The sequence below is a fragment of the Nyctereutes procyonoides genome, unplaced genomic scaffold, assembly GCF_905146905.1.
Source record: "Nyctereutes procyonoides isolate TBG_1078 unplaced genomic scaffold, NYPRO_anot_genome, whole genome shotgun sequence".
Classification (NCBI taxonomy): Eukaryota; Metazoa; Chordata; class Mammalia; order Carnivora; family Canidae; genus Nyctereutes; species Nyctereutes procyonoides.
Genome location: NW_026575120.1, coordinates 42,050,508 through 42,338,865, shown reverse-complemented (window position 1 = coordinate 42,338,865; position 288,358 = coordinate 42,050,508). Strand labels below are relative to the sequence as shown.

The following is a 288,358-nucleotide window of genomic DNA, read 5'->3' as shown; positions in this document are numbered from 1 at the left end:
TGGTGTCTAACACTCTTCTCTAGAGAGAGGGACCAAGGATTTCTGGAGAAAAGGTCGATTCTAGGAGAGTGGCAGAAAATATGCAAGAAGAGCCCAGGGTTTCTTACTGTGCTGCAATGTAAGCAAGTGGCAAACATACAAACAAAACCCACGCACAGAGAGTGATGTTGGCATCACCGAGAGATACAGAAGTCCCGGCTAAGGTTCTCGCCCTAAAGGAACCCGGTGCCTCTTTGTGATTTTCTGTGACTACCCGCTAGCAGGGGGACTTGCAGAGTATGACTGTTAGCTTACTCTGGGTGCTTTCCCAGAGTAAGAACTCAGAGAAAGTAGTTGGTGCTGAAAGTAATCTGGTCCTGCCATCACTATGCTGTGGAAGTGTCTTCATATTTTTGACAAAGGAGACACATTCTCTTTGTTTCAGCCCCAAAGCTGATGGTCCTCCATCTATATCAATGGTTTTGATGCCCAGTCTATCCTCACGTTTACCCTCCCTATACGAGGGAAAGACATAGACCTTTACTGTCTTCCGGCTTGGCCTACTGTGACTATATTTCATAGGCATCTTAAAGTTAGTTGAGATTTGCACATGAGGAAAGTAAACTATGGATTAAAGTTGTAGTTGATTTTAGCATACACACGGGTTTTCTCTGAGTATCTAAGTAGGAAAATAAAACTATACACACAAATATTCAGGAAGAGTTAATCTAAAGAAATGATTTTTGTGTCACTCCTATATACTTCCACTATATTCAATAATATAGTAATGAAGATAAATACCATGTCATAGCATAACCTACCCTTAGCTCTACTCCTTTATTCCATAAATACATGGAATTTCCTGGTTGTTCTAAATCTAAGCTTCACCCAAAGCATTTGGGAGAACTAGTGTTCTATTTCTAAGATTATTTATGATTTGAACAGTAATAAGAGTTTCAAATATTGATGTTAATCCGTGTTCTTATATTAGGGGATTAAAAGCTGTTGTTTTGTCTATTGAGCTTTACAATGTTGAGCTAAATTGAGAAAGATATATTTGGATGATCACTGAGTACAGAAATTGGATGCTTCACAGACAAGAAGATGGTTGTATGGAATGATGATACCAGTCCCTTATTAAAGTGACTGATAGAGAAGAATGGTTGCTGGCTGGCTAAACAGACAGATTTAAACCAGTCCTATGAGGAATGTCATTTGAGATCATCACAGCCTACCAGGAACCCAAAGCACTATGGATGCATGATGATTTTAATGAATCCATATTTTGTATTATATGCACATATTTATACCTGTCTAATTTTTTAAGGTAAACTCTGTGCTCAATGTGCAGCTTGAACTCACAACCCTGAGATTAACAGTTGCATGCTGTACTGACTGAGCCAGCCAGACACCCCTCTACTTAATTTTTTTAAAATGAATTCAGATTGCAAAGTGCATGGGCCAGTATTTGGCACCTAGAAAATATCAGAACGGTGTTTCCTAAGTGACTATGTTCACCAAGGACTGGGCTGTACCTAGTAATGTGTAAACTGGGTGTTGCTCAGTGACAGTGACGTGGAATGCAAGACATAATGGCGTCCCACAATGTCTAACTCTCATGAATAGACGTATTTAGATGTTGAGAATTAGTATGTCATTTTGATGTACCTCGCATTGAAATATCTAGAGGACCAAAATGAAAATCTTCATAGTAACTGTAAAATATCTACCAATTAACAGTATAAGTGATGACATTTTTTAGGAGAAGAGTAAACATGTCAACAAAGGATAACACTTTTACAAAGATTGGGAGTAATTGCCTTATGATCAGTGTTTAAAACAATTCCTCATAAAGGTGTTAATGCTGAAATGTGTTCTAAGAATACTGGAAAAAGTCTTTTTCAAAATACACCACACAGTTTGTTGTAACTAATTTATTGTGAATTTGGTACTTGAGGGGACCTTTATATTTATTGGTAATGTTTGAGCTTGAGTTCATATATGTGCAAACATCTATGATAAGTGCTTTACAACCTAACTTTCCAGGCATCTACTAGCATTTATTTTTAAAATGAAGATTTATGCTTCTTTAAAAAAAAATTCCAATGTCATGGGTGGTTTAGGTGATGGCTGCGTGCAGCCTTAGAAGCTATGATTGGTCTAGATTGTAGCAAGAGCTACAAGTAGGAAGAAGGCTGTGTGAGCAGCCCCAAAGGCCGAGAGAAAATTATTTGAATATCCTTGGTCCTAGCTGTTCTGAATGGATCATACGATTATGTGATAAGCAGGGGATGTGTAGAGAGTTGGTTGCCATGCCCTTGTGCTGTCCTCTAGAGGTCTCAGGGTATTTATTCTCAGCTCAACAAAAACCCCAAGGGCTGGGAGTGGGGGGGTAGGGAGACTGCACTAGGGTAATTTGAATCACACCATCAAATAAGAGTGGACGCAGGACAACACAGTCTCAAATGTTCTCAGAATATATATGAATTTTTTCATATTAATAAAATTTCAACAAAGATAAAAGACAAATATAGATTCACATAAAAGAAACTTTTAGAGATAGTGAATAACAAAAAAAAAAAAAAACCACAGTTTTCATTTAGGCTGGACACTATCAAATCTGGCAGTCATTAATTCCTGAAAATGTCATTTGAATCTGTTATTATCTGCTCTTGTAGGTCAATGAATGGCTTTAAAATTATTTTCCTGCCTTATAAGACTTTAAGAAAAAAGTCTAGGAATAGATAAATGGTAGATAGATAGATAGATAGATAGATAGATAGATAGATAGATGATAGATGATAGATAGGTTAGAGGTAAACAATAGATGGATTATAAACATATAGAGAGATGATAGATGTATAAATAGATCTATAGGTAGATCTGATGGATATAAATGATGGATTGATAGATCATAGCAAATAGACAAAAAAGATATTTTAAAGGGTAATATGCAGAATTAAACTATGAGTATTAAGATACACGACTATTTTCACTACATATTGTTACATATGACTTTTCCTTAATTACCCAGGTAATGCAAGAAAGTGTGGGTGCTTTTGTCCTTATTTTCATTTTAGCAAAGGCCTAGAATTCTTTGGAGAGTGATAGGATTTTTTTCGTGCATCTCATTTGATGCTTTGTTCACTTGATATAAAGTTTTTCAATAAATAATTTTCAATAAATAAATTAAACTTCAGAAAAAATGTCCTGTGTGTTTGTATCTGAGGGAGTAAAAGGAGGGGAGTTGTATTTCAAGTATGCAGGATATTCTCTACAATATCTTTGTGGAAGAACTTGTAATTGACATTGGGAGAAGGAAAACTCATCTCCAGGATAGAGCTATTATGCATGCATTCACCTAATTAGAAGGAGTTTTCGTGTATTTTTGGAATACTAGAAAGTAACAGCTAAATGCTTAAATTATAACTGAAAAAATTAAAAAAGAAAGAGGAACAATAGTAATAATTTGCTTAAAAACTGTACTGAACCCCCCGTTGTAAAAACTGTACTGAACCCCCCGTTGTTATATATTTTTTTTTTGAATTTTCAAACCCAATTGGCTTGACCATTTACCCAGAGTGCAGGTTGAGCATGTATTTTATGAGGGTGGAAAAGGTGTTCAGGAAGTTAGCAAGTGTTGTTCACAGATTTCACTAAGAAAGTTAAATTTTGGGATCCCTGGGTGGCGCAGCGGTTTGGCGCCTGCCTTTGGCCCAGGGCGCGATCCTGGAGACCCGGGATCAAATCCCACATCGGGCTCCCGGTGCATGGAGCCTGCTTCTCCCTCAGCCTGTGTCTCTGCCCCTCTCTCTCTCTGTGTGTGTGACTATCATAAATAAATAAAAAAAAATTAAAAAAAAGAAAGTTAAATTTTATTGTTTCAGAAAGAACTCATTTCATTACATAAGTCTCCTACTAGATAGTTAATCTGCTTAATGGAGAGAGCCACAGCTGATATACTACCATCTTTTTGGCAAAAATCTAGATGTCATTAGGCACTTGAACTGACAAAAAGGGATCTAATCCTCACCCACTTAGTAGCTTATTCATCAAATTGAAAACATAAAATATATATTCAGTGAAATACAAGGCACAACATCGTTGTTACCCTCAATTTAAACTTGAGATTCCAGTAAGTACCTGGAATCACTTTGAATCTCGTGTTCATCCTTGGGAAACACAAGCAAATAAGACACTTCATGATCAACACTTGTAGGAACCCCGTGCATAAATATTTTCCTTTTTATAGATCTTGTATCAAAGATGAACATTAAAAAAAAAACAAAGATGAACATTAACTTCGTTGCCCTTTCATGAAACCCTGTGAAGCCAGGTGTTTGAGTTTTTTTTCACATTTACTAGTTCACTTGCAACTGAAAGCGGTGCGGCAATGCGTAATGTGGGAGTAGTACTTTGTATCCGATTTCTTAGTAACATGAACATGCCTTTTTCTCTTATTCCTTTTCTTTTCGTCCTTTTCAGTTTCTCAAAGGAGAATTTCAGCTCTTAATTACATTTTCTTGCATCACAACAGAGTTGCTCTGCGTCGGTAGGTTATTTTATTTTATTTTTTTCGGTAGGTTATTTTAGAAAACACTGCAGTGAATGGCCTTCCATTAATTCTCTTAGTGAAGAAAGTTCTTTGAAGGAAGCAGATTTAACTACTTTACACACTTATTCATGGTTTTTAAATTATTTTCTGTTCTTTTTCATGGATTTTCACTTTTCTATGGATAACAGGTGTTGTTTCAGACTATCGTTTTAAGGGTGATAGTACGGCAAACCTGCCTGGAAGAAAGCAATAGCATCTGCATTCCAGGAAGAGGGCAGAGGTATTTCCTGACTAGATAATAAGGATAATGTCTGTGACAGGTAGGCAGACATATTAGCAGTCTCTTAACATATTAAAGTTTCTGGGCAGCCCAGGTGGCTCAGCGGTTTAGCACCACCTTCAGCCCAGGGCGTGATCCTGGAGACCCGGGATCCAGTCCCACGTCAGGCTCCCTCCATGGAGCCTGCTTCTCCCTCTGCCTGTATCTCTCTCTTTCTCTCTCTCTCTCTCTCGAATAAATAAATAAATAAAATCTTTAAAAAAATATTAAAGTTTCCTAAATGTGGGCTCCTTCCTTTGTGATATAACCCACTATGAACACAGCATCACCTGAGCCCACCTTCACTTCACCCCATGGCACTTGGGAACCAAGAGGAACCTGTGCAAACATGAAACCTTGTTGACTGCCGTGTGCCGTCAATGATGTCAAGTCTTTGTCTCTGAACCAGGAGTCTTGTGTCTTCTGCCGGCCACCAGCCTCCAGCCTCCACGAAGGAGCTACAGTGCCAACTATTAACAAGGACAAAGAATCTCAGACCGGCCGCACTTCTTGACAACAGTGAGATAAATTTACACTTTCAGTTCCCTAATCCCAAATATAGAATCATCCTCTGCCAGTTGATAGTGTAATCAGTTGTCACCAACTTGGGCTCTCTCTGCAGTGTCTCTTGAATATCAGAACCATCTTAGAAGAGGATCGCGTAATTTTCTTCAGTTTGTTGCAGACGCAGGAGAAGGAAGAGAATGTTAGGACTATTGAAAGTGTCAATGGATAATTTTAGTAGATTAGTTGAGTCATTTATTTCCAGAACCTAACAAGCAATAAAACAAAATTGATATTCATAATAACATAAATGTATTGATTGATTCAACCAATCTCTTAAGAAACCTTAAGTGCCTCATGTGTCGTGGAACAGATAAACTTGAATATTTATCATATTGGCCTAAAGGAAGTTTCATTAAATTGAAACTAAAAATCTATAAAAGAGGAGAAAGAGAGGATCATTTATAATCAGCAAAATCACTAGAAATTGGTTGTGTTTTCTCTGTCTACGTGGTTCGTTGTGAGAAACTGATATGTAGGTATTATCTGCATACATACTGAGGTATTTTATTGTTGAAGATAATAAAACTGATACTCGATGGGCTGTGTTTCCCACAGCACACCCCTCTTGAAAGGCAGAGCCATGACTTGGAATAGGGCCTTGGGGTTTATGTGTGGCTTCAAATTCCAATTCCGCTTTCCTTGTTTTATCTCATTTTATGGAGGACGACAGTAAGTGCTGCAGTGAAGTCTTCATGTTTGTTAATTAGCAACAACAGCAACAAACACTCTAGTGTTCTGGAGCTGAAGAAGAAGCAAACTGACAAAGCTCTTGCTTAATTTATGTGAATATGATCCAAGTAAATGATTGAAGCTCAAGAGGGTACTTAATCCTCGAGCTGTCTGGTTAACCACAGCGCGCTCATTTACATCATATCAAGACTGTACTTCTCAAGCATAGATCTCCCCCTTGCGCCTGGTCTTTGACGTGGGGAACACCTGGGGCAACCTCTGTTGAACGTGGAGAGTGTGACCTTCAACCTTGATGTTTTTTGCTACATAATATTGCTCACTCAAGGTTTTTTATATGCTTTCTAAAACTCCATTGCAAAAGAAGAAAGAAACAACAACAAAACGCAATGCCTGGTAATAAAATATTTCATTTTCTGCAGTAGGCCTTGTGAGAATTTCATTAAGATGGTCTCATCTCTGATCTTCCTTTAAAGAAAAAATTCATATTAAATTTTACTGTGATCTTTTCCCCTAATACGTTGGAACATTGTTTATGAAATCTGGTTTTAAATCTAGAAATGTGTGGGTTTATCTTTTATTTTTTGGTTCCATTCCTTTCTTTTCTAGTCTTTCTATATGGAAACCCAACATATAAAAACTCCTATTTTTCAGTTATATGCTTGATATTTTGGGCATAAGACACATAAATAAAAGGACAACACATTAATCTTAGGTGTCTTGTAGGAGGCTAAGAGATTTGTATGTGTGTACAAATTGGCAAACCAGAGCATAATAACATCTGTACTTTATCTGTATCTGAAGGTTTATGATTTATGGGGAAGTCAAAGAAAGAAAATCAACACTAGATTTTGTTGTCATGCAAAGAAGAGAAAGAAAATCATTTTAAAGGAAAGAAATATCACTGCTGATGCCCTTTGAATTATTTTGAAAAGTCTCTCCCCAACCACATCTCCAGAGGAGCAGCCTCTTCCAGTAGACTTGTTTTCTTTATATCAGATTTTTTTGGTATCAGATTTTGTTTATAATTATCTGATTATAAAACCACCCTCTTCATTAAGCTGTATGTTCCCTAAGAATAAAGAATTTCTCTTAATTGATTTTATTCCTACAAGACCCTAGCTCACAACTGGAATGTTTTCAGAGAATATTTGATGACTTAATGAATGAGTACATAGAATAGCTGAGAATCCAGATGTTTAAATTATTTCTGTTAGACATATTCACATAGGCTGTAGAAAAAAAGTATAAAAATGTTGCAGTTTTTTATCTTCATCTCCAAAGGGAGAGTCTTAGAAGGGAGATGATTCGAGAGGCCAACTCTGGTTTCAAAATCAGGTTTATCTGTCTCTTTCAGTAATTTTTAACAAATTGTTTGTAAGCCTCAAATTAAAACCATATTACTCCTTCGTTTTTTAACAACAACTTCTTAAGCAGTATAATTAAGTACAATAGCCCCAATCAATTTTGGTTCGTTTTGTGACTTGCAATTCTGTAGTCTCTTATTAAACACTCCTCATGTTAATGGTGGCTTTTCGATAGCTTTTCGGGGTACAAATGACACAAGGCACAGAGACAGCTTCATCTTTCATGATGCAAAAGGAGAGTCATGTTACAAAAAAAAAAAAAACAAACAGAAAACATATAGGAAAGCCAATGGGAAAGCCATGCAAATGTGGAAAAATCACAGTCCCTTAGGAGAAATGCAAACACACAGCACTATGTCAAAACCCTATTAGAGAAACCAGCTTGGACAGAATGGCACCTTTTCTGCAGAGTCAGTCCTGCCATCTGTGTGGAACACGGAGCTGTGTGGATGAGTGAGCGCTGGAGCTGAAAAGGTGAAGCACACCTGTGACGGGCTCTGAGACCCCAAGCAGCAGGGATCTCCCACAGATGGGGCTTTCCCACAGGTGGGGGTTTCCCACAGGTGGGGCTCCCGGTCAGCTGAGACTGAATTCTGAGCCCAGGTAGGCTCTGCATTGGTCCAGGGAGGCTGTGAGCTCTCAGATTATAAAACCCTCTGCTTGGTGCTGATGAGTCCACACTTAGCTGTGTAGGATGGTCAGATCTGCAGGATGTACCAGGTTGGGATAAATGAAAACTGACGAATCGGGAAGTGTTATATAAATAACAGAGTAAAAAAATAAAACTGCAACTGGTAAACTTTTCGATTTGCCTGGGTTAGGATTTAAAACATTATTTCTTAAATAATTTCAAAAATCAGACCTAAATACAGAGAAACCTGTGTATAATGTCACTACAAATACTTTGGTGTAAAATGAGACTGTGTAGCTACTCAAAGTGCTATTTGAATTCTAAAACCCTCATTACAGAGGTAATAGAAACTAGGATAAAATGCTCTGTGAACACACAGTAAATGTAGTTTATATATTCATTCATTCATTCTTTCATTCATCAAGCATTTTCCAAAATCCTACTATGTTTCCTTTGTGCGCTAGTGTCTTGGAGGGAACAAATATCCCTTTCAAAGAACTAAGCTTGTATGATAATGAAAATATATTGAAAATGTGGAAATAATGATTAGCTTATTACCAAGCAGAATATCAATGAAATATATAAAGTTATTAAAAAAGTTATTGGTTGTTAGACCCCGAGAATGCAGTTATAGGTCACAATTATATGCAAACAGCTTTCTGTATTGGACACAGGGACATTCCTTTTCAACACGATTCCTTGTACCTCTTCAGGAGACAGGATCTCCACGGGAGTGGGGTGCAGTCATGTGAGGAGTGGGCCACCCTTTCCATCAGAGATGTTAGCCAGGCCTCCACACGTCACCATGAGTGACCTGAAAATGATTTCTGGGATTAGCAGCAGTATGAATCTAGGACAAATATAGGAAAATACTAGTGCAAACTCTAAATCAACCACGATCGTTAAGTCATTCCTCGAATTTATGATTGGACAGTAGTTATAATGTGCAACTTTTTTAGTTATATGCCTAAGACATGGCACATCTTCATCCATAAAATGGAATCCACACCAAACATACAGGCTTGACAGGCTGCTTATGTTGGAAAACGGGATTGGCCTGGCACTGGCCCTGGCAGTATTTGGTGGGGATTATTAGTCCTCGGTCCACACTGATGGCGTCCTTGGGAGGAGAGGTTTCCCAAGCTCTTGCAAAAGCTCTCTGATGCCCTCACGGAGAAAGTCTCCATTCTCCAATTCCTTCTCTGGGACGAGGACGTCGGGGTCCATCTTTCTGATGCTCGTGTTAACAGGCCATGAGTTGGGTGTGGAAGGTTGTGTTCACAGGGTTATAACCCCAAGTCCGTTCAGAGAAGTGACTTGTAATCAGAACCGTCATCGGAGTAAAGGGAGCAGGCTTTCCTGGTGTGACCTCTGTCCTCCCGTTTGCTACGAGGGGTCCCAATCCTGGAAGTCACCTGGCTGCTCCCCCCACTTCCAGGACAAGGGTGGAGGCTCGGCCCAGGCTTCCAAGGGGCCATGGTAACAAAGGACTGCAAATTGTCAAAGCCGATCATCTATGTTTTACTTGTATTTAAAACTATAAAGTTAGGCATTAGGAGGTGCCCCAACTCCCATCTAAGACACTCGCGTCTTCATGCCTCCTTAGTGTTTGGGAAGCCCCTGACCCCCGGGAGCCTACCACAGCGGCCCCCTTGAGCTCTGTCCCTGGTATGAAAAGTGAAGCAGGGAAACAGGTGGGGAGCAGAGCAGGTGGCGTCATCCCTGCCCACCTCCTGACCTGGGCCAGAAGTCACAAGGGAGTCTCTATCTTCCACATTTGCTGTCTTCAGGGGATTAGTGGCTGTGTTTATTTTTTAAAAAACATGAATCACAGAGGGGGAAAAAAATCCCACAATATCTGACCCAGTCTGTGTTAGCCAGAGGCGGTTGCTCTGATTTCTTCTCTAACATCAACTCGTTGTTCCTTTATTGCAATAAAATATGGATTTGAGCACAGGAAAGGATGAGGGCAAACTTATTAACGTATTGAGCATGTCGGTCCGTATTCATACAGCACATTATTAGGTCTAAGTCTGGGGTGGGGAGGAACCGCAAAGAATGGCATAGTGACTCGGCAATTTTATGAACAATTCTATATGTTACACACTGCGCACCAGGAGGTGGTCACCATGTGACTTTGTTACAATAGTGTTGCTGTACTGTTCATTCTGGTGACACTGGCCATCGATTTGCTGATAAAACAAAGAGTGCCTGGCACTGTGATCTGTTGTTTCTGTCTTATTATAATCGCTCCTCATCACAACTCAGTAAAAATGGCATTCTGCCCCTTTTTTTCTGATGAAGATAGCAATCTATGCAGGAGTTAAATAATTGGCTCTGTTTCCAATAGAGCAAATTAGCCACTGGATTTGAATTCAAAGCTTTTTGTTCTTTGATCCACAAAAATGTTTTTCAAACTGTGTTCTTTGGAATATTAGTTCCCAAAGGCATTCCAAAAATGGGATTTCATACTTTCACCTTCCTGGTCTGCCACACATATTCGCACTGAGACTCAGTGGTGGATTGCAGTCCGTCCACCCATCATAGAGCAGGGCTATTCCACATTAGGACCTTGTTTTCACATAAAGTGAACAGATTGCCGTCAAACAAGTCATATCTTCATAGAGAATGTTGGGAAATATTGTTTCTTGAGCAGTTTATTTGCATCAAAATCGTTTATATAAAGACTAGCAGCAGAGTAGATGACTTTTTCTCGCTGGTCATAAAAACTAACAAATAATTGATACAAAGTCAAGTCAGGCAAATTTCTCCTATCCAAAAAGAATTAAGACCGTAGTAGGTAAAAGCATGAAATGATTATAGGGGACTGCATTATTAGATATAGACATTAAACAGATTATAGTAGAAAAGCATAAGTCAGGCTCTAGAATATGGATGATAACAAGACACTACTATAAAAATAAATCTAAAGCTGTTAGAACTTGGGATGCCTTGGAGGCTCAGTGGTTGAGCGCCGGGTGTGACCCCGGGGTCCCGGGATCCAGTACCCAATAGGCTCCCTGCATGGAGCCTGCTTCTCCCTCTGCCTGTATCTCTGCCTCTCTCTCTGTGTATTTCATGACTAATAAAATCTTTAAAAAAAAAAACTAATAAATAAAGCTGCTAGAACAAAGTTGACTTTGTTTCTATTACAATTGAAGAGCCCAGACTGAGTTTTCTTTGCTATCAGATGAATTTAAAATTGCTTATGATCTGACTAATTGACGTGTTTGTTATGTTAGGGAGCATTAGTCAAATGGTTTCTAGTCTTGTTGGCCAATCTGATCATGATTTTAAATGCTTGAACATTCGCATATTGGCAAAAACTGATGCTGTGGAAATCTACTGGTTGGCAACTGATGGAACACAATTGGTTTATTTATTTTTAATTAACACAACTATCGTTGAGAATATAACATTGCTCTATGTGTCAAACTGTAGCCAAAGCCATGCGTTGTCAAGAGAGTTGGCTCTGTTGATTATATCTATTCACTAGTGATTTTTAGCTTGAGATCTAATTACCTCATGTTACTTAGGAACTGAGATAGAGTAAAATTCAAAGACCTGCTTATCAGGCTTGTGACAATAAAAAGAAAACTAATTCCCCAAATCATACTCTAGGTAATTAGATTTCAGGATTACTCACTTTCGTATTCTAAAGTTACTTCTCATATTTTTTGCCCTTGTCTTTCTGACCACGTGATTGCTATTGTTACGCCTCTCCTGGACAGGCAAAAAGCTTTCCTACGCTTGTGCTGAAAAATGCTATTAGGTTGAAAAGTCAAGAACAAAGAATTGGGTAACTTAAGTTACCTCCTGATGCTGCCACAGAAAACACGCTGACTTATTTGAACCAGTCAGTTAATTTCCATAGACCTTAATCATTCTTACAATGAAGAAATTGGGGCAGATGAACTGAAACGTTAGTATTGTTGTTTTTTCTCTAAAACTCTTGACTCCAAAGGAGCTGTGCTCCTAATGCCTGCATGACTCACTGTTCTTCATTTCTACCTGCTCCTCAACTTATTCAGGAAGACACAGAAAATGATTCTTGAACTTCCAGCCCTGAGCTCAGCATAGAAGGAGTTTTGAAGTTGTCTCTCCCAACCTCACACAAAAAAAAGCACAACAAAGTGAAAACCAACAACTCTTCTTCAAAGGGCAAACCACTGCCCACCACCCAACCGGAGACAGATTGAAAGAGATTGCCATACGTCAAGGAGCCAGAAGCCCAGAGGCTGGAACCAGACACAGGAGGAATACAGAGGACATAATTCCATACTCCGGCTCTTATTTAAAAGAAGTCCTTTGAGGAAACCCAAAGACAACTGGGGAAACAAAGCAGAGACAGCAGAGGAAACATTTGCCTCTGACACCAGCAGTTGTAGCAACAGTAAGCACAGTGCACCTCCTGCATAAAACATAAGATCTTGTGTTAAAGGTCTGCATACTCCGTTCCCTTACCCGGTACACCATGCAATAAAAATTACAAGGCACGCTAAAATAAAACATAGTTTAAAGAGACAAAGCAAGCATCAGAAACAGACTCCCGTATGATGAATTTGTTGGAATTGTCAGTGTGGGATGTAGAACACCTGTGGTTAATATGCCAAGGGCTTTAAGGATAAAAGCAGATGACATGCAAAAACAGATGGATAATATAAGCACAAACCTAGAAACCTTAAGAAGGAATCTAAAGGAAGCACTAGAAATTTAAAAAGTAAATAAATTTTTTAAAAACTAAGATAGAAATTAAGAATGCCTTTGGTGGGCCAAAGGAAGAATCAACCAGTTTGAACTTATATCAGTAAAAATTTCTAAACTGACATGCAAAAATAAAATAAAAATGGTAGAACAGAATGTGTAAGACTGGGACAGTTACAAAATGTAGACATATGTGTAATGGAAATACCAAGAGAAGAAGAAAGAGGAAGGAACACAAGAACTATTTTAAACAACAGTGAGTGAGAATTTTTCCAACTTCATGCCAGACATGTAGGTATAAGAAAAGGGACTGGGGAGGTGGATCATGCTAAGTCTAGTGAATAGTAGCTTTGGGCAAAGCACCTCCCGAGACTGCGTTCTGAAAAATTCTTCATAATGATGTTATATAGAGATGAAGATGTAGATCTTAGAACAATTTTGTATCTTTCTGAATGTCTTACCTGGCTTTTTATTATTAACATGATGTGCTAAGGCACATCCCCTTGAGAAGAAAATTAGGTATTATTTCGTATAAAACATAACAACGGTTAGTTAATAAGTGTGACTGGGTTAAAAAAAGAAAGTAAAGGAATGAGAAAGATATACCACACTGAAAGATATACCACCAAATCAAAAGAAAATTGAAGCAACTATGTTAATTTCATTAAAATGTCCCTAGCAAAAAAAAAAAAGTCCCTAGCAGTAGAGAAGAAGAAATTTAATTTTTTATCATTATGTTACCAATAAAAGTAAACTTTGAGCAAGGGAATATGGTACCAACCATGTAAAAAATGGCATTAATTTTTTATTTTATAAAATATTTTGTATTGATATCCTCTTTGTTAAGTATTTTCTGTCTTTCATTTGGATAAAAAGAAGGATGTGTAGGTCCACTTTGAATTCAGTGAAGGCTTTCTTCTACCTAATGCAGTGTAGGCTATTGGATTCAAGGACATTGAGCTCATTTACTATTATTATTATTATTCCACAGCATTATTAGATAAATATAAAATGCATACAATTATGATTACTCTATCCTATGATGTCCCCAGTTTTCCCTCTATCCCCAGTACAAGCATGTGCCTTGATTTTAGGGCTTAATATGACCTGACCAAATCTGCCAGGCACAAAATACCAACCGATCCAACCTGAATGATTCCATAATAGCTTTTTACATATGTTACCTTCTGTTCCTTTCAGTTCATTCCTTTAATTATTGGCACAAAGATCTTAAATTTTTACATTTCCTGTGATGAAATGCTACTGTTGTGAATTTAACGTCAAGAAAAAATTAATTTTAAACTGAAAATTTATTTTATCACCCTATGCAATAATGACATTAAGAATTTATGTATGTATTTATTCAAAAATATATGTCAGATGTTATTCTAGTCCTAGCTAGGGAAGTAGTGAAAAAAAACCAAAGATATCATTCATGTTAACTTTACATCCTAGCAAGAATTTTTTATATTATTAAAATATATTAAATATATTATTAAATATATTAAATATGTTATTAATTAAAAATGGTAAAGACTTATAAAGTTAAATGCTACTCAGTTAAATGCTTATTGAGAGGAAGAATCTTAGAAAGTGACAACAGGGTAATAATTTTCTAATCTTGACTCTCCATAGAAAATCAGAAGTGAAAGCTAGGTAGCAAGAATAAAAACTCATGGACAATACTTCAAACCACCTAGATGACGAGATCTCTCCATGAAAACCACAAAACACAAATAGAAACAAACCAACAGGACGCCCGGTTGGCTCAGTCGGTGAAGTATATGTCTTTGGCTCAAGTCATGATCCAAGGGTCCTGGGACCCAAGTCCTATGTGGGGCTCCCTGCTCAGCAGAGAGCCTATTTTTCCCTCTCCCTCTGCCTCTCCCCCTGCTCCTGCTCTCTCTCTCTTTCTCCCACACACACACTCTCTCTAATAAAGAAATAAAATCTTTTTTTAAAAAAGAAACAAACCAGCAATAGCAACAAAACTTGCACAAGCCAGCCTATACCTCTTAAAGGAATTGAATGATTTATTAATGATTTTCTATAAGAAAAAACACCAAGCCCAGATGTGTTCTCTGGTTTGTTTGAAATTCTATCAAACATTTAAGGAACAAATTATACCAATTCTCTACAATCTTTTTCAAAAGACAGAAGCAGAAGGAATACATCCTAACTCATTTCATGAGGCCTCATTCTATGAGGCCCTATGAAGAAGTCTAGGCAAAGACATGACCAGAATAAAAAATATATAGATAGATCAATGTCTCTCATGAACATAGATTCAAAACTCTTCAACAAAATATTAGCCAACTGAATCCAAAAAAGAATAAAAAGAAAGAAACATCATAACTACAAGAGATCTATCCCAATTATGCAAGATTGGTTCAACATTTGAAAATTAATTAATGTAATTCATCACTTTACAGACTGAAAATGAAAAACCTCATGATTATATCAATAGTTGCAGAAAAAGCATTTGAGAAATAAAAACTCTCAGTGAGCAAGTAAAAGAAGGAAACAGTCTCAACTTGATTAAGGCTATCTACAAAAACAAAAGCAAAAAATTACAACCACCATTATGCTTATTAGCAAAAAACTCAAAGCTTCCCCATTAAGATCAGGAGCAAGGCAGTGATAGTCTCTATCTCTATCCTTTTCAGTATCGTACTGGAAGCCCTTGATGATGAACAAGGCAAGAAAATGGAATAAAAAGCATAAAGATTGGGAAGGAAGACATAAAATTGTCTCTTTGGCAGGTGCCATGATCATCTATGTAGCAAATCTGAAGGAATTGACCAGAAAAATTAATCTGGAATTAATAAGGCCTTTTAGCAAGGTTGCAGGATGCATGATTGCTACCTACATACCAACTGTAGTAATTGAGGCGCCCGGCTGGCTCAGGGGACTAAGGGGGAGACTCTTGATTTCAGCCCAGGTCAGGATCTCAGGGTCATGAGATCAACCCCCTGCTTGGGGCTGCCCACTGGGCATGGAGGCTGCTTGGGATTCTCTCTCTCCCTCTCCGTCTGCCCCTTCCCCTGCTCATTTGCCCCCCTTCTCTCTATCAATATATAAACAAACAAACAAACAAGTAAACCTACAGTAATCAAGAGCATGTGGTATTAGTGAAACCAAGGGCAAATCAATGAATAAAAATAGAAAGCCTGAAAATAGACCTACATACATATAGTCACTAATCTTTGACAAGGGAGCAAAGGCAACACAATGGAGCAAAGATCATCTACTCAACAAATGGTCCTGGAACAACTGGATGTCCACATGCAAAAAGACATTTTTTTAAATATTTTATTTATTTATTCATTCATGAGAGATAGAGAGAGAGAGAGAGGCAGAGGGAGAAGCAGGCTCCATGCAAGGAGCCCGACGCGGGACTCGATCCCGGGTCCCCAGGATCACATCCGGACTGAAGGCAGCGCTAAACCGCTGAGCCACCGGGGCTGCCCTTAAAAAGAAATTTTTTAAAAAGGTATCTAGACATAAACCTTATACCCTTTATAAGAATTAATTTAAAATGGATCATGGACCTAAAAACAAAAACCAAAATTGTGAAAAACAAAGGTGAAATATTGAACTAAATTTTTCTTTGCATGGAGAAATCCCTGCATGTAAAGCCCAAGTCATCTAGAGAGAAGTAGATATTTCCTAAGAATGGTATATATCGTTCTACTAGGTTGGCCAAATTCATGAAGATTCAAGAACTCTCATGTGGCTGCTAAGTTCTACTCTAATATAAGTGATGCATCATTTTTTTTAGTTAGTCATATTGACAATTTTTATAGCATTTCAGATGGACAAAAAATATGTAAGTGCAATAAACAAAAATTATCATTTATATATCACACCAACTACATATTAGAAATTCTAATGTCTTTTTTTATTTAGGAATTCTAATTTCTTTTTTTATTTATTTTTTTGAAATTCTAATTTCTTAATTTCTCAAAAAGAAATTCATTTCTTTGGTTTAATACTATGTATAACTTAATATTTCACCTTTTAGATTTATTTATTTTTTAAATCTCTTCTCATCTATTTTCTTAGCTCATTACTTCTTTTTAAGCTATGACATACTATTTATTCATCTTTCTCTGTGTCTTTATATAATATTATTTTTTTCTAATTTTTTCTTATTTAATAAATTCATTTTCGATGTTCACAAACTTAAATTCTCCTTTCATTTATGCACATGTTTGAGACATATTACTTGACTTTCTGCATCTGAAAATTCTGACATGGTGGGGGTTGAAGTCTCCTGAGCGTTATTTCTGGTGATCCTGGCTCATGATGACGTTTGGCCTTATTTGTTTTCTAATTAAGTGTGTGTATGTGTGTGTGTGAGAGAGAGAGAAGGAAAGAGAGAGAAAGAGTCAGGGAGAGACAGAGACAGACAGGGACTGAATATCTTGTTTCCTATCTATTGAGGGCATTTTCTTGCAGGGAGAATTCGTTTTCTTAGGGTAGGACTAAATCTTGTAGTTCGTGTTGTGCACCACATAAAAGAAACAGCCACATATGGCTTCACAACATTTTTATATGAAAGGGTTTTTTTTTCTTAGCACATTGTTTTACTTATTATTTATCTTTTAAGATTTCTTAAGACTAAGAATCTCCAGTTTCCTTCAGCACCTTACTTACTGAGTTTTAGGATCCTGACGCTTCTGCACGTGACAGCCATGATTCCAGGTTGCAATATTCTTGCAATGCCTCTCAGATCACCAGATCTCCAGTGCTGGCTTCTGTTCAGGACCATCTCCTCTTTGGTTTTCCTTCTCAGAGGCTTTCTTCAGTTCTTTGTGAGCTTTTTTTTCTAAATCCTAATGGAATTTTGGTGGAATTCCATCAAGTTTGGGGAATTTTTCATTTTCAAAGTTCTGAAAGCAGAATTAATAAAACTATTTAGCCTCATTTCTAGCTACTGAAGAGTGAGATTCATGCAAACGTATGTATTTAGTAAAGATGTCTTCTGACAAAAAATACATTTTAGAAAATGCTATGTTATTGCCATTCAAAAAGCGTCAAATTTTAGGAATAAATCAAAACTGAATACCTTCCAATTTATGATTTACAATCCCATAATGACCATTTCTGGTCACTCTAAGAGAATTTTAATAGGAATGTGAACGCCCATGGAGTGATCACTTAACTGTGCATAAGTTGTTCTTCACTCTTAAATGCAATTTAAATATGGCTTCTCTTCCATCGTATTCTTCTAGAGCCTCTATATGTGAATTTCTAGGTCTTTAAAAAATCAACAGCCGTGCAATGCTCACACTCACTGCCTATGGAGGAGGTTTGTTATTTCCAAGGGCAGAAATACAGTTTGGCTCTTTTTAAATCATTCTAGGTAAATATATTTCCTTTGATTATGCCTCAGATAATTCACTAGGAAAGAGCACTGGGACTCAGATGAGAAATTCTCACATGTTCTCCATGTATTTACCTGCATTTGCTGGTATAGGATCATTTCATGTCTCTTCTGAACCTTCCGAACACCTGTCGGTGTTGATCACATAAGTGCTACTTGCAGGCACCTTCTGTTTCTAAGCCCACAATGAACGGCTCTGAATCTCCAAACGCCTGCCCCAAGCCCACACTTGTGCCAGGACATGTAGTAGTTCACATGTAGTTCAAACCATTGACAACTAGACTTAAACAGGATACCTGTGCCCTAGAGTTTTGCGGTGTGTTAGAGAAATAAGCGTGAGGACCTCTCTGAAGACTCGTTTGTGGAAAAAAAAAACAGTATTTCCAATAAATAACAAATACTAATGAGTTATAGCAGAAACATCAAGAAGTTGGCACTTCTGTTTGCATCCCTAGGTCCTCAAAGAATCAGATTAACCAGTCTCATACTGTAGGGGGATTTTAGGCACAATTCTCAGAGATATTCATCTAAGTTATCAAGTCTATTATATTATTCTAGACCAAGAACTCCCAGAAAATTTTTTTATAATATAATGTTTATTAAATAAACTTCTCTCACTCTTATAATCTTAGAAGTTTGGAACCAATTTATAGTGTTAAACTCAGTCTCTTGAAAAGCAGCCAATAATTTTTGCTTTTCTAATTTTAATGCATCTGAAGATGGTATTTACTATAAGAGATGCTGATTCATTCTGATTTAATATAGCATTGCTTCATAAAAAATAAATGTTTACTTCTGATAAGTAGGATGGTTTTGAAATGTCAACATCAAAACTAAGTTTGGAAAACAGCTTTGACTTATTAAGGTTAGGAACATATTAATTCTCAGCTCTTATTACGGAGCACAGTGTTTCTCATTATTAAAAGTTTAAACTCAGAGTCACAATTTTCCTATTGTTTGCTTTTTAACTCAGATAAAAAGGCATGTTTGATCTTTTTTTGTACTTTCAGTTTCTCACTAGAATTAAAAGATCTGGAAATTCAATACTTTTATATACAGAAACTTTAGTTCAAAGTTGTCATCCTTTGAAATGTTTCTATTTCAAACCCGCTGAGCCTAAATATATTTTTTAGGCCATGGATTTCACAGAAAAGAAGATATATATATATATATATATATATATATATATATATATATATATATAATTTCTTACTCTTTGCCTCTACCAGTTTTTTAGCCTTTCGCTTAACAGGTGCATTTTTATATGGAGGGCACTTCTTAATATATGCAGGACACTTCCAGGCAAGTACACTAATAAGCCGAATACTGAGACACACAGCATATGCTGCGTGAATGATGCAGAGAGATCATTATTGACTGAGATCAAGGGACAAACCTCTAGAGAAGGTTTATTCTCAGTCTCTTTCTGGAAAAACAAGCCATGTTTGTTAAGATGAAGATGGGCAATGCACGCAAGGTAGAAAGCATGCATAATAAAGTAGATGATAAGGTAAAAAGTGGAAAAATTGTGAGAATATGGAATTTAGCCTTTTCCTACAACCAGTGCTAGTAGATAAAAGGAACAGGAAATTGGCTTGAAAGACCAAAATTATGGTGGTCTGTGATGCCCTAGGTAAACCTTTACATAATTTCAGTTAAGAAATTGAAAACTATTGAATTGTTGAATAACTGTATGAAAAGACCAAACAGTAGCAGTATGGATTGAATGACAGCCTCTTCTCTGTGCTTCAAAAACTGAGTGAAACATGAAGATGTATCTCAACCTTGAGAAAGAAAAGAAATGCCAAATGGAGTTTCTAAATTTGTCTTTAATAATTAGATCATTTTTGTGTTATTTTACTTTAAAAATAGGTAGCAGGACATGTCACTTTTAAAATATTGGAGTTGGAGCACCTGGGTGGCTAAGTGGATTAAGCATCTCCCTTTGGCTCAGGTCATGATCCCAGGGTTTTGGATCCAGAATCATATGGGGTCCCTGCTGAGCAGGAAGTCTTCTTCTCCCTCTCCCCCTGTCCCTCCCCCTGCTCATTCTCTCTCTCATAATAAATAAATAAATAAATAAATAAATAAATAAATAAATAAATAAAATCTTTAAAAAATAAAATAAAGGGGGAATCCCTGGGTGGCTCAGAGGTTTAGCACCTCCCTTTGGCCTGAGACATGGTCCTGGGGTCTCTGGATCGAGTCCCACATCGGGCTCCCTGCATGGAGCCTGCTTCTCCCTCTGCCTCTCTCTCTCTCTCTGTCTCTCATGAATAAATAAATAAAATATTTAAAGAAATAAAATATTGGAGTTTTTCTGTGAATCTAGAAAAAAATAATTCAAAACTTACTGTGTGTTACTTTATCCCATGGATCTCTTAGGCTATTTCTTTAAGGTTCACCTGCCTCCTCCGCCTCCACCCCATGACTTACCTCTGGCAACCACTGAGCTTTCCATTTCTGTAACTTTGTCTTTTCAGTAACTTTATATAAATAGTCTCAGAGACGACGTAAATTCTAGGGACTTTTCTCACTTAGTATGATCATGATCGTCAGAGATTCATCCAACTTGTGTGTGTCAGTGAAAACTCGTGCTCCCACAGGGACCTGTGCACAAACATTTATAGAAGTTTATTTGTAACATCCCCAAAATGGAGACGATTCAGACGTCTTTCAATGAGTGAACGGTTGAGCACACCATGAGTACATGATATCACGGAACACTACTCAGCAGTAAAAAGGAGTTGCCTATTGGTAAATTGCTTTTAACTTATTTTTGTCTTTATGCTGAAATGGGTTTATTTTAGGCAGCAGATAGTTGGGTCTTAATTTTTGGAAACTGTATTTGAATCGGAAAATGTATACTATTTAGAGTTAGTGTAGTTGCTGATATGGTTAGGTTATATTTATCTTGCTCTACTTATTATATCCCACCTACATTTTATAGTCCCCATCTGCTCTTTGGTCATCTGTAAACTATTGTTTACAATTATATTTTATGTCCCTTTTGCCTATTAGGTATAACCCACTGCTGAGCGTTTTAGTGGTTTCTTTAGAGTAGATTGTATATATCTTTATTTTTTTATTTATTCATCAGAGACACACAGAGAGAGTCAGAGACACAGGCAGAGGGAGAAGCAGGCTCCATGCGGGGAGCCCGATGCGAGACAGGATCTGGGAACCCCGGGGTCACGACCTGGGCTGAAGGCAGACGCTCAACCACTGAGCCACCCGGGAGTCCCGATTGCATAGGTCGTTAACTCAACATTATGTTCAAGTGTTCTTATATCACTTTGCATGTGAGTAAAGGACCCTAAGACTATCTCTTTTCTTCTGATCTTTGTTCTTTCATATATTTTATTTTGAATATGTTATCATCCTCACAATAATTATTTTATTTGAGCTATTATCTTTAAAATAGATTTAAATGATATAAATGACCTTATATTTTAATCTCATCATTTTCACTTCCAGAGCTTTTCATCCCTTTACGCACGTCTACTTTTCCTCTAATGTAATTTTCTTTTTACACAAAGGAATTCAGCCTTCCATTCAGCGTGCTAACGATGCTCCTGCAATGTCTTCTGACTGCACTATGCCACTGTTTCAGTAGAAACATCTATGGCAATTCTTGGCTTTTTGCTCTGTCTGGAATGTTTTTTTTTTTTCTTTCTGACTACTTCTAAGAATTTCTCTATTATCAATTTTGAGCAATTTTATTAAGATATGCCCTTATATTTTTAAAATATTTTCTGTTTCTTAACGCTTGTGGAGTTTCTTGAACTTATAGGCTTATAGTTTTCATTCAACCTGGAAAATTTTCAGCAATCACTCCCTCAAATATTTTTCTACCCCAAGCCCTCCTAAGAGATTCAAATCATATGTAAATTTGGCTGTGTGATGTCTTTCTACATTTCCCTGGTTTTCCAATCTTTTATTTAAATATTATTATTTTAAAACTGTATGTTTCATTTTGGATAATTTCTATTCCTATGCCTTCAAGTTCACAGTTATCTTCTTCTATTTTGTCTAAATGGCCATTAATCTTATCCAGTGTATTTTTTTCATGCACTTTATATTTTTTATCTGTAGAAATTTAGGGTTTTTCAATATATTCCTTGTTTTGACTTTACTTTTTTAAAATATGTGGTAAAGTTATAATAACTGGCTCAGTGTGTTTTTCTGCTGTTTACAAAATCTGTGTCATTTCTTCGTCCATTTTGATGGATTAATTTTGCTCTTTATTATGAGTAATATTTTCTTGCTCCTGTACGTGCCTGGACATCTTTGACCGGATGGTAATCTTATAAATTTTTACCTTTATGGATTCTAGATATTTTTCGATGACTGTGATGGCTATATTGCCATTTACCTCATCTATGATGTACTTTCCAACTGCCATAAGACATTTTTAAAACTGAATATTTATGTGTGGACCTTTATTTTTGTTTTCCTGTTTTTGATTCATAATTTATTACATTCTCTTATATCTATTAGCATGTTTATTAAAGGTATGCTAAAATCCTGGTTTCCTATTCCAATACTTTTTTTGCTGATGAGAATTTAATCATATGTGTTGTTGCTTTAAAATACTTGTGCTCCACAATTTAACATTTATTTTGGCCTCTGAGATCTGTTATCCTTTAGCTGTTCTGAGACATAATATATGTAGGGAAACCTACAAGCTTTGTGCTTAGGAAGATGTGGTACAGATGTAGTCTATGGTACAGACCAAGCACCAGAAAGTTACTCTGGTCAGGGATTCAAACTCCCTGCATAAGGATAAGCAATATTAGAATGATGCACAACTTAGAATTTAATGAATCAGCTAGGGAGGTTGGAAGGAAAGTGTTTTGTTGTTTTGTTTTGTTTTGTTTTGTTTTGTTTTGTTTTTGGTTGGAAGGGAAGTTTTGAGGAAGAAACTCCCTCCAAACAACCTGACTTTTCCATCTCAGCTCATCATTTATGCAGGGCTTCTTAAGCTACTCTGATATTACTCCTGAGTCTCAGAGGTCCAAATCTCAGGCTGGCACAAACCGGCAAAGGAGGAAGTAGATCTCTCACTCTTGATTTCTGAGAGTATTCCCCCACAATCATGCCTGGCCAATTCCTTCCCAATGCCAAAGTCACCTTCCAATGTAGGCAGGTTGATGCAAAATGGGTCCCTTTCACTCAAGGGGCATTCCACTCTTTTCTCAGCATTTTGCTTGGCATTTTCCCTGAGATCAATTGTGAAGGAAAAAACCGGCAGTCAAGGTAGCTGAACCTCGTAGTGGCCATTCATTAACTTAGTAATCAAACCTATCTGTTAACTATGCTTACAATATTGCTCCTAGACTCAGTGGCTTGAAGCAATGATCCTCTATTTTCATGGATCTCTGTGCTGGCTGATTATCAGCTTCTAACGCACATGTTTCTGCACTTTTTCAGTGGGCTTAACTCATCTATCTATGGTCAGCCAAGTGTTGAATGACATGGACTGAGTTAGGTAGGGGTGGATTTGCTCCAGGATGCTCTCATCATCCCCTGGGATCATCCAGCTAGTCCAAGCATGTCGTCCTCCTGAGAATAGCAGAAATGCAACAGGGAGCCACTCCAGGTGATCAAGTGTCTTTACAGATTCAGACTGTGTCACGTCTATTAACATTTCATTGCCTAAAATAGGTCACATAGTTGATCTTACAGGTAAGATTTGGCCCACACTGAGAGGACATTGATATATTGCATGGGAAATGGTGTGTATTCTGGAAAAATTGGACCAATAACAATATCTCACATTTATCAACTATTTCCTCTTAGAGTTTAGAGAGTGGGATTTAGGATTCTTAATATATTTCATTGTGTTAGATTATTATTTCTCTGCACATTGCAAGAGACAGCATCTTTGTACAGTTTTCTCAGATTCATTTGTTTTCCTTTTCTCCTATCATCCTCAATAATTAAGTTTACAATGTTGATCCTTTGCATAAAATCCAATAATGATTCCAGAATGAAGAAGTCAGAGATTAGAGTGCTCTTAAAGATGCTATGCTCTTCTATACTGATCACCTAAAATTGATGTGTTTTTTTTTTAAGTTTTACTAGGATATTGATCTTGGAAAATTCTGACACATGTCTATAAAACTAGTTGCTTTAAGAACAAGAGAACCTATTTGGGAACAAGTATGTGAGATTCATCATATTGGTTTTTGGACAAGACACTGAAACTTCGTGACTGATATGTAAATTCTGAACACAAGTTTGTCACCTGCAGATTTACTCTCCTTTGATAGTAAGGAGCCTTTTCATTGTATTAACAACCTATATTTCTGAGCCATTCTGGAAAATGAAAGAAATTTAAAAATGAAACTAACAAACAAAAATCAGGAAATGACTCAGTGTGTGCTATGCACACAAAACTGACCAAAATTCCAAATTCTATATTAAATGTATCTCTTCAATCAGAAGAAAATTAAAATCTACTATATTCCTAGAAATGACCCTTGATTCAAGCAAAGCGTATCCCTCTCATACATCTTGCAGTAATCACAGTCTTCTCTCAGTAAGAGTTCTTGCTTTTTCACCACAAGATGTGGTCCTAGAGTTTAAGGCTCCTCTTACAAATTTTGATACATGTGGGAACCCATCCACATCACAGTACGTTGTGGAGATAAGCATGCATATGCTGACAGATATATTTACTTATCGGTCGTATCTTTTCCGACCACCACATATTGCCAAAATCAGAAGAATTTCCGTGAAGAGCTTCTACTGAAATTCAGCCTTTCTAACCTAGCTAAGCGAGCTGAACTGAGTAATCTCTAAGAAATGCTTCAGCTCCATTTTCCATGCCTCAAGTAGGGATTTCTGCTAGCTATTTTCCTTGGTGGTCCTTAGAGAGCTAAAGTCATATGCTTCCCCAAGGAATAAGTCAACAAACCAGTCATCCATGTACATCCATGTACAAACCTGACATCCACATAAAATTCATACAACCGAGTCATCCACATCTCACCATTTATACCTGTAACTAAAGCAGGCAAAAGTCACTTGTACCAACTGTCTATAGCTGTGTAACAATCCACCCAAATATTAGCGCCATAAAACAAAACCAATCATGTATATCTATAATCTTACATGGCTGTGCAGGCTAACAGCTTGGTGAGGTGATTCTCACTTAATTTCTCATGAGGTTGTGTTGAGAAAGTGGCAGAGATGCAGTCATCGTGAAGTCTTTCCCATTGGCTGGCACCTGGGACCTCGGCTGGAACTGTTGCCTGGAATACTCCATGTCCTGGCCTTGTGCTCTGGCCTTCTTCACACTGTTGCGACTGGGATTCTAACAGCAAGTGTCCCAACAGGGGATGCAGAAGCTACTTGGCCTCATCTAGCTTTGGACATCACACAGAGGCATGTCTATTATGTTATGTTCTTCAAGGCAGTTAGGAAAGTCCCTCCACCTTCAAAGAGAAGGCGTGTAAACTCCTCTCCAAGGGAGGATTGTCAAAAGAATTTGCGTATGTGCTTAAAACCCACGTGATTATTTTCTGTTCTTATATAGCAGGAGCGGAGCACATAAGATTAAAAGACAATTGATTCTATTGCTCTCCTGTCCCAGCCCGAGGCATATGTAATTTTCTCTTAAAGTTTGCTGACGTGGATTCCAGCATTTGTTCAGTGATGAGATACAAAACTTGAATGAGCTCTTCTGCCAATTTTTATCCTGCTTTATGACTTGAGCTATTCCATCTCCCATTAAGTGTCCTGGTGATGATGAGCAGTGCCGACTCATGGAGAATAATTGAATGGTGAGGGATGTGAGGCCAACATGCAGTAAAGGTATTTTGAGTTTCATATTAAACATAGCATTAGTAATCCTCATTTTATCACTCCATTGCTCCTGTGGTGAAATTATTAGGCAATTATTTCCCCCAAACAGCATTTTAATGATAAAGATGAAAATTATACAATTTGCTTTAGTCATTATTTTTTCCTCAAGGTTAATGCATTTGTCACATCATATTAAACACCCATATTAACCATTAGAACACTTCATAATATAAGCTTAGATGTCCCTGCGCAACTAATAAAAAGAACAAATTAGAACCATCACCACCATTATTCTCACATTTGTGAATAATAATAATAGGATGCAATAGTTTTTTTTTTAATTATAGGATGAATGAAGCTCTATTTCTGTGATTTTCTGTATTTAGTTTTTTAGGTGTTTAGTAGAATCTGTGCGTGTAGGACAATGCCAGTAACGCTGTGCTCAAATCCTAGATTTTACACTATGGCATTTAAACCAAAGATCTTCATGGTGAAGTGTAATTGTTTCCTAGGAGAAAATAATTAATTCATTTTTAAATTGTGGATTAGTTCCCAGAGTTGGAAACTGAGTGTTATTTGACAGGACTGTGGTTTGATAGGACATACTGTGTGATACTTCCCCCAATATTTGAGCCAGCAAGACTCTGTCAATGAGTTCTGGTCTACTGAGTCTAGATTCTTCTCATTTAAACTGCTGGGCTGATGCCTGTTTTGGAGAATCTCTCAAGTCCTTGCTTAGAGGGAAAATTGATCTAAAACTTCAAGGTCGATACTGTATTCTAATTCTCTACAACCAATAGTTTAAATGATATCTTAGGTGGTGGCTAGCCCAAAAGAATTGTATGCTATGGAGAATACAAATTCCCTAGTTTGACTACCCCTTTCCAAAAACAAAATCAATTAATTAATTAATTAAAATAAAAAAGATTTAAATTTGTGTGAAGAAGGACATGAGTTATAAAATAGAGAAGCACAAAAACTAAAAATCATCAAAATAAAAAATAGTAATAATCCATGTTGTCCACTAAAGAGATCATCCCATTCTTACTAGTTTGTTCCTTTGAGGTTGCAGGTGAACTTGTCAGATTTATGTCACATACTTTAAAGGAATAACTCTTAGAGTTTAGAACTATATTTGAAATTTCTTCCTAGCTAAACTGACACCCACCACTGTAACAGTGATCACCTCAAGATTATAGACAAAATCACAGATGTTGGGTCTGCTCCAGACTAGTTCACATCCAATATGCCTCCTTTTCCTATTGGTTCAAAGCCTTGTCCCAATTCAAAAATGTTCAATGTTTTGGAAGAGATAACCTGGATACCAAACCCATTTCCCCCTTCATCCTATATTCACTCAATTCCACTGACCCGCCAAGCCCTCAGCTGCTGGCCCCACTGAAGACTCTCAAATATGGATGCCTTGATTTCATCTCTGGACTCTGCTGGGCTTTATAGTTTGCCTCTGGGTGAATACCTTGCAGAGCTTTCCTTGGTCTGGTCCCAAAGAACCTTACTGCTATGACCAGTGCAGTCAGGAAGACCCATAAATGCCTCTACAAAGACGCCTAAATTCACACCTAACTGCATTATAGATGTGGTATCTGCCTCTTCGGCATGACCCGAGAACCAGGTAATGCACCTTGAAGAGTGATGAGGTTTAATGTCCCTTGGATTGAATCTTGACATATGAGATATAGGAAATCAAAGAATCAGGCAAGGAAATCTCTCTTCCTTTCCTCTCCAGATGGAAACTTAAGATAAGTGATGCTCTCTCTCTTTCTTTCTCTTTCTCTCTCTCTCTCTCTCTCTCTCTCTCATTCTATGCCTTGAAAGAAAACATTCCACCTGCTTTGACTAGTTTTCTTTCTTACCTGATTCCTCTTTTTCCCCAAGAATGAGTGCCTAGGAAACTCCCCAAAGGTGCCTGAGGCTTGATTTTCTAGAGATGCTGACCTAAGTAAATCTGCCACACCAAAGGAATATCATAACTATGATATCAAAACTATTTCTACTTAGAGTTTATTTATATTCATGATCTATGATACAGCCATTGAATTTTCCTTAAGATATCTAGAACTCTGTGTGGTCCAATGGCCTGCAAGATTTCTCATGGCTGGGTAGGCCTTCCTGACTTGTTACCCCCAACACCTGACACCACCTGACATCATGGCAAGTCTGACTTCTGGGCACCAGACTCACTGCTGATGAGCTCTGCTCAGTTCACGTACAGAGATGTACTTGTGTGGGGTTTTTAAGTTTCCACTTTTTGCTGATTTTTCTAGAAGGGAAGATTTGACTAATATGTTATGATCAGAAAGCTGTTTTTGCTGTAGATAGTGAAGCACAAACCAGGGGAACTACTAATGACAAAGGAGTAGGCGAACCTCAAGGACAATTGCTGAATGAAGTCCAAAATTAAGCACTCGGAAACTCACATTATCATAACACGATGTGACACTATCCTACTCTAAGGACAGATTCTTGGCTTCCTTTCATTTCATTAGAAGCATTAACATTTGTTTATGAATTCATGACACTGAGCATTTGAAAGATGATTGTTCAACTGATGGAAACCAACTCATAACTAAAAGTTTACTTAATATACTATTAAATTATGTTACTGCTGGGAGAATGGAGATTATTTTATAAAGCATAGCAAATTAAAATGTAACAGCTTGCACACACTTCAGCCCTGTACGTGTTGATTCTGTTTGGGTGCATAGATTAGATAAACAAAAGTCCAGAGAGAATGATTCAGATTTGATGAGCTGACAATATGTGACACACTGTGCTGAGAACGTCCACATTCTCCTAAATGAATACTAAACACGTCTCGGGTGGTAGGCTTCAGGGAAATGACCTACGAAATGATCAGCTAACTTCACCAGGGCCACCCAGCCATGGAGTAGCAGTGAAGAGAGTAAGATCCTGATCCTTGAAATCCTGCTCATAATCCAGAGTGACTGTCTGCTCTACTAACTGTTGGTTTCTGTGCTTATTTTTGGTTTTTCCCCTAGACGTGAAAGTAATTGCTTCAAGAGAGTGCATGGAAAGTACTATATAGACTGAGGCTGATTTTGTGAAACTGCTTTCCGTAGGGTAGCCCTTAAGAACTATTTACCAACACAAGGTCCTCTTCTGTTCCAGGCTTATGGGAAGATTGCACTTTTCTAACTTTCCAAGTAAGGAAAGACCAAAAGAACTGTTTCAGCCAATGAAATGCAAGCAGAAGCTACATTTGTCATTTCCCTATAGACGGAAGGAAGCATTTCGTTATTGGCACCTGACCTTCCACCAACTCTTACTATTTGGGCTAATCTGGAAAGAGCATAATGAGTTAGTGTATGATTGAAGCAATCTGGAATTCTGAGCCAATGCATAATGAGAATTATCCCGTGTTATCCAAGTCTGCAGCGAGTACAATCACATTTTTTTATTGGCTCTCCCATTATGATTTGGGGTGTGTTTGTTACAGAAATGTCCCCTATGCTGCCCATTCTGAGTTAGGTATCATAAATTACTTATGCTTGTTGTGTTAATCTTATTTGTAATTTGGTTTATTTTATAAGGAAGGAAAAAACATGAAAGTTTATATTGACAACCTTTGAAAGCTACTAAAAATGTTTAGTGAGTGACAAAACAATCATTTTTATATCAGCAATTATTTAATTGATGCAGTTGTTTCACATTTTAAAACATTTTTGACTGCTTTTATTTTTGGTTTAGATACAAAATAGCTCTAGCAATTTTTAAATTATATCTTTGACCTTATCATAGAAAAGCATTTTATGAAAATATAATTGTAAAAAAAAATAGAGATGTTAATTGGATGACTGGCAATGAAAAGACAATAAATCCACTGATTTTGGACATTGGAAAGTTCAAGTCTCTCTACATGATTTTCTGATATCCCTCTATGATTTTGCTTATTTATTTTATGTATTTTTTTAGAAAGAGCATGCTTGTGTTCTTGGGGTCAGGGAGAGGGGCAGAAAAAGAAAAAGAATCCCAAGCAGACTCCCCACTGAGTGCAGAGCCCTGGGCTCAACCCCAGACCCTGAGGTCATGACTTGAGAGGAAATCAAGAGTCATGGCTTAACCAACTGAGCCACCCAGGCACCCTTCCTTCTGTGTTTTTAAAAAGCATTATTAATGTGTAGTTTATACCATAAAATCTGCCCATTGGAAGTTTACAGGTCAAAGAGTTTTAGAAAATGTGAAACTTATGCAGCTATAATAACCCAGTTGAGGGACATTCCCATCACCCCACATAGCTTCTTCATGCACTTCTGCAGTCCCAGTTCTCCCAGTTCCAACCCAAGTCACAGACATATACCGATCTGCTCTTTGATATTCTAGATCTATCTTATAAATAGATCATGCAATGTGCAGTCTTCTTATTTACCACTGTGTTTCTGAGGTTCATCTACATTGTAATAGGGGGTGTCGTTCATCCAATTTATTGCTGAGTAATGTTCCAGGTGTCACATTTACCAATTCATCACTCAACTACTTGGTGAACTACTTGATGATCACTTGATGGAGTATTTCCAGTTATTGATTTGTATAAATAAAGCTTCTCAAAACATTTCAGTGATGATTTTTTTGTGAAAAAATATATATATATTTGGACACAGATGTAGGAATAAAATGCTGGGTCATACTGAAAGCATATGTTTCATTATTTAGACTCCTCCAAAATGTTTTAGAAAAATGACTTTGCTAATTTGCATTCTCATGAGAGGTTTCCAGCTTTTTTTTTACCTCTTGCAACATTTGATATTAACAGTCATTTGCATTAAAGCCATTCTAGTCAATGTCTAGATGTGACTCGGGGTTTCAATTGCATGTCATGAATGACTAATGACGGTGAGCCTTTTTTCATATGATTAGGGTAACCATTAGAATAAATTCTTTGGTGTAATACCTGTAAAAGACATACTTTAGATTTAAGGATATACGTAGCCTAAAGTGAAATGATGGGAAAAGATACCTCATGCAAATGGTCGATAAAAGAGAGAAGAGATGGCCATACTTCTATCAGACAAATAGACATTAGGTCAAACACTGTCAAAAGGACAAAGAAGGATATCATATGATGATAAAGGGTCAATACATGAGGAAGATATAAATATATAAATGTATATGCAGCATCATAATACCATAATATATAATATATATTAATATATATAAAATATATAAAACAAATACTAACAGTAATGTAATACTATTTAATTACAACAATATAATAATAATAGGACATATCAATATTCTATTTTCAGCAGTGGATAAATTATGTACAGAGAAAATAAATAATGAAACAGCTGACTTAAATAACATTGTAGACCAAATGTTCCTAACAGACATATTTGGAACACTCTGCTTAACAGCAGCAGAACACAGATTCTTCTCAAGGTTACATGGAAAGTTCTCCAGGCTCAATCACATGTTCCACAAAACAAGTATTAACAAATTTAAGAAGACTTAAACTATACCAAATATCTTTAGGGCACTTGGGTGGCTCAATGGTTGAACATCTGCCTTCGGCTCAGGTCGTGATCCCAGGGTCCTGGGATTGAGTCCCCACTCCCCATGGAAAACCTGCTTCTCCTTCTGCCTGTGTCTCTGCCTCTGTGTGTGTGTGTGTGTGTGTGTGTGTCTCATGAATAAATAAATAAAATCTTTACTTTTTTAAAAATAAAATACCTTTTACAAAAACAATTGTATGATACTAGAAATCAGAGTAAGAATAGAACAAAACTTAACCTGATTAAAAAATGGACAAAAAACTTGAATTTGTCTCCAAAGAAGACATACCAATGACCAACAAGTATACAAAAAGATGCTTGACATCATTAATTACTAGGGAAATGCAAATCAAACCCATGAGATACCACTTCACTCTTGCCAGAATAGCTATTATTGAAAACAAAAAAGAAAAAGAAAAAAATGTCAGCAAGGTTGTGGAGAAATTGGAACCATTGTGTACTGTTGATGGGAATGCAAAGTTGAATAGCAGCTATGAAAAACAGTGTTGAAAATCCTCAATAACATTAAAAATAGAATTCACATATGATCCAGCAATCCCAATTCCAGGTATACATCCAAAACTATCAAAAATCAGAATCTCGAAGGCTATCTGCACTCTTGTGTTTATTGCAACACTCTTTACAATAGCCAAAATATGGAAACAATCCAAGCACCTATCGATAGATGAATGGATAAAAGGAATGTAGTATGCACATAAAATGGGGAGTATGATTCAGGTTTAAAAAATAAGGAAACCTTCCCACTCACAACAGCATGGATGACGTTGGAGGAAATTATGCCAAGGGAAATAAGCCAGTCACAGAAGGACAAATATTGCATGATTCCTCTTATTTGCTATGTCTAACGTAGTCATACTCATAGAAGCAGAAATTTTAAGTATGGTTGCCAGGGACTGAGGGGTTTCAGTTATGCTGGGTGAACAATTTCTAGAGATCTGCCCTATAACATAGTGCCTACAGTTAAGAATACAGCATTGTGCACTTCAGAAGGCATTGAGAGTGTAGATATGATACATATTCTTAAAAAAAATGGGGATGTACAAGGAAACTGGGAACTGCTGAATGCGTCTTGAGTGTGGTGATGGAAGCAGAGGTACACACATATGTCCAAACTCATCAAATTGCACAGTATTTGCAGATTTTTATCTATCAATTCACTTCAATGGGGCTGATGTAAAAGAATGTTGTTGTGAATGATACTGTTTTAATCTTGTTTTCAGGATTTTAGGATAAAGGGATTCCACTGGTTTTTGTATACTAACCCTATATCCTCAACCTTGTTAAATAAGTATATTATTTGTATACTATTTCCTAGATTCTATGACTTTCTATAAATAGAATACAGTATCCACACAATAGAGAATACTACTTCCTTTACAATATCTACACTTTAATTTTCTTTTCATGCCTAACTACACTCGCTTGAACTCCCATTATAATGCTACAAAGGGGTGAGCAAAGTGGATATCTTTGCCTGGTGTTCGATCTTAATGGAAAAGCCTTCCATTTGTCAATATTCAGGATGAATTTTCCTATGTAGCAGCGGATGGGCTCTTCAGTGTTGATAGGCCTTTCTCGGAGTCTAATCACATGAGAAAAGCCCTTGGGCTTCTGCTCAATGTAGTCTTCCATTCCGGTGAATTCTCCCTCCAGACTGGCTGCAATGAACACAAGGCCAGTCATGCTTTTGGGCAGGCACTGAGAATTTCCTTTGCTTTTTTCCTTCTTCACTACGTTTAAGTTCTTATTTGACTGCTGGTTAAGTAAGTAGAATACACTTAAACCGTGTCCCCCAAGAAGTGTTCCTGCTGATCCCCTGCACCAGGCTTCATGTCTAGCTGGCTCATAGGTCCTACCAAAATACAATCCTGCAACCAATAACAAAGGAATAGAAAGAGTCCTAAATCTTCCTTCATTAAAAAAATATCAACAATTAAACAGGAGTCAAGGAATTAACCCAAAAATGTGCAAGATTATGTTATCTTTTAAATTTGATTAATAGACTGATCTAACACTTTGTTGATAGTGCATAGGGAGCTAATGTTTTCAAAATACTTATACAGAATATTTGTTTAATTCTCTATTATGGGATAAAAAGAACCCTTCCATATTGTGGTAGGACTCCTTGACGGCCCTGGCTCCATCAGAGCCCTGTCAGAACATATAGATTGTGTTGTGCCACCATATGTACACCTGGTCCTGTAGTGTTCAGAATACCTTGCAGGGCACACCCTGTGTCAGAGGAGAAGAGTGGTTGTGTAGGTGACTGCTTTGTCTTTGTGGATCTAGGATCACTCCCAGTGACTCCAAATTCATTTTTCTGGTTTTCTGCCCTTTTCTCTCTATCTCTCTTTTTTCCAGTTTTATTGAGATATCATTGACATATAACATTGCATAAGCAAACAAAACCATCAACAAAAATGAAAAGGCTACCTAGTGAATGGGAGAAAACATTTGCAAATCATATATAGGGTCAGGGGTTAGTATTCAAAATATATAAAGAACTCAAAACACTCGGTGGCCAAAAAACACAAATAATTCAATTAAAAAGTGAGCAAAGATGCAAATAAACATTTTTTTCAAAGAAGACTTTCAAATGGCCAACAGGTACATGAAACAATATTCATCATGATTAATCATCAGAGAAGTGAAACTCAAAACTACATTGAGATACTACCGCACCCCTATTAGAACATTTCTCACCTAAAAGACAGAGATAATAAGTGCTGGTGGGGATGTAGAGAAAGGGGAACCCTTGTGCACTTTTGGGAATATAAATTAGTGCAGACACAGACACTGTGAAAAGCAGCATGGAACTTCCTCAAAAAGTTAAAAATAGAACTACCATGTGATCCAGAAATCCCATTTCTGAGTATATATCCTAATAAAATAAAATCATTATCCTGAGAGGTATCTGCACCCCTATGTACACTCTAGGATTAGTCACAATAACCAATATATGGAAACTCCCTGAGTGTCTATCCACAGATTAATGGATAAAGAAAATCTGTCCTATTCTCAGTACTTCTCATCAGCACCTGAGACCCCTCCTCCCAGCAGTACCATAGGGTTTTGCTTATTGCTGAGGCCAAAATGGGCTGTCTTTAATCCTTGTTCCTTTTCTTCACTGATTTCAAGAGCAATCTAAATGTAATATTTTTCTCTGCACTTGTCTATTTACAACTGATGTGCATGTTTTAAAAGCTAAAGCATATTATTATTTTGAATATATTTTAGATGCCCAGTAAATTTGCATGTGTATTCAATGAATTTTTATGGTTATATGAAGCTTAGAATTGAACATGGGCCCATCATCCGTTCATTGTAATAATCTAAGAAAATACTCCAAAATGGTAAATTGGCAGTAAGAAAGAATTTCAATATCATATTCATCACCTTCGCATAGCTCTGAAAAAAACAAATGTTCAATCTTCAGGTGTGAAAGTAAAATGGAGATGAGTTGTGGAAAAATGAGAATGACTGTGTCACATGTAGCCTGTACTAAGGCAGTTTGACTAATACAACACCATTGAAAGAAAATGATCAAAAAATAATAAAATAAAATAAAGAAAACGATCATTCCACAAACACAGAGTAATCAACAAGAATCACTTCTATTTTTATATGCTGCAATGGAAATAGACTAATTCACATGGAAACTCAAGTTAGATCAGGTTAATTTGCATGTGTATTCTAACTTTACTCAAGTTAGAAGAAAGGATTTCTTTGTAAACTCTTGGACAGGAATTATTTATTCTTTATGACCAGCCCTGAGCATGTTGCATTGAATAAAATTGGGTGCTTTATAAAATATTTCTTTCTTTGCTATTGTAGATACATAATTAAAGGTGAAACTCTTTTTTCTCATTGTAAGGATATTCAGTTTCTTATGAGGTCTCAGAATGTTGTACACTTACAGCATGTTCTTGCCCTGAATCCCAGAAACTAAGGCAGGTCAGAAATAACAAAATTTTCCCTGGAGGATGAGCTGAGAGAGAGAAAACTGGTTCGCTTTACTGACTTTGATTGATGGCTTCCTGTTTGTAATATTCTCAGGCTGTATTCTGCGTGCATTATCAGGCTCTATTTGATACCCCCAATATTGTCTGAGCTACAGAAGAAATAGAGAAAGCATGAAGAGAGATTAAAGAGTCAGAGGTAAAGCAGAGGGGACTGCAACTCCACTAGAGTTTGCTCCCATGCACGATCTGAAAGATACTGCTTGTTGCATTTGCCCTAAACAGCTTCTGAATAAATGGAGGCCTTCAGTGAATCACTGGAATGGGGAGTCCTGGCTTTGCCCTGGGAGTGGTGGTTCCTCACACAGCCTTACAGAATGGAACTGAAGCATGTAGGAATGGAAGTACAAACCAGGTAAATGGGCCAAACGAAATGGGAATTTATCAGATTCATCGAAAGAGAATGAACAGGAGTGGCAGGTGCAGGTACAACACAGCAGGGTATAAAAATGGAGCCGTTTTGGGATGCCAGGATGACTCAGTGGTTAAGCATCTGCCTTCAGTTCAAGGCATGATCCTGGGGTCCTGGGATTGAGTACCACATTGGGCTCCCTGCACGGAGCTTGCTTCTCTCTCTGTGTCTCCACCTCTCTCTGTGTGTCTTTTATGAATAAATAAATAAAATCTATAAAACAAATAAAAGGAAATGGAACCATTTCTTTACACTTTCTCATAGATTCCCTCTTTATGCCAGTCTGTCTCTGCCTATTGTTTTCACCCAATAGGGTGACCAAACATCTTACATATCAAAGAAAAATATATAGGAAGTTAAATTCCCAGCAAATTACTGAAATCTGGTTTGCTGTAAGTAATCCAATCTGATGTGTTAGGAAAATCGGTAGAGATATTTCAAATTCCTCTTCCTCTTGGGAATGGGTGGGGATAATGATGTCAGGGAGGCAGATTGCTGTTGAACCACCGAGACCAAGGTATCACTGGGACTGGGGCCCTTAGCAGCTGTGTGGAATGTCACCTCACATCACCACATCTACAATTCATCTCTAAAGAACACAAAAGCACACCTCTAGCAGAGTGGCTACAAGGATTGATACAGGAGCACGTGCAGGGACACGATGTCTGGTAGGCAGCAGATAGCGGTACTCACCCCCACCTACCCTCTTCCTGTTCAGTCTGGAGAGTACAGCACTACAGGAGCTGTACGAGCTATATGACAACAGCCCCTACATAGATTTGTCCAGCTTCAGGAAGTACATCAGACCTGATGGTGGGCCATTTTCAGGAACAAAACCCTCAGAAAAAAACTATGAAATGAGTACATTTATTATGTGGAGAGATCTTTAAGTACCTTATGATGTGAAACTTCCTGTTACTGGAAGAGTTTCAGCAGGCACCTGACACAGTAGGTGAAAGTGTGACTTTGGATGACACATTGAATCAGATGAATTTGAGTTTCCATTTCATTGTCCATCCTACAGTCTCTTTGTGTTTGTTTTCTGTTACTGTTGTTGTTCTTGCAGTGGTGAAATGCATTAATACAAACACTATAATTATGTGCATGGATGTGAGTATGTGTACTCGTAAGTATAGTGAGGTACAGTTATAGGCACATGTACCTGTAGGTTTTAAAAGGGCATGTGTGTGTGTGCCTGTGTGTGTGCACACATGTACATGTGTGTGTGAGCATTTCCATGAGGGGATGATTGGTGTGGAAAGAGCTAAGATATGGAAGTAGACCTGTCGAAATATTACACTGCTCATGAATTACTTTGAATATATCATTTAACATCATTGGCTCCTTCTGTCAAGTGATGAAAATAACATCTGTCCTGCTATCATCACAAAGGAGACAGCAAGGAGGAATTAAAAAAACACTTGCACACCCATTGTCTCTTTTAATCATAGCAGCTATGACAACGTTGAAATGATAAATGTGAAAATTATCTTTTATACTTTAAAGCAAAACAAAAATATTGTTATATCTAGAAATAACTATTTGGTTTAACTATTTGAAATGATTAATGTGCTTATTATTTTCCTAAAATAGGAATGGTGGGTGAAAACAACAAAGTGTGATGTCTTATAACCAGTGAAGATTTTCCACCTATTGCTAAGTGTATTAATTAACTGTCATCCAGCTGTGCATCAGCACTGAAGTTAACAAGCACAAATCTGAAGACCTAACTAGAAATATGTGTTCACACATGTTTGGGGGGGGGGTGTTAATTTACTCACATTGGTTTCATATTCTTCCAACCCACACAAAATTATCTATTGTTATTCAGAACAAACCTGACTTCTTGTTTGGCAAGATTGCCTCTCTAAATGTCAAACCTATTAATTTTATATTATATTATCTGTCTTGTAGGGTGGCATGCTGTCTCTGGGAATTAGCATTCTCTTCTCTGTTTTCATGAGACAAATTCTCCTCCTGCAAATATGGATTAACTCTTGTTATTGACATTCTTTTCCTGAGAAAACCACATGATAATATTTCAAGCTCCATATGAACTACAAAGTATCTTCATTTTCATATGTTTTATTATTATTCATATTCCTTAATCTTATCAAATATATTTACAATATTGACATAAAGTCACTTTCATTGTAAAGAGGAGATTCCCAATTCAACGTTAGAATAATCTGGAAAACTTTATTTATTTTAAGTTTTTATTTAAATTCCAGTTAGTTAACAGTGTAATATTAGTTTCAGGTGTACAATTTACTGATTCAACACTTCCATACAACATCCAACTCATCACAAGTGCCCTCCTTCATGCCCATCACCTATTTCCCGCCCCCCCACCCAACTCCCCTCTGGTGACCATCACTTTGTTCTCTGTAATTAAGAGTCTATTTCTTGGTTTATTGGCTTATCTCTATCTCCTTTTTTTAAAACTTTTTTTGTTAGTTTTGCTTCTTAAATTCCACATATGAGTGAAATCATATGATATTTGTCTTTCTCTGACTTAGTTTGCTTAGCATAATGCACTCTAGCTACATCCATGTCACAGTAAATGGCAAGATTTCATTCTTTTTATGGCTGAATAATATTCCAGTGTGTGTGTGTGTGTGTGTGTGTGTGTGTGTGTGTGTGTAGATATATATATAATCTTCTTTACCCATTCATCAGTTGATGAACACTTGGCCTATTTCTGTAACTTGGCTATTGTAGATAATGCTACTATAAGCACCAGGGTGCATGTATCCCTTCGAATCAGTATTTTTATAACTTTTGGTAAATACCTAGTAGTGCAATTACTGGGCCATAGGCTAGTCCTATTTTTAAGTTTTTGAGGAGCCTCAATAGTGTTTTCCAGAATGGCTACACCAGTTTGCATTCCCAACAACAGTGTAAGGGGATTCCGCTTTCTCCACATCTTTGCCAACATTCGTTGTTTCCTATGTTCTTAGTCTTAACTATTCTGACAGGTGTGCGGTGCTATCTCTGTACTTTATGTCTTTCAGTGATGACAAACATCTTTTTCATGTATCCATTGCTCATCTGTGTGTTTTCTTTGAAAAAAATTTTTATTCATGTCTTCTGCCTATTTTATAATTGGATTAGTCATTTTTGGGTGCTGAATTTCATAAGTTATTTATATATTTTGGATACTAATCCTTCATCTAATATGTCATTTGCAAATACCTTCACCCATTCCTCAGGTTGCCTTTTGGTTTTGTTGATGGTTTTCTTCACTGAGCAGAAGATTTTGTTTTGGTGCAGGCCAGTAGTTTATTTTTGCTTTGGTTTCCCTTGCCTCAGTAGACACGTCTAATAAGAAGTTGTTGTGCCCAAGGTCAAAGAGGTTGGTGCCTGGCTCTCCTCTAGGATGTGGGAAACATTAAACAATTACTGCAACCTAGATCCCACCATAGACAAAAGAAAGCAGAATCTCTAAATTATGGGAGGTGAAGATCTGGTACCAATATTTTCTGTGAGATCTCTGAGTGGATTCAAATGTTCCACCATACTGAAAACAACTGGTCCATGGTGATGTTAAGTTAGCACATCCATCACAATGTCCTCAACTGAGCCAGCCCTCAGTGAACACTGGCAGAGAAGACAAATGAATGGAGTCACAGGGATATATTGTTTACCCAACCCCATATCTAAGTATTACTTGCTATTTTGTCTAGCATCCCTGAGGCTCATGCTTTATCATCACCAGGACTACGTCATTTATTACAAATAGTTCAAGGCTAAATATCCTCCACAATTCATGTCTTCTGACTGTAGCAGGTTTTCCCGGTGCTACCCTCAAATCCAGAACATCAGCCAGATTCTAGGACGTGCTCACATATTCCTTAGTTGCTCTCAGGGGGTTGTGTGAGGAGGTGGGGACTCAGATCCCTAGGATGTCACTCATAACTGGTACATGCAACTGGACTGTAGCTATCCTCAGGAGCCTGTTGATTAGTTTTGAGTATCTTCATGTTTATCACAGATTCTCTTTTAAGTCTTCTTTTTATTTTGGAATGAGACAACTTTGTGCATCCCTTTTATCTTCCTTGTGTCTTTTGGAAACATTCACCCTCTCTAGTCTGTAGTTTAACCAGGACCCACATCATAAACACCTCAGGAGTGATTCCACATCCATATGCTTGCTGTTAGTTATTTCTGGAGATTCTAATAAAAAAAACTGTGGATGGAGCATAAATATAGATTAATATTCTTAGAAAGATACCTCAGTTTTGCATTCCTGTCTAATATTTCTTGCCCCAAATATATGTCAAAAATAGACATCCAGAGATTCAAACCGTGCATCTTTAAAGTTAAAGCCAAAAAAAATCCATCTTCATACACATCACATTGACATATAAGTCACATCCCAATTTTACTAAAACAACATATTGAATGTGATTCTAATTTTTTAAAAAAGAATAACATAATTTATATGCCTATGAATATGTGGACACTACATATTGGAACCAAATAGGCAGTGATGACTTTTGTGTATGAAAGAATTATCTAAACATCCTGAATAAAATCTCCAAAGAATTTGGTGACTTAAAAAATATTATAGCTGCATATGAAGCAAGAAACCAAAGTTTTATAAATGTCTTATAAAAGTTTCAGTATATTCTTCATTTTTACAGCCTGGATTTCAAAGTAAATCATCATCCATCCCCAAAACCTGAGAACTAAAAATCAGTGGTGGAATACAGCTAGTACTTTTCATCACAGTTATTCGTTGAATTATGAGTCACCATTCACTGAACTATCATTACCTGAAAATGACAAATTACCCTGTCACAGTGGGACTGCTTACATGGGATCTCCATCTCCTGTCTTTATGCTGAAGATATTCTTAGTATCTGCCATTTTATAAACTAATTCAGTGTCTTGATTGAGTAATGTTTGCTATTATGAAAACAATTATCTACTATAATGCTTGCTATGATTCATTAAGTTTGCATTGTGAATAAGAGACCATACAACTTGAGGGTGGGCCAACATAACACGGTAACTACTTTGCCTTTTACACAATATGTCAAGGATCAGAATCTCCAGTCTCCCCACCACTGTTCCTCACCTCCTTCCAAATATTTGGACATAATCCTGCTTCACCACTCTGATGAGGTTAACAGGCCTGATCTAGAAGTAGGCCAACTGTGTGGGGGTGATCCAGGTTCTGAGATGTGAAGACAACCCTGAGATGGGGCACTAGATGACTTTAAATTCTTTTAGACTGAAGGTGACAGATAAGTGATGCAGGGAACCGATATGACAAGACATGACAAGGAGAGAGGGACAAAGTGCTTAATTGAGTGAGGTGTGATTAAGTGGAGATTCCAAAGGAGAAATGAAGGAAATGGGCAAACAGGGATGACATCTTGCACTAGTCAGCTGCTCTGGACAGGAAGCGCTCCTTGGGGGAACACTTTACCTAGAGGCCACTCAGCTCCACTGAGACGCCCAAAGCTCGTGTCAAAAGCACAAGCCCTGAGGCTCCTGGCAGATGCTGGGTGTCCAGGCCAACACATGTCGTCGGTGCTTCAGGCAGATGGTGTCAGATGACCCTGGGCAGCTTTAGCTGCTCATCCCCCTGATGCTGTGTCTCCAGGGCAAGCGAGGCAACTGCATTCCCAGCCATTGGCTGCATCCCTGAGCTTGGAAGATCCTCTTTTTCATCTCAGATCCTGATTCCAGCCATTTTCAAGTCGACTTTTAAGTACTTCTGAAAGAATCGTGTAGTGATTGACCACACTAAATGGTCACAAAGCCCCCAGAATGGCATTGGAGGCTGACTTCGTTTACCTGACTCTGAAGGCCTCCAGAGCTGGCTTCGGATCTTCCTTCATGATGCTTTATTTGCTCCAAGCTTTGGGCTCTTCCTGTTGAAACAAAGAAATGACGACACCTGGGTTTCAGGCTTGTGGCAAGAATTTTATAAGCACATATGCACACTTAACAGTTCCAGGTACACACAAATTCCTAAATTTTTAATTAAACAAATGAAAAATAGTAAAAATAAATGATCATTAACTTAGTTGTAAAATACTTCTATTTTAGGCATCTTGTAAATAACACACATGCATAAAGTGGACAAAATGCTAATTCACATACTGCAAACTAACTCTTCCGTGCCATCTTGCTTTCAGAATATGGTCCATATGTTTCCTATGCAATAATATGCCTTTACGAACTTATCTCTACATTAGAAAATTACTCAGAATGTTGGTGAAAATACTGGAATACTAAATCATTCAGTCAGTAATCAACATATGGAACTATGAAATAAATGAAAATACTCAGAAGAAAGGGTGCATGTGGGAGACACCGAGCTCTCCTGCTGATCAAAAGAGAGATAGGCAATGAACACTGGGTGTTATATAAGATCGATGAATCACTGACCTTAACCTCTGAATCCAGTAATACATTATATGCCAATTATTTGAATTTAAATAAAATTAGAAAGAAAAACAAAAGAGAGATAGGCAAAGCTAAGATGGGGATTTGGCCAATGGGTTTTTTTACACTATTAGAAAAAACAACAACACTTCCTGAGTCAAGTAGATGAGTCTGCCCCGGCGACAGCTCTCTACCATACTCTGGTATGTGTTTGGTTGTGTTATTGGGTTTTTTCTTAGTTGATTACAAATTAATAGGATAAGTCATAAACCACTGAAGTCTTGAATTGTCATATTTAATATCTGTCGTACTTCTAAAATTAGTCCCTAAATGCAAGGAAAATTTGCGGGTTTCTTCTGCTATTTGTTTGCTTATCACAAATGTATATTGTTACATCACCCCATATCATAGTGTTACATACTCTTCTGCGTGGGCATGTAGACCTACCCACCTCAGTCTATCTCTATTGTGACTGCCAACATCCCTGATACATTCCCTTCCTTTCAGTGGAGGAACAGATCCTGCTTAGACGTGACAAATATGTTAGGAGTTGAGATCCTACTACTAAGGATCCACCTACTAAGTTCAAAGGCTCTTTAATTTCCATGAATGCACATGTAGATCAAAGAGAAGGGTACTACTGTCTTGCGTCAATGTCAACCACAGTTCTGCAGCTCCAGGGTTTGGAGCTTTCTGGGTGACAAGGTGACAAGGTGAACATGTTACATGTTTTTCATTCTGAGTGTGGTCCTTCCTTAGGACTCTCTCTTAGCCATTATCCGTTTCCTACTCTCTCTCCTCCTGTCGATGATAAAGATTGCATAAGTGTGTCCCAGGGAGCCCCCAACAGGTGCTGTGCCTCACACCTCACACCTGCACAAGAAGAAATAGAGAAGATCTGAGTACGGGAGGAATGCAGAGGAAAGGATGTGTCAGCTCTGGAGACTAGCCTGGATCAGACACAGGCTTGCTCGGAGACCACAGGATGATCAACCCAGCTCATCATGGATCTCGTCCTTAACTACGGCCTCCCCTTAATATCTGAGGTTTCTCTGGCTGGCTCATCAACTGATAAGGGAAAGGGGAAAAGTCAAAACAGAAAACGTCATTGAGGAACAAATTATGTACAGCTCAGTGCATGTCTGGTACGTCTGGTATTAACTGGCATGACCCACCCTGCAATGCTGAAGTCCTTAGCAAATACACCCAGGACACTGTCTCCAGCTCCTCTGTTTTTCCACTGGATAATCAGTGTCTCACATTGGACTAATGCAGGTCTCAAAATTGGCCATTTTGTTCCACATTGTTTCCTGGGCTGGAGTGGATTAAGCTCACGAGGAAGCAAGTGTTGATGAGGCCACATTCCTGAATTCCCCAAGCAAGGGTCATTGGGCATGGAGGGGAATTCAGACCCTCACTGGCTGCCCACACGAAGGTGAGCTCAGCTCCTGAGCCACAGTGCAAGTGTTTGCAGGGTGACAGAGTTGGAATATATGTGCTCCGGGGAGCAAATCTTAACATTTGATTCCAGGGATTTGGGCAGACTTTAGTTTGAACAAGTGGTTTATCTTATTTCAAGATCATAAGCAACACATTTTTTTAGCATTCATATTAATACTTTTTAGCTCCACAAATATTTATTGTATTTTTTACAGCATTTTGAGTGGTAAGTTTTCCATAAATAACTTTTTATTTTCCATTATCCTCTTGGCATTTTCTCATTACTTCATAGCATAATGATTTGGGTTTTGATAGTGATATTAATTGGATGTTATGTTGATAATGTATTATTCATGCTACTCTTTTGAAAAGGAAAGTTGAATTTATAAACATGCATTCACTTATCAAAAGGATATTATACACAAAATCAAATAGAAAATATTTTTTAAATAGAATTATTTGAAATCAAATATTGGTTTGATTTTCTAATTTCTTTCCTTTAGGGCAAAAAAAAAACCATCATGTCACCAAATGCTTCTCATAATCATTTCTTGTTATTAACGTATGGTTTCCAACAGAAGTTATGATGTAATCACAATTAATACTGTAAAATATTTTCCTTCTTTTTATCTTGACAGTTTAAATCAACTCAGTATAACATGATGTACTAGTTATTTAATGTTTGAACATTATAGCTCGACCATTGTTTCTACTTTCTTACTATATTCAAAGTATGTATGACCCACAGTTTTGAAGACAGAATTATGGATTTTAATTACAACAAGCAATTGGAAATTGAGGCAGGAAATCCAGGAGAGAGCCACAGGATGAAGATAGACTTAGAAATCTAAAGCATGCACGTCTTCACAATAAGTATATTTTTAAGAGCATGTGGCATAATAAAAAGATTAGAAGAGAAAATCCTATGTTTTGAGGCAAAAGGGGCATCCCAACAGATAAGAGGAAAACCCTGAGGGCTGTACAGAGAAGCCCCCTGAAGAGTTCACTCTCAGAAGTGCAAAGTGAAAGTAATGGTCAGTCGTGGTGCTATTGGACTGCCATTAATTGGGACAATCTTTAAGATAAGAATTGCAAAAAGCTTATTGTATCTACAAATAAGAACGTATTTTATGACTTCATTGAGAAAAAAAAAAAAAGAGAGAGAACACAACTATGGATTGTTTGGGCAGAAACCAGAGTGAGTGCTTGAGATTGAGACATGGTGGGAAGTAGAGCCAGAGCTTGAGACATGGCAGGCAATGCAGGGAGGCAGGGCTACAGGCCGGTGGGCAACGGAGGCAGTGTGCTCAAAGCTGTGTTCCTCGGAGTTCATCCTTGAAGAGGAGGAGAAAGGAGAAATCAAACAGAGGCTCTTGCAATCAGTTTGGTGCTATAACACATTGCCACACACGTGGTAGCCTATAAACAGCAGACATGTATTTCTTGCAATTCTGGATGCTGAGAAGTTCAAGATCAGGATGCCAGCACGGTCTTGTTCTGGTGGGAGTTGCCTTTCTGTACCAGGGAAGGCTACTGGCAATGCATGTGGTTATGCCCCTCCATGTAGAAGAGTTTAAGAAGTTGTAAAAGAACTCTAAGAGGCAAAAAAAAAAAAAAAAAAAAAAAAGGACCAAACCAAACAACACAGAAACTGACTCATGGATATATAACCAGAGAAGGGAAAAGGTGGGATGGGGTGAACCAGGGGATTAAGAGGTACAGGCTTCCAGCCATATAAATTTATAACTAGGTTTTGGGGATGTAATACTGAGTAAAGAGAATACAGTCAATAATTTTGTCATAAGGGCAGCCCGGGTGGCTCAGCGGTTTAGCAATGCCTTCAGGCCAGGGCCTGATCCTAGAGACCTGGGATCCAGTCCCACGTCGGGCTCCCTGCATGGAGCCTGCTTCTCCCTCTGCCTGTGTCTCTGCCTCTCTTTGTGTCTCTCATAAATAAATAAATAAATAAATAAATAAATAAATAAATAAATAAATAAATATTGTCATAACCCTGCCTAATGACAGTTGGTAACTGGACTCATCGCGGCCAGCATTTCGTAATGTGTAAAAATATGATGCCTGCCTGAATGTGATGGTATATTGTACGTCATACATACTCAATAAAAAGAGAAGTTCTGAGTAGCCACATACCAGCTTACTTGAAAGTAGCAATTTCTTTCATTCATTGACAAATGAATTTGTTGGACAGGGCATGGAATGTGATAAGTGGTCATGGATATTAGTGAGTGACTAATGTAATGGAATTTGTGTTTGACAGAGAAATTCAGGAATGTAAGCAAGTAAATTCAACATAGATTCCCTGGGAAGGAACAGTGAAAATCTTAGAATTGTACATAATAATGATAGATTATTTTTTTTTTGGCAAGGAGACAACAATAGGGGTAATAAGAATGTACTTGATTTATTTTTGGAAATAGTCTTTATCCCAAGCAAGAGGAAACACTGCCCTGAGCCTCCAGTTTTAGAGGCCTTCATGTATAAGAACTCCCAACACTTCCCCCAACGCACAGATATGTCACAGAACCTGTGGAGCACCCACACTATCACTCAGAATCATTTCTTGGTTCCATCCTGGTGCACCCAGGGACCGGAGCCATCCAGCCTCATGATGACTACCATTCAGACCCCATGATTTTCCCTATGACTGAAATGAAAGGTGACAGTGTCCAGATGTTATACAGACCCATGGATTGTCCTGAAGCATTATCAGAGACAGATACTGGGTTGTGGGAGTGATCTGAGCAGCAGAGGTTTTTAAGTAAAATAAAAGACAATTTATTTATTTTTAAGAGATTATTTATTTATTTATTCATGAGAGACACAGAAGGAGAGAGAGGCAGAGACACGGGCAGAGGGAGAAGCAGGCTCCATGCCGGGAGACCGACGTGGGACTCGATCCCGGGTCTCCAGGATCACACCCCAGGCTGAAGGCAGGTGCTAAACCGCTGAACCACCGGGGCTGCCCTGGGAAACGTATCCTAATCAGATCATGAACATCTTGGTGGCTTGATCTTGGACTTCCTAGTCACCAAAACTGTGAGCAATATAATTCTATTTCCTCTAAGCCACCCAGTCTATGGTATCCTGTTACAGCAGCCCCAAGACACTGCCCTCTTTGTTTCTTAACAAGATAGATTTGCATCCAATAATAGAAATTATTCCCTAAACAGTAGGGCTGACTGACAGATAAGCATTTTGTTTAGTTACGTCATAGCAACTCTGAGACCACATTGAAATGAATCTAAGTCGCCAACAACAGCACGGAAGAGTCAACAAACGCTTGCCCCACGCCCAGACATATAGCAGTAAGCGAAGGAGATGGAAACCCCTACTCTCAAGGAGCTTACATTCTCGTAGCAAAATTTTAAAAATAAAATAAAAAGGCAAAAAAAAAATCTGTTAGGTGGAGAAAAAATAAAACAGAAAACGTTACCAAGATTCGTCTCTTCTAGTTTAAATAGGCGGTAGTGGATGTGTTCCTGGACGACCGCGGCGCTCAGCCAACGACCCCAGCACCCTTGCAGTGCAATCCTCACTCAGCTCCCTCCATTGCTATGTGGACTTGACTTTGACTCATTCTGACCAACAGAATATGTCCCCGATGGGCGGTCACTTGATGAGATGCCTTTCATGTTGAGTCCTCCTCTCTGGGAAGGTCAGCTGCGTGACATGAGGCAGCCTTGCGGAGAAGCCCTCCTGAGGAAGTTGGCAGATCTGCTCAGGGGCTCTCCGGGGGTCTGCCAGCAAGTGCACGGCATGTGTGACCCTAAAAGCCCGTTCTCCCCTGGTTCAGCCTTCAGGTGAGCCTGTGGCACGACCGCTACTGTGACTGTAACCACCAGAGAAACCTAGAGTTTATGGGCAATTGTGTCATGCTCAGATTCCTGAACCACAGATCTGTGAAATTTTGTTTATTTTCAGCCACTCAAGTTTGGGATAATGTGTCAAGCAGTAAAGATAACTAATACCATTAGCAACCCCAAGTTCGTAGGCAATGAAGCCGTGTGGATTCCTGGGAGCAGCCACTGGCGGAGCATAGGGCAAGCAGGGGGCTGCTTGGGTTTGGTTGGCTTCTGTGAGGAAGAACAGGCAGGGCAGCCATGCAGCTGTGAGAGCTAGGAGTGCATGAGGCCAGACAGGGAACGGCCGAAGAGGTGGGACTTCACCTGCCATCGCCAGGGATCTGCCTTTTCCTCCGTGGGCCTTGGAAAGCAAATGGAAGCCACTGAAAATATCTGCATTAAATTTCACAACAGATGTGGTGTGGCCACGTGTTAAGTTTCAATGTGATTACTTCCTCAGCAGTTACAAGTGTAGGGTTGAGATTTCCTGAGAAAGACTGAGGAAGGGTCAGTGGGTGTGAACGAAGTCTGGACGAGATCAGGCGAATCTTGAGATGCCTGTTAGACACCCAAGAGGCTTGTCTCCTATGCAGCTGGATTTGCGAGTTTGGTTTTCAGGGAACAGCTGGGTTAGATTTATAAGCCCGCGTTTCCTTAGCATATCAATGGCATTTAAAACCCCAAGTGTGGTTGAGACCACATTGGGAAGGAGTGGGAATACATATAAGTGGAGAGACAAACAGTGAGCCTTAAGAAGAGGAGCAGAAGGAATAATCAGCAAAGGATACTTGGGTGGAACAGCCAGATAAAGAGGAAGCAAACTACTGAACTACGGGATTGTAGGGCTGTGGGATGCAAATGAAGAAGGCACTTCAAGGAAGTGGCGAATGGATTGGACCAAATGCCAATTTTCTGTCTTTTTCCTTTCTCTTTCTTCCTTTCTTCCTTCCTTCCTTTCTTCCTTCCTTCCTTCCTTCCTTCCTTCCTTTCTTTCTTTCTTTCTTTCTTTTCTTTTCTTTCTTTCTTCTTTTTTTCTTTTTTTAGAGAGAGAGAGAGAGATGGGGTGGAGGGGCAAAGGGAGAGGGAGAGAATCTTAAACAGGTTCTACACCCATCATGGAGCCCAAATGGGGGGCTCCATCTCTCTCTCCTGAGATCATGACCTGAGCTGAATCAAGAGTCAAGAGTCAAGAATCAAGAGTCAAGAGTCAGATGCTGAACCGACTGAGCTGCCCCGGCGCCCCACCTCTGCACTGCCCACTAAGTAAGGCTTGGATGTTGGCTTTTGGATTTAGCAACTGGTCACTGGTAACCTTGCCAAGAAGCATTTTAGGGAAATACTGGGCCCAACTAAATTGTGTTCATAAAAGATCACATTTATTCTCCTCATCAAAGTATGGCTTCTACCACCAGAAGTGGTATCGCCTTTCAGTCATCTGCAGACTAGCCCCAGGTTAGTATGGAGGCCCATGAGCTACATCTGTCTGTTACAGTTTTTTGAACTTTGACTATTTGACAGCAGCTACCACCCTTTTATGGATGTGGTGGATTCCTGTCCCAAGATGTCCATGCTTCTACCCTGGGGCGGGGGAAGCTCTCCATGCAGCCCCCCCCCCAGACCTAAGTTCCCTGTTTCTTGCACGACATCGTAATGCACTTTGATGTTGACTCCACAGTAGCCACCGTGCAGTCCAGAGTCTTGCAATGATTCGGTTAGTGGTTTTGGTTTCTTTCTTTGCTCCTCCGTTTTTAAGACTTCCAACTCATCACTGCTAAATTGACTTGATTCCAGCCACAGCCCACCTCTTTGCTGTCATCCCACAATTTCCCAGCCAAACAAACAAAAACAAACAAGTCTGCTTTCTTCTCTCTCTCTTGTACAACAATCACCTTGTGTGTAGGATTCTGTAAAGCAACGCTTGGTGAATTCATAAGGTGTGTCAAGGAGAGCTTGAGATGTTATCAGCTGCTGCTAGTCCTCAGGGTCGGAGAGGATGCTTCGCTGAATAATTATACATTTGGCAGGTCCTGTTGTAGTTCATTGTGGAACTCTACCTGTAGAGAACCCAAAGAAAGATCTGGGAATAAATGTGATGCTAGCACATTACCAGTCACTTCTCACCTCCCCTACAGAGGGAAAAAAAAAATGGAGTAGAAAGTTGAATTCCAAATTTTGGTAAAATTTGATATCCAGTGAGAAAAAAAAATGTTAGCTTACTATCATTTGATAAATGAAAGCAAAGAGGGTTATTACCTGGGTAGATTCAGGAAATGTCTGCCATTATTGGCTGGGCTTGGTTTTTGCAGACTTACCAATCTAATGTAACTTTGTTTTATCCACAATTTATCAAAGCATTTGGAGAAGGAAATAATACATTTAATATTTGCAAAGTTATATTAAGTCTTTGCCAAACTACCTTTTCCACTGAAAATGGAGCCTGTCTTGGAATTAATACGTGAGTGTGTCTGATGGTGTTGAGAGGCTGCTGCCCACCCTGCCTCCACACAGCCCCGCTGGCCGGGAGCTGTCAAGACCAGGGGTGCACAGAAATCACATTCGCCCGAGGCCTTGCCGGCTACGAGCGGTTCTCACTGGGTTTTCTCATCAGATTCATTGCTTACATTCGTTGCTTACATAAATTCATTGCTTAGATTAAAATAAAGTCTTCGGTATAACCGGAATTATTTTTGTTAGCTTTTTTCATGTATTTCATGAATATGCGTTTGTTTTTTTTTTTGTAACACAAGAGGAGACATGCTATAAAACACCTCCTGTAACTCGCTTGACTCATGAAACAACTCATCTTGGTGCTCTTCTCATATAATCACACTGAAATATCTTTTGTTTTTTAAAATCTGTATTGCAGCCTGGGAAAGTACCATAATTCCATTCATCATTCTGATACCGGTTGATATTTGTTTTCTTTTCTATCTTTTGCTATTCACAAAGTACCATAAACTTATTGTATAACTCTTCAAATATATTTGCTTCTGCTCCACAATGTATGTTTTTTTAGGAAGTTCACTTATACAGAGCTTAGATATGCTTTCTGCTGTATTTCATTTTAATGAACTCTGAGACAGGTCAGCTAATTCCCTTCACATAACAAGTAAGTTTGCCCTGTGTTTTGTCATCCGGTAAGTTTGATTTTATGGTTCCGTTTCACACAGAAGCATAATTTACGAACAATAAAGTGATAAAAGCATTCGGTTAAATTATCCAGGCATAAACTACTCCCAAGACCCCAGAGGGTTTCCTTATGCTGTTCATACTCCCTCCTCAGCGCCCACAGGAAACCACCTTTAGGTTTTCCCACGGCATCCGTTCTTCATGATGGGATTGGATAATGTGGCTTCTTTTGTATCTGCTTTCCTTTTCTTAATGTGATTTGTGAGAATTATCCATGTTCTTGTATACATTTACAATTAATTCCTTTTTATTGTTCAATCTATTGTGTGAGTATACCATATTTTTCTTAGCTTTTCTCCAGTTACTAGACACCTAGGTGGTATCCAGTTTTTTAGTATTTTGAATAACATCACAACAATTATCCTTGTAAAAGTCTATTTTGGTAGATATATTTTTTATTTGTCTTGGGGAACCATCTAGCAGTGGAATTTGTGGGTTTTTTTCAAGTACTTTTTGATATTTGCATAGATGTTTGGGGATATGCATTTTTTTCAACTGGCTTACAAGCTTTATAATGTATTTACTGTATTTTTTTTTCTTCTTACAATTAGAACTAATAGCTGGGCAGCCCGGGTGGCTCAGTAGTTTGGCTCCTGCCTTTGGTCCAGGGCATGATCCTAGAGACCCGGGATCGAGTCCCACATCGGGCTCCCTGCATGGAGCCTGGTTCTCCCTCTGCCTGTGTCTCTGCCTCTCTCTCTCTCTCTCTCTCTCTCTCCTCTCTCTCTCCCTATCTGTGTCTCTCATGAATAAATAAACAAAATCTTAAAAAAAAAAGAAGAACTCCTAATAGGATACTCAAGCCATATCTGTGATTTACAGATTTTTAGAGAGGATCTTTGCCTCCTCACTATGAAATATAGAAGTAAATTGGTATCTTCCATGTCTCCTCTTTCCTACTTTTTCTTCCAACTCTTAATACATACTGAATTTAGCAAGGTTCGTGGCCTTTCCCTCCTGCTATAAACTATAATTACCACGAGTGTTTAGCTTTAGTCTTAACTCATATGTTCAGTGTTGAACGTCTGTTTCTAAATTCAGTTCATTGGTGGGATTTCATCTTTTGGGGGGAACAATGTAATAACACTACATTTTCAAAAAAACATATCTAAGCTTCTTTATATTTATTAAGTCTTTTAATGTTAAGGCCTCCCTGAGTAATTTAGATGCTTACCATTATCTCACTTTACAGATCTGGAGGTTTAATCAGTGGGATGTGAAAGGATCGTGAGAAAGTCTGCAGGGCTTCCAAGTGGCAGATGCATACTTGCAATCTGCCATGATTTCTGAGCCTGTGCTGTCTTTCCAAGTGAATGCAGGGCTTACCAAGGTTCCCTGAGTTCCAGTGGGCCACATGGCTTGTCCGCCATCAAATCAGGTATGTGACTAACTCCCTGTAAGGTCACCTCTGTCTGTGGAGAATAAGCCAGGAGATGCATTCCCCAGATTCTGTTTGTCTGTGCAGTCCTAGGGGAGCATGTGCCTGCCGAGCACTTGGAAGGAGAGGCCATTGCTCTCCATGGGGAGGTCAGGGCTCTCAGATTCACAGGGACTTTGTGGTATGATTATCAAAACCACCCATTTCGCTGTTGAGGTGGAGCTGGTGGTTGGGAGCTTTCCAGAGTTTTCTGTTTACTGTGCTATGCCCTGCAAGCTCATGGGAACCACTGCTTCAGCCTCAGCTGATGGAACTCGCTTCTTTGGCCATCCCATTACCAGCCCTGAGTCCCTACAGGAAAACTCACAGGTCCCTTCTGTGATCTTCGTTGCACATTGACCAATACTGTTTGTGATGCTGGAAGTGATTTCTACGGAGCCCTCAAACCTGATGCACTAGTTTTCTATGGCTGCCGTAACAAGTCATGATGAACTTTGGAGGCTTCAAGAACACAGATTGATCATCTTGTAGTTTTGAAGGCCAGAAGTCCAATATGGTCTCACCAGGCTACTTAGTTCCTTTTTCAGAACCTGAGGGAGTATCACATCTTTACCCATGTGAGCTGTTGGCAGATTTCAGTTCCTGGCAGGTGCAAGAGTCAGATACTCCTCTCCTTGCCGACTGTCAGCTGAGGGTCATTTCAGGTTCTTAAGGCCAATTCTTGACCCCTGGCCTTTCTTCCATGTTCAGAGTAACAACATGGGGGAAAATCCTTCCTTCTCCTAAACCTCTTCTCCTTCTCCTACCATCTTGTCACTCTCACTCATTCTTTATCTTCTTTCCACTTTTAAGGACTCATCTGAATATACTAGACCCACCTAGATGATCCAGGATGATCTCTCCAGCTCAAAGGTCTTAACCCAAATCTGCAAAATTCCATTGCCTAGAAATCAGGGTACAGACATCTTTTGGAGACATTTATTCTACCTACCATGGGTGGGAATCTGAAATTGGATTTCTGATATGATTATATTTGATGAGAATAGTGACTTCATTGTTGGTGGAAGTGGTCATCTATGACATGCACATTAATACCAGATATTTATATTGTTACTTGGTTTCATGTGTTCAAAGAAACCTTTGGGAGACTAAATGGCTATTGATGTAGTTGTTTTTATTGCTAATATTAGCAACAATACAAGAAATGTAAGGGATAAGTACTGTGGAGTATACTGGCTGCTGCTTATTCCAGTCGCCAAAAGAAAATAAAAAGAACTTTTCCTCTAACTCTGGCCATGGATAAAGAACCAGACAAGACACTTATATGACTGTGTTGAAATGCTGCCTTATTTTTCACTGTCATATAGCCAAGATCTCTGAATATAGAATTCTGGGCCAGACCACACAGGTGAAATACAAGGCAAGGTGGATTTACAATGTGACTCAGTCTCATAATGTATGAAACTTATTGTTAAAAAGTGGGATCCTAAAGATTAGAATGCTAAGGTTTGGGCACATTCCAATTTATACATTTAATATAATTTAATACCCTAAGTAACTGCTGAACCTCTTTTGCTACTAGAAGGAGTTCTTGCCATACTGAGAGGGTTAGACTTCTCCTGGCCCTACACCCCAGCCCCATGACAATCTCAACTGAAGTAGTTGCCTTGAAAGAGATAACTATTGTCCTCAGGCCTGTTTTTACCACCTCTAACATCTCTGTTTCCAGACCATAGCCAGACTCAAATTCCGGCCAATTCCAAGAAAAGAGGTAAAATGATTTATAAGAGAGGTAATTAACAACCCAAACTAATTGCAACTAGTTTGCAATTATCTTTAATAAAAACATAGACAATATATATAAGAATGATCCATTAGGAAAAATAAGGGCGTAAAAAGATGATCTGGGATCAAAGTAAATGCGTTTATATGGATATACTGGCAAGAGATTCTGAATTTGATGGGTCACCTTGGACAGCTCATAGTTAAAATTTATTTGGTGAGTGTTTGAAAATCATACCCAATGTGGCCTACATTAAATTAAATTAATTAAATTAAAATAAATTAAAAATTAAAATCTCCCATGGTATATTTTAGATAAAGCATCGAAAGACTTAAAGAAGAAATACAAGGGTAGACTGGCTGTGTTACACGCCCCCAGCACATAGTGATGCCCTTGGTATGTCCAGAGGGTACAAGGCACTGGGGCAGGCGACAGCATTTCCAAGCACCGTTGTGGCACTCGCTGGAAGCCAGTGGAGACAGAAAGACTTCCGGCATTGATGTGACTTCCTCAGTTCCTGGAATGGTGGAGGCGCAGAGCATCACAGGCTGAGCTGCAGAAACTGACTTCCAGTGACAACGTGAGCACAGCAGTCAGAACAGATGAAGGAATGATTTGACCCAGAAACATTTTTATCAGTCATTCAGTGATGATGATGCCCTTACAGTTACAGAGCAGGACATAGATACTAATGCCCTTCCTAATGAGTGTAACCAGAGACTCACTTTGGTGAACAGAATAAGCCATAGACCCTCACCCAGCTCCAGGTTGAGTGTATTTACAGACCCAGAAATCCTAAAAGAAAGAGAGAGGACAAGCCATTTTGAGAAAGAACCTTGATTCTGTGATCACAATATATATTTTAAATATTCCTCCTAACATGCCCCATGGGAACCTTAAACATCTACAGGATGGCTGTGTATCAGGAAATGAAGAGCGCCTCATGGTCACCAAAAAGCAAAAACCTACAGTAGATACACAAAAGAGGAAGGAATACAGGCACTTTTTAGCTATGATTACAGAAATTATATTTTTGTTGGATCACACGAACACTGCCCTGGTCCCTGGTATGTAGCTATTGATCTCGAAATTGATTTTTCCTTTCTGCTTATTAATAGAGGACTTCCAGAAGCAGTTTGCTTTCATCTGGTGTGGCCCAGCAGTACGACTTCACTGTGTCGATTCACAACCAACTCCATTCTCCAGCTCTCCGGTCTACGGAGATATTGACTGAGCTGCTATTCCAAAGAGCATCACACTAGCCACCTACAAGATTAAGTGATACCTGCTATATCTGGTCCCCTAAAATTTTCTCTGTTGAAAATCTTTGGATTCTGGAGGAGATACATATTATGTTGCCCTGCCCCATTGACTGATTAACTCACTGAGTCAGACCGCTGGGGAGAAGCATTGAGTGTAGACACACAATTCAGCAGCTCTGGGCTCCCGTGAAAGCTCCTGCCCGCTGCAAGGAGGAGTGCTTTGGAGAACCTTGGAAAAGTCCCAATAGGAGAGTCACAGCATCAAGCTAGGGTTTAGAAGCAGAGTTGGGTCCTCTTGTGCAAAAATCTATTCTCTTTCAGGAAAGTATTTCTTCAGTCACCCCAGGCCCTGGTAAATAGCCCAGGATAACAAGTTACTATGTCAAACAACCCAAGACATCCATCATAAACTGGAAGCTCTTTGAGCTACCAAGCCATAACCGTAGGTATGCACTGCAGGACCCAGTCGCCAAGTCAGAGTGATAAACGCACAGGCAGGATCAGGCTGGCCCAAAAGACACAGGAAAGCACAAGGAAGTGAATCAGGTAAATCTTACTCGAGTGGTTCGTGGGTAGAGGTCCTCAGTCTGGCTATTGCTCTGTGAACCACTTGTTACACCACTAGTGTGATGAGGTACAGCAATGCAAAGAGCATGTGCCAGAATGCAAATCAACTACATCCGTGTGCATACTGTTTCGTTCACTTTGCTTTTTTGTTTGTTTGGTGGCAAGTCCTTCTCATTAGAGGACACAGTGCTGTGATTTGTAGTCTGTCATAAGCTCTTATCTTTGGGACCAGTGGGACTCGGAGCAACATTCAATTGAGATTTGGTGGCACCTGTTTCTGCTGTACTGACGCCCCTCTCAATATTCATTTACGGCTTCTTGGAAAAAAAAAATTAAGACCATTTTACTGAAGACAAAAGAAAAGGAGTCCACTTGCTGTCTTAGTACCAAACAAAATAGGATGCTCACAAAATTACAGAAAGGAAGGAAACTCCCCTCGGTGGATAGCGCCTGTTGTTGCTAACCCATGGAAGAGAAGTCACTGCTTGGCTGCATGGTGGGAAACTGAAAAGTATGGAGATGAGAAAAGGTTTTGTCCAATGGTTTAGGCAGAGAGTTTGATGTGTGGGCGGGAACATGTGGGGACATTTGTTCCCACGTACACAAGTGATCACCAAATGCGTCCAACGACGGAGGACACACTTAATAATCAAAGTGGCACAACGTGTGTGTGTCCATTAATGTCTTTACTCGTCCAGAGCTGTCCTTGAATGCAAGGGACCTGGTGTCAGCGATGGCATTTATGAATGGCCCACCAACAGACTTCCTGTCTCCACGGTCAACATGGGCACTGTCATCGCAGTGTCCAGCCTGTTCCAACGGAGACTGGCTCTGGCCCGGATGCACTGATTTAGTTACACTTCCTTATCTGGGGTTAGATACACACTGAGGTCACCTCTTCTGAGTTCCATGTCCCAGGTGATTCAGTTATATCCATCCTTGGGGTCCCTTCACTGGCCTTCCTTGCTATTCTGTCATGTCTTCCCCTTCCCTTCTTCTTTTGTATTCTCTTCCACTCACATCTCTTAAGCATGTATCCCTGGTCTCTGCCTCTTGGTTTTCTCAGCCCCAAAGGCCACACCATCTCTTTGGGAGAACTCCACATTCCAGGACGTGTATTCCACAATGTTCTTCTCTACCCTGAAGTCAGGCATTCTTTATGGTTCGTGGCTTCACTCTTCTCTGGAAATTATAAAGAGGTACTTTTATCTCTCTCTCTAGTGTCATGGCTTTTATTTCATCTTTATGAAGAAAAATGCAATAGAATTTACCTTATAGCATTTTTTACTTTGGCGCTTTCCCAAATATGTTTCCATTTGGGACGTAAAATATTTCCATAGTATGGGAAGATATTTAAGGATTGGCCAGGTGAAAAACATCAAGGATGAGTGTAGTATCTATCTATCATCTATCTATCTATCTATTATATGGTAGTTAGGTAGAGAGAGAGATAGATATAGATAGATATGATAGAAAAATGTGTGAATTCTTATTAATAGCTTAGAATAAAAAAAAAGACTTGAAGATTTTAGTTACCTCTTATTAATCATGTTGTCTTGCTTCCAAAAGAACCAGTGATCTTAGGATGCACATCGAGAGCTATACATGGTAGCCTAAAGAGAGAGAAAAGGAGACATAGATCAATTATATGTAGATTTCTAGATTTATTTCTGAAGTCCTCATGAAAGGAGAAAATACATAAAGAACAAAGGAATGAGGAAACAATGTTTAGCCAAGAAATAGAACATTAAGATATGGACACAATTTTCATCTTCACAGATGTATACAAAATAAAAATGGAGGGACGCCCGGGTGGCTCAGCGGTTGAGCATCTGCCTGCAGCCCAGAGTGTGACCCCAGGGTCCCGGGCTCGAATCCCGCGACGGGCTCCCTGCATGGAGCCTGCTTCTCCCTCTGCCTGTGTCTCTGCCTCTGTGTGTGTGTGTGTCTTTCATGAATAAATAAATAAAATATTAAAAAAAGTGGAATGATATTCCTGAGTTTATTTCAAAAAGAAAACAGGCCAAAAAGCAAGGTGTTGCAAGGTACTGGCAGGCTTATTTTATTTCAGCGTAAGCAAACATTTCTTAAGCACTTAAGGTATTGAGATAAGAAATTGTGAGGTTTTAAGGTAGAATATATTCTGATACCTGAAAGATAAGCAGGGAGGCTCCATTTTCACAGATGCAGAAGGAGGAAGCTGGAATACAAGACCCAAGAGACCCATTCTTAGGAAAACCAGGTTTTATAAGCAACCTTGATTTCCTCTTCGACACCTGACTTACATGACTTTAAAACATATAAATAAAGACATCTAAATATAAGAAAATGTAAGGTGTTTTATACTTTTAGCTCATCTTAACGAAACCATTACTTGCAATGCACAGATGCTATTACTGAGTATCTTCTGTAAATGGAACATTCTGCTGGAAACCCTACATTGATACTTTCTCTAGTTCTTATAAACATCTTGAAGGTTAGGCATTATGACTTTCATTAAGTAAATAAGACTATCAGAAATTAGAAAAATAAGTCACGGGCAGCCCCAGTGGCTCAGCGGTTTAGCGCCTGCCTTGGGCCCAGGGCCTGATCCTGGAGACCCGGGATCGAGTCCCACGTTGGGCTCCCTGCATGGAGCCTGCTTCTCCCTCTGCCTGTGTCTCTGCCTCTCTCTCTCTCTCATGAAAAAGAAAAATCTAAAAAAAAGAAAAAGAAAAGAAAAATAAGTCACCCAAGATAAAACATCAATAGGTGGTGGTGATAAGATCTGACCCAGGGCTTCCTGACTGCAAACCCATGGGGTTTTCACCTTTGCCTTTCAACATAATGATGGGTGAGACCTTGTTTCATAGACACTAATGTCATTCAATAACAAAATGTGTTGCACAATACAGCGATTTACTAAGTGCTTTGGAATGGAGGCAGGTCTGAATAAATTATCTGGGTGATCTGACTAAAGACAACCAAAGTTCAGATTATTTTACAGAGATATTTATTCTGGATTCAGAAATTAGAAGGATTTTTTTTTTAGTGCACAATAGTAGAATCTGACAAAGAATTCTTTCTTCTTCACAGTTATCCATCAAGATGTTAGGAAAGACACAACTTAGGAAACAGGCCTCTTTCACTGAATGACTTGGTTTAGCTTTTCAGAGCCATGATTTAAAAAACTCCATAGGTCAGATTTTTGACAATTTGCATCAGATTAACTTAGCAAAATTTAATGTCAATGATTTTGTTTTCTCACTTAAATGCCCGGGTATATTTAATACTCTTTTCTCTGGAAGATGGCTCTTGTAATCAGCAGGCATCATTTCTGATTCCAGAAGGACCTATTGTCCATATTACTTTAGGAAAATTTTCTTGTCTCTTTGAAACTCAATTTCCTCAATTTAAAATGTGATTCTGTGAGCCATGTGAGGATAAAATATAATTAAATGTCTAAAAAATATTCATTGTATTGCTTGATGTTTGGTGGATTTTTTAGTTTGTATTGATCATGAATTGCTGCACCCAGTGAACCCCAACAATTAGTGGCTTCAATCAGTATGCATTGTATTTCCCTGGATTCTGTAGGGGGAATGTTCTGCTGGCTGTGCCTGGCGTCATTTATGTGGCTGACTGGTCATAGCTCAACCAGGACTGGGTTGTCTGCTGCAGCCTCACTCACGTTCCTGCATCATGACGCTGGCTGTTGGTCCTGCCATGCATTTCCCACCATTTAGCCTGGATTTATCCATGTGACAGGGAACAGCTTCCAGAAACGAGAGAGACCACATCCAATGTGCAGGTGCTCTACCCCTCATTTGCATTGACCACATCAAGTCCTGTGGCCCCAGATAGAGTCCTTGTGGAAGGGGACCACCTGAGGACAGGTTTCCAGGGACGTGATTCATCAGAGGACGTCACAGGAACACCCACCCATGCTCTTTATTTTTCCTGGGGACAGTCTCACACCCACTGAAGAGGATAGTTGTGACCTACACTGTCTTTGAACCCTAGAAACAAATGCCTGTCAAGAGTTACTTCTCTCATCTTTGTAGCTCTTAGGATCGTCACGAAGATTGAAGTTAGTGACAGGTGTAATGTAGTTTAGCAGCACCTAGCAGAGAGTAATTATGTAATATAAGTAGTACCAGCCCGTGGTCTTCTTTCTATTGGGCTTTGAATTTGTATTTTTATACTGTGACTGCACCTCTTTCATTATTTCTCTAATATCAGGTTAAGATTTGTTTTTTTCTAGAATCTGTATGGCCTCTCTCCCCACCTGGATGTTAAAAATTCTAATTCTGGGGGCATCTGTGTGGTTCACTCAGTTCAGCATCTGACTCTCAGGTCATGATCTCAGGGTTGTGAGACTGAGCCCCATGTCAGGCTCCCCTCTGAGCATGGAGTCTGCTCGGGATGCTCTCTCTTCTTCTCCCTCTACCCCTTCCTCCTCACATTCATTCTCTCTCTCTCCCTAAAAAAATAAAAAATAAAAAATACAATTAAGATAGACACTCATCTGATTAAAAAATATTCTAATTCTGGAAAACAACAAGGCGGAATAGTGAAAAAACAGAAAATTTGTCAAGCATCCTGGTATAAACTTATTTCTATAAATTTACATCTATTACATGTAATTGTATTACATATAAATTATAAAATGTATAAATAATGTTTATTTAAATTTATATTATATTTATATTAATATACCAATATTTAGTTTTGTATAAATTATTTATATAAACTTATATTTACTTATATAAATCTATCTAAGATTTACTAAATATACATGTCCTTGAACAAGACAGCATCAATGAATCTTAGTTTTCTTACACATAACTTGGAGCAATAATATGGCCTCCGCCAGTGGGTCATCGTAAGATTCGACTGAGAGAGTGTATAAGAAAGCATTTTGTAAACAATAAATCATTATGAAAATTTACATCCTCATCATATAAAATTTTATTTGTTCTTCCTCTAAGAAGCTTTCCTTGAACATCCCTGCTGAGGTAAAGACCCTGTTCGTTGATCCCAATGTAATACCCGCAAGTGTTGTCAGGGCATTTATGACATTGTGTTGAAATTATGCATGTAAGTCTCTCTCTTCTGTTAAAATATAAGCTCCGACAGGCCAGAAACCCATGTGTAGATCTTTATTTCTGGATCTGAAAGTACACAGAAAATACACAGTGATAAGTACATACTAGGTGTTCAGAAATTATCAAATTAAGTTCATAAATTATCAGAATGGAAGAGCATTCAACTGGTTCTAGAAGGACCAAATTCCATCATCTAAAATTTGATTCTTTGACAAAATCAACCTAATTGGAGGTCCACAGGATCTTAGTCATGGCTGTAGGATTGACGATAGAGGATGCGTAAGTCAGAGCCCATGCCTTTGAGGAGTCTACAATTCAGTCAGTGATGTAGACATATTCACAAATAAAAGAAGTAGGCCGAGATTAACATTATAAACTTTTGATAGGGGCGCCTGGGTGGCTTAGCTGGTTGAGCGTCCAACTCTTGGTTTTGGCTCAGGTCATGATCTCAAGGACCTAGGATCAAGCCCCGCAGACTCCGTGCTCGGCAGGGCGTTTGCTCGAGAGTCTCTCTCCGTGTCCCTCCCTCTGCTCATGCATGTACATGTGCTCTCTCTCTCTCTCAAATAAATAAATCTTTTAAAAAATTATGATAAGTATGTATATTATTTGCTGGCTTGGCTGAGTATTTGGCACTTACTCTGTAAAAGCTCAGTTAATCCTCCTAACTATCTCTGATATACAGAATATTATTTAAATTTCATAGATGGATTAATGTGTTCATCCATCTATCATCTATCAATGAATAATTATGAATTGCTAACTTACCGACACATATGGTGCTGAGCTTTGAGAACTTAGTAATGAAAAAACAGTCTCCTACAGACGTTAGCACGGCAAGAAAGAATGATTTTAATAAGAAACATTAGTGAAGAGAATGGTAGGGAGTTTATTGAAAGCGGCCCACGTAACAGAGCCCGGAGATCGATGACATTGCTGTGGCTACTTGCACGTCATGAAAGTGGGGGACAGGACATTTCCATCATTTACCCACAGGCACAAAGCGGGGCCGGGCAGGATTCAAATCTACGAACAGTGCTCCCTGAACCACGACTTACAGAAGTCTGGTAACCAAAATATATTATTTATATTTTATATTATTATAGTATAGTTACTCATGTGAAAGTAGAAAAACAGGCATCTCTCTCTTGAATAAGAAAATACTAGCAGTGCCAGGAATTCAGTGCATGGCATCCAGCAGCCAGACCCAGCACCCCGACCTTGGGCTCTGGGGGTGACCCACCTGACTTTGGCCTCCCGCACGTCCACGCTCACGAGAGGCGGCGTGGGCTCTGTGTTTCGTGTGCTGAGAACCCCGAGCCCGCCTCCCACCGGCCCGCAAGCTCGCAGATGGACAGCCAGTCTGGAATTCACCTGCAGCCAGGCCGTGACCTTTCGCTGGGGTCACCCAAGAGGCGCGTCGTCAGGCCTCTCTGAGGTCATAAACCATGGGTGGCTTAAAATGCAGTGATGGGGACTCCTGGGGGACTCCGTGGTTGAGTGTCTGCCTTCGGCCCAGGACATGACCCCGGGGTCCCGGGATCGAGACCCACGTCAGGCTCTTGCATGTCTGCTTCTCCCTCTGCCTGTGTCTCTGCCTCTCTCTCTCTCTCTCTCTCTCTGTGTCTCTTGTGAATAAATAAACAAAATATTTAGAAAATAAAATAAAATAAAACAAAATAAAATAAATAATAAAATAAAATAAAATAAAATAAAATGCAGCGGTGGTAGCTTCTAACCAGCCTGTGTCTGGACCCCCTTAGGCTGTGGGAGACTCGGGGACCTTCACACCAGCACCCTTCACGCCCCGTCTGCCCAGTCTCTGGTCCAGGGCCCACTCCTCAGTCTCCCCGGGGGTGGGGAGGGGACAAGAGGTGGGCGCGGGATGCGGGTGTCATGCAAGAGCCGTGGGGAGACCGGGCCTGGTCCCCGATACGTCTGTGTCCCCACAGAGCGGCTCTGACACATCTACGGCTTGCTTTTTGTCAGATGTGTAGAATGGAGCTGGCTGCCCAAAGGGGAAAAGCACACAGCTGCACACTGGTTGCTTGTCTCGACCTCCGCGCACCTGCCGGGGCCCAGAGCTGGCTGCTGCTCGGGCCCCTGGAGGACGTGTCCCCATGGGCTGTGTGTACACGGGGGCAGGGAACCCACACATCAGACTCGACTCCTCTCTAAGTGGACAAAACCCACACTGCGGCTCTGCCCACGGGAGCCCCTGGGCCTCTCTCCATCCCTCCTCACTTCAGCATCCAGTCGTCTAATGAGGAAGTTCCCGGTGAGTCGCTGAAACCCTCACCCTCGCTGGGACGCGTTTAACCTGCTGGTGACTTACTGGTGTACGGGGCGGAGTGAGCTCGGGGGTGGGGGTGGGGGTGGGGGCGACGTACAATCATTATCCCCTTTAAGCTAATTACTCGGAAATAAGTGATCCACTCGGGAGTTAGAGGAAAGGGGAAATATTGTTTTGTGTATCTAGTTTGTGAAAAAAACAGAAAGTGCAGCTCATGAATTCATTATATGTCTAAGTAATAAATGCGATTTTTCCAAACACTGTATTAAAAGTAAAACAGTTCACATATTCAATTTGCAACTGATGCAAAAAAAGGAATGGCTTCATTAATTATAACATACATTTTATCTTTTTCCTTTTTTTTCCCTTTGATTTCAGGTGGAAAGGAAATTGAAGGGGAAAAAGCAGCTAGAATTATAAAGGCAGAAACATGAAGATAAAAGAGGGCCATTTATTAAAAAGCAGCATATAAATTGCTAATGCTACATTCTGATGTTCACGTCACGATCTCATGAATAATCATTAATGAATAGAAATGCCTCATTTCAAGGAAAGTTGGAAAGTATGAATAAACGCCAACACTGATTTTTATCCCTTCGTTCTGTATAAAGAAAATTGATTTTAACTCTTTTATAGATTCGTTATCCTCGTTATCAAAAATATATGATCTGCAATATTATTCTAAAAATTTTACTATTTTGGTCACAATATACTGAGAAAATCAATTAAAAATTTTAAGACACATACTGATAAATTCAACGTACACGGGAATCAGAGTTTAAAATGGACGCATGGGCATTTCAATTGCCCTTGGATTCACGATATAAAGGAACAATTTTATTTTTTGTCTATTGATCCAAAGCTGGAAAAAGACACAAAGGGAAGGGTTGTCTGTGGGAAACCTACCCCTGAGAACTTAGGCTACATTTTGCTTATTTCCACAAGGGCACGTCTGTAGAAAAATACGTCTCTATTTTTGTTTTACATCTAACAACGTGATGAAGCACATTTTAAGTCTCAACACGAAGTACAAATATTCACCTTCTGGTTTAGAGAGTGAAGCCTTTGTATTTCATTTTAGGAAGACTTTGTTTGAGCTTCAGGAGAGTAGCCAAAGCCTGTCTTACCTGCTTTCTTTTACTTTTGCTGTTTTTCACTGACAAATAATTCCTGTAATAATATCTGGGCATCCATACAGCTTATGGTTCAGGGGTTCTTAGGGTACCCACAACACCGCAGCCAGCACTGTGGAGACGCGGACCTTCCCCCCAGCACAAAAGGTGGCCCCGTGCTCCTGGCAGGTGTCATTTATCCTGTTATCCCCTCTCTCCATCCTTGGCAACCCCCCATCTACTTTCTGCCTCTGTAGCTGGTCTTTTCTGGGCATTTCATATAAATGGCCTCATGGAAGAGATGACCTTTCGTGTCTGGTTGTTTCCGCTCAGCATAAAGTTTTCGAGGTCCCTCCACGTTGCAGCAGGTGTCCCTGTCACGGCTGAATAATATGCCCTTGTGTGGAAATCCCACGTTTTGCTAAACCATTCATCAGTTGCAAGGCATCTAGATTTGTCCCTACTTTTCGCTATTATGCATCATGCTTCTAGGAACGTTCAGGTGCCAGGTTTTGTGTGAATATATGTTTTTGGTTCTCTTGGATACGCAGCTGGGACGGGAATCGCTGTGGTAGCCCTGTGTTCACACTGTGACGATCTGCTGTCAGCCATGCGCAGGAGTAACAGTTACCTGCGACCTTGCCAATATTTGCTATTTATTACCTGTCCTTTTTATTATAGCCAACCTAGTGCACATGGAGTGGTATCCCATTGTAGTTATTCCTAAAGATTTTCTTATTTATTTGAGAGACAGAGAAGAGAACAGGCAGGAGAGGAGATCCTCCAGCAGACCCCTTGCTGAGCAGGGAGCCTGATGCAGGGCTCGATCCCAGGACCCTGAGATCATGACCCAACACAAAATCAAGAGTCGGACACTCAGCTGACTGAGCCACTCAAGTGCCCTCTCAGTTTTTAAATTTTTTTTCTTATTATGATTGTGATTCCCATTTCCCTAAAGACTAACGATGTTCAGCATGATTTCAAGTGCTTATTGGATACTTTAATAACTTCCTTGGAAAATCTCTATTAAAATAATTTGTCTATTTTTTTATTTTTGTCTTTTTATTGTTGACTTGTAAGTGTTCCTAATACCTTCTGAATTCTAGGTGCTTATGAGGTACGTGGGTTGCAGATATCTTGACGTACCCCACAGCGTGTGTGTGCTCAGCACGTGGCCAGCCCCCAGCTACGTCTGCCCCCCCCCCATGGGAGATCCCTTCAACCTCAGGCAGAAGGGGGCTAGATGCAGGCCAGTGGCCTCGTGTCCTTGCTGGAGGGATCTCAGGGGACCCGACGCCCACTGTGGCAACTGACCTTGCTCTGTCTCTTCATGTGAGGAAAGCTTGTTCCTTTTGGTCTGTGTGCCTCGGACCCTAAGAAGCAGAAGTTCTCCGGTTTCTACCCCTCGTAATAGCCACTAGATATCAGCTGCATAACAGAAAGGACACAAAAGCACAGACGTTCTTTTTTGCCAAATATTTAAAATGAAATTCAACATTTAATTAGGATTATAATGAAAATGGCACTTTTTATTTTACCATTTTCATTTTGGGGAATGAGCTGATATTCTTTTTTTTTTAATTTTTTTTTTAATTTTTATTTACTTATGATAGTCACAGAGAGAGAGAGAGAGAGAGAGGCAGAGACACAGGCAGAGGGAGAAGCAGGCTCCATGCACCAGGAGCCTGACGTGGGATTCGATCCAGGGTCTACAGGATCACGCCCTGGGCCAAATGCAGGCGCCAAACCGCTGCGCCACCCAGGGATCCCTGAGCTGATATTCTTTAAAGAATATACACTATTCCTTCAGCCATTTTAAGGAAAACACAAATAGAGCAACTAATTAGAACAAATAAAATAGAAAAAAATATTATCCTCAAAGTTCAGAAACCACAATCATGGCCTTAGTGAGAAATGTCATGAAAAGTTATTTTTGCTTAAGCAATCGCCTCCAAGAAAAATACACACCTCAACATACTTGAGGTCCCGACTTTTAGTAAAAGAAAGATCTAAACAACTCGAAATTAATATCGTTAGAAATTATTTAAATATGTTTCTGTGTATGTCAATATGTGTGTACGCTTATATATGTAAGCATTTATGTGTTTATGTGTATACACATGTGTAAATGTGTGTCACATATGTGCTTGTACATATGTGTGCATACAATTTTCAAGCAAAACCAATGCAGACCTGTTATAATGTTAACGGTCAGGGAAATTTTCATGTATTTAGTTCTTATTAAAATATACAAAAAATGTTACTTTCAGGGATACATAAATAACATGGCTATTTTTTCATGGCAACTAATATATGAACAAAACTTTCATTAGCTTTTTGTCAGTATGTTGTTGTCTATTTATGCCAGCAAATTAATATTTGTAACAAGGAAGGTGATTAAAAATTCATTGCTCATGGAGTAAAAATAAACCCTGAACATATGAAGTCATCCAGTTATTAGAAGTCATCCCATAGAACTTCCCACTAGAAAGGCATGTCCCCGGGGGAGCCTGGTGGCTGAATTGGTTCAGCGCCTGCCTGCAGCTGAGGTCAGGATCCCGGCGTCCTGGGAGTGAGCCCCACATCAGGCCACCTGCTCCACGGGGAATTTGCTTCCTCTTTCCCTCTGCTGCTCCCCTGTTCATGCTCTCTCTCCCAAATAAATAAATCAGATCTTTTTTGTGAGTTTTAGAGGGCATATCTTTGCTTTAGCCTAAGGGCAAAATCTGTAAAAACTAACACAAATTTACACTTATTTACACCACCGTTAACTTATAGCCACATTTATAAATGACAGTTTGGTCTGTCTTGAGCTGCTCGGATTGGTAGAGAATGCAGAAGTTCAAGTTTCTTAAGAAAAGGGATAATAGATCAGTTATCATTGCATTCCCTTGTCCTTTTAGTACATGGAAGAAAATGTATGGACAGTAATTCAATTTCTATTAGCAGCTTTGCCATCTGGGACTTTAAAAACTTGCTTTTGTAGGAAACAGAACTAATATAAATAAAATAATTTCAAAGACAATATGTAGTTTATAAAGGCTAATAAGTATTTAGAGTAGAAATGACTCCATGAGAACTAAACTAATCATAGCAATCTCTCCTGGAAGGACACCACGGCATGTGCGGTTTGAGGAATATAATTTCAAAAGATCATGAGATTCTTCCTTAGGAAGAAACATGAACAGAAAAAGGGGCAAAGATTGGCTTGTGCTACTAGAACAAGCAGGAAATTAACCCTCAACTAAAGAGAAATTTCTGGAAAGAAGTTGGATGCAAAATTGCAAGATTGGAAAGAATGTGGGAGATTAACTAACAGGAGTGGAGCGCTTAACTTTGATTGTGATTGAACAGTAAGGCTCTAAAACAGATTTGTCAGGGTAGTGAAATAATGAGCACTATTTAAAGAAAATAAATTTATCCTGGTCATCCGGATAAATGGCATGAATTAACATGCCACAATCATAAATGTTGTAATTTTCCTAATTTTCAATCACTAACATTTTAGAGTTTTGAGAATCAAAAATTAATGAATGAACACATAACATTTGAAAGAGAAAATCATAAGATATAACGTGATAGTGTCCAAATGTGATACATGAGGTCAGAGGTGAATGAAATTGTGGGATTAGATCGGCTGAGAGTATGCATTATACATATACAGTATATGGGTCAAGAGTTATCAAGAAGTAAAATCATTAGAATTATCAAGACTAGAGATGAATAATGAAAAGGTTCAAGTCCTTTGGGGAAGAGTAATACAGAGAGATTCAGAGAGGTGTATTAGAGAGTGTCTATAGTTAAGAAGTTGAAGGTAGAAGAGAAATCATCTAATGGAAGAGAAAATAATTGAGATAAGACAAAGATTTTTGATCGTGTAAGACCCTGGGCCCCGAGAGAGTGGCATTTCCAAGAGGAAGCATGTCAGTAAGATTAGCTATAACTCTGAACGCACCTGGAGGCAGATAAAAGTTAAACAGACTCGACACCTGGGTGGCTCAGTGGTTGAGCATCTGCCTTTGGCCCAGGACGTGATCCCCGAGTCCTGGGGTCGAGTTCCACATCGGGCTCCTCACAGGTAGCCTGCTTCTCCCTCTGCCTCTGCGTCTCTTTCCATGTCTCTCATGAAAGAATAGATATAATCATTAAAAAAAAGTTAAATAGACATAAAAAATATTTCAATAAAGTGATTATATATCACTTTCAGGATTCCAGTTTTCAACATAACTGTGGGAAAATGAATGGTTGGTTTTATGGAAAAAGAAAAAATAAAGAACCTTCCTCCCCCAAAAGCCACACAATGAAGATCCAAGGCAGATCCTGGAAGGGTAGGCTGATATGGAGGCCATGACTGCCGTCAAGCAAAGCTTGACTCTGGGAACGGAAGCTTGATTTTATGCCTTGTGACACTTCTGGCCATAACAGGGTACAAAAATTAGAATTAAGATGCCAAAATAAAGCCAGGGCCATCAAAGTGCTGTGTATTCCATGAGAGAACATTCTAGGGCTAGTTCACTTACCTACAAGAAATACCAAGAGATCATTCTCTTCTGGTCCATGCTTTGAATTGCACAATATCATCACATATTACATCGTCACGGCCCTGTTCTCCAATGTGACTGGACACACATGCCCCAGGTGGTTTGGAACTCTAGGCCATCCTAACCTCAAGGCATCCAGGTTGGTAGCCTCCTTAGACACCAAGCAGAGGCCAAAGCAAGTGCTCCCCGGGTAGAAAGCATGCTTCGACCTGGCCTTGCAAGATGGTCACAATGCACATTTATAAAATGCATGAAGAAACAGTGTCAACCAGAACATAAAGACTCCTAACTCTGGGAAACGAACTAGGGGTGGTGGAAGGGGAGGAGGGCGGGGGGTGAGGGTGAATGGGTGACGGGCACTGGGGGGGGCCACTTGACAGGATGAGCACTGGGTGTTATTCTGTATGTTGGTAAATTGAACACCAATAAAAAATAAATTTATTAAAAAAAAAAAGAAACGGTGTCAAGGTGTGGGAGAAAGCAGGAAATCAGAAATCAGAAAGGCCTTCAATATTGAATACTATATAATTATTTAAAACAGTAAGTAATTTAAAGTAATAAGAAATATGAAAGGGATGGTATAACGCAAACAAAGGAGATAAGATTGATAGAGACTAAAAACATTTTACACAAATAAATATAAATTCCAGGAGTTACTGAAGTTAAACCCTCAATGGACAGCCTGCTGATATAAGTAGGGAGCATACTTTGCTTCCCTTGCTTCTTAGAAGAAGCCATTAATTTTCTCTCCAGCAAGAAAGTGGGGAATAGACAACTGTGTTAATATGGAAAAGAGAGTAACTGTGGAGCTAAAAATAATTAGCCTCACATTTCCTAACGACAATCACCTATTCAGAAAATTTAAAAATGAGTTAAACTAAGACTATTATACTATTTAAGAAAGAAAAAAAGGAATTAATTGTAGGTGGGTTTTAATGTTGATAGATGAACAGAAAAAAATGCATCTTGAAGAAATAATCATCATTAACGTTGACAGTAATTACATCTGTTTTCTCCGATAAAGGCTGTGAACTGCCTTGTTACTATTCCTAAGGTTCTGTCACATTTCTCAACGCCAAAACTACATACTTTTGTTAGAATATTTATTATTTTTCATAGAAGTAAATATTGCCCTTGTGAGATCCACCCCCTTCTGCAGCCAGCTCTAAGTAGTGATGCTCATGTAGTTTCAATGAAAAAGCCCTGGACCAGCCTCAAGTTCATGACCACTTTCCAGCACACGAGAGAGCTGAAATCACAGGGTCATCAACTGGCTCAAGATTTCCGGAGACTGTGTCCACAGGGAGAAAGGAGAGTCAGAGATATGCTCATCTGGGACAGAATTAGCCACACATCAGTAAGAACCATTCAGTCAGAGTAGCTGACAGTGTGAACACCCAGGGCCACAGAAATTCTGGAGCCTGTAGCTTTTTTAAAGAAAAGTGATTCATGATATTTGTTAAGATGGCAATGAAGACCATATGGACAAGGGGCTTTCCAGCAGGGGAGAGAGAAGAGGCTCAACTCCAAATACAAGGAAGAGAGGCGGAGCTGTGTAGCCCAGGAGCAGAGGGGGGTCATGGATGCCAAGTCACTAAGTGGAACTGTCAGGGGAGGAGGTCCTGGCTAACCCAACCTTGACAGGACCCTTGCTCAAGACAAATGAGGCTGATTTGATGAGGGGGGTAATGGATAAGCATTTGATCAGATATCAAGGGTGGGAAATTTTGTTAGGCTGACTCAGCAGGATTTTTGCTAAAACTGGACAAAGAAGAAAGCCAAAGACAGGGTCCAAGGTCAGGGCCCCAGGTTGGGAAATAGTCAACAAGAAGGTTCCCAGGAGCCTGACTCAGGATTGGTCAAGGGGAGTCTTTGTCAACATGCTGCAGGTTCTTCTTCCACAAGACCCAAGGAGTCTTCCAACAAAACAGCTGAAAGAGCTTTGGATGCTATCCATTTGGGTAAAGGAATCAGGGAGGGGCCCAGAACTCTGTGGGTACCCTTCTCTCTCTTTGCTAAAGAACAAAAGCATCAGTACTTGGGAGGAAGGGAAACACTCCACTATTTCCCAGGGAATACTCATAGCAACTGGGGAAACAGAGGCAGGGGCCATGAAACAAGGAGGGACGAGAGAAGAGATTATGCCCCAGCCAACAGGGAGGGCATGGTGTAGACAGAAAGCAAGTCTAATCAGAACAGAGACCATGTCCACATCCCACAAGCACTGGACAAGCTCATGGGAGTAATATACTTAAACACCAAGTCTCCTCCCAACCCAGAAAACCTCTCCACGGAGGTAGAAGAGAAAAGAAACAGTGGTATAATTGAATAATTAGCAAACCAGAATGTGATGTGCATCACTGGCAACCACTAAGAGGTTGGAAGATGGGTACATCCCATCACAGGCATGTTCTTCGAATAAACAAGAGCTAGTCCACAAGGAACAGAACCCATGGCACCATCCGTCACAGTGAGGTCACTCTCAATTCACCTGGTAATTGGGGTGACCACCGTGTTTGCTAAGGGGTTTTATTCACAGGAAAAGCAAGTTTTCACATCGTTTTGACAGGAGGTAGTGGAGCTAGGTGCCCACCAAGTTAGGCTCTTCCCATCCTACAGAGAGAGGTAGAGGTGCTCTCACCCTGCTGTTTGAATCTCAAGGAGACAGCTCCTGGGACCTTGCAACGGGCATTCCTGGGCCACAAAACTGACAAAAATCCTATGGAATATTTAAAAGAGTTTCTATATATTTCAAAAAGGAAAGGAGGTACTTACAATTTTAAGGGGTTTTTTTTGTTTTTTTTTTTTTGTTTTTTTTTTACGATAGTCATAGAGAGAGAGAGAGAGAGAGAGAGAGAGAGAGAGAGGCAGAGACACAAGCAGGCTCCATGCACCGGGAGCCTGACGTGGGATTCAATCCCGGGTCTCCAGGATCGCGCCCTGAGCCAAAGGCAGGCGCCAAACCGCTGCACCACCCAGGGATCCCCAATTTTAAGTTTTCTAAAACAAATGATCTGATTAGAAAGGGGTGGAAATCTCTTATTTTCAGCTTGGAGCATTAAGCCTCTTACATTCAATTTACATCTGTCCTTCCACAGATTTGAATAACAAGTGGTAACAGTTCCTGCACTCGGAGAGACTCGGAGCCTGCAAAGATGCCCCGTTGAGGACAAAGCAAAGCTCAGAATCAAGGAAGCCACCCCACCCCCACCCTGGAAATAGAGGATCTCCACAGGAATTTGGAAGCTGTGGGCCCAGAGGGTCAGAGGGTCGCCATAGCAACAGCAGATCTCAGCCGCACACCAAACTACATTAGTGCAAATCCCACACTGGCCGCCTGGAGGAGGAGAGTCCCAGACAGGAGGATTGTCTCCCGCGGTCACTGTTGTCCTATACAGCATGAATGGCTATGAACCAAAAATATGGATGAGGCATGTACAAAAGCAGGAATGAACAACCCCTTTCCAAACAACAGAGAAATTCCCAGAAACAGCACAGATATGAGACACGTTTTGCAACTATCTGACATGGAAATCTTGAAATGAGCCAGAGGAAAAAAAGAAATACTGCATTTAGAAGAAAAATGGGTAAGGATTTCAGCAGATTTCACATCAGAAACAGTATAAGCCAGAAGATAACCGAGCTACATGTTCAATGTACTATAAGAATAAAAACCGTCAACTCCAAATCGATGCCAAGCAAAGTCTTTCAAAACTGATTGAGAAATAAAGTCTTTCTCAGAAAAAAAAAAGAAAAAGGAAAAAGAGAGGATTAATTTCCAGGAGACGTAGTCTCTAAGAATTGTTAAAGGAAACTGTAGGCTGGAATATGTATCATACAAAACTTGGATCTACACAAGGAAATGAGAAAAATAAAAGTAAAATTAAATTTCTTACTTTTCCTAGTGTAAAATGCTCTAAAAGATAACTCACTCAGGCCAAAAATAGTAGCTGTAGCTCGTGTGTTTATAGCATATTTAAAAGTGGAGTATGAGAAAATAGTTCAAGTAATGTGAGGAGAAATTTGAGCATAAATTGTTGTAAAGTCCTGGCAATAAAAGGTGGACTCTCATTCATTTGAGAAGTATATTGTAATTCCAAAGGGATCTGCTGGAAAAGTAAATAAATAAAAGGGGTATAACTAATAAGCGAGTCAAGGAGATAAAATGGAATTTAAAGGAATGCTTAATTAAAAGAAGAGGCAGAAAAGGAGAACAGAATAAGTAGAGAAGGAATAAAACAGTAACAAACAACAATAAAAAATGACCTATTTTAATCCAAGTAGGTGAGTAATCACAGGGCATGAGCCAGGCATCAACAAGTCAATAAAAAAGAGTCATTGCGTAACAGAGAAAGGCCTCACGCTGCCTACAGGAAGCCAGCACTAAATATAAGGTGATGAGACACAGTAAGGGGACGGAGCGGGGTGTGGACACACGCTCCCCCACAAGGGAGGCCGGAGCCACTGCACTGTAATCAGACAGACAGATGTCACAGCAAGGATGGTGATCAGCACCGAGGCAGGACTGCATATTAAGGAAGGGGCCGGGCCGGTTAACCAAAAGCATATTAGGGTCCTCCACTTGAGTCTCCGAGCCACAGAGCTTCTGATGCCTGATGTGGAAATGGAGGGAACCAAGAGGGGAAGCAGACAGCACCACACGTAGAGTGTATGAGAAGAGGATGCCTTGACGGGATGAGCACTGGGTGTTACTCTGTATGTTGACAAATTGAGCACCAATAAAAAATAAATTTATTATTAAAAAAAAAAAAAGAAGAGGATGCTGAGCTCCTAGACTAGCCTGGGTAAGCCACGGCCTCCCCCACAGGCGGCGGCCACAGGGCCCTGGCTGCCCTCACCCACGTCTGGCCTCACAATACCCTACTCCTATTCTTTTCAAGAATATCTACATGAGATTTTGAAGAAGATTGACTGTATTGTGGGCCATAAAACACACCTCATGAACCTTAAAACGATTATACGAAACATGTCCTCAAGCCATGATGGGATTGAACAAAAAAAAAAAAACAATGACATAAACTATCTCAACAATCCCCAAATACTTGGGAAGTAAGTGCACAATGTCAAAGAACGCCTAGTGAAGAGGGAGCAGAGGTAAGCTGAGGACAAAGCACAAGCTGACACCGTGCAGGGCGGCGGGGTGGGGGGGGATGTGTGGGACATTGGTCAGGACTCCTGGCTGCCCTAAAACTAAGGGAAGGGGAAATGCTTAACTGATAGAGATCCCGGCCCTGCAGGACTGGTCTCCATCACTTTACCAGCGTCTTACTGATATACAAGGAAAAAGCATTCTCCTCACTAGCCTAACTTTCAGAGACCCAGGACTCAGAATTCTGGAGCCCTCACATCACCCTCCCCTCCAGGGGGGATGTAGGAAAGAGACAGGCAGAAAGAAATGAAAACAAAGCTAAATTTCTTTACAACATGCAGCCTGTTGACAGAGACTCCTAATAGGAAGAGTATGACGTTCCTCCAGGAAACCCCCCTGTGTCTTAATGCCCACTCCTTAGTCGGTGGAAAACAACCTTAACCCAGCCACTGTCAGGCCGCCAGGATCCTGAGGGGATTCTTTAGCGTTTGAAAGTGCTTTGGGACACCTCCCCCCAACTCCCAAGTAGATCATCAGCCACCCCTGGAGCCCCCGGGGGCAGCTCTTTCTGTCCTCAGGTCCTATTCTGCTGCTTTAATAAAACCACTTGTCGGGATCCCTGGGTGGCGCAGCGGTTTGGCGCCTGCCTTTGGCCCAGGGCGCGATCCTGGAGACCCGGGATCGAATCCCACGTCGGGCTCCCGGTGCATGGAGCCTGCTTCTCCCTCTGCCTGTGTCTCTGCCTCTCTCTCTCTCTCTGTGTGACTATCATAAATAAAAAAAATAAATAAAAATAAAATAAAAATAAAACCACTTGTCTGCTCCAAAGGCATCTCAAGAATTCTTTCTTGGCTGTAGGCTCCAGACCTCCCCAACATTCCAAAACTACCTCATTGGGATGAAAGGAAGGTCTCAACAACAACAACAACAACAACAACAACAACAATCACTTTGACTGGAATGTTAATGAAAAATCAACAGGTCAAAATATGCAGAACGCAGTGTAGGGAAATTTACAGCATCCAGTGCCTTTGTTAGAAGAGAACAAAATTCTCAAATGAGTTATCTCAACATTCACTTAAAGTAGAAAAAGGCAAATAAACCCAGCACAAGCCGATGCCAGGAAACAAAAGTTGGAGCAAGAAACGATATTCAGAAAAATCTATGTAAACCTTGGTTATTCGAAAAGAGCAATAAACTTGATGTATCTTTAGCCATACTAAGAAAAATGAAAAAATTATAATTTGTGATAACTATCTCTATAAATTCCACACCTTAGGTGAGATGAACCAATTTCTTGATAGACTCACATTACCAACTTCACTCAAGGGAAACAGATAACCTTGAATAGATCTATGTCCATTAAAATAATTGAATTTGTGATAAAAATCTATTAAAAAATAAAATTCCAGTCCCAATGATTATATTGAAGTCTAAAATGCCTTTAAGGAGGAAGTAATACCGATTCTAGAAAAAGAAAAAAAATCATAAAATGAGAGGAGGAGACACTCCCAACTCTTTTTATGGGGTTCCACTGAGTTAGGGACAAGCAGGGCTGGGCAGGGCTAGGTAGGGGCCAGGGAAGCAGGCTCACAAAAAATCCCCAAAATGCTAATGTGTAAGGAAACCAGAGATAAAGGAACCAGCCAGACCACCTGCCCTAGGTGTGGGCGGGGAGGGTGTCTCGTTAGAACAGCTACTTGTGACCAAGAAAGAATCACCAGACCCCAAAGAAATTTACGATGTTATCAGTGGTCCCTACTCAATGGTGATGTTGACGGAGATGTTAAAAGGAAATAGGTTCCATGATTAGGCTTCCAATAAAGACCAACCCTACAAGCCCTCAGTGGCAACCTGTCAGGACCCCTGAGAGCCTTCTCAGTCTCCTGTGTCCGCGACATTCATTCCACTCAGTGAGACAAGAACCAAGCCGTCCCGTATCACCACCAAAACCAGACAAAGAGCCTACAGGAAAGGAAACGTGTAGATTGGTTTTCTGTACAAGCATTGCCTAAGCTTCCTCAGCGAAGTGCAACTAGCAATATAGTACAATGATAACTAGACGAGATTCCTTCCAGGATTGCTGCCTGGGCACTAAAATTTCAAGCAACACAATTTACCATATTAACACATCAAAGATGAAAAATCCGATGACCATTCCAATAGCTTTGCGAACTGTAATTGACAAAATTGAAAATCCATTCATGATAAGAACCCTCAGCAGATGAAGAATGGAAGGGAACTTCCTTACTACAACCAAGTGCAGCTACAGGAAAACTAGATCTAATGTCGTGATTAATACGTAATGTGGTATGATGTGACGTGATACTTAATGACATGAACGGAAATGCTTCCATCCAAGAGAAGTCAAATGGCCTCCTGTCACGGACAATGTGATTTTCTACGTAGCAGTTTAAAAAAATCTACAGGAATACTCTTAGGCCTAATAAAAGAATATAGAGAGATCACAGGATCATCTCTGTAAGACCCTATCTCCGAATATAATTACATTCTTAGGGACTGAGGGTTAAGGCTTCAGCGTATGAACTTTGAAGGGGACACAATTCAACCCACAACAGGTGCTTTGTTTCATGCCTCCCAAGTATTAGGTGAAAGGATATCACTCTTCCTGGAAAAATATGAATATATTAAAAAATATAATCAAATATTCCTGTAACACTTTGCTAATTTCTAAATAACATAAAAACAAACAACTAAAAGTATGTTTCTTGGCATAAATTGACTTAAGTAAAAAGGTATTCCTTAGTCAATAATTGCTGAATTGTTCTTTGTGTTTAAGTTCTTTGTATTGTATTCTGAATATAGTGAATAAAGTGTTCTGTAAAACTTATGTGATAAATTAATTTTTGGTTGTTTATTTCTCTTAAAAGTTTATCTAAAGATTATATTGTTATTTATATCTAAGGAAAAATTATTATGTGAAATTTTGTTATTTGATTAACATGAAGTTATGATGCACCTGTAAATCATCATTCTTTGTTTTCTGTTTAGTTTTTTTTAATTTTTATTTATTTATGATAGTCACACACAGAGAGAGAGAGGCAGAGATATAGGCAGAGGGAGAAGCAGGCTCCATGCACCGGGAGCCTGACGTGGGATTCGATCCCGGGTCTCCAGGATCGCGCCCTGGGCCAAAGGCAGGCGCCAAACCGCTGTGCCACCCAGGGATCCCTTTTGTTTAGTTTTTATCCAAATAGGATCTACCTCTAATATTTTATTTCACACGTATTTTTCATATGATACTAATTAACTCTCTCTAAAGTGGAAATAAAGAGATTTTTGGTTCAATTGTAACTACCTAGACTTAGGGCTTCTCCTTCTAGCTTATTATAAATGAGAGCCAGTGTGTGTGCATGTGTGTGTGCTGGAGGGGTGGGTATCCATAGATATTTGTACAAATATGCATGTGCCTACATACGAACTAGTTTTCCATTTCATATGTGCTCCCTTCAACTACTTTTTAAATATTGTACACTCCTTTAGGGAAGAAATGATTCCTCTCACCATTTCTAGGAAAGTCGATTGTGTCATTTGTACTACAGATATAGGAAATTTTGCACTTAATTCCAGCATTACCATGCTCCATGCTCAGCAGACAGTCTCCTGGAGATTCTCTCTCTCCCTCTGCCCCCCCCCCCCCCCCCCGCCAACTAACTCTCCAAAAAGAGAAGGAGAAGGAGGAGCAGAAGGTGGAGGGAGAGGAGGAAGAGGAGGAGTGGAAGGAGAGGAGGAGAAGAAAGAAGAAAAACTGCAAGAAAAAGAAATATTCAGAACCAAGGACTAGGCAAAGAGAGTACATTTAATGCCAAAAATATAATTAATAAATGGTAATGGATAAATTAAACCTTATACATAGTTCTATCTATGAATGAGATTGTGGAGAAGATGAAAGAAAATAGAAGCTACAAGCTGAGAAAAAAAGTATTTGCAAGATGCATTTTCAACAAAGACAGTGTATCTGAAATATATAAAGAATTCCTAAAGTCCACAGTAAAAAAATTCAATTAAACCAACAAGAAAATAGGCAACAGACATCTATGTAAAATATATTGAAGGGAATCCTTTCAGGGAAGAAAAATGTTCCCAAATAGAAACTCATGAATTGTAAAGAGATGGAGATTTTCATCTTACTTGTTAGCTAAGACGCCGGCCTGGCACAGTTTCCTGGCTGTGCTGTAGATCATGTGGCTCTACCACTGGCGAGATCCTAGGAACGAGAGAAGAATTAAGAAAGTTCATCAAGATGAATATCAGCCACAGCTATGAGATTAGCCTTGAACAGAACTGACTTAATTCTAAGAATAACTTGAATTATCTTGTTTTTCATTGTAATATGGGTTTGTAATTCTAAAACTACCTTTTTGTACTCGAGGAGCGAGACAAAGATATCGCCAATATTCTCAACAGAGAGAATAATGGGAAGCGGTATTGTCTCTTTTCTTTTTTCCTATTGAGGAGGTGGGAATAGATGGAGAAAAAGAGAAGCCTCAAATTTACCCTGCAGGAGTGGAGTGGAATTAGAATTGGAGATGTCAGTATATACTCCAGTGTTATCAGCAATTCAGATAGGTGATGATGACAGGTGTGAAAGATGAAGAGATGGATGGATGGATGGATGGATGGACAGATAGATACTGATAATGGATCGATATGTAGAGAGGCAGAGCTGGATGAGGACAATGCACACACATTACACACACATTATCCATCTATCTCTGTCCATTGAGACAGTCTGGAATCAATGGCATCTTAGCCCCCATCGGCCATTCTAACCCCATGGTCTTCACATATAAACTGCTTTTCCCAGTAAAAGGAGTCAGACTTTCTTGGAAAGTGGTTAATTGCAGAGCTGGAGTAGGAAGATTAGAAGAGGAGTTTTCAACAATTTGATGTGCCAGAAAATAAGGAAAATTTCAGTGAACCTGGAGAGATGTCAAAAACACCAGGGCAGGAGTCTAAAGAGGTTCCCAGTGGACGCATATGGGAAAATATGAATATAGAATAGACAACAACAGTAAAAGGTCATCCCTTTTGATAAAAATAGATACCAGATAGAAGGAGAGTAAAATACAAAACCAACATCCCATGCTAATATTAATTATCATCTAATAAATATAGAAGAATTATGGAGTTAGGCCATCGGGAGAGTCTGAAATGGGTTGCTGAAAATTTGAATACAAACTGGATATTTATGTCATCTCAAATTATCTTTCCACAAATTATTCATTGAAAAGGGAAAATCATCACTGCCTCAGCAAAAATATCGAAGCTAATATTTCCAATCCTGGGACAAAGGACATCATGTTCCTCCTTATAGGATACATTAAGTATTCAACACCACCTAGGTGGTTTCTTGCCAAAGTTTATCATCTCTATCTATACCTGGGGAGATTTCAGGCAAATCTAAATTGTGGCACGTTCTGCAAAATAACAGTCTAAACTCCTCAAAAACATCATCGTGAAGAAGGACAAAGACAAGCAAAGCTTAGGACATTTCCTAAATTAAAAGAGAGTTGGATCCCGAGCCTGGAGGGTGGAGATAAAGGTTAGGGACACAGCTACAAATGCCATTATTGAGACAATTGAATCAAAGGGAACAGATAACTGTATTACATCAAAGCTAAGTTTCCTTATTCTGATAGTGGCTCTTTGATTATGGAAAAATAATGCCCTTGCCCTTGGGAAAAACAGACTAAAGAATCTCACTGACAAAGCACATGATGTTCCCAATTTTTCCTGAGGAAATTCAAAAAATGTGTGTGTATGCGTATGTTTATGTGTGTGTGCTTATGCATGCATGCGTGTGTGCATGTGTGTGTGCATGCATGTGTGTTGGCTGTATTGTGTGCATGCATGTGTAAACGTGTGTGCACGGGTGTGTGCATGCATATGCAAACATGGAGAGTGTCCTGTGTTATTACACGTGTGTGTGTGTGCGAAACGTGCGCATGTATGTGCGTGTGTATGTGTGTGCGTGTAGAAAGGAGAAAAAAGAAAGCAAATATGTGAATCAGGATCTGGTTAAGGGTATACAACTTTTTCCTTTTTACTATTATTGTGACTTGTTTTTAAAGATTTTATTTATGGGGATCCCTGGGTGGCTCAGCGGTTTAGCGCCTGCCTTCAGCCCAGGGTGTGATCCTGGAGTCCTGGGATCGAGTCCTGCGTCGGGCTCCTGGTATGGAGTCTGCTTCTCCCTCTGCCTGTGTCTCTGCTTCTCTCTCTCTCTATATATATATATATCTATCATGAATAAATAAATAAAATATTTTAAAAAATGAAAAAAATAAAAACGCTAAACCGCTAAGCCGCTGAGCCACCCAGGGATCCCCTATTATTGCAACTTTTGATACATTTAAAATTGTATCAGAGTAAAATTTATAAATAAAGATTTAAAAACTGAAAGAGAAGGAAGATCTACACCCTGGCACCTATGATTCCACATCTCCACACCTCCCAGCTCCTACTCCTCTATGGTTTGCCCCAGATGAGCTCAGGTAATGCATGAAAGTTCAACTTTACAGAGTGAAGATCAAGGAGGTAGTAGATAGCCATTGGTGCCTCGTGGATCAATGAGTGGCTCTTGCATCAGGCATAAAAATCGTTGATGTCAGGAATTCTAGGCGGACAATTAAAAATAGTCACTACCTAGTGAGAAATAATATTCTATCAGTTTATTTATTAGATATTCTTTTCAGAATACTTTCCCGGCTTTCCTTTGACATAAATTTGGATGAATACATCAACCTGTTCTTTTAATTAAGCTGCCAGACGTATCGGCCGGTTTTCGTGAAGTTACGGTGCCACATTTATAGGCTTCTCTCTTTAACAAACAGCTAACAGTTCTGTACCTCGGCCTTCTGTCCACATTAGTTGTTTATTCAAAAGCTCTCAGCAATGCCCCACGAGTGTCGATTCACACCGCATCTTTAAGGGGCTATCTTGTGCCCCTTCGCTCTCTGAATTTTTTCTATTTATGATAGAGAGTCAGATAAAACCCATTAAACCATTTATTTACACAAAATCAGAGCATTTGTTCAAACACAGCATGCAGTCTGCCGAGAAAGAGGCAATTTCTTTACGGAGCCTGGGAAGGCTGCTGGAAGCCAGGATATTCATAATTTAAGTTGAAATTTTTCTTTGAACTCTCTGTGCCTGCTAAAAGTACTGAAGCTCAAACGTTTCTACGCCATCTGGAATCCCAGCTTTTATTAGAAGGCTACTGTGCAGATCTGACATGCCAGATCTCGTGTGCATGAATCCTACCTCGCATTTGCACACAGAGACGGTAAATCTGCGTTTCACGCCGCTTGACGTTTGGAGATCTTCAAACGACCGGGGTCCCGGGTGTGATTTCAAACACCGAGGGTCCTGCGGGGTCCTGCATAAGAAAGAACAGGGTCCGAGGGTCCTGCAGGGTCCCGCATACAGGGTCCCAGGGTCCTGCATAAGAAACATCAGTTGGAAGTGAAAGGAGCTTGTCAAAATCACTGCAGAATGGAAAGAAAACGCCTTACATAAATATCTTGAAGATCACACATACCTAAGTAGCTGAAAGAGTTAAAAAAAAACTGAACTGGTTTAAGATTGTTAAGAACTTTCTAATCATTTAAAAATTTTCTGAATGCCAAATGAGGTGCACGGAGGAGTGCGAATAGAGGCCCATGGCTGGGGATGATTCTAGTTTTTGTAGAAATTATTCAAGTGTCATCTAGGGATCCGGCTGGGAGTTCACCCAGGTGACCTCTGAGCAGACGTTCCTTCTCTGAATTTCTGAGAAATGTCAATCTTTGTAAGTGTCTATATTCTAATTAGAAATTTTTTAAAAAAAGATAAATTCAAGTCAAGAGACAGGGAAGCCCATCCTCTCCACACTTTTAGTCTTAAATGGATGGAAAAAAATGACAGGTAGGTTCTCAGACTTGACATGTCCACTGATCTGCACGTTGAAGTAAACCTCAGAATGTTCTAAACTCTTTCTTTTAAAAGAGATCACATTTTTAGATTTATTTTAAGCTTCAGTCTATTGACCGACTGAGCGTGCGGCTGTTTTCACACACGTTCACGGGCCCAGCTGTGCACGGACACATGGGCGGGGTCCGAGCCCGGAACCTGTGTGGTTTGGAGGAGTAAGACTCTGAAACAATGACAAGAGCACTCAAGGTTCCTTTGTTGAGTGAAAAAGCCTAACTTTAAGGTAAAATTTGTTAGTCACAGCCCCCAGATAGAGACGCTCATCCATGTCTCCATCGTTAATGGATCAGAGACTCAAAGACCTTTTCAGCTTCCCTTCTGTGTGAACAAAATGTTGGTCTATTGGTGAAGCTCATGTTTTTTGATTGGTCAAGAGAGGTAACTTCCTCTTCACGGTCTCTGATGCCATCTCATCACTTCTTCTCTCGGCTTTGTAGACACAGCGTCTTGTTCTCCTCCACGCACGCTGGTTCCCCCTGTTTGGATCCACACTCTGGATTTTTATTAATTTTTTTTATCTTTTACTGTTTATATCCCTCCATTTCCTCCTGAGAACTTCTCCGTCTTCCACTGATAGTCATGACCTCAGGGACCTCATCCCGGTTCCCGGTTGTGAACGACGACCGATGCTCAGGACGCAGGACGCAGAGCTCCACAGCGACTCCCTGTCTGAGCTCGCAGGCCCGGCGGTCTGCACAACAGCTCCACCTGGCACCTGACAGGTGAGTGTCATCTGTTTCTCCTCCACTGGGCACAGGTGAGCGTGTAAAACACACCTTTCCTTCACTGCTTTAACCAAACAATCTGTTGGACCAACGCCGTTCACCAGCTTATGCTCCCCAAGAAAGTTTGCACTTGAAACGGGCAAACCTTCAAACAGATGTGTTGCTCTGATGGTTGGGTTTGGGCTTACGCTTGAGAGAGGGAGGCATCAGGGACTCTCAGCATTTCCTTCAAGCCTGGTGGGAAAGTACCTGCCTCCTGCAGCCTCTGGAGGCCTGGGGTCACCACCTGCTCCAACCAAGTGTGTGTGCAGGCCGGGACCACAGGGCTTCCAGGTACTGCAAAGGCCTCGGGTTGGCTGCCTCTTTTCTTCTCATCTTCATTCATCTCCTTCTCCCTCTGTCTCTCTCTCTTTCTCTCATCTTGCTCCTTCTCTCCCATCTCTCTCGTCTCTCATCTCTTTCTTTCTCTCATATCTCTCTCTCTCCTCTCACTTTTTCACTCTCCATTCTCAGTCCGTTTTGCCTCCAGTTGCTGAGAGTTTCAGAAGAGAAATTTAAGAGAAAAAAATATCACCCATATAAGGAAAAGGCAGAAACTTGATGGCTATGTAAACACCTCATGTGGAAAAAGAAAAAAAAAATCTCTAGTTGACCCGGGCACTGAATACAACTTTTTGACTTTGCTAATCAGGAAACAATCATTACTGGGAAGAAAGAATTTTTAAAAAGAAACCAAAAAAATCAAGGAAAAAATCAAGGCAATTGTTCTTTTCTCATCCATATGAAGAATTAAAATTAATTCCGTGAGAAACTAAATTTCTAAGGCATATTTTCTATCTCACGTACTTTATTATAGCCATAAAACGTGCAAAAAGAGGGAAAAGGGTTTGAAATCAATGTTTGGTCAATACTCATTAGCTTCTCTTCTGAGATACCTGTTCCGCTGTTCCTTCCACACATCTATTTCAGGCAAGGTTAATGGTTTCAAATGGGGTTTTCACCTAAGTTGCTAGCTATAGAGATTTTTATCAGGAACTGGAGATTTAATTCTGTGTAGGATTAAAGAGAAAGCAGGTAAGATTTGTAGATCTCCAGCTCACATCAAAGGACAAAGAGATTCGCTTTAAGCAAGAAGAATAAAACACACCTTTACATTTTATCTTCCAGGAAATGAGCACTTGGGCACCTTTCCAGTTCCCTGATTGGCCGCGGACAGGCTCTGGAGGACACATCTGCAAGCCTGCTCTTGTGAATATTTCAGAGAGTGCAAAGCGCATAGTCACAGTGGAGAAGGTGGAGAAGGCCTGCCCGGGGGTGGGGGCGGGGGTGGGGGCGCCCTGGAGGCCCTGTTGAGGCTCCCCTCCTCACACGCCCCCTCCAGAGCCCCAGGTGCACCCGGTAAGAGCCGAGGGATGGTTGCTGAATCCCCTTCCTACCACAACCTTGTCCCAACTCACCTGCTGCCACCATCTGACTTTCTACTTTCAGGTCTATACTGTCCGCACACACAGGACCAAGGGAGTCATTACTGTAAGGACTTCAGTGGCCTGAATCTGCCAGTGGGTCCTTGTCACCCAGGCCCGGGGTCCGTGGGCAGGAAACAGGGGTGAAGATGAAGAAGATGTAAGCCAGGGTTTCATCATGTTGAGCAACAAAAGCCAAGACTGAGCAGCAAGCAATGCCAACAAGAGGGGAAGAAAAGCAACTGGGCCAAGATTTATCTTTTCTCAACTTTACGCACAGCCTGTGGGGTCTGCAGGGAGTAATTACACCCTAGTGTGTTACACGGGCTGGCCTGCCTGCCTGTCTGTCTGATTGTGTGCAAGATTGTCCGCACTTGACCTAAGGAGTCTCCGCTCTCTCTCCTGCTGCGTCACAAACCCCAGGATTAATTAGAAACAAAAGCTACGCATAAACCCCGTCTAACTTCTCTGTTCCATTTTGCACATCTTTGTTGCCAAAGATACGAGACAACAGACCACAGCGTGGATTTATTTGGTTTTCACTTCTGTTTACTGTCTGTACAGGGCTCTTGGCCCCTCTCAGTGCAGAGAGAGTCAGACCGTGGCCTGAACAACGCACACTGGGGTTGCCGACTGTTAGATGGGCAGATTGACGGGGAAGAGGGTTTGATTGTTAGAGTTTAGAGCAATCAGGATTTTGACTTTGGACAGATTACATTTAAGGCGTCTGTTCCCCGAGCTAGTGGAGACAACCGTGTGAGCATCCTTGATGCAGGAAGGCAGGCTGGACTCGAACACCAGTGCTTGGGTGCAGATACGGGCTGGGGGCCAAGACGCAGGGAGGGGGCACGACCTTGGGAACCACGACTGAAGCAGGCTTCCCTGAGGAGCTGACTTCTGAGCAGAGGAGCCACATGTAATGAGGGCCACATGCACAGTAGTGAAGGGAAAAGGGAGGTCCAGGCAGAAGGAGAAGCAGGTATCAGGCTCACAGGCAAGAGCTCCCTTCGTTCATGTGAACAACTGGCTGTGTTGCTTGAGTGGAACAGGGGGCCGTCAGTGGGGTCAGTGGGGGCGGAATGGGACCCCATGTGATGGTGACTTCCACCGAGGTGAGCACAGCTGGGGTTTGCAGGCCCTGGGAAGGGCTGGAAAGGGGGCAGGTTTCAAAGGATAGTGTCAAGTCTAGAGTTAAATTTTCCATGTTAACACTGGGAAGTTGAGTAGGGAAATGGAGAAGTTGGAGGTGACTCTGGGATTTGGAACAGATGCATCTACTGAATCACACAGGGACGGTGGCCAGACCAGGGGTGCCTGGAAATCTGACCCACACGCCCCGCAGCAGCCACCCCAGCGAGATTTCTTTCACATGAAATAGATTTCCTTATGTTCATTGAGGGTATCCTTCACATGTTTAAAAAAAAATTTTCCCAAATTTCCTTATATCTCCTTCGACTTCTTTCCATTCCCCTAAATGTGAGTGTTTGGTAAAAATCACTTTGGAGGGACCCATTGGATTGTACCATTTTACCTAATTTTGTGTGTCTCCAGATCCACGCATGGCCACACATTCATAAGTACTCAGGTAGGTCTTGTCACATTTTGGAGTGGCACCTGTCACCCCACAAACCTTTTGAGTAAAGCTATATGGGGTGGGTTGGGGGGAAAACCTTGTGGTTGGCAAGCATACTCTAAAAATTGCCATTTCACCTGAATCCAGTGTTTTTTTTTAAAAAAAAAAAGAATATAGAAGAAAATTTCTAGTTACTATGGCAACAAGAATAGATTTTTTCACTATTTAGAGATCATACATATTAGAATTGAGTAAACATATTATAGTTCCATTTTTGTATATCCAAATTAATAGCACTTCCCAGCTAAAATTTTCTCCTTCCCTGCTTCTAACGTGCAGGAGAAAATGAAACTAGCTTAAAAAAAATCAAAATTAAATGAGTCCTTAAATTATCAAAAAAAAAAAAAAGGAAAAGAAAAGAAAATGGAAAATAGCTTTCTGATGCCATTTGCACTGGAAAACAGAGCCCGTATTACACACCAAGCCCGTGTGGTTTCATTCCCCCACATCCAAAGGGGAGGACGTAAGCTTTGCGGGTCCTCTCCAGCCCAAGACCTAACTCCCATTGCCCTGTTCCAAAGAAAGGAAAATCCAGGAGGCCAGGATTCTGGGACCTACAGGAACAGGGTGCTGGACACAGGTGAGGCTGCAGAGACAGCAGGCAGGGTGGTCTGAGCACTCTGGGGAGGGGACACCCCGCAGCAAGAGGACTTGAGGCTGACAGGTCTTTCTTAAAGCCAAGCTCCAGTTGTCTCCCCTCAACCTGAGATTGGATTCACAAGGTGGATAAAATGCTATTGACACACATAAACCTCTCAGCACCCGGCGTGGGAGGCAGTAAGGGCTCCATAGATGTTGATATAATGTGTCACTCCCCTTCCGTAAAAGCCACAAGGTTTCCCCAGGCCACAGTAGTACCTCACTGCGAGGTCATGCATTTCCACCTGAACGATAAACTCCTTCACATCCCTTCTTTCTTCACAAATTGAGGCATATTGTGAATGAAAATGTGAAGTTGAGAAAATGCCAGGTGATGGCCGAGCAGCAGAACTAAATATTCCAGTTGTGCAGTGGGACTTACGGGGCGGTTAGCAAGCGGGTACCCGAAATGTGATGCAGCGCACACAGCCCCAAAGGGAGGAAACCTGGGTGGGATCCACGGCCAGTGCATTGTTCACTCATTTGGGGGAATACGTTCTCTGCAAACCCTCATTTTTCCTGCGTGGTGCAAATACTCCTGCAGGACCAACACCTGTCCTGATTGGTCAGGTTATGGACTTGAACCTACTTTTTATTTTATGTTTTTTGAACCTACTTTTTAATCTTCAAGCACAGAGGGAACACTGTCTGGGTCCCCTTTGGGGGGAGAAAAGACCCAACGATAATCTATCTCGAGGCAAGTACTAAGACATGTATCCGCTAAGAAGTGATACAGCGAACTTCTGGGAGGAGGCATCCTCCTGCGTGGAAGAGAGAGATGACATCCAAACTGCACATCGAGGCTGGCTACAGGTGCTGAGTGGAACAAATGATGTCAAGAAGGACATCGCAGGAAAGGGAGAGACGTGGGAACGCACTCGCCAGGTTCCCGCTCCTTAGCTCTTGATGCGCCATCCTCCTGCTGTGACAGAAGCTGCTACCTGGGAGCAGGTGCGAGGACCCTGACCGACATTACAAACTCTGATAAAACGAACTGGGAAAAAAAAAATCTCCGTAATGGAAATGTAACAATACTCCTAGTGCATCATGTGACCACCTGTAAATTGTCTTATACCTACACATATCCCTTCCTGTTGTTTAGATTGGGAAGAAGAGTTCAAAGAAGGAGATATTTAAATAGTTCAATAGACGCCATCTTTCACTTTCACCAGATATGTGTTAATGTCACATCGGAACATTTAAGAGAAATTGGATGTCGTTTCGCTGTAAGAGTCCAGTGTGAGGGAACATGGGGCCATGTGGCTCTGAAGCTAACGTGTTCAAATCTGCTGCATGGTTACCTTGAGTTATCATCCACACAAACTCGAGGTCTTTTCTTCACAGATTTGCAAGGCTCCCAGATTTTGAGCCCAAATTACACTGGATAGAAAACAGGACTTGAAACAAAACGTTGCCACCCTGTGTTAGAGACCTATTCCCCTCTTAAGCTTTTTGTCTTTACCAAGGATCTGACAATTATTTCTTGAACATTTTAAATATTTTTATAAAAGATAGATGATGAGTGTTGGAACCTCCATTGGACGAGCTCCTGATCGTGGGCCTTATTATCGACACACATTTTCATGGAAGCTGAACGAGCTTGCATGAATCACTCCAATTACACTGTGCCTCAATCCCAAAATATATAAATGTAGAGTTTAGAAAGAGCTCTCCATATCTTAGGAATATATGTTTTTTGACATAACTTGAAAAGCATTTTCTTTTATCTGTAGTTTACCATAATTCACCATTACTTTCAAATGCTTAAGAACTACATAGGGCAGTCAGCATTTATGATCAGAAGAAACTGTAAGTTCTCAACGTCATTTTTTTTAATTTTTTAAATTTTTTTATTTATTTATGATAGTCACAGAGAGAGAGAGAGGCAGAGACACAGGCAGAGGGAGAAGCAGGCTCCATGCATCGGAAGCCCGACGTGGGATTCGATCCCGGGTCGCCAGGATCGTGCCCTGGGCCAAAGGCAGGCACTAAACCGCTGCGCCACCCAGGGATCCAAAATAATATCCCCTGAAAATAAATCTCACAAGAATGTGAATTTTACTGGATAGGAAAATTGTTACTGCTAAGTCTTCACTTCAGGGGAAAAAAAGACTGTATGAAATATAAATGTCATCTCGAGTATATACCTGATGTTTAAAAACAGATCACATTCCGGATTAAGACAAGAGGGAGACAGATAAAATAAGCCTTAGAAGGGCTTCGACTCTGAAGGCCCATGTGGGAGTTAGAAACAAGATATGTCATTAATTATGGACACCTGCAGCACATTCCAAACTGCTCTATGGATTTTTGTGTAATTGATCTTTGATCTGAGACCACAATGGACACTTTTAGCCTAAAAGAAGCATTTTTTTCATAAAATAAGAATGGATGGCGTCAAGATTATAACTAAAGTTTCCTTATTATTAAAATTAATGAATAGAAACAGAGATGTATTTGTGATGACCTCACATGCATGCACTTCACAGTCATTCACTCTCATTTGCGAAAGGACAGAACAGAAATGTGCACAACGTGGGAGGCCATGCGATTCTTTCCCATCAATGAGAAAGTGGAGCTAGGCAGGGGAGGGGGTGAATACTCCCTACAGGCCTGTGACTGTTAAAATCTAGTTCTAGAACTTGCAGACTTTTGATGCTTGTGAGATGATGTATGTCCTGGCGAAGCCCGCCACTAATACATCATGATTTTAGCACCTGCAGTGCAGAAAGTCCTATCTGTCCATTTTCCATATAAAATGACACTGTCAGATGCATTAAGCTGAAAGTCTCTACTCTGGAATTCTAATCTCCCTATGAACTCAATGACTTTTCCTTTTTTGTATGCATTTTGGTAGATTCAAGATGGCTGGACATTCTTTGCTGCATTTTTCTCCCAGGAGGAGAGGTCAAAATTTCCCCTCCTTGAGCTGGGGCTGGCCTTAATGCTTTCTCTTCACCAGCTGGCCATGGGGGACAGAAGATCCTGGGACTCCCAAGGCCAGGTCATATGGGGTCCTACAGCGTCCCCCAGGCACCTGGGGGTGCTTGCTCTGAGTAAACCTAGGTTCCATGTACGTTTATCTTCCTGGGAGCCACCATGCTATGAGAAAGCATAAAGGATTCACCTGGAGAGCCCTGGCACCAGAAACGTGAGTGAAAAAGTCAATTTTTTAAGCAATTTGATTGAAATACAATTGATACACAAGAGCTACCATATTTACGGGATGCTGTTTGGTGAGATTGGGCCATATACAAAGACCCACGAAGCTGTCACCATAATCAAAGTAAGAGACCCATCCATCCATTACCTCTGCACGTTTCCTTGTGCCTCCTTGTTTATTGGGTCTTCTTTGTTTTGTTCTCTTGTTGAAAGAGTGTGTAACATGAGGCTGACCCTCCCAACAACATTTTAGTGTACCACGCTGTGTTGTGATAGGCACTGCGCTGTACAGCAGAGCTTGTTTTTTTTTTATCTTGCAAAACTGAAATTTCATATCTATTGAACAACATCTCTTTATTCCACCCATCTCTGGCCTGTAAGCACCGTTGTCCTCCCTGCTTCTATGAGTTTGACTATTTTAGATTCCACACGTATGGGCGATCATGCAGTGTCTGTGCTTCTGCGACGGGTTGGTCTCAGCATAATGTCCGGCACGTTTATCTATGTTTCCACAAATGGTAGAGTTTCCTTCTTTTTTTGAGGCTTAGTAATACTCTATTTTATGTATAAACCACAGTTTCTTTCTCTGCACATCTGTCCACGGACATTCGGGTTGTTTGCATACCTTGGCTGTTGTGACTAATGAACCCTTCAGTGAACACGGGTATACGGATACACCTTGAAGATCCAGATTTCATTTCCTGGGATACACACCCAGAAGTGGGACTGCTGGACCGACTGGTGGTTCTACTTTTGATTTTTTGAGGTGCCTCCATATTGTTTGCCATAATAGCAACACCATTTTTAAAATCCTCACCAAGAGTGTGGGAACTACATTTGGAACTACATTTCCACCAGGAAATGCAAATCAAAACCACAAAGAAAAACAAAAACAAACAAACAAAACCACAAAGGAATGAGTTCAAGCATTCCAGACCCAACAGATGCAAAATGGAGAACAGCTAGCAGAGAGCCTGCCCCCTGCCCAACCTGGGACAGCCTTCCTGTCCTGTTCTGCCTACGTCCCTGACCCACAAAATTGGGACTGCAATAAAATAGTTGTGGTTTTATGTCACTGCATGTCGGGGTGGCTCCCAAGCAGAGAAGTTGGACCCTGACCTTTAACCAGATTGTTTCTTCCATATCCCACAAGAGGGAATGTTCCCGTATCTCCCCGCACGTCTCTATTTCTCAGCTGTGACCTTTTTTGCTAGACATACACATTACTGGCCCCTTGTGTCTGCTGCCATGAGGACCTCTCAGCGTACAGTGCCATGCTCAAGACCGCAAAAATATTGAGGAAGCTACTACTATTTGCCATCAGGGAAAAGGCATAATTTCTATTCAGGTCTCCCTGCAAACTGTCAAAAGCTCAACAAAAGAGAAAGCAGCTCAATACCCGAAATGTATTTCTGATCACAGTCAATTAAAATGCCTAAGTCTTCGGGCTGCCTGGTGATTTTCCTAATCATATTAATTTGTTTTTTAAGAACTTAATTCTTTTTGCCTTTTCTTGAATTCCTATATGCTACTTTCATGTAGGTAATCTCAACATACTGATTTTCTGTTTATGGTTACAGAATATTAAAGCAGTAACAGAAACCGTGCTCTGAGCCCCAGGAAAGAATAGGGTGGCCACGGCAGGCAGCTCTGCGTTCTCTTTCTGGCACCATAAGTACTTGGTTCAGGTGGAACTGTCTCCCTGTGGTAGTACTGGAGAGGATACTTTGAAAGAGAATGAGAAAAAGGTTTAATTAATAAAAATTAAAACACTGACTTATCTTGTCAGTTGAAAGTGTGCCCTTTGTTAATAGGAGCTCGGATACTCTCATAACAGTATCTTAAAGATGGGAGCTTTGATATAAACACACATGTCTGTCAGAGGGAGGGGTCAATATCACAATAAACCAACTCTACTGTCCACTTAAAGAAACTTTTAAAATATTTTAGAACAAAATGTCAGTGAAATGTCTAACAGAAAAAAACAAACCTCATCATTTAGGTGTAGCAAGTTTGCCATCTACTGATCACTGAGATAGCTTTTTCTTATTTTAATGTTAAAGGGAATTCTGAATGTTGACATGCCTGCACCTAAAAGAGTAATATCAATATTTTAAAGCAAAACCATTTCATGAAAGGTTTTCAAAGCAAAACCGTTTGAAGCAATGCCTGGGGAGGAGACAGGGGTGTGAGGCTGCCCCGGCCTCCCACCGTTCCTGTCTGGTGGGGAGATGCAGATAGGATGTGTCTTGTATCTCAAAAGAAGCACAAGCAGGTGTGTTGTTTGCTTCTCCTGCTCTTCAGGGCATCCGGGAAGCCGACTGGCACCCTTTATTTCCACCATCAGTCCCCTGCTAAACCCACACTCGCTCTCGCGTCTCTTCATCTACAGGCAATTACTTTCAGGTGGTTGCGAGGGGTATTTTCAATAACTGCCTAGTATTACTATTTTGGAAGAGGCACAGACCAGGCATTAAGGGTGAGTCTCACACCAGAAAAGAAAGGCACACACACAAAATACTCAGCTGAGTCAAAGCAGAACAACACTAGCTGGTTGTGCCATCAATGACAGTGGTGCCCGGCTGCAAACTGTGAGGGCAGAACCCAGGTATCAATCCTGCCTCGGAGTATATATTCTAAGTAGCAAACAGCAGGGGGAAAGATGTAAAGTCTAATTTCTTACTGTGTATAAAAACAAATATTTGGCCATTTATTCATTTAACGAGACTTCTGCAGACATCACCACACCTGATCGTCATAAGTGGACCCCCAGATACCAATGGGCCGATACCAATGTCTCATGTCCTAGCTGTACAACTTGAGCGTGTGAGGATGAATGCGACTGTGCAGGGTCGGGGAAGCCTGTGACGTCCTAACCAGGCCGGAGGTCCTGCACCATCCACCCGTGCTCGACGGCACACAGCCTGGTCCGCCGTAGACCGGGCGGTGCCCCTGCACGTGCACTCGGCATGTGCTGTGTGCACTTGGATTTATTTAATGACTTTTAGAAATTAGAAGCGAAGCGTCTTTCTCTCTAGAATTCTTCTTGGGGTAATAAGGGATTACTTTATTTGGACATTAATTCAAAAGAAGAGCTGGTTTTCAAAAGTAAAAACTAAAGCTGCTTTACATGTGCTGATCCTACAGGGGTCCCAATTCTTGAGGGAAAAAGGAGGCATTTTATTTTACAATGAGATTTCAAATTAGCAGGTGTCCGTGTGAGAAAACAAATGTTAAATTCTTCTTTGAGAGCGACTAGATTTAATTTGCAAGCCTTAGATTATTCTACGACCATTTTATTCCTGTCCAAAATTGTTCCTAAGAAAAGAGCACGTACTTGAAAACAGTACGTTGGGTCTAAGTTTTAGAATTTGCTTGGAAATGACTTGCATAAAATGTCTATTTGTATCTTTCTTTGGGTTTGTCCACATCTTCTCTCTCTTGTCCAGTAAAGTGCGTTATTCAACATTGTCCCGAAACACGCCTACTCTGGAGCATTGGGATAAAAGAACCCCAAAAGAAAGCAATCATTCACTTCCACAAAGGCGGGTGGGGAGAACAAACACACTGGGTGGGAAGGATAATGTCTTCAAGGCCTGGGACAAGTCATCAGTTCTGCGGATGCAAATTTAGCCGTGTCGTATTGGCTCTCAGACTTACTTTCACAAAGAGTAACAGATTTGGGGCAGCCCGGGTGGCTCAGCGGTTTGGCACTTGCCTTTGGCCCAGGGCGTGACCCTGGAGTCCCGGGATCGAGTCCCACGTCAAGCTCCCTGCATGGAGCCTGCTTCTCCCTCTGCCTGTGTCTCTGCCTCTCTCTCTCTCTCTCTCTCTGGAATGAATAAATAAAATCTTTTTTTTAAAAAAAGTAACAGATTTGGTATTTTTAGTATGTGTAGCAGACTCTGGACTCCAAATGCCCTATTTAGAAATCTGCTTCTGCCAGAAGCTGAATATGTGACTTTAAACAATGTGTGTACATGCTCTGCCCTCCGTGTTGTCATCTGCAAAACGGGATGACCGCCATGCTCACCCATGTGGTTGGCAAAAGGCTTCGACAGGGAAGGCCAGAGGCACTGAGGACAGCATCTGACTCATAAATCAAGGGATTTGTTTTATTACTATTATTATTATTATTATTATTATTATTATTAATTTGAAGCTTATCTCAATTATCTTCTCATCCTTGGAAGACTGAATTTCATAGGGTTCCAGTACTTTGATTATTCTAATTGGTAATATCCTGTGAACTGGGTAAAATCTAAAACACTAGGCTGTATATTTCACGTGACTCATTGAGAGGATATCATAGGTGGCTGAGAGTCAAGGTGGGGTCACGCCATCGGTCCAGGTTCCCCCAGGCTGTTGGGAAGATCTGCTTAGTGGGTTCCCAAGACGTGTGTGCTGGTGCAAGAGCCCAACTTCACGGAGCTTGCATGCACTCTTCCAAAGACTTCTAAGCCATCAGCTTGTTTTCAAATGTAAAACAAAAACAAAAACAAACCACATACACAAAAAAAGAAAAAAGAAAGAAAAAAGAAAAAATCGTAGTAATGGTGAATCTAACACACTCGCACACTTCAGAATATTGCGCTGGGAAAGTAAGACACAGGCTGGTCCCAGTTCTGCCATAAAAGAGGCGTGTGGTCCTTGGCAACTCAAATATCCTTTCTGTGCCTCAGTTTCCTTATACGAAAACACATGGAATGATTTGATGGTGTCGATTTGTTCCCAAATGCACAGAGATCCAGAGAGGCACATTTTATTTATTTTACTTTATTTTATTTTATTTTTGGCACATTTTATTTTAAAGATGAATTCATCATTCTAAAAAGGTTCATGATTTAAAATATTCCAGTTTTTCCATTGTTGCCAGGAAGAAAAGAAAGCATCGAAAAATCCACTTATAACAAGGATTTAATGGGGATCCCTGGGTGGCACAGCGGTTTGGCACCTGCCTTTAGCCCAGGGCGTGATCCTGGAGACCCGGGATCAAATCCCATATTGGGCTCCCGGTGCATGGAGCCTGCTTCTCCCTCTGCCTATGTCTCTGCCTCTCTCTCTCTCTCTCTCTCTCTCTCTCTCTCTCTCTCTCTATCATAAATAAATAAAAATTAAAAAAAAGAACAAGGATTTAATGGACGCTGAGCCCACCTCTATGGAGCCCACCTCTGGGAGCCCCCCTCTGGGAGCTCACCTCTGGGAGCTCCCCTCTAGGAGCCCTCCTCTGGGAGCCCACCTCCAGGAGTCCTCCTCCAGGAGCTCCCCTCCAGCAGCCCTCCTCTGGGAGCCCACCTCTATGGAGCCCACCTCTGGGAGCCCACCTCTAGGAGCCCACCTCTAGGAGCCCCCCTCTAGGAGCCCACCTCTGGGAGCCCCCCTCTGGGAGCCCCCCTCTAGGAGCCCACCTCTGGGAGCCCCCCTCTAGGAGCCCACCTCTGGGAGCCCCCCTCTAGGAGCCCACCTCTGGGAGCTCACCTCTGGGAGCCCACCTCCAGGATCCCACCTCTGGGAGACCCCTTTGGGAGCCCACATCTGGGAGCCCCCCTCTGGCTGCCTCTCCATGTGCTTCTCCTCTTGCCAAATTCAATCTTCATCATTTATGCTGTGACTTACTCAACACTCATATTTTTGCTCTAACTTCCTCGTATGGACACCTGCCCCCACCACGGCGCCTGCTCAGGTGTGCTCCTCCCTAGGATCTCCTTCCAAATCCAGCCCCTGCTTCGCCAGTCGCAGCGTCCCAGCCGTCCTGTGGCCACTGCACCCACAGCGAGTCAGGGCTCAGCCTGTCCGCGGTCAGGGGGCGCTTGGCTGAGGCCAGAACCCCAGGAAACGGGCATGAGGCGCAGTTGGTGGCGTGTGCTGCTTCTGAAGCACCGTCCCCTTGAAAGATGGAAGAGACAGCCCTGGTCAACCCCGCGGGGGCCCCCAGAGCAGAGCGGAGGCACGTGTGCCAGGGGGGGACCATCTCTGCAGGGAGCGAGTCCACCTGGGAGCCCACCTTCCCACCCTCTCCCTCAGACTACGGTGGTGCACCCTGCCAGGGACCTGTGAGGCAGGCGTGGGTGCACCTGCAAAGCTCAGGGGAGGAAGTGGGAGGACGGAGATTGGGCAGAGGGAGAGATGGACATAAGCAGATGTAGACTACTGACCTGGTGGGCACCCGTGCGGGTGGCCCTGTGCACCAGCTCACCCGCCTGGACCGAGATGGCAGGCCGGGGTGCCCCCACCTCGCCCAGTGCCACACACGGGCTGCCTCAGAATCGCCCGACCCTGAAGAGCCTGAGAGCTGGGGTCTCTCTGTGAACACGGTCCTCCATCAGGGCCACCAGCATCCCTCCGAAAAGAGACCCGGGCAGCCTATCTCCGTGTCTGGTGAATGCTTGGACGGCGTTTCTCACACACTTCACTGTGTCTTAGTCTGATTAAGGTCTTAGAAGAATGCAGCAGCCTCTAATATGTCTTTTCATCTCAAGAGAACTCAAAGCAGTGGCGTGTGGGCAACAAAATCTACGTGGGGGCGGTTTTTGCTGTTTGTGTAGTACGTACTATGAGGCTTTGAGGTCCATGACCCCGTTTAATCCCCACACAACCTTGACTAGTAGGTGGTGTTATCACCCCAACATCGCAGGTGAGGACTGGGGAGCCCAGTGTGCCGCATGGTCAGGTCTCACATCCTCATAACAAAGCCATTGGCTGGTAGAGCTGGGTTTGGGTTGACGTAAGTCTGACTTCAAAGCGCGTACTCTTACCTGCTCACTGCACTGCCTCTTTTACGTAGAAGAACTCATTATATTTTCATTGTGTGAATGAGTGGAATATAGAAAAGATGCTGTTATTACTCAAAACTGATGGTGATGTAAAGCTAAGGTAAATGTCCCAAAACCGTTTGGTCTACTAATCTTGTCAGTGTGGCCCAGGATTTAACCGAACGCTCTATGGAGATCTTAGAGGATCTTAGAGCCTCTCCAAATTGAGCGCACGTGCACACGTGGAGGTATAACTAGGACAATGACGTCCCTCCGTGGCATCCGAGATCTTGGAAGTGTGAAACAGGGAAGGAAGGCAGAGTGAACATTATGTTGAAAAGAAACAGGTCTTTTCCATATTAAAGATCTTCTAATGAGTACCCGGTGACAAATAACTCACACGGAAGGATACTTCACTTTGAATTATGCCAACCACCTCAAGTAAATAAGGAAAAAGTTGACATATCTGACTATAAATCCAGCAAGAGCATATGCTTTCATTATATATGGTGAAAATATGTGAAAGGAAACAGGAGATATATTTCCATGCGAGTCAGTCACTCAGAATATTAGTTACTCAACTCCTGTAGAGAAATTATTTAGTCAAGACAGAGTCGCTCACTTTGAGAGGCAGAAAGGACTTTTGAAAGTTGAAGTTTAATTATTGAAACCATGTAAGCAATTGAGAAATGCCTACATATTTTTTAAGGAAGGTTGTATTGCTTCGTTAGAGTTTGTTTAAAGTAGTTTTATAGAACTTTTTCTTATTAAAAAGTTAAACATTTAAAAGTTGAATCAATATGTCGAATTCCATATGCCCGTTATTTAGATTAAATAATTATCAAGGCATGCCCAATTTTATTTCATTTGCAACCCTGTCCATTTTTGCCTCCTTCAGCCATAGATTACTTCCTGGAGTAAATTTCAAACATTATATAATTTCATCTACATGAAATTCAGTATGCAAATCTAAAATATAAAAACCATGTTAAAGACAAATACAGCAATATTATCCTATCTAAATATAACATTTTCTTCTTGTTATCATTAAATATCCAATCGATTTTCAATATCTCTATTGTCTCCTGGTTTTCTAATGGTGCACTTACTTCTACCTGGAGCAAAATCAGATATATGCATCATGATCATTGATATTTCTCTTTTAATATATAGGTCAGTCACCTCCTTGGCACTTTAATTTTGGAAAATATCTTTTAGTCTAGATTTTATAGATTGGATTCCATTGGCACTGTTGACCCTATTTCTCCATCCTCATTATTTCCTCTAAAATGTTAGCTAAATCTGGAAGCCTGATGAATTTCCATTTTGTTGGGATGAATATTTCATAGGTGGTGGGGCCTCAGAGTCCTCATAATATCTGGCTGACCTGTTTTGAGTTTCATCAGTCCTTGATATTATCTAGATCCCTCATTTCAAAACACATTGCATAATAGTAATACATTAATTTATAATTTCTTTTTAAAAATTTCTTAGCTGAATATTTCTATAGAGAAACTTGTTCCTGTCTTTAGCAGGTTGAATAATGCCCCCCCCCCCAATGTGGGTCCATGTCTTGATCTCTGGAAACTGTGATTGTGACCTTATTGGAAAAAGAGACTTTGCAAATGAGATTGAGTTAAGGATTTTGAGATGACATCGTCTTGGATTATCTGGGTGAACCTTACATCCAATGAGAAGTGACTTTATAAGAGGCATGCAGAGGGGAGAAGAGGGGAAGATGGGGACTCAGTGATGTGGCCACTAGCTGAGAGAAGCCTGGAGACCCCAGAAGCTGGAAGAGGCAAGGAAGGCCTCTTCCTGTGCCTTCAGGGGGAGGGTGGCCCAGCCAACAGGACTCCTGGATCTGAATCTCTGCCTCTAGAACTACAACACGATATGTCTGGTTCCAAACCACCCAGTTTGTGGCACTTTGTTACAGCGACCCTAGGACACTGATGCTCCATTATTTGGTTAAACTGAGCCTCCATATATATTGGGAAATTATGATAAATGCTTGATGTTCTTTCATGTAATAATTTTAAAAATAGTAGAAATAATCAATTAGATTCCTACGGTCATCCAGAGGTAACAAATTGGGATTTTCTTTCCTTTCCTTTCCTTTCTTTTTTTTTCTTTCTTTCTTTTCTTTTCTTGGGGGAATGCACATAAGCCTATGATTGATTGATTGATTGGTTTTTGGGTTTTTTTTTTGTATTTTTTTATTGGAGTTGGATTTGCCAACATATAGCATAACACCCAGTGCTCATCCCATCAAGTGCCCCCCTCGGTGCCCATCACCCACTCACCCCGTGCCCTTACCTACCTCCCCTTCCACCACCCCTTGTTCGTTTCCCAGAGTTAGAGTCTTGCATGTTCTGTCTCCCTCTCTGATATTTCCCACTCATTTTCCCTCCTTTCCCCTTTAATTCCTTTCACTATTTTTTATATTCCCTGTATGAGTGAAACCATATAATGTTTGTCCTTCTCTGATTGACTTACTTCACTCAGCATAATACCCTCCATCCAGTTCTATAAGCCCACAATTTGAACATCTTTAATGTGTGTCAATCTTTTGATGTTACGATCCTTTTGGTTCTCAGATGATCCCTTCTGTGAAAGCTGTGAGTCCCATGAAGCGTCTTCTGAATCCTTTGACAAGTGTCTGATATCTTTGATAGCTTTCTTGCCTCCTAATAAGATGCTCTAGGCTCATCTTATGCATTTCCTCCCCTAGATGTGGAATCAGCTATTTCTCCCCCAATATGTCTGGGTATTTAATGAATTACAAAATAACGTGCCATATCTTTTTCGGATTCCAATAATAATTTCACTAGTATCAACCTGGTGACACTAAAAAAATCTGTTGATTTTAAATAAAAGTCATTTTTAACCAACTAGTGTGCCCAAAATATATGCATACCCTTCTTTATCCTCACTCCATTCTTGAAATCACCCCGTCCTTACCATGAGATAAGAGGAAGCGCTCAGCCATGGAGTGAGGGAGTGGATTCCACATGTAAATTTGTAATAAAGTTGAAAGTAGTAATAGATTGTAGTAGAGGCAACCTAAAGACGACTGTTTTGACAAATCAACATCATAAACAAAATATATGAGGACAATATCAGCCTTTGAAACTAGACAAACTGAAATACGACTGCATTAGAGTGAAAGTAATGGGAATGACAAGATGCTAAAGGGACAAAGGAAGTGCTAAGTGTAGAAACATGTGCGATGCTCAGAGCTGCTGTGTCACAGACACCGTGGCTACACTAACACACACCAATCTCGAAAGTGGATTCACCACGAATAATATTGATTGTCTAAAAATTTTTAACCAAACTACAGAATTCTTCAAATTCATGAGCTTTTCCATTAATGTCCCTTTTCTTGCCCAGGATCCTTCCGGGATTCCATATTACGACCAGGGTGCATGTCTTCTCCATGTTCTCTGGACTGAGTTCCTTGTATTTCATGACCTTGAGAGTTTTGAGTACTGGTCAGGTGTTTTGTAGAAACCCTCAGTTTTGGGTTTGTCTGTTTTTTTGGTTTTTTTCCCCCCATGATTAGATTGAAGTTACTCGTTGGTTCTGGTTTTTGAAAATTCCACAGACATGAAATGCCCTTCTCATCCTGTCACTTCTGGGTGCAGTAGAGTCCTGTGGTGGCTCCTCTGATGTTGGCCTTCCCTGCTTGGCTGCAGCGGTGTCTTCTTGCCAGTTTCTCCCCTGCCCGTAACTACTCTCATGAGCTGCTCTGAGCAGGCCAGCTACTCCTTGCCGTTGGGCACAGTGTCCCTTCAGTGAGGCAGATTTTACCTTTTCTCTTCCATGTATTGAAATATTTTTAATCCGTGCAGATTCATGTTTATTTAGTTTATATGTTGGGCTTTCATAGAATATGATGTTACTGTTATTGTGCAAATGGTTCCTTCCTTCATCACTGGGAGGTCTCTCAGGTTGGCTCTTGTGTCCCTTTGACACATGCCCCTCCACCCTTCTGTTTCTGGAGCATTTCCTTATGTTCTGATACTGCAAGATGTTCCACTTTTATCTTTTATTTTACCCACCGCAATGCCTTTCTCAGGGAAGCCTGGTTCCCTCTTTGATATTCAGACACCAAGATCCTGGAGCAGGACGTGGTCATTGCAACAGAGGTGTCATTCTTCCAGGCTCTCTCTTGCTTTAGGTCATTCAGTGTATCCATGGTAAGCAGGCACTCCAACCCACGTTTGTGGACATGCCTACAATTATATATACATATATAATTTATAATATATATAACATAAATTCTCCTGTATATATACCCCCTCATGTACGCACACTTTATAATTGTTTCTGCATCCATCCAGCCTTCTGCATGTGTTCTGCTGAGCAGGACTTCATACCGATGACTCTGACTCTGCTCTGGGACCTCAAGGTTTAGTTTTGCTTCCTTCTCACCTAATTTGTAACCTCCCTCTCTGGCAGCGGTGACAAGTCTGGCTCTATCCATTTATTCTTTGTTAAATGACAGTAAATTAAAAAAAATTAAAAAAATAATAAAAAAATTTTAAAAACCCAGTAAGTTGACAAAGAGGTAATGACCTTTTAGATATGTGTGTGTGTTGACTATGTTATACTTTATTTAATGATTATTGGTTTCTTTGTATTGTATGGATGTCTTCTTGAATCAATTTGAATAATTATACTTTTCTAGAATATTGAATACCTTCTGTATTTTCTCAAATTTATTTGCAAATATATATTATATGTGTATATAAACAGGAAAGACAAAGGCAATAGTCTATAAAATATAATTATTCAGATTCAGTAACATATCTAATATCTAAATAAGCATAATTGAATAACATATAAAAGGGGGTTAAAACCTCAAACTCCTGCATTCATCTGTCACTGCTACAGTCTTATATTACCATGGACAAAATTAGCATAGAATTAGCAGCTAAAACAGTGCCTACATATTAGCTCATAGTTCCCTAGATCAGAGGCCTTGGGGGACTTCTGGGTATAGAGGGTACCACAGGCGCATCTCAAGGTATGAGCCTGGCTGGGCCCTTCCCTGGAGGCCCTGGAGGAAGAATCCATATCCACGCTCCTTCAGACCGAAGGCAGAAACCAGTTCTTCCGTTCCTGTTCCTTGCTGATGGCTGCCTGGGGCCACTCCAGGCTCCCCGGGAGATGCCCACACTCCCTGTCACAGGCTACCCCATCATCAACCTAGGGGGCCCGTGGAGTCTTCACACACCTCCAAACTTTCTTCCTTCATCTTCCTCCATCAGCTTGAGGAAACGCTCTGCTTTTAAAGGGTTTCTCTGAATGGGTCAAGACCACTTGAGTAAGCCCCATACATTAGGGCCAATGGATTCAAACCTCTGATTATATCTGCAAAATCCCTCCAAATGAGTATTTAGGATGATGTCTGATTGAATAACCAGAGGGCAGGATTCCAAAAAAAAAAAAAAAGACAGAAAACAAGAGGGACAGAGAGAGATGAAGTGTTTTTATTGTGTTGTTTTGTTAGGTTTCTGGTTTTTTCTTTAAACAGGCTGGCTTTCCAAATTTCAAGGAATAAGATAAAAAAAAAAGTAAAAGAGAAATCTTCCCTAATCATTTTTTGAGATAATTATAATCTTGGAGCCAAAATTGGACAAGCAAAAAACAGTGAAAGAAATTATAGGCAATATCCATTAAGGATGTATGCTTGAATAGAATACAAGTGATGTGAATTCGATAGTGGTTTAAAAATACACCATGAACAAGTAGGGTTTGTATCATGGATGCAGGAATTATTCAACATCAGAGGCCCTGTCAACATAATTCACCACATAATTTATTGAGTGATAGTAGCCATATGATCATTTTTCTAAAAGCAAACTAATATCTAATAGGCAGTCATGGTAACAACAACAACAAAAATAATCAGACTAACAATGCAAAGGAGCCTTTTCAACCTGACAGAGGAAATCAACAAAAATATTCAATTTAGGAAGAAACCAGGAGGTCACTACCACTCTATCTCCTCAGTACAGAATGAGGAGTCCTTACTAGGGCATTAATGGGAGTAGGGAGGGGCTTAAGGATTGGCAAGGAAAGGGCGATGTGACTATTAATTACAAAAAGAATGACTGCATATACAGTAAGTATAAGAAAAATCTACGTATTGGAGGATTTGTATATTCCTGTTCTGCTGGGATGCGACTGTCAGTAGAGCTATGACTCTGTAGGTCTCTGTGCATGTGTACATCTACCATGTCCTGTTACATGATGGTGTATGTTCATCTAGTATAATTTTTAACCAGGAGAAAGATATACATACTGTCAGTTTTAGCAGGAAATCATGAATCTAAGGAACAGAAAATGTTGCTCATAGCTCTGAAAACTGAGGGATACTGCTTTTTTTGTGGTGCCAATTTTAAAGACGGTTTTAAGACATTGCATTTTCCACTTAATAATACAGTGCTTATAAAATGTAATATTTATTTCCTTTCCCTGTGCACATATTCCATATTCAAGCATCAAGAATATTTACTATAGAAGCTTGACTTTAAAACTGCCATGGAATTTGTTACAAAGTTGGGTCCTTCAAATGTTGTGTGAACAACGCTACACCTATTGTCAGGTTGGCTTGATCAACCTCTTCAATGGTAGGCCCAGAGGAGGCAGCACCAGAGGGAGGAGCGCCACCACCAGGGGAGCCTCCAGGCATTCCTCCTGGCATGCCTCCTGCACTCTCGGACAGCATGGTGATGAGGGGGCTGCAGACTTTCTCCAGCCCTTTCTGCTGATGTTCAAATTCTTCCTTCTCTGCAGCCTGGTTCTTATCAAGCCAGTTGATGATTTCATTACGCTTGTCAAGAATGATCTGTTTGTCTTCATCATCGATTTTCCTCTGAAGGTTTTCATCTTCAACAGTTGCTTTTATGTGAATGCGTAAGACTCGAGTGAATTCCTGGAAGATACCTCACCCTGCTGCTTCTCATCTTCAGCTTTGTACTTCTCAGCTTCCTGGACCTTGCACTCAATGTCCTCCTTGCTCAAGCAACCCTTGTCACTAGCTATGGTAATCTTGTTCTCATTTTTTGTGCTGTTACCCACAGCAGAGACATTGAAGATACCATTAGCATCAATATCAACAGTGACTTCAGGGACGCCTGTGTGGCTCAGCAATTGAGCATCTGCCTCTGGCTCAGGGCGTGATCCTGGAGTCCTGGGATAAGTCCCACATCCTGCAGGGAGCCTGCTCCTCCCTCTGCCTGTGTCTCTGCCTCTCTCTGTGTGTCTCTCATGGATAAATAAATGAAATCTTAAAAAAAAGTGACCTCAATCTGAGGAAAACCACGAGGAGCAGGAGGTATGCCTGTGAGCTCAAACTTGCCAAGTAGGCTGTTATCCTTGGTCATAGCATGCTCACCTTCATACACCTGAATAAGCACAGCAGGCTGGTTGTCAGAGCAGGGAGTGAAGGTTTGTGTCCCTTTGGTAGGAATGGTAGCATTGCGCTTGATGAGCACAGTCACGATTCCTCTGGCAGTTTCAATGCCAAGAGAAAGTAGAGTGACATCCAACAGCAGCACATCTTGAACATTTTCAGATTTGTCACCAGAAAAACTGGCTGCCTGGACAGCTGCACCATAAGAAAACAGCCTTATCAGGGTTGATGCTCTTCTTCAGTTCCTTTCCATTGAAGAAATCTTGTAGAAGTTTCTGAATCTTGGGGATACAGGTAGAACCACCCACCAGGATGGTATCATGAATCTGAGACTTGTCTAAGTTGGCATCCCAGAAGAACTTTCTCTACAGGGTCCAGGGTCCCATGGAACAGGTCAGCATTTAATTCTGCAAATGGGACATGAGTAATAGAGGTATAGAAGTTGATTCCTTCATACAGAGCGTCAATCTCAAGACTGGCCTCGGTGCTGGGAGAAAGCGTACACTTAGCACATTAGCAAGCAGTACGGAGATGACAGACTGCCTGTCCTCTTGCTTTTGCTGATGTTCTCCTTGTGTTTGAGCTTGAACTCTGAAATAAAGCAGTTGACCATTCTGTTGTCAAAGTCTTTTCCACCTACGTGGTTGTCTCCAGCTGTGGACTTGACCTCAAAGGTCCCATCTTCAATAGTACGGATTGATGCATCCAAAGTGCCACCTGCTAAATCAAAGATCAACATGTTCCTTTCAGCTCCAACCCTTTTTGTCTAGGCCATAAGCTACAGTGGCAGCAGTCAGCTCACTGATGATTTGAAGCACAATGAGACCAGTCATAGTTCCAGCATCTTTGGTAGCCTAGTGCTGAGAGTCACTGAAGTATGCAGGTACTGTGACAACTGCATTGGTACCAGTCTTCCCAGGGCAGGCCTCTGCAATTTCCTTCATTTTTGTCAAAGCCGTTGAGCACACCTCCTCTGGTTAGAAAATTTTGTCTCTCCGTTGTTTTCTGTTTGGACCTTGGGCCTGCCGCCATCATTCACCACCATGAAGGGTCAATGCTTCCTACCAGACTGGATGACAGCATCGTCAAATCTATATCCAATCAGGCATTTGGCATCGAAAACTGTGTTGGTGGCGTTCATCACAACTTGATTCTTTGCAGCATCATCGATCAGTCATTGGGTGCCAGTGAAGGCAACATAACTTGGGGTGGTTTGGTTTCCCTAATCGTTGGCAATTATTTCCACTTTCCCATGCTGGAAGACACCCACGCAAGAGTAGGTGGTGCCAAGATCAATGTCAACTGCAGTTCCCTTAGACATAGATGCTTCTGTGTGAGCCCGGCTCTGTTTGAGAAGAAAACAGCAGTCTGGAGATCTCGTGCCATGTTCAATGAGTGAGAACTGAGGGATACTTCTAAAGGCTGGAACCATAATTAGTGCCAGTCGTCACATGCAACAGCCACATAGAGAAAGGATCCAAAGGGATCCTACTAACCAGAATCACTTGCTGGGATGCAAAGTCTTTATGAGATCCTACAAATTAAATCAAAATGCACATATAGTGTAATGAACAGAACGGTTGTTCATGGAGGCATCGTGCTATGAGGCTGTGGTGGTCGTAGAGAGTCTAGGGCAAGACTTGGAACTGAGAGGGTGAAGAGCAGAGGCGTGCACGTCTGTCCTACCCTGGAACCATAGGGCTCACAAAGCCGTCATTCCCACACAGACTCCACCTGATGGAGACAGGACCTCACCACTGTGAGAGGGTGGGAGTGGAGTCTGGTACTTCGAAGTAACTTGATGGACAAGGTGGTTGGCGATATTTGGGATAACAAAGAAAATGTCCTTCTACCGGAGTTTACTTTGATGGTGGTGATGTGGTTCCTTGTCATGTGCACTGCTTGGACTTGGATCATTCAACAAGAGTGTGTGAAGCAAAGACACAGCATCTCACACCAACGATAACCAAATTGAAAATACTATAGGAAAAATAGTCAATATTAACACAGTAATAAAAGCTCAGAAATAAATCAGACAGTGCTAGGACCTTTTTGGAGAAAATTCTAAAAGTATATTCTAAAGATGTATGAATAGGGCAGCCCTGGTGGTGCAGCGGTTTAGCACCGCCTGCAGCCCAGGGTATGATCCTGGAGACCCGAGATAGAGTCCCATGTCAGGCTCCCTCCATGAAGCCTGCTTCTCCCTCTGCCTGTCTCTCTCTCTCTCTCTCTCTCTCTCTCTCTCTCTCTCGAATAAATAAATAAAATCTTAAAAAAATAAAGATGTAGGGATAAATGTTAATAAAAGAGAAGATTCAAAACCAGTACGACAGACGTTCTAACACAGTGGTTACATTCAATCAATCCAAATCCAATTTGCCACGAGGGAGTTTATGGACTTTAAGGAGTTTGTTCTAAAATACGTATAGAAATATGAAAAACCAAATAGAGGCAGGCAATTTCATAACAGCAGGCTGTGTGTAGGAAGGTAGACTTACCGGGGGCCATGTGTCATTATTTAGCCATAAGCAATTGAAACAGAAAGTGGACATCGTGCCCGAGGCTCAGACCTCCCTCTGCTACTCAGCAGCTCTAGGACCTTTAGGTGTTGGGGCACAGCTTTCAACCTCCCATGCCTCAGTTTCCCATCTATCCTGTGGCAATTACAACGTGCTACAGCCTAGAGCACCGTGAGGCAACGGGAACTCATGCAAACACCGGCATGCGGTTGGGCCTTGCCTTGTGAGTGGTTGTATTACTTGTATATATGGGTTTGAAGAAATCACATACTCTCCAGAGACTTCAGTGTCCTCTTGAAAGTGAGTAATAATAGTAACGTTTTTCCAGTTTTACTGAGAAGTAATTGACCTCTACCCTCCATCCCTGACCTCCGTCCTCCATCCCTGTATATGGTTAAGGTGTTCAGCAAGGTAGACGCACATGTGTTGTGAAATGATCATCACACCAACTTTACTTAGCCTCCTTCATCTCATAGAAATACAATAACAAGGGGACGCCTGGGTGGCTCCGCGGTGGAGCGCCTGCCTTCAGCTCAGAGCGTGACCCTGGGGTCCCGGGATCAAGTTCCGTGTCGGGCTCCCTGCGTGGAGCCTGCTTCTCCCTCTGCCTGTGTCTCTGCCTCTCTTTCTGTCTTTAATAAATAAATAAATAAATAAATAAATAAATAAATAAATAAATAAAATATTTTTTTAAAAAATGAAATTCAATAACAAGAAGAGAAAACAATTTCTCCTTGTGATGAGAGCACTCACGATCGACTCTTTCCTACCTTCGCACGTCACCCCCGGACTCTATATTCCAGGTGGCGGGCTGTGTCTTGGGATCTCTTTCCTGCACTTCCCCTCTGATAAGCACAAATCTCGTGTCTGTTTCTATGAGTTTGGGGATGGTTTCTGTTTTTTTTTTTCTTTTTTTCTTTTTTTTTTTAAATTAGATTCCATCCATAAGTCAGGTCATACAGAATTTGTCTTTGACTTATTTCGCGTAGCAAAATGCCTTTTTATTTCATGACAAAAATGAAAGGACTATACACATCCTGTGGAACTTAAATTCTCAGCGGAGGTCTCCTTTTTCCCTCTTGTTCTTTCTCCTATGAAATGATATTAAGAACCCGAGTACGATCATGCTGAAGGCACAGGGAGCTACGGGGTGTCCAGCTCTTGTCTGCTGGTCCAGAATGTTCCCTGATGCACGGCCTGTACATAATCCTCGACTCCTGGCTTAGGCATATTCTCCACTTGTCTCTTTTATACGCCCTATCCCATCACACAGAAATACCCTGCTAGTCTGTTCACATTGGAACAAAAGCAGAAGAGCAGCAGAAGTCAAAACCTAAATTTCAACGACAGCAGTGAAAGATTCTGGTAAAATATATGGGAATCTGTGCAAGATCCTATACAGGGTGAGTGTGTGCACACACAAGGCGCCAAAGTGCGCAGCAACATGGGACGTTTTGCAATCATAAATAGCACATATTATGCCAGAGATTCAAGGGGGCAATGATTCTTGTACACGAATTGTGACACACTAATTGAGAAGATTTGGACAACTGGGGAGCACCATTTAGATTTGAATATTTATTATAGTTTTGTTGACTGTTTCCTTCCCTGTGCAGAAGCTTCTTATCCTGATGAAGTCCCAACACTTCATTTTTGCTTTTGTTTCTCTTGCCTTCATAGATGTATCTTGCAAGAAATTGCTGTGGCCAAGTTCAAAAAGGGTATTGCCTGTGTTCTCCTCTAGGATTTTGATGGAATCTTGTCTCACATTTAGATCTTTCATCCATTTTGAGTTTATCTTTGTGTCTGGTGCAAGAGAGTGGTCCTGTTTCATTCTTCTGCATGTGGCTGTTCAGTGTTCCCAGCACCATTTATTGAAGGGACTCTCTTTCTTCCAGTGGATCGTCTTTCCTTCTTTGTCGAATATTAGTTGACCATAGAGTTGAGGGTCCACTTCTGGATTCTCTCTTCTGTTCCATTGATCTATGTGTCAGTTTTTGTGCCAGTACCTCACTGTCTTGATGACCACAGCCTTGTAGTACAACCTGAAATCTGGCATTGTGATGCCCCCAGATATGGTTTTCTTTTTCAATATTCCCCTGGCTATTCCGGGTCTTTTCTGATTCCACACAAATCTTAAGAGTATTTGTTCCAACTCTCTGAAGAAAGTCCATGGTATTTTGATAGGGATTGCATTAAACATGTACATTGCCCTGGGTAGCATGGACATTTTCACAATATTAATTCTTCCAATCCATGAACATGGAATATTTTTCCATCTCTTTGCGTCTTCCTCAATTTCTTTCAGAAGTGTTCTATAGTTTTTAGGGTATAGATCCTTTACCTCTTTGGTTAGGTTTATTCCTAGGTATCTTATGCTTTGGGTGCAATTGTAAATGGGATTGACTCCTTAATTTCTCTTTCTTCAGCCTCATTGTTAGTGTATAGAAATGCCATTGATTTCTGGGCATTGATTTTGAATCCTGCAACGCTACCAAATTGCTGTATGAGTTCTAGCAATCTTGGGGTGGAGGCTTTTGAGTTTTCCATGTACAGTATCATGTCATCTGCAAACTGGGAGGGTTTGACTTCTTCTTTGCCAATTCGAATGCCTTTTATTTCATTTTGTTGTCTGATTGCTTAGGTTAGGACAGGCACTGAGGGGGGCACCTAACGGGATGAGCACTGGGTATTATACTATATGTTGGCAAATTGAACTCCAATAAAAAATATACAAAAAAAGAATATTTATTATATTAGCTTCCTGGCAGTTGCAGCCAAGATGTGTCAAGAAGTGGGGGAGCGTTTTACACTTCACAGCAAGGCTATACTGTATGTGGAGAACACAGCACCTCCCCATCACCTGCCCGCCCCCTCCCTTGGGCCCCCCTTCTTCCTTATCCATCAACACGTTTACAAACCACTGGGGTTTAACCAGCTACATCTGAGCCCCTGGATACCATCCTGCGGTTCTGGGCCCCTGGCAGCAACTGTTTATTTCAGAAATGCTTCCTGAGGAATTCAGAATCAAAACTTAGAGCCTTCGTGCCTTTCTGGGAGGATGAACTGGTGAAAAGGAACTCAGGAAGGGTGGACGGACAGGTTTTCCCCACATGCAAATCCCCAGAAGCAGACAGGGGTCCTATGGGAAGGTGGAGAGCAGGGAGATAGATATGCAGAGAGTTACAGAGGCTCAGGGGCCTGGTTGAAACGACTCCTGGTTCGAGAAACGTCTCTGATTGGACTGTCACCACACAAGTACTTATCTTTAAGCGATGTCTTTTTCCATCTGTTTGAGGGTGACGATGCCTGTTCTGTGACGGGGACGTAGTGGGCAAACAGCTCCCTTCCTTCCTGCTGTCCCTGCACCTCGTCCTCTCCACCTAACCCCCCCCCCACACCCCCCCCCCCCCCGCCTCTTGGACTGGGGTCACCGGGAAGCTGGGAAGCTTCTGTGCTTTCAAGGTCATGACCATCGTTGAGGAACAAATGGCAGGATCTGCGAGAAGGCTGATGTCGCATTACAGTGCCTGAGGGACTCAGACAGGTGCACGGGGCCCAAATGGCCGGAAGGGGACACGAGAGGACGGGAGGGTGCTGGCTGGGTGTCTTCGTTTTTCCAGAGAAACAGTGAACTATGTGGAAGAGCTGAGATGGGAGGTACAGAGCCGACGCCAAGAGGCTCTCGGGCAGTCCTGCCCGCCTGGCTCGCCGCTCCCTCCCTGTCGCCAGCACAACCTACCTGGGCGCTGGCGCTCCCGGGCCTCCGTCGGGTCAGGGCAGGCCGCGGGGGAGAACCAGGGGTGCGCCCCCGGGAAGAGGCCTGGGCTCGAGCGTCAATGGCTCCTTTGGAGGGAAAACAGGCTCCCCTCGGTGGCGCTGCCCGTCTCTGACCGAGACATGGTCTCGGTGGCTCGAGGACTTTTCCAGCGTATCGCACAGTGTTACATTGCAGAGGAAGCGGCAGAAGGCAGCCGTGCTAGACACGGCCCTGGTGTTGGAGGGCAACCGTGACCAGGGCACGGGCACGAGGCCGGAGCTCGGGGCCACTGGAGGGACGGGTCAGGATGCCCAGGCAGAGCCAGCCCCTGCACACTTGAGGCGACCTTGGAGCTCCTCCTGCGTCCGCTGCTTGTCCGCTAGCCTTGCGCCGCTGCGGCGCACTGGGGACTGTGGCTCTGCTGTCCCTCAGCGTCTGCCAGCGAGGCCCAACCGTGCGGGCTCCTGGTGGCCTGCTGCCCAGCCCGTCTGTCTTACACGGCTCCCTCCCCAGTATTGGTGGGTGCATATCACCCACATCATCACCCACATCCCGCAAGCGGTGAAAACTGAGGCCTCGAAACATTAGTGACTTTTCCCAAGATCCCAGGCTGGAGGCTGGAGGAGCCTGGGGACCGCCCACTCCCTCTGCCTTGTGCAAGGTGCCCAGCGGCACCCCGGTTTCCTCGAGGGCCCCAGGAGACAGGCGATCCGGAGGCCCCGGCGCTGCTAAACAGTCCCCCCTGTGCCCCGTGTCCTGTACCCTATACCCCATGCCCTGTACCCCGTGCCCTGCACCCTATGTCCCGTGCTCTCTACCCTATATCCCCCCATGCCCTGTACCCCACCCCACGCCCAGTACCCCGATCCCCGGTCGCGTGCCTCTCCCACCCCCATTTCACCTCTGCTCCAGCCGGGCCGCCTCCCGCTCCCCCGTCTGCAGGTGCTGGGGCTCCAGCATCAGGCCCACCCCACGTTTCTGCCTCAGGTGCCCGGATCGGGACCCGGAGCGGCGGGGCAGCGCGGGCGTCCGTGCGGTGTACTCTGGGAAGTTCAAGTGTCTTTTAATTATTTATTATCTTCCACTAAGTGCAAGCATAAAGTATTTTCTAAAAGAATGAATATTTTGGCAAATTTCTGTGAGTGGAATATTTGTTTGCTGTATGTCAGGAAAAGAAAACCCAATTTCAGCCATATGTGACATCCTTGGCAAAAAACAAATGGTAAAGAGTCACAATGCCATCCTTAAGTGGCAAATATGACATTTTGGGACTATCAAATCAATTGCAATTTATAGAAGGTAAATCAATTACAATTTTATATTGCAATAGTTTAGGCCACAAAACATGTAAGTTTTGCTAAATTTTATTGGTCCCTACACTTGATGTTAGGCAAAGTTTAACAAATGAAATTAAATAGAGCAAATTTTTTTAATGGATCAGATTCTTAACTAATTCCATAAATACAAGAGAGAGTGAGATCAACAAGGATCCAAAACAATGGATTTACCAAGAACATCCTTCCCAGAGAATTACCAGATTTATAGGGCATAGAAATGACCACAGATGACAATTCAGATAACAACAATCCATCTCCTCTCAAACCCCACAGTCCTTGCATACCAAATACAAATGGGAAAAATCAATAAAGATAGAAAACCTAGTATTGCTGGTTTACAAACACTGAGAATTATTAAGCATTGTAAATGTCACTAGATTTGCTAAATATCAAAAAGGAACATGAAAGAATTGTCTGTTATCAAAAAGCAATACATTGATACCAATTGACCAATAACAGGTCATTCATCTAATTATTCAACCAACACAATTTTTCTTCTGTGCTTCACGAGAGTTGGGCACAGTGTTAGGGATACGACGAGAAATAAGGATTCTTAATTATTTTGTTCTCCACCAACATTTGAATTATCACTGAAAATATGAGTCCACATTAATCCACCTGCCAGGAAGGCAGTGCAAGGTGCTGAGCGAGCCATCTCACTTTCTACTGTCTCAGAATCTTGTTTCTTTTATCTTGCATGGAATCCCTGATAACACTGTTACCCTTAGCATCTTTGTCAGACCCTCTGCTTCCTCATTCACGAATAAGGCTGAACTTCAGTGCTGTGGTTCTCAGCTCACTTTTCCTCTGCTCTCTAAGCTGGATCTTCTCGTACAGCATAATAATTTTCAACATTTCTATTCTGAGTATGTCTATATAATCTTCAGAATTGTAGATTTTATGAAACTTCAGGATTTTATAACCAGAAGGTGCTTGCCATGATCAATCGCTTTTGTATAGAGGCCCAGATGTTGAATAATTTAGGCTTTTTGGTTGGCATGTTATTTTTTTTACGTATCTTATCTCTTTAAATATGGGAAAGAAAATTTAGCAGAAGGATCAGACTACAATGGCCTGCGGGTGATATCTGACCTGTGGGACGAAATATGCTCACCTCTCATCTAGAGCAACATTTTAAATCAATATGAAGTTTCCAAAAGTGATACAGATAATACTATGGGCATAGATTTCTAGATTCTGAATCTTCATATATACTCTTTCTTAAAAGTATTCTGATTCAGACCAACCAGAGTCTGCACTTTTTATATACCCATTACATTTCCAGAGAGTTTCTTGCCACTGTTTTGGCTGAGACAGTGCTAAATATTCTCCACATGTTTGCTTCACTCTGGGTGCATGGAAATTTCCAGCTTTCCTTATAGATTGGGATCATGTAAGTACATGAATTCTTAGCAAAGGGATATAGGAAAGAAGCACTTTCTGGCCTTGGGCTTTATAAAAAATAGAAAATATGTTCTTCAGTTTCTCTCTCTTTTGGAGACCTTAGTGGCAATGTGTGCAAGACGCTAGGATGATATGTAGAAAGAACTTGCATCTTATTAACCATGTAAAGGACAATCTCTCAGGAACCGTCTTACCTGAATGAAACTTGTCATGGGATAATCCGTTATTTACATCGCTAACACTTGGATTTCAGGGTCGTTTTTGTTACAGCGCCATTGGCTAACCCATCATGCATAAACCAATTATAAACCCCAGCCCGTGGTAATGGAACATCTGCCCATCTTTCCTTGCAAAATGCCTCTTTTTCCATCTTACTAAAATTTTTCATGTTGAACATTCTGTCTAATGTGTCCAATTCAGTCCTCATGCCATGTATCCAACAACCCAATAATATAGCTGTCAACTTAACAATCATTCCATTTATCCAACTATCTAATTCTGATGAATAATAGTACTTACTTTTCAAAGAAGACACAGACGCCCCAGGCATCTACATCTTTGCCACCCTTTTTTTCCTTTTAGTGAAAAACAAAATAATTTCTAGTTTCTAATTTCAGAAGTAGCTAGAATAAAAAAAATTAGTAGCTAACTGGCACAGATATTAATTGACAAAAGCTTCACATAAACAAGAGAGGAGGCGATGTGTTGGTAAGTCATTTAACAATTTATTATATCTCCAGTATATTAGTGGAATATAATTTCCCACTATAATCCAATACATAATTATTCAAAACCAAAAATAATGTGAATATTTCAGACAAAACTGCAAGAGACAATTTATAATTTCTGAAAGAACAATTCAAGAATGAAGCTGCACCGGAGCATGTTACCTACTAAGGGGAAAATGATTTTAAAATTACTAATTCATGATGGGTGATGGGCATTAGGAAGAGCATGTGATGTGATGAGCACTGGGTGTTATATGCAACTGATGAATTATTGAAAACTACATCGGAAACTAAAAAATATTACTAATTCATGAATAAGCATATTAAATATTAGGAAATATAATTAGTCACTGCTTAAATAAACACAAATATAAAAAAATTATAATAGGAGTAAAAATAAGGATACTTTTTTTTCAGATAGGGTTATATAAATGTGCTTGTTTAAGAGGTAAAAGATGGTAAATATTTCTAAGGTCCATGTACTCTTCTGGAGGGTCACAGAAAGAAGGATCAAATCTAGACCTCTATTCAGGACCCAAATGAACATCTAATGGTACCCAAGCCAATCTCCCTCCTGGCAACAACTCTTCTGGAACAAAAGAAATGAAATCTGTCTGAAGGAAAATTGTGACATTTAGCATATTAGATAATAGAGAAATTGAAAGCTATCATGAATTAGTGCATTTAAAATTATGGAAGATATAAAAGAAAGGATGGAAGAAATATGTAAAGAAGGGCATCTGGAAAGTCCTTGAGAGTGGAGCTTTGTGGAGTCATGTCCTGGAAGCCCAAAGAGATGAGTTCAGCATTCAAGGCCATTCGGGCCCTAAGATACATCATTTCAGAAAGTTGCAGCAGAGTGGCTGAGAGGATGTGCAGGGTTATTGACAGATTCATGGAGATAGGAGAACATAAAGGTGAGTTTGGAATCTGTCAAGAAGCAGTTTACTCGGGCTTCTTGTTGGACTCCCAGAGGGCTGTACCCCCAGAGCAGGATGCATTGTCCATTTACCTTCCCAGGGATGAAGCCCAGGTTGGAATAAATGTGATTACTGGTTTGTTTATGGTGTTTGGGTATAGTTTGCAACCTCGATTTTTGGCAGAAGAAAGACTACATCTACTCTAGAGGCTATTGTATTTGTGGATTCCCATCTTTCATCAAACTAGGGAAAATTTTGGCTATTATTTCTTCCAGAGACTTTCCCATCCATTTTCTCTTCTGCCTAGTAATTCCATCTACATTTATATATAATATTGATCCACTTCATATGAACTAACAGGTCCCCAGTGTTACATTTATATATATTTAAACCCTTTTCTTTTCTATTGCTTACATTGGAAAATTTCTATCTCCTTGTTTGATCTGTCCTCAAGCTTATTTGTTCTTTTCTCTGTCATTTCCCTTTTGCTGCTAAGTCCAACTATTGTCTATTTAAAAAAAATAGATACTATATGTTTTCAGTTCTATTACTCTGCTGAGATTTCTTATATGTTCATTGGAAATACATTTTGTTTTACTTCATTGAGTAGAAATGCAATAGTCTCTTTAATATTATTGCCTGCTAGCTTCAGCATCTGGGTTATGTTGAGCTGAGTTTTGGCACATTTTCTTTTCTACTGAAAATAGGCTGTGTTTTCTTAGTTCTTTCTATGCCAGGTAATTTTGGATTCTATCTCAGACATGGTGATTGGTAAATCATGAGGATCCTGTCTTCTGCTATTTTTCCCATATGCACACTGTCTTTTGTTTTAACAAGTAATGACCCTGGCTTGACTTGGGCTGAAACACTGGATGGCAGCACCAGTCCCAATTTAGATCTTTTGTCTTTAGTTGGGCTGCTTCTGTCTCTTTCACACATGCACTTTCCTGTGATGAGTTAGTGATATGGGCATCCTCACCCTGTATCTTTTACCCATGGGACTTCAAAGCCCCCGGCACCCACAGATTCTCCAGTATCAGTTCTCTGGGGTTTTTTTGACAGAAAGATCACTATACATTTCCTACCAGTTCTCTTGCCAACTCAAAACAATGTCAACTTAGCTCAGAGCTACATGCCCTTAAAATTGAACTTATCTTGTCCTCTCTTTTCTCTTTTCTATGTATGCACTCCCCATCCATCTCCCTGATTCTATTCATTCTCGTATACCCCCAGGTGGCTACTCATAATCAGCCCAGATTTTGTCATTGATTTGTATGAAGGACTCAGTGTGGAAGGGTCTCACCCCATCACTCCCAATATTCTCATTTTAAAATAAAAATAATGAAAGTCAGAAAAGCTCAACAATATATTCAGCATTCTTAAGGTCTTCCACCACAGACCCCAAATTCGACCCTGGTACTAACCATATCACATTTTGCTTCTTTGGTCCCAATATTAACTATGTAAAACAATAGGGACTCTTTTCATGGTTTGAGAATTTCCATATCAATAACTTGGTGTAAGTTGTATGCTTCCTTTTTTAAGTGAGATTATCCTTCCTTCTCCACAAGGTAGGATTGAGGAGAAAGGTTAACTGTCCTTTTTTAACTGTAGTGTTGCTAAGCATTCAGTGGCTTAATTTTTCATTATAATTTTGAAAAGAGCTTCTAAAGTTGTAATATAGTCATGAAAGTGGGAGTCTAGAGACCAGGTGAAGAAGCTAGGGCAACCATGATCACCCATGGAGCAGCCCTGCTCCATGGTAAGGAATATATCAGTCACTGCTGACTAGGTAGTAGACCCAGAGGTCAATTCTTTATAGACCTGGGTTGAGACCCAGTTTCTCAAAGGCTTTAAATTAAATGCTGGGTTGATGGTTTAACATTGAGAGTATTGTCCCCTCCTTGGTTTGGGCCCTGACCAGAGTTATAGATGACAAAAAGCCTTGGCATCTGCAGGAGGAAGAAGTGTTCAAAATCCATGGGATTGGTGGTTCTCCCACATTGGTGACTCCTTTCTGGATGACCTCAATACATCCTTTACCTCCAACCCACCAGCCCCTCAACACACAAGCTCTCCTGGTTTGGGCAACAGTCAAAGCAGAGCTACAAGAAGAACAAAGCACAGAACATCTTCCCCCACATCACCTTCTGCCAGTTATTGTGTGAGGACAGTGAGGTAGACACACTGCAGGAAGCCCTGCAAACCACCATCAGTCTCTGGAAATGCAAGTTCTCAGCCCCATTGACCTCTTCCAACTTCACTGACCTCTTGGTGAAGGAAGACAGCACAGACGTCCTCAAGGACTTTGCCACTGATGCTGTGGAGGTTGAGTCCAAAACCAATGTACACGTGGAATCTTATAAGAAAGAGCTTCATGTAGCTTCTGGTTTACTGCTTCCAAGCTACTGCTGACCTATGCTGGAGAAACTAGCCCAAACACTGAGGTTAAACTAGGCTGCAACTGGGTGGCCACTAGGTTCTTGGGAGATACCTGGTTTGCTACCCATGAGACATTACAGGTCTGCTAGGCCTACACCCCACAACATGATGGCAAGCTGGAGCTGGTCCCGATGGAGAAGACCAGCATCAGTGAGGCTGGATCTATGGCACCTCCTCAGCCAGTGGCTGCTCTGGACTCCTGCATGAGAATTCCACTACCAAAGCTGATGAAGGCAGCATCTGGATAGCTCATTGTTCTTACTCCATCTTAAACAGCATCTTCCAATGCTCTGTCATCTGGTGGTGGTGTGTTGGGGTAGTGGCAGTAGGAGGACCAGGGCCTGGGGGAGACAGCTCCCCTGATGATCATCTGCCAGCCCAGGAAGCCTCTGAAGGCCGGTAGACATCCTGGTCATGCCTGTGTGTTGGCGTGGTGAGAGGATTGGTGTTGTGTTTGGGAAGTACTAGCTATCCCAGTGCTTTGATGCCAAAGGCTGCTACCTATGCACCAATCTGAACATGCCTCAGAGCTTACATCAGTGGAGTGGTGTTTCTGGGATTATGGGAAAGAGGCTCCAATCACCATATTTGGATGTTTACAAGCAAGACTAGTGAGTGGAGCCTTATTACAGAGTAAACCGTTATTGGCCACGACTACTGCTCCCCATCCCTGCACTGTGTTTAGATTGCACAACATCTTGAAAGGTTTAAAATAAGAAAATCACCTGAAGATCTGTACGGACTTGGCTTATTTGAGTGGACAAAATGGGTCACTGGGGACACATTATCTGTGTGAATACCTCCATCAGAGTTAGCTACAGCCAACCGGAGTACTGATCCAACATACAGGTAACTCTCTGAGCACCTTCCCGGAGCCAATGTGTGATTACTTTTCTACATCAGGCTAGGCTAACTAAGGAGATGAGGCACCAGACATAGCCCGTGGGCAGTTGTCCATTGGTGGAAGTCAAGCTACGATCTGAAAACCACAAGTGGAGGAAGCCAGTATTGCCTTATATTTAGAGTTAGTGTGGATTATATCCTCTGTACATAGAGTGGGCTTTCCTGACTTGATTTTACCTCTTGCAGTAAATGATAAAACCACTTTGCATTCCAGGATCTTGCACCAGCTAACGAGGAGGCAAGTCCAGAAGCTTGTTGGGGGTAATGACAATGTCTTATTTTAGATTGTCAATTTTCATTTCTCAAAGCATTTTTAATCCTCTTTCATTTCATATACTATTGTCATAACCCCAGAATGTAGACAGGCCACTTTAATATATGAGAGAATTCAAGCAGTTTGCGCAAAGTCATGCATTTATTGGCCGCACATATCAGTGATGGCAACAACAATTAACCTGTATTGGTCATTTTCTGCATGCCACAGACTGTGGAATCTGCTTTACTGTCGTTCCATTCCTAGTCCTTTACTTTTTCCATTAGACCAGACTGCACTGGGAATAAAGAGAAGTGTTTGTAGATTGATCAAAAATGCATAATCCACACATAAAAAATTAATGTAACTATTATTATTATTGGTTAATAGAATTAACTATCAAAAATCCACTCAGGTGTCGGTAAAACATTCTGAGAAGGATATTCACAACTGTTATAGGAAGGAGTTAAGTTCATATTTCTTAAGGCAGAATTTGGAACAAGTGACCAATATAAGCAGAAATTTCCTCCTGTGATAGCCCTTCACTTTTTATTTCAAATACCTACCCAAAACCACCGATGGAGCAATGTGAGCTTCTGGCCAAGGTAGGAAAAAAAAAGTATCTTTTTCTTCCATATTCGTTTTCCACTTCTGAAAATGAAATCTCAGATAAACCCACATTTTTTTTTTAGAAATGGGAGTTTAGGCAATCATTTTAGTGTTGGGGGGGTCTTCTAAAATGTTCACCTACAGAAATAAAATAAAGCATCCATTGTGTTTACCATTGTACCTGGCATATGTCTACACTTATTTCAGGCATGGAGACATTTGTTAGGTGACATATTTGTTGTGCAGAACTCAATTATTGCTTCCCTGAGGAATGTAGTGATTTAAGAACTTTCTCTGCCAATAGGCTTTAGGTGGATAAATTGGAAAAGACAGTGCCAAGTTTGAATAGTATGATCACTTAAGATTTTTCCCTGGTCACCATTTAAAAAACAAACTATTTTCCTGAATGTAGATACCACGAGTATTCACTTTAATATGGGTATAGTCTTTCAGGGTATCTAAGGATATCCTGGATATCTAAGAAAGCAATCCTGATAGGAGATATGTGTATACAGATACATAACATATACATATATATCTCTTTATAACAATAAGTCAACCTTGAGAAAGCTCTTACTATCATCTTAGATAATCATCACTTTCATTTTTATACAATGCTTTTAAAAATAATAATTACTTAAAGAACATTGATATTTACACATTTTTAATTATGTCATTTAAAAAGCCCATCTTTCATTTCACCTGAACATATGCTCAAAATGAATTCTGGATTGTTATTTAGCATTTCCTTTAATTGGAAACTAGCAAACATTAGAAGTTTGCCAAGAGAACTTTTTTTTTTCAAGAGAACGTTTTTAAAAAACAGTTGAAATTTTAAAACTGTTTAAAATGACAGTATTTTAAATGTCATTAGCACTCTAGAAAGCTTGAGTGCCATATTTAAAACAAGTGATATGATGCTAAATTTGTGGTAAGCTTTTACCACAATATTTCAAATCAGTGTGGGTTAGGGGGTGAGGAATACATTAGAATATATTATAAGAATATATATTAATAAATATATTTTATCTGAGAATGTCAAATCAGCTTCAGAGACATTCGATTCAGAATATATATAGTGTCATCAAAATCGTGAGCATCTGAAGAAGGGTAAAACCATTTGAAAATAGTGATGACACTATTTTCAGAGTTGAAGGGTAAATGGAGGTAAAACATCTGGCTTTTAGTTGCCATTATGTAATGTCATTCCTCTTCTCCCCACTAACCCCCCAACATACACACACATAAGCACCTGCCCCTTCTGGTGTTAGCTAGCTACTCCTCTCTGTGAGTGCATATCAATAGGGCATATCTGTCATTAAAAAAAAAAAACTAGAAAAATACACTAACATTCCTTTGATAAAAGCATAAATACGAATTCTTTAGGAAAGATAAAATAATTTTAAAAATATAGAAAAGGAAGAGAAAGGGTTACAGATTTAAAAAATAGAGAAAGCAGGACCACTAAGGCAGCGCTCTGATGTCGGGCAAGAGGCTGCAGCTGATGACACCGGGTCTTCTGCCGGGAAGATGCTGGGAGCAGATTCCAGGTGCCCTCATCACACTGGGAAACAGTGACATGTGAAGGGATCGCTCAAGAGCATGGCATGGTAGTCAGGTCACTGCGTCCGGGTGCACCTGGCTGTCCTCTCGTGGTACACCTTACAGGTACACGACGTGTACTTACAAAAGAAGAAAATAGAAAGGATCCTCCTACAAAAAGTGGCAAGAATGATAAAACCCAAAATTAATTTCTTAAAAAGTAAAACAACAGCAACAACACTGAACTCAAATCAATTTAAAAGATTTTTAAAAATTCAAAAAAATAAAAGTTCACATTACTTATGATCTAGATTTTCTAAAACTCAGCATGGAAGACTCAGTCATTTAAAAAATTCAATGGATTGCCTCAGCTCGGAGAAATGCAGAGATCGTGTACAAGTTTCTCAAATTATGCAAGGTGATCTTTCTCTTGGTGTCTCTGCAAGACCAGCCTTGGCCACACGCAGCGCCCCTCACCCAGGGCTGTGGGTCCCCACCCAGTGCCCGCGCTGATGTCCCGGTGCCTTTCCAGCCTCCAGGGGACGGCCAGGTCAGCCCTTTCCTTCCTCACTCAGTCTAAGTGCAGTCAGGTACATGTGCTAATAGAAACTTGAAAACGACTTTCTGTTCTAAGTTTTTCATGGAGCTAGGAATGTGTCTTTCTCATCTCTTAGTAAAATGAATTTCATTTTTTTTATTATTTATTTATTCATGAGAGACACACAGAGAGAGGCAGAGACACAGGCAGAGGAAGAAACAGGCTCCATGCAGGGAGCCCGACACGGAACTCGATCCCGGGACCCTGGGGTCATGCCCTGAGCCAGAGGCAGACACTCAACCACGGAGCCACCCAGGCATCCCAGTAAAATGAATTTTAAAGGGTCGATATAGTCATGAACGCTCTGAGATAGATGACTAGAGGGTCTAGGGTTTTTGGAAATTCAAGGTGTACTTCATCCTAGTGATAGATGAGCAAAAGACTATATCCTGGTCTGGTTGGGCTGCTGTAAGTGAATATTATAGACTGAGGGGCTTGTGGACAGCAGGTATTTACTTCTCAGGGCTCTGGGGGTGGACACCCCAGATCACAGAGCCTCTCTCGGTGGAACTGCATGGGGCACAATCTTCCCTGCGATGGGAAGTGACGCGTTTCAAGTGTTGCCAACAGGGATGCTTGCTCTGGCCTGGGTGTCCAGGGGTCTTCCTGGGGAGCCCATGGTGTAGGCCTGTAGCACCTCTGTGGCCTTAGTGACCTCTGCGACCTCAGGGATGGACGCTCTGCAGCCCCAGAAGGACAGCAGGTATTGGCCGCTGATCACGTCCTCAGGATGAACTATCTCAGCAGACGGGTATGAGCTTGAGGCCTCAGCCTTGCAGAAATGCTCTACCCCACAGAATATCCCTGAGGCTTAGGGCCCAGAGGCTGTGCAAGGGCTGGAGTGCAAACTGGCTGAGGAATATGCAGGGTTTGCCCAACCCAGGCCCGTTGAGTCAACACTTCCTCACACAACACACATGGCATTGGAAGGTGGGGACATGGCGTCTGGAGAATTCGTTCCTGCTCTTGACAATGATACAGCAAACTGGAAGCATCATCGTATAAGATCTGAAATGCCATGAGGCCTAATCGTGAAACTACGATGAATAGGATCAAGAAAAACACCTCCAATCAAGGAATGGGGGAGTAAGGGATTCTGAGAGTAACAAAACTGCCCCACACGTGTGTAGGAGCCCAAAGAGGCAGGAGTGACCAGCAAGCAATGAAGAATAGCAGGCACCAAGCACACGCAAGCCTTGGCGGAAGAAAATGCCCATAGCTACTACCCGCCACATCCAAGTGACGAGAATGAAGGGCCCGAGAACGTAGAAGTTATGAGCGAGGAAAAGAGTGGAGCGTTTCTCCGTGAATATCAGCATCAGACACGTGTGTGGGATTACGAGGAGGTTAGAGAAGCTATTGCACATGGCCGGGCGGTAAGCAGTACTGAGCGGAGAATCACGCACTTGGAAGCACGTTCAATCTCTGTCCTTACAGCAGGTGGCCACGCACAACCGGGAGACGGACATTCGTGGTTAGTAATGATCGCAGCCCTCCTGGCATTCTTATAAGCTTGGTGTTTCTCCTATGTCTTTAGCGAGGAGCACCTTGAAACAAAGACACACGTATCTTAATGTCAGTCTTTTGTTGAACTCTTTCTATTTTTCTTGTAATGAACCCAAGCAAATTGGATTTGATCCCAGAAACGCCCGTATAGAGGATGGTCTTGTGTCTCCCTCGCTGTCTGTCCGTCCCTCTGTTGCTCTGGTTCCCGTCCCGGGAGTGACGCTGGCACAGTTCTCCCCACGGTGGCATCGTGGGTAAGGTCTTGCTTTATCTCCATATTTTTCTACATTGTTTACGTGTGTCTGTAATGCTGACGTGGGCCATGCTCATCAAGATGCCGGGATGGATGTGATAGGGATGCTGGGGACTCACGTGTGGGACGGAGATACGTCCACGATTTCTCACCGCTGGACGCATCTGAAAAACCAGCTCTGAGTTTCCCACTGTCACTAGCAGGTTAAATATCCTGTCAGTCCACGCCACTGTGTGGAGAGTGACCATCGTCAGCGGGATCAGTAGCAGGCCACAAGATGCTACTTTCGCAGGACCTTGTGCATATTAAACCTTTTTTTTATGATGAATCTGTCAAAAATAATTTCATTTATTGTAGGCACAAATTCAATGTCTTAGGTGAGTCGTAGCGCTCGATGAAATCCTTAAGAACGCAGGGGTGGCACACGATTCCCGCTCTCTCCGTGGGATGGAGAACATGAACGGCAACAGAACGATCTGAATGCAATTTTGTTTTTTAATCACATTATTATTGAGCATATAATGAAAAATAAAGTATTCCAACTGGAATAGCTTTATCAGTCCAAGTGCTTGCCTCAAGGCCAGATGTAGCACTCCCTAATCAGCAAGCTGTGTAATGAAGTTTCCAGACATCTGTGTTTATAATCAGATTACTTCACCGTCACTCTTGCTTGAGAAGATATTACTTCAACGCTTTGTATACGTTTTTATTTACCGTCTTTTCATCTCTCATTTTAGTCCCTTTTCTGAACACATAAAATTTCAGTGCCTCTTTTCACTGTTTATTAGAGTAAGATAATTAGTTAAAAATCTCCCAAGTATTCCGTAGCCGTGTTTAGGGGGCCAGCATCTTGCTCTCTGTTAAATCACTTTACAAAGCCTTTGTACAAAATACTAGACTTGGTTGGGCGGCGACTGAAGGGGCCTTCCCCACCACCCAGCCCTCACTTTGCTGATCCTCAGTGACACATTCCTTCAAGCCAACGGGGTGTCTCTGCTCAGGGGGCTTTTATGTGCTAATTTAACATAAAATAGTGAAAGGGAATATAAGGGAAGGGAGAAGAAATGTGTGGGAAATATCAGAAAGGGAGACAGAACATAAAGACTTCTAACTCTGGGAAATGAACTAGGGGTGGTGGAAGGGGAGGAGGGCGGGGGGTGGGGGTGAATGGGTGACGGGCACTGAGGGGGACACTTGACGGGATGAGCACTGGGTGTTATTCTGTATGTTGGTAAATTGAACACCAATAAAAATTAATTTATTAAAAAAATAGAAAGAAATGCAGTACTATGAATACATGTGAAAAGCAACAAGATTTTTAAAAACTACTCATGAAAATAAAAAGTATGCAATGGAAAATTAAGCATTTTTAAGATAGTAGCTCTACTTCTTCCTGCAATCATATATGGACTTCACTATGAAATCTGAAAAACCATACTGTAAATCCACAGCTTCTTGGAAAACTAGGTGACCTGACAGATGTAAACTAACTGGTTAAAGAAACAACCGAGGATCTCTGGGAAACCAGAATATTCAACAGACAGTCTCTAAGCAGGTCAACTCTACAAATATATGAATTTCAAAATAATATATTTTGTTAAGTATATGAATAATAAAGTATTTTGAGACATACAAAAAAAAAACATAAAATAAGGATCTCGGGATTTGCACCGGATCCCGTCTGTCTTCCGGGCCACGTTCGTGTGGCCCAGCCCCCCGGGGAGGGCGAGAGGGAGGTGTGCTCCCACCACAAGGTGCTGGAGGAGAACAGGAGGGTCGCCAACACAAGACATTGCGGCGTCGTGGTTCCTGGGCCCGACATTACAACGCAATAATCTCCTCTCATTCTTGGCCCTCAGACTCACAGTTCCTCCATCCAGGAAGGGGCCGTTGCTGTGTCAAATAGTGTGAAGACTCTGTTATCCCATAAATAGGAAACGGGGCGTTTACTGCTCCTTGTTGCTTTGTTTTCGTTAGTGACTTCTGGGTTTACCTCTTGTCTTTAAAAAACAAAACAAACAAACAAAAAATCATCCCAGGCTTGATCAGTGTGCATATGACATAACTGGAGGTAGTTTCAGTTTATTACTTTATGTGTAACCGTAAAACCAGACTTTCAACGTGCATCACGCGAGGACTGCACACGTGAATTAAGATGTGGAATACCGGTGACCTGGGGCCCTGCTGATGGTAGGAGGGAAACACCCCATTCTTGGTGACAGCACCTACATAACACACTTCACTCCCCTGGAATTTGAGAGTGAGCTCACGACCTGTCCTACCACACAAGGAAGGGCCCCTGGACTGAGGGTCCGAGTTCCCGAAGGTGACTGTCTGTCAGCACACAGGGGCCTGTGGCAGGCTGGCCGGGCACACCTGCTGCCCTCTGGACCCAAGGTGGGCTCTGAGGCCCACCCTGTGCCACCCTGGACCTTTGCGCCCTCATCAGGACTCACGGTTTTCCAGCTCTGGTGGCTGCAGACCGAGGAAGCAACAGTGCAGCCTGCCCCCCTCCCCCCCGCACCCTGTTCTATACGATCCTCTAACTCAAAGACAGGCCACGTGTGACACATTGTGCAGGACCCCTCGGGTTTACAGGTTGCCCACTCATGCAGAATTTCTCTTATATTTTGAAATATTTTAGACACACAAAGAAGGTAAGTAGTAGTATAAAAAAAATGGCCGTAGAGTTACTTCTCATAATTGGACAAATAGTTATTACTTTACCAACCATGTTCTAGGTTTTTTTAAAGATTATTTATTCATTTATTTACTCATGAATGACAGAGAGAGAGAGAGGCAGAGACACAGGCAGAGGGAGATGCCCGACGTGGCACTCGATCCCGAGACCCCAGAATCACGCCCTGGGCCGAAGGCAGACGCTCAACAGCTGAGCCGCCCAGGAACCCATATGTTCCAGATTCTTTTTTAAAATAAACACAACAGCTATGTCTGTATGTTTGTCCAATATTCGGTCTATTTTCTTCTTGTTTGACCTCCCACAAGTGTTCTAAAATCATCTCCTTAGGCACACAGACGTAATACGTGCACGACTGGTCTTAGAGTATTCGGTGAGTGACACATTTGTGTAGCCTTCTTGCTACGGACTGAATGTCTGTGTGCCCCCCAAATCCATATGTTGAAGCCCTACCCAGTAGTGAGCTGGTATTTGGGGGTGGGGCATTTGGGAAATAATCAGGTTTAGAGAAGGTCAAGGCGGGAGCCCCTGTGTTGGGATTAGTGTCCTTCTGAGAAGGGGTAGGGCCCTCTGTCTACCCCATGAGGACAGAAGGAGAAGAGGGCCGTCTGCCCTCCGGGAAGGCCCTCCCTGACTGGGAGCTGGCTGGCCCCTTGACCTTGTGCCCCAGCCTGCGCAGCTGTGAGAAGTGAATGTCTGTGGTTGAACCACCCGGTCCGAGGTGGTGTTTTCACAGCCTGAACCAGGTGCTTCTAGGATCTAGGACGCTTCCACCACTTGCTTTTCTTCTGCAACTTCCGTGTGGTATTTAGTCACTGCAAGTCCTACATGTTAGGCCTGGTTATGTGAACAATGCGCCATTATTGATTTGGTCTCCTGTCGATAACATTAATTTAAATGTCTCTCCGGGCATGAGCGCATACATCTCTCCCGCGTATGTACTGGGAAGAGGGTGACGTGCCGGAGAGCGTCTTCAGGTAGAGCAGATGTTTACAAATATATATTGTATACAAATATACAAGTGGCCGTTGCACTGTGTATATACTTTAACTTCAAGTTTGCTCCTCCCTGCATATTAATCGGGTTGGGATGATGTCATGTTCCGGGAGTATAATTTACTTTTTGAACGTCCTTTTCAAGTCCCTTGACATTCTTTTTCTATCACATTATGAGTCTTGTTTGTTGGTTTTTGGATCTGTGTGAATTCTTTAGTAGGCTGGATCCTAGGCCATTATCAGTGAAGTACATGGAAGTTATATCTTCCACAATGTGGCTCATATTTTCACTTTGTCCCACTGTTCAGACATTTAAAAATTCAATAGAAATAATTCTATCCTCCTTTTCTGTTTGGCTATTTCCATGCTATGTCATATTTAAGAAATCCTCTCTGTTTGAACAAGCTCCCCCACCATATTATTTTCAGAACTGTATGGGTATCATCGGCCTTTTGTTTCTCCCTATAAATTCAGGAATAGACTCAGATTTATGTTATCTCTCCATAGTTCCTGACTATAATTGAATTTAGTCTATAAATCAATTTCAGAAGCACTGCCACTTCTCTGAAATCGAGCCTTCCTCTACACACCTGAACTCTACACCTTTTATTAGCTATACGCGGACATCTTTCAATGATGTGTCTGTAATTCTATAGGAACCATGTAGGTTTCCCATTATGTGTAATTTATAGGTATCAGACTTTCCTTCTTTTGTAAATGATATCTTTTTCTATTTACACTACCATTGAAGATTACAAATTCCGTTGATGACATGTTGACGTGTCATTTACTTTTCATTTTAATTATGTATCAAAAAATGACTATGCAACTTTTTTTCCTGATTTTTGCCTGTAAAGACTATTAAGCATTCCACATAGGCCATCATGTATGTGTTTCAAAAAATGGCATTTTGTTCTTTCTTGTCAATCCTCACATGACTCCTGTATTCCATACACATCTATCTACATATTTGAATCTTGCCTGTATCATATACATATCATACATATCATATTTGTATCTTATTTTACTGTTCCCTTCCCCTTCTTATTACTCCCCTATTTTTGTATTAAAAATCAATGGGTTAAAGCCACTTGCGTTTATCACTTTGCAGTTTCCTGGGTCTGAAATCCAGAAACGACTTAGTTGGATGGTTCTGGTTCCAGAACTCTCCTGAAGTTGTGACCCAGACGCCAGCCCAGGTGTGGTCACCTGAACCCTTTACAGGGAGGTGTTTACTGTCTTAATGAGCAATAACAACACTTTATTGCATAGTTGAAGAACGATCTTTCTTTGGTTTTAATGATCCTAACTTTTGTTGGATTTGTTTTTATTTTGTTTCTCCTATTTTCTCTGTGTGTTTACTCTGTTTCTTTTCCTTAATGTTTTTAGAATGAGTACAATTTACATCTTCTCCCTGTCTTTGGAGGATTTGGATTTGAATTTGAAATTTATGGACCATAGGCAAGAGGCTATTTTATGTTGACGCAAAGGGATTATAAAGTTTAAGTTTATGTGTCAACTTGACTGGTCTCACGGAGGCCCAGGTAGCTGGTAAAAATGTCATTTCTGGGTGTTCCTGGAAAAGTTAGCATTTGAATAGATGGACTGAGTAAAGAAGACCCATCCTCTCCACTGTGGGCATCATCCAATCCACTGAGGGCCTGGATAGTACAGAAAGGTGGAGGGAGGACGAATTTTCACTCTCTTTGTAGCAGTGACGTGAATGTGCCCCTGTGCTTGGACCCCGGTGCTCTGGTTCTTGGGGTCCTTGGGATTATGCCACCAACCTTCCTTGTCCTTGAACTTACAGAGGGCAGATGGTAAGCCCTCTTGGCCTTTACAATCACATAAGCTAATTCCTATAATTAATCTCCTATGATCTCTCTCTATATCAGTTCTTTTCTCTGGTAAACCCTGACTAATGCACATGCCTCCCTCCTAAGTGGATCAGTTGTGATCCATGGCAGTGCCCACCTTTCCCTATGTAGCCATCTGTCTTCATTCTGCACTTAGAGTAACGAGCCAGCCACAACCTCCAGCCTGTCAGCTCTTTTGGATTTGGATTCAGTCCCAAGCTGCGTCCTAAAAAGCTTGATGGGAAACTGGTCACGTCCTCAATGTATCTCCTTGAGGCCAGCTATACTTGAGTTAAAGTCTAGCAGAAGCACCCCCAATAGCCTTCCGCTCACATATCTGTGTCTGGTGCATACTTCATATTCAGTATATATTTATTGCCTACCTCAATGAACAAATTAGCAGTCCTCTGTATACATAGAGGGTGCATAGGACTATGCCCTTGTTTTCAAAAACAAGTATGTCAATGTATAGCAATATAAAATATTCCACATCCAATTTTTAAACCTCTGGTCAGATATACATTCCAGTTTGCAATCAATTTACACTTCACTACCTAGGAGGAGGAGGTAAGATGTTAAGGAACTACAGAAAAAAATCACCTTCTTACAAATTCATTCTATGAGGCCAGCATCACCTTAATTCCAAAACCAGACAAAGACCCCACCAAAAAGGAGAATTATAGACCAATATCCCTGATGAACACGGATGCAAAAATTCTCAACAAGATACTAGCCAATAGGATCCGATAGTACATTAAGAAAATTATTCACCATGACCAAGTAGGATTTATCCCCAGGACACAAGGCTGGTTCCACACTCGTAAAATAATCAATGTGATTCATCATATCAGCAAGAGAAAAACCAAGAACCATATGATCCTCTCATTAGATGCAGAGAAAGCATTTGACAAAATACAGCATCCATTCCTGATCAAAACTCTTCAGAGTGTAGGGATAGAGGGGACTTTCCTCGACATCTTAAAAGCCATCTACGAAAAGCCCACAGCAAATATCATTCTCAATGGGGAAGCACTGGGAGCCTTTCCCCTAAGATCAGGAATAAGACAGGGATGTCCACTCTCACCACTGCTATTCAACATAGTACTGGAAGTCCTAGCCTCAGCAATCAGACAACAAAAAGACATTAAAGGCATTCAAAGTGGCAAAGAAGAAGTCAAACTCTCCCTCTTCACCGATGGCATGATACTCTACATAGAAAACCCAAAAGCCTCCACCCCAAGATTGCTAGAACTCATACAGCAATTTGGTAGCGTGGCAGGATACAAAATCAATGCCCAGAAATCAATGGCATTCCTATACACTAACAATGAGACTGAAGAAAGAGAAATTAAGGAGTCAATCCCATTTACAATTGCACCCAAAAGCATAAGATACCTAGGAATCAACCTAACCAAAGAGGTAAAGGATCTATACCCTAAAAACTATAGAACACTTCTGAAAGAAATTGAGGAAGACACAAAGAGATGGAAAAATATTCCATGCTCATGGATTGGCAGAATTAATATTGTGAAAATGTCAATGCTACCCAGGGCAATTTACACGTTCAATGCAATCCCTATCAAAATACCATGGACTTTTTTCAGAGACTTAGAACAAATTATTTTAAGATTTGTGTGGAATCAGAAAAGACCCCGAATAGCCAGGGGAATTTTAAAAAAGAAAACCATAGCTGGGGGCATCACAATGCCAGATTTCAGGTTGTACTACAAAGCTGTGGTCATCAAGACAGTGTGGTACTGGCACAAAAACAGACACATAGACCAATGGAACAGAATAGAGAATCCAGAAATGGACCCTGAACTTTATGGTCAACTAATATTCGACAAAGGAGGAAAGACGATCCACTGGAAGAAAGACAGTCTCTTCAATAAATGGTGCTGGGAAAATTGGACATCCACATGCAGAAGAATGAAACTAGACCACTCTCTTGCACCATACATAAAGATAAACTCAAAATGGATGAAAGATCTAAATGTGAGACAAGACTCCATCAAAATCCTAGAGGAGAACACAGGCAACACCCTTTTTGAACTTGGCCACTGTAACTTCTTGCAAGATACATCCACGAAAACAAAAGAAACAAAAGCAAAAATGAACTATTGGGACTTCATCAAGATAAGAAGCTTTTGCACAGCAAAGGATACAGTCAACAAAACTCAAAGACAACCTACAGAATGGGAGAAGATATTTGCAAATAACATATCAGATAAAGGGCTAGTTTCCAAAATCTATAAAGAACTTATTAAACTCAGCACCAAAGAAACAAACAATCCAATCATGAAATGGGCAAAAGACATGAAGAGAAATCTCACAGAGGAAGACATAGACATAGCCAACATGCACATGAGAAAATGCTCTGCATCACTTGCCATCAGGGAAATACAAATCAAAACCACAATGAGATACCACCTCACCCCAGTGAGAATGGGGAAAATTAATAAGGCAGGAAACAACAAATGTTGGAGAGGATGCGGAGAAAAGGGAACCCTCTTACACTGTTGGTGGGAATGTGAACTGGTGCAGCCACTCTGGAAAACTGTGTGGAGGTTCCTCAAAGAATTAAAAATAGACCTGCCCTACGACCCAGCAATTGCACTGTTAGGGATTTACCCCGAAGATTCAGATGCAATGAAACGACGGGGCACCTGCACCCCGATGTTTCTAGCAGCCATGTCCACAATAGCCAAACTGTGGAAGGAGCCTCGGTGCCCATCGAAAGATGAATGGATAAAGAAGATGTGGTTTATGTATACAATGGAATATTACTCAGCCATTAGAAACAACAAATACCCACCATTTGCTTCAACGTGGATGGAACTGGAGGGTATTATGCTGAGTGAAGTAAGTCAATCGGAGAAGGACAAACAGTGTATGTTCTCACTCATTTGGGGAATATGAATAATAGTGAAGGGGAATATAAGGGAAGGGAGAAGAAATGTGTGGGAGATATCAGAAAGGGAGACAGAACATAAAGACTTCTAACTCTGGGAAATGAACTAGGGGTGGTGGAAGGGGAGGAGGGCGGGGGGTGGGGGTGAATGGGTGACGGGCACGGAGGGGGACACTTGACGGGATGAGCACTGGGTGTTATTCTGTATGTTGGTAAATTGAACACCAATTAAAATTAATTTATAAAAAAAATAATAATAAAAATAAAAAAAAAAAGAAAACCCAAAAGCCTCCACCCCAAGATTGCTAGAACTCATACAGCAATTTGGTAGCGTGGCAGGATACAAAATCAATGCCCAGAAATCAATAGCATTCCTATACACTAACAATGAGACTGAAGAAAGACAAATTAAGGAGCCAATCCCATTTACAATTGCTCCCAAAAGCATAAGATACCTAGGAATCAACCTAACCAAAGAGGTAAAGGATCTATAACCTCAAAACTATAGAACACTTCTGAAAGAAATGGAGGAAGACACAAAGAGATGGAAAAATATTCCATGCTCATGGATTGGCAGAATTAATATTGTGAAAAAGTCAATGTTACCCAGGGCAATTTACACGTTTAATGCAATCCCTATCAAAATACCATGGACTTTCTTCAGAGACTTATAACAAATTATTTTAAGATTTGTGTGGAATCAGAAAAGACCCCGAATAGCCAGGGGAATTCTAAAAAAGAAAACCATGTCTGGGGGCATCACAATGCCAGATTTCAGGTTGTACTACAAAGCTGTGGTCATCAAGACAGTGTGGTACTGGCACAAAAACAGACACATAGATCAATGGAACAGAATAGAGAACCCAGAAGTGGACCCTGAACTTTATGGTCAACTAATATTCGATAAAGGAGGAAAGACGATCCACTGGAAGAAAGACAGTCTCTTCAATAAATGGTGCTGGGAAAATTGGACATCCACATGCAGAAGAATGAAACTAGACCACTCTCTTGCACCATACACAAAGATAAACTCAAAATGGATGAAAGATCTAAATGTGAGACAAGATTCCATCAAAATCCTAGAGGAGAACACAGGCAACACCCTTTTTGAACTTGGCCACAGTAACTTCTTGCAAGATACATCCACGAAAGCAAAAGAAACAAAAGCAAAAATGAAGTGTTGGGACTTCATCAAGATAAGAAGCTTTTGCACAGCAAAGGATACAGTCAACAAAACTCAAAGACAACCTACAGAATGGGAGAAGATATTTGCAAATGACGTATCAGATAAAGGGCTAGTTTCCAAAATCTATAAAGAACTTATTAAACTCAACACCAAACAAACAAACAATCCAATCATGAAATGCGCAAAAGACATGAAGAGAAATCTCACAGAGGAAGACCTAGACATGGCCAACACGCACATGAGAAAATGCTCTGCATCACTTGCCAGCAGAGAAATACAAATCAAAACCACAATGAGATACCACCTCACACCCGTGAGAATGGGGAACATTTACAAGGCAGGAAACAACAAATGTTGGAGAGGATGCGGAGAAAAGGGGACCCTCTTGCACTGTTGGTGGGAATGTGAACTGGTGCAGCCACTCTGGAAAACTGTGTGGAGGTTCCTCAAAGAGTTAAAAATAGACCTGCCCTACGACCCAGCAATTGCACTGTTAGGGATTTACCCCAAAGATTCAGATGCAATGAAACGCCAGGACACCTGCACCCCGATGTTTCTAGCAGCCATGCCCACAATAGCCAAACTGTGGAAGGAGCCTCGGTGTCCATCGACAGATGATGGATAGAGAAGCTGTGGTCTCTGTATACAGTGGGATATTCCTCAGCCATTAGAAACGACAAATACCCACCATTTGCTTCAACGTGGATGGAACTGGAGGGTATTATGCTGAGTGAAGTAAGTCAATCGGAGAAGGACAAACAGTGTATGTTCTCATTCATTTGGGGAATATGAATAATAGTGAAAGGGAATATAAGGGAAGGGAGAAGAAATGGGTAGTTAATATCAGAAAGGGAGACAGAACATAAAGACTCCTAACTCTGGGAAATGAACTAGGGGTGGTGGAGGGGAGGAGGGCGGGGGGTGGGGGTGAATGGGTGACGGGCACTGAGGGGGACACTTGATGGGATGAGCACTGGGTGTTATTCTGTATGTTGGTAAACTGAACACCAATAAAAATTAATTTATTAAAAAATCACCTTCTTAGCGACTCACTTTTGATATATTGCAAATTATTGATTCAAGTTGCTTCTGTTCTGGTCCTTACCAGGAAGGATTCCCAGTGAAAGGATGTCAGTAATTACGTGGGGAAATGAAGGAGTTTTGGATCATAAACATTGGGGAAAAGAAGCTAAACCAGAATCCTGAGGAGATGGGTTTCCAAGGAGCAGCCATCAGGGGATGGAGACTCACCAGCTAGTGGCAGTGGCCGAAGATGAATCCCACCACAGGTCCTTGGTGCCTCCGGCTGCGCCAACCATATCGGAGTGTTGCATAGACCTGAACCACTCTCTCTCCCTACAGCTACATCGGCTGCACCTATCCTCGTGATTCCACAAGTTTGGGAATTTCAAATCAATCAAGTATAATCCAGCTGATAGTTTTCATACACATTAAAACTCTTGGGAACTCCTTCAAGTTGTTCCTTTTTTTTTAAGTTGTTGTGTCCTCACAATATTGGTTATTAATAGTAAACATTTTCAAAAAAAATAAAAATAAAAAATAGTAAACATTTTCAATGACATGTTTTATTTCCTTGCTTGTCCTTTCAAATCACGACTGATACGAGAAAATCCAAGTTCACTTTGTGAACTGCTGGTTTTGGTGTTTTCACTTCTCACCTGTATTCATAAAATGAATATAAATGGCAGCATGTGCTATTATCATCTGGCCAAGTACATATTATTTAAAGAAGACTTGTGGTTGTCATTTATTTTCTTAGAAAAAAAAATGGTAGTAGAAGGAAGGGACACATGAATACTTAGAAACCAAAGGAGTAGGGAACCAATATTGTGGTATTTCTTTTGCTTATTGAAATAGATTCAACATAGAACGTTATTTCCCCCAAATGTCAAAGATATATATTTCCACAGAGTGTTAAATGCCTTCATCTAGTTATACATTTTCCAACTGAAACACTAAAAACTAAATTTTGCTCTGGCTAGATATACATTGTTAAAATCTCCTTATGTATAAGTGAGCAATCTGGTTTACTTTTTCAATGTCATTTCTTTCCGACAACTGTCAATATAAAATGGCAAATTTAACCAGAGCTTGTTTTAAAGAAGTTTATTTTTAAGTTACATCATGGCTTACTAAGCCTTTTACACATTTGACTTGGCATTTTTGGATGACTGCATTTATGAAAAATCTCATTTTTTTTGTTATATTCATCATAAACAGATGAGACACAAATGATTTAGCAATTCAAGCAGAATCTGTTACGCAGCAAGACGTTAGGCAAAGGACAAGCCTCCAGTGATCGATGATTTTCCTTCTTTATTTTATTGCAACTCATTTGTGCATCGTTCATGCTAAAGCTGAGAGTGCAAAAGTGTCTTTGCATGTGATGCATCGGGCACACGAAGAATGGGAGGAAACAGTCATGAGATGCAGCACCATTTTTTCTGCAAAGTTATGCTACTCTTCTAACTCAGCTGACAGTATTCTCTAATTCAGAAGTATTTGGCAGCTTCTGTAACAACCAGATGAGATAATTGGCATTAGTTTATCAGTTTTACCTAAACACATGCTTACTGAATTCTTGAGTTTATTTGAAAGCTGTATTACTTCTAAGTCAAAATATTTCTCTACAGAAATCTTCTGCATTTGCATTATAGTCACATTAGCTTCTGGAAGGAAGAGATGAAGGGGTTATAAAAATGAAAAAACCAGGATGCTTGGGTGGCTCAGTGGTTGAGCATCAGCCTTTGTCTCAGGGCATGATCCTGGGGTCCTGGGATGGGGTCCCATATCGGGCTTCCTGCAGGGAGCCTGCTTCTCCCTCTGCCTGTGTCTCCGCCTGTCTCTCTGTGTCTCTCATAAATAAATAAACAAAGTCTTCTAAAAAAAATGGAAAAACTGGATCTTTCTGGATAAATGAGGCCCACTGAATTTAAACAGAATTTCCGTCTATATATATTTCTGTCTCTGGTTCTAATCACCACCTAATCCCTGGCTTCTTTAAGCACCATTTAGTATTCCAGTTAATTTAATATTCTTATTGACATAGTAATTCCTCTATTGGGAATATAAGTTCAAACCAATTGAAAAAAGCCCAGCATAGGATGTGCTGAATAACTTTCTAGGCCCTCACACTGAGAGGTTACCCATATCTATAAATACTCCATGGGGTACCAGGAAAGACCTATACAGACACGGTCAATCTTGATCCAGATAAATGGTGTTCTTCGAGGGTCTGGGCACAGTGCTGCGGAGGACAGAGCAAGGGCTGGGGACCTGCATAATTCTGAAGCTGACTTTGTGGAAGAAGTTCCTTGTCAGAAATAAAAGGCAAAGGTGGTGTACAAGGTAGTAGAGTGAGCCAGTAACTGTAATTTCTGAGGCGCTCCTTGGATTCCTGGTGTCTGTGGGATGGAAGTTGTGAGAAGGGGCCCGAAGTCATCAGAGAATAAGGAGCTTTATGAAGTCACGCGGCATTTAACTGGCTAGTAGTGGCACTAGCGTTATTAATGACTGCTCACAAATTTTTATGTTTTAATGACAAAAGCGATTCCTGTAGCATCACAAAATTTACATCATCATCGTCTTGGTTGAGAATGTAAATAAAAACTTGGCTAACAAAGTGCAGTGATGTCTCTCTCTCTCTCTCTCTTTTTTTTTTTTTTTTTTTTTGGTTTCCAGAGTTTGGCTTTATTTTGCAGTACAGAAATCATGTGGAGCCGTTCGAGACAGACACTGAAGTGGAGGCCCTGTCAAATCAATACTGCATCGCAGCTTGGTCCGTTGAACAAGCCACACCTGGGATACAAAAGAAACTTCTACGTTTACCTGCTTACAAGGGGTTTCTTTCCCCTTCGCGCTCATCCATTTTATAAGGTTAAAACACCGCACACAGGCTTCCTCCGAAAGGACTCTCAGGGTCTGCAGTTGGGTTAGATTTTAGGCTCATGTCTCCCCACTCTCTCCACGTGATGGCTGGAGCCTCTGTTCTGGGACGTGTTATTTCAGATGTCACGGAGAGTCAGAATTTTGAACCTCTGGGATACCCACTCGTGGTCACTTGTACAACGACAATTAGGATAATAATGTGATTTTCAGAATAATAAAAAGAAGCCTCTCGTGGTAGGAACGTTGCCACAGGGAGGAGACCGTAATGCTTTACTGCCTTCAGGCATTTTTAATTATTATCTGCTAATACCAGTGAACCTCCTGGAGCTCAAGCCATCTGAGTTGAAGGTGCCTTGATATCTCAGGCCTGACAATTAGTCCCCACAAATAAAATACACATGGGACGTTGTGGGGAGGGGGGTGGACCGAAGGGCAGCAGCCCTGCACAGGTGGATCTTCCTTACCTCCAGGCGGGAGCCCTGGCGTGCTCCAAACGTACTTCGCACCGGGGTGCGTGCAAGGCGTGTGTCCTGCTCGCGAGCAGGTGCTCAGCGGGTGATGCAGATCACCTTGCATGTGGTTTCGTCGGTTGCTGGTCCCGATTCCGACAGCGGTGGTACCGTGTGTGGTGCATGCATGTGCCATCCCTGAGGCTGAGAACCCTGTGGGGCTGTTCATCACCCCTGTGGGGCTGTTCATCACCACCATCACCACCCACCACCGCAGAACCGCGGACACAAGGGCCCAACAGCTCCCGCACAATAGAACTGAGGTTCCCAGGGTCCGAACCCCATTAATTTCACTTGGAAGCCCGAAATGCTACTATCTACGCTCCTCTGCCTCGTGTTAAATATCAGCAAGTACAAAGCAGAGCCTTCAAATGCGACCTGAGAATCACAAATGACAGTCTGCGACAAGACCAACTTACTACCAACTGTCGACTAGACATAGACTTAGGAAGTCGTTTTATTTCTAATTAAAATAACTTCACTTCCTTACATTACAAACGAAATGCAAGCCATCTCTTTTGCATCCGCCTATTTGTATTTGTCGTCTGTTCCTTCGCTTTGATTTGGAGGTCAACAAAATATCTCAATTACAATTCGAGAAAATTTATTATTTTACGGTAATATATTCGGCTGGGGGAAATAAATTTCTGCATATGCAAAATCCAAGCTGGTTTTCATCATAAAGATGTAAGAATGATAACATCCGTGGTGTAGACAATTTCTCCAAATAACATTATTAGGTGTGCCACGATTGGAGTTGTCAGCGTTTCTCCGCCGTTGAAGCGTGCCGTGATTAACTACGTAACTCTCCCTCACATCACCTAAATTACTGCTAAATGTTCTCCCTACACTATCACGCTGGAAAACATTGCGACCTGAATCCGTTATGAACGGAAATGTTATTACTCAGACTAATGCTACCTGCAAACCAACGTAGGAAATCGCTGTTACACCAAATAAAGCCTCTGGAGCTATCAGGCATTCTGAACAACCTGGGAATTTCTATTAACCTCTCACGATTTCCAAATAAACGAAAACCAGAGACAATGATTAGTTTCCGAGTCCTGCCTCCTTGGGTGCGATAAATTGCTGGCCGTCATCCACCAGAACTTGTTAAATAGAGAAATGGGATTTTTTTGTGTGTCTGCAAAATTATTTTAGAGGCAGACCGTGTGTTCTACTTTTACCAGACCTCCAAGACTTGGATGTTGGTCGGCTCGGCACATAACGTGTCCTGGTGTGCGTTGGATCCCTCCGAATGCACAGACATGTCCTGCAGCGAGTACGTCCTTGCTTTGCATGCACGGCTGCCCCCAGAGCCCTCCAGGGACAAGCTGCTCTAAGTAGCGAGGCAACACTGTCAAGGGTGTCTGCCCAGGTGCGGTGGCCTGGAGACGCTGGTTTGTCTCTCCCCATAGGGTGCACCAAGAAAATGAGGGAGAAAAGGGCAGAGAACGCATCTAGAGATGATAGAGCACTTTTCTATTGGCTGTCACTTGCGACCTAAGTGGGATATGTACTGAATCGTGTCATAGAGACAAATGTCACATCCCTACGGTGTTCCTCTCACCAAGCGGTGGCATCCACACGATGGGAAGTAGAGTGTCCTTGCCCTTGGAAGTTCTCAAGAGCAAGCCCAAAGCATCATGTAGGAGTGAAAGGAAATGAGGAAAATAAAGAGCTTGAGGGGTGTGCCCGAGTCTTTACTATTAGGTTAGTAATCCGCTGTCGCAAAAACGCCTTAAATATGAAATATTTACATACTTTTGCCTATGAGGCTTGCTCGGAAAGTAATCATAGATTCGCAGGGAGTCGCGCAGGACTGTTCGGGGCTGTCGTGTGCACCCCGCCCAGCCTCTGCCCATACGAGCTTGGCGCATGACAGCGGAATGAGATGGACGGCAGGAAACGAGCCCGCATGATCTCACCAGTTACACGTGCGTGTGTGCGTGTGCGTGTGTGTCCTACAGAAAGTGTTGGGAGAGGCTCTTTACCTTGTTCTCAGTCATAGAGGGGAAGGAGTCAGGCTCTCACTATGAAGCACGGTGTCAGCCCTAGACAGTTGTCATTGTCTTGATCGAGGAAGGAAGACCCTCTCCATCCTCACTGTCCAGAGAGTTTGTATTGAAAGTATTGAAGTCTGTCAAACGCACGTTCTACTTTGAATGATGAGATCATAGGACTTTTCTGGATGTTTGATACGATGAATTATAGAGATTGATTTTCGAATGTTGGAGCAGTCTGCATGCCTGGATCCCACCCTCCCCCCCCACTCCCGGATGTCAGTGTGGGAAGATTTGGTTTGTTGGGGATTATTCCGTCCAGCTTCATGACAGCCATTGGTCAGTAGGGTTCTTTCGTCCTGTTTTGTTTTGAATGGTCTCTACTTTTTAGCCTCAGAGTGATCCCGGGCTCCTATAAGGTGATAATGGGGATTAAACATCCATCTAACCATTTCTAGAAGATACTGTGTAAAATTACGGTTAGTTTTTCTTGTTGAAATATTCGGTAGCATTATCCCGTGAGGTCATCCGAGCGTGGACACTTGCATCAGGATTTCTGATCTTGGTCCATTGCCCATCGCCCACCACTCCAGCGGAGCTTTGAATACAAATGTAGTGAAATATTGGAATTCATAAAAAAAAACAGCCCCAAGAATATTTTTTAGAAAGATGAAAGGGTAGATTTGAGTTCCATCTCGCGTAGTCAACCTTGGCTACAGTCTTGTGAAGCTCAGGGAAAGAGAAACCATCACATTGTTGGGCTCCAGCCACAGGGTGGGTCACAAAGGAGGCAACAGATGTGAAGAGAGGCATAGAATCTGGAATCTTCAAGTTCCCAAGACAGAATCCGGCAGTAGGCAAAGCATGAAGCATAACATCAGAGCTCGTACAAAGTGGCACTTATGACAGGTGTTTTATATGAGATAATTACACAGATAGTGTCTCTGTATTAGATGCGCACCCGCACCTCCATACATAGCAGGGACCCCATACCCCCTAATGCCCTGTCTCCCCACCCCTCTGACTCTGATGGGACCAGGCTGAGCTTTGGGGAGTTTGGACGATGCACAGAAAAGCATCGGCGACACCAGGGGTCATAGAGGTGGCTCGTTCAGAGCTCTCCTGGAGCAACCTCTCGTATCCTGTGCATTATTTGTAGTCGGGCGGGATTGGGCGAGTGCACGGGTGGTCCCCCAAGGGCACTTCCACCCGAACGTGTGAGTTAGACCTGCTACATTTCCATTAGTAGAGGCTGTTGTAAAAAAGGAGACGGGAGATTAGGACGCTATTTCCCAAACCTTGGAGGAGCCCTGGAGGAGACGTTGCCCATCCTTCTCTTTCTTCTCACTCACATGCCTTCCACAACCGCTGTCCTTCCTACTGCAAAACTATATATTTTTTTTTCTGCTCGCTGTCTTGACAGAATTTCCGAGAACATAAAGACTCCGGTCCCCTCATGTCTGGCTTACATCTCCCCGTGCCTGAGCCGGCCCCAGGCAGCCCGTGGGGCGTGCAGACAATGCGCCCTGCACTCTGTGGTGCCTCCTCAGGGTCTGGGCCACCTAGGAAGAGGAATCTGGAGCAAAGTAGAGGAAATGGGGGGGGAGCAATGGTGTACATCATATTAACATGAATTTTTTGCAGGTACAATGAGCATCTGAGCACATGGGGGGACTCTGTGATCTAGCCTATGCCACAGAATGGGATTTTCCCCCAAATTTCTTTGTGGTGAAATATTTACACATGAACCTGAGAGGCTTTGGAGAATCAGAAGCATTTTAACGATACTCAGCCCCCAAACATCATCCATGTTACGAAGCCTACAGACGTACAGGTCAACAGACATAAATATAACAATACTATTTTCTGGGCAAGTGATAAATCCTGAATTTCAGGGGATAAAGCGTTGTAGCACATAAAACTTTTTATCTCGGTGTTAATTATCGTTTCCTATTGAAATGTCTACATCATGTTTATTTATAGATCTTAAAACGCATTATCTGACTTGCTAAGTCTCTCATATTTATATTTTTCCATAGCGTAGATGGTGCATTCTTTATTTTTTTATTTTTTATTTTTTTATTTTATTTTATTTATTTATTTATTTATTTATTTACTTATTTACTTATTTACTTATTTACTTATTTTGTAGATGGTGCATTCTAATTTTTATTTCATTATGAGTCTGACCTTAGAGATGGTGCCTCCCATCGAGGGACAAGACACCAGGATCGTGGCAGTTTCAGGGAAGGACAACCTGTAAGGACATTAAACTTGGCTCCGCTGTCAAAGAGGAATCCAAGGGCAGTCTCTACGGGCTGATGCCTTGGGGGCCCCGTCTACGTGGGCGTCCGTGGGGGCTCCTGGTCCAAGTCACCCGCCACAGAGCCCACCGCCACGCTCGTCACCCCACAGGGAAAACATAGTAATATCCGTCCAGTATTTCATCATGTCTGTCCTCAGCATAATGACTTCCTGCTTCGTTGTGTATTCTCTGCCAAGGTAGCAGAAGCCTAGTCAGCAACCACACCTAATAAAGCGACATTTGTATCTGCTGGATGAGCATTCACTGGATCAATTTCTCTTCTATTATAACACATGTTGTGTGCAAAGGGGGTGCTGGTGAAATAGTATCTGCTGTGGGAAGGACGAGGAGGCCATCTGTCCACAACGCTTCTCAGGAACGCCAGGTAGAGCGTGTGCAGCAATGCGGGGGGTGGAGGGGAGGGTGGTTGTGCGTGCCCAGCTCCCTGGGCAGGCCTCTGGGGCGGGAGGGGCAGGCGTGTTTCTGGGGCCCCAGCCCTCCACGGAACCCTGGCTTGATGTCATCGCTGGACGTGTGCCGCCTGAGGGTCACCAGCTGGGCTCTGGGGGCCTGTGTGCTGTCATGAAGATGGAAGAGAACCCAGGGAGGTTTGTTGGTTGCTCTTTGAACCTCGTGCGCTTTTCTCTTGTTAAAGACACGGGGTTTGGGGGCTCCTGGGTGCCTTGGGTGGTTGGGCTGCTAACTTGGCTCAGGTCACCAGCTCAGGGTCCTGGATTCGAGCCCCATGACGGGGCTGTCTGCTTGAGATTCTCTCTCCCTCCCTCTGCTTGTGTGCTCTCTCTAAATGAATGAATGAATGAATGAATGAATAAATAAATAAATAAATAAATACTAAATAATCTTTGATCAAATGATGCAGGGTTTTAATGATGTTTTTCATGACAAGCTTAATCTCAGAAAATGTTGGCCTCTAAGGATGAGATTCTTAATCTCAGAAAATGTTGGCCTCTAAGGATGACATATATTTTAGGAGCTAAATGTGAATCCAGCATGAGGTGTACCAGAGACAGGTCCTCTGTAAGAAACCTAGTATAACACCCTGCGTCCACCCAGAGCTGCAGTGGCAATGACATACGTGCTGTTTAACGGGATCAGTCATCATTAAATATCGTACATTTGAAGCAACTCTCCTGGGGGCATTTCTAAGGTAATATATTCTTATTTCCATCATGTGTCACTAATTTCTATCTCTTCCCATTAGTGGGGATAAGCTCAGAAAAAAATTCATGACATGTCTTTAAAACAATTCCTATATGCTTTGAATATGGGCTTGCCTTTAACTGAATATAGATTTTTTTTTAAATAACTCATTAGCTGCAGAGCATGTTTCACATCTTCTGATTTTGGGTGGAAGCCCTAAGAGCCTGGACTCCCATCCTGGCCCCCGTCCCTCTTCGGGAGCCCTTGCTCTGCCCCTACTCTTAACAACACCGTTGGCCCAGACACAAAATGATCCTCGTAGGATGGGAGACTAAGTGGCCATAGACTTGGCCCTCGTGTTGGCCACAACTCAACCCGAAAGTCCCAAAGAACATGAGTCTGTGATAACAGGGGGCAAAATGAACCATGGCTTTCAAATTCCAACATTGGCGACATGCAGGATTCGTAGGAAGGACAATGGGATGACCTGCTCTGAGGGGGTCTGGTGTCTTGTTAGAAACAGGCCAGGAAGCTTCTGTGTCCTTCATTCTTGCAAAACGCCATGAATTTTCTCAGGGAGCCAAACTTCATGTGCTAGCATTTTCCTATTTCCCGGCATCACTGAGGATGTCTGATTTCTTGCAAAAAAAAAAAAATATATATATGCAAAAATGTGAATGAATCGAGCTACTGTGAGACACTATCGTGCGGTCAGACTGCAAGTGGGCAGGACTCTGTGCCAGCTTTGCCATGATGGCTCAGAAACGTAGCTCTGCATTCCTGCACCTCCACTGAGCTCCTACTGCTCTTTCTCCGCTCATGCTTTTCAAATAAAACTTACACACAAACGGGTTCTTGATTCATTTGTCCAAGCGTGCGGCTGCAGTCGCCCGGAGAGAGGCCAAAGTGGGCATCTGTGGAAGCTTCTCCACCCACCCCCGAGGGCCGACGACCGATGGGGGCAGCAGAACATGGGGGTGCGGGCCTGAGGCCCCTTGCTCACTGCCAGTCCTGCAGCTGCAGGGCTCGAACCCTCCGCTGACCTTGGTGCCCTGGTTCTTTGCCCAAGCGTCGTCCGGTCCACTGACAGCATGAGACATCTTTTCCGAAGCAGCCTCTTTGGGACCCAGCGCCGGACTCTCTGAGGCAGCCGGTGTGCCTGCCCCATCCATCGCCCAGGGGTGCCTGTCTGCAGAGCACTCCCCACAGAGCACCCAGGCCTCCACACACAGAAGAGGGCACGGCTGCCCCCCTACTGCCCCCCGGCCTGGAGGAATGCCCAGGCCCACCCCGGCTAAAGTGAGCTTTCCAATGGGCCTACTGTGCATGTGGGTCCACACAGGTGCCCTCCCGCTGCTCCCTGGCCTGGAGGGATGCCCAGGCCCACCCCAGCTCGAGCAAGCTTTCTGACAGTCCTATTATGCATGCGGGTGGCACGGTTGCCCCCTGCTGCCCTCCAGCCTGGAGGGACGCCCAGGCCCACCCCGGCTTGAGCAAGCTTTCCGACGGGACTACTGTGCACACGGGCCGCTGAGCCCGGCCCGACTGAAGCCCCACCCCCCGGGTCCCTGTGCCCTGGGGTCTGGGCTCCTCAGCCCTCAGGGCTCTGGCTCCCCTGCTCCCAGCTGCTCCCGGGGCCATCGCTCCTCCCGCCTTCCCCTTCTGCTCGCTCTTCCCTCCTCCGGGGCCTCCATCCAAATCCCTCTTTATTCTGGATGTGGTCGCCACCAGGCCAGCCAACCACATTCATCCTGTTTTGCTCTTTGCCCTGTTTGAAGTCAAATTCCCTTTTGCACGTGCATTTACTGTGTGGGTCGCTGCTCCAGGGGAGGTTCCATCGGGACTGGAAACGTCCTTTTCGTGTCTTGTTCTACCCCTGGCAGCGGGACCGCAGGGCAGTGCCTATGCCTGACCCGCACGGAGCACGTGTTCCAAGGGCGGTGCTGGGAGGAATGACCCAGGAGAGCAGGTCCGGGCTGCCCCAGCTGCTTAAAACACCAACAATTACAAGAAAAACCCATCATGAGCAACTGGCAGGGGGTCTGGGGTCTGCATGTGGGCATCCATGGAAACTCACTGAATCTTAGAATTTTGGAAATGGCCGGAAATGTCTTCTGAGTTAGACTTCAACTCCGTCCTTGGCTGGCGGCCTCCGGCCTCATGGACACCTCCTTCCTCGGCACCACTCTGACGTCTTCTCCAAACTCTCAGGAAGTGAGACTGTGAAACGGTTGTTGCCGTTCGGCCAACGCCCCATCCCCAAGTGCACAGGGCGAGCGGGTGTGATGCCGCAGGGTGCAGGGCGTGCTTCGGGCACTGGCGTCCTGCTGCAGGTGCCGCCTTGCCCTTGCCCTCCAGTCCTCAGGGTGTCATGGGGGTGTTGCCTTCTTCGCCCCCTCGACCCCCTGGCTCTCCAGCAAACGCTGTGGATATCCGTGTGCAACAAGCCTGATAGGGCCTACGGACGCATCTCACACGTATGAGGGGTTCAGACTTCTCGTCATAAAATAAATACGTCGCAGGGATGAAAAGTACAGCATAGAGAGCGTGGTCAACAGGGCTGTGATGACGCTGTGCGCTGACGATGCGGCGAGCGAGTGGTAATAGATGAAATCGGTGGATCTCTGCGTCTACGCCCAAAACGAACATAACGCTGTGTGCCAACGATACGTCGATTTTATAAAAGAGCTACGGTATGTGCACTCTGCAGACTCACGCGTTGCTGGTGCTTATATCCGCGTCTCGAGTATCCGATATGATTCAAATGTGACCGAGTCCTTCCTGCATGTTTTATGCAACCGGTTTTTATTTGACTTGACGATCCTTTCATAAACCCTTGTTTCAGGCTATGATTCTAATGGGGTCAAACCTCAAAGTGCAGAATGATATAATGAATTACACTAGGTTTCCGTTAAAAGTCTTTACTCATTCTAGCCGACTGGCTGCACAGCTGATCTCAATAATTGTACAGCGGAGGCGCTTGCAGGTGGTCAGGTCCTATGTATTTAAGTGGATTTACTTGTTTTAGCTAATTAGGAAAAACCGTCTGGGGAGGGAGAGAAATCTCATACAGACTGGCCCTTGAATCCAGCAGGGGATATCTCAGATTAGAGGAGGAACACATGCAGCACTTAGATTATTTCACTGCGGGGGATCCGGCCCTGCTGCCTGCGATCCCCTGGCCCAGGACAGGCAGAAATAAGAGCCACACGCTCTGTGCCTGTTTTGCAGCCTGAGGTTTGGGCTAACACCACCGGCACGGCCCCCAGACCGCCTAGCACGAAGGTCAGAGGGAAGGCAGACGGGGGCCCTGGGGCGTGCTCACCCCATCTGCGTGTCCTTCTCAATCTGGAAGAAGGAAGGGAGACACAGGTAAGCGGCCTCGGACTTTGCAGCATGTACAACCTCACCGATCACTGAATCCACACGATGCTCCGTGTTCAGGCCGTAGGAGAAAGGCTCGCAGCCACGCCATCCCTGAGCCCACTCCAAAATGCCTTCCTCAGTGGAAATCCCTCTTAGAACCATGACTTCAGCTCCGTTTTTAAAGAAATCACGATGAGTGAGCCTCCCCTGAGTAGCAAACCCTTTTGTAGACTCGAAAATGGTCAGGAAATTGCTTCTCCTTCTACCTTTTGTCAGAGTGACCATCACAGGTTCCTTTCTCAGATGGTAGCTCGGGGCCCCTGTCCCTGGCACCCTCAGGGGTCTCCAGTGATCCCTTACTAAGTGTACGAGGAGAGTACTCGGCCTGTGGGTGTACGTGTATACACACACACACGTACATACATACATATATACACGCACTCGGCCTTTCCTATAGAAAAATGAAACTTTCCAGCCATGTGTTTACCTTCATCCTCACCTTTGCTGCGTAGGAAGGGATGTCACATTGTGCAAAGCTCGCTGGTACCTGTCCAAACTCCTAAGTTAATAAAGTGTCAGGAAGAAAAACAAGAACACGCATCTTTAGAAAAGGGATTATAGTTGACTGGATATGCATCTAAGCTTTTGAAACGCCCATGACCGAGTTATTCACCGAAGGAAAAGTGGCCTCCACGGCAGCCAGTGCAGAGGGTCACACGCCACCACACCCTGAGCAGCGAGCGCCCGGCAGCTTGCTGCCTGGACGCACGAGTCAGCGGCAGCGTGGGGAGACTGTTACGTAGACCTGCTGTCAGCGTACGTAGATTGAACTGCACCCCGAGTGAAATCGTAGGAATGCCTCGTCCAGCCTATGCGTATAAAATACAATTTCCCATAGAAGAACCTCCGAAGAAGCCCCGAATGAAATAAAGAAACTGCTGGACCATATTGGCGGGTGCACTGATTGACTTAGAACGTGTTGCTACGTCGGTTGGACATTAAAGCCCATAAAGGGGCTCGAGTAAAGTGAAAGCCCAGCCGAGGGTCCCCTAAGCTCCCCCCGGAGCGGGACCTGGCACCTGAAATGTGCAGGGACAGCAGCTGTCCTTCACTGTGGACGGGACTGCAGAACAGTCCAGCCACTTTGGAAGACAGCTCGGCGGTTTTTTACAGTCCGACCCTACGGCCCAGCAGTCCGAGGAATTTACCCAAATGAACTGAAACCTCTGGGCACACAGAACCTACACACGCATGTTCATGGCAGCTTCGTTCATAATCGCTGGAACCTGGGAGCAATCAGATGCGCTTCGGTAGGTGCTGGACCCACCAGGTGGTCCATCCACACGGTGGGATGCTCTTCAGGTCATGAGAGACTTGGAGGAGCCTCGAGTGCCCATTACCGAGTGAAATAAGCCAATCTGAACAGGCGGCAAACAGTATGATTCCAACTCTACAACATTCCGGAAAGGACAAAACAATGGAAATGGGAAAAAGATCAGTAGTTGCCTGGGGTTTGAAAGGAAGGCGGAAGATGACTTTGTAGAGCACCGAGAACTTTTAGGGCAGTGCAGACGCTCCGTGTGATGCTGCACTGGTGCATACAGGACACTGTACATCTGTCCAAACCCACAGAATGACCCCGATGTGGACTGTGGGCTCCGGGGGATGACGACGGGTCCAGGTGGGTTCATCAGTGGTGACCGATGTCCCATCTAGTGGGTGGGGCACATTCATAGGCCCAGACGCTGTGATGGGGTATATTTACCTCCCTCCCAATTTTGCCATGAACTTCTCTAAGAAAATAAAATCCCTTTTTAAAAAATAAGATTGAGTTGATCTAAGATCAAAAATTAAAACAGCAGAAGGCGATAAGGACCCTGGCGGTCCTGTGCACGTGTGAAATGCACCAATTTTTTTTAAATAATAAATTTATTTGCACCAGTTTTTTTTTTTTTTTTGAAAGACACGTTCTGCAGCTTTAGTAGGAAAGTCCAGATCAATCAACAAGGGGTGCATAGAAACTGGTTACTCGTCTGGAAAACATATCGAATTTCCTTCCTGGTTTGCACCACACACACACCCACACATACACACATACACACACACACAGTCTTCACACTCAATACTTAGATGTGGGAAAGAATCACAGTCTTTAGAATATTTTCTAAAAAAAATTCGCGATTTTAGATATATGAATAATAATAATAAAAAAACCCAGAAAAATCAAGCCACAAATAGGGAGAAGAGCATTGAACATACGCAGCCTATAGTGATGAAAGTCCTCAATAGAAAGTCCTCAATATAGAAAAACTCCTTATTGTCCAGTAAGGGCATGAATAATCCCTAAGAGTCGGGAGGGAAAGACATTTGAACAGATGCATTACAAAGGATTGACTATATTTGATCCATAAGCATGTGAAAATGTGTTCCACCTAAAAACAGAGATGCACGTGGAACCCAAAATGTGAGGCCACTTCATGCTTAAGCTATAAGTTGGTCAAATCTAGCATTGAGCAAAAAGAATGTGTATCCCGCGCTTGTAAGAGGCTGGTGGGAAATGCTCTGACATCCGTTGGCCCCTTGGAACACGCCCATCGTCTGTGGTGCAGACATCCTGCAGCAAGCACATTCCCTGCAGAAACTCTTGCACACAGGTGCTGGAGGATATGCCTGAGAATGTGTATAGGATCGCTGCTCCTCGTATCATTCACCCAAATCTTTCAACAAAGAATAAACTCGAGTCGAGCCAGAGAGTGGAATGCTGTACAGACATGGATGCATCTCATCCACCAACTGAAACAACCGAATCACAGACAAAAACAGACGGAGGGAGTCCATTTATATGACATTCAAAAATAACCATCCCAAACAGATGAATAGGAGAAATAACTCTAAATAGATACAGCAAAGTGAATAACACAAAATCTGCAATAATGGATGTTTCTGGGCAAGGGCAGGAGAAAAGGAATCGTAACTGAGGAAGCCCCCACTGGAAGTCTGTAATGTACCAGCAATGCTGGTCATGTGACAATTCATATTACACATCATCTTGCAGGTGTTGTTGATGAATTTTTATCTTGTAGGACTATTTAACGTAAAATAAAGGAAACAGACATTTTATTATTTTGTTCTGCATCGAATTTTGCAGTTTGTGAAAGGGATCATACTGAGTATGGTCATGCTTCCTGTACATAATACTGTTTTTTTTTAAGCGATTTTGTAATGTAAGGCTATAAAAAAGCACTGAGCCCAGTGTGTCCCCCTAATGAGCAGGATATGGCTCAAAATAAAGGTCCACAAAACGTAACACCTTCCTTTCTGTGTGTCACTGTGCCAAACTATTTATTTCTTTTAATTGTGTTCTTGGTGACGATTGCATATCAACATTTTTTTTTCTTTTGCTTGAGTTCTAACTTCTCAGATGTCGTGCGATATGGAAGGAGGCCTGTCGAGTGACTACAGCCCTAATGGGAGGACAGTCAGTGGAGAAATCCTGGCTAAAACCCCTTTGGACAAAACCCTAAACTTAGCTAACTGTAAAGTAGGCCATGGTTAAAATTAGGATGGTGGTATGTACCTTGAATAGCTGGAAGAGGCCTAGGACCACCATACTGGTGCATTTCCTGATGCACACAAGAGCCAAAATCAAAACAGAGAGGGCGAGCAGCAGAGAAAGCAAGGCGATCTCTGAGCCCCCAGGCAGATCTTGGCTCCCATATCACCTGAAGGAGCCTAGAACCAGTAGAAGAGGTGTAGCAAGGACACCGGACTCGAGAACTTGCCGCGAGTTTCTGATGTTACTCTTACGTATACTCAGGAGGTTCCCCACGTTCCACTGAGGAGAAAGATTCATGCAACATTCCCAAAGCGTGTTCCTCAGAGGGCACGTGTGCCCTGTGGGACGTCACGTGAGGGGTCACAAACACTGGTCCCACCGTGCCCACCTTGCACAGTCTCCGAGCATGTCAGTACCTACAATTTCTGAGGACCTGGAAGAGACATGATCTCTCATCCTGGGTCCCTAAGTTAGTGCCTTGAGCTCTTGGGGGTGTAAGATAGAGACTGAAAAGGAAAGTCGTTCAACAAAACCGGTGTTTCCCACTGTAATTGAAGTGTCTCTGGAAATCCAATGGGTAAGTAAAACAAGCAGACATGACGCTACTCTGGACGGAAAAGGAGCCTGGGCTCCATCCCTTGTCCCCACGTGGTGGGGCCGTGCCCTGGGGATGTGCAGGAGGTAGCTCAGTCACCACGTGCCCATGTGTGCAGTTCAGTGCCCTCACTGTGAGCCTGGGGCCCTCGCCATTGTCACATCTTCCTACCCACCTACGTATCTGTGTCTCTGTGCATCTGTCTACCATCCACCTGCCATCTGTTAGCCTGTTATAACTTGTCATTGTTTTTGTTTTCATATATTATTCCACTTCTGAGTGACTCCAAGGAACACAGCTGTGCTCCAGCCCCCAGGGGTCAGGCATGCAACCTGAACTCTGCGGATGTGCAAGGGAATGGTAGGCACAGACCGCGCAGGTGACGACACAGAAACACATTACCTGGCTGGCTCCGCAAGGTGGCCAGTCACATTTCCTTGTCGTCAGGCTTCCTTTGACAGTCTGTCGTGAAGCCCTGTTTTATTTGGGCCTTTTTAACCCGTGTCCAACTGCCAGTCCTTGGTCCGGCTAGACCTGTTCCCTCTCACCCCCAGGGTGTGAGAACCTTCCATGACGGGACACACACACACTTGGGACCCCTGACATTGTCACAGAATCCACAGTAGGGGCTGAGACACAGTAGTCTGTCTCTTTTGGGAATTGTTATTCTTGTTTACATGTGTTTATAAATATATGAGAGAGTATATTACATGTTTTATGCTGTGACACAAGAAAATGAGCCAAAGCAGTCATCAAAACCTCCGAAGACACAAAAGTCCAGGGCCAGATGGCTTCCCAGGGGAATTCTATCAAACGTTTAAAGAAGAAACCATACCTATTCTACTAAAGCTGTTTGGAAAGATAGAAAGAGATGGAGTACTTCCAAATTCGTTCTATGAGGCCAGCATCACCTTAATTCCAAAACCAGACAAAGACCCCACCAAAAAGGAGAATTACAGAACAATATCCCTGATGAACATGGTTCCAAAATTCTCAACAAGATACTAGCCAATAAGATCCAACAACACATTAAGAAGATTATTCACCATGACCAAGTAGGATTTATCCCCGGGACACAAGGCTGGTTCAACACTCATAAAACAATCAGTGTGATTCATCATATCAGCAAGAGAAAAACCAAGAACCATATGATTCTCTCAATAGATGCAGAGAAAGCATTTGACAAAATACAGCATCGATTCCTGATCAAAACTCTTCAGAGTGTAGGGATAGAGGGAACTTTCCTCGACATCTTAAAAGCCATCTACGAAAAGCCCACAGCAAATATCATTCTCAATGGGGAAGCACTGGGAGCCTTTCCCCTAAGATCAGGAACAAGACAGGGATGTCCACTCTCACCACTGCTATTCAACATAGTACTGGAAGTCCTAGCCTCAGCAATCAGACCACAAAAAGACATTAAAGGCATTCAAAGTGGCAAAGAAGAAGTCAAACTCTCCCTCTTCGCCGATGACATGATACTCTACCTAGAAAACCCAAAAGCCTCCACCCCAAGATTGCTAGAACTCATCCAGCAATCTGACAGTGTGGCAGGATACAAAATCAATGCCCAGAAATCAGTGGCATTTCTATACACTAACAATGAGACTGAAGAAAGAGAAATTAAGGAGTCAATCCCATTTACAATTGCTCCCAAAAGCATAAGGTACCTAGGAATAAACCTAACCAAAGAGGTAAAGGATCTATACCCTAAAAACTATAGAACACTTCTGAAAGAAATTGAGGAAGACACAAAGAGATGGAAAAATATTCCATGCTCATGGATTGGAAGAATTAATATTGTCAACTCATATTTGTAACTATGTAAAAATGATAATTTCATCACATTTATATAATCTCCTTAAAAATATTATATATAAAAACATTATAAATATTCCTATAACACATTGGAATAATAACAGAATGTGGGCTATGTTTTTCCTTGGAGCCGCTTCTCTCACTAACTAACCTGCTTTGCTACTGGTTTCTACTTTTAGAATTATGGTTCCTCTGAGCTAGGCAGCAGGAGAATATCAAAGAAAGAGTGAAAAGTATCATGGATCACGTAGAACTTTCCTGCTGCAAATTTTCTCCGGCTTCCGCCGTGAATCCTGTCTCTCCTCACTCAAGGGCCTCCTTCCCAACGGGACGCCAACCCCCACTGGCTTGGGACCGCACCATGGAGCGTGGCATCCCTCCCTCCACCCGTGACCAGAACAGGGGGTTTCTCTTCCCTTGTGGTGAAAAGCAGCCGTGACTGTTCCATCCCAGTTCCGAACACCACGTGCCCTGTAGGCGAGCTTCCTAATCACACCAGCCATTCAAAGACCTATTTTTCTGTAATTCGTAGTCTCCTCTAACCCTCCTCGCTCGCCCCAGTTAAATCCCCTCATCTCCCTGTGCTTTCCTTTCCTCATTGCAAACAGTCCCAGGGCTGCTCATCTCTAACCGCGCCCTGCGGATTCCAGGAACCGGGGCGCGCGGCGCTCAGACGGGCGTGTCGGGATCGTGCGCTCCGTGTGCGGGGGCATCGGCGCGCGAGGCCCACCCGCGCCAAGGACCCGGGCAGGCACGTGCGGGTGTGAGTCCCGAGATTGCACGGCGGCGCCATGGAGTCCTCCGACCTCTCTGAACCGTAGCATCCTCCCCTCCACTCTTCGGGCCCCTAGCGGGTCGTTGGGGGCCTGAGAGGAGAACGCGTGCGAGTGTTGTACAAATGCTACAGACGATACGTTTTCTGCACTGATCACCATTGTTCGTGTTGAACGGTGAAATCTGGACATAGTCTCTCCAAGTTACCTCGATGACCTCAGATTTCCACTCGACCTGAGAGGCCCAACAACAGTAGCTACTTTGAAGAATACCTGAAAGGGGGGGAAGAAAGTAGCCTCGACAATAGGTGTGAATGAGCTGTATACTGACCCTCAGAATGACATGACTCTGACACGTCCCGCTCTGCCGAGTGGGGTTTCGGGCTCAGTGCTAGGGTGGGAGACGGTTACCTCTGACAGGTGAGCTGGGATTCCACTTTCACATCCCTCACGATTAAAAATACTAAGAAGCAACACACCGGCTTTCCACCTGCTGACGGGAGCCCATCTTCCACCCCCGGTCACTTCTGCCGGCTCATGACTGAGACAGAGGCACAGAGAACCTTCCTTTAGCACCAGACGCGGCTCTTCTCCAACCATGTAGATCTGTGCTTGTGTTTATATGGAGATTTACATGCCACTTTATTATAGCTAGCATTTCTTTTTTTTTTTGTGATCCCATTATAAACATAAAGATAAAATGTAATATTCCTAATTATTCCCACACTTAATAAGAAGGACCTAAAAAAAATAAGAAGGACCTATTTTCTTCCTATGTCTATGCCTAGGATATGTCAGAGAGGATTATTTTTAGGTACTTATCTGCTAGAGTTAGTGGTATTTTTCTAAGAAATGTCTTAAATTCTATAGTGATTTCTAAACAACTGTGCACAGAGCGGCGTCGGCCCAGCTACACCGCCTCTGCCTGAGAGCAGCGGAGGGAAAGGAAGAAAAACAAAACAGTTTACTGGGTTTCTGACAATAAAAATTCGATTAGTTAGGTTTTTCGTGGGGCCTGAAACTATGTATTTTAAAGATTCCAGGGAAGTTCTTGTAAACATCACAGTTGAAAACAATTCCTCTCCATACATTAGCTCGGAGCGCTGCGCGGAGGATCCCAGTAGTGACGTGATTAGGCAGGAAGGGGGTTAAACCAGCAACGTCTCCTAGTCAAATGCACTAAGTTGTTGTATTTTTTTTTCTGATACCCAAAAAACCGGAGACACAAAAACCTCTGATGATATCAACACACCTTGTACCTGTATGTCTTGACCCAAATCTTACCATGAAGAACCGTGAAAAATCAAACCACAGGCTGAATCTATTAATCCAATCACATAGTAAAAACGGTGTGATCCCCAACCTTTTATGACAAATGTTCAAAAGCATTAGATTTGGTCTCTAACCTAAAGAAAATTTTACATCCCATAAATACAGTAACATAACATTCATTTCACGAATATTTCCCAAAGCAATGTGTGTGGGTTTTGCGGGAATGAGCATCTGTTTTTTTTTTTTTTTAAATTAAACACACAATATAGAAAAATATTTATTAAGCTCTTTAATTATGAGCACACAGCTTTTAGAATGGTAGCATTTTGTTATATTTAGAGATCTTCAAGTTTTATTTTTTAATGCTGACCTTTAAATTGTCTTTTTTTTTTCAAGAACTAGAGGTTTAGAACTCTTGTAAACTGGAAAATGTTTACTGATCCTGTTACTAACAAGCACCTCAAAAAGGCAGAAAGAATTCAACATGGGCATATTTCAGGCAAAATGCCAAAAAATTTCAAAGCTAAATTAATAAAATAATTTAAAAACCTGATTCCCCAGTTCATTCTTTTTCTTTTCTTTTCTTTTCTTTTTTTAAACATTCTCAAAGGGTTGCCAATAAGTATCCTAAATATCTCTGGCGCTGTTTTAATGCTTGACCTGTCATTAGTATAATCCTACACTGTCCGTTCTCACCGGCACCTGTTTCGGCTACTGTGAAGTCATAGCCCACGGGTCCGGGGTGGGTACCCCACGTTCACAGAGGCAACGAGGTGCCCCCAGGGCAGACGGCTGAGGACCTGTCCTCAAGTGAGTTCCAGACAAACCACAGCTCCATCAGCGTTGAGCGGCCAACACTCACTCACACTCGCTGGCACTGTTTCACGACTCTGCTATTTTAACTCTAAATTTCAACATCACATTGTAGTCATGGTCTGCTGTGTGCAACCGTGAGGTGGGGGTGCCGCCGGGGGAGCACCCCTGCGAGGCCTGCCCCCCACCCCAGCAGAGCCTCCTGCCCCCAGCATTAAACCGTGCGCATTCAGAGCCGGGCGGCCTGGGGAGGCGGAAAGACAGTCGCTAGAGGCGAGGACAGTCATTTCTGCGATTAGAGGAAAACAACCAGAGCGTTTCAACCCCCTTTCCTAACATGTGGATCGATCCCAGGAAACACGTGCTCTTTCCTACCTCCAACAGGCACAGGCACAGGAGCGGCCGTGCTAGTCCAAAGAGCCACAACCACCGGCGGTGGCTCAGGCCCAGTGTCGGTCCCCGCGTCCTCAGAGGAGTCCTCCCCAAGCCACCTCGGGGCTCGCACCTCCGGGGCTGCTGTGCGCTGTGTGTGGCAGCAAAATGAGGAGGGAAGTGGAGCACAGCAACCGACTCCCCAAGAGCTGTTGGGCGAAGTCATTTTCTCAAGGAACAATATGTGGCCACGGGGTTCAGGGTCTCTTTTAAAGATTTTATTTATTTATTCATGAGAGACCCAGAGAGAGAGAGAGGCAGAGACACAGGCAGAGGAGAAGCAGGCTCCCTGCAGATCGACACGGGACTCGATCCCCAGGCCCCGATCACACCCTGAGCCGAAGGCAGACGCTCAACCACAGAGCCCCCCAGATTTTTTATTTTTTTTTAATTTTTATTTATTTATGATAGGCACACAGTGAGAGAGAGAGAGGCAAAGACACAGGCAGAGGGAGAAGCAGGCTCCATGCACCGGGAGCCCGACGTGGGATTCGATCCCGGGTCTCCAGGACTGCACCCTGGGCCAAAGGCAGGTGCCAAACTGCTGCACTACCCAGGGATCCCCCCCCCCAGATTTTTTAAATTTAAGTAACACGTGTACACAACTTAAAAATCACACAGTACGTAAACCGTGAGTATGAACACTCCGCACCATTCCGCTCTGATGCCCATTCTGCAGGGGCAGACCGTCTCCGCAATTTAGCTGTGTCCTCACATTGGCTTTTCCCTCTCTAAATACCGTGTTTACCTGAGTCTCCCTCTACTTCTCACAGGCCGGGTGCTGGGTTCCCACTGTGGTCGCTGGGGCACACACACCTGCCACCACCCCTTCCTCCAGTACTTCAGCAGCACTTGCAGGTGAGAACCTCGTGGTTGGGGAGAGGGCGTGCCCAGGGCTGAGTCCTCGGCCTATGTGACTGCACTTGCTGTCTCATGCATTCCTCGGTGTCTTTCCTTAAGGCTGACTGCCTCATTTTCACATTTATGCCCCATGTAGTCATTAATTTGGGCAAAACATTCACGAAGGAGCGGAAGGAGACACAAATACAGAAGTGGAAGGTTCACCTGCTAATGTCCCCAGGGCGGCTGGCCATGGCCACTGTGCATCAGGGAACCCCAGTGATGACGGGTCACCCACACCAAGAACCCCTGCCCCCCCCACCACAGCTCTGCTCTCCTCCTGCCTTCTGATCGGCCACCCCTCCCCAGTACCTGCTGACATAAGAGGGCAAGTGGCTGGAGAGTCAGAATGACGTGATTCATCCTGCCCCAGCTCCTATAATACATGAAACATGGTGGACTAGAGAGTGTCCCTGCTGAGATCCAGGGGACAGCGATTATGCCATCCTCTCCTTTGGCCAAGAAACACCCATTCTCACTCTTAGACGGATATTTAAACTCCATGTAGCAATGACACAAATACCATATTTCTACTTTATATGTTCTGTTCCCCCCTTGGTTCTCTCTTCCACCAAAAGGGAGAGACACCACCTCCAGTCAGTTGTCAAGTCCACCTTTGCAGCCACCTGCTGATGCACTTCCATCAGGGTCCACACCAGATGTCATTGACATGCACAATACGGTCCGGGCAGGGACCAGACCTGGGCCCCTGGAAGCAGTAGCAACACGTTCCTGTTCTTCCCCTGTCTTCTACATCAGCTCGGCCCAGACGGCAAGGGAACACGCGCTCTTCCCAAGAGGCCCAGCCTATGTGAGAGGTAATCTCACCATAAAGCTCAGTGGAAACCATTTCTATGCCTCCCTGTGCATGTGCTTCTCCTTGGAAGATCAAGTTTTCCTTTTTCCAGTGGAGAGTCTTTCCTGCTTTGTCCAATATTAGTTGATCATAAAGTTCAGGGTCCACTTCTGGGTTCTCTACTCTGTTCAATTGATCCATGTGTCTGTTTTTGTGCCAGGACCACACTGTCTTGATGACCACAGCCTTGTAGTACAACCTGAAATCTGGCATTGTGATGCCCCCAGCTATGATTATCTTTTTCAATACTCCCCTGGCTATTCGGGGTCTTTTCTGATTCCACACAAATCTTAAGAGTATTTGTTCCAACTCTCCGAAGAAAGTCCATGGTATTTTGATAGGGATTGCATTGAACGTGTACATTGCCCTGGGTAGCATTGACATTTTCACAATATTAATTCTGCCAATCCATGAGCATGGAATATTTTTCCATCTCTTTGTGTCTTCCTCCATTTCTTTCAGAAGTGTTCTATAGTTTTGAGGGTATAGATCCTTTACCTCTTTGGTTAGGTTGATTCCTAGGTATCTTATGCTTTTGGGTGCAATTGTAAATGGGATTGACTCCTTAATTTCCCTTTCTTCAGTCTCATTGTTAGTGTATAGAAATGCCACTGATTTCTGGGCATTGATTTTGTATCCTGCCACGCTGTCAGATTGCTGTATGAGTTCTAGCAATCTTGGGGGGGGGGGTCTTTTGGGTTTTCTATGTACAGTATCATGTCATCGGCGAAGAGGGAGAGTTTGACTTCTTCTTTGCCGATTTGAATGCCTTTTATTTCTCTTTGTTGCCCAATTGCTGAGGCCAGGACTTCTAGGACTATGTTGAAGAGCAGCGGTGAGAGTGGACATCCCTGTCTTGTTCCTGATCTTAGGGGAAAGGCTCCCAGCATTTCCCCATTGAGAATGATATTTGCTGTGGGCTTTTTGTAGATGGCTTTTAAGATGCTGAGGAATGTCCCCTCTATCCCTACACTCTGAAGAGTTTTGATCAGGAATGGATGCTGTATTTTGTCAAATGCTTTCTCTGGATCTAATGAGAGGATCATATGGTTCTTGGTTTTTCTCTTGTTGATATGATCTATCATGTTGATTGTTTTACGAGTGTTGAACCAGCCTTGCATCCCAGGGATAAATCCCACTTTGTTGTGATGAATAATTTTCTTAATGTACTGTTGGATCCTATTGGCTAGTATCTTGGTGGGAATTTTTGCAGCTGGACAGTTTCTTCGATAAATGGTGCTGGGAAAATTGGATAGCCATGTGCAGAAGAATGAAACTGGACCATTCTCTTACAACAGACACAAAGATAAACTCAAAATGGATGAAAGATCTAAATGTGAGACAACATTCCATCAAAATCCTGGAGGAGAACACAGGCAACACCCTTTTTGAACTTGGCCCTATGAAGACAAGGGAAACAAAAGCAAAAACCAACTATTGAGACTTAATAAAAACCTTCCGCACAGCAGAGGATACAGTCAACAAAAGCAAAAACCAACTATTGAGACTTAATAAAAACCTTCCGCACAGCAAAGGATACAGTCAACAAAACTAAAAGACAACCTACAGAATGGGAGAAGATATTTGCAAATGACGTATCAGATAAAGGGCTAGTTTCCAAAATCTATAAAGAACTTATTAAACTCAACAGCAAAGAAACAAACAATCCAATCATGAAACGGGCAAAGGACATGAAGAGAAATCTCACAGAGGTAGACATAGACATGGCCAACAAGCACATGAGAAAATGCTCCGCATCACTTGCCATCAGGGAAATACAAATCAAAACCACAATGAGATCCCACCTCACCCCAGTGAGAATGGGGAAAAATAACAATCAGGAAACAACAAATGTTGGAGAGGATGTGGAGAAAGGGGAACCCTCTTACACTGTTGGTGGGAATGTGAACTGGTGCAGCCACTCTGGAAAACTGTGTGGAGGTTCCTCAAAGAGTTAAAAATAGACCTGCCCTACGACCCAGCAATTGCACTGTTGGGGATTTACTCCAAAAATACAGATGCAGGGAAACGTCGGGACACCTGCTCCCTGATGTTTCTAGCAGCAATGTCCACAATAGCCACACTGTGGAAGGAGCCTCGGGGTCCATCAACAGATAATGGATAAAGAAGATGTGGTCTCTGTATACGGTGGGATATTCCTCAGCCATTAGAAATGACAAACACCCACCATTTGCTTCGACCTGGATGGAACTGGAGGGTATTATGCTGAGTGAGGTAAGTCAGTCGGAGAAGAACAAATATTATATGGTTTCACTCATACGGGGAATCTAAGAAATTGTGAAAGGGATTAAAAGGGAAAAGAGAGAAAATGAGTGGGAAATATCAGAAAGGGAGACAAACCATTAGAGACTCCTAACTCTGGGAAACAACGAAGGAGTAGTGAAAGGGGAGGTGGGTGGGGGGTGGGGGTGACTGGGTAACGGGCACTGAGGGGGGCACTTGGCGGGATGAGCACTGGGTGTTATACTATATGTTGGAAAATTGAACTTCAATGAAAAAAATACATACTAAATAAATAAGTAGCCAGGATCAAAAAAAGAGAGAGAGAGAGAGAGAGAGAAAAGAAAATCAAGTTTTCCAAATAAACAGAGCTCCAAATTGTGAGGAGGATCTAGAAGAGAACATACGCAAGTGATTCTTAGGCTTAGGAGTAAGAGAAGCCACTCCCGTTTTTACCTCTGAGTAACCAGATCTTTATATCTTGGCTTTTGGAGATGTGTCCTACATGGTAATGCTACAGCCCCCAGGACTATAAACCAGTTTTCCGGGACCATGTCTGTCAGCTGGTCCCACCAAGGAATCTCCCCAGATCCATCCCTCCTCCAGTAAAACTAGCAGCTCTGGGTTATGGATAGTGGTAAGACAGATGGATTTCATTAGTGTAGGATCTCTAAAATGAGTTCCAGTTTTGGGGGCACTGTGTGCATGTGTGTGTGTGTGTGTGTGTGTGTGTGTGTGTGTGTGTGTGTGTGTCGAGATGATCCACCCAAGGAACAGTGCCAGATGGGAATTAAGCACTGGCCTCTGCCCTTTTCCTGTTGGGCATGTTACCACAGCAATGATCTAACCCATCTAGGAAAGGAAAGTCCATGTTTTGAACCAATGTATAACCCCCACCTTTGCAGCCAGGAGTGGTCTGCACATGACCCCACGAGCAGACACCTTGTGTCTGGGGGAAGAAAACTGATATCTTCAGAATGGGTGGCACTACCTGCTTACGTGTATCTCCTTAGAAGTAGGTGTCCTTACTGAGCATGTACTTGCTCTACCCATGGAATTTTACCCACAGGGAATGTGATGCATTCCAAGTGCCCCTTTACCACACTGTTTCCCTAATTCTTCAATCTGGTCTTCTTAAGGCCTTGGCTACTTAGCTGAAGCATTAAGCGTACTCCACAATTCAGTGTGGATCCATCCTCTAGACATCTCTATAACCAAGAAAAGTGGAAAACCAGAAATATGGTTTAAATCTTGCCCAGTAGGTAGATTTGTGTTCACACACCTTATCAGCAGAATGTTCATCCTACCGTGTTTCATTTCTTGCTGGTGGCTGCTGCCAGGGAATCATGAATGATCCTCAGTAAAGCAGGCTGAGAATTCCCCTCATCCCAATCGGCTGTTCACAGTAGAGTCTTGGTAAAGCATGGCTGCCAGTCGAGAAAACAGAGCAATGCAACAGAAATTAAGGTCACTAAATGCCCAGCCACCTGTTAATTCAACTCCTTAAGATTTCAAGAACTCAGGCAGCCCTGGTGGCTCAGCATTTTAGCGTCGCCTTCAGCCCAGGGCATGACCCCGGGCTCCCGGGATCGAGTCCCACGTCAGGCTCCCTGCATGGAGCCTGCTTCTTCCTCTGCCTGTGTCTCTGCCTCTCTCTCTCTCTCTCTTTCTCTCTCTCTCTCTCTCTCTCTCTCGTGGGTCTCATGAATAAATGAATAAAATCTTTATTTTTATTTTTTATTTATTTTTATTTTTTATGAATAAAATTTTTAAAGTAAAATAAATCATATATAAAAAAAGATTTCAAGAGCTCCTCGAGCATAATCACAGATGCAAGCTATGTCTAGATCAAATACAGACATGCATCTCTGGGCATCTCTTAGCCCCATCAGGCCAACACATAAAATTCCGCGTCACAGCTGGAAAGGAAAAATGAACAAGGTCACCACAGCACGGATTTGGCAGGACGATCCGTGGTAATCACACCCGAGTCGTGATCACTAGCCTGAGAACTCAGCATTTTTATATCTCACATCTTTTTACAACTTAGCGTTTTTGACATTTCTTTAATGTCATCCTTGGCCATCTTTTGAAATCCATTCAAAAACGTGACTAATTGGCCTGCGTTTGCCATTACGACCACCATGCTGCTTCTTACTTGAAGCATTTGTTTCTCATCCATTTGCCATGTGAATTTTAGTCAGAGTTTCAGCATGACTTTAACAACATGAGACATATTCCATCATATTCGTGTTTCTTTTATTTTTAAAATGCAGAGAAATAAATAGAAATTAAGCATTTACAAACTGTGTGCTCATTTATCCACACGCCCATCCACCAAATCGCTATCCTGTCAAGCACCGCAATAATGAGGCAAATGAAACACACCTCCTACTCTCGGGGAGACACGGTTCCTACTGCAGACGGCACAACAGTGTTCGATTCCTCGGTGACTTGCATTGCTGACCCATAGACAGAAATAGATAGGTGCCTGGTTTTGCATCAGTTACAAGAATTTTTATTTTTTATGTCTATAGATCTTTACAGTGGAAGTAAAAAATGGATATTGATCTCTAGGTCACTCCTAAACATTGATCTTAAAAAATTAACTGTGACTATTTTAATCACGTGCCCCAAACAAGATCTTTTACTATCTCAATTACGAGATACACGTGAACCCACATTAATAACATCTTTGGGGTGTGTTCACAATAACCATTGTGCTGTTTGGCTGAACGTGTGAGCTTTGGCAATTCGACAACCTTCCAGGAAGATCTGTGAGCCCCAAGGACATGCCCGTCGCTGTACGATTGTAAAGATTGCAAAATTCTGTTCCACTCTGGAAACTCCAGTTTGTCGATGGGCAGCCGTGATGACAATGCAGGATGTGACCCATGGAGCAGAAAGAGTGGTAAGATCGATTTTTGAGTTCAGGAGGCCTAGAACTGAGTCCCAGCTATGCTTTTTGTGAAAGTGAAGTAGCAGGTGAGCTGCTTGTTGAGGCCCTGGCACACACAAGCGCGGGGCGAAGGGCAGTCCTTCCTGTTGTGTGAGGATGCACTGTAGCTGCAGTTCAACTTATGACAACACAGACCTGCGTGACACAAAAGCACAGCACCCGGTAGACAGCCACTTTCCAATGACACATAACCCAGGGACACAAAATTAGGTCTCTTTGTAGCTCAACAAATCCTGGATTAAAATATTAATCTATTTCCAGTTTCTGTTGCTCATAATGGATATTTTCATTGGTCTGGATCCAAGCAGACCAAGCGTGTTCTCGGCCTTCCCATTCATCTGCTGAACTCACACATTGAATTCATTGTTGTTGATGATGAGACTTATATTTCTAAAATTTCCATATGGCTCTAGTTTATACCTGGGATGTTCTACTTTTTCATTTGTGTCCGGTTAGTTTGTCATCACCGACTGAAGCGTTTGAAGGCCGGCTGCTTTATGGAACTGGATGGTACTGACACCTGCCATCGCACTGGTGGCTTCTGTTGATGATCCTTTCAGTTTGAGATCTTTCTGGTTCTTGTATGATGTGTGGTTTTCACCTGAAATCCGAACATCCTCATGTCGTAAGATGATACCACTGAAATCGCCTGTTTCTGCTGGCTTCCCCTAACGCCATCCAAATGAGGAGCAACCTCACTGCTGGTAGGTGGGGACAGAAGTCTGGGCCCCACTCACCTCTGGAGATGCTAGCGGTGTGTGGGGTGGAGGCCTCCCTACTACAGCAGTGGGAGCGATGGTCCCACTGGGCTTTCTCTCATACCCCTTGGGCTGCCTTGTTAGATCCTCAAGAGGACAAGTATGTAGAGTGACTTGGCCCTTTCTGATCTGTGTGGTGGAAGAGTGCCCTTTTTTGGCCGGAATGTAGAGGGTATGGCTTGAAAGTTTGTCTGTCCTGCTCCGCTGACAGTCCCATTCTAAGGCCAGAGAGGGAGCCTGATGCTGGGGTTCCTTTTGTTCACTCCCATTGGCATTCCCACATGGTTGGCTTCTTCTCTACAATTTAGGCAGAAATAAGGCAGAAGAAGACCCAGGAAACTCATCACGCTGCATTCCTTACGTCCTAAGGCCCCAAGTCAATGTGACTTTTCCGCTCTTAATTTTTCTGATTCTTCTGATAGCTGCTTCTTACTTCATATCCATAGTTGTACTTGGAGGGAGGTGTTTCTAATCAACCATCCTTCAAGTAGAAATCTACACACAGAGATACAAAAGGCTTGAAAAACGAAATGAAAGTCAGTGCAGGAGCTTTGGTGTTTGCATCCTTTTCTGACAGCTTTAAATTGCTGATTGGATTCACAAGCCCAGCTCAGAATTAATTAGCTTGTGCCAGGGGAATGCAAACAAATGTAAATATTAGCTTTGATAAAAGGTGATTAGTAAGGCAAATTTAGCAGCAGCACAAGGATTCATTTCAAATTCAAATAGTGATGATTTAGGGATTATCAACTCTTTGGGATTAGATGAATAATCAAAACCTGGGAGTTCTCCCTAATAGTCATAATTGTTATTACTGTGCAAGACTCACTCTATGAGACATGGTTGAATATGTAGGGAAATGAAGATAGAGTTAATATCCTAACAAGGCTGCTCATTCTAATTCTGGAAGATAGATAGATAGATAGATGATAGATAGATAGATAGATAGATAGATAGATAGATAGATAGATGATAGATAGATAGATGATAGATGTAGTGTAGACAGTAAGTTGGATGAGAAGACGGGCACAGGACAGTAGAACCATGCAGAAGGGGCCCCTGGTGGAAAAGCATTAAGCCAGGTTGGAAAACTGTCATCACAGTAGTTAATGCTCCACAATCAGCCTGCGTAGCACATCATGTTGACAAATGTAAGAATATGTCAGGACTCAAGGACATAATTCTCCTCAATTAGCTGAATTTCCACGGAGGCAAGAAAGAGATGGAGCAAAGTAGAACCAACCACTTCCGCTCCAATGTAGAGGAAGCACAGAAGTGAATGAGCACAATACTTACTGGAAAAATACAGAATCTGGCCAAATCACAGATAATCTATGAATTATCTTAATTAGAACCCATTTCGACACGAGGTAACATTTAACATGTCTTTATTACATTATGCTCTGGATTTCTTTCCCTGTAAATCATACAACTGCAGTATAGAAGCAAGATTTTATAATTTGGGGTCATGTACTGAAATGATCATTGTGGGGGCACCTGAGTGGCTCAGTCAGACTCTTGGTTGCCGCTCAGGTTGTGATCTCAGGATCCTGGGATCGAGGTCCATGTCAGGCTCTGTGGTCAGCCGGGAGTCTGCCTGAGATTCTCTCTCTTCCTCTCCCTCTCCCTGCTCTTTCTGAAAAGATAAAAATAAAAAAAGGAATGATAATTGTAGTTTCTTCCTATGCTTCAAGGAGACACTATACGAAACCAAGGTCTTGTGTTAAGATTTGTCTCATCCTCTCTTGACATGGTAAAGTGCTTAACCCAAGTAAGCATATGCTTGTCCGCACTTACCAGACCCTTTCCTATGAAGTAAAGCTTGTGACCACCCTCAACGCCATAAGTTCTCTAAGTGCCCCCATGTATGAGCACTCTGGAACCACTTCAGCTCCGGGAAGAAGAGATGTTGAAGAGAGAGAGAGGAGGAGGAGGAGAGGAAGAGAGGATGGAAAGAGGAGGAAGGGGGCAGGAGGAGAAGGACGGCTAGGATAGCAGTAGGGCAATAGCATAGAGGCTAGAACTTCTGCTAATCCCAGAAGCAAGAGCTCTGGACCAGCCAGAAGTGACAGGGGATGGAGGAGGGGACTGCATTCCAGGTTTGATTTCTACAAGAAATCCGATTTCTGTCATGCAGAATAACAAGTGTTACTAAAATCCCAACCAAATCACATGTATAACACAATTGCACTCCATGAAAATGGGGAGCAAAGTTTAACAACTATCCTTTAAGGTGTTCAAAATAATAGTGCAATATTCAGATATGTGAGGAACATCAAAATGATCACCTAAAGGAAAAATGCTTTGTGTTGAAAACAGGAAACATCATTTCTAAGCCTAATGACAAATTCAAGGAAGTGTTGCCATAATCATGTCAACCTTCATGAATTATTTATCTAAATGTGTGATTTTACTGGCATTTTAGGGTCAGATCTGATACAGCGGCAAACTACTAAACCACATTTTTTTTTGAGAGGAAAATGCCTAATTAATGTTTAAAATTTGATCAATGAAAAGTTAAATATTTTATTAATAGGCAGCAGCCTAGGTATATGTGTAATGCATAAACATTTCCATATTAGAATGTCTGATGCACATTGCTTTAGAAGTACCTATTTATAAATTAGAGCAGGCATGCAGCTATTTCCATGAATCACCCAGTTCTTAACTGGATGCAACGTTTGCAGTTCAAGTGTGCTCTTTCAGTCCATTCCAAAGATAGACTTTCACTTGTTTTACAAGAAAAAGAAAATACACACATCCACCTTATTTTTGCATGATGTCTCCTAAACTGACAAACAACATTGAGCTGAAAGAGCAAGACCCTGGCCCCATGGCTGGCATTTTGCATGTTAATGCCCTAGAACACTCCATGGTTTTGGGTAATCAGTAACAGTTGCACATCATTTACTCCATAAAGGAAAAATATCACTCTTTGTTGTTTTGTCCTGAGTGAACCTGGCGTGAACTGACAAGATACCCACTCAGTCTTCTTGATCATTAATATCATGTACCTGAAGTTCTCCAGTCAAGTTCTGAGACTAGCAAAAAAAAAAAATGTGGAATTGTCCCTCGTTTTCATCTGTTGTATTTTGTTAGTGTCAGAGAGCTGTGGTGACGCACAGCCTGTCTATCATCAGTTAGGGAATGCTAATTTAACTATTGGAAAGAAAGACTGGAAATCAACAAATTTGTTTTAAAAAAAGAATGCATTTGAGTTGCCATACACATATATTTAGAATGATGTAAATGAGCAAAGCATGTTTCTAATAATTTATGTCATCATGCTTTTTCCTTAAACTAATTTTGGGTCTGTTAGCCCATGGCTGGCCTCATTCTCCATAGTTTTCTTCTCTTTGGAGCTGGTTTCCATTCCTCGCCTAGATTCCCTACTATTAATCCTCTACTGGAGCCCCAGCAGGTACAGATTCCACCCCAAGGCTTCTGCACCCCTGCACCTCCCTCAGCTGAAGCATCTCCTTCACTGAGCACCAAGGAACATATTTTTCTCATCACATGGCTGCAGGCAGCTGGCAGTGCTCGACCCACTGGGGTTCTGGGTGTGAGGCCTCAGCCAGGGTCTCCCAGTCCTGAGCCATGCGTGCCCGTTGGGAAACTCCATGCATGCTCGCAGTCCCATGGCTAACAGCACCTCTCTGCTCCCCCTCACTGGTTCAGACACTGAGGGCTGCCTCCCAGCTGCTGTGAGTGCAGGAACCTTAAATGAACTTAGCAAATAACAGCTAACCTGGTTGACTTTTCAACTTCCACCAAGACTGTGTGACATGGGAGATGAATGAAATTTTATTTTGATCGATAACACCGAACACATTTGGTAAAATCTTTTAACTAATTCATAGATTTCCAGTAACATATCCCTGCCAAACACAGGTCTTAAAATATGACCAGAATAGCCCACTTCACGATGGAGATGCATCTCACCCAAAGCTCACTTCCCCTTTCAATTCAAGACTATCAGTGGTTCTCTGCCTCTAGGAAACAGTGTAGGAGTTCAGATGACAGAAATTGAAAGAGAGAGAGAGAAAGAAAGAAAGAAAGAAAGAAAGAAAGAAAGAAAGAAGGAAGGAAGGAAGGAAGGAAGGAAGGAAGGAAGGAAGGAAGAAAGAAAGAAAGAAAGAAAGAAAGAAAGAAAGAAAGAAAGAAAAGTAGAAAAATGAATGATTGAATTTTGTGTCCAGGAAAAAAAATTAAATAAATTTGCTAATATATTTTGTTATTTTACTTTAATTTTTTACAGAGAAGGGGGAGTAGCAGAGAGGACAGAGGGAGAGTGAGAATCTTAAGCAGGCTCTACACTCAGCACAGAGCCCAACCTGGGGCTCCATCCCACAACCCTGAAATCATAACCTGAGCAGCAATCGAGTTGAATGCTTAAGTGACTGGGCCACCCAGACACCCTGCAAGTGTGCCATTTTAAAGAGATAAAATCTAAAAAAGAAGAGCCAGAACCTCGTCCTTACTGGGCCAGCAAGTGGAGGACCAAGAGCTGTTCTCTGGACCCTGCCTGTCCCCAGAGCTGAGATGGGACAGAGATGTGGCCCTCTTCTGACAGCCACCTTTCATCAGCTAGCTACATCGTATTTGTCCTGGGCTCACATTCCTTCGATGTTGCAGGAAAGACGTGGATGACATCACTCCTAGCATCGCCTCCAACGTGCAAAGTTTATACTTTGATAAGCAATTCTATTATTCTAATATCTAAAATAGATATTTCAATGCAAATAAACGAAATCTCACATATTCTGAACACTAGGGCTTTCTACTAAATAGGACTGTCTCAGCTTTCCTAATTTCCGTGCCCTGGCGTTAAACAAAAGAAGGAAATTTCCTGGAGTATATCTTTTGATTATTGAGTGTATTTCCATCTTTAGCAAGCTCAGAAGACTTTGCGCTTGCTTTGCATTTCCTGTACCCACCACTGCGGAGGTGAGACTTGACAAGCGGTATAGTAAAGGCTGAAAGGCACTCTGGAGAATGACTGCGATGAGAGAGAACATTTGCCTGTTAAGAAAAGTCTACCTTGTTTTCTCCATCATGTTAATCTTTGGGAACAATACTGGTCTTGGAAATCCGTCAGAAGGAATGGATGCACTATTGTGATAAAGTGGGATTTAGGTGCACTGTATTTTATACTTTTATTTGTATATAACAGAAGTTGGATGCTCAGAGGGCTCTCTCTTGGTTGGGTATAAAACCACAGTGATGTCAGGTTCCCAGCACATCAAGTGAAGTCCCAGAATGTGTTTTCCAAAGAGGCATGTCTGTCCGGTCCTACCCTCCCCACAGCAGAGTTCAAATTCACCAGGATTGGAACATCTGATGCTTTCTAGGATCCCCTTTAAGTTAAAGTCATTCTCTCCAGCAGCCATCTCATTAAAGATTCATGGACAGTGTTCTAAATGCATTAACCATAGAATATTGATCATCTCTACTTCTGTGAGTGATTAGTTTGATTATAGTCAATTATTCAGCAAGCATTTAAAGAACGTCCGATCTGGGATACATACACTGTGAGAGCAAGAGTTTCAACATACAGACATACACACATTCTCTGATTTCAGAAGCTTATATTCCTATGAGGGAACCAATAAGGGAGCTGAAGCTTTCAAAACTATATGGTAAAATGATATAATAGCAATATACTTCTATTCTCATGGAGATAAATTTCTAATTTTTTTCCCTAAAGCTTGATGGATGCTATTTTGGGTAAGCCAACAGTTGGTCATCCATGAAGATCATATGTGTGTGTGTGTGTGTGTGTGTGTGTATCCCAGAATATATTAGAAATGTCCACAAAATATATTCTATATTTTTAAAAATCAAAGTGATTTGAAATTTCTTTAGTATTTAATATACATAGTAAGAGATTAGATAGGTAGATAGATGATAGATAGATAGATAGATAGATAGATAGATAGATAGATAGATGATAGATAGACTGTATCTGCAAGTTCTGGTGTTTAGAATAAAACTATTTATATTGATTATAATTTAAACTTTGTATATCATTGACATTCCTTAAGCTGGAAAATGTCAGCATTTATTCCAAACATAAGAGTAACTGAATCATTATCATGAATGAAGAGTCTGTGTATGTGGTTCCTGCACTGGGTCATGTTTTCTCTGAGCGTTTTTTTTTTTCTATGACTATATACTTTTAGTGAATACCTGTGTGTTACTGGCATGGTGGTACAGTAGGATAATGAGACAATGAGGCCACTGTTCTTATCAAAGCCACCCCATGTTGCATGGGGGTAGGTCCACTTAAAGAGATAATTGCTATGATTTTAAAAGAAGAGTGTCATCTAAATTCATTTATGTTTCAAAAGAGAGCATGTTTCTGTTTGGTGGCATGGGGCAGGAGAGATTGTTCTAGAAAAAGGAGGAGCAGGAATGAGAAGGCTCAGAACCTGTTTGGATCACAATAAATGCAAAATCCATTATCAAGATTCATGGAAGTCTGGGCCCACAGAGCTTTAGTGACAACATGGTGTTTGATTCAAAGTAGTTCATCCCTGGTCATCGTTCTCTGAAACCTGTTCATATCAGTCCTGGCAGATCGATGGAAGATGACACATAGACCATGTTTACATGAGAAAATGAAGGCGAGAGCTTTTATTCAGGGAATAAGGTGTCATTAGGCAGATATCTGCAATAATGACACATTTCTTCCTCACTTATATCGTCAATAACATCAGAGTTGAATAATACAGAGTAGTCCCAAAAATCCAAAAGCAAAACCAAAACCCTAGAGCCAATAAGGGTATGGATGGCAGATTATAGGTGAGATTTGGTCGTCCTGTTTACAGCATTGGGCTCCTCCACAGTGGATTTTGAGGGGGATAATTCCTTATCTCTAGTTTCTTTAGATTCTGCATTCCCACTGTTTGGATTGGAGAATCTGATCCGATTCTAATACAAAAATGAGATTCCTCTTTTTTCCGAAAGAGGCAGAGTTTGTAGAGTCAACCCCACTCAGGTGGACGGAGCAGAGGAGGCTCTGTGTCTGTCTACCAGCTTCAAAATGAGAGCAAGAGCAAGGCAGGAGGTGGACGTTCTGCTCAGCCACTCACACTCCTTTTCTCCCCTAATGGACTAGAATTCAATCACTTTCCAAGAGGAATGAGCAAGGTGGACATGGAGAGTCAGATACAAGCTTCATCGGCATACTCCACGAGGGAAGAATTTCTAAATGAGTCAAGAACAGAAACAAAAAGAAAGATAAAAGAGTTTGTCCTTTAAACAGGGTGAAGTTCCTAATTTAATCCAATTTGCGTTAATAAGATTGTATTACCTTCATAAAGGGATATGGTGCTACAAGTCTACAATAAAGCCCAAATCAGAGGATTGTGTTCACTCTTAGGCTTAACTCTTCAGGACTCAAGTGTCTCCTGTAACAGTTTCTCAACATAACTTGAACTTGCATTACATTGGGAGAACTCTAAATAGCTTGGAAGATCTGGCATAAAATATATAAATATCATTTCATATGGCATATATATCATAGCGTAGTATGGTCAGATGTATACATAAATCACTGGAGAAAATAAATGGAATAAAGATGCTCAACTGAAAAAAAAAAGATGCTCAACTAATACCAGAGAGAAGGCAAAAAAAAACAAAAAAACAGTTGAATAAATACAAAACAGCCAGCCACACGGTAGATTTCATCCAAAACATATCAGTAATTACTCTAAATGGCAATTATCTAAACTCACCAGTTTTTAAAAGAGAGAGGGATCTAAGGTTAGATAAGGAAGCAAATCCCAGTTAAATACTATATACAGGAAACCCACCTTCAGTGTAAAGACATAAGTAGCTTAGGGGGGCCTGGGGGGGGCTCAGTATTGATTCTGGGCCAGGTCATAATCTCAGGGTCATGAGATCGAGCCCCACGCTAGGCTCCATATTCAGCGTGGTATCTACTTGTCCCTCTCCCTCCCCCTGCTTGTGTGCTTGCTCATCGCTCTCTGTCTCTCAAATAAATAAATAAAATCATAAAAAATAAAGACATAAGTAGGTTAAAAATAAAATAATAAAAATATACCATGCAAACACAGCCCAAAAGAAAGCTGACACAACTATGTGAATAAGAGCTAAAGCAGAGTTCAGAACAAAGAATATTCGCAAGAAAAGGGGGAGACATTACTGAGTCATAAAGAGGTGCATTGTCTGCGAGACCCAACAATCCTAAATATTAATGCTCCTAACCACAGAGTTTCAAAACATAAGAATCAAAAATGACAGAACAGGGAGGAGAGATGATAAGCAAAACACTAAGCTGTCTTTAAGCTTTTCCTTTATATAAACCGAAAAGGTTCTGATGTGGAATTATTTTATGATTTCACAGATACAGTAATAAGAATAAAGTAGAGGTGATATTTGAAGCTTCCTATGAAGTATTCAGATGGCACATGACTATCGGGGTCACAGGTAGAAGGACGGTCCTCCATGGGATGATACGGCGAAGTTTGCATTTTATTTGCACAACTAGACAACCAGCTAGGAAACATGTTTAGGCTATGACACACAGGCAGGTCATCCCCAGATACGAGCAGGTTTCCAAGGTATGTGGTTTTGAACTCAGAGGACACTTTCTCGTAAGAGGTTCAAAAGCTATAAATGTATGTGAGTGTTCCAGACTTGCCAAAGTCTATGATTGAATTTACAATATTGCTGATCAACGGCATTAACAGAATTTTATTTTCTGTTTTTTTTTAAGATTTTATTTATTTATCTTATAGAGAGAGCACAGACAGGGGGAGGGGCAGAGAGAGGGGGAGAAGCAGACTCCCCACTGAGTGGGGAGCCTGATGTGGGGCTCAATAGCAGGATCTGAGCCAGAGGTGGACGCTCAACAGACTGAGCCACCCGGGTACCCCTGGAAGTTTGTTTTCTTTTTTTTCTTTTTTTTTAAAATAAATTAATTTTTATTGGTGTTCAATTTACCAACATACAGAATAACACCCAGTGCTCATCCCGTCAAGTGTTTTCTTGAAATAGAGTTTCCAGATTTCCTTTATAGAAACCCTCCAAGTAGCACACACATGTCACACTGTTCTTTGCTATCTTCCCAAATAACTTCTTGCCCTGCCTTTGTCTTCAGGTGTGAACAATCAAGGTGTCTGAACACCTCACCCCACCTTGGAGCTGCCCCTTCCATTAGACATGCCCCACACTTACAATGTGAGTCACATCCTAATTCAGTGACCTTCGTCCTGTCTAATCCAGTCTTCATTCTCTAACACAGAACTCCCCTCACTTTTAAAAAAAAATGTAGTAAAAATAAAGAGCACAAAATTGACCATCTTAGCCATTTTTAATTGTTGAGTTCAGTAATGTTAAGTATATTCACATTGTTGGGAAACAGATCTACAGGAATCTTCATTTTGCCAATCTGAACTCTGTTCAGATTGAACAGAGTTCAAGGAATAACTTGGAAGGAGGTTAGGAATAACTGAAGGAATAACTCCTTCTCCCCCCTCCCCTGCCCCTGGCTCCCATGTCCTACTCCTGTCTCTATGAATTTGCTCCCCGGACCTTGTAGGTGAAATCACACAGCATTTGTCCTTCTGTGACTGGCTCTTTTAACTTTACATGATGTCCTCAAAGTCAATCCACATTGTAACAGGTGCCAGAAGTTTCTTCCTGGAGGCTCTTGACTATCCTTGGACAGACTACATTTGCTCATCCACTTGTTCATTGGTGGACATTTGGGGTGACTCCACCTGTTGTATTGTAAATGATGCTGCTGTGAACATGGCTATGTCACCTCCTTTTTAGAAAGAAACAAATCTGATGATTTGACCAATCTACAAACAAACAATGGTCATATGATATACTTGGAACAAATTCTCAGAAAAAGGGATAGAATTAACTGATATATACTTTCTGATTATTGGACTTTTATTCCAAGTTATGGACGAATGTTTAAATAAAAAAAAAAAAAAACAGAGATCATGGAGAACTCAACCCAGGCAGTGTGTTACCAAGTAACTTTTTCGTGGCTCTCTCTGGTCTTCCTGGCATCCCTTCCTCGTAACAAGAACTTGGTTCTGGTGCCTTTATAATGCATAAGTTATTTACAAGTTGGCTGTTGTCTTAATATTCACATGTGTTTCCATAAAATCCTGCCTGTGTCTGGGTCCCAGAGCTCTGCTCAGCTTCAGGTACTAAACGTCTGTGACCCACATTCTGTGCTCCACCCACCTGCTTTGACAATGGAAACCAATCCTGGTAGACCAGAAGCCCTTCCCACCCCAGTGCCTACATCCTGAAAAGAGTTAGTGTCTCTATACTCAGAATCTCAGTAACTGGGGCAATGTCTTGTTTATGAATCCAATCAAAGGCGAGCTTTTCCTCACATGCATTGTGTGTCTTTACTACATCTCTCTGCTTCCAGGTTTAAGATAGGTTTCCTCTCCTAGGACAGGTGTAGTTCACCTGAGCTGGGGGCACGTGGGGCGTAAGAGCTGTTACCTCAGAGAGTGTCCAGCCCGACCTGTTGAAGTCAGCATCCATGGAGTGCCATGGCGTTGGGTAAATCACTTCATCTCTCTTTTAGATTTCTCATCTATGAAATGGTAAAAATAAGACCTAAATTGGATGATATGCAAAGCACTTAATGTGACATCTGGCATCTTAGGTATCGGTGTGTCATTTGATGATGACAGCGGAAATTAGATAATACTACCACTACCAGTGCCACAGATGAACTGGCTCTGACTAGCTCTCTACTCCGAAGCCTCCACCTTGTTTTGCTCTTGATCCAGGGACATGGGCCTCCCTGGGAAAGATAAAGGGCCTGCCCAAATCTATGGCCACTGCCCAGAGTTCTAGTGGTCACCTGTCCTTTGCATATCAGCATAAACAGTCAGAGCATATCAGCGCTGACTTGAGTGGGCTTGTGCATGATGTTAGAGGCTAATCCAGCTCTGAATCCGGTATCTTCTTCAAACATCATCTGGTGAGTGAGCAAGGACAAGCATTTCCTGAAAACGCAAGGGAGAAAGGCTGATATATGTGTCAGCTAACCTCTCTCCCTGGTGCCCCCCACCCCACACACAATATTCACCTTGAAAACTCCAAACTGAACATTTGCTGTAACAGTTGATGTTTCCATCTCCCAATATCCTAAAATGCATTGAGGTCGTATTAAAAGGAAGAGAAATATTGAATGCACTAATGCATCGATTATCATCAATACATAAGCAACCAGGAGAGCTAGAAGCTGTGAACTGAGAAGAGTTTTCAACAATCTAACATTTGGTGCAGGAGATAAGCTCTACAAGGTGGGACTCAAAAGACCAACCAAGGGGCACCTGGACGGCTCAGTCGGTTAAGCATCTGACTCTTGATTTCAGCTCAGGTCATGATCTCAGGGTCGTGGGACCAAACCCTGTTTGCATTCAGCGCTGAGCGTGGAGTCTGCTTGAGATTTTCTCTCTCCCTCTCCTCCCTGCTCACTCTCTTTCACTCTCTCTCATTCTCAAAATAAATAAATAATAAGTAAATGATAAAAAAGATTAACCTAGTTTTTTAGTGAATTTTCTATGAAGAGAAATGTTTGATCTGCGATATTTCCCAAATAAATTGCATGTTGCATGGCTGTGCTCCCAAAAGCTGGTCAATAGAGTCTCAGAAACTTGGTGGACACAACCTGGCTGCTCTCTCCGGCCAAGAAAGGAGGGTGAAGTTGGTGTGTGTAGGGCAGCAGGGGTCACTGAAAGATCTGGGTGGACAGTTGTCCATTTCTGATTTGGTCCTTTTTGTTGCTTTCTGCGTGCTGCTAGTTCCAGGGAGCGAATGTCCTCAGCTGCCTGGCACTGCTCTCTGACCCAACTGCAGAGCCCACCTATTGTATATTGTCACTTGCCACCCAAAGGAACTATTTAGATAGGGTGCCCTGCGATGAGAAGAGGGCCAGTGGGGGTTCACGACATATAAAGGCTGCGGCAGTGTTTATTTCTAGGCTAGAGAGAACCAAACTGTGTGATGCCCAACAGCCAGCTGGCTGGGTTCTTTTTCTAGATGTTGCTACAATCACAGGAAGGTGCATCTTTTTTTTGTAAACTGGACCATTTCTTTTTCTTTTGAAGAATTGATTTCTTAGTCTCAGCTTACACTGGAAACATAAAAAACAGTACGCACGGTCTTTCAAGTTCTCACCCAAGCACATTGGGTTGTTGCCTGACTTCCCTTTAAGAATCTTACCCGGCTGACAAACCATGAGAGACTCCTAACTCTGGGAAATGAACAAAGGGTAGTGGAAGGGGAGGTGGGCGGGAGGGGGGTGACTGGGTGACAGACACTGAGGGGGGCACTTGGTGGGATGAGCACTGGGTGTTATGGTGTATGTTGGCAAATTGAACTCCAATAAAAAATAAATATTAATTAATTAATTAATTTAATTAAATAAGAATCTTACCCGGCTCTCATGGGACCTGCACCTGTTGGATAATGTCACTCAGAACTGTCTAATCAATGTTCAAAAGAGACCATTCCCCTCATATCAGTTCTGTTCATTTTTAGTTTACTCAAGCTTTAATTCATGAGATAAGCAACGTGATCCCACCTTAAATCTACGGGTTTGACGGAGCTCTGTGCTGGCAGCGCAGGCCAGCCCCCGGTATTGTGTTCTTGGGCTAAAGCTGTCAGGGATGTTATTTTAAGACCCTCCCCATCTCCATGTTGAGAGTCTTAACAGCTTTATTGAGTTATAGTTTATATACAATATAACTTACCCAACATAAAAATACAATTAATTGCCAGTAAATTTACAGAATTGTGTAAATATCACCAAAATGCCTTGGTCCAGGAAGCCCCCTTCTCTGCTTGGGGCAGGCAGCACAGTAGTGAATGTTATTGACCTTATACCCTTGAATTTTCATTGCAAGTGTCATTAATACTCAAGTCTGACTCGGATACTGTGCAGATGAATTATTGTAGGTGTCAATGTGGCTGCTCCACAGGGCCCTGATTTTGCATGTCCTTGTGAAGCTATTGCATTAGCTGTGACTAACATTTAAATCAGCAGACATTGAGTAAAGCAGATTTCCCTCCATAATGTGGTGGGCCTTGTGCAATCAGTTGAAGGCCTTATAAGCAAACAGTGAGGCTCCAGACGAGGAAGGAAGTCTGTCTGTCTGCAGAATGCCTTCAAATTCAGGCCTGCAGCATCAAGGCCCCGGAAATTCCAGCCTGCCAGCTGGCCCTGCAGATTTGAGGCTTGCCAGCCCAGTAATCGCATGAGCCAATTTCTTAAAATAAATTTCTCTAGATAGATAAGTAGATTTGGACTTATCTGTCTATACCTGTACCTATGCCTCTACCTATTGTCTTCTACCTACAGATAAATAGATGATAGATGGATAAAGAGGTGATAGATGATAGATAGATAGATGATAGATAGAAGATAGATAGATGATAGATAAATAGATGATATATAGATAGATGATAGATGATAGATAGAAGATAGATAAATCAATGATAGATAGATAGATGATAGATGGATAAAGAGATGATAGATGATAGATAGATGATAGGTAGATTGATGATAGATCAATCAATAAAGAGAGAGAAGGGCCTTGGTTAATGAAAGTATCTACAATGTCCTTTGAATTCCTGCATTCATCTTTTCGGTGTGTGTGTTACGTGTCCAAATCTTTGAAGTCAGAACATTAAAATATCATTTCAACCAAACCTGTGAGAATTCAATTATTCTCTAGAATGCAGCCAAGAAAATCTACGGCACATCTACGGCAGTGTTTGCACTTTTCGATAGTGAGAAGGAACTAGCAGTGGCAAACAGAGCTTGGGGAGGCAGTTTTGGTTTTCAACGTTCACAAAGTTGTCATTCGATTTTCTTAGGAAATCCAGGAAGATGTATTTCTCCCCTTCTAGAGAATTTGCCATAATGTTGCACCATTACCTGGACTTAAATAAAAAAATGAGTGTTGTGAACAATGATGGCTTTGGATTCTGTAGATACCACTAACTCCGCAATAACAAACTGTCAGTTATACTCAGTTTTTAAAGGATGGTGTATGTCAAATCTGAACCCCTTTGAAGCAATTAGGTTGATAATACTAAATATGATGAATTGCTCACAATTGCCTATGGTCATTGAGGTATCTCAGAACTCGTTGATTTACTTCGCGTAAGATTAATTCTTTCAGATTTCCGTGGCACATCTTAAATCTTCGTTCGGATAGGGATTCTCCGAGGCTGGCCCCCGCTGCTACTGGCTCACGGACTTTCCAGACCCCCCTCTGTTGCCGGGGGCACGTTCACCTTCAGGGAATCTGGTTATCTGTGCAAGCTCACCAAGCCTTAGAGGATTTTTTATTTCCTTTAGAAACTGAAATTGGAAAGATAAGAATCACCTGCCCGGGATGCAGAAAAACCTCTCGTGGTAATAAAAATAGACTTGGCACCAAACTTTTTTTAAAGTTGGTTGAAAGAATAGACTCAAATTGAAACCAACTTTTGTATTTAAATTTCAGCCAGAAAAGGCACAGACTTCACGTAAAAAGGGCTGTAATTCTACATCACGAGGACCTTGCAGGATTTGTTAGTGTGTAGAGGACTGGGTTAGTCCTGAAAGAGAACACATTAAAAAAAAAAAAAGTCCAGTTTGGAAAAAGCTTATCCCTGGTCTGACTACTTTAAACTCCTGGAGGAAATGATACATTCCTATGAAATTTCTTAGTTGACTAAATTCTAAGCGGGGAAGTTTTAAATTTCTGAAAAACCAAATGCTCAAACCCGTGAATAAATAAGTGCCTCACGGTAGAAGTCGGTGGTAGGATCTGTGTTTCCTGGCATTTTGGAGATTACGCTACCTGGGCTCAAGGACTGTCGTGGTCAACCTCGCTTCTCTAAATGTTACCAATCTTTTGTGTAACGAGAAATCATGATACACTTGAATAAGACTGTACGGAGTCCACATGTTTCTTTATTTGATGTACAAGTTCATAAATACTAATGCTCATTGAATTTGCAGTATGAAAGTGCCAATTTGCTAAATTGTATAGTAGCATTTAAAGGCTTCTTGGAAAAAAAATAAAAATAAATAAATAAAATAAAAAATAAAAATAAAATAAATAAAATAAAATAAAATAAAATAAAATAAAATAAAATAAAATAAAATAAAATAAAAAAAGCTTCTTGGAAAACATGTAGTCTGATGCCTACAATTTACCAACAAGAAATCTACGATTCACTCAGGACATTTAGAATAGCCTGCCTGGATTTCCAAGGAACACCAAGACCGGGGGCGGTGAGGGTCATGTTCCTTTCTGCCTCTTTACTGGTTCACTGGGAGGCTGGGTTTTCTCTTATTAGGTTAAAGCACTGCTGAATTTTTAAAATTCCAAACTTTTTTCTTTTTATTTTTAAAATACGCAGGATTAAAAGCCTATAGCATTCTAGACACACACACACACACACACATTTTTACTTTGTCAATTTTTCTAGAATAATAGCTACTTTACATTATAGATCCACATAGAGACCAGCCTTTCAATTATTTACCAAGTAATGATCACAAAAAGAGTTTTGATTTTAAAACTAAAATAATATTGGTGGAGAAAGAATTCTAGAGTTCCATCTAAAATCCTGGGATGGGGGATCGCTGGGTGGCGCAGCAGTTTAGCGCCTGCCTTTGGCCCAGGGCGCGATCCTGGAGACCCCGGATCGAATCCCACGTCGGGCTCCCTGCATGGAGCCTGCTTCTCCCTCTGCCTGTGTCTCTGCCTCTCTCTCTCTCTCTGTGACTATCATGAATAAATAAATAAAATCTTTAAAAAAAAAAATCCTGGGATGGGGCACCTGGGTGGCTTAGCGGTTGAGCATCTGCCTTCGGCCCAGGGTGTGACCCCGGGTCCCGGGATCGAGTCCCACATCGGGCTCCTCCCCGCAGGGAGCCTGCTTCTTCCTCTGCCTGCGTCTCTGCCTCTCTCTGTGTGTCTCTCATGAATAAACAGATAAAATCTTTAAAAATAATAACTATAATAAAATAAATCAAATCAAATCCTTGAATGTGATACCCATTCATACTTCTTCACATGTGGTGCCCCGAGACTTCACCCGTTCATCTTCGGGGTGCCTCTCAGGTGGACGGCAGGACAGAGCTCAGCATGTGATGCGGCCTCCTGTCACGGAGACATCCCCACCTCTAACCTCCTGCTCTAGCCCAGCAGGTATGACTTCCATCTGGCTTTTCTCATTTGTCAGGTCGCTGCTAAGAAGAAAACCCTGAGAACATGAAATGTCTGTAAAACCCTGGAACGACTCCGTATGCTATATAATTGCTTGACAATACCATTACCTGCACGCTTCCTTTCAGTATTGATGGACGCTGATGTCAACGGGCTGTGTTCCCGGCACTCTGTGATTTATAGCCTAGATCATTCCATTCATTTATGACTGAATCCACGTTATCACTGAATTTCATTCGGTAATAAACGAATAAAATGAATTTGTTTTATTACTGAATTTCTATTATTTTTATTAACCACTGAGCTTCTGTGCAAAGCTCTCTATGCTACTACAGCCTGCAGATGGGATGTGACCCCCGTGCGCACACACATGCACACGCATCAGGCCATGCGCTCAGTGAGCTCTACAGAACCTGATGGAGGGGCGCTTGCCCCCTTCGAGACAAGCAGATTATATGCCGCAGATTACCTCTGTGCGAGCTGCTAATAGGAGCTCTACAAAGGCAGCAGATATGCTTTTGCTCGAGAAGGAGCCTCCTTTCACATGCCTTTGAGCTAAAATATAAAGACTGTCTTAAAGCCAAATGTCTACTTTTCTAGACCATTTAATACTTGTTATTCTTATTTAGCAGAGGCTTGCAGCATGCAATTTGGTAACCAAAATACTCAGAAGGGCGCATCCATGTGTCACTGAAATTGCATTAGAAAATGCGCGAAGTAAGCACTTTTACTGGCCTCAATTTCGCACAAAAATATAAATGTGATGCCACATTGTGGAGTCTGTTTCAGATCTCCCAATCGTCCTCCAGAAATAGACCCCGTCATCCCCTGGAGAGTGCTTGGGATGGGACAGGGAGCGGGACAGTGGAGGACCTTCACCTGGGACAGATGGACCTAAATGGCAGCCTAAATGGCCCTAAATGGCCTCTACTTTTCTTTTTTACGTTGGTGTCTTTAAAATAAGTACCTTTGGAAAGTTTTCCCCGTAGAGTTGCCTTAGATTTTCTAGGACTCAAACAGCCAACATGCAGTTACTTCACGCGCATAATCAGCAAGTAGATGCGGTGCTGGGCCCCGGCCTCGGCCTCGGGAACGCGAGCAGCGGCAGGTTCCCTCCCGGTTGTGTTCATGCCAGTGTTTCCCGAGAAGCAACATTTGCTCTAAGGCCTGGGGGAGCGAGCATCCCGGCTCACCTGGGGCAGCTTCGCTTTGTGGATGCTGCTCGGCGAGTGGCCGCACCCGCCGCGCCGGGGGTCCCCGGCCCGCTCTGCTCACAGGGCACCCCTGGCGACCGCAGGGCCTCGGCTGCCGGGAGGAATGCTCGCTTTGTGGCTGTAAGGGAAGGAGCAGACCTTGTTCGCCCTCCGTGGCCCGTGGGCGGGTGTCCCCTCCAGGCACCGTGTGACATCCAGCCTGCCCCGGAGGCTGACAGCTAAACCCAGCGACGCCTGCCTCCGCCGTGTGCTCCCCGTCCAGGGGGGCTGCTGTGGCTCAGGCAGGGAACTTCAGGAGGCTTCCCCGCGGCCCCTGGCTCCGCGAGTGCAGACCCCAAACTGGGGGCTCATTGCCCTCAGAAAACCAGGGGAGCCCGGGGACTCCCCGGGAGGCCCGACTGTGCCCCGAGAGGCACCTGGAGCACTTTGAAAATAGAGCAGTCCTGGCTGGACTCAAGCCACGGAGATTCCCATCTATGTCTGTAAGCAGGGCCCACGTTCTGGGCCTGGAGGAAGGCGGTGCAGCCGGGAGGGGAGCAGGCCGAGCGGTGGCCAAGGCTCATTTCCCACCGAGGGCCGAGCTGCTGGTGCTTGCCAGCCCCTGCTCACCTGTTTGGGGCAGGAGAGGATTGCTGTCCCCCAGGTCGTGAGGCAGGGAGTTACCACGTGACAGGCGCACACTGTGGCTGTGGATGAGAAGCAGAGCGAGACTGTGGCTGCTGCTGCTGGATCCTCCCGCCTCTCCCCTCGGGTCGTGGCCCCGGGAGGCCCGTGGACCTGCTGTGCACAGCAGGGACCCTTGGAGGGTCTGGCGAGGTCCTGAGCCGTGTAGTTCTGGCTCCACTAGAACTACACGGACACAGTGCAGGTGTGCCATCAGTGACAAGGTAGCAAGATAGAAACAGACTCCTTCCCTTACTTCATGGGCTATAAACAACAGGGTAGAAATTCAGAGGTGAATCCCAAATCCAGCACATAAAGAAACCCACCTGCAGGCGATTTTTACACTTAAAAAAAAAAAAAAACAGAAATATCAATATCTACTAATATAATGAGAAACAAAGACAATTTGAAATTACTTAAAGACATTGGTCAAAGACATTTCATACTATCTTAATGCATTTGCCAACCATGTTGTTTATATAAATACAAAACATTATTTTAAAATATTTTCAATTTTATGTAAATATAAAGTATAAATATATATATATATATATATATATATATATATATATATATATTTAAGTTGGCTTTGCTCACTCCATCACAGAAAGAGGTAGGGGCATTGTTCTTCTATCGAGTAGTCCAAACACCAAGTGTAAAGTAAAATTTTGCTGCTTCCTGCAGGTACTGTGGAGGCAGCTGGGTGTGCAGACCCCCCGGGACTGGTGGGTCGAGGAGGGTTTGAAGATCGGTCACCTTTAAGGTAGAGTCTGCAAATCCACTCTGCACTTACAGTCATGCAAGAGAACAGTACGAGCACCCTCACTCGGTCTTGAAGGTCGTGAGATCCTTCTCACCATGTGCACGAAGTTGATCTTTCATCCACTATAAGATGTAAGGAGATAATCAATCAACACCCTTATTATAAACAAGCAAGGATCGACTTTTGAAGAATGTACATCATGTGTGTCTCCTTTATCCATCATTGTCAATGGTAAACATCAACACCGTTCCTTCTTCTGCTGTGACTTTACCAAATTATTCCATAAAATATCCTCTGATCACTTCTTTCAAAATTCCCCCGGGAAACTCTGAATTTTAAGGATTCCCCCAGAAGTTACTTAGGAGAATGAAACAATGAGTTGAAGAGAAGCACATGGATGTCCCCAAATTCACATTTCCTACCACTGACATCAGAGCCGGCATGGACTTCGGCATTTGCCTCATGAATCTATGGTTTCTGACAAATCTAGTGAGATGTGCAAGGTCCACGTGGGGAGGGCTTGGGGCTGTGGCTGAATGGGAAGCAATTCAATCAAAAGGACCTTAGAATCTCATCAGGCTGCATTCGGTGCCTGAGCTGGAGCTTGGGATAAGTACTCCGTGTGGGCCGTACTCCTGCCCATCAGTGTCTGGGGCACTTCTGTTTTATGATCAGGAGAAGAGGGAGTTTGGGGTCAAGGAGGAAAGCCTAGAAGAGAGGCCAGCCCACTGGCGGACGTACAGTATGGGAGTTCCCATGTGCAGGAGTTAGAGGAGGGATGGAAATAGGAGCCAGCATCTCAAGAAGTCTGTTTGGGTTTGTGGTGGGAGGATCTCTGCGGGGATCTCAGCAGAGACGGGGCCTCGGCCTGGTGCAGCACAGGCTGAGGAGAAAGGCCTGCTCCCCTGGCCCCCAGGCTCCAGCACCTTGAGGGGCCCTGCAGTGCCAGGCACCCACCCAGTGCTGGAGCCCGAGTCTGCAGCCACAGAGCTTCGACCCTGAGACCTGCCACTTCCTGGGTTAATGTGAAGTTTTGTAGGAAAACTGACGGATTCTATGTGTCAGTCTAATTTCTGGTCACCATGCTTTGGGAAGATGCTCTTACAGTATCTGGGCAGAACAAAATACGAGGTCTTTTCTGAATTTGTAAGAACCGTGAAGAAGACCTGGGATGTCACAGTGAGCATGGTTCTCACGCGGATTCCCCGGTTTACACGTCTCGGGCTGAGGTTGGCTCACTGGGGTGGTGAACATCCTTGCTCGGGACAGGGCCTGAGGGGAGTGGGACGGGGTGCTGGCCCCTTCACGGAAACCCCCAGGCCTGGTACCACTCATGTGGGATCTTTTTTCTTTTAGAGATTTTATTTATTTATTTATTTATTTATTTATTTATTTATTTATTTGAGAAAGAGAGACAGAGGGATAGAGAGAGAGAGCACACATGAGCAAGGGAAGGGACAGAGGGAGAAGGAGAGTCCATGCTGAGCAGCGAGCCTGACACAGGACTTGATCCCAGGACCCTGAGATCATGACCTGAAAGCCCCAGGTGCCCCTCATATGTGGAATGTGCAGAAAAGGCCAAACTCCTAGAAACATGGTAGAAAAGTCGGGGGGGGGGTGGGCAGTTGGGGGCTGAGGAAACAGGGAGAGGTTGATGGAAGGGAACAAATGCCGAGCTGTGAGACCAAGGAGGTCTGTGTACCTGCTGTCCAGCCAGGGACTGCGGCTGAAACCACCCAAGAGTAGAACCAAAAACGGATAGACGTGCGGGGTGTTGGGTGTGCCGATTAACCAGGTGGGGGATCCTTTCCTGGAGGGCGCGCACCTCAAATCACCACAATGCAGTGAATGACTTGCAGTGGGCAGACGGGCCACCGAGTAACGGAGCGCCGTGCGTCCCTTCCACACCATAGGCTGTGAGGATGGAGACAAAAAGCACCATTTGCAGGGAAGGGAGTGGCTTTATTCACAGATGGGTTGGACGTGTCATTGGGCAGCAGGACTTACACGCGAGGCTTCGGTCTAGCAACTCGCCGGGGGCCACCTCAGCGTAGAGGTTAACGGGTAGAAAGTTGGCCCAGCGACGCCCTTCGTTTCCTAATCTGATTCAACTTGTGCACCAAAACCAGGAGGAAAACACTATCGTTCTGCCCGTTTTGCATGTGAGCGAAGTGGTCATCGGATGAAGAAACGTTGCCCCAAGCTAGTGCTGGATACAGACGTTCCGGATCCCGGCCCATGTCTTGGACCCGGGCTGCTTCCCTAGGCCTTGTCTCTGGGGTCTTTCTTTGCACCGCAGAAGCCAGAGCGGCCCTGCTTGCGTCCCGTCTATACTAACCTCCTCGACAGTTGAGATGGGCACGGAGGTACTCCTCACTTGGGGGTGTCGTTGAGGATGTAGTGTGGAGATGTTGGAAAAGTCATTTTTCTAAAAAAATGAGGAAACAAAACAGAAAGGATTAGCGTCTTTGCGTTTAGTTTCAGCTAAAGAAATAAATGGTCTCTCCTACAGTCATGCATGGATTTTGCTCTGACGGTACCGCGCATCCTTCAGCGCGATGCTCCCCTTTCTCGTCGGCCGCTCGCCACACACGTGGACTCCGACTCCCACCGCTGTGGGCGGAGGTGTGGAGCCTGGCAAACGAATCGCCGTCATCGTTTGGTTTTCCTAATGGCTTCTTCATTTATTTTCCACTTTGCTCAGATGACCTCTCTTTACTTCAGTTTGTGTATATTTTGCGAGCCATCTTGAGTCACTTCTGGAATGAAGTGAGATTCAGTTAACCCAATCATTGACTTAAAAGTCGGAAAAATGATACGATTTGGTGAGGCGGATATTTACATCCTAATTGAACTCACGTTTATTTTTTTACTTACCATATGGCGGATTATGATTAATTTTAAAACTTAAAAAAAATAAGCTCAAGATCTAAGCTGGTATCCAAGTGATTTCTAAAGAAATGAAGTCGCCAGCACTTCGGATTGTCGATACACTGGGGAGATTGATTATAGATCACGGCTTTGTGCCTCCATAAATATATTTTACAAAAGAAACCACATATTCTACTTACAAAAGAACCACACATATTCTACTTTGTATCAGTCTACTTACAAAAATCACATAATGAAATTTCTGATGGGTAAACTGGAAAGAAGGATTTCACATAAAATCAGTTCACAGGAAATGACAAAATGACACGGAACAGTAATGATTCTCAAACTGCTGGTGAAGCCTGATAACAGAAGGATCTAGAAATAGAGTCCTCGGTGTAACATGACAATGCTGTTCTTCATGACATGTGCTAAGTGGTCATTGGTGTGGGTCCGCAGGATGGGATCGGGTAGGAACCCCCAGCCTCCACCAGGGTGGGGCCTCCTCGGGGCTCCCTCACCCAAGCAACACTGTGCTCAGTGTGGTGGTGTCAGTCTGTGTTGTCTTTCGGAACGTTCTGTAAGTGCAATGATGTGCACCTGTCGTTTGATGCTCCCACAGCATCATGTGTGTGGATTGAACCCATGATTTATATGTCGGTCTGTCTACCCACTGTTGTGAAGGGAGGCTTCAGGAGCTTACAGGTGGGGCAGCGGTGAGGGGTGAAGTGCTGCACATCCTAATGCATCATGTGGTAAAGCCACGTCTGGATCTCTGAGCCGGGAGAGGAGTGGCTGTGTCCTGGGGCCCAGGTGTGCTCAGCTGAGGACAGAGTGCCAGGCACGTCCTCAGAGGTGTCCTTCTTCAGAGGTCCTAGGGGGTCAACGTCTTGCCAAGCCTTGCAAGATGGCGTCTTCTTAAAATTTTGGCCACTTCATTGGGTGCCTAGCAATCTGTGGTTGTCATTTTCATATTCTTTTTTAAAAAAGATTTTATTTATTTATTCATGAGAGACACAGAGAGAGCGAGGCAGAGACCCAGGCAGAGGGAGAAGCAGGCTCCCTGTGGGGAGCCCGACGTGGGACTCGATCCTGGGATCCCGGGGCCACGCCCTGAGCCAAAGGCAGATGCTCAACCATCGAGCCACCCAGATGCCCCTAATTTTCATACTCTTGTTGATAAATATAGCTCATGCACTTTCCTATCTTTGGTCACTTTAAGAACATTTTCTGTGCGTTGTGCTGTGTCTGTTTCAATGCTCATTTTTCCATTGAGTTCATTTTTATCTTTCATCAATATAGAAATATATGCATCATAAATACATATGTAAATATATAGAGGTTGATGGCAGAGTTCCAGGGGTGTCAATCTAATCATGAAAGGGAAAAATGTAAAGAAAAACCAAAATACACCACAAAAGGCATGAAGCACTAAGGAAAAGATTGACAGGTCGGTCATATCACAATCCACCACCGAGAGAGAGGAAGCGCCACCAGCGTGCACGTCGTGTGGACTCGCCCTGAGTAACGGGTACCCTGAGCACGCGCCGCACGTGCATCGCCCGTGCCCGCGGGCCCTCCTCTGCCCCTCAGCAGGCGTGCGGCTGTCTGTGTCGGCTCCGCTGATGCACGACGAGGGCGATGCTTGCCTTGCATTCCATGTCCTTTAGAAGAAAGGGTGTTACACTTGCTGTATTTTGTTTCTTAAACGATGCTAGACCTCACCAGCAAAGAATCTGTGTCTGGGGTTTGTTTCCTTTGTGAAAGGATGTAATAATTACGGACTCGATTTTCGAAAACACATTTTGCATTATTTGGATTTTTTTTCTCACTTACTTCTGTCAGCGTTGATAGACCGTATTGTGGAGAATTTATTTGCTGTGCCAACGTGTCAACTCTACTCGTGTGAATGGCGCCTGAATAACTCTTTAAAGCCTTTTGTGTGGGTAGGGTTTGTTCTGCTGGTTTCTGTCTCTCCTCAAACTTGCACTTAGTCTCTCTGTCCTCCTCACTCCATCGGTCTTGGTGGTGAATCCTGAGGGCATTATTCTCGTCCAAGGGCCGCCTGTGGCTCTCCTCACGTCCTTTGTTATGGATTTTGCTTCCATTTCATTGATTTCTGTTTTCATCCTATTTCGGTCTTAACCGATGGCTGAGCTGTGATTTGCTGGCCTTTCTCTAGCAGCTGGAGAGACAACTTCCGTGGTTGAGGTTTCCGCCACTCTTCTTTCCCCAAACTGATGCTTGTGGCTACACTGTCTCTCAAGCAACAGCTCCTGCTGCCCTGCAGCATCTACACCGTGTAGCTTAAAATATTTGAAATTAAACACCACTTTCATATCTTCTTTAACACGTGGTTTATCCGTGAATTAATTGACATCGAACTGGAGATTTTCCAGTCTTTTCCTTAGTTCGTGATTCATGGCCTAACCTAGTTGTGGAAGGGAAACATATTCTAAATGATTTCCATATTTTCAAATGTATTGGACAAAAGTTAAATATGACGTTGATAAGTATTCCGTGAACTCATGAAAAGAAGAGGAACTCTGTTACTGAGGGGCACAGGCTTACATACAGAGCAACCATGGTTTTCAGATTGGTATTCTAGTGATTTTTTTTTTTAGTCTTTCTCTATCAGAAATTGAGAGATTTTTGCTCCAGCATCCCACCATGACTGTGCATTTAGTCATATATCTTTTCATTCTTCCAGTTGTGCTTCAGATATTTTTAAGCCAAGTTACTAGAGGATACAGCTTTTGGATTATTCTGTGTCTCTGTGACCCTATCACCACAGGGAGTAGCCATCTAGATCGTTAATAAGTCTTGCCATAAAATCTAATTTGCCTGGCACTGGTATATCCCACTGTAATGGCCTCTCTTTTCTCCATACTGTTACTTTCACCTTATCGGTGTGATTGTATTTATTTTTTAAGATTTTATTTATTTGTTTGTTTGTTTGTTTGTTTAGAGCATGTGAGCGGGGCAGGGGTGGAGAGGGGCAGAGGGAGAGAGAGAGAGAGAGAGAATCTCAAGCAAACTCCCCAATAAGCACAGAGCCCAACACAGAACTCGATCCCAGGACCCTGATATCTGACCTGAGCTAAAATCAAGAGTTGGGTGCCTCACTGACTGAGCCAGGTGGCCCCAATTTTATTTAGCTTTTCCTCATTGAGGTCAAGCACAGCTTCTCTGCCACCAGCGTTGTGAGTGAGAAGGGATTCCAGTCACTCATCTCATCTGTGTCCAGGGCTTTGATGTCTTGCTGGTGGGGATCCAGACGCCTCTCGTGGGTCATTACTCTTTAGGCAGCGTGAGGCCACAAGCATCCTTGTGTGCACAGTTCTGTCCACTTCACCAGGCTCCCACACAGCATCAGCATTCACATCTGAGGAAAATGAGCTAATGTCTTTGGGACTTCTCACATCTCGTGTTGGGTCTTTCCTGTCCTCCACAACCAAGAAGCCCCTCAGAGGTTGACTTGGTCGTATCCATTGCACACAAGTGTAGATGTGTTGCAGACTTCTTCTCCACCCAGCTGTGGTCCTTAGAGTGGTGCTGGCCCGGACTCTCAGCCCACAAGCAGAATGGCAAAATACCCCCAGAGGAGAGCGAAGATTTGTCAGAAATATTGCATGAGGAGTGAGATTATAGAGATGGCTGGAAAGCTGTTGCACTTGTAGGTCAGTGGATTCAAGGTCTGGAATAAACAAAGTGGATCATTTAGCTCCCTGAGACTTGCGTCAAGTACAATACGTGTTATTTATCATTTGTGCATGATCTTGGAAGGAATGTGCCTTTATTTTCACTGTAGTATATCCATGTGGATGTGTATATACACCTGAATATACATACAAGCCCATATACCGCATATGTATTTGTGTTGTATGTAAATATACCCACGTCTACTCCCCCTGTGAGCCCTTGTCATACACCTGCAGGGGGGTGGATGCTATAAACCATGCCAACCAGGATGACACATCGGTGCATTAGATTTTTGCATCAGTGCATCAGGGCACTCCTTTTTTTCTCATTGTCTATATCAGGCACCTTCAGTTTATTGAAGCTAAGTAGCTTGACCTAGTCTCCCTGTTAGCAGGTCATGTTACAAACAGCTGTCTATGCACAGTCGTCATGTAAGTTTACTGATTTTTTTCTGTTTCTCTTTCTGCATTTTACAGATAAATAGAGATATAACATTAAAAACCTACTGAATATTGAAATGAAAAAAACCACGACCCAACAGCAGTGCATTTGTCTTTTATAATGAGCATCAGTCTTTACTCAAAGACTGACATAAATTTATGAAATCAGTTGTTTAACTAGGTATTCTGAAATATTTTATATAGATGATATCCTACTTCACACATTTCTCATTTTTTAAAGATTTATTTATTCGAGAGAGAAAGTGCATGAGCAGGAGCAGAGGCCGAGGGGGAAGCAGGCTCCCAGCTAAGGGTGGAGCCCGATATGGGACTCAGTGCCAGGACTCTGGGACCATGATCTGAGCCAAAATCAAGAGTCGGACACTCAACCAACAGGCACCCCCCACACATTTCCCGTTTCTTTCTCTGACATGAAAAAGAGACTGTAGATAAATTGGTGCATGATAAAAGGTAATCTGACAGTTTTTCAAGGAAAAGAGGGTAAAATACAAATTTAAGATGATTTCAAAGTAGAGCTTTCCTATTCCCTGCTCTGCATGTGATGCCGGGGACACTCCTGGCCAATCCTTAGACCCAAATTTATTTTCTGTGAAAGCTTACATTTGAGATATTGATTCTTTTTCAGTTATGGAAAACATTGACATAAACTTAGGGTTTTAGCAAAGTCATGGGTCAGTACCCTGGTGGTTACGAGGAATCCAGTCCCATCTCCCTTCAACAGAACTGCAGGGCTATTAAGGCACATTGTTCTCCCAGACATGTCACCCTAGTTGAAATAAGGGGTTAAACAAACTGTGATCACATAGAACATTCTCTCCCATTGCTCTTCATGAAAGAGAAGAAAGAAAGAAAGAAAGAAAGAAAGAAAGAAAGAAAGAAAGAAAGAAAGAAAGAAGGAAAACCACATTATATTCATTATATGTGGCATTAGATGACCAATTTGGCATTAGATGACCTTCACTTTGTAAGATCACAGAATGAGAGATTTCCATAGTACAGTAAATATGGGTTTAAAATCGCTTCCTTGAGAAAAACAAAGGAAACAAATTTTCATCATATCTGTATTTTTTGTAGAACAAGGAGATAGAATTAAGTCTGTGTGCGTTGTCTTGACTACCTGGTGCTCCCCTTATAGTAAAAGCATCTTGATATTCCTCAGGGGAGGATAAGTCCTTTACGGCAACACCCAAGAAGGCACAAAACCCCCAAACATGACTGAACCCAAACTCTGAAAATCCACCTGTTTTAAGAGATCTGGCAGACAGACCCATTTTCATTTGGGATCATTAGAGGAAAATGTGCGCAGCCTTGCCTCTCCTGCCCGACCGCCTGGTGAGTTCATGTGAACGTGGACTCTGCTCAGCGCTGGGGCTGTCAGCTTCCTTCAGGAAAAGGCAGACCCACACCCACATCACCTCTATCAGAACAGACATGGATTGTAATGGACGCGTATTTATGATAGAACAGGTCATTTGAGGCACGCATATCAGCATTTACAACAGTTCTGGGGGCTCTGAAAGCATTTGCTTCCACAGGGTCTACGACACGCACGCTCGCACGTTCACAGCACTATTATTTCACGGATCCTTTGCGTACGCGTTTTAAGCTGCTGACCCTTCCCGGGCACTCTGTTGGGTATGAGGACACGGGAGTGATAAGCAGAGCCCAGGTGCCCTCTCTCAGGAAACGTGTTTGCGAGGACAGAGAGGAGCTCGAAGGCAAAGCTCTCTTTCCGTGGTGGGACTAGGGAGAGGCAGGGGCTGAGCAGGGGCAGCAGGAGCTGTGAGGGAAGGCACACCACTCGAGGAGAAAGGTGGCCACCCCTGCAGTGGCCCTGGGGTGTGGCTGGACGCTGGGCCTGACGCCCTCCCCGACTGCAGACCCTTATGGCCACCTTGCAGGTGGAAGGAGTGCAGGAGGGGACACGCAAGGACACGGGGACATGTACGGGAAATGCAATTAACTGAGCGGAACATTCCCTCGTCTCCCTTTCCTTAGAACATTTACTTTAGAAAACTTGTAAGAACCTTCTGTGTCTTTCAAGGTATCTAATCTTTTTAGACTTGCCAGCTTCACACTCAGGAACACCTTCCTCAGAGAGGTGGGAGCCAAACCCCTCCCCCTGAGGGGTCATCATCCAGGACCAGGGCCCCTGCCTCCCAGGCTCTGTGGGAGACCAACTCCAGGGCACCTGCTCCAAGCGACGGAAACAACCTCCTGCTGCAAAAACAGGGCACGTGTTTTTCCTTTTGGATTAAGCCAATTAGTCAATGCAGTTGCTCATCCCAATGACCGGGTGAATTTCAGATGAACTCTGACAAACGGAGCCGGGGCATCTTCTTACCAGTGTGGACCTTGACACCGTGCATGTAGCAGGTGCATCTGTCTGGCTCCAGGGATGGAGCAATTTCTTTTTGTCTTTGGAATCTCTTCACAGATGGCCGGTGATGCACATCACATCCCAACTTAAGGCTCATTCCATGATAAAACGGTTTTCTTCATCTCCTCCTGCATGGAGAGGTCTTTTGGGTTAGGAAGTAGTTTATCTTTAATGATACACTATGCCTCTATGTTGGAAATGGTAATATTCGTCTGGGTGAAGATTCAAAACAGCACTGAAGAAGCGAATACGTCTTACAGGGGGAAAAAAAGTCTTGAAATACACGTGCTCTATGAGCAGGTACGGACAGGCATGAATTATAGGGAGATTATGCTTCAAAAATCTTTGACATTAAAATATAAAGTATTTTATATAAACGAGAAACTACTGAAATGTAACGCTTAACGTACGGAACATTATCTGTTTTTTCTCTGCAATTTAAAAGAAGAAACTATATAACAGTAAATGTAACCTGTCCCATCGGTGGCTCTTACTCTCTGTGCGAAAACCTGTGTAGTAAACAGTTGATCGTTCTTCTCCCAATTTTCTCATTTTTGCCTTGAAATTCTGGTCTCTGAGATAATACCTAACCCCGGGTGAAGACACCATAAACATTTGTTAAATAGCTGAATAACAATTTACCATGTGTCCTTTCAGTTGTTTATAATCATTTATCAAAAATGTATAATTTTTTAGTTATTCAAAAGATTTTTTGCAATAAAGGATCATTGCATACCTTTTCCATTTCCTTATTACTTTAGATCCAAAAATAACTTTCAGAGTGATTTAAAAAATAACTAAGCTTAGCTGTGTGGCTTCAAGCTAAAAATATCTGTAATCCTCCTTCCACCTCCTGCTCGGCATCTCTCTCCATGTGAGGGAAGCAGGTCTTCCAGCTGCCTCTCTGCAGCTTTGTTCTCCAAAGAAACCTATGTCCACCTCATTGATGACATTTTCTGTAGGTCTTCCACCCCACAAACAAAGCATGATGGCAATTATGTGCCTTAGTTTCCCTTGTCATGGGTCCTGTGGGTTGTCACTGGGAAGGGAGGCCTGTTCATCCACAGGCTTGCTTTCCCATCAACCTCAGAGGTCAGAGTCCTCCCCCGGTGGCTGTGCAGGGGCCCTCCTGTAAGAGTGGGGAAGGAGGTGGGATACTAGCTTGGAACAGCCACACGTGGACGGTCTGGTGATGTCCCCAGAGGGCCCAGCCCTCCTGCCCTACTCGGTGTGGCACCCGGAGCCCAGGCGTCTCAGTCTTCCATGGAACAGATGTTGGGAATGGGGTCGTCTCAAGCTTCAGGTGCAGGAGCTCTGGGAATCAGCTCCCTTTCCTGTGTTCAAACATTTAAAAGAGACTGGAAATTGACTTTCTTGAGGAAGGTGATGGGGACTTGCAGCTGAGTATTCCAGGAGGTCTTTGGAGGATTAGGTGGGAAGGGGACCTGACAGATGGGGTCTGAGTAGGAAGGGAGCCCTTCTTGGGCTGTGCCTGCTGCTCGGGAACAGGGCCCGTCCCCTCAGCCCCACAGGGAGGCCAGGCTGAGTCAGGGTCTCTCTGATGCTCCTGGCTCATCTCAGGCCAGTTAGTGGGGCCAGAGGTCAGCAGGCAGGCACTGGGCGGGTGGGCAGCAAAGGCTCTGATCGGGGACAGAATTCCTGGAACACAAGAGGACTCCTGGATTTGTGCAGAGGGGATGGTTTAAAGGGAGCAGGTGGGTGAAGGGAGGTGGGGGCCTGCCGGGGTCAGTGGAGCCCAGGGTGAAACCTGCAAACCCTGGAAGGCAGTGGTCCCTGTGCCCCCCAGGTTTGCTGACTGGACTCCCGGTGCTTAGGTTCCTACCACCAAGGCATCCCCAGGTGCTACCGGACATGCTGGCTGTTCTCTGCAGCTGGGCTTTCTCGGGCAGGCACCGTGGGGTTGGGGTGGCTTAGGACGCGACCTTGAGGGTGGGAACTCCTGTTCCTGCTTGTTCTCATCTTGGCAGGCCTCGAGAGCAGAGGAGCAGAGGGGCCTGGGCCAGTCTGCGCAGGAGAAAGTGTGTCATGGGTGAGTATCAGTGTATTTAAAGACTCCATCCTGGTTTCTAATAACAAAGGGAACCACCCCCTACCCTCAGCCCATTTGCCATGTGTTGGACCTTCAGTGTGTTTGAAAGGGATGATGGCCCAGGTTCGTTCAACTGCAATTGGAAATATGAATGTCAAAGTGTTTAAAACAAAAAGGGTAACATGTACCATATGCAGCACATATTTGAAAAATAAACTCTGAGTTTTTGAGAAAATTCTGTAAAAAATATTTTTTCCTCAAGATGCACAGAATGAATGAAATCCTATCTATTGTGGATTGATGTTTTGAGAAGATCGTAGACATAGAACAGTTAATCTGTGTATCCTGCTTCATTACTTGTTCCCATGAAAACCTTTGTTCAGATCTCAACGTTTCTAATAATGCCTCTTGCAACTGGTCTGTATATTTGGCGCCTTTTATTTGCTTCCTCATGAAAGCTGGTGTGAACCTCATTATATGCCTTACAGTGGACCATATCTGAGAATTGTGGTAATATTGTGCCTTAATGTTGGCTGGAGAATCTTGTTAACATGACTACGAGAAGAGACAGTACCTTCGTGTGATTAAATGCAAACTGTTAACTACAAAACAAAATGACCCAGATAGCAACCCTCACACTGTGCAATAAATATGACTCCCAACGGGCAATGTAAAGAATATAGAAAAAAGAAAACATCACACTCATATTTATTTAACCCAAGCCAGCTCAGATCTGGGTTAGATTTTTAAAGCCCACAAAACTCTGGCCATATTGAAGTCCCGAAGTTTCTGTCTTTTGTTTTTGTTTTTTGTTGTTGTTGTTGTTGTTGTTGTTTGAACTTCTTAAATTCATTATTTTAAATTTTTTTTAATTGTAATTCAATTCAGTTAACATATAGTTTTGGGGTAAAGGTCAGTGATCCATCAGTTGCATATAACCCCTGTGCCCTCCTTACTGTTGATCTCCCAGCGACCCCATCCCCCACCCCACCCTCAATGACCCTCAGTTTGTTTCCTAGAGTTCAGCTCTCTTAACTCACCCATTGTCACAATGTTGGAAACTAGAGGGAGCTTGTTTGCCATGATGACCTTGGGTACCAGCCTGGGACTGCTGGTTGGCAGAGACACCTCGCAAGGATTCACCTCATCCCTGGAGCCTGGGGGCAGCAGGTCCGCATGTCCACCGCCCTGATGGCCATCACCCCCGTTCAGCACTATGGTCTCACGCTCCATCACGTTGCTTCCAGCCAGAGCCTGCTGTTTGCAGGTCAAAGTTGGACCTTGCTTTTTATGGGTCCGAAATCGTTTTTGGAACTTTTTTCACATAAAACATTGCAAATGTCGGGAGAATTCTATTCTGTAAGCTTGAGAGTACACAATTGTGTTATGAGTACTTAAAAATCATTTTATTAAAAATGCCTGATGAGGGTCTTTTTGGAGTGGCTCAAAGCTCCAAAACTATATTAGGGAATGGAAGCGAAAAGTAACTATAATTAGCAATCCTTCATGGTCTGCGGCTTGTTCTGTTAATTTTCAGAGTGTGGCTTTCATATTGTTTCCTTTGGTCTTCTCCGCAAATTCGTGGTAAGGATTTTGCTCCTAGAATATGTAATTTGACTGGATCAACTCAAGGTTTTTCACTCCCGGCCTCATTTTAATTCATAACTGAGTAATTGAATAATAAAAATTCCTCTAGTGAGACAATCACTGTTTCATTTTTTATTCATAATCCTTTTAATTCAACAATATATGATTTCTGTCTACTAACTTACTTATTAAAATTAAGTGGAATTTTTAGACATAAAGTGTGCATATATTTGCATAGCTATACTGGCTCTTAGCAAAATATTACCATGGAGACAAAGTAACACTAAATCAAGTCAATTGATTACATTTTTGAATTTTTAAATTCCTAAATAATGCTTAAGTTACTCAAACATAAGGAGTTGCAATAAATTACAGCACTCAGATATTAAATAAAACTGCAAAACAGCTCTTTATTCAATGTATATATAGAATGCATACAGTGGGAATAAAATTAAAACAAGGCCATATATATATATAAATTTGTACATGCACACTGAATCTCTCAAATGTATATGTCATTGTGAATTTTCATGGTGATGAGACTGGTAATATCAAACTTCCCAGGGATTTTCAACATGAAATCAATCAGACGGCCTCGACACTCGTTTCTGTTGGCTGTGGTTTGCAGCTCCCATGGAGAGCCCCCTTCTCTGAGATGAATCAGAACCTGCAGCCTCTCCTTTGTTCTCTGGTCCCCAGGCACCCTCTGAGACTGCATCCTGGGGAAGAATGAACATTTGGGAAGGGGGCGTTTGGTCACTTCTCAGGAATGGGCAGGTCCTTTCAGCCAGCCTGGGGCCCCCCTGACCATCAGGTCCCCACAGACTCTGGGTGCCCTCTCCATGGCCTTGACCATTCTCAGCCTGGGGTCCCCCTGACCATCAGGTCCCCACAGTCTCTGGGTGCCCTGTCCATGGTACTGACCACACTCAGCCAAAAATTTTGGTATGCTTTGTTGCCTAATAAAAACAAAAACATTCCATAGGCATCCATTATGTATAGGGCAATGTAAGCATGCTGTATATAGTAAAATGCATTTATAATGATTAGATAGATCGATAGAGACAATCTTCTAATTACAGTGGTTTGAAAACTGTATATCATTCTGCCCATTTCTCAGATATGAACATAGGAACTCAGAGAAGAATCATTCAAATCCAAGCCTGACATTAAATTCAGTTTCCTCCCCCTGAGCATCTGGGAAGCAACAATTAAGACATTTCTGATTGATGCTAATTTGATAAATTCATTTGTAATTCTTTGTCTCTCTTGAGACAAAGATTTTATTTATTTATTCACAAGAGACACACAGAGAGAGAGAGAGAGAGAGGCAGAGACACAGGCAGAGGGAGAAGCAGGCTCCATGCAGGGAGCCCGACGTGGGACTCGATCTCGGGTCTCCAGGGTCCCGCCCCGGGCTGAAGGTGGCCCTAAACCGCTGCGCCACCCAGGCTGCCCTCTTTGTGCTTTTCTGAAAACAAAGCTAGCATTTCAAAAATTAGGATCTAGGAAGCCAGTTACTTTGTACGTACCAAGATGATCAAGTTTGATTAAATGAAGATAATGTTGGGACACAGAGACAAAAAAAGAGATTATGAAGAGTTTTAAGTTGTATCTCTTCTAAGAAATATTTGAAAATCAAAACAAAAAGCATGTCCTGTGCTGGAGTATTTAGGTGGCCTTGCACCCGACATCTCCTCCCCTGTGATAGCAATATCCACCCATGGGTTACCTGACTGGGTTGCTTGTATTGAAAAAGCCTTTTTGTAGCTTGACCAGCAGGTAGAGAGGGGAGCCGGCAAGGAGTGCCACCCCGAAGGGTGACCTTGACGGGGTGCAGGTCTCCTAGGAAGGCCATCCAGTGGTAGTGCAGGAACAGGCAGACAACCCATGACAAAGCACTGCCCTCGGAGCACAGGCTTTAGAGTCAGACCCGAGTTCAAATCCTCCATCCACATCCTACTGGAACAGCCCAGTAATTAGCACTGTAAAGCTTAGTCTCCCCACAGTGTTGGGTGAGGGCTGGGGTGGTGGTGATTACGCAGCGCCTGTCACGCCCTGGGGCACGGTGAGCTCTCAGGAACGCGCTGAGTGTGGGCAATTCCACACTTAGGTTGCATCAGACTCGTGCATTATTCCCTGACGAACAAGTTTGGTCCACAAAGGAGTCAAAATTCTAGGCCTTGGAGCAACCGTGCAGTAGCACCGAAGCTTATCTTTTGCCATAAAAAAGTCTGATTAAGCATTCCTGGTGTTGCAAGTTTTCGAATCATGAACACAAACAGCCACGCGTGGAGCACCTGCTGCGTATGTCTTTCAGGCTTGTAATGTGACTTAGAGCTCGAAGATGAGCCCCCGACTGCCGTCATGAGGATCGCGGTCCTGGGCCAGTTGCTTCAGTCTCTGGCTGTCTGTTTGTCCTCTGAAATAGGCTTGGTGACATGACACCCCTTGGAGTGCCAGGGCAGGACTGAAGGAGCAGGTGCACATAGAGCCCGTGACGTCAGCCCTGCCCACATTGGGTGCCGCTGTCACGTGTGAAGCGCTGTTGCGGGTGATGGGCTCCCAAGATCCCACAGGGGACTTGGGGATGGGGCAGCAGAGGGGTGCTTCTGAGAGACACAGGGAAAGCCACAGAGCCAGCCTCATCTCTGAGCCCGCACACACTCCCCAAACTACGCCCCCCACTGGCTCCCAGGTCCCGCAGCTAGTGAGCTGCCTCTGCAGCAAGGCGGTGGACACGGAGCCCACACAGCGGGCTCCGGCTGTCCTGACGAGAGGACAGTCCTCCTGCAGGATGTCCTGCCCCAGCCGCTCATTCTCTGCATAGTCTTCCCAGTACAGTCATGACTCCGCGCTGGGAACTCACTTATTACCTAGCAGGAGTCTCTTCTACACACAGCAGGTGGGCATTTTGTTTCTAGCACATTTAAAGATGCTTAAGATGCATTTGGAAAGGGTAGGAATGGCCTTGAGGAATTTCCCCGATAGAGACCCCCATCCCCCCCCACCCCCGCCTGGGGATGACAGCGAAGAATGAGTGGGCGGCCGGCGGCTGAGAGAAGAAGCATCACTTCCCTTGCCCGGCCGGGCTCCTTCGCCCACACCTGCTCCTTCGGGGAGGACAGGGATGGTCCTTTTTTTGTATCAGTGTGGCCAGGGCGGGGCAGGCCTGGAGAGCCGGGGGGGGGCGGACCCTGTTCCTGGGCACGGCTGTGGGGAGTCCCAAGGAGATCAGCTTGGAATTGCTGGAGCCAGGAGGTGATGGCTCCCTGGCGATGAGCTGGGCCTCACCCCATGCGCTGGCTGTGGGAGGAGTAGAGCCAGTGGAGGAAAGGATGATGGACTCTGTCGGCTGAGATGCCCATCACCTCTGGCCCTCGGCCCTCGGTACTCCCGGTTCTCGGCCTGCAGACCACAGGCTTTCCCGGCTCCTCAGCCAGGTCCTGCCTGTGTCTGCGTAGGTATGTGGGGATCCAGGCTTGAGGCCTACGTTCACATATCCTACTGGCCTGTTGGTGGTGTTTCTCTGGTGAACCCCAACCACTGCAAGCACCTGCCCAGAAAGAGTGAATTCAAAGTCCCGTGGAGCTGAGCATTGACCCTTGCCCGTAGGAGCAGAGGCTGTGCCTCCATGGGTGAAGGACACCCCGAAAGTGATCTGTGAAGACACTGCTCCCCCGGTGCCCCTGGCACATGCCCCAGGACCCTGGGAAATGAGCAGACTGTCTCAGTATCAAGTGAAATATGAGGGAAAAGGTGGAAATTCCCATTGCACTAGATCCAGGGAGAATAGTTTTAATCTATTACCCGTACTTTTAAATGGGAAGACCTTGTTGCAACATTCGCCCAGCGGCAGGGAGGTAGGATGGTCTCGTCACGCTTCACGCCCCCTGGAATCTGCGCCAACAGCGAGGTTCTGATCGTGGCTTAAACCGACTTAGCAGGGCTTGCTCGAAGAGAGCCCCCTGGACCATTCGTGGGAGACTGTGAGCTCCCTCATGGAGGCCGCCCTTAGGAGGGAGCTCCGTCTGTATAATAAGGGCCTGGGGAGGGGGCCTGAGCAGCCCGTGGGAAGAGGGCGGAGCTCTACGTACGTTTCACCCCAGAAAGCAGGCCGAGGTGCCAGCGAGCCCCCGTGCTCCCCAGAGCCACGAAGCCAGCGTGCACAGGGCCAGCTCCTCTGCAGACCTGCACCCCGAAGGGCCCAGCACGCATTACTACCAAAACGGCCCTCGTCATGAGGCACGTTTCTGCCAACAACACAAAGTAGTTGTCAGCAGGTGATTCTCCCAGTAGGCGAGCAGCACGTCCCCGTAAGAGGCGCGGGGCCAAAGCCACGGGGCGTGAGAGATGCCACTCACGCTGAAGCATCCTGGTGGCTGGTGCCTCCCCGACCGTCATCGGCAGGGCAGCCCACCTGTGGCGCCATCCGCCTCCACCTGCCCTGGCTGTCACCCGCCCAGGACGCTGCTTCCTCCACAGTCAGCGAAGGGCCGGATCGAGTCACAGGGCAGAGCAGATCCAACAAAGCAGAGAAGCAGAAAGAGCCGGGAACGTGGTGCCAGGACCCCTTCAGCATGAGGGATGCGCTTTCCCCTCACGTAGCTGCCCCAGGGCCTGAGCGTGGGTCTTGTCCTGAGCGTTATGTTGACTGCGGGGATATAAAAGTGACAAAGGCGCTAGGACTGTCGACACGAATGCGTGGGGACGATGTGCGTGAGGGTTCTGGAGAGAGTTAATAACCCGGGTGGGCAGATCCGTCCTGAAAATGCACCTGCTGGGAGAGCCTGGGGTCGGGAGTGAGTGGGGTGAGGGGCCTTTGGTAGGTGAGTGTTGAGCCACGATCAAAGGAAAAGATGCGTTGGGAAGAGAGACAAATGAAAAGCACGTGGAGCAAAGACAACAAAGTGAGCAAAGAAATGCGTTTATAAACCTTGCCCAGGCAGGAGCAGGTAAATGCTCACGGGATTTCAAAGAACGCCTGTCAGGGGGGTTGAGGTCTCCCAAAGGGCTCGTGGGCGTAACCGGGAGCAGCAGATTCAGGGAGACGCTACGTTGCGTGCTTTTCAGGATGCCATGCTAATCTCTGAATTAAATAATGAGGTACCTTACCTTCTCTACCTGAAGTAGATTTGCATGGACCCCAGAGATTTCTATTAAATTTCTAGTTTAAATAAATAAATAAATAAATATAAATAAATAAATAAATTTCTAGTTACAGGCAAATTTAACAAATGTCACTGCATTCATTCCTCATATATCCTTAAAGCAGGTGCACTTACCCGATTTGCTGAAATCCATCATCAGACATGAATGTCGCACGTAGTCAGTGATACAGCCACCGTCCGCGAGATCACTGCGTATGTTCCTGCACATGAATACATGGCGATGAATGCGCCACCACAAAAGATAGCTTAGGAATTTATAATTAAATGTGGGAAAATCCCACCCAGAGGCTGATATTAAAATTACTGAAATATTTCACAAATTTTCCTTTCAGTGCAGTCTTTCTGGGTGGAGGCTCAAGTAAGAAAATTCCAACGATCTTAAAGATGGAGACTATTGGGGCGCCTGGGTGGTCAGTGGTTGAGCATCTGCCCTCTACCCCAGGGTCCCGGGATCGAGTCCTGCGTTGGGCTCCCTGCCTGGAGCCTGCTCCTCCCTCTGTCTGTGTCTCTGCCTCTCTCTGCGTCTCTCATGGATAAATAAATAAAATATATATATTTTTAAAGATGGACACTATTCTAATGATGGAGAATTTACAGGTCATGTTTGCAATCAGGCAGGGTGGGATTGGAAATCTGCTGGAAAGCTCTCAGGGACAGCGTATCTTTGAAGAACACACAGGATCACATGAGCACATTACATTGGTTTGTAGAAACCTGCTTGCTCATCAAATCTGTTCTGCCAAACGTGCAGGGCATAAGAAAGGGGCAGGTAAAAAGGGTAATTCATAGTTTCAGCTCTAGTACCTGCAGCCCGGGTGACACACCATGACCCTACAGGACAGGACAACCTGTCCTGTGGCTTGAGATTCTGATTTAACTGATGTGGGTTGAGCATTAGGCTTCAATACCTTCTCAAGTTTTCTAGTCTATTCTAACATGCAGCCGTGGTTGAGGGCCGCCGACGAGTCAGAGTCACCTCACGCGGCCCCGTAGCTCCAGAAGTCTGGATCACTTACCATGGACACTGCGCTTTAGAAGCTCACTATGCAACTCCAGGCTGCAGGTCCCTGCTTCCCCAAACTTCTGAAAATGGGATCCTATGCCGGTCTCGTATATCCCTGTGACAAGATCTGTTACACACAGGAGGGAAACGAGGCTTCGTCAAATAATCTGTCACCACCGTTGACATTTATCAGAGGAGCCCAGTCAGTGGAAGGAGAAGTTAGGTTCATCTTCCCTAGATAAGGAGTTTATCAAAAGTAGAAGTCAGGTAATGTGTCCCTCCTTTGATCAATGGCAGTCACAAAACCAAGATGCATTTTTAACCTGGAGGGAAACCTAGTGATGGTGTAGGAGGGTCCACATGGGAAAGAGGAGCAGAAGGGCTCCATTGGAGAAACTGAAATCAAGAGCCCGCGGTCGCCGTATCCTACAGGAAGCACAAGCGCCGCGTCAACAGGCCAGATCGCTCACGCCTTCAACTCCACGGCCAAGTCCTAGATTACAGGGCGCCACGCCTCCGTCACCCGACTGTGACGGCCTTACTCTCCCTTCCTCAGCCACTCACCCACCACCCCCCAGGCTAGACACAAAAGAGGTACAGGTTTGCTCAAGAACTATTGAAATGCAATGCAGTGGACCTCATACACGCATGCAGTGAGGTCGGGTTGTGAGAGTAGCCACTGCAGTGGCATCCATTCACTAAAACCGCGTACAACCGGACAACTTCTACCTCCGGGGAGCATCAGTCTCCAGTGCTCCACAGTTCCATGAACACAGACAAGTCCACGCGTCTCTGAGCGTCCCTGCGCACTGTGCTGTGGCCATGTTTCCCGCCCCGTTGCTGGGTGAGGCCCGCACGACAGCACCCGTGGAAAGTAAGACAGTACCCGGCCTGCTGATTTTAATGCCGTTACTTCGTGAAACCAAGATAGTCACTACTTTGTTGAAGTCATTTGCATCATTCCACTGATGATCAGATGACGGGTACTTAGACATGGAGACACTATATTTTATTCACCACTTCCAGGTAATAAAAGGAGGCAACATAGAGAGGGAAGCATTCCCGAGACACCTTGTTCCTGGCAGCATTTGTCCCTCGGCGTAGCTGACATGACTTCCCACAATCGTGCTTCCCGTCGTAAACATAATGAGTATAACCTCCCCGGTGGCATAATTTTTGGATTAAACCCCGTAAGTGTTCCTTAGATATTATTACTTTCCGAGATGGCTTCATAACTTAGGCAACCGAAGCGTATCATTGAAATACTGTGTAATTTTCTTGCAAACATGAAAAAATCCGGACATCTTTCCGAGGAACTGTTGGTGTGAAGCCACAGATTCGATTGCTTTCGGCCAGCGCTGATCTGGGGGCTCTTCAAAATGAAAGCGATTTTAAACACTCAGGTGTTTTCGCGAGTTCCCTCGGCCCAATTTAGCAAAGTGTCTTCTTCGTGCGTCTGCCTTATGTCTGGAGCATTTAGGTCAGTGCACCAGTCAAGGACCTTAGTACGTTGTAGGGATCCAAGAAGCCCCCTAAATTACTTACAAGACACACCAAAGCCTTCTATCCCCTTAGTCAGATGTATTCCTCTTTGTAGAATTTGTCGCTAGGCTAAAAGCATATTCCTTATTTATTTACGGGGTTTCCCATTCACTCCACCTGCCCCCCCTTAGACTCCCTGAGGATAGGACGTTACCTGGTCAGACTGTGTCCCCCAGCATCTCGGTCAAGGCCTGCTACTCACTGGAAGCCCGATACACGTCGACTCAATGAACAAACAGAAGTGACATTCTCAGTGAAGATGTAGAGATAGGCACGATGGTTCAAGGCTCTAGTGGGATTGTTCCATTTCTTGGCCAACCCGACAGGACAGAAAAAGACTCGGAACAAGATGTCGCATTTGATGCCCTTTCCACAGATGACGTTAACTCACAAGTTCCCAAAAGCCCACATTTTCCTGGGTTTCCTGCCTCCCTCACAGAGTTCTGACTTTTCTTCCCGTGAGCAAAGAAACTGGTGTGACTCCTTCACCTTTCTCTCCGGTCCCCCATCACAGGATGGGCGACGGCATGAGAGCTTGAGAGAGTCACACCTTGCCTGGTGTTCTCCGCTGAAGAGTTGGGTTATGAAATGTTGGTTTTGGGGCTGCCACCTTCCAATTTGTCGCTTGATTGCCCACCCCTAACAGACTTTAAGAACAATTCCACTGTTGTGGAGAAAAATCCATGAGTTTTAGACGTTAGGTTCCATCTTAGGGTGATAAAGAAAAAAGAAAGAAAACTGATACACCTACGGTTTCCCAAAGATGTCCTTAGATTATTCTCATGAAACACCTCCTCTGACGTCCTGTGCTGCGACCTAGGCGAATCCACAGAGGGAGGTAGGCCTCCGTCCGGGAATATGCTCCGGCATCGCCTGCTGGGAAGGGGCCACGTACCAGAGAGCACCACCAACTCCGGTAGGTGACACTGGCTGGAGGCAGTGGTGCTGGGAAGAAAACACTTCGAAGCAGGAAGAAGTTCCAGATTATGGCAGGTGGGGCACAATTTGGAAAGGCTTCCCTGTTTTTCTATCCCTCTGAATTGGAGGGCAGGCTTTCCAGGGTGAGCGGCAGCAAGTGAGTGGGCGGCAGTGAACCCGAGCGGGTTGGAGACCCAGGGATGCACGGAAGAGCCAGGGTCTTCGGGATTCATGGCGGGTGGACAGGAGGCTCATAGGGTGCAGCAAGCCAGGGAGGCAGCGACCTTGTGGCTCCCGCTGGATCTTTATCTCATGTGAAGAAAGCATAACAGACATCATTGTTGTTTTTAAAGACTTTATTCAGAAAGGTGGTAAAATTTCAAAGACACCGGAGATGGATTTTCTTTCCTCTTTCAGAGACTCATTTACGGATTGAGGACATGAGATTAGGGGGCAGGAAAGTCCCTCCCTCGTGGGAAGCCCTGTGAGGCTCCAATCACCTGCTGGCCAGTCATTCATTCCGTCATTGATATGAGTTTATTCCTTTGTGTGTCCGTTCAACCGTCCGAGATCCATTCACTGGGAACACATGTGTGGGGTGCCCACCAACTGGGCCGGGCAGTGTCGGCTCACCCCAGCATACGCGGATAGACAGCACTTAGTTTCTGAACTAAAGACATTTCCAGTCTAGAAAAACTACAGACGTGCACATTAAAAAGTATACAATACAGGGTAGGAACAGAACTAGGCACTCTTTTTTTTTTCTTTCCAAAATCTCACCCAATTTCTTCCTATAGGAAACCCTGTGTCTTACTGCATTTGTGAAAAGTTTGCGGAGAAAGTCATTGGTTTAACAACAGCAGATGCGTGTTTACACACCAACGTTCTAATAGCACGTTCCATTTCAGGGCAGGTGTTGATGGAGAAGGACATTTGCTTAGAAACTAAGGACGGTTTGGAAGAGAAGAGTGCTCGCAACCCTGAACAGACACACAAGGGACCCTGCCACGTGGGGCAGAGCCACCCACTCCTGCGCCCAACCTCTGACCTGGATGACAATGCCAACCCCAAACCCCGCTCCCCTAAGAAGACTCAGCATCTCCAAGACAGTCGCCGTAGTTCGTGCGAGGTTTCTAAACCTCAAGTTTAGACCTCACGGGAGCCCCTGGCGTGTTCTACGCCAACCTGGACCCAGGCCACAAGGGGTCTGGCACCTGGTTTCTCATTCTGTTTGGTTCTCAAGAAAAAAAAATCACAGTGTGGGGCAGGGGGAAGAGCATAGAGAGACAGAAGCTTCCTGTCACTGGAGTCTACGTACCTGCTGGGTGAACATCGACACTGTAGGACTCTTGATATCACAGAGAGCGGTTTTGGAAAGTTTACTATATTGGCAGAGTAAGTATTAGGGTGGGAATCGTAGAAGTCCATAGGTAGTAGTAGTTCACTTATTAATGTGTCCCAATAGCCTGCACATCTTAGTTAATCTAATTCTTTTTTTTTTTATTTTAAGATTCTTTTTATTTATGTGGAGCTCGATCCCAGGACCCCGGGGTTACACCCTGAGCCAAAGGCAGACGCTCAACTGCTGAGCCCCCCAGGCGTCCCTCAAAATCTTGAACAATACAATTCACAAAGTTGTTTAAATGTCTATTTCAGCTCATTGCTTATGATACAAACGGATGTTGGAAACGGGGTATGGACGGTGCGGGGGGGGGGTGGGCACCTGGTTTCCCTTCAGGTTTTCAGAATGTAGCACGTTGATGGGCACCTGCCGATTTTTGAACTATCTCAGCAATCCTGCCATATTCATTGTGAATTCAGTGAAATCACCATATTCATTCCACATGCTGAGCAAAAAAAGTGCATAAATATCCTGAGAAGCTAACAGGAAAAAAAAAAAGACAAAAGCAAGTAACATTCCCAGAAAAAAGAAAATTAAACAAAAGTTCCTGTCAGAACACAGGCCGCTTACCACCCCTAAATCTAAATGTCAATACCTCCGTTTCCTCCAGTTCTGTGGAATGTTGGTGGTGTGGAATGTGTTTCCATTTTTGTGCCTATATTTTACATTTTGTCATCATGACTGAATTTTAAATATTTCACTTGCTTTGCAAAAATGATCACACATTTTAAGAAATATATTAAACATGAATACCACCCCCAATTTCTCTACGTCTGAGTCAGACTCTGAGAATATCTCCATAAAAGTCTAGTCAAAAACAGTGATTTGCTTTGCATTTTTTATTTATTTTTTATTTTATTTTATTTTATTTTTGGCCATTGTCCTGAAAGCAAATGCAGGCGGCGCTACCTTTTGATGGTAGGAGCTGAATGAGAGGTTTGCAAGTGAAATCAGCATTTTCCATAAGGGACCTTCTGGGAACAGACCTGTGTTGAGTAGGTACCAGTTTTCGCCGTGCTTCACGGCCCGTGATACCTTCAGGGCTTTGAAAGTCTTGAGAGACACGTTGTGTAAAGCTCATTGATTGCCAAGTACACATATTTAAAGTTGATTCGAAGTTAGAAGATGCCTGAACTCTTTTTCTCATCCCCTCTCATTTTATCACCTCAGAAGGGGTTGAAAAGTCATAAATATTGAAGAGAGTCTTGACGTATGAAATATAAATTTTTGTATTAGAATGTTTTTCATGCCTTAGAGGAGAGTTAAAACCCTGAAAAATACACTGTTTTGTAATTTGGGGTTTTTTGTTTGTTTGTTTTTTTCTTAATTTCCAAAGTCATCCTGAAAGCAAGAACAGCTCCTTTCCAGCCTCCAAACTCTTCAGAATCACACAAATTTAAGTGCATTGCTGGTCTTATCCTTAAGCTGTCAAAATTTGAGTCGTGCATGAGTGTGCGTGTGCATGCATGTGTGCATCCGTGTGTGTGAGTGTGCGTGCGTGTGCATGCATGTGTGTGAGTGTGCGTGTATCTGCATGCCTGTGCATGAGTGTGCGTGCATGCCTGTGCATCAGTGTGCGTGCATGTGCATGTGTGTGTCTATGCGTGTGTGTGCCTGTGCATGAGTGTGCGTGTGTGCATGCATGTGCATGAGTGTGTATGCATGCATGTTTGTGTGCATGTGCGTGCATGCATGTGCGTGAGTGTGCGTGCATGTGCGTGTGTGCATGCGTGTGCGTGTGAGTGCATGTGTGTGTGCATGTGCGTGCATGCATGTACATGAGTGTGCGTGCATGTGTGTGCATGTGTTGCGTGAGTGTGCATTCATGTGCGTGAGTGTGCATGCATGGGCACGCCTTGAAGCCATTCACATTGTCTGAGGTTAAGCCACGACAGAGTATCTCCTCCTCGGCCACCGGGTCCTTCAGGCTGACCTCTAATGAGGAGCCTGGGCTGTGACTGGCAATAGAAGGTTAAGCAGAAACACTGTCATGATCTTTCTCCCCCCGCAGCAGTTTAAAGACTCAGCCCAGGTGGACAGTCCAGGGGGACCGTGTCCGTGTTGGTCTCCGGAGGGGGTGTGGAGGCAGTAAATGCACAAGACCCAGGGACCCGATGTCACCTCTGACCGCAAGGATGGGCCACTGCAGGTCCCCAGCAGGAAATGAGCCCAGGTGAAAACAGGGACAGGCAGGAATCGAAAGTGCAGACGTGTAAGGAGAAAAGAGAGAGTCACTCGGGTGATTTTTAAGCATGTTCGTCAGCACGGAGATTTCTCATGTTGTATGGGAATAGGCACGAAAATAGGCAGGATCTCAGATCACGGGAGGGCAGTGCTTTCCCCCCATTGCAATCTTCGCTCAAAAATGTTCGTGATGGTAAGCGTCCCCTTGCTGTCTCCCAGGTGCCTTGAAAACTGTCAACGTGACACGACATGTTTGGGGATCACCTCAGGGGGCCGCCGGGGACCACACTGTGCCGAGAGCCGGGCAGCGGCTGGTCTTTGCTGGAGAGGGCCCACCCACCGCAGCCCCGCTTCTCGCAGGGGACGCTGATGTCCACAGCCGGGCACGCCCGGCACCAGGGAAACCACATGGAGCCCGTCCGTCCCTTTTTGGTGCCAAAACCAACTGCCCCGGCAGGAGGCTTGCCAACTATGTGCAGGACGCACAGCTCGGGAGCACGGAAGCCACAGACCTGCCAGCAGGTCGGTCCCCTGAGGCCCTCCCCTCTTTCAGGGGCACATTTCTTGCTGTGGCGTCGTGTGGAGGAGGGAGCTGGGCGGCCCCTTGGATGAGGGCACTTATGTCACCCTCCTGATGCCATCCCAGGGCCTGGTGGGATTCCAACATGCGAATTTGCAGGGTGGGGGATGCAGACGTTCAACCTTGCGAATGAGCTGCCCGGTGCCAGGTGACGGGGAACGTGGGACTCTCGTTACTCCTGGCCCCTGGCCTTGGGTGCCATCGCTCGGAGCGCTCCTCCCCAGCGAGCCTGGCCCGGGTCCGCGAGCTTCGACCGCCTGAAAGGACAGAAGCCTGGTGGGCCCCAGCCACGGTCTTCTCCAAAGGGCTGAGACTATGAAGTAGGGGACAGAATTAAAGAAGGCGGTACGGATAAAATCATCATTTACAAAGCACCTGACTTTAATTTCAAACTGTATTCCATCAAAATTGATAATAAACGTATGTATGAAAAAATTGAAAATCAGCAAATGTACATTTACCTTCCTTAGACATTGGAGCACCCACTTTACCTCACCAGACTCAAATACTGTCACTCAATCTTTTTTTTTTTTTTTAACGTATCATTGGGGAAGGAAGTTTAAGAATAAATAGTGATAAATTCTGACACAGACATCTTAAGGCTATTTGTTTCATTTACACTTTCGAAGCAATGATTATAATCTTCTAAAGAGGAGCTTTTAAATTCTGGATAAAATGACGCACATATATATTCTAATATTGCCTATATTATTCTTATTTTGGATCGCACAAATTTATGATGATATCCGATGATCATCCAAGTCCATGTTTAAATAGGAAAACAATCACGGATCTTCGTTTGACCAAAATAATTGTTATGATAAAACTACTGGAAAGATTGGTTAAAATACATTTTATGTGTTAGACACAAAAAGTTATAGTGAAGGGTGTTAAATCTTAAAAAGGACAAAAAAATTATTTTAAGATTTCCCGAGCCAGATTTGCTCCGTCTCTAGAGGCGTTTTGGACCGACTGTCTGGTCTTCTTCTCCCCACCGTCAAGTCCGCAGCATTAAGCTTTCTCCAGATGCTCAGATTATTTTTTAATAAACTGGAAGCCCTTTCCCCTGGGAGACGGTAAGGGGTTAGGCCTGCTCTGGGGTCTCCGTGTCTACACAGTATGTTACGGATGTGCGCAGGATGGGGTTTTCTCCAGAGTCAGCGAGGCTGGTCTAAAAGATGCTCTCCACGTAGCAAGCAGCATAATGCAGACAATTGATTTCCTAAATTTATAGGAAATCAAGCTACTGAGAGGCCTCTGAAGTCATTGGGTGCCCCCAAATCACCCTCCTTTCTTCCCTCTGACCTCAAATGGAGATAAGTATGAAGATAGTGCAGCGGGTATCACGGTGGGAGCTGTGCGCTCTGGAGGATGCTGGCCCGGGTCATCCCCTGAATCATGTAGACGCATCACCCCATTCCCGGCAGCGGGGGAAAGTCTGCAAGACTCCCACCTACCAGTGTGGAGGGAAAGCGAATCTCAAGAGAAAGGAGAACCCTTGGGGTTGATGAGGCCGTTGTCCCCAAGCACCTGCCCAGGGGCCACCCTTCTTCCAGAGGGAGGAGTGAGGAAGGGGGCGCTGGGGAGGGGCGCCTCATGGCTTCACACCAGTAAGGAGTTTGTACTTCACCAACCACTTCCCACATTTCAAATACGATTACATTTATGTGGAAGATTTATGATATATGATTTCACCCCAAAACCCCTAAACCCTAAACCCAAGAACCTAAATCCTGAACTTTAGAAAAAAAAATCAGTGAATCAAATAAATTCTTTGAAAATCTACGATTAATGATATTCATCTTACTCATCTTGACTTTGAGGGTTCAGTTGGCTCTAGATGGGCTTCATTTACCTCCCCGAGGGAGGGAGGTGAAGTGTTGATTTACAATAGGGCGAAATAAAGTCAGGGAAGGTGCAGGTTCTCTCTGTGTCCGAGCCCTTCATCCAGACTCCGACCCTCACTTCGGTGTTCTCTTGTTAGAGGCCAATGTGTTGACGATGATCCCGTGGCATGAAATTGTCCTGGTCTCTAGAGCCCGACGGAAACACCCAGGGAGGAAAGGACGGTTAAACCCTATAAACCTGCTCCATGTATAGAGTCAGTACACCTTTTGGAGTGAGTGGTCGCAGGCATAAAATGATTTTTAATTAGGACTAATTGTCATCCTTCCAGTGGGACCGGACGGAGACCAACCCAACCGCTTTCCCCTACAAGGTTGCTGCCTGGGTTTCAGCTCTCCTGGATGCAAGGAAGCAACGACCAAGGGTTAATGAGCACCTACTGTGCGCCAGTCAGCTCACCACGCGCCACTTCCCCTTGCAGAGGGCCTGTCGACTGAGGCCGTTCTGACACCAACCCCGCGAGGTAACAACAACCTCATTCCTAGTTCAGAGAATTGAGAGAATCCTATTTTAGGCAAGAAGGATTAGAAAGGCCCAATATCCAACCTAGATTTTAGCGCAACTCCCACCGCTAAGCATGTCGTCAACACCTGTCACCGTGCGATGCTAACCTGTCGGCTTGTTGAAGGAGCACGGGGACGGGCACGTGAAATGATCCCCAGGTGAGCCTTGTGCACGCGAGCCAAGACGGCCAGCAGAGGCGATGGGCTGGCTGTGTCCCAGGTACCTCTTGTGCAAATCCCACCGGAGGCAGAAGCGTCGCTGTGTCTCCATCTCCATTCACCTGAGATATTCCGGCCACACTTCCCAGGTAGCTCACCTGTCTTCTCAACCTGACCCAACCTCCTCCCCTGACGCACACCACGTTCCTGCGATGAGGGCCTGTCTTCCCCCAACACGCCCATCACACTATCCCCCGGCAGAGGAGGCAGGCCGGGCACTTGGAGTCCACAACCCCCTCTGGAGTGCAGGTGGAGGTGGGCACTGGGAGCCTCTCCCCGCGCAGACCCTTCTCACCTGGCTTCCGCACGCCCGGGCCTCCCTCCCTCTCCGTGTAGCCTTCCGGGCATCCACAGCCTCCAGGCCCCCATGCAAAGCCTCTGCCTTGGCTCAGGCCACTTTTCCTGCGGGGTGTGAAACCTAATAAGGGAAATCATGGTATAGAAACTATGTTCACGATGTTCCCTTTTGGGAAAAACCACCTGCTTGATTTTTTTTTTGTTAAGATTTTATTTATTTATTCATGAGAGACAGAGAGAGAGAGAGAGAGAGAGAGGAGCAGAGACACAGGCAGAGGGAGAAGCAGGCTCCATGCAGCCCAATGCAGGACTCGATCCCAGGACCCCGGGGTCACGCCCTGGGCTGAATCAGATGCTCAACCGCGGAGCCCCCCAGGCGTCGGAGGCAATTGCAATATTGAAGCTTTACTAAAGGTGACTCCGAGGGGTAAAGATCCGCGTCTGTGTTGAAGCTGAGGACCCCCGGGTTGGGTGGCTGGGTCAGATCTCTGCCTGCTGCCCTGCCCCGGCCTTCCCGACCCACAACCTCCGGTTCTGAATACACCTCACGCCACCTCCACCGCAGGCCCAGCGCTCTGGCTGTGCTCAGGCTGCAAATTAATGACCAGGTGCCATGAGCTTTGAGCACCATGACTCAGGGACTTCAAACAGGCCCGTGTTACAGGACGTTTTACCAGCAGGATCAGGCCCAGAGATGAGCCTGGAACCGCGTGGAAGGTCCGGAACTGCCCTTTGCGTCTCCTGAAGACACCCAGGGATGTCAGGGCATCGCTGCAGTAAATGCCAAGCACCCCTCTCAGGTGTTCCCAGGGAAAGTGAGGCAGGGGTCGTCTCTTCTAAAGCCGATGGGAACTAGGAAAGATGAACGCAGAAAACCTGAAAAGATACGGCTAAAATTCTATATGTTTGAAAAATAGATGACAGAGATACAGGTGCAGACATGCAGATACCGAATAAATACAGACGATGGGCTTGTAGGCCACACAGGGACGACGCAGGGACACGTGGGGATGTGAACGGACCTGTGCAATCTTCCCAAGGAACCCAACGGGCGTCCGCCCGGGCCACTGCCAACCCCTTGGGGACACATCGTTCAAATATCCACTGATCCAGACTCGACCCGTGTGCGTGGGGCACTTGCCTACACCCGCGGTGTCAGGCAGCCTGGCTCCAGCTCTCGTCCGTGGGTCCCCGTGGGTGCAGAGGGGCCGGATCCCCCGGGCCATGAGCGTGGGTAACCAAGGCCCCCAGGGTGCCGCCAGCCGTGCTGTCCCTGCCATCAGGGGAAGCCAACTCCTATCCTCACGTCTGTTTCAACTCCGCTGCCATTCCGACTTGCTTCCCCAGAAACAATCACTCCGAGTCCCTCTTATTCCTCTAACTCGGTTTTCAAAATTTCCTAGTATCCCTTTTTCTCCAGTGAACTTAAATTTATACTTCCAGAACAGACTTAATCCATTTTCACTTAAAGTATGCATCACTGGGGGATCCCCGGGGGACTCAGTGGTTGAGCAGCTGCCTTCAGCCCAGGGCGTGACCCCCGGGGTCCCGGGATCGAGTCCCACATCAGGCTCCCTGCATGGAGGTACAGGACAAGGTGAGGCCCATGCACCTGTCACCTTCCTTCCTTCCTTCCTTCCTTCCTTCCTTCCTTCCTTCCTTCCACTCGCGCCTCTGCTAAAGAGAAAAAGCACCGCTTCAGGCTGTCCAATTTACTCTTCTGTGTCGTAAAATACACGGGCTTCCGTGTAGGTGACGTGACGTTCTGCGGAACAACTGCCAGGGCCCCTGGGCTCGCCTCTGGGTGGCAATAACCCGCCGGGAGAAACGGGCGGGGCCGAGCACCCCGATACTGCCCCGCTGTCCCGCGGGCTCCACGGCAGCTACAACGCAGCACGACAAGTGTGCAGTTTGACCAAAACGTGGCTGGTGTCACATTTCCACGTGCAGCCGCAACGCCCTCACTGCCTAAGGACACACTTCCTACGTTTTGGGTGTGGATGCCACCCTCCTCCTATCGCCGCCACTGAGGTGTCCTAGCCGAGACCCCTGCGGATGGGGGCTGCGGGCGTGATTACACGCATGCCTTGTCACATGCATCCCTCTTAGGGAGGTGGATCACCACCTTAGTGCTGGGGGACCAGGTCCCTGGGGACAGTGGCTGAAGTGGAAGGGGCTGTGGGGCCTGAAAGACCAAGAGGCAACCCCAGGCATCTGAGAACGAGCTCCCAGGAAAGAACGAAGAGAAGTGAGAGCTCACAAACAGTAGAAAAGAGAATAGTGGAAACACTTAAAAATAATGGGATTCGTGAGAGTTTAGAGAAAATATGCTCAGGAAGGGAAGTTGTTTACAATACCCTTGGAGGCGGCCCTGGGGGAAATCGTTGGCGTCTTGCCTGTCCCCATATGCCTTCCTGTATAGGACGGTGCCTTAGAAAGTCCTTATGGCCAGAGAAACCACTCCTACAGGCGGGCGGGTCGTGGGGGGCAGCCGAGGCCATGCGGGGCAAGCCTGTGATACACCAAGCCACCCCTCTGGAGCTGGGCCCCTCCGCCTGCCCTAAGGACTGAACCAGCCCAGGGTCAGGGCACAGCCTACTAGAGAGCACCCCGTAGCCCAAAGCCTAACATATACAATAAGCCGTTGATCCTTAGAGCCACCCCCCCACCCAGTAGAAACCAGTAAAGGCCACGGCCTATGTCCACCCTGGTCCCTGCTGCTGCCTCCTCACAGCCTGGCCCTCCCCAGTGACCCAGCATGCGGGCATAACTCCTGTCAACAGGACCTCTGGGGGTCCCAGGGCTGGGTCCCCGCTCCCGTGGCCACACCTGCCTGCCTGCCTGTGTCATGGAAGAGATTGCAAACACTTTCCTCAGGTTTCAGCAGTGACAGAAACAGAGACAGGAGGATAGACAGGTACATAGGGATGTCTCTGAGGGAAGGACCAGGGATTTCCTACCAGAGAGGGCTCTGACAGGGAAAGGCATGAACGTTGTTTTTAAATTGATATGAAGACAACAGATTGAGACAAATTAAATGATGCAAAGAGAAGGCCTGCTAGACACTCACACAGGAGAAGACACATGGGGTGTGCACACAAGGCTTTACGTGGGGTTACGACCTGATCCAATGTTTCTCTTTTGACGACAGCTCCGGCTTCAGCAAGGACAAGGGAGTGGACAGTGGGTAAGAGTTCAATGAGTTTGACCCAATGGGAGGTTCTTCCACGAATCCTGTTGAGAGGCTGATGGCTTGAATTGGGGCACTTAGATCGGAAGGAGACAGATGTATTCAGGAGACACTAAATGATGAAAAGCAGAACTGATATTGTTATCAATGGGTAGGTACATAGGTAGACAGAGAGATTGATAGATGGATGGATGGATGGATGGATGGATGGATGGATGGATGGATATATGGAATGATGGATGGAGAGATGGATAGATGGATGGATGGAGACATGATGGGTGGATAGATAGATGGCTGGATGGATAGATGCATGGATGGATGGATAGATGAATGGATGGATGGAGAGATGATGGGTGGATAGATAAATGGCTGGATGGATAGATAGATGGATGGATGGATGGATGGATGGATGGATGGAGAGATGGATGGATGGATGGATGGAGAGATGGATGGATGAATGGACAGATGGATATATGAAGAGATGGATGGACAGATGAAGAGATGGATGGATGGAGACATGATGGGCAGATAGATGGATAGATGGATGGATGGATTGATGGATGGAGAGATAGATGGATGGAAACATGATGGGTGGATAGACGGATGGATGGATAGATGGATGGATGGATGGAGAGATGGATGGATGGATGGATGGAGAGATGATGGGTGGAAACATGATGGGTGGTGGATGGATGGATGGATGGATGGATGGATGGAGAGATGATGGGTGGAAACATGATGGGTGGATGGATGGATGGATGGATAGATGGATGGGTGGATGGATGGACAGACAAACAGGCAGGTAGGCAAAGGGAGATATGTTCCAGAAATTGTCTCACATGATCGTGGGAGCCAGGAGGTCCCATGATTGGAAATCTGTGCGTGAAAGACCCAGGAAAGAGGGTGGTGTGATTACCCGAGGACTGGGTTGTGATGCTGTAAGTCATATCCGAGGGCAGAAGAAGGTGAGACAAGATGTCCCAGCTCAGCAGTGAGGCAGGAAGAGGGGATGAACTCCTCCTCCCCTCATCTTTTGTTCTATTCGGGCCATCACCTGACAGGATGACAACTACCCCCTGTACCGAATCCAGCTCATCAGATGCTAACTTCATCCAGAAACACCTTCGGACACGCCAGGAATGATGGTTAATCTGTGCCCCCTGTGGCCCATCACGTGACCAGCACGCTGCCCTGCTCTCTCCCAGGGGGCGGGTGAGCTGCACGTCTCACCATGAGCAGAGGGAGGAGCACAGATTCACGTCTACCTGTGTACGTAGTTTTTTTTTTTTCCTTTTGGATCAGAAAACAGTAACATTAATTAGATTCTCCCATTTTAATTCAATTTACACACATGTTAACATCCCTGCTAAAGAAATAAAATTAATATGTCTATGATTTAAACATTTCATCTCTTAGAAAATCACTAAATTGTAGTGATTTCCCAGAAACCCGCACTGAAGCGGGAACTTGACGGGTCCTCATTTTGCAAAATGTGCTGAGAGGCAGGTGCGGGCAAATGCAGATGGAGACGCGGACACCGGGTCCCTGGGGTGAAGCACGACCTGTTCATTCTCAGCAGTGCTTGGGTCAACGATTCACGGCAAGAGAATGTGACTAGGAGAATAGGTTCAACACGGGACATGTAGGCGGCCCTCCTGGTCTAGTCCCCCCGCAGTCTTCCTAGGGGATGGTGCCAAAGGGGCACCGGTGGGGCAGGAGGGGAGGCATAGGTCGGGGGCCGCCTGCCCCTATACGGACGCTGGGAGATTCGGGGGAAGGACACATCGCCCTCCTCACGGAGCTAACAGGTCTCATGCCTACGTAATCGCCATGATCTTTTCTGAGCGGCCGAATTCTAGAGGTCAGATGTGTGAAGACCAGAGAAGGAGGACGACCAGCATGTGCATGCTGGGAAACCGGACCCTGGAGTCTGGTTCCACATTAAACAGGAAAATTCACGATCTTATTATTTTATTGGGGGAGGAGGGGCAGAGGGCGAGGGAGGATCTCCGACCAACTCCACGCCATAGACGTGGAGCTCGATCACAAAACCCTGAGACCACGACCTGAGCCAAGACCTGGAGTCAGATGCTCAACCCGCTGCACCAGCCCAGTGCCCCTTGCTATCTTAAGGTTAGAAAGGAGTTTATTCATAATGGCCTAAGTTTGAATTTTTACTTGTAGTCACTTCCAAGCTAGACGAATGCAAACATGAGCGGTGTTGGAATCCATGGCTTGTTCGTGCTACACCGGGGTCTGGGTCGCCCGCCTCTGATGGGAAAGCGCCCGTGCCTTGACCGACACGTCCAGTCAGGACGAACGCAGAGAACAAGATGAGCTCCGTGCCTCCGACACGCGTCCCAGCACAAACCAACTCACGTCCGCTTCCACCACCTACAGAAACACGGAGTGGGGAGGAGTTGACTGGAATTAACGGGTCAGCTTCCGCCTATAAAATCATTCCCAGCGTTCTTGTGATACCAAGTCCCACCACGCTCATCACGATGCTCGATATACCGGCTGTTAGAGGACACGGCGTGTTTGCTGGTGCGTCAGGTCTCTAAACCGAAGCGAGCGTGCCTGAGTTACACGCGTGACACCCATCCCTTAATTTTGGTTTTTAGTTTCCCACCACCAGGGCGCACAACGCTGACACACCAGGGTGGCGGCCCTCCTGCACAACCTGCGCAGACGTCACACTCTTGCCCACAGGTCGTTGACTTTGCCTGTAAGTGGTCGGATCTTTAACCAAAAAGGAACATAACCCTTGGATCTTGCATAGACTCAAGTGCCCAGATGCCCGCCTGCCTTCTTTCCTTCCCCCCTCCCTTCTCCCTTCTGTTCTCGTGTTCATTTATTCTTTCCTGTGTTTTGTCGTGGTTGCTGTTGTGTATTTTGCTTTATTTTACTGCAATGCGTCCTCAAGTTAGGAGAGGAAATATGTCAGGACACGTGGGATAAGCTGGGCCCCAGAGCCTGGTATATTTACATTAGATGCTTAGCGCTTCCTCCCCATGACCTTCTTCTTAGATGAGGACACAAGTGGGTCAGCCCTTGGAGTCAGGCACAGCCCGGGTCCGGGGAGCGGCTGCTGCATCGTGCCCCAGGTCACATCAGTATGATGCCCGTGTGAGCTCCTCACCCACCCTCAGCACCCCCCCCATGGGCACACGCGCCCGCACGCCAGGGGCCCTGGCCTGGAGCAGACTCAGGGGCAGCGAGAAGGCGGCTTGCATTTAGCCCCGCGAGAGTGAACGGGGCCAAGAGAACGTGGAGAGAACAGTGCTGCAGGCCGGCTGGGCGCCAGGAGGGGGTCGCGGTCGGGGTGGGTGAGCCCCGGGAGTTAGGGAAGTGGGGGTTCGCTGGGGTCTGGGAAGGCTGGGGACGCTCCTGCCAGGCTTCCCCTCTCTGCCCATCTCCCTCTGCGCTTCTGCGTCTCTGATGGAGACCCCCAGGGGCAAAGGCAGCAGAGGCAGTGGAGGCGTGGAGGCTGAGGATAAGAATCGGGGCACCGCCACCAATCCTTATTCCTCAACAGCGAAGGTCCTGCGGTCACAGAGTCCCTACTAGTAGGTCACAGACGCTACTGCCCTGTGGGCCCCACACGGTCCCCTGCCCCTCGGGGCTGATCGAGCCTCTTGCTTTACCGCCCTGGGAGGCAGCATCTAATGGGACATGCAGGCGGCAGGTGACCCGCTTGGGAAGTGACTCCAGAAAGCAGAAGCAAGGGAAGGGAAACGCACAGTAGGCAGGGAGGGACCATCCCCTCGGCCAGGCTGGGGGTGCACGGAGAGCCCCAGGGTCCCCCGCCGGCCGGGGCTGGCTCCCCACTCCAGACCCCACACCACACCTACCTACCCATCAGCTGGGTCTGCGCTTCCCAGGGCAGGCTCGCCGGGTATGGAGGCAGCCCCGAGAGTGAAGGTAAAGAAGCTTGCTGTGCACCCTTGGGGACCTGTTGGCAGGGCCGCGTGTTCTGGAACCTTCCACCAGAGAGCAAGGGAGCGGGCAGGGGGCTCGTGGGGCAGAGCCGCATCCAGATGCCATGGGGTCTGGCTCTGAATCACCCTAGGAGCCCTCAACGGGCAGGGGCACCGACCCATGGACAGCGGGGTCCTTCCCCCATCTCTGGCGGCCGCCTGGTCTCAAACAGCGTCTTGCTATTTGAAGTTGACCTTGATGAGGTTCGGACGTAGCTGTCTCCCGATGGAAAATCTCCATGAGCGCCAGCTGGGAAGGCCTGGGGACTGAGACCCAAGTCAGCCGGAGGGGGAAATACTCAACGCCTACAACTGTGGGACCTCGCAGCCGCCTGGGAATGTGCGTCCCCCTCACCCACACGGGGAGTCGGAACTCACGTGGACGGACGACTTCACTCGGACGCCTTAGTCATGCTTTCCCTGATGTCAGCACAACTAGACTCCAAAAATCAGTGTCTCTAGGGAATCATTGTCACCCTAAAATCCCACAATGTCGATGTGCTCACGCGAGCGAGGTGTGTCCTGGTGCGCGAGGCCGTGATAGCGTCTGCCCACAGGGCACGGTCGTCCTCTGCAGGCTGCCGTAGAATCAGCCTCCTCGCCGGCCGGCACCTAAAGCAGGTGTTTTATTTCTTTTTTTATTTTATTTTTTAATATTTATTTATTTATTCATGAGAGACACAGAGAGAGAGGCAGAGACACAGGCAGAGGGAGAAGCAGGCTCCCTGTGGGGAGCCCGACGTGGGACTCGATTCCGGGACCCCGGGGTCATGCCCTGGGCTGAAGGCAGTGCTAAACCGCTGAGCCAGGTATTTTAAAGGGTCTGCACGGATATCATTGCGTGTCAGTGAGCAAACGCAGCCGTCAGGACGACTGCCCAGGGCTCCGTGAGGCTGTCCGTACGTCCGCCCCACGTGCACCTGCTACTTCCCTGCAGTAGGTTCTGGTGGGTCAGCACCCGACGCCCTGGCCTCGCGCTCATGCCTGCCCCCCCCCGCTGTCCCCAGGCGGCACCCACTGCTCCACCCCTGCACCACCCCCACCCCCAATGACCGGCTCTGTGAGGCCAACAGTTCCCTGCTCACACCAACACCAGCTGAAAACAGAGTAGAAATGTCATAGATGTTTACTGAACAGCAATAAACTAAAATTTTAAGTCAGTAATCCAAAAAAAAAAAAAAAAAAGCTACTTGACGGGTCGTGTTAACTCCTTCCAGATATGGGAGGCCTTAGCAACAGTTTGCGGTGAAAACTCGGACTATAAATATAATTAAACCATTGCTAAGAAACCAGACTATTAAAAAAAAGAACGCTTTTTTATTCCTTCTTTCCAATTTTTATGTACCTGTAAAATAAACCAAATTCTATTTTCAATGCCTGTTTCTTGACCGTAATAATTTAAGTCTTGTCCTGTCCATAATAAATTAATATTGTCTTGCCCATCCTGTTACGCACAAACTACATTTTAAAACCAGTTTCATGAAAATAATAATTTCTTTTTACATGACAATTGAGTCTAAATTGTCAAGTTTAATTATTAGAGGCAGTTCTTTAATATTTGCCCAGGTCTTGACTGTGGCAAATCACACAATCTTATCGTTAAACACAGGCATGGATTATGACCTGTTTTCAAATGTATCATCAGTCTCTGGCTTCATGACACTATTAATCTATTCTCTCTTTCATGAATATTTTTAACATTCTGGTTAGAAGGCTTTTCCTCATTAACAACGACACTGGTCATGAATTTTGCATTTTTATGATGCTGCAATTTGCCTGCAGATGCTACTAATACCCCAAATGCACTAACAGGACTGAGACCATAGTCGGCAGGAGGGGGAAATACTCAATGCTTAAAAATGTGGGATTTCGTCATTGTAGCCGCCTGTGAATGTGCATCTCCCTGTAACGCCGGTATAAAGCAGCAGTTTCAAGTATGAGATCATAAAATATAATTCCTCATTGTGTTTTGAGGATGAAAGTTTGCCCTAAAACACTTACGCATTAAGGATGATACCAACTTCATTTTACGTTACCTGAGTTCACCTTAGCACTCCCAGGAACCCAACGATGGCCTTGCTCCCGATTTAGGGGTGTCGTGGTACGGAAATTACCTCCTCACCATGCGGAACACGGTGTCACAGTGATTACAGCTTTAATTTCAGACTTTCGCCAAGTGACATTTTATTTTTTATTTTTAAGGTTTTATTTATTTATTCATGAAGGTCATAGAGACAGAGGCAGAGACACAGGCAGAGGGAGAAGCAGGCTCCATGCAGGGAGCCCGACGTGGGACTCGATCCCAGAACCCTAGGATCACGGCCTGAGCCAAAGGCGGCCCTAAACCGCTGAGCCCCCCGGGCTGCCCCCAAGTGGCATTTTAAAAAATTACTTCAGATAGCGCCATGAAACCCCTTTGCTGTTTATTACCTGGCAACTAGCATCGATTTGTGTCCTGAAGCACAGTGCGGAGCTATTCCTGAGATGGATGCAATTATCAGATGGATATGCACAACACGGAAATTCTGCTGCAGCTGGGTTGCTTTTCTCTTTTAAAATTAACTCTGAGAGTTTGATCCTGAGTGGGAAAATCAAGACCCCGTGTTGAAATAACAAAGATATAAAGAGGATGACTTCAGTGGTTACTTATTTGACAGAAATAAATGGCGGAAAGTTAGCAGACCTGGGCCTTTCATCATAGGGCTTTAAATACCGATTTTAGCGTAGGTTGTTTCATATTTATTTAATTGAGACGTTATGAATGAACCACTTAGAACAGCCTCTGGCACACAGTAGGAGCTCAAGAGATGGTGTATTTCGCTCACATCTTTGTCAGCGTGCTCTTATGTGCATTTCACATTTGCTTGGATTTTATGGGAGAAACGTAAGCCCTTTTATGCAGCATAAAAATAAATGTACTTCCAAAATGCAATGCAAAAGTATTCTTTTAAATAAAATCAATACATTTAGAGTCTTAAATATCATGATTGCTGCATTAGGAGTGTTTTCCTCGGTTATAAGACTGCAGTGATAAAGCTGCATGGTGAACATAATGTGCAGCTCGATTAGTTTCCTTCAGGTTGGTTTTACCAGAATACCCAGGGAGGGCGGCACAACAGTGTGGGCCCATCACAAATCTTTATATTTAGGTAGAGTGAGGGGCACTTACGTGGTTACAGGGAGCTTGCAAGGTCCCTCACATTTTATTGACTCTCTTCCCCCATCGCTGACATTCTTATTGCATCTGCTCATTAAGATCAGTGGTTTTCAACACGTCGGCTGAATGCCTCCCGAGAGTAAGCAGCAACCTGCAATGCCTACAATAGAACATGATTTAAAAAACAACAAACAAACAAACAAAAAACCCCAGCAGAACGCTGAGTGGTGCAGGCAGTACAACGGTAAGTATCACGAACCATCTAAAGCCACAGACAACAGGCTGAAGAGAAATGAGCAAAAGGAAGCATCCACCATCGAGTTAAGGTGGTGACACTACATGTTTCTGTGTTCACAAAATTTCCATAGGGTCAGCATCGTTTCACAAGGTAGCGAGCAAATAGATAACTGCAAGGCTCAATCAAGAGTCCCAAGTTCCTGCCACATCCTACTGCTGCTCCCCAGGAGCCAATATGGGTGAGTAAGCCCCATCCAGGCTTCCCCTGCAGCTCGGGGTCTCAGACCCAAGGCCCCTCACAAGCTTTGTCGGAAAAAGGGCACCTGCCCAACAAGTTCGCTTACCCCACAGCCAGGGATCCTTCAAATGAATGGGAAAGGGAAATTTGGCTTCTAAGAGCAGTCTTTAGGATGTCACTCTTTGGAAGGAAATTAGCAGTGTAATCCCAAAAGGAGTATCTGGTATGTGGCAGCTCATTACAATTGTCTTTTTCCATAACAAAAAGATGTTTCCTATCTGGGAATAGACTTTTTTTTTTTTTTTAGTTGGCTCATTGCTTTCAATTATTACTAGATAATTGAAGATGTTAATTGTGGAGGTCACGCAGCCAGTGGGAAAGCACACTGGGCAACAGGAGAGAAAGGAGGTGTGATGGCCCACGTCCGAGGTCCAAGGTCGCATTTGTAAGAGATTTAAGGATAATATATTCTTTCCTCCAAATTGACAAACGAGGATACTGAAGCCAGATGCGTGAAGAGGGTCACCTAACACTTCACTTATGAGCGGCAGCGTGGGGGCTCAAACCCACACATTGAGATTTCCAGTTCAATGATTTTTTTCATAAGGCATGAGTCTCCTCTTTACACCGTTCACCAAAACTAGTTAAATAAACAGAGGAATGAATCAGCTGAGGCTGGGGATGCAGATCATGTTCAAACTTAATGTTACAAGGAAGCTTTTCCCTTTGCTCTGCCTTCAGGCTGCCAGTCAGTCGGCCCCACAGGTGGGAATATTCCTCCTCTCTGCTCTTCGAAAACCACCCCAGGTGCTGCTCTTAGATGGAGGCTTTGCTAAGTCGTCCCTGCCCTTGAGAGACATGGTGCAAACACTTGGACATAACCTGCTGCAACACTGCAAAACACCTTCCTGAAGTCAATTAGGTTAAAAACATAAGCACACACAAACTGAGACTAAAATACAACAGTCAGGAAATAATAACCTCTGGCTTGATAAGCCTAGTAGGCTTTTTAAGGTGTTGGATACTTTGGTGGATATATGACAAGGATCTTTTGCTATCAAAAAGTTTCTTTTACTTTCCATTTTTTTTTATGTTCAAGTTGAAATCTAAGATAAAACTCTTAAGGTACAAGATTCGTTTTTCGAACTATGATAATCACCAGGTTAGTTAAATTACTATGTCAGTCATAGGATACTTACATTAACATATGCTACTACCAATAGCTCCTTAACAGACTTGTCCACAACACAGAACTTCCCGTTATGGGGTGATAAGTCACGGGCATGAAAGCACAGCGTAGGGAATAGAGTGAGTGGTACCACAACAGGGTGCCTGGCGACAGGTGGCGGTTATGCGGTGTCGAACACAGCACAGCATCTAATAACATCAAATCCCTGCATTGTATGCACATCTGAAACTAATGTGACGTTGTGTGCCAACTGTACTCAAATTCTTGAAAATTTATTTTTATTTTTATTTTTTTAACTGAAGTTTGATTTGTAGGAACAAAATGTCATTTATGTTCAAATAAATGAGGACCAACAGTCCAATAGTCCTCAAGCAACTCAATCTAAAAAATACTGAAAGTAAAAAAAAAAAAAAAGATTATTTCTCACGGGTCAATTATTAGGCAAAAAAATTACAAAATAATGAGAAATGCAATTATTTTCTTAAATGGATGCCTCTGGAAAGATCTTTTGCTGTTGTTCTTCTAATAATGTGTCATTTAGTAAAAATTAATGACATTCACTTTTAGCAGTTCTTAGCCATGATCCTCACTTACAGGCATCATTTTATCATGTTCACTTCTATTATGAATTGCATAAATTTACCACAAGCCTTAGAGGTTTTCACAGTAAAATACTTATTTACCTGAATTTTATTTGGACTTTTTTTATATATCTGTATAAAATTGGTGTTTTTGTCCTTACCAAATTTTATGAAATAGATTCTCTGTTATTTGACACTCATGGGTTTAATGTAATTGATTCAAAAAATATTTTTTTAAGATTTTATTTATGTATTTGAGAGAGAGAGAAAGAAAGCGCACAGGTTGGGGAGAAGCAGAGGGGGAGGGAGAAGCAGGCTTCCCTTGGAGCAGGGGCCCAATGGGGGCTCCACCCCAGGACCCCAGGATCCTGACCTGAGCTGAAGGCAGACGCTTCACCAATGGAGCCTCCCAGGGGCCCCTGGTTCAATCACCTTATGCAGATTTATTCCTTGAAAATATTTAAAATTTAAAAACTTACATCAGGTAAATATCTAAGTGTGCATTTATTAAAAGTATGCTCAGCTCCTTGGCAGTATTGAGCGATGCCAGTAGTCATGCTAACAGGCGTGCCCCTTAGTATGTACTCCTAAGCTTGAGCATATCTAAATACCAACAAAAAACTATTTTTAAATTTTTTTAAAGATTATATTTATTCATGAGAGACACAAACAGAGAGAGAGAGGCAGAGACACAGGCAAAGGGAGAAGCAGGTTCCACGCAGGGAGCCTGATGCAGAACTCGATCCCGGGACCCCGGGGTCACACCCTAGGCTGAAGGCAAACGCTCAACCGCTGAGCTCCCAGGTGACCCATCCAACAAAAAACAGTAAATGGCCTGTCATGAGAACATAGAAGTTGTCTGTCAGTCATTCTTCTTTTTTGAAGACGTATTTACTTATTTTATAGAGAGACAGACAAAGCGCGCAGACAGGAGGAGCAGAGCAGAGAGAGAGGGATCCCAAGCAGACTCCTCGCTGAGTGCAGAGCGCAGAGTCAGACCCGCGGCTCCATCCCACGACCACGTGATCACGACCTGACCCAAAACCAAGAGTCAGACACTCAACCAACTGAGCCACCCAGCAAGCCCCTGACAGTCATTCTTTTAAGCAAAAAGTCATTTTCCATGAAACAGTGGTCAGGCCAGGTTCCCGACCCGACCATCCATCACCTGGTGCTGGTCTTTAGGCCAAGCGCGGTGCTCTGTCCTGCGCTGCAGGTGCCTCACCTGCATCACTGCCGCAAACGCCGAGCGGGCTGACGCGACTGCCGTGAAACCGTTTCCTATGTAAGGATCCTGGCTACACACGGATCCGTGGGCCACACTTTAGAGGCTCTAAAATATGCTATTATCTAAGTAACACGGCCAAACTGCTGCAAAGAATATGGGTTTATAAAAATGCTCTCTTAAAGAACCAAATACATCTCTCAGATCATTCCTATAATTTGCCGAAAAGTCCTCAAAGGTCTTGAAAAAAAATCTTTGGGACGCCCGGGTGGCTCAGCAGTTGAGCATCTCCCTTCATCCCCGGGTGTGACCCCGGGGTCTCAGGATCGAGTCCCACATCGGGTTCCCTACAAGGAACCTGCTTCTCCCTCTGCCAGGGTCTCTGCCTCTCTCTCTCTCTCTCTCTCTCTCTCTCTCTCTCTCTCTCTCTGTCTGTCTCATGAATAAATAAATAGAATCTTAAAAAAAATCTTTGCAGTCTGACACCCTCTATAGGTGACCCACATTCTTTTAATAGTCTCAAGAGAATATAAAACTAAATGTACATCCATCAAATGGACGTACAAACCAATACTTACTCCCTTTTAATCCTTAGGTCAAAAATTTGAGCGTCATAAAATGCTACCATTTATGTTGAGTTTTGAGACAAAAGCTTCATATTTTGGCCATGCACCCATCTCCTTGTTGGCCTGTGACCGCGTTCCAGGAATAACCGGCTACGCGCTCATGCCTCAAAGTGACCTTTGGGCCCGGTGTTTCCTCAACACCTGGCGCACGAGTCCAACGGGAAGGAGAACGTCTACCTGAGGCAGGTGAGCAATTGCTCGTCGCTCGTGCTGCTGGTCACGCCCATCGTGGAACCAGGCTCGGAGAAGAGACCTCTGAACGCTCCTCGTCAGGTCCCTAAGAGAGTACAGACCACGGCTTTGCTGAATACGAGCTGTAGGGTAAATATGAAAAGTAAGTGTCTTTACTTGGTAAATTCCACAGGGCTTGTGCTTTTTCCCGTTCCCAGATCAGCTTAAAAAGTCATTACACAACAGCACGGAAAGTGAGTCAAGTGCAATTACAATAATCCACAGGCAGACTTACAATAATAATAAAATCCGCCACCGGGTGAAAGATAATGTACACGTTTATCCATCAACTTTCCTGAAAATAAAAAAAATAATAATAAAATAAATGAAAACAAGAGAGAGATAAATCTGGAGGGGTGAGATGCAACGCATCCCGTGTATATATCACATTTACGACAACATATAAAATCAACAGATGATTTTAAATGTGCTCTTCGCCTCGTGATCTGAATAATTCATGCGTTTTGAGGTTTATGTCAGCTTCCCTGGATCTTAGGACTCATATTTCAAAGGAATTCACCTCTCCCCTACAGAAAGCAAAGCGGAGCCACGAAGAACCTGGACTCCGCATCCATCGCTGCCCGAACAGCCCAAGCCAGCCCTACCTTCCGTGCTCAGATTTCCCCTCATGCAGGCCTTGGGATTCGGTCCCCCATGTCCCCTGGGTTCCTACATGGCCTCGTGCAGCCGGGGCTCCTCGTGCCCCACGAGCCCCAGAGCAACTGCTCCAAAACCATCCCTGATCCACCGCTACCACAGGTCTTCATAAATTCAGTAGGTACCTTTTTTTCTGTTCTTGGAAAATGATGACTTTTTAATCCAAACCCAAAATGCCCCTGTGCCATATCTAAGAGCACCACTTCCACGGCACTGTTGGTCTCTGTTCCAAGATGCGTCCTCCCGGAGCCAAGCAGGACATCGCAGGGGGCACGGCTGCTCCGGGTGCGTGGCTGGGCCATCTGTCCCATAACAGGGATGCGAGCAGTCCCGTAGAGGCCGCCCTGTGGGGTCACTACCCAGTCCTTTAAACACGTCCAACCTGAATTTCACAGTGATAGCGACCTAATAAAAGCACGCTGGCCACTGAGCGCGCATTTCTGCACCTCGCACGTCAAAGCTGTGCTGCAGCACACGCCTCCCGGGCCCGGCATCTTGTGCACAAGGGCTGCCTCTGGCCGTGAGTTTGGGCTCTTTTCAGGCTCTTCTGGCGCCAGGTCACACATGGGGCTCGTTGCGATCCTGAGGTCGCACAAAAGCCCTGTGTGACTGTTGCCTTTGCCACACGTCTCTACGCGGCATCCGCGTGTGTCCCCACGCGATCACGTCCAGGGGGCCCGCTGGAATCCTGGCTCCACTCCACACAGATCCCCGAGGACCACCTCGTGATCCATGAATTATCTGAAACTACAAAAAAAAAAGGGAACGTCCCTCACGTCAGTGTCAGAACTAGAGAGAGTCCCTGGGGAGTGATCGAGGCCGTCACCTTCTCGGAGTCTCATTGTGTTGTCACCCGCTTAACAGCCGTGGGGCCATTAGGGCCGTTGCTCCATGAGCGAACGCAACAGGGATGCTGGCCGTGCCTCGTAAGAGGAGGAGTATACGGGGTTGGGGACACGAAAACAACAATCTGTGCACATCTTCCAACGTCCTTTGCCCTCAGCGGATAACCCGCCGAGGGCCACCTGCCGCCCACAGAGCCTGGCTCACCTTGGAGCGTCCCGCTGCGCCGCAGCCACAGCATGAGGTAGCAGTGGAGGCTCACCCCAGGCCCTCACGTGGCTTCGAGGGCCAACGACCGGGGATGCCCTTGGTTCTATCACGCGAGGGTGGCTGGGATGGTGCCCCAGGCCCCGCAACCGTCGTTCAGGTGCCAGATGGAGCCGACCCCCGAGAGCCCCGGCGGTGAGTTCTCTGCAGACAGCCTCATCCTCGCCACCCCCGCGGGATCGACCCTGGATGCCAAAGGTGCAGAGATGCCAATACACCCGTAGCTTAAACAGGTCCGTCCCGTCCCTGGGCACTGCCCGGCCCAGCCGCGCTGGCAGCACCAGGTCATAGGCTCGTGCCCCCCACACAGCCACAGACACACATTCGTTTCCCCCCAGCTGTGGAAACCGTCCCCCCCCCCCCCAGAGACGTGGTCTGCAAGACCGTTAGACCGGGCACCTCTACTGAATCACAAAATGTTTTCTTTCCATTTTTTTTTCAGTCTCACCACATTAAAATTTCATGTTCTTGTTTAGGATTCAACGTTAAGCATTTCCTGAAGCCTAATGCATGATTTTATCTTGTTCCTGATGCGCGATTCGCTACAGAGTTATTTTATAGGAATTAAAAAAAATCAGTTCTTATGTCTTTTTTTTTTTTTTAGTTCTTGTGTCTTTTGTCTATTTTACAACTACCTTAAGTTCATTTGGATTAATTCAAAAACCACGAGGCAAGGCCAAGGCCAAGGCTGAAAATCCTTGATTTCAACGTTTTTTTCCCTTTGTCCGGTTCTTTGAAACTTGGCAAGGTTCCGTTGAGTTCAGGAGATACAGAATGGAGGCCCTGGCCAAGCCCAACCCTGGACAAGGGATGCAGACGAAATGGGATTCTTGGCTCTGGAAGAAAAGTCCGTCGGAGTCAGGCCTCCCGGCCCTCATAACGTGATTTTTCATTTGATATGAACTAACAAAATTAAATTTCCATTAAATAATTTAGTTAACTTAAGCTCATTTTCTGGCCGCCGAGGAAAGCTAGAAGACGTGAGCGTGAAAGCATCAGAGCGGACAATTCTGGGAAGAATCACAAATCCGAGCCGGGGAGGTGGAGGGGAGGTGGAGGCGCCCTGAGCCCAGCGGTCACGGCCACTTGCGGGGCTGGCAGCCAGTCCCCGACGGGGAGGTTGGAAGACGGCATTCCACATCAGAGACCACGGGGAAGGGGACACGGGAGCCAGACACTGGCGGGAGGCGCCTCCTCTCCCTGCGGCCTGGAGCCCAGAGCCCCGCAATCCAGCCAGACAAGGACGCCGATGGGCAAGGATGCAGGTTCCCGCTCAAGTACCTCCAAGCTTGAAACCGGACTGAGTGGATCCCAGGTGAGGAGGGCTTCCAGGAGCCCGTGCGATCCATGGTGCAGGTGCAGGTGCCTCGGGGGAAGAAGGCGCCGGGCCCTGGCTTCTTTACAGAAACACATTAGGGCGCAGGGAGCTCCGTGATACAGCATCTGCCTCAGTCCAGGGTGTGACCCCAGGGTCCTGGGATCAAGTCCCGTGTCCAGCTCCCTGCATGGAGCCTGCTTCTCCCTCTGCCTGCGTCTCTGCCTCTCTCTGGGTCTCTCATGAAGAATAGATAAAATATTTTTAAAAAGAAAAGGTGTTACACGTAAAATGCCCAGCATATAATGAAAATAATGAGACACGCAGAAGAGACAAAATGACCACGATCGATAAGTGAACGTAGCAAACAGGCAACAGAGGGAGGCGGGGATGGGTCCATGAGGAAGGAAGAGCCTGCAAGGAACAGGGAAGGGAAATTAGAACGTTCACAGTCTTCATCTTCATTAATCTAAGAGATGATCCTTGACTCTAAAGGTGGTTAAAATATATCCAGGTGTGTATGTTCTGTGTCTGCATGTGCTTACCTGTGCCCGTGCTTACCTGAGCCTGTGCTTACCTGAGCCTGTGCTTACCTCTGCATGTGCTTACCTGTGCCCGTGCTTACCTGAGTCTGTGCTTACCTGTGCCCGTGCTTACCTGAGCCTGTGCTTACCTGTGCCTGTGCTTACCTCTGCATGTGCTTACCTGAGCCTGTGCTTACCTGTGTCTGTGCTCTCCTATGCCCATGATCACCTGTGCCTGTGCTTACCTGTGCCTGTGCTTACCTGTGCCTGTGCTCACCTGTGCCTGTGTTCACCTGTGCCTGTGCTCACCTGTGCCTGTGCTTACCTCTCCATGTGCTTATCTGTGCCTGTGCTTTCCTGTACATGTTCTTACCTGTGCCTGTGCCTACTTGTGCCTGTGCTTACCTGTGCATGTGCTCTCCTGTGCCTGTGCTTACCTGTGCCTGTGCTTACCTGTGCCTATGTTTACCTGTGCCTGTGCTTACCTGTGCTTGTGCTTACCTGTCAGAGAGAGGAGGGCGAGTGAGGACCCTAGGGGAGCAGGAGCAACTAGGTTTGTTGTGACAAGGCCCTCACCCACCCTGTGAAGAGCTCTCATGCTATTTGAAACTGGACTTGGATTGTCTGAAATAGATATTCCAAATTTTAAGGCAACCACCAATCATGTAGAATTTCAAAAAGTGTAAATAATATGGCAAGAGGAGAGTAATTGGAATCATACAAATGGTCAAACCCACCAAAGGTGGAAATGATGGGCAGGAGAAAGCAGAAACAATGGACAAGAGGAACAAATTAAAAAAGAAAAAAAATGAACATGGTAGATATTATCCCACCTGGGCTGTGGTCATACACATATTCTTCTCATGAAAAATCTTTGAATTGTCCCTTACAGAACAATTTTCTCATTACCCTTCAAGTTTTGTAATTTATGTTTTTGTTAATTCATATTAAATGAAAAATAACCTTATTAAGATAAAACAGTAGGGGCACCTGAATGGCTCAGTCAGCGAAGCGCCTGCCTTCAGCTCAGGGCATGATCCCGGGGTCCAGGGCTCCCTGCTCAGGGGTGGATCTGCTTCTCCCTCTCCCCCTGCCGCTCCCCCTGCCAGTGCTCGCTCGCTCTCTCTCTCTTGCTCTCTCCCTCTTTCAGATGAATAAATAAAATCTTAAAAAAACATATAAAACAATAATAGGTCATGGAAGAGCGTATCTAACATATGAAATATAAAGATGGTTCACTGTGAGTTGAGAAGCACAAGAGCAAACGTCGCACTTCCTTTAGGATCAATGTCCTCTCTCCTCCAGACCAGGGCACTTCCGCCTCTGAGAACTGGACCAACAGATGTAACCGAGACGTCCCAGTAGGCCAGCGTCTGGGAACCTTGGTCCCCTTCCCCACAGTAAAGAACGCTTGAGATCGCAAAGTGACAGCACGTCCTTTAAGAACCCTTCATGTCGTGCAAGTTGAGCCATTAAATCCCAAACACAGCCGACTGATACAGTCTTAGACACCAGTCAGATGTTCTTCAAAAATCCATGAATCGGCTGCTTCGTGCCAATCACTGTGCTTGTCTCCAGGAGCAGAAGAGAATAAATAATACCTGAGCTTGTCTTTCCATATTACAGGGTCTAGTGGGGAAGAGAAATACACAAACAAACAGTGACAACCCGCCACATAGACGCCAGGAAGGGAAAAATGCATGATTGCTAAGAGAACCCGGTGGGGAGAGTTACTATTTCTGGAGTGAATTTTCTTTTTTTTTTTTCCCAGAACAAAACCTCCAAAGCTAAAAGTAGAAGTGAAGAAAATATCTTGAAGGAAACATATGAATTTGAAAACTGGGTAAAGGATAGAAGTTAGCAGCTGCTCACGCATCACATGAGACCTTCTTGGCCTTGGCTGGTGCTGCTGGATGAGGTGCTACGTTAGCGCGGGACCCATGGGACAGTAGATGGAAGGCCTTCTCTTTCCTTCCTAAAAAACCTATTATTTTTTTATGGATTTTTATTCAAAACAAGATCTGCCTGGGCACTTGCCACTCTTTTAGGAGTGAGAGTGAACCTCAGATCGTACGAGGGGAGCCCGAGGCCTCAGCAGCGGGAAAGACAGCACCGTCCCAGCTGGTTCTTGCCGCCCTTCGTACGTCGTCTCACTAGTATTGGCATCAACGCCGAGCCCCGTGATTCCAAGGACATTGCATGAAACATGAACTGTTCCTTACGGTGGAAAACTCGTGGATCGCAATCCTTCCTTTCTCTTCATGTTGCTAGGGAAGTATTCGTGACGATTGCAGTCTAGGTTGAGTGCCACCAACAATACTCTCCTTCTTCGAGGACGGTGTCAGACATATTGTGCTTTTTCTAAAACGTAAACCCCTTTATATTATTTTCAAGTAATCCAAATGCAAACTGCAAACGTATTATTGGAAGTGAGGTATTTGACCAGAAACAAGATCCATGCACAATTTCACAATGCCTACGGTGAGTATGTGATATATTAATTGAAAAAAAAAATCTTAGTGGGTGAAGAGTGATTCCAAAAAGGGATCGATGCACATGACCTTATTTGGAAACAGAGTCTTTGCAGATATAATTAAGCATCTGAGATGAGATCCTGCTGCGAATAGTGTGGGCTCCACGTGGGATGACAGGTGTACTCAAGAGCAAGGGGAGGGAGATTCAGACACCCAGACACATGGAGGGAAAGGCCATGTGAGGACGGAGGCAGCGACTGGGGTGACGTATCTGCAAGCCAAGCGGTGCCCAGGACCCCGCCACCGCCAGAAGCCAGCACAGGGCCCGGGAGCGATCCTCCTTCAGAGCCTTAGAGGGATCCCTCCCCTGACACGATCTTGGATTCCCGATCTCCGGAACTATGCAGGAATTGACTTCTGTTTTACTGAGTGACCATGTTTATGGTCATTTGCTAGAGCGTCCCCAAAACACAAAAACCTCTATATCCCGAATTACCAAGAAAATTAGTTATGTTATCAAGTCTCATGGGTACCTCTATTGAAACAGCTTGCATCAACTTAATCAGGTTTGTGGGTTTTTTGTTTTTTTGTTGTTGGTTTTTTTGTTTTGTTTTGTTTTGTTTGTTTTTTAGCTTAAACACATAGATATGTAATAATAAAAATTAAGCACCGGTATCAAAAGGTCACTTAGATACCCATATTGGTCTAGTTCTTTCATCAATAAAATAAATACATTAACTAAATGATCCCAGCTGCTTTTGACATTGTATGGACTAAGTGATCTTTTTATTTAGTAATTATAATTATATACATAGAGATATATATAGGATACGTGTGTGTATATATATACACACATATGATGCATATTATATATATAGGATATGAGAGAGGATGTATGTGGACATATAGAGGTATGACATATATGGACACAGAGACAAGATAGATGGGTATATCCTATATATATCCTATGTATCTTATATAGGATTGCAAAAAATATACCTTATATCTTATATAAGATATACAGGATATATATAGGATGTAGAGAGAGGATATATACAGGTATATATAGGATATTCATGGGTATATACAGAACATATATGGATATAATACAGGATATATGGAATATGTAGGATATATATGGATGTACATGGATATATAGAGAAGATATTTATGGATATATAGAAAGATGATATATATGGACATAGGATGTGGATGGGTAGGTACATACAGGATATATATGAATATATGTATATGTGTCTGGGAGGGGGAGAGACTTTAAGGGATGGCTCGCAGGATCATGGGAGCTGCAAGTCTAAAGCCTGCAGGGAAAGACAGCGACTGGACACTCCCGTCCCAAGGCCGTCTGCTGGCAGAGGGATCTCTTCTGCAAACGTCAGTCATTTTCTGTCGAGGCCTTCACCTGAACAGGGGAGGCCCACCAAGGTTCTGCAGAGTCATTGGATTTACTCAACGTCAAGTGATTTAAACTGAAGCTCATCTAAAATACCTTCACCGTGACGGCTAAGCCGGGTGTTGGAATAAAGCCAGGGGGCCATGGCATAGCCAGGCCGATACATGAAGTCAACTACCACTTGGTAGGTAGGGTTAAAAGATGGCTTTTATTCATTCGCTGAACATTTGTTGAACATCTGGTGTTTGCCAAGCACTGCAGATGCAGCAGTGAACATGGCAGTGATGACCCTGCTCCACGGAGCCCGAATTTCAGTGGAAAATGCAGGCAGAGAGAACTCCCAGTGGGGAGCGAAGATGGGGTGCAAGGAGGCATCTCACGTGGTCTGATTGCATCCCCCCGACGATCGGTGACGGTGAGCATTTTATCACATACCCGTTGGCCATTTATTTGCATGTCTTCTTTGGATAAACATCTATTCGCACTTAAAGGCGATTTTCAATAAAATCTTGAGAGCCAAAATATTTCTGCGTCGCTTTTCTTTTCCTCCTAACAGCTTGGCACAACTGTCTGTTACATGGCAGACCCTGAGCTCTCCGTCCCCGGAGCTCCAGCCTGGACACAGAGAGGAGAACACGGAGGGGCCTGTCTGCTGGTTCTCGCGTTGCCGTTGGGGAGCTGGCGCCCGGGGTGGGTGGGCGCTCACGGTGAGCGGGGTCTGCACCCTCAGCCCGGGCGTCTCCCCAGGATGCTCAGCCAAGCACAAGAATGAAGCAAAAGGGAAAACGGTATCTCTCTAAAAATCAGAGTCTGCATCACAAGCTTGACATAAAATTTTGTACGACAGCATGTGTCAAAGTGCCTTAAAGTTCTGGGAGAGAAACTCAGAAGGAGGGGAATTGCTTAATAAGCTGCCGTACGAAAGCAAGGTGTGAAGGGAATGAGGGAGATGGATAGTCAGTTAGAGACCTTGGACACTGAGGTGGCCTCATGACGTTTAAGAACATAAACGAAGCAAAACCAACCCAAAGGGGACCAGTGTCTGAAGCCACCTTGCAACTCTTACAAGGGTGCACCCCAAGGAATCCGGAAGTGACATCCAGTCGGGACCTCTGTCCCCAGATTCTGGCCTCCCACTCTGTTCTCTGCGAGAAGGACCCGTCGGCACCTGCTCCGTGTCTTCGGCAGAAAATCAAGGCAGGTCTGGAATGTTCTGCGGCCATGAGAAGGAAGTACAGACACTTCTCATGTAGAGACAGGCGGAGTCCATCTAAACAGCAGGCTGCTGCGCATCCAACCCGCAAGGGCACAAGGTGCTGCCCGAGGGGGCACAGGGCAGTGCGATGGGGCCGGTGGGGCCGGGCCCAGGCCCGCCGTGGGTGAGACACCCACTCAGGAAGGCGGCCGGGGTTTGCAGGCCTGGTTCCGCAAGGACGCCCTTACCTGGGCATGTAGACGACACCGGCCTTTGATTCAAAGCCAATAAATGTACAGCTCGCCGGCTGGGAGCGTGCCCACACCCCCGCCTGGCCCAGTGGAGAGGCAGGGAGAGGACAGGATGTCACACGGCCCACAGCGTCCTGAACCTGTGCCTTTTGCCCATCGGGTGGGCTTCCATCCTAAATGCCACCGCCCAGCCATCGGTGCTGGGCCCCTGCGATCCCGTCTACCTCGGGATCATGAGATCCTCATGATGCTAATGTGGGTAAAATAAGCAAGTGGCTGCGAGGTGCACGTGAATTTCCAGGAGCACATACCCAACGGCACGCGGTAACCAGTGACCTGCACGTGAGTCTTAAACCGAAGCTCTGTCCTAGCAGAGTGTTCAGTCCTCACCCGTCTGCCATAACACGACGCACATGCTCAGGATGCCTTACATGTCGTGACATGTGGGTGCAAGCCCAGCTGTGTGCATGGAAACACCTAGAAAGAACGGGCCGGACTCATCGATGCCCCCGCGCTGCTCCGTCCTGTCATGAATCATCCTGGAGGTCGCCTCCCTGGGGCGCGGTTGTCCGCTCCCGGGGGGTGGTGCACCAGGTGCCTCGGCTGCAAAACCCTGTGCTTCGTCTCTTTCCGCTGTTAAGGGAGTTAGACCCCATAGAGCTGGTTTAGGGAAAACCCAGATTTTCAGGAGGGTCATGAGCTCCGAGGAGACGCTCCCGTCGCTGCCACTAGGTTGCAGAACTCTGACGCTTCAGAGTTTTCTTTTCTCTCATTTGTGACATTGGGCTGCAATATCCACTCCGTGTGTGGGTCAGACGATGAGAAAAACCTCGCATGTCCTGTATCTGGCACGTCTCTAGGAACCCGTGATTTTCTCCAAGAATGTTAGGAGTCATTTAATACTTGCAATTATTTGTTATGCCGAATTTCTGTGATTACGTATTGGTCCTTATTCCCCCATGATTCACAGCTGTATTCATTAAAATGACACCTACGAGGCCCCCAGTCGGCAGCCCCGCAAAAAGCAGAGACACCCACGTGCCTTTCCAACCGCCCAACAGAAGCGCATGTCGTGAAGCGTCACAGACACGGGAAAGGAAATGATGAAAGTGAAATTAAAACGCAATAATGAAGGTTAAAGAGATGAAGTCTTCCATCGTCGGGCGAGTCACGAACGCCCCTTCTGCAGGGTTGCTGTAAATCAGATGAGCAGGCTCCAGGCGGACGCAGCGGGACAGCAAGTTGCCAACAGCAGCCAAGTCTCGCCAGGGGTGCGTCCTGCGTCTGATGGCTCTGGGCCCGCGACGCTGCGACGCAGCAGGGATGGCTGGGGCTGCAGAGTCTGCGTGCTGGGCCAGCCCCGGGGACCTGCAGGGCGAGAGGGGGCACTGGCTGCCCACTCCAGCCCCGCCGGCTGCCCTACTCTCCCACCCGTTCTCCCAAACACAGGTCCAGGAGACGAGAAGCCCGAGGTACGAGGTATGGGGGGGTCAGCTCACTTGCCCAGGAAGCTCAGGCTTCCAACTCGGTTGCCAGCTCCAGAATGCTGGTGTCAAGGGGAGTGCACCTCTACCACCCGGGATCCCCGTGAGCCCTCCCCCTTGATGTGGGGGTGCAAGGACCCCAGAACCGGCCACCGCTCACGCCACTAGTCACGGTCTATTGAAACCACCTCTCGGAACACCAACACCCGCTTCTGGACGTGCCTACCCTCTCCCAACAAAGGCCTGAGGAGAACCAGCCCCACATTTGCCCGAGTCTGGAAAGGGCCATCATACCGACGACCTTGGTCCCTTAGAGCTGCTACAACAGGACCCGAGAGACCGGACGGCCTCTACTCAAGGGACATTTGTTCTCATAGTTCCGGGGGCCGGAAGTCTAGACTCCAGGCATCGGTGTGTGGTGAGAACTACCTCCGGGTCCATAGTTGACCCTGGTCTTCCCGCTGTGTCTTCACCCGGAGGAAGGGCTGGCGGCTCTCTCTCGGGGTCGGCATTACGAGGGCACTTAGCCCATCAAGGCGCCCCACTCGCATGACCTCGAAGCCCCGCCTGAGCCTGCGGTCCCTCCTGCGATGGGGAAGGGGACCCTTCCCCACAGCCTTCCTGGAGCATCTGCTCCTGCTCCAGCAGAGAACACGTCTGTGCCCGGGGATCTCAGCATTTGGTGATTAATCACCACCCTGCTCGGCGCTGCTCGCTGGTTCTGCACATTAACATCCTCCCAGGACCCCCGTGTCGGCAGGTATGTCGGCGTCCTGGTTTCCTTTTTTATTTGCCAGTAAGACTAGGAAAGACAACAGTGGGGATTTACTACTTTGAATACATTACATAGACATAAACTAGCAAGACCTCAGTTTCAAAATGTCAAACTACAGAATGAGCTCCCTGTTCCCAGGTGAAGCGGGGCCTGCACGTGCCTCCCACCTGCTCCCCAGGCTCAAGGCTTCCCTTGATCGAGGCGGTCCTGACTGTTTTCTTGATTCAACCTGACGCTGCATGCGGGGGAGGGAAGTGGAAACACACACACGGTGACTCACTTTTTTTTTTTTTGCCCCTATTTTATTTTATTTTTTTTTTAGTTGATTATAGTGGGTGCATGCATTTTATTTTATTTTTTAAATAATAAATTTATTTTTAATGGGGTTCAATTTGCCAACATACAGAATAACACCCAGTGCTCATCCCGTCAAGTGCCTACCTCAGTGCCCATCACCCATTCACCCCCACCCCCCGCCCTCCTCCCCTTCCACCACCCCTAGTTCGTTTTGACTCACTGTTTGATGGGTTGATTCTGTGACATTCAAGAAATCTATTCCAGGCTTTTTTGAAATTCTTCGGTGACTAGATATCAGAAGATTGGTTATCTTTTAAAAAGCTTCTTGTCAAGTTAGCTAATAAACTCATCAATGTTTTCAATGAATTAGCCTATCAGGGTAGGAAAGGGACATGAGCATGCTGAGGCTCTTTTGAAAAGTAACTGTGAGGAATGCAGGAAAAAAGTGCAGTTTCAGAACTTCAGACATAATTATATTCAGTAAGTGACTAATCAAATTCATTTGTAAGTACTTACATCGTTCAATATGATCAGTATGATGAGTGTCTAGAACGGCAGTCATATCCGGGACCAATAATTGATAATAACACTGGCACCTGCTGCTGTGATTTTTTTTGAGAGGTCGCAGATTCACGGAGAGTTGAGGTTCAGGGGTGAAAAGCTGAGCACACAACCAGCTCTCAGGGATTCTCCAGAAAGCACAGCTCAGGGGCAGCGGTGAGCAGAGGCGCGGTTGACATTTCTGGGCGCTGGAGCATGGAGGCTAACCCCAGCATGGGCTCCAAGTGCCATGCCCCTCACAAAGTGCTGTGAAGGCCCCATGACTCGGCAAGCTCCACCCTGTGGTGTGTGGACATCCCACTGGGTCTCCTCCCTTTTTTTAAAATTTTAAGTTCAATTTGCCAATATATAGTCTAACCCCCAGTGCTCATCCCATCAGGTGCTCTCCTCAGTGCCCATCACCCCAAACCCCTGCCCACCTCCCCTTCTCAGTCCTTTATGTGTTTCCCAGAGTTAGGGGTCGCTCATAGTTTGTCTCCCTCTTTTTCCCACTCAGCTCCCCTCTTTTCCTCTCCTTCCTTTTGCACAAGTGGTCATTCCTCACTCCCCTCTGCCTTCTCTTTATTCCATAGTGCTCAAGGCCAGCATCCCTCTTACTCATTTTTGTGATAAAATGTATCTTTTTATATCTTTTGTTCTCCGTATCGATTACCTTTACTGTCAGGTTTGGGGTCATTAGGGTTTTTTTCCTTCATTTTTCACTGGTTTGCATTTCTCATGGAGTCATTTTTCTCCTCAAGCTTCTTCCCTGTCTGTCCTTTGTTTATAACGGCTGAGTAAGCCGAATCTTTATGGAAATCAACCGGGACAGAATTAATAACCTGGTGCACACAGGGAGTACTGAGTCGGGCTCGGGGAGCCTGGCCATGGAGAACCTTATTGTGGCTTACGGAGAGAGGGCAGGCAGCCAACGAAACAAGAGAACTAGGGGTGCAGTGGGGGTGCCGATAGCCACGAGAGCATTTTTTATTTTATAAATTCATACTTTTCATGGTTTACCCTGAACAGATTACTTGGAACAAAGGCTTTCTAACTCCCCTCAAAGTTGTCAATCATTTTAGAATCCATGTTTCTCCCACGAGGAAAAAAAAACAGATACTATATACATCCTTCAGCTATTTTCCTTTTTAATCCTTGGATGAAATAGATGTATACGTCCTCCTGTGTTTGGAGGAGCCCACGAGATACTGTCAGCATTTTAAAGATTCAAATACAATAATACATCTGATTTAGGGATTCTCTTTTGTTTTACTCTAGATAGGTTTACAGAGAAAATGGCTTTCTTTGTCTCATTTTAATTTTTTTTCTTACCATTTGGTTTCTTCCTTATTGTTGCAATCATTATAAGGCATTTATATAAAACTTGTCCTCCAAGGAACTCAAATCATATTACAAACTTAAATTGCCAAATAGACGTTAATCTTCACAATGCCCCCGTGAGGCAGCGAGAGCTTTAGTAATTATAATAGTGAATAGGTGTAGTGCTGAGGCTTACGTGGGAGGCTCTGTCCTGGGAAAACAAGAAACAAAAGAAGTCACGAGTTCATTATTTTGATTGCAAAAGGAAAATTATGAGATTACAACCAATTCTCGGAGATAGTTATCTCAAAACAAGCACGAACTAAATCCAGCCACGTTCAGAGTCTACAGCTCTGGATAGAAGCTATTTCCAAAGAAAGGAAATAGGTCTTGATTCTCAAAAGAAATTATAATGTATACAAGCCTATAGTCACAATGGACTTAATACTTTTATCCAAGTACTTACGATCTTATTTGATCTTTTTCTTTTTTTAAGATTTTATTTATTGATTCATCAGAGACACAGAGAGAGAGGCAGAGACACAGGCAGAGGGAGAAGCAGGCTCCATGCAGGGAGCCCGATGGGGGACTCAATCCCAGGTCTCCAGGATCACACCCCGGGCTGAAGGCAGTGCTAAACTGTTGAGCCACCCGGGCTGCCCTGATTTGGGTTTTTGTAATTTTTGTTTTGAGATTTTATTTATTTGTTTGAGAGAGTGTGCACCAGAGAGACCACAAGCAGCGGGAGAGGCAGAGGGAGAAGCAGGCTCTCCACTGAGCAGGGAGCCCGAGGCAGGACTTGATCCCAGGACCCCGGGATCACGACCTGAGCCAGCCAGGCACTCCCAATCCTGTGTGCCCTTCATCCAGCATTTTGGGGACTCACAGGCAGGAATCTTTGTCTGACTCTGATGGAGGAAGCCAGCGAGGATGGAGCAGGGGTGTCACGCAGTGTGGGTGTCACAGCTGGAGACAGGTGGCTCTTCCTGCCCGTCTGATGCTCTTCCCACCCCAGTGAAGTCGGCCAGTCCTATGGGCACAGAAGTCTCAAAGGGTTTGGCTAAAGCTCACAGTTACTTTCTATTTTTTTTTTAAATTGTGGGGAATAAAATAACCCACATAACACAGAATTCACCATGTTAAGTGTGCCGTCCAGTCGTGTCAAGCACATCGCACTGCTGTGAAGCTAGACCTCCAGAACCTTTCACTGTGCAAACCTAAACTCTGTGCCCCGAGACACTAAGTCCCCATCCCTCCCTCGCCCTGGTCCCTCCACCACCATCCTCTGTCTTCATGGATTTGACCGCTCTGGGGACCTCCCTGAGCAGAATCACACGCGGTATCGGGGCTCTTGTGCTTGGCTCATTGTGAGTCCAGTGTCCCCACGGTCCAGCCCATGCTAGCACGTGACACGGCGGCCCCTTCCTTTGTAAGGCTGCCGTCGCTCCATCGCACGCACACCGCACACTTCCACTCATCCATCGGGGACAGCCGCAAGGCCCGCACAGCCCACACCTCTGGGTTATTGTGAGTAACACCGCAGCGAACGTGGGGGTGCAGAGGTCCCTTAGGGGCCCCGCCTTCGATTCTTCTGGATACATGACTGTAAGCAGGACTGCTGGATCTACGGCAGCTCAATTTTTGTTTTTTCGAGGACGGATCACATTCTTTTTTCCATTGGAGTTGCACCGGTTCACGTTCCCACCAGCAGTGCAAACATCCTGGGCTTCACGTCCCTTGTGAGGGCTTGTAAAGGAAAGCATTCCAGGAAAACAGCATGGCGAGAAGAATAAAACATTGAGGACAGAAGTATAACAGCTCAGAGTAATGTGAGAAGGAGAAAGAACATCTGGAAGGAAGAATCGACATTTATAAAGATCCTGGAAAGATAAAGAGATTAAAAAGGTCAATACCCGCAGAGACTACGCAGCAAGCCAAAAAAATTCACCAAAGAAGCTGGGCCCCTTCGGATCCCCTGGTTACTTCAATCACCACACTGAGTTTCCCCCATTTTTTCCCCTGGACAGCGATTGCGGGAGCAGGACACACACCTCGCGGCCTGACTCAGTGTGGCTGATTAATAAGTGAAGCGGGTGCAGCCACCGCCCAGCCCTCCCGGCAGCTGCGGTTCCTGCCTGGGGGCCGAGGCAGCAGAAGCCCACCGAGCCGGCCCCGTCGTGGATGTGCGTGACCTCGTGCAAAGGTGGCAGCTTCCGGCGACCTCATGAGGCCTCACGGCCATCTCAGACTCTGGGCTGCCTGATGTCAACTGCCTTTGATCCTCTGGGAAAACTCCACTTCCTTGCGTTTCCCCCTGCGTCTGTGGCTTTGATTCCTGCCTTCCACAAGAATTCACGCACGCTGAGATTTTTGTCCCCACCGGTGGGTCCTCCCAGGAGCCACGGGTGAGTCTCTGTCTCGGTTGTGCTCTGGGAGCGGAGCCTGAGTGGAAGGAGATTCCTGAACTGAAGCAAGTGCAGGTTTTCATGAGCCACGAGGTCGCAAGGTGGCCCAAGCCAGCCGCCAGCGCGAGCTGCTGGACACGGAGTTGGAACAGGGGACTCGCACGTGACTGCTGCAAGCTGGGCCTAAGCGGCTCCAGGACGCGGCCCGGGCTTCCTCGCTATCCACGTGGGCCCCTGCGGAGAGTCCTTGGGGTCAGATGGACGGGACTCATGTCCCAGGCTGGATGGTTAGCACTGGGTGAGCCTGTGTGCACCAATCAAACCCTCCGGGGCTCAGTCTCACACACCCCGAAATGTGCAGGTGGTTGATTTTATGAAAGTCACATATGGGGAAAAAAAAGATATTTTATATATTATATAGATATAAATACAGATAGAGGCGTAGGAGCCCAATGCCTCGGACAGTAACTCCCACTTCCCCTCCGGCCCTGCCTGCACGTGCATGCAGACTGCGGGCCTGGTGGGATTCCATCCTATGAGTCCTAATATAGAAGGATTTCTCCACCTGTCCTTTCTCTTCATCCTGGCTACTTGTAATTTCAGAACTGTTTGGCCTCCACCCCATCAGTGGTGGAAGTTCCATCAAATTCAACCCAAAATTCAGTTGAAGCCCTAATCCCTCCCGTGTGATTGTGTCTGGAGATAAATCGGTAATCAAGGTTAATTAATTAAGCAGGTATTAAGGAGCTCAATGATGTCATAAACTGGGGCCCGGATCCAAGAGGATGATGACGCCGGGACGCGTGTCTCAGAGCCAAGACCTGGTGAGGACACAGGGAGAGGACGGCCATCTGCGAGCTGCAGAGGACAGGCCTCGGGAGAAGCCAACCCCGCCACCCCCCCCCCAACCGGGTTCACATCGCCGGCCTCTGAAGCCCTCGAGTCTGCGGAGATTTCTTACGGCCCCGAGCAGACAGGGACGCTGTCTCTGGCAGTACTGATGACCCAGGATTTGCTGTGCTTGCACCAGAGCTCCGAGCCCTGCACTTGGAGGGACCCGGAGGACACAGACACCAAACGAGGAAAGGGCCTTGACCCAAAGCCGGGCACCCCGCCCCTGCCCACTCGACCGCACCTGAGAGTTTGCTTGTCAAATGGTGGCTAGAGACGTGGTCCATTCTACTGCCAACAAGTAAAGTGTCAAAGAAGTCGCCCTTTCTAAGTTGAATGCTTAGAAAGAAAAGAAAAGAAAGAGGAAGAAAAAAAAGCACGTATCAACGGGCTGTTTCTCTTTTTTTAGGTAACAATTACATAGAAATACGGTGATGAATCAAGTGTTTCATGATTCCCTGGAATTTGGAAAGACCCTCACGCTGCACCACTCTTGTGCTTGCAAAATGCTCACTGCTGTCGAACAACTGAATGCCTCCCTTCCCCCCAGAAACCTCAGCACCCAAAATATTGATGTTCGCCACCAGGAGGTACGTGCGTCTGTAAATTCTGCTTTAGCTAGGGTCGTTTTCAGAAAGAAGGTGTAAAAATGCATGCCACTCAGAAAACATTAATAAAACAACCTCTTAAAAACATCTCATCCATTCTAATAAGAAAAGAAATTTCAGGGATCCCTGGGTGGCGCAGCGGTTTGGCGCCTGCCTTTGGCCCAGGGCGCGATCCTGGAGACCCGGGATCGAATCCCACGTCGGGCTCCCGGTGCATGGAGCCTGCTTCTCCCTCTGCCTGTGTCTCTGCCTCTCTCTCTCTCTCTCTGTGTGTGTGACTATCATAAATAAATTTAAAAAAATTAAAAAAAAAAGTTTAAAAAAAAAGAAAAGAAATTTCACCTATGAAAAGGTAAGAAATGAAAGATAAACACAGATGAAAGAAACTCCAGCACCAGGAAGGCAGAAATTTGGAAGTCATCAATTATCATAGGAAAAAAAGAAGCTTCATTTTATTTCTAAAATACAAATTATGGGGCAAAGCATTAAACATTTTATTACAGAAAACACCTGCTGTCTTTCTTTTTTTTTTGTCATCTTTCCTTCTATGAAAAAATATTTTTAAATTTATTTTGAGATAGAGACAGCATGAGTGGGGGTGGGGAAGGCAGAGGGAGAAGCAGACACCCCGCTGAGTGGGGAGCCCCGACCCAGGGCTCAATCCCAGGATCCTGAGACCATGACCTGACTGGAAATCAAGAGTCAGACACCGAACCAACAGAGCCACCCCACCATCCCTTTTTGTCATCTTTCTTTTAAAATGCATACTTGGGCAGCCCTGGTGGCTCCACCTTCAGCCCAGGGCGTGATCCTGGAGACCCGGAATCGAGTCCCGCGACGGGCTCCCTGCGTGGAGACTGCTTCTCCCTCTGCCTGTGTCTCTGCCTCTTTCTCCGCGTCTCTCATGAATAAATAAATAAAATCTTAAAAAATAAATAAATAATAAATAAATAGGAGGAGGGGCACGATGGCGGACGAGTAGGGTCCCCAAATCACCTGTCCCCACCAAATTACCTAGATAACCTTCAAATCATCCTGAAAATCTACGAATTCGGCCTGAGATTTAAAGAGAGACCAGCTGGACCGCTACAGTGAGAAGAGTCCGCGCTTCTATCAAGGTAGGAAGACGGGGAAAGAGAAATAAAGACACAAAAGGCCTCCGAAGGGGAGGGGCCCCGAGAGGAGCCGGGCTGAGGCCGGGGCGAGTGTCCCCAGGACAGGAGAGCCCCGTCCCGGAGGAGCAGGAGCTGCACCAACCTTCCCGGGCGGAAAGGGGCTCGCAGGGAGTTGGAGCAGGACCCAGGAGGGCGGGGATGCCCTCGGGCTCCCGGGGACACTAACAGACACCTGCGCCCCGGGAGAGTGCGCCGAGCTCCCTAAGGGCTGCAGCGCGCACGGCGGGACCACGGAGCAGCTCGGAGGGGCTCGGGCGGCGGCTCCGCGGAGGGGGCTGCGGGGCGGGAGCGCGAATCCACCAGCGCAGGCCCCGGAGCACAGGGCGCCGGGACACAGCCCAGGATCCGGCCTCCCCCGGGACAGGCAGAGGCCGGGAGGGCCCAGGACAGCAAGGACGCTCCTGCCCCGAGCTGAGCAGATCAGCGGCCCCGCCCCGGAGCCTCCAGGCCCTGCAGACGGAGAGCCCCGTAGTTCCTGCGGAGGCTGAATCCAGGCTGCCAGAGTTGCCATAGCAACTGCGGCTGTTCCTCCTGGGGCCTCACGGGGTAAACAACCCCCGCTGAGCCCTGCAGCAGGCAGGGGCAGAGCAGCTCCCCCAAGTGCTAACACCTGAAAATCAGCACAGCAGGCCCCTCCCCCAGAAGACCAGCTGGACGGACCAGTTCCAGGGGAAGTCAAGGGACTTAAAGTCTACAGAATCAGAGGATACTCCCCCGTGTTTTTTTGTTTGTTGTTGTTTTTCTTTTTTCTTTTCTTTTTGATTTCTGATTGCTTCCCCCACCCCCCCTTTTTTTCACCTTTCTTTCTTTTTCTTTCTCTTTTTCTTCTCTTTTTTCCTTTTTTTTCTTTTTCTTTTTCTCTTTCTCTTTTCTTTCCTTCTCTCTCTTTCTCTCCTTTTCCCAATACAACTTGTTTTTGGCCACTCTGCACTGAGCAAAATGACTAGAAGGAAAACCTCACCTCAAAAGAAAGAATCAGAAACAGCCCTCTCTCCCACAGAGTTACAAAATCTGGATTACAATTCAATGTCAGAAAGCCAATTCAGAAGCACTATTATACAGCTACTGGTGGCTCTAGAAAAAAGCATTAAGGACTCACGAGACTTCATGACTGCAGAATTTAGATCCAATCAGGCAGAAATTAAAAATCAATTGAATGAGATGCAATCCAAACTAGAAGTCCTAACGACGAGGGTTAACGAGGTGGAAGAACGAGTGAGTGACATAGAAGACAAGTTAATGGCAAAGAGGGAAACTGAGGAAAAAAGAGACAGACAACTAAAGGACCATGAAGACAGATTAACGGAAATAAATGACAGCCTAAGGAAGAAAAACCTACGTTTAATTGGGGTTCCCGAGGGCGGCGAAAGGGACAGAGGGCCAGAATATGTATTTGAACAAATCCTAGCTGAAAACTTTCCCAATCTGGGAAGGGAAACAGGCATTCAGATCCAGGAAATAGAGAGATCCCCCCTAAAATCAATAAAAACCGTTCAACACCTCGACATCTAATAGTGAAGCTTGCAAATTCCAAAGATAAAGAGAAGATCCTTAAAGCAGCAAGAGACAAGAAGTCCCTGACTTTCATGGGGAGGAATATTAGGGTAACAGCAGACCTCTCCACAGAGACCTGGCAGGCCAGAAAGGGCTGGCAGGATATATTCAGGGTCCTAAATGAGAAGAACATGCAACCAAGAATACTTTATCCAGCAAGGCTCTCATTCAAAATGGAAGGAGAGATAAAGAGCTTCCAAGACAGGCAGGAACTGAAAGAATATGTGACCTCCAAACCAGCTCTGCAAGAAATTTTAAGGGGGACTCTTAAAATTCCCCTTTAGAAGAAGTTCAGTGGAACAATCCACAAAAACAAGGACTAAATAGATATCATGATGACACTAAACTCATATCTGTCAATAGTAACTCTGAACGTGAAAGGGCTTAATGACCCCATCAAAAGGCGCAGGGTTTCAGACTGGATAAAAAAGCAGGACCCATCTATTTGCTGTCTACAAGAGACTCATTTTAGACAGAAGGACACCTACAACCTGAAAATAAAAGGTTGGAGAACCATTTACCATTCAAATGGTTCTCAAAAGAAAGCAGGGGTAGCCATCCTTATATCAGATAAACTAAAATTTACCTCCGAAGACAGTAGTGAGAGACGAAGAGGGACACTATATCATACTTAAAGGATCTATCCAGCAAGAGGACTTAACAATCCTCAATATATATGCCCCGAATGTGGGAGCTGCCAAATACTTAAACGAATTATTAACCAAAGTGAAGAAATACTTAGATAATAATACACTTATACTTGGTGACTTCAATCTAGCTCTTTCTACCCTCGATAGGTCTTCTAAGCACAACATCTCCAAAGAAACGAGAGCTTTAAATGATACACTGGACCAGATAGATTTCACAGATATCTACAGAACTTTACATCCAAACTCAACTGAATACACATTCTTCTCAAGTGCACATGGAACTTTCTCCAGAATAGACCACATACTGGGTCACAAATCGGGTCTGAACCGATACCAAAAGATTGGGATCGTCCCCTGCATATTCTCAGACCATAACGCCTTGAAATTAGAACTAAATCACAAGAAGAAGTTTGGAAGGACCTCAAACACGTGGAGGTTAAGTTCCATCCTGCTAAAAGATAAAAGGGTCAACCAGGAAATTAAGGAAGAATTAAAAAGACTCATGGAAACTAATGAAAATGAAGATACAACTGTTCAAAATCTTTGGGATGCAGCAAAAGCAGTCCTAAGGGGGAAATACATCGCAATACAAGCATCCATTCAAAAACTGGAAAGAACTCAAATACAAAAGCTAACCTTACACATAAAGGAGCTAGAGAAGAAGCAGCAAATCGACCCGACGCCCAGCAGAAGAAGAGAGTTAATTAAAATTCGAGCAGAACTCAACGAAATTGAGACCAGAAGAACTGTGGAACAGATCAATAGAACCAGGAGTTGGTTCTTTGAAAGAATTAATAAGATAGATAAACCATTAGCCAACCTTATTAAAAAGAAGAGAGAGAAGACTCAAATTAATAAAATCATGAATGAGAAAGGAGAGATCACTACCAACACCAAGGAAATACAAACGATTTTAAAAACATATTATGAACAGCTCTACGCCAATAAATTAGGCAATCTAGAAGAAATGGACGCATTCCTGGAAAGCCACAAACTACCAAAACTGGAGCAGGAAGAAATAGAAAACCTGAACAGGCCAATAACCAGGGAGGAAATTGAAGAAGTCATCAAAAACCTCCCAAGACACAAGAGTCCAGGGCCAGATGGCTTCCCAGGGGAATTCTATCAAACGTTTATTTTTTTTTTAAATTTATTTATTTATTTATTTGTTTATTTATTTATTTATTTATGATAGTCACAGCGAGAGAGAGAGAGGCAGAGACACAGGCAGAGGGAGAAGTAGGCTCCATGCATCGGGAGCCCGACGTGGGATTCGATCCCGGGTCGCCAGGATTGCGCCCTGGGCCAAAGGCAGGCGCCAAACCGCTGCGGCACCCAGGGATCCCCTATGAAACGTTTAAAGAAGAAATCATACCTATTCCACTAAAGCTGTTTGGAAAGATAGAAAGAGATGGAGTACTTCCAAATTCATTCTATGAGGCCAGCATCACCTTAATTCCAAAACCAGACAAAGACCCCACCAAAAAGGAGAATTACAGACCAATATCCCTAATGAACATGGATGCAAAAATTCTCAACAAGATACTAGCCAATAGGATCCAACAACACATTAAGAAAATTATTCACCATGACCAAGTAGGATTTATCCCCGGGACACAAGGCTGGTTCAACACTCGTAAAACAATCAGTGTGATTCATCATATCAGCAAGAGAAAAACCAAGAACCATATGATCCTCTCATTAGATGCAGAGAAAGCATTTGACAAAATACAGCATCCATTCCTGATCAAAACTCTTCAGAGTGTAGGGATAGAGGGAACTTTCCTCGACATCTTAAAAGCCATCTACGAAAAGCCCACAGCAAATATCATTCTCAATGGGGAAGCACTGGGAGCCTTTCCCCTAAGATCAGGAACAAGACAGGGATGTCCACTCTCACCACTGCTATTCAACATAGTATTGGAAGTCCTAGCCTCAGCAATCAGACAACAAAAAGACATTAAAGGCATTCAAATTGGCAAAGAAGAAGTCAAACTCTCCCTCTTCACCGATGACATGATACTCTACATAGAAAACCCAAAAGCCTCCACCCCAAGATTGCTAGAACTCATACAGCAATTTGGTAGCGTGGCAGGATACAAAATCAATGCCCAGAAAACAATGGCATTTCTATACACTAACAATGAGACTGAAGAAAGAGAAATTAAGGAGTCAATCCCATTTACAATTGCACCCAAAAGCATAAGATACCTAGGAATAAACCTAACCAAAGAGGTAAAGGATCTATACCCTAAAAACTATAGAACACTTCTGAAAGAAATTGAGGAAGACACAAAGAGATGGAAAAATATTCCATGCTCATGGATTGGCAGAATTAATATTGTGAAAATGTCAATGTTACCCAGGGCAATTTACACGTTTAATGCAATCCCTATCAAAATACCATGGACTTTCTTCAGAGACTTATAACAAATTATTTTAAGATTTGTGTGGAATCAGAAAAGACCCCGAATAGCCAGGGGAATTTTAAAAAAGAAAACCATATCTGGGGGCATCACAATGCCAGATTTCAGGTTGTACTACAAAGCTGTGGTCATCAAGACAGTGTGGTACTGGCACAAAAACAGACACATAGATCAATGGAACAGAATAGAGAACCCAGAAGTGGACCCTGAACTTTATGGTCAACTAATATTCGATAAAGGAGGAAAGACGATCCACTGGAAGAAAGACAGTCTCTTCAATAAATGGTGCTGGGAAAATTGGACATCCACATGCAGAAGAATGAAACTAGACCACTCTCTTGCACCATACACAAAGATAAACTCAAAATGGATGAAAGATCTAAATGTGAGACAAGATTCCATCAAAATCCTAGAGGAGAACACAGGCAACACCCTTTTTGAACTCGGCCACAGTAACTTCTTGCAAGATACATCCACGAAAGCAAAAGAAACAAAAGCAAAAATGAACTATTGGGACTTCATCAAGATAAGAAGCTTTTGCACAGCAAAGGATACAGTCAACAAAACTCAAAGACAACCTACAGAATGGGAGAAGATATTTGCAAATAACATATCAGATAAAGGGCTAGTTTCCAAAATCTATAAAGAACTTATTAAACTCAACAGCAAAGAAACAAACAATCCAATCATGAAATGGGCAAAAGACATGAAGAGAAATCTCACAGAGGAAGACATAGACATGGCCAACATGCACATGAGAAAATGCTCTGCATCACTTGCCATCAGGGAAATACAAATCAAAACCACAATGAGATACCACCTCACACCAGTGAGAATGGGGAAAATTAACAAGGCAGGAAACAACAAATGTTGGAGAGGATGCGGAGAAAAGGGAACCCTCTTACACTGTTGGTGGGAATGTGAACTGGTGCAGCCACTCTGGAAAACTGTGTGGAGGTTCCTCAAAGAATTAAAAATAGACCTGCCCTACGACCCAGCAATTGCACTGTTAGGGATTTACCCCAAAGATTCAGATGCAATGAAACGCCGGGACACCTGCACCCCGATGTTTCTAGCAGCCATGTCCACAATAGCCAAACTGTGGAAGGAGCCTCGGTGCCCATCGAAAGATGAATGGATAAAGAAGATGTGGTTCATGTATACAATGGAATATTCCTCAGCCATTAGAAACGACAAATACCCACCATTTGCTTCAACGTGGATGGAACTGGAGGGTATTATGCTGAGTGAAGTAAGTCAATCGGAGAAGGACAAACAGTGTATGTTCTCATTCATTTGGGGAATATGAATAATAGTGAAAGGGAATATAAGGGAAGGGAGAAGAAATGTGTGGGAAATATCAGAAAGGGAGACAGAACATGAAGACTCCTAACTCTGGGAAATGAACTAGGGGTGGTGGAGGGGGAGGAGGGCGGGGGTGGGGGTGAATGGGTGACGGGCACTGAGGGGGACACTTGACGGGATGAGCACTGGGTGTTATTCTGTATGTTGGTAAATTGAACACCAATAAAAACTAATTTTTTAAAAAAAGAGAGAGAAAAATGACAAAAAAATAAATAAATAAATAAATAAATAAAATACATACTTGAATCAAATATGAAACAAACATTGTACCTATAATACACATATACATAATACATGTATAATGTCAATATTTATTATAATAAAATAATATAGCTTGGTATGTGTTGATAAATGATAAGTGGCTATAGCTATCGATGTAGATATAGATGGATACTTTGTCGATTATAAGGATCTCGTTTCAGCTGTGTTCAGGAATCTGTTAGCTGTTGATATTTACCTATTGCCAGTCGTTAGAGGAAAACACATTCAAATTTAGTAGCAATTCAAGTAATATAAATTAAAATAACAAGAACATATTTTTCTAGTACAAAATTCACAAATACATTTAAAATAAACAAGTGATATCAATGTTGCATAGATATAGGAAATCAGGCCTGCTGGCATATATGGAAGGCACCTGATTCTTCAAAATCTGTAGATTCCTTGACTCAGGAATTCTACTCCAAGGAATGTGTCCTTTGCCTAAAGACAAACGTGAATTTACTTATAAAAACTTACAGCTTGGCTTGTAGTATATAAAGGTGGGACATAATCTATATTGCAACCACTGGTATTAGCACCAAAAAGATGCTGGGTGCCTGGGTGGCCCAGTCAGTTCAGCATCCAACTCTTGATTTTAGCTCAGGTCATGACCTCAAGGTCCTGGGATTGAGCCCCAGATCAGCCACCATGACCTGCATGGAACCTACTTAAGATTCTCTCTCTCTCTCTCTCTCTCTCTCTCTCTCTCTCTCTCTCAAAAAAAAAAAATAGGCATAAATCTAACAATCTATGTTCAAGAGATATAGGAGAAAACTACAAAACTGAAGAAAAAATTAAAGAATATATAAATAAGTGAAGACATAGTCCATGTTCATGGCTAAGAAGACTAATCATTGTAGAGGCAGCAGGTCTTCCCAACTCGATAGTTTCTTTTTTTTTTTTTCCAACTCTATAGTTTCATTGTAACCCCATTGAAATCCCAACAAGCCACATCAAGATGTCAACTGACTGACGCTAATGGCAAAAGACACAGAACAGCTAACACAATATTAAAGAGAAGAAAATGAAAGGTAAGGCTGACCCCCACCTGATTTCAAATTTCACCACAATGCTAAGGGAATCAAAACAGTGTGGAACTGGGAAAAGAGCCAACAAATAGACCAATGGAACAGAATAGAGAGCCCAGGAAAAAAACCCACACCAAACATACTCAACCGATCTTTGCCAAAGGCTCAAGGGCCATTGCATAGAGAAAAGATAACTTTTTCAGTAAGTAGTGCTGGAACAACTAGACATTCACGTGCAAACACAACAGAACAAAAACAGACACACAATGTTACCCCTCTTACAAAAATTGACTCAAAATCCATCATAGGCTTAAATGTGAAACAGAAAACAATAAAACCTCTAGAAGAAAACACAGGAAAAACTCTAGCTGACCTTGTGCTCGGCGACGAGTTTTGACTACAAACACCAAAAGTAGAAAAAGAAAAATCAAAAAATTTCTACTCTGTGAAAGACATAAAAGAAAACGTTGACAGAGTTGGAAGAAATCTTTGCAAAACACACGTCTGACGGAGGACTGCTATCCAAAGCAAAGATTCTTAAAACTTAAAACACAAAGAACTCTTAAAACTCAGTAAGAAAACGAACCACCAAAAAAAAAAAAAAAAAAAAAAAAGGATAAATAAAAAATTTAAAAAAAGAAAAAAAGAAAAAAAAAAGAAAACGAACCACCATGAAAATGGGGACAAAAGACCCGAACAGGCATCTCACCAAAGAAGATGTGCGGGTGGCAAACAAGCATACAAAGCAATGCTTGGCATTATGTGCATAATTAGGACACCACAAATAAGACCCCACTGCACACCTATTAGTAGGACTAAAATCCAAACTGGTGATGGGATGTGGGATTTCCACTCATTGCCGATGGACATTCACAATGGTACAGCCCCTACGGGAGATACGTGACAGTTTCTCACATGAATAAGCATAGAATTACCCTCCGATTCTGTGATCTCACCCCTCTGTGTTCACCCAAGTGAGCTGAAAACTGTGGCCGCACAGAAGCCTGCGCCCCGATGTTTACAGCGGCTTCCCTCACCATTGCCCAAACTTGGAAGCAGCCACGCAGCCCTTCAGTGGATGGGCCCATCCGTGGATAAATCGTGGCCCACCCAGACAGTGGGATGTAATTTAGTGCTGCCAGGAAATGGGCCACCAGGCCTCGAAAAGACGCCGAGGAAACTTCTATTTGTGTCCCTAAGTGGAAGCAAAGGGCATGTGCTATGTGATTCCAGCCCTAGGACATTCTGGAAAAGGCAAAACAACAGAGACAGCCAGAAACCCGTAAGTGGCAGTGGTTGGATGAAGGGAGGAGGGACGACACGCAAGCACAGGGGATGTTTAGGGCAGGGAACCTGCTGTGCGTGGGGCTATGACAATGAGTCTGTGACAGGTGCATTTGTCAAAACCCACGGACTCGTCCAGCATAAAGGGGGACCACGATGTCGACCATGAATTTAGTGGATCATAGTGCACGTGGCAGTGAGGTACAAGGGTGGGGTCACCCACCGGGACACGGCCTTTACAGCGGGAGCCCCCCCGACCCGGGACCCCGGCCCCCAACAGGGGACTCACCCGCCTCGCTGAGCCTGCATTTCTGCCTGTGCCCGGAGCCACACATGCCCCTTCACGCCCTCCCCTTCCCCCCTCCCTCCTCCCTCTCCCTCCTTTTCCTTCTACTCCCCCTTCCCCCTTCCTCCCTCCCCCTCCTCATTCCCCCCTCCCCTCCCTCCCTCCTCCTCCTTCCTCTCCTCCTTCCCCCTTCCTCTCCTCCCTCCTTCCTTTCCTCTACCCTCCTGCCCCTCTCCTCCCTCCCTTTCCCTCTCCTCCCTCCCTCCTCCCTCCCTCTCCTTCCTCCCTCCTCCTTCCTCCCTCCTTCCCCCTCTCCCTCTCCTCCCTCCTTCCTTTCCTCTGTCTCTCCTCTCTCCTTCTCCATCCCTCCTCCCTTCTGCCTCTCCCTCCTCCCTTCTGCCTCTTTCTTCCTCCCCTCCTCCCTCCCCTCCTCCCTCTTCCTCCCCGCCTCCTTCCTCCCTTCTCCCTCCTCCTTTCTTGCTCCTCCCTCTCTCTCTCTCCTCCCTTTTCCCTCCTCCTTCCTCCTCTGCTCCCTCCTCCCTGCTCCCTCCCCTCCCCCCTCCTCCCTTTCCCTGCTCCCTCCTCCCTGCTCCCTCCTCTCTCCCTCCTCCCTTCTCCCTACTCCCTTTGGCCTCCTCCCTCCTCCCCTCCTCTGTCCTCCCTGCTCTCTCCCCTCCTCCCTCCTCTCTCCCTTCCAAGGCTCTGAGCACACACCAGACAGTCCCGCTAGCACTGCACTGATCCCATCCATGAGGCCGTGGGTGCTGACTGAGAGCCTCGCGGCTCTGCTGGCCTGGCCTGCTCCTGGCACGGAGACACCTCTGGCTGATTTAAGGGCCCAAGTGCTGCGGGTCAACACCTATGAAAACAAGTCAGGCCCAAAGTCTGGAGACCCGAGGGATGGGCTGGCTGTGCTCAGTGGGGCTGCGAGGCTGGCTATGAGCTGCGCTGGTACACATTAGACTTGCGGCCGTCAACAGTGACATTCCAGAGCTTATAACCATTTAGTAAATTAGCATCTAACATTTCCCTTCCTACACCTCAGAAAAAATATTTCCCCTGGAGAACTAATTATAAGATACGGTAACCGTAAGTCTACAAGCACAAAAAAATTGAAATATGGATCTTAAAAATCCTCACAGGTCACCTTCACATTGTGTGATCATTAACACTGAAGCAGCCCCATATTTTTTATAACAATTAACCACGCAGTCGTAGGAGGTAAATAAGTTCCAGGAAAACGCTGTAGGACACGGTGCCTGTAGTGAGCAACATGGCCAGCATCGCACATTTTTAAAACAGTTAAAAGGTAGATCTCACGTTCAATACTCTTATTACAAAGACAAACACAAAGAAACAAACAAACAACAAGGAAGCTGGCAAGATAGTTCCTCATTGCCTCATGGAGGCCTGGTCTCTCATTCTTTTTTTTTTATGTATATTTTTTATTGGAGTTGGATTTGCCAGCATAGAGCACGATCCTCAGCGCTCATCCCGCCAGGTGCCCCCGGGGTGCGCATCCCCCCCGTCCGCGGTGCCCGTCGCCCGCCCGCCTCCCCTTGTTCGTCTCCCAGAGTTAGGGGCTGCTCATGGCTCGTCCCCCGCTCTCTCCTTCCTGAACCCAGTATATCCCTTGAGCAGCTCCACTTAACACCGTTAACTAAGCGTCTGTGCTTTCCCTTTTTCCTTTTCCTTTTTTTTCCTTTTTTCTCATTTCATTCTTACTTCAAATTCGAAGAAACCCTTCATTCATTCATTCATCCACTAGCTAGTCATGAGCGTATTTTCCTGATCCCTAATCCAGAGATTCCATAGCGTCTCTCATGGCCGGTCCTCCAGCACTAGACCCACGTGCACCTGCCGGCTCGGCAGCCTCACTCCAGGGAGGCCTCCTAGGCTCAAGCTCAGTCCTTGACCCTGCCCCAGCCCTGTTGCCAGGCCTTCTCAGCACAGCACTCAGTAAGTCAAGTCCCAACTTTTTAATTTTTTTAAATATTTTATTTATTTATTCATGAGAGACACAGAGAGGGAGGCAGAGACGCAGGCAGAGGGAGAAGCAGGCTCCATGCAGGGAGCCCGACATGGGACTCCATCCTGTGACCCCAGGGTCACACCTGAGCAGGTGCTCAACTCCTGAGCCCCCCAGGCATTCAGTGTCCCCTCTGAACACTTCCGTTGTCACCAAAACGAGTCCCTGAGGGGAAGTCCTGCTAGTTTTATGCCCGCAGTAGATGTCCAGTCCCTCCCCTCGCCTTCTCGACCGCCTGCGTCCATGCTGCCTCTCAGCACGTCGCTGCTGGCTCCTCTGCCTCCTGCCAGCTGCTCACTTTCCTATTTCCATGCTAGAATCCACCCTGCACAGCACAGCGGGATGTACCAGATGGGCCCTCCACACCTTCCAGCCTAGGCTCTCCATCCCGGCTTAAAATCCCTGCATGATGAGCTCCTTGCCCTTGGGAAAGAGTCCATGCTCCCACCTCACCCCCCACCCATCCACCCTTTTCCCTCCACATCTCTGGGACGTGCTCATCGGGTCTCCTTGTGGCCAGCCTCTTCTCAACCATGGAGTCTTAACAAAAATCTCCTACATCCAGAGATACTTCCCTCGCCCCACTTCCAGTGGTCACCTGCCTCGACCTCCCCAGAATGTCTCTGCCCTCATGCTCTTGTTCCTAAATTATCTGCATGTGTGCTTGCTGTGTTTCTCCCCACCTCGCCACCATTTCAGTTGGGCAGAAAATCTGTTTATCGTCTTCCAAGTCTCTAATGGTGTCAGGTACATATCAACCCTTCAGAGATCTGTTAATGATTTCGTTAAACTTCTAGTGTCCAGCAGCTCCTGGTAGTAGAGCTGGGATCCGGGCGGGGGAAAGGGGGTCCAGGGCCCTGTTTCTGACCAAGCAGGTGTGTAGTCCTGACCAGGACCGCAGCCCGAAGCCCATTTACCTGCTTCCCTGTGTGGTGGGTGAAGCTCCCGAGAAGAAAGTGCTGGTAGGATGATGCACTTCTGGAACATAGGTGAGGTCCGCAGCCGACGGCCAAGAAGCAATTCTTAGGACGTCTTTGGTGCAAAATGGTGGTTTTATTAAAGCACAGGGATGGGACCCTCGGGCAGGAAGAGCAGCTGCCCCAGGACAGTGAGGGTTGGGAGGGGTTTGAGGAAATCTACTCTCCAAGAAATTTTGGAAGCAAGGTCTCCAGGCCCCCAGGGGGCTGGCTGCTGTTGGGAGAAGGTGACTTAGTACCGTCTAATAAAACCTGAGTCATGAGACCCTTCAGATATGTATCCGTGGACCATGTGCTTGGGGGATGATCGCCAACATGTATCTTGGGGGTTTAGAGATAAAGGGGATTTCTAAAGGAATTTTTATATGTCAAAGGAGACTCACAGGCTCCTGGGGGTCGGGCTAGGATGGCCCCTTGCCCTCAGCACAGTATGGACATCAAGGCATCAGAGTCCATGGAGGAAAGTCCTTCTGCCTGTTTCTAGGACTTGTCAATGTGCCGCCCCGGGCTCCTGCCTTGTCCCCCACTAGCCCTGTGTCCTCCCCCATCAAGAAGCGAGCCCAGCCCACCTCGGGTTTAGGGTCCTGGGACCAGTGTTGGGGAACAGCTTCTTTCTGACCCTGACACCACATCCCATGATCTGCGGGCTCTCATTTTTAGGAAGCACAGAGTAAATGAAAGTGCTCTGCCACTGAGAAACAAGGCACTGGGAGCATTAAAGGGGCCTGAGGCCCCGGTGGGTGGGGAGGACGACAGAGTTGCACCCCAGGCTTCCGGCTCCTGCACCACCGGCCCCGGCCCGGCCCGTGGTGGTCGCAGAAGTAATCCTGGTCTTGGCTGCAGCCAATGGGACCTGGCGGGCCGGCCATCCCTGGCCGGGAGGCAAAAGCAAAGGTCAGTATGCAAACCCCCCAACAGCTTGGGAATGCAGCCTACATCACAGTCCTGGGGGGGGAGGGGGATTGAGGCAGAAAAACCTGCTTTTCCAGTGATGCTGAGTCCTAATACAGAAGGATAAGGCCCCATTTGAAAGACATGAACATTAAGCTAATTTTGTATCCAGGTCACTGTGAGTAGAAATCTATGAATGTTTGTCCTTCTCAGGATCCTTGTAGGGAAAAATGTAAACTCCAATGGGATAGGTTTTCTCCCAAACCTAACATAACACAAGCTCCTGTTATTCAGATTAGCTTATTGTCCTCCCGACCCAGGGCAGAGCAGAGCCATGCTTCATCAGATGCCTATTTTTTCTGTTTTTTTTATAAATATTGGAAAATAAATTTAATCTATGTATCAGACGGATATATATCTAAGAAGCCAAGTTTCATTTTAAAGAAAGAAGAGTAACATACTTGAGGTGTCCTGAAATTCAGAAGGTTAATAGAAAATTTAAAAGGTAACTTGACAGTGCAAGGCACAAGATTAAATGGTGCTTTCTTTGCCGTAAAGAGTATCGTAAATCTAAGTTCTATCTGTTCAAATAAAGTATCTGAAAACGGTTAATTAGGATAGTCTGCTCATCCTTGGATTGTCTCCAGTATCTTTTCTTTCTACTTTCTGGTTCCAAAGCAAACGATTTATTTCTATTTTAATTCAATGCGAAAGAGATGAATTAGCAATCGGGATTAGGAATCATACATTTTTAACAGGAATGATGCGAAGACTTCTTGTCCTAGTAAATAACTACAAGAAAACGGCATCCTTGTTTGGCCAGCCCTTGGCACCTTGTCAGCCTTGGTTCCTCCACGAGCAGCTCCTGACTGTACTAATCCTTCCTTCTTCCCTGCTACAATAAAAACATACCCCGGAACAATATTCAGGTCAAAAAAATAAATAAATGGAAGCACAAATGATAAAAAATCATGTGTTTTTCAATGAACTTAAAGTAGCAAGGAAAAGGCAGGAGTTGAGAGAAGAGAGAGTAGGGGGGAACATGGGTGGCGGGTGGCAGGGTGGGCACAGCTTCCACCCCCAGGCCCGGCTGGCCCCCAGGCTGGAAACCCAAACGCAGACCCTCCTGTGCAAGCGTCTGTCTGGGTCCCAGGACTCGAGGACCCCGGCCAGAGAGGGTCCAACCAATGACACCCCTCCTCCGATAGACCTCTGAGAGGCTCCCTGCGAACGGCCCTGTCGGAGGTGGCTGAGCTCCCATCCCCGGGCAGCCTGCCCAACTGGGGCCAGAGTCGTAGAAGAATAAGACTTCATGGAGCGCAGAATCGTGTGGGTATCCGGCGCCCGAACCTCGGGGATAGAACTCGGGCCATCTCCCCACGTCCCCGTTGCTTCTAGCACCCGAGTCCCCAGATCCCGCGTCACATTGAACAGGCTGAGGGTGTGAACGGCCAGCGCTGTGGCTGACAGAGGCAACCTCTCCACTTAGCAACCAAGTGGGTCCTGGGGGTTTTCACATTCAAGGCGGCTTCACTGTTCTCCACGACTTGTCGGAAGCGGTGCTGCGGTGCGACACACAGCGGCGATGTCCACGGAGCTGTGTCCAGCTGAGGGCTGGAGGCAGAGCTTCCCAAACATCAGGAGTCCAGGATACGACAAATAACTGCAACCAGACTAAATGCAAGAGAAATATTTGTCAGATAAAGTAAAAACTCAGATGAAGACGCCTCCTCCACCCCCCCAAAAAATTGTTACTCATGCATTTCCTTTTATAAAAGAAACAGCAGACAAAACTACTTAAAAATTCCTGGTCACTGATTAGACAACTGGGTCTCTTCTCAGTGAGGGATTTCCAAAGATTATCATGTTTTGCTCCCAGAAAAGTGAAGGCCATCAAGCATCAAGCTACCAGGAAGGCGGGCTGTTTCCCGCAAACTCGGGACAGACCCCAAACTAACCACAGTCCTGCTGTGGACGAGACGAAGAGTAACAACATCCCTGGAGCTGCCGACTGTGGGCGATTTTCAAGTGCAATTAATTTTGATAACAAGGCAACATGTGTCATTAGGGGAACAAGTGTAATCCTTTGGCATAATTGAAAAATAGATTGAGCTCAAGTCAATTCATGTAAAAGCGAAACCCAATAAAAGTAGGCCAAGCTATGAGGTTAGAATGTAAGTAACAGAAAGTCTCTTTTTCTTTTTTCTGCCCAAAGCCTTATTGCCATGTGTTTCTTTAGTCTTCTCTATAAGATCGATCACAGCCCACTCTGAGAATGCAGAAGGCTTCACCCCAACAACTCTCCTGATATTACTGTTGAGGTGACAGTCATTGCCTTAATTTCCTAAATTGATCTTACATTTGGCCAGTCCCTTGATATTCACAACGAATATGTTTCTTTTTGAGTCTTAAAGTTTCTTTACATCCCAGCTCCAGAAAATGGTTATTTATGATAGCATTGGAGGTGGCATTTACTGCTGGGAATACAGGATTTGAAACCACGCGGAGGTGGATTCAGATGTCAGCTCTGTCGGGTAAGGGCTGTAAAATCTTGGCGATTTATGTAACATCCACTTCATGCTGTTTTAGGGCCACGTACAATGCTCTCCCAGCCATCCCTGCTCACTGCTGTTCCTCCAGGCACCACGTCTGCTTTTCCTCCAGGATCGTACCCAACTTAACTCTTCCCTATGCCCTCAGTTGGCTTTCTTTTCAATTTTCCTTTCTCCTAACCGTGCTCAAAATGTCGCCACAAAACCCGGCTCCCTTTCTACCCTTCTGGCCTTCTAATCCCTCGATTGGTACCCCACAGAGCTGCACCCAACCTCCTCATCTTCCCCTTCAAGCTCCCGTGCTGGCCAGAGATTTCCCCTCATTACCTGCAGCTAGCAGGACCATGCACTCCTCTCAAATCTCTCTCTTTAAATATGACCTCTGCCTCCCGAGCACATCTGTCCTTGCTCTGCCGACAGAGTCACTCCATCAATCCCTTGTCAAGGATCTTAGAATACTGCACATCTTCCCCAGGGTTGATTCTTGTTAAGAATAGTTGTGAAGTGGGGACACCTGGGGGGCTCAGCGGTGGAACATCTGCCTTCAGCTCAGGGCGTGACCCTGGGGTCCCGGGATCAAGTCCCAATCAGGCTCCCTACATGGAGCCTGCTTCTCCCTCTGCCTGTGTCCCTGCCTCTCTCTGGTCTCTCATGAATAAATAAATAAAATATTAAAAAGAGCAGTTTTGGGGTATTTACTACCTTTTAAAGAGGTAAATGAACCAGTGCATTGGGAGTGTAGTAGCCAAGTCAGATCCCAGGCTGGCGAAGAAGCAGATCAACATCTCCACCTCAGTTCTAGATTTAAGACCAGCACACGGGTGTTGTTATGAGTGACTTCTTTATCCAAGATTTTCTACTGCACTTATATTAGATTAATTTTAAATATTTCCTTCACCTGGGCAGGAGCTCGTGGACTCCCATGGGCCTTAGTGATACGGAGTCCATATGCGTGCTTTTACACATGATACGAGAGATATTTTCCATCATAGTTTTTTTTTTTTTTTTTGTACTTACAATCCACAGGTAGTTTCAATGCCTTGCGAGTTTTATATATCATCTCACAGAGTGGACCTATCTAAAGATCTTTGGTCTCCTTCATTCTGGAAATAATTATAACCCTGTGCCAAAGTACATAGGATACTGAAAAGTGAGCTGAAAATTCAAAAGAAAAGACACCGGTTGGGGAGGGCCTGGCAGTGGATGCCCCATCCCTATCACATGATGGGTGGGTGGTGGGAGGAACCAGTCACACGTGCCCTTCTCTTGCTTGGACACCAGCCCAGTGCCAGGTGAGTGAGAAAATTCATGTAGATTCCGTTATGTTTTTCTTTCAGAAAACTGATAGGATTAATCCATCTACCACCACACTTAGGCCTGCCTTCCTCTCACATCACTTTCAGAATGGGTGTCATACACGCATACGGTTGTTCCCTGGTTGTCCTCTCTACCAGGAAGAAACTCCCATGGGCAAGAGACCATGTAGGCTTGGCTCAGACACGACGTGTGTGTAACAGGCTCTTCAGTGTCTGGATTCCCCACCTCTACTTGAAAGAATGGAATGAAGGAGGAAAAGACAGAGGCAGGAGGGAGGGAGGGAGGAAGAGAGGGAGGAGGGAAAGGTAACTCCTTCTTCTTCATCAATGTCAATGGCACATGGTCTACCGATTTGTTCAGACCTAAACTCTTAAGAAACCAGCCTTGATTCCTGCCCTTGGAGGCACAACCTGCTCCAGATGCACCAGGCCCGGCCACCACGAGCTCCTGCAGCTCTCTGTCCTACTCCAAGCCACCAAAGCATCCCCCCGGACTTAGACCTGGGCTGAGCTGACCCTCCTCCCCTCCTCCTGGCCCCCTGCAGTGCATTTGACATAAAGCAGCTAGCTTATCTTTCCAAAGTCTAAATTGTGACTATATCACGCTCGACTTACAACATTCTAAAGGTTTGCAATTTGGACTAAGCCAGAACTTTTTACTTGTGCTCCTGGCACTGGGGTTTTGCTGGGAGCCGGCAGTCAGCAGGCATTCATTTTACCCATGGATGTGCGGACGAACAAACAAGTCTGCAGAGGGTGTCGCCCTGTCCTCGTGCTGCTGGTCTGCACCCAGACCCATGCTCACTCTTGGGGCTTCGCGTACTGTCGCCAGCCAAGGTCGTGCACCTGAGGAGTCACTGTGCTGTGAGCCATTTTGCCCAGCTCTCCAAATAAGGCCCGTGGATCCCGTGTTTTCTCTCACGCAATCCCAGAAATTTTAGAAGATGTGAGACCTAGTTTCTAGGCTCTTCCCAGAAAACAACAGTGCCCCCCTCCAACCCTAGAGACAACCGGAGAGAGCCAGCCGATAGCTTCCAGGCGACTGTGTTCGGTCTGCTAACTGTTCCCTCACGAGAGCACACAGGACGCAGCCCTTGCAAGCCCAGCCCTCTCCACAGGCCCCCAAGTCAGCCCGAATCGACTGAGGAAAAGAGGAACCTCTTCCATGAGCATCTGTAAAGCAGCACCTGTTACCAGGACGATCCTGTCTGTTCTAATCCTGTATCTAAGCATCTCGCTCTGCGAGCGTGTCGGAGCCCGGGCCTAGGCCGCTGAGGTGGAGCCACACCTGCTCCATCAGCGGGAGAGCACCAGGGATGCCGGGAAGTCAGACCTGCTGCACAAACTTTCCATTTTCAGGCACCCAAGTACCTGTTTCCAACTTAAAATGGAGACACTTCCTCTCCTCTCCCCCATTGCTTCCTGCTGCCAGCCCAGAGCACAAACCCAGTGCATCTCGGAAAAAAAAGAAAAAATTAGTTCTAGCTATGAGGTGGGTCTTCCTGCGTGCCTCCATCCTCCGGTGGCGCCTCCCTGTAGAAACAGAACTACACTGTGCACTGCAGCATCTAGTATATTTTTTACTAAAAGAAGCAAATAAAATAGACGTATAAATTGACAGTCGAATTTTAATATTGATTATTAAGTAGTATTAAATATTAAGTAACATGTATGGGAGGTATATAAAACATATAAATACACAGAATATAGATATTAAATATACAAATATCAGAGGAACAATTCTAAAGTCAGAACTAGTGGGGATCCCTAGTGGGTAGCTCAGGGGTTAAGTGTCTGTCTTTGGCCCAGGGCGTGACCCCGGGGTCCGGGATCGAGTCCCACGTCGGGCTCCCTGCATGGAGCCTGCTTCTCCCTCTGCCCGGGTCTCTGCCTCTCTCTCTGTGTGTCTCATGAATAAATAAATAAAATATTTTTTTAAAAAAAAGAAGGAAAGAAAAAAAATAAAATAAAATAAATTTAAAAAGAAGGAAAGAAGGAAGGAACTAGCTAGTGCTCAGGAAGCTGGAACTCCCAGGACGTAGCATTTCATCCTGGTGTCTGGGCAGAGTGAAACAGGCAGCGTGTCTGGACCCTGCCTTCAACCTCGTGCGGAACCTGGGCCCGAGAGGGCTGCCCCGGGGCCCTGAGCATGCACGGGGCACGCCGCCGGAGTGCTTCACTGCCACACTATCCAGCCCGGGCCCAAGCGCCGTGCTCAGTCAAAGCCCCGCTCTGTCTCAGTAGCTCACCCACTATTTTCTCTTACCTGTTAATTTTTTTTAAGGAGGCTCCACGCCCAGCAGGGAGCCCCATGTGGAGCTTGAACTGACGGCCCTGAGATCACGACCTGCGCTTAGATCTAGACTCGGATGCTTAACGGACCGAGCCACCACGTGCCCCTTTATCTAATTTTAATAAGACTCTCATTTATATTATCAGGTTACCAAGTCTAGCTTCAAACATTTAAATATCTTTTAAAAACACAAGTAGACGGAAGATAGGACGTAGGACTCGGATTTTTGTTTCTCCACGAGCAGAGAGGAAATCACTCTTTGTTTAGTGTTTTGGAGCTTTAAAAGTCATCCTTTTTCATGTTTCTTTTCCTATTGAAGGTAGGAGACTGCGCCGTCCTTGTATTTACGTCCAGACAAAACACATTGTATAGCTCCCGTCCGTCGTGTGCTGGACTCTCCACCACAGCAGCTCACCCGGCTTCCACACCAACACTGCCCTTTGCAAAGGAAAAATGGTTTTAGAAAAAACATGTACGAACATGGAGGGTTCTGTACGGTGGAGAAGACACGTCCTCGCCCCGCCTCAGCTTACCTCGTCTTTCTTACAAATGGGAACCCGGGGCCCAGAACCCAGGCCTACATTGGGCTCAGCTTGTCCAGGGAGTGAGTGTGACACCCGCTCTCTCTCCAGATGGGAGTTTCCTCCCGCACCAGCCGGCTCTGCAGTCATCCAGCAGAAGCGGGGACCCAGACCCCGGGGGCCCTTCCCCAGATGGCTCCAGGCGGCCCATGTCTGTGGTCACGGCCCCACGCTGGGTGCCTGAGCCTGATGGAGAGGGGGGCCAGGTGGCAGGGGGAGCGGGTGCCAGCCCACGGGGGGGGAGGGGATGCCAGCCCGAGGAGCAGGCACAGAGCCCGCGGGGAGAGTGCAGGGTCACTCCATGCCTGGCCAGGCCGCCGGGGCACTGTCGGCTGGCTGCCCCTCCCATCTCCCCAGGAGTCTCTCCACACGGAAATAAAGACACGGGCACATGGCATCAGGCCTCAAGAGTCCACAAATGAGGATCTCGTGCTGCCAGGTCTCCACCCTTCCACTTACTCTTCCAAATGCGTCATCCTTACCAGCGATGGTGTGTGAGCCCCAGACACAACCTTGTCCTCGGCTCCTGTTCTGCACACCTTGGTTCAAGGCCAGCGATCCAAGCCACGCTCTCCCCTGCGTTTCCTACACAGAATGTCCCCCAGGGCCTGGCTGGGGGAAGACCGACAGTCCCCCTGCCCTCTAGCCCAGGAGGGAAGGCACACACGGTCTTATTAAGACCCAAATGCTCCTGCCTCTTTAAGAGCATGTGTAGCCTTCCCCTTGAGTAGAATATAACATTTCCCTGTGTGTGACCCTGCACCCGGTCCCATGGGGAGCTGTCCCCTCGACCGGCTCGGTCGTCGGCCTCTGACCGCCCGATGAGCCCTCCCGAGCAGGTGCGGGTCCCCGATGCCCCCGTCCTGGCACGGCCAGCAGCCCACACCTAGTCCGCGGTGGCGGGAGCCGGGGCCACACCTGCTGGGGCGGGTGCTCAGCTGCCTGTGGGCCCCATCCCAGGGCCCTCAGGGGGAGCTGATTGCCATGGGATGTGTCCCTGACATTTGGAAGGTCCATCCCCAGGCATGCCTGTCCCTGCAGACTCGGGCAGGCTTCTGACGGACAGTTGGGCCAGGAGAAGGTTCGCGGCCCACCACGCACTCCTCAGGGCCCCTGGGCCTCCTCGTCCTCGGGAGAGATGCTCTGACCTGTCAAAGCTGCGGAGCCTGGGACGACGGCGGGAGAGCGCTCTTGGGGCCTGGCTGGTGGCCTCAGCATGGGGAGCCCCTGTCTCTCAGGGGCCCAGGGCAGGGGGAGCAGGGAGGGGACGCAGTCACCTGTGTCGTGGCCGCCCCTCCCCGGGCTGCGATGTGACCCATGGAGCACGTTTCTGCCTAATTGCTGCCGACATGCAGTTAGACAGACGCAGAGCTCTTTATAAATGTCTTTGTTATATTCTACTCAAGGGGAAGGCTACAGGAGGCACTTATTCTCGAAGTCCTTGGCTACCTGAACTGTGCAGGTGCTGCGAGACAGAGCCCAGGTCCGTGCGACCGAAGTCCCGTTCCTTGAGGACTTCATGTTTTGCCCTGAAACGTCTTCTATTAACGTCTGGAATTTTGAGAAGCTGTCTGGGGAGACCGTGCTTAAAAATTTGCACTTATGTCAAGTGTGCACATCACAAAAAGAAAATATGAATAATAATAACAGGATGGGAGGACACTTTGGGAGGTGATGGATATGTTTACGGCACAGATTATGGCGATGGTTTCAAGGGAGGCATTCATCCCCCAACTCAGCAAGTCATAAAGAGTAAATACACACGCTTTTTGTATGTCAGTCACACCTCGATGGATTGCTTTTTAAGAGTCAGACCTCCTGGGACACCTGGTGGCTCAGCGGTTAAGTGTCTGCCTTTGGCTCAGGTCCTGACCCTGGGGTCCTGGGATTGATTCCTGCTTTGGGCTCCCTGCATGGAGCCTGCTTCTCCCTCTGCCTGTGTCTCTGCCTCTCTCTCTGTGTCTCTCATGAATAAATAAATAAAATATTTTAAAAAATAAAATAAAATAAAATAAAATAAAATAAAATAAAAAATAAAATAAAATAAATAAAAGTCATACCTCTGCACATGCAGGGCAGAAACAGATGATGCAAAAAAAAAAAAAAAGAATCTACTAAAGCACTTAGCACTTTTGAAAGCAGCACATTCCACAGTGATGTGGACAGTCACTAAAAATATATGTTTATTAAATATAAATATATTTAAAAATATGTTTCCAGGAATTACATTCCTGGAAATGTTCTTTCTTTTCTTTGTCTCCCAGCTTTACTGAGGTGTCATTGGCACCTAGACACTGCATGGACTCGAGGGCTTGGACACACACATGCCTGTGAAAGACGTCTCACAGTCACACTCACTAAGACGCCCATCATCTCGGGCTGAGCCTTCCAGGCAGAGGGTCGGGAACGTGTGGGTGGGTGGTTAGAACGCTGATGATCTGCGCTCTGAGCAAATTCCAAGGTTACAACACAGACTCACCGGCTCTCATCACCACGGCGTGCACCACGTCTCCGGGACTTTTCCATCGGACCCCTGCAGGTATCTCAGTTGGCCGCGCTCTGACCCCTCGCGACCACCCTCCCTCCTGCTCCTGTGAGTTTGCCTCTCTCAGATTCCACACATAAGTGAAATCGTGCAGTGTTTGTCTATCGGTGTCTGGGCTCTGACTTCACTTAATATAGGGTCTTTCTAAAGACACGCTTCTGGGACATACCATCTAACTGGCGCCTGCACCTCGGAGCCGTGGATTCTTGCCAACCTGGGATGAAATCCAACCTATGGGTGGATGCCGCTGTATCCACCTGCCTCGGTGTCTTCCATGGGCCGGAGGAACGACGGCGTGAGCTTCTGATTAACTTTATCTTAAAGTACAGATGGTGTTCTTAGGACTGTGCCAATTTATGTTGAATATATTGATAATCATTTCGTTGTTGGCTACCATTGCCTAATCGTAAAAATAACACATAAAAAAGGAACGTCGCTTGAAATGTTAAGTGAAGAATGGATTATAGCTTATCCTTGGAGATGCCGTTTGAAGTGGTCATACACTTTATCTATTTGAAATGGGGTGTTAGACCATTGTTCAGCCAACACAAAACGTTTTGAGACCAAGAGAAAAATTAAGTCTCTTCTTCATGTTCAAACGACTAATCAGTAGGACAAAGTTTCAGTTACACAAGGCAAAGATCTCCAGCTCTGCTGGGCAACACTACCTGGCCTATTGCCAACAGAGCCGTGTGCCTCCAAATACCCAAAGATGACACATCTCGTGTCAAATGTTCTCAACAAAATAGAATATTCTTTTTAAATATAGCATCTTGTTCTACTTTTGAAAATACTTAAGATCAAAAAAGAAAAAGAAAATACTTAAGATCTTCCAAGGCATGATATTTGCTTGATATTTGCTGACTGCAGACTTCACTGTTGAACTACTTATTAGGGACTTTATGTCTTCTTGGATAACTCACATTTTATGGTGCCAGGTCCCTACCAACTTAATACAGGTATTGATCCAAGCTAATGGAATGATGCTGTAAAATTTTCAGAGGTAACAAATGAAAAGAATCCTTTATTGCCCCTTTGAATGACTAGAAAATCCGATGAAAGAGTCAGATTCAAACTGTTCATTTCATATTTAGAATGACTCAAACTAATCGGTTAAGTAAGTCGTTCATTTTTTGTGATTAAGAAACTGACACTCAGAATTCTTTGCCCCACAAGGGACACAACAGTAAACCTAGTGAGGGCATCCCCTGAGTACCCTTCGCCCAATGACTGCCCATCAATATTGTCAGCGTCCTCCAGAAAAACAGAACAACAGCATACATCTAAAGAGAAGAACATAGAAGAGGACACTCACAGGAATTGGCTCATGGGGTTAGCAGGCAGGAAGTCCCACAGTCTCCATGTGTGGGACGGAGAACGAGGAAAGCCTGTGATGTGACTCGGTCTGATTCTGAAGGCCTGAGAATCTGCGCAGAGTGGTGAGAGTCTCAGTTGGCATCTCCAGGCCTGAAAACCAGAGGCTCTGATGTCTCAAGGCTGGAGATGGATGCTCCAAGTCAAACAGAAGGACTGAACTTGCCCTTCACCTGCCTTCTTGTTCTACTTATGGCCTGGGTGGACTGGATGATGCCCACATCGGGGGAGACGATCTGCTTTGCTCAGTTTGCTGAATCAAACACCTATCTCTGCTGGAAACACCCTCACAGGCACACCCAGACGTAATGTTTTACCAGCACTCTGGGCATCTCTTAGCCCAGCCAAGTTGACACATAAAATTCACCATCACGCCCTGAAAATACATGAATCTGATCGTGGGGGTAGCTTCTTCCAGGAGTGTCACACCATGTAGGGAGAGCAAGACGAAGAGAGAAAGAGCTCTCCTGAGGATGAGATGCAACATTTGGATGTGGGGGATGAGAGCACAGCCCTGGAGGCTCCTGGCAGGGAAAAAGGAAGAGTTTCCAAGAGTTACTACATCGTAACCACACAACATGGCGACTGGGATGGAAGGGCACAGAGAACATCAACCGTGTCATTTTCTCTCACATGAGACATAGTCTCCAGTTTGTGGTATATGTTAGCCTCTGAGCATTTTTGAAGAGAAATGGAACTTTAGAATTCACTATATCCTCCTCCTAGGTCAAAATAGAGGAAGTTCTGTAGCTCCCATGTCTCCGGGCATAAAGAATTGTTCAGACTTGAACTTATCTTGGACTCCAGGGTCTTAACCATGACATGACACCCCTAAAGTTGCTTTTCTGTCCCATGTGTGGCACCTTACTGTCTGCTGGGCCTGTTGGCCTCCAAACGTGTTATAGCAAAAATTTTACTGAATTGATTTCTAAAGGGGCCTAAGGGCAAAATTTCCTATATACAGAGTAAAAGATCTAAAGAAATATTTTGGATTCTGGTTGCCCCTAACTGCTTCTCCATTTGTCACTCTTTGGAATATGTGGATTATAAAAATGTTTGCAATCATTTTTGCCTCCCTATGTTCATGCCCTTTGCAATATGACTTTGAAATCCCACCATCGAGATGTAGAGTTGACCTCCTCTCCCCTTAAATTTGGGCTGGTCTTGTGACTTGTTTTGGCTAATACGAGGCTGAAGTGGTGATGAGCCATGTGGACTCTTCACCTTAGGAAGCCTTTTGTGGATCTGCTCTTTCTTAGAACCCTACCCAGCACCTGATAAACAAGCCAAAGCTACTCTGCTTGAGGAAGAAAGATGTAGTAAGGCAGATACAACCATCCCAAGTGAGGCCATCCTAGGCCATCCAACTACCACCACCTGGTAGCTGACCGCAGGTGCTTGAGTGAACCCTGCTGAAACAGAAGAGCTTCCCGGCTGAGCCCAACCCAAATGCTAACACACAAAAATGTAAGTTTAACAAATGTTAAGTCACAGCATTTTAGTTGATTTGTTATGCAGTGAGGCTAACTGATACACCGCTCTTCTGAATGCAAACCCTATTCATAGCCAGGCTTCTGATGGCCATGCTCAGATTACTACACAGTCCTGCCTATGAAATCCTTTCTTTGTCCTCCCCAACCTTGTTCCAATTCTTGCTTGTTACCAGCCAAATTTGTGCCTGGCTCTGCCCTGATGTTTTCCACTCTTCAGAATTCTCATATCTGTCTGCTTCTCTAATCCCTATTCAGGTTTCTGAAATTCAGCCAGATGACAAGAGACTTGCAGACTTCTCAGAAATTGAAAAGAAGACAAGTTGCCACATACCTGCCAGCAATGCAACAGAGCCTCCCAGAGTGAACACACCTTGGCTGAGGGCACAACGTGCAAGCACAGGTGAAGCATATTCAAAAGTCCAGCAGGGTAAGGGCACACAGATCATCCTAACAGAGGTCCTGAGTAATCATAGCTCAGCAAGGACAACTGCGCCTCCTAAGCCTGGGACTTTGTGGCAGAGGTACAAAGGCTGTGGGAGGGGCAGAGGCACTGAAGAGTTGCCAGGTAGTAAGTGAACAAAACCTTTATTTTCAGCTTCTTGAAGCAGTTTATTTTGTGTAAAGTACTTAGTGTTCTGTTGCTATTTTGCCTTAATATGAAAGTAGTAATCTGGCTACATTTACAGGCTAGTATATAAGCCGTGAATTTGTTTCACGTTGGGTCAGGCGGGTTCCATGTAATTCCATCATGTTCTGAACTTCTCAGTAGGGACAGAAGCACACATAGAATGTGTGGAAGCTAGATTCTTTTTTTTTTCTTTAAAAGATTTTATTTATTCATTAGAGACTCAGAGAGAGACAGAGAGAGGTAGAGACACAGGCAGAGGAAGAAGCAGACCCTATGCAGGGAGCCTGACGCGGGACTCTATCCTGGGTCTCCAGGATCATGCCCTGGGCTGAAGGCAGGTGCGAAACCACTGAGCCACCAGGGATCCCAAGAAGCTCAGATTCTAATGGAATGGATGGGCTCACCTCAATCTGGCATCAGCAGGCAGCAAATAGCAAATAGCACACTACCTGGGAAACATGGCCAAAAATGCACCCAAGGATGGAAACTATTACCAGCCACCAAGCTAACCCAAACAATACCAGATTAGGTTATATGCACATTTAATTACGTGGCCACGGAATTCCGTGACCTATATTTCTCTATTTTGATGGGCCACGCGGGTGTGGCAGAGAAGCATCCTTAAGGTCGGGTTTTCCTGCAAATGAGTCCACAGAGAACAAGGCCATGCCAGAGATGTGCCAAGGGTTAAACTCAGGTTAGCAAGTGAAAATGCAGCGCTGATTTGAGGGCGTTGGCAGACTGTTGGATTTCCACAGATGGAAGATCAGTTGGGAAAGGGCTGGTGATTTAAAGAAATAGGAGACAAGGATTTTCCAAACAAATGCAGAAGACGGAGATAAGCCTTCGAAGGGAAGGAACATAAATGCCCGCAGTACCCTACAAAGTGCATCCTTCTGACTTCCGCAACACTGCTGAACGGATCTAAGTGGGTCGCAGTCTGTGTGACCTCCCATGAGCACCGGAAAGCCTTCCAAAGGGTTCATACCCTAGGTTTCTTCAAGTGAAAATTCCTAGTTGGCTTTATCTTATCAATTTTTGGAAAGAGGTTTGATCCCACGAACACTCTTCAAGCCTTTATTTCCACCTGTGGGCCGTGCATTATCTGTCACAGCCCAAGGAAAGACCTGGGAGGAATGGACAAGACTAGGAATATGTATGGAAGACGGGACACACTGGGGTTCGAAGAGTTGGTGATTTCTCTCTGTCCCTAGACCCTCCAGTTCTGAGCAGGGAAGGTGGTACATGTAAGTCAGAAGGAGAAGTGGATTAATTCAATTATGTAGCAAAGTTTCTATTTACTGCTTGTCCTTCAAGTTTGTATAAAGTGTCTCTGACCATTCAGAATATCTAAATTGTTAGTCATACTCTTATCTTTTTTGAGCTTTTCAATTTCTGCTGTTGAATATTAGGATGATTTTCAATGTTTTTCTGTCACAAGTCTTTATGGGATTCAAGTACCTCTATCCGTGCATTTCTCTGATGAGGTCCTACACGCTTAGGTTCTGGCCTTTTAATCAGATGCACAGAATATGCATCATAATATATAGGTTGTATAATGAGATTAGTTCTGATGGTCACTTAGGTCCTTTTGTCTCTAAAGCCCTGTGATCTGGGTGATGGAATTGCGGAGTCTAAGAACAGAATAAAAAGCAACAGGGCACAGTAAGTAGAGAGATTCAAAGTATTTTCTCTCATTCTGCACACCGTATAGTAATTTATATGCTGTCAGAGTAGCTCTATTCAAAGAATTGTCTGAGTCTGTGCCATAAATCACCTTTTGGAGATATTTATACCCCCATCATAAATCTCTAAAAAACACCTTAATTGACAGCTATTAAAGATACATTATTCACGGGAGTTGTCAGGCCACAGGGAAATGTTTTATTTTACTAGATTATGGCTAAATTGACTTGACCAATTTTGATTTAGAGCTACTAAAAGCCAACAAAATTACCATTCCATCAAATTTTAAGATGCAAAGTAAAATTCTTTAATTTCAACAAATGAAACGTATCATGACTAACATCGTAACCATTAAAAGTTGATATTTGAAAAAAAGTATGTAGATATAAAGGATAACACAGTGTGTTTTGGAAATAGTGATTTTTGTAAGAACAAAAGAAGTAATTCTTCAGGGAAGGTGCAGAATCTGTTTCAACCCTGCCCCGGCCCATTGACTGCAAGGCCCGTCGTTCTCTCGGGCTCAGAGGGGCAGAGAGGAGGCATTTTCTCCTGCAGAGATGCAGAGAGCAGCATCTTCATTAGCTCTGAAATTTGGGATATAAGCAAAGAGCAAGTCACCTCACAACCTTCTGAAAGGGTTCCTTTGTTTCTTACCTTTCCCCGCAGTTCGCAGGAACCTTGTACGTACCCTCATTTGCCTTCTCTGTAAAATTAAATCATTGTAATTGCCACACCTATAAATGTTTCTCAGTCCTAAATAAGATACAATCCCTTACTAAAGGAAAAGACAAAAAGCACACCCCTGAAAATCTTTCCGTAAGCCCTGGCTACAGAAATATTGACTTCAGAGCACCTGGGGGCTCAGGTATGCGTTTGCCTTCGGCCCAGGTCATGATCCTGGGGTCTTGGGATCGAGCCCCAGGTCAGGCTCCCTGCTCAGCAAGGAGTCTGCTCCTCCTTTTCCTCCCCGCTTGTGCTCTCTCTTGTTATCTCTCTCTGTCTCTCTGTCTCAAAATAAAAAAATAAATCTTAAAAAAAAAAAAAACTAAGGTTTTGGTCTTTGATTTTGAGTTATCACCGCAAAAGGATACTGTTTTTTATTATGATGATAATAAACACATGCAAAGACTTCTCGTGGAAATCTCAGCCTCTCAAACAGGTCTGGGGACCCAGATGACCCTACATACCTGAATTTGAGGATGAGGACCTACCTCTAATGTCAAAATGAGGTCTCCCTAAAAGGAGGGGGAGAAAAAAACAAGCTTTTTAATTTTGAGAGAACGGGACTCAGAGACGTGTGACAAGAAGCCTGAACCAGGCGATGCCACCTCATTCCTCCTGTGACTGCCCCTCGTTCCGCGCGGCCACCATGAAAGCAGCAGCTGGGGACAGCCCTCCTCAGAGTCTGGAGGCCACCTCGAGGGCCCCACCTGCTCGCCAGCTCCCCCCGGCCCTTCCCGGCTGACTGGCCCCTCTTACCCCCGTCTGGGCCCACCCGCGACGGCTGCTCCCACAGGTGCTCTCGGCACCTCGTCCTCGACGGCGCTGGGTCTGCTGCAGCCGCGCTGGAGCTGCAAGTCCCGACATCCCCGCATCAGGACGCGGGCCTGTGCACCCTCTGCCCCTTGAGGCCTCCGGGGGGTCGGGAAGGCGCCAAGGGCGTGAGGCCGGGTCAAGGTGCAGGATACACTGTGTCCCTGCAAAATCCATAGGCTGAAAGCTCACAACGTGACCGTATTTAAAGGTAAGTCTTTATGGAGGTGGTTACGTCAAATGGAGCCTCGTAGGGAAGGGCCTCACCCAGGAGTCTGCTGCGACATAGAGGCCACCGTAGGCTTCGTGAGGTCACGACTGGATCCACTTAGGATCTGGGAAGGACGTAAAGTCTGCTTTTTTTACTCCAGAAATACTCTATCAACTCCCCGAGGGCAGGACCGTCAGCTGTCACGTGTCACAGATGCTCGAGCCCTGTGCGAGGGGCCCCCGCAGCCCTGGGCTCAGCGCGAGCTCGCCAAGAGCGCCCACTGGCCACCGTTCCTTTCTTCAGCCACGCTCCATGAGCCTAAACTTTCCACCCACTGTCAACTGTGCGTTTTAAGTTCGAGCTTTAGGATATATTCAACTGGAAATTCTATTTGTGCTGGTTTCACATAACTCCGGACCAAGTCGTTTGCAGGTACCTCAGGAGACCTGGAAAAGTGTAGATTCTGCAACTCGCTATCAAAACCCTGATTTATGGGTCTGGGGTGGAGGCTTCCCAGTAGTCAGTTTAATTCTGTAAGTGATAATCCCATATTTGCTAATTTTCGCCATTTCACAAACTCGTGAAAATACTAAAATTGCATGAGGTTTGTATCTACTGATATTGCATGTCGACATATCAGAGAAAACCCAAACCACAGTGGCGTAATTATCTACGGAAAGGTTTATTTTTCTCACATATCAGGAAGTCTGGGGGGAGGGCATTTAGGGCTGCTGCTGCTGCCGCAGAGTGTGACCCATTTCTGAGAGCGCCTCCTGTCTGCACTGCCTCTTTCACACTCAGATTTCATTCTCACGGTCCCAACAAGGCTGCTGCACTGCCAGACATCACGTCTGTGTTCCCAGCCGAGACAAAGAGATGGGACTGAGGGCAAGGATGAGTAGGTCATTAGGTCATCTACATTTGTTCCTTTAAAAAAATATTTTCGCCTCTCTGTGTGTCCCAAATAAATAAATAAATAAATAAACAAACAAACAAATAAATCTTGATGACAAATTGGGAAAAATTAAAAAAATTAAAAATATTAAAAATATTTTCTAGAAAACTCGCATGGTAGTTATATCTCATCTGTCAGAACGATGTCAAATGTGATGTGGATAAAAAAAAGAAGCTAGGAAATCATATGGTAAACTTAAACAAAAATTTGGTTTCTGTAATTCAGGAAAAAGAGGAGCATGGTTGTGGGGTGGGCAAATAATATTTGGTCTTGAAAGTGGTACAGTTTCTGGAAATGCCCGGGGCTGACTCTACCGTGGACAAAATACCGCACACCGGCCCTGCAGGGAGACGGGCAGCCATCTACGACCTTGTGGTGCACAGAAGGAGGTGTCGTCTGGTCTGGATATCGCTCAGAGGTCTTTCCAAAATAAACAGACGACTTTCCCTTGGTACCTCTTTCCCGGCCCCCACTGTCAAATATTCTCTATGAGGCATCAGAGGGACACAGGAATGACACAGAACCCATCACAGGAGCCAGACCCAGGAAAAGTGGGAGGGAGGATGCTGACTCCTCCAAATCTGGAGTCTATTGGTCAAAAGCTGCCGTTAAATAGATTCATTCGACTGCTCGTGTGATGCAAGGTCAGAAGAGGAATTGTGAGACGTGTGCAGAGCCCATGGTGCAGAGGAATGCACAGGCTCGACTATAAAAATTGTTACGGTAGAAGTTCCCGGAGTGCCTTGAGGCCTGTGACTCATGAGCAAATTCATACGGGGTCAGTGGGCACCAGCTATTGTCATAGACCTGCAGTGACAAGGTGCCACCTCCGGCCTGATGGTGATGCTGGACAGTGGGCCGCCCTCCTCCTGGTACTCTGACCTCGCAGCACCTTGACGTGGCCCCGTAATCACATGTTGGCACACTTCCCCACCTAGATTTGTTTAATTATGAGTGTTGAGATGTGAGTTATGATCAGCTCACGTCCACGGAGAGCCAGCCGCATGGTGAAGAAGACTTCTTGCCCACCTGGCAGGCCTCGGGCGAGCCTTCAACACCTCGGGGGGGGGGACAAGGGCTTCAAAAGTCAGCTTGGAAATCTTTCCTTCCTCCAAACAAACCGAAACACTGGCCCTATTAGGCAGTGAGGAGTCTCAGGCGGCTCCTGTCAGAGGGACAAAGGACGCTCCATCACCGCAGCTCCATGGATCCCAAGGAAGCACTAGTCAAACTTCTGAAAAACGTGTTAAAACAGGGAAAGAGACCCTGCGATTCATTTACCAATATTCCTTCCTTTTGGCAAAAGTAAATCAATCACAGGCCGTCTCAGTCGTTGTTTGTGTTCCTCAGAAAGTTCTCGGCAAACGAGGCTCCGCGATGAGTCTCCTATACTCCATCCTGATTCTCACCAGCCTACGTGACGCTAACAGGTACGGCCCGAGGGACGGGCCTCCAGGTCAGCATTGGCGGTACCCCTGGGGAGTGGCCACGTGGGGGCCGCTGTCATTAGCACCCCAGGAGGTGGCCGGGCCTCTGTGGCACGAGGGCCTGTAGATCGGGGCTCCGAGGGCTCAGGCAGCACAACTGCGGGGCCCTGGGCTCCGGCTCACAGGCCCTACAGGCCCGGCCCTGCGTGGCTGCCTTCAGCCCGGGTCCTTTAGGAGAACAAGGAGCGGATCTCCCCAACGACCCCCGAGCATCACTGCCATGATGGCAGCCAGGGCACTTTACAGTTCCTGAGGAAAACTAAACACATACGCTACCACCAACTCTGCAAATATTCGATCTAACCTGGGGCTTTTATTTTCGTTCTGATATTCTTTGGTCAAAGAAAGCTTTGTGTGAATCTAGAAAATACATCGACTCATCTTGTATAATTCTCTTTTGTATCCACACTGCTCCTTGGAGATCTTGTGGAGGGCTCTCGTTTTAGCGTAGACTGTGACCCACGACCCCCAAGCTTACAGGTGTAGCCTGGTCTGCTTATAACTTCCCTAGACTTTCAAGCTTCTCGTCCCTCATGATTTTACTCCAACTGCCTGCTTGACAGTTTATTTGGATATCTGACAAGTATCTAAAAACTAATATTTGGAAAGTTGATTCTTTTCCCCAAAACTCTCTTGCGCCTACAAATGGACTCTCAGCTCATCCTCTACTAGTAATTCTCAGATAATTGAACACTGTCCTCTTCACTTTCAAAGAGCCACAGCTGTCCATAACCAAGTACTTTGAAAAGTTAGAAAACCCACTTAAGATTACAGAATGTAGAATCTTGCAGTTATTATTCTATTTATTTTGTAAATAATGCCTACTTAAAATTCAAACGCTATGTTCTTGTTGGGCTTCACATTTGATGCAGCAAATGTTCTGTAGCATTTCCTGAGCCTCCGGGGAGATCTGAAGCTCGGGCACAGATTAGAGCAACAAGAACTTCCAGCACTTCATAGAAAACAATATATAAAGCAGAAACGAGACAGCGGTTTTCTGAAAATAGGCGTTAACCACCTGGATAAGTTTCCAAACTTTTCTAGTAAAAGCAAAAGCAATTCCCTGTATCATTATTGCTAAAAAATGAAAAAGAGAAACCAAGCAAAGCTTTGTTCTAATTCCCAGACTTCTTTCACTTGTAACTCAGAAAATGCACAACAGACTTCATATTTAGGTTTCATTAAAAACCCTTCTTTGTTTGGTCCCCAGTGCAAGCTTTTAAAAACAGTGTTGAGACAGAAGAAATCATAAAGTTCTCTATTATACAATATTAGAGAAAAGTTTCAATGGGTAGGTTACTTTTCCTCATTACATTCAAAGCAAGAGCATAATAATTTATTCACACGTTAGGGAATGGGGTTGTGATAGCATTTGGTAAAGCCGAGCTAATTAGCTTCCCCAAGAAGGTCAAAATAGGAACACTTTTATCACATTTCTCTGACCTTTCTGACATCCCAGGATTTTCCAACCATCAAATTAGAGCCATGGCAATTAAAACGTGTAATTAAGCTGTAATTCCTTTTTAGTGGAGAGAACACATGTCTACTCACTCCTTTTATCCGTGTGCTTTCCTTTAAAGCCATCCCTTTAAGCCAATTCAGAGAAACAGTCATTTTTTTGGGGAATTTATTTTCTCATAGAAAGGGGTATTAGACAAATTGTGAAGGTGGCATTACTATTGATTTAATTGCTAAGCAGCAACCTGCTGGTCCACGCACCTGTGCAGAATTAAAACATTCGAGGCTATAGCAAGAGTGACCCAGAGCATATTTAACAATTTTAAGCATATGATCAACATCTTCAGAATTAAATCCATCAGGCATCAACCTGCACAGCGATCGAGGACATTGTTGTGAATAGTGGGGGCTGTTGGCTCCCTGGAAAGAGAGTGTGCACGCTGGAATTTTTTTCCTTTGATTCTTAGGCAGGTATAACATTGATCAAGTGCACAAGGCTTGAGAGTAGAAATTAACATATTTTTGTGAATGTTCACTCCCATGGAACCAGCACCACGATCAAGATAAAGACTATTTCTACTATTTGTACTACTACCTTCATCAACAAAAGACTCCTTTCTGTCCCAAACCGGACATACTTCTGTCTGAATTGAGGGTGAGCACTACTTTCATATCTATCCACACTCTTTAATTTCGCCAGTGTTTGAACTCTGAGAAATAGAGTCAGACATGTACACCATGCTCGGCATCTTTTGTTCACCATAATGTGTTTGAGCTCCATCACCTGGATGCATGTGGCAGTGGTTGCCTTCTTTCCTTTGCAGTGAAGTAGTTCACTATGAGAACATCCCAAAATTAATTCATCCATTCTCTAGCTGATGGACATTTGGGTTTCTTCCAGCTTTGGGCTATTATCAATAAAGCTGCTGTTGACATAGCGTCTTTTGGTAAATATGAACATCTATTTCTGTCAGGTATTTACCTAGCAGTGGAAACACTGAGTATTAAGATGTTGACAAACTTAATTTTAGTAGATATTACCAATTTTTCAAAGGTGTGAATCGGTGATGTGTCTTCCCAACACATGGGAGTTCTGGTTAGAGATAGTACCTAGAGCTAAACATAAGAAGAAGAGCTGTATGAGAAAATATTGAAACAGGCAGGTTTTTTAAGTGATATCAACCACTAGGATGCCTGCATGGCTCAGTGGTTGAGCATCTGCCTTCAGTTCAAGTCGAGACCCCGGGGTCCTGGGATCGAGTCCCACATCGGGCTCCCCACAGGGAGCCTGCTTCTCTCTCTGCCTATATCTCTGCTTCTCACTCTGTGTCTCTCATGAATAAATAAATAAAATATTTTTTTAAAAATGATACCACCTACTAATCATAAGGGAAAAATTGATAATTGGATTATTTGATCATTAAAGTTAAGAATTTCTGCTTATAAAGAAATACAACAAAAAGAATCACATGACAAAAGCCAGAATCGGAGAAAAGTCTTTCAATCTATCTAATAAATGACTTGTATCCTAAATATATGAATAACCCCTACAAATTAATAAGAGAAAGAATAAACAACCCAATTAAAAATGGGCACAAAGCTTGAACAGGCACTTCCCAAATGATGCTGTCCAAATATGGCTAACACATCACCAAATTTCTCAGAGCTATTCGTCGTGAAGTAAATACAAATTAAAACATAAAAAAACATAACCCCATCAGAATGACAAAACTTACATAGCTGACAATTTCCTGTGTTACTTAGGTATGGAAGTTTACTTTTTTATTTTTCCCTTCATGAGGATAGGTTTAAATGCATTCAGCCACAATTTGTCTCTGTCCCTTTTGACCTACAGCATTCCCTAGAGAGCTAAGTGTGGAAATGCTACAGTTTACTCTCCTTGGTGTAACTAACCTGAATGGGAACTGGCTCCATGTTACAGGCACAATCAAAGGGCTAGTGAGGACTTTGAGCACATTGATATCATGACACTAACCAACTAATCCACTAAAACACTACTGAGAAATAAACATCCAAAAAAGATAGCTAACAAGTTTAAATGTCTATCCATTTGGCTTTACTATGATTGTTAAAAAAGGGATCTTTATAAACTCCAAAACTATAAATACCATGTAATCAAAATGCCTGCCTGATACCTTAATCCATTTTACAACAATCCAACCACGTGTTAATGTGGCCTACGCTGGAATGTGCCCAGCGGAGGAGATGCCATCTTCTGAGACAGTGCATTCCTTCTTTGGCCAGTTCAGTCTCCTTCAAAGACTTACTAAGAAAAATATATGCCCTCTGGTAATTCCTACCATTTGGCCTATGTTTTACTTACCAGGCCACACAAATCCATCATGTCTGCCTTTGCAACAGTATTTACCATCTTTGTGGAAATAGCTATCAATTGCTCACTAGCACATCTATATTTTAAAACTTAATAGTAATTTACTGTCCCAATGGAAGCTAAATCACCTTCAAGAATGTTAATATTTTGAACAAAATATACCATGCATGACATCCAATTGTCCTTTGCAACTCTAGGAAAGTGCTGGACTTTTTTGGTTTTTGTTTTATTTTCCATATGTGTGATCTTTATCCACACCCAGGGATATTGAAAAGTAAGTCCTGGGATGATTGCCCTGATTAACACAGAGGCCTTGAGGCCGGGATAAGTCAACAGCAATTGAGTTACCAGGAAGCACAGAGCAACAAAAACAAGGTCATTTCACTCTAAATGTCTCCATATGGTGCCAACTCTACCGAGGAGCTATTTCTTAGCAGAATGTTTTCCTGTAAGCTTCAGGAGGCGTCCTACTTCAGATGGTTATAAAAACGGCAACAGACCTTACTTGATGACGTTAATTGAGCTGAACTCGGAACAAACATGAGGAAGGACCAGAAAGGTGGGGATGGATCAGAGCAGCATGCAAGGCTGTGTGAGGATTGCACGGAAGGGAAAGGAGCCAGGAGCTGCAGGACTTCCCTACTGTCTGACTCCCGTGAGTACCACACCCTCACTATTTCTAATACATTTGCATCCACAACCAAACTGCAAGTTCTGTAGCTGTAGAGGATGTGTGGATAGTGATCCTCCTCCTATCCAGCTGTTGTGTGGCCTCACAAAATGACTCCATTGCCTGGCTCTGTCCTTGAAGATAACCTGCTCATTGTACTGGCCTCACCAGGTATCTGGCAGCAAAGACCAACTGGCGTCCAGCATTTCCATTCAAGACCAGCTGCTCTAGCAGGGACACTGCCCAACTGTCCATGACTAGACCCATTGCCTAAATACTGCTGTTGTCTCCAGCCCTGAAACACTCTCCCCGAAGCTAACGATGCACTTGGACCTGTGTCTTAACAAGCCAGCCTGACACTCTGTTCTTCACCTGGAAAGTCAGCTCCTTATTAACCTACAAAGTTCTATCTTGGTGAATAGTCACAGAACTCATTCCTAGGGCTAAGTCTGGAAATAGAAGTTTTCCAGCAATAGTTTCAACTTTCTGCCCTCTCCTACATTTGGTCAAATTCTCCCCATTTCAGTTTTGAATTTGTATTGCAGAATGAACTACTTTACCATAGGTCAAAGTCCCACCCCCCCCCCCACACGTTTCCCCATGTGACATCATTGCATCATGTTTATTTGGGAGGTTATTGGTGGTCTTTGTATACGGTATTGGCGAGTGTGCAACAGATTATCTGTAAATCCTCTAAATTAGGTAAGTAATATTGTCAATACTACATTGATTATTTTCCTTCAGCTCTGTGTTTCTAAGATCAGCTCTCATTGCTGTACACACATACAGTCCATTGCCTCTAACTGTTGCTTAGCATGGATTCATCATATTATCACAGTCTGATTTCAAGTGATGGAGGTGTCCATTATCCTTGATTCCCTATCATCCTGAATAATGCTGCAATCAACATCCATATATGTGCTTCCTTATGGCCTGGGTGACAATACAGAAAAAATATTGGACAAATTCCGACACCATTCAAGATTAAAAACTGGATTCAGGAGCTAGGAATATAGGGAAAATACTTCAGCTTGATAAAGAACATCTATTAAAAAAAGAGAGAGACAAGAAACTACCACTAATACCATACTTAATGGTGAAAGATTGAATAGTTCCTTCCTGATATTGTGACCAAGTCACAGATGTCTGTTATCATCATTCATGTTAAATACTAGGAGTCCTAGTCATTGCAATAAGGTAAGAAAATGAAATAAAAGGTCCACAGGTTAAAAGGGAATAAATAAAGCTACTGTTATTTGTAGATGACATGATTGCCTACAAAGGAAATTCTAAGAAATCTAAAAAGAAGAAGAAGAAGAAGAAGAAGAAGAAGAAGAAGAAGAAGAAAAAGAAGAAGAAAAAGAAGAAGAAAAGAAGAAGAAAAAGAAGAAGAAAAAGAAGAAGAAAAAGAAGCAAAAAATAAATAATTTAGACTGAGTAAGAAAGTGCTACAAGGTTGCAGGATACAAGATCAACACACAAAAATAAAGTGCAGTTTTACATACTAACAATAAACATGGAGAAACCAAAATTAAAAACACAACACCATTTATGATCATTCCAAAGGGAATAAATTCTTAGGCAAAAACATAACAAAACAGGTAAAGTTATAATTACAAAATGGTGATAAAAAAATTAAAAAGGCATAAATAAATGCTAAGGTGTTTTGTGTGTAGATGGGAAGAATCAACAGATTAAGATGACAGGTTTCCCCATTGATCTATAGGTTAATGAAATCCCTATCAAAATACCGATTTTTTTGCAGACATAGACAATATTAATCTAAAATGTATATGGAAAATCACAGGCCCCATGATGATGAAGAAGAATACAGAGGGAGAATGGCCATGCCCACTAGTATGGCTACAGCAGTGGAGGGAGCCTACTGGCAAAGGGATGGACCCACTGAACAACAGAACAGAGAACCCAGAAACAGACCCGCACACATTGGCTCCACCCATCTGCCACAAAGGTGCAAAAGCCACTTCGTGGAATTCACTTCAATAAAAGGAGATATTTTTCAATAAAGGGTGCTATGGACATACAGAAGCAAAACAGTGTGCCTCAGCCTAAACCTCATACCCCATTCAAAAAATAATTTGAAATTGATTATGGATTTAGTATGAAATCAAAACTGTAAAACTTTTAGGGGGGAAAAAACAGAAGGAAATCTCTAGGAGTAGAGTTAGGTGAAGCTCATGTGTTTGAAACCAAAAGTAAAATTGAAAAAATTCTGAAACATTGAAAACATTGAAAAAATTAATAAATGGGAACCCCACGAAAATGTAAAACTTTTGCTCACAAGAGAGCACGAGAAAGGAAAGCAATGACAAACCACAGGGAAGGCTCACCCACCGCACATCCCGCAGAGGCTAGAATACAGGTGGCGAACCAGCCCAGGAGAAGATGTTCGGTGTCGGTGTCACACAGGTTCATGTCTCTGCTCCGTAGGGTCATAAATACATCTCCAGGATGTGTCTTGATGCAGCAAAATTTCTGAGGTTTTGTAATATGAAAATACGTATTTTTATTCCTGTGGGTGAATAATCATTTGTTGGATGAAATTTGATCTTGAAGTTGTGTCCCTGAATTCTTAGAAATATTCTCTAGGGACGTCTTCTCCCCAGCGCGTCTAGTGAGGACACTGCCATCAGTCTGGGATCTGCCCCTTGGGGTCTGCCCGCACCTGTCGTCGGGAGCCTCACCTCGCAGGACTCTCGCGCTGCCCAGGGCCTCAGGCTCAGAGACGAGCTCCGGGGCCGCGGCTCCCATCCGTGAAGGAGCAGGCAGGAGAGCCGCTCGGGAGAGGGCACAGAGCAAAATGCAAACACAAATTCCTTCAAACTCTCCTTCATTCCAACCAGTGCAAAACAGACTCCATTACACACAGAACTTTCTGTCTCTAATTTTTTGGTAGCTTCCTGGCATCCCTGGGCTTTCTTTCCCACTTATTGCTATTTCCAGTTTGATTTTGAGGGACCTCGAGGCACTGTGCCACTTTTTCAGGATCCGTCAGCCAATGATTTTCTTTATTTTGTGTTAAAATATTGGGTGTGGAGCAACGTATTTCATTTCTGTGCAGACAGAGTCTGGAAAGAGACTTAATTTGCTCTATTTTTTGAGATTATTACCAATCTAGGTAGCTCCCTTGATTAAAAACATTGTCAGCAACCATTTGTAAGCCTCTACTGCATTTGCGTCGAGGGTACACTCATTAGGACATAGAGACCCAGACTTCACATCCCTTAAAGTAATACATCTTATTTATAATAATAGATCTTATAATCATTTTCAAAATAAATTTGCATGCATAGAATTAACTCCACCTTTACTGTTAAATTCCCATCAATGGTATTGGCAGAGGGAAATGTATTTCATCTCAGTTAATACTCACATTTGCAAAAAAAAAAAAAAGATTGACAAAATTAAGCAAGTTATTTTGTATGCATTGATGCCATAGGTGGCACGATACAGTGAGATAAACGAGATCCCTCAAAATGATAGAAGTCTCAAATACGTCCTCAGAATAATAGAAATCAGATAATGCTGTTCATCACCAGCGCTGTTTCGAAGAATTCAAGGGATCATAGCCACATTGTAGTAGACACTGACCCAGAATGTTGACTGATTTTTTTTAAGTGTTGAGGATTTTGGGGTTCACAGGGGGAGTCTGCAGATGGGCCCCTGGGCCAGTCGGGGCAGGTGCCGCTCATCCCTGCCCGGGACACCGCCTGCTCCGCTAGGCTCAGCCGTGACGCACACCGACTGCTGAGGGGCTTCTTCAGGCTCCTGAATCCTCACTTTTAAAATGGAAATGTGCGCTCTCCTCTCTCAGCCTGGCACTGCGGGGGCACACTTATGCCTTCTCGGCTCGATACGCCTTCGTGTCAGGAAACACCGAGACTCGGGAACCCGCACGGAAAATCTCCTCCAGCTGCCCCTCAAACATACACAGATAGTCTCTCCCAATATATCAAGAAAATGTTTCTTAAACAGATTGAGACGAGCCAATTATCCAGTTTTTTGTTTTTGTTTTTGTTTTTTTTCTGTAGAGAAATTCAGCAATTTTATCCAACATTCACAGTGATTCGGCCTAAGTATCTTCAAAATCCCGGCCCCTTCTAACTGAAGAGACACTTTTGTATAAGATACATTCTTAATGAGCAAAACTAATTTAAAAATTCACTCCATCCACGGGTCTATTTTCCTAGATAAAAGCAATTACCTTTGTTACCCTTCAGAGGCTGCTTTTCTTCTTTTTAATTCACCGTTTATTTCCTGTATAATTCAATATTAAACATTGTTTAGCTGGCAGGAATATTTAATACGAAACTTTATTATCTTGCTTCTCTGGTAAGACCTTCCTTAATTCAATTCCAGAACAATTAAAGAAAAAAATTCCCTATCTTAAAATTGCTTTATTTGTTTTTATTTTTGGCTTTCATATGGCTCTTCCTTCTCCTTGGCCATCCCCCTGGCTTATCTGGGAGTTGACACTCAGCAAACGTGTCACTGGTGTGACCTTCTTTGTTTTCTGCATTCCCAGCCCTGGAGTGTCAACAGCATCTCCCCACTGAGGAAGTGAACTTCCCACCGAGGAGGAGGAGGTGGGAGCGGCAATGACAGCGGCTCCGGAGACTAAGGGGATGGAGCTGTCAGCCACGGGAAGCCTGGGGACCCGAATTTGCAGGTGCAAACTGCTGGGCTTTGAAGAATCAGCCAACCTAGGAAGGCCAAAGAGCACAGATGGAACAGTAAGGACACGGGGGTGGGCAGCGGCCCCGGAGTGACCGGGCATGAGCCCCGGGTGGCAGAGAGGGTCTCCAGGGGGAAAGCAGCTGGAGGGACCCAGCACCTCCGTGCAGTCGCCGGGCCTCCGGAGGACTCACCAGTGGATCTACTCGGATGCAAGTCCAAGATGATCACCGTCGGGCACCTGCAGGGGCCTAGGGCACAGCTGCAGGCTGCCCTTCAGGGTGACCGGACCGTCACCATGAGGCCGCTCGTGCATTAGCAGAGGTCACTCTAGGAAGAGCCACGCAGGCCCATTGGAGTGAGACACAGGAAAGGAACTTCTACCTGAATTCCTGGCCGAGGAGGGGAGCGGGGAGGGCTGCAGGCATGGGGTGCCTCAGTCAGGCTCCTACACTGGCAGGTAAAGCAGTGGAAATGAGAGCTAGAATTTGCTTCTAAATATATATGAGTATATAATATGACTTCATATGAAGTAACATCACTATAATGCAGTTGTAACATAATGTATTATTTTATTGTATCTATATATTAAGTAATAAAATAATACATGTACACACGTAACACATTTACATATATAATATTTAAGGTTGCCCTTCTACAGCTAGAAAGTTTGGGAAGAAGATGTTTTACATATCCAAGATCATAAAAGCCCACAATATCCCAGCAGCGCGTTTTTTTCATTATGTCTAATATAGTCTAGGGCGGTTGGACGACGTCCGTGCCCCCGCCTCCCAAAAGCTGTTGTACTGTCTTGAGTACGGATTGTGCTCATCTCAGCTGGAGTAGCCACGACTGCGGAGGTAAACTGAGCGCATTTCCTTTACTCAGCCAGCCCAGGAACCTAACGGTAGTATTAACTAAGCCACTAGCATGAGCCATCGGTGATACTCTGTAGGGTCGGCGGGGGAGACGCAGAGACCCCAGCGGGTCGTGGGGCATATGAATAGTCCTTGAACCAGAGGCCGGGGCGACAGCTCGCCCACTCTCGGGCCCCCCAGCAGCGAGCCATCCGGGCCTGATGCCTTGTCTACACCCCAGTCCCAACCCCCCTGCCCCCAGCTCAGCGCCGGGGCCCCCACCTGCACCCAGAAGGCAGCAGGCAGAGGGAGCCCTGAGCACCAGCAGGTCCCCCTGGTGACCGACCGGGGTGTGACCAAGGGGAAGCAGCAGGCGGGAGCCAAAGACGCAGGGGCACAGACCCAGGGGTGCCCCGCAGCAGATACTGGGGCCCGAGCCCCCCCACACTGGCTGCGGCTTTTAAAAATTGATTTTGAATTGGGTCCTGGCCGGGGCTACACGGGCTGCGGGGCCCACGGTGGAAGGCCTGTAGGCCGAGGCCGCAGCGCGGGTCCTTCCCCAGGAAGGGAGGAGGCAGGAGGACAGAAGGACCCCGGGGCTGCTCAGGAGAGAGCCCAGCTGCCAAATTCACTCGCTCCAGGCTGTGCTCCTGACCCTTAGCCGGTGACACGGACCCAACCTGTCATTTGGGGTGGCACCGCGACCAAGGAGCTGGGGCATCAGGTCTTCCGTGTGCAGCTGGATGTTTGGGAGACGAGAACCCGCCCGGCGACTGCCTTTCCTCCCCGGCTTCCTCGGACCCGGTGCCGGCGCTGGGCCACCTGCCACAGGCATCGCCGGGCCCTGTCCTTGCCCAGGATGAGGGAAGGGGGCTCGGAGCAGAGCCCCTGAGAGCGCAAGGAGGGAGGGTGCAGGTGGCCCTCAGCCCGGGACGTCCCTGGAGAGGGCCCCCAGGGCCACTCGACGCCGAGAGGACAGGGCCAGACATGGGCGACTCCCTGCCCAGGCCTTGCGCTCCATGACCCCGCAGACCCTCAGCTCCAACTGTCCTGTGCCCTGGGGCCTGGGGCCTGGAGTCCCATCTCCCCACATGGTCCATCACACGGCCCGTGTCCCCCCCGATCGACGACATCCCCAAGGTGAACTCAGGACACAAGCTCCTTCCGTGCACATCTCTGCCCAGCGCGTCGGCCGGGTCTGCGGCTGCCCGCGTGCCCCTGCGCACCTGACCGCCCGGGGCCAGGTGCGCAGGACGGGGAGCCTGGACAGCAGAGCCACGTTGCACGTCCGTGGGAAGGAGCTGACGCAACTCTGCCAGAGGGTACCATCGTTTTCAAAAGGATGCATTTTAAAAGACAAAACAAAACCACATAAAAACCGTAGTTTGATCACGTGCCACTCGTGTGTTCCAGATTGTTGGCTGATTCGCGCGCATGTCACCAGCCTCGTGTTACTTGGCTGAATGGAGAGCAGAGAGATGCTAGGGACACGCAAAGGACAGGTAGGCGGATCCGTGATGTGGACAGTAAACCGAGACAGGAACAGGCGGCATCTCTAGCACCCCAGGCAGCCTGGAAGGAGGGATGACCTCGCGCTCGTCTCTGTGTCCCCGACACCGGGCGCCGTGCCTCACACGCTCCACCCCCGGCACTTCCTGCCAAACCCGGGGACCCTAGAGTCGGGGAAGGCTCACGTGGGCTCTCCGTATCCAACCCCTTCGGCCAACGCCCGTGGGCCTTGAACCTTTGAGCTCCTTGCTTTCTGAGGCCACTTCCAAGTCTGGGGCCCATCAGGAGGCTATGAACTCCCCTGGGAGCGTGAGTCTGGAGAAGCTGCAGCCGGTAAGATGCCTTCCCTGCCCGCTCCCGCAGCCACCCGGGTGAAGCCTCCAGCGTGGTTAGGCCAGGGGGTCCCCCTGCCCAAGGGGCCACTCGGAAGCTGTCTCCTGCAACGTGGAATTGAAATGAGGGAGTCCCGGGGCAGACTCCTGACGCAGCCCTCGCTGGCAGGGGTTACTGTGAGGTGACAGCCGCAGACCCTGAACCACGAGAGGCCTGAACGCAGCGGACCTGCCGGTGGGCGGGGGCAGCTGGGGCGAGGACGCGCCAAGCGAGCCCCAGATGCTCTGGATGTGGGAGTTGTATACATGTATTGCTGAAGTAGAGCCCACATGTGGTGTTACATTAGTTTCGGGGTCCATCAGTACAACAGAGGGATGTGACATCTGAACCCACGGCTCGCTCACCGGGCCAGCACAGGGGCCGCCTGTCACCCATGGCACGGCTGCAGCTGCAGGATCACTCACCGTAGTCCCTGTGCTGTTCTGTTCACCCCCAGACTCACTCGTGTTATAACTTACTCTTCGTCCGCTCACCTGGTCCCCCCCACCCCTCCCCTCGGAGACCAACAGCCAGCTTGTTCTCTGTGTGTGTCTCTTTGCATTTTCATCTCTGTGTTCACTCGTTTTGCTTCTGAGACTCCACGTGTCAGTAAGAGTGGACCATGTCTTACATCATGCACAAAAATAAGCTCAGAACAGATTGAGAACCTGAAACCATAGAAGTCCTAAAGGAAAACATAACCAGTCATCTCTTGACATTGGCCTTAGCAACGTATTTATGGGTCTGTCTCCTCAGGCAAGGGGAGCAAAAGCAAAAATGAACCATAGGGACTGCGCCAAAATAAAAAGCCTCCACACGGCGAAGGAAATCATCAATGAAACAAAAAGACACCTACAGGATGGGAGAAGGTATTTGCAAATGACCTATCTGATAAGAGGTTCATATCCAAAGTGTATAAAGAACTCACGCAACTTAACACCAAAAGGTCCCCCAGTAATCCAATTTACAAATGGACGGAAAAATCAAATAGGCATTTCTCCAAAGAAAACATCCACATGGCCAACAGACACATGAAAAGATGCTCAACATCAGTGTCAGATGGCTAAAATCTATAATATAGGAAACAACAGGTGCCGGTGAGGACGTGGAGTAAGGGGAGCCCTTGTGCTCTGCTGGTGGGAATTTAAATTGGTGCAGCCCCTGTGGAGAAGTGTGGAGGCTCCTCAGAAAATTAAAAAAGGAAATGTTGGTGCGCCTGGTTAAACGTCTGCCTTTGGCTGAGGTCATGATCTCAGGGTCCTGGGATAGAGCCCCTCATCGGGCTGCCTGCTTAGTGGGGGCAGCCCCTGTCCTTGGCCCCTGTCCCTCCCCTCCACTTGTGTACTCTCTCGCTGTCTCTCTCACTAATCAATAAATAAAATCTTTTTTAAAATGGAAATGCCATATGGTCCAGTAATTCCACAATTCCACTTCTTTACTTCTCCCACAACCCCACTACTGGGTATTTACCCAAAGAAAATAAAGAAACTAATTCAAAGGAGCACCTGCATCCCTGTGTTTATAGCAGCATTATTGACAATAGCCAAATTATGGAAAGTGCCCAAAAACCCATCAGCTGATGAATGGATAAAGAAGATGTGGTCTATATACAAAATGGAATATTACTCATCCATCAAAAAGAGTGAAACCTTGCCATTTACAACAGCGTGGGTGGAACTAGAGGGTTTAATGCTGAGTGAAGTAAGTCCGTCAGAGAGAAGTAGTAGATACCATGTGTCTGAATGGCTTTCCTTTCCTGCTGGCAGGCATCGACTGAAGCCCAACTGCATTTCCAGCTTTTCCTGATTAATGAGTTCATCTAGGTTTGCTCAT

The 288,358-nt window shown here is 44.2% G+C and overlaps 2 pseudogenes; one reads left to right on the top strand and one right to left on the bottom strand.

Annotated features, from left to right (window-relative positions):
• Nucleotides 1–102,954: 102,954 nt before the first annotated feature.
• On the bottom strand, nt 102,955–105,139 carry LOC129515785 (heat shock cognate 71 kDa protein-like; annotated as a pseudogene).
• An 11,078-nt stretch (nt 105,140–116,217) lies between these two features.
• LOC129515784 (ubiquitin-associated and SH3 domain-containing protein B-like) lies at nt 116,218–274,835 on the top strand (annotated as a pseudogene).
• The last annotated feature ends 13,523 nt before the right edge of the window (nt 274,836–288,358 follow it).